Here is a 288,358-nt window from a genome sequence, read left to right as displayed (position 1 = left end):
TCTTCCTGTCTCTCAGCCTGGTCTCTGTGTGTCTCCCAACCTGGTCTCTCATTATATCTCAGCTTGGTCTCTCGGTGGTAAACTGGTTGGTTTCTCAGAGGCTCGTGGTGGTATCTCAGCTCAGTGGGTGAGTGGGCCTTTCCCAGGGATGCACCGTGGAGACCGGGTTGGGGGAGCAGTTCCAGCTGCAGCGACAAGTATCTGCAGTGTCATCCAGAACAGACAGCTGCGCAAGAAAATTGGAGTCCTCATCAAAGATATTTTAACTTTAAACTCATTCCTTTATTTTCCAGGGTTAAACTACAAAGGACTTTATTGTAACCAATTACCTATTTCTTTATTTTTCTACTATTTCACAAAGTAATGCCCTACTTTTTAAACTCTTGTTTACCTTCCCACTTTGCACATAGGTTTTGGGTATACCGATGTACCTTGGTACCTAAGATGGCTCTGTATGTGGCGACATTATACACTTTTCTCTGAACTCCTATACTTGAGTACATGGGGCAATAAAATCTAAAAACTAAAAATCTAAAGTCTAGCCATTTCATTCCATTGCAAGGTGAACGTACATAACAGTAGTTAGGATCAGCTTCACCCAGTGCAATGATCATCCCATAATAGCATGAAAGTGATGCATTTATTGAAGAATCGCACATCAGAGGGTCATTTTGCTTCAGTAGCCAAGATGGTTTGCTGCTTTAGAGACAAATCATGGCCGCGATACCAGGATTAATGACCCTGTTTCCCTCTCAAATAGTGGCACGCGGCACTCTTGCATCCACAATATCTGTTCGGAACTCAATTTATCATCTTCCAAAGACAGCATTCTGGATTGCAGAACACTCCTTTAACATTGCCCTCCAGCATCTGCCTGGGTCTCTGAAGTGAAATTTAAGTCTCATCTTGTGACGTTCATTTTGCTCCCTTTTAAGCCATGACTTAGAAATCTGCCCATGTGGCAGGCAGTGTCACACCTGATGTGCGAGGCGTGAGTTTTGTTTTGGGAAAGGCTGATTGATCGTTTGGTCTCTGTGTGTGTGAAACCATAAGGGAGTGCCTGTGAGGTTTTCTATGTGATTTGTAACATCGTTAAGTTCCAGCCAATGTAGTTCACGGACCCGATCTCTTTACAATGCCTTGAGGACCTTTACACATTTTTGCCATTTAACAGGACACATGAAGATATGGAAACTGGTTGTTGTGCTGCTTCTGGCTATCATTATTGAATTAGGAGACTGTTAGATCATCTAATTCTTGCTGAATCTGTGCTGGATGATAGTTGGCATGCTTAAGCGCCAGTTACTTTTGAAAAGAATTTTGTACAATGTAATGATCTTTGCTTAATCCATCACAAGATTAACCCCCCACCCCACCTCCCCCCCCACCATCCCCCAGAACCAGACATGAAATAAATCGTCTCTGTTACTTAACCAAGAGCACTCTGATCGAAGCTCAGCTACGCCCTTAGCTCTAGCTCACCTGAACCACCATTTAACCTGAAGCTTCCTAATATTTTACATTGTGTTAACTTGCAATTGAATTCAATTTCAACAGTTTCGGGCAGCTTCTCTCTTCATTTATAGTCTCAGGCAATTATTTTATCCTATACTATCATGGTTTAAAAGCCTTTTCAAGCTTGAACCGGTGCTCTCTACTCTATCACAAATATATATAGCTTTAAATAGGCCTTTGTGACTCAATATCAAGAGCAATAATTTTATGGCCTTCTCCTTCCCCACCCCCCACATACCAGACCTTGTCACCACTAGATCTGCTGCCATTACCGTCCCATTTTCAACCATTAATGGGCCCCATTAGCAGCTGATGAAGGACTTATGCCCGAAACGTCGAATTTCCTGTTCCTCGGATGCTGCCTGACCTGCTGCGCTTTTTCAGCAACACATTTTCAGCCCGTTAGCAGCTATTAATTTTCCCAGGCTTCACCCAGTCCTTCGCTCTCTCTCTCCCTGTGCTTCATCTCTGACCTATTGTTTACTCCTCCACCTTCCCTCCCCAACCCATCCTCAGCATTCACAGAGGAACCTCGATTATCCGAATAACGATTATCCGAAGGAGATTTCAAGGCCCCACGCAGAAAGCTGACATCAAAGTGGTAAGTCTATTTCCTGTACTGAAGAAGATGTGAAAACGTTGACAGGAACAAATAAGTGCAAGCAGCTCAAGCGTCAGTGACTGGATTTTTGAGTAGGTATGGGTTGTTACACAGCCCTTTGCAAAAGTGTTTTACAAGGTATTCCCGTCACTTTACCAGGCTATTCATGATAAAATTGACCGAGAATATAAACACAAGTGCGAGATGGTACTTTGTCTTTCTAACGTGGCACTGAGTTCCCGGAAACTGACAAATGCTCTTGTAGAAGCTGTTCGTGACCTTGTTTCATGCTGGAATATGCAGTATTTATGTGATGGTAAGTCCTTCTCATTTTAACCTGTAAGTTGCAGACTGCAAGGATTAGTGTGTCTAAATGGTAGACTCTTTAAAATTCTAGATTTAAACAAACTCTCCAGGAGAGCACAGCTTTGGATCAGTATGGCTTCCCTTGTTCAAGATCAATCATACGAATAACCCATTATCCGAACAAAATAGAGCCTCCCATCTTGTCCAGATAGTCAAGGTTCTTTTGTATGCCAACTTATTCCAACTAAATGTGCCTGATGAAGGAGCAGCGCTCCAAAAGCTTGTGATTTCGAAAAAATCTGTTGGACTGTAACCTGGTGTGGTGTGATTCCTGACTTTGTATAACCACGTTAAGCACAAACACCTCCACATCCTGGCTACATTCCGTTCTGAAGAAGGGTCACCAGAACCGAAATGTTGACACTGCTTTCTCTCCACAGGTGCTGCCCAGACCCACTGAGTTTTCCCAGCAATTTGCCTTTTTGTTTCTGATTTCCAGCATCAGCACTGTTTAGTTTTCTTTGCTTTAGGCAGTTTCAAACTTTATTGGAGCCTGCAATCAGAATCGCTCCTACAGTCTACCACCGAGGGTGCATTGAAGAGTTAGAGGTATCAACCTGGAGGTAAAATGTTCAACTCCTGAATTGTTCAGGGAGGGCATTAAATGCCTTGGATTGCGTGAATTGGAGCCTTTCAGCTCATATGTAAAGATGGATCCAGGACTCAAACATAAAATGTAAGCTGACAGGTCAGTGTCGAGAAAGTGTGGTGCTGGAAAAGCATAGCGAGTCAGACAGCATCTGAGGAGCAGGAGGGTCGACATTTTGTGAATGACTAGGTCACAGTCCTGAAGAAGAATACTGTCCAAAACATTGCCTCTCCTGCTCCTCAGATGCTGCCTGACCGGCTGTGCTTTACTGACATTGGCTCACCAGCATCTGCAGTCCCCACTATCTACTGGCTGACAGATCAGTGTCACGTTGATGAAATGTTGCGGTCCCCATTATCTCCTGGCTGACAGATCAGTCTCACGTTGATGAAATGTTGCAGTCCCCACTATCTCCTGGCTGTCAGATCAGTGTCATGTTTATGAAAAGTTGCAGACCCCACTATCTCCTGGCTGACAGATCAGTGTCATGATAATGAACTGTTTGAGTCCCCACTGTCCCCTGGCTGATAGATCAGTCTCACGTTGATGAAATGTTGCAGTCCCCACTATCTCCTGGCTGATAGATCAGTCTCACGTTATTGAAATGTTGCAGTCCCCACTATCTCCTGGCTGACAGATCACTGTCATGTTGATGAAATGTTGCAGTCCCCACTATCTCCTGGCTGACAGATCTGTCTCACGTTGATAAAATGTTGCAGTCCCCACCATCTACTGGCTGACAGATCAGTCACACGTTGATGAAATGTTGCAGTCCCCACTATCTCTTGTCTGACATATCAGTCTCACGTTGATGAAATGTTGCAGTTCCCACTATCTCCTGGCTGTTAGATGTGTCTCACGTTGATGAAATGTTGCAGTCCCCACTGTCTCCTGGCTGATAGATCACTCTCACGTTGATAAAATGTTGCAGTCCCCACTATCTCTTGGCTGATAGATCAGTGTCACGTTGATGAAATGTTGCAGTTCCCACTATCTCCTGGCTGACAGATCACTGGAACGTTGATGAAATGTTACAGTCCCCATTATCTACTGGCTTGTAGATCAGTCTCACGTTGATGAAATGTTGCAGTCGCCACGATCTCCTGGCTGGCAGATCAGTGTTACCTTGATGAAATGTTGTAGTCCCCATTATCTCCTGGCTAATAGATCAGTGTCACGTTATTGAAATGTTGCAGTCCCCACTATCTCCTGGCTGACAGATCAGTGTCACGTTGATGAAATGTTGCAGTCCCCATTATCTCCTGGCAGATAGATCAGTGTCACGTTAATGAAATGTTGCAGCCCCCACTGTCTCCTGGCTGATAGATAGGTCTCACGTTGATGAAATGTTGCAGTCCCCACTATCTCCTGGCTGACAGATCATTGTCACATTGATGAAATGTTGCAGTCCCCATTATCCCCTGGCTGACAGATCAGTCTCACGTTAATGAAATGTTGCAGTCTCCACTTTCTCCTGGCTGATAGATCAGTCACACGTTGATTAAATGTTGAGGTCCCCACTATCTCCTGGCTGACAGATCAGTCTCACGTTGATGAAATGTTGCAGTCCCCATTATCTCCTGGCTGACAGATCAGTCTCACGTTGATGAAATGTTGCAGTCCCCATTATCTCCTGGCTGCAAGATCAGTCTGACATTGATGAAATGTTGCGGTCCCCACTATCTCCTGGCTGATAGATCAGTCTCACGTTGATGAAATGTTGCAGTCCCCACTATCTCCTGGCTGATAGATCAGTCACACGTTGATGAAATGTTGCAGTCCCCACTATCTCTTGGCTGATAGATCAGTGTCACGTTGATGAAATGTTGCAGTCCCCACTATTTCCTGGCTGGTAGATCAGTGTCACATTAATGAAATGTTGCAGTCCCCACTGTCTCCTGGCTGATAGATCATCGTTACATTGATGTAATGTTGCAGTCCCCACTATCTCTTGTCTGACAGATCAGTGTCACGTTGATGACATGTTGCAGTCCCCACTATCTCCTGGCTGACAGATCAATGTCAAGTTGATGAAATGTTGCAGTCCCCACTATCTCCTGGCTGACAGATCAGTGTCACTTTGACGAAATGGTGCAGTCTCCACTATCTCATAGCTGGTAGATCAGTTGTCAAGTTAATGAAATGTTGCAGTCCCCACTATCTCCTGGCTGATAGATCAGTTTCACATTGATGAAATGTTGCAGTCCCCACTATCTCCTGGCTCACAGATCAGTGTCATGTTGATGAAATGTTGCAGTCCCCACTGTCTCCTGGCTGAGAGATCAGTCTCACATTGATGAAATGTTGCAGTCCCTACTATCTCCTGGGTGTTACATCAGTCACACGTTGATGAAATGTTACAGTCCCCACTATCTCCTGGCTGACAGATCACTGTCATGTTGATGAAATGTTGCAGTCCCCATTATCTACTGGCTGTTAGATCAGTCTCACGTTGATGAAAAGTTGCAGTCCCCACTATCTCCTGGCTGACAGATCAGTGTCACGTTGATGAAATGTTGCAGTCCCCACTATCTCCTGGCTGATAGATCAGTCTCACGTTGATGAAATGTTGCAGATCCCACTGTCTCCAAGCTGATAGGTCAGTCTCGCGTTAATGAAATGTTGCAGTCCCCATTATCTCCTGGCTGACAGATCAATGTCAAGTTGATGAAATGTTGCCGTCCCCACTATCTCCTGGCTGGTAGATCAGTGTCACGTTAATGAAATGTTGCAGTCACCACTATCTCCTGGCTCACAGATCAGTGTCATGTTGATGAAATGTTGCAGTCCCCATTATCTCCTGGCTGACAGATCAGTGTCAAGTTGATGAAATGTTGCAGTCCCCACTATCTCCTGGCTGTTCGATCAGTCTCACGTTGATGAAATGTTGCAGTCCCCACTATCTCCTGGCTGTTCGATCAGTCTCACGTTGATGAAATGTTGCAGTCCCCACTATCTCCTGGCTGACAGATCTGTCTCACGTTGATGAAATGTTGCAATCACCACTATCTCCTGGCTGGTAGATCAGTTTCACAACGATGAAGTGTTGAAGTCCCCACTATCTCCTGGTTGATAGATTAGTCCTACATTTAAAACCCATCTGTATCACTAATGTCTTTCAGGGAAGGGAACTGCAATTTCAGAAAGAGGCTGTCCTGTCCTGTGCATCTTATTCTTTCATCATGTCTAATCTCTGTCTGAAAGTTTTAAAATGATAAGGGTTTATTTCGTTCCCCCCGACCAACCATCGGCCCCTGGCCCCTATCTTGTCTCCTTGTTAAGGCCTGCACTGTGGCTCAGTGATCAGCCTGGCTGCCTCACAGCACCAGGAGCACAGGTTCAATTCCAACCTCGGGCAACTATCTGTGTGGAGTTTGCACATTCTCCTTGTGTCTGTGTGGGTTTCTCTGGGTGCTCTGGTTTCCTACCACAGTCCTCCACAGTTTCCTCCATGGATGTGCAGGTTAGGGTGGATTAGCTGTGGGAAATATAGGAGAGGGGTGTGGTGGGCTACTTTTTTGGAGGTATGGTGTGGACTTGATGTGTTGAATGGTCTGCTTCCACACTGTTGGGATTCTCTGAAATCTCCCCTGGTAATGCACTGTAGAATATGTACGTGTTTAAATACATGCTTGTCCTACCTCGGTGCATTTATTCACATGTCTGAAATAAACTGTGATTATGTGAATGCACAGGGCCAAGACAAATAAATACTTTAATCCTTGTAGTGCCAGAGAAAGTTAGCCCTCTTTGTGCATTTCCAGGTACAATAATTGTCATCCAGCCTTTTGATGCTGGTTTTGCACATTCCTGACATATAGAGCAAGTCTTCAATAAATGTGATCTTTGAGACGATTTGTAGTAGAGGTTGATTATAAGTAGGTTTGTTAGCTCGCTGAGCTGGAAGGTTTGCTTTCAGACGTGTCATCACCATACTGGGTAACATCATCACTGGAGGTCTTCGGTGAAGCACTGGCGATATGTCCCACCTCTCTGTTTATAGGACTTGGTTTCTTAAGGTGAGTGATATCATTTCCATTTTGTTTTTCAAGGGAAGGTAGATGGGGTCTAAATTGATGTTTTTATTGATGGAGTTCTGGTTAGAATGCCATGCCTCCACAAATTCCCGTGCATGTCCTTGTTTCACCTGTGTGTGTTGTCCCAATCAAAGTGATGTCCTTCTTTGTCTGTATGTATGGAAACTAGTGAGAGTGATCGTGTCTTTTGGTGGCCAGTTGGTGTGATCTGTTCATTTGCAATTCTGTATCTGTAACCCGATAGAATGCCTGGGCAGTAATTCTCATTGTGGAATTGTTCCAGTGCTTGGTACGTGTCTGTACTTCGACAAAATGGGAAAACCAACTGGTGTTAGCACCAGCTGGTGGTCACAAAACACGAGGGACAACCAATCGACTCTGCTCCCAGCTCACAGACGCTCAATATATTTCAAAAAATATTTGCACGAGTTTGCACGGTGACACAGTGGTTAGCACTGCTGCCTCACAGCGCCAGAGACCCAGGTTCAATTCCCGCCTCAGGCTACTGTCTGTGTGGAGTTTGCACATTCGCCTTGTGTCTGTATGGGTTTCCTCTGGGTGCTCCGGTTTCCTCCCACAGTCCAAAGATGTGCAGGTTAGGTGAATTGGCCATGCTAAATTGCCTGTCGTGTTAGGTGAAGGGGTAAATGTAGGGGAATGGGTCTGGGTGGGTTGCTCTTCGGAGGGTCGGTGTGGACTTGTTGGGCTGAAGGGCCTGTTTCCACACTTTAAATAATCTAATTTCTTTTCTTCTGTTTGCAAATCCGCACGTTCCCCCCACAGCCCTGAAATGGCAGGAGGTTCTGGTCAGGGAAAGCCATGGCAACCACATGGCAGCTTTGTGTCCCAAAGTGCACCCTGAATTACCCGGAACCCAGACACGGAGCTGCTTGCGGTTTCTTCAAACACACCTGGAGCCAGACTCATGCAGGAGGATGGGAGAAAGTGAGGACCGCAGATGCTGGAGAGTCAGATTCAAAAGGTGTGGCACTGGAAAAGCACAGCCGCTCAGGCAGCATCCGAGGAGCAGGAGAGTCGACATTTCAAGCATAAGCTCTTCATCAGGAATGATGCAGGAGAATCTTTGGACCCTCAGAGGATCACCAGTGCTTTAATTTGATTTATTATTGCCACGTGCACAGAGATACAGTGAAAAGTAGTGTTTGCATTCCAACCAGACAAACCATGGAATCACTACAGTGTGGAAGCACAGTGACCTTCCGAAGAGCATCCTACAGCAGACCCATCCTTCTACCCTATCCCTGTAACCTTGCACTTCCCACGGCTAACCCACACACGACGTGTAATTTAGCACGGACAATTCACCTGACCTGCATATCTTTGGACTGTGGGAGGTAACCCTAATCTAGAACCATTGAAAGGTATTAGACTTACAGTTTGAAAGAAGCTATTCAGCTTAATGTATCTAAGCAGACATAGGGAGATTGCGCAAACTCTTGATTCCAGAGTTTTATTGAATTCAAATTCTACCATCTGGATTGGACCCCAGAGCCCCAGAACATTACCTGGGTCACTGAATTAACAGCGCAGCGATAATGTCACTAGGCAATCGCCTCCCCTAATGGAGCTGATTTCATAATCAGGAAGGAAGTCCATTCCACCAGTGTACAAATAATCTGTGATAATCCTAGAAGCCTGCATCAGGATCCATGGGAGCAGCCATGGTCTCTATATCATTGATGTCGAAACATGTGACACTGGAAAAATGCAACAGGCCAGGCAGCATCCGAGGAGCAGGAGCATCGACGTGCCAGGCATAAGTCCTTCATCGGGAATGTTGTGGGTGGACGAAGGGGGCTGAGAGATAAATGGGAGGATGGGGAGAAGGTAACTTGGAAGGTGATAGGTAGATGCAGATGGGGGCGTGATAGCGATAGGTCAGAGAAGAGGGTGGAGTAGATAGGTGGGAAGGAAGATGGGCAAGTAGGACAGTTCAAGAGGGCAGTGCCAAGTTGGAGGGTTGGATCTGAGATGAGGTGGAGAGAGGAGAGATAAGGAAACTGGTGAAGTTGACGTTGATGCTGTGTGGTTGGAGGGTTCCAAGGCAGAAGATGAAGCCTATATCATTGAGTAAACTCATGTTCCTGCTGTGGGTCAAGGTCAGATGCCTCAGAAGGATGGTTTCTGGGAATCAAAGGATACTTTATACACTCATTGCCAATGACTGTCCCTGACTGATGTTGAACTTACAAACAATGCAGCCCTTTCTGATATTGGAGGACCATGGTGGAACAGATGATAAACCTGCCGAAGGTGATGTGGAGATAATTGAATTTGTCTCAGTAGCTTTTGCAATATACTCCAGACACAGTGTGCCACAGAATCCTCACATCCCGCACAAGTGGAGCAAGTAAATCAGGGACATGATGGAGGCTGATGATCTGAGAGAGGGGCAGGCCAGTCTTCTGGGGACGAAAATGAGAGCATTGAGCAGCAGAAACATCACTTTCTGTAGGACAGAGTGTGGAGGCGCTGGCGATGGTCTGGGTTGGACAAAGTCAAAAATCAGAACTGGTGCACCTGATGAAGGAGCGTCACTCTGAAAACTTGTGATTTCTAATAAACTTGTTGAAGTTATAACCTGGTGTTGTGTGATTTTTGATTGCATGACAGAGGAAAGACAGGATTTATTTGGTGCCCATTTCTAGTGGATGTGAGTTGAGTACAGTGATCGTTCATTGACTGTAAAATTGTTAGTTAACCCTTTTCAAGTTAACGCTATTTATTGTATATTAACAGTAAATACTGCTGTATAAAGCAATCATGGACAGAATAGGCTCTGGTCTTACAATTCCATTGGGTAAGCACCAATCTAAAATAAAACAAAGAAATTGAGATGCTGAATCTGAAACAAAAACAGAAAGAACTGGAGAAATCCAGATTTAATCTATCTTCATTGTGTGCTTATGAACCTGTATTTAATATAGTCTGATCTGCGTAGTGTAACTTCACCCACTCAGCACTATTTCTGCTCAGTGATGTACTGATCCCTGACATCATCACAAAGTTGCTCCAGGATCCTGAAGTCCTCACACAACGGAAACCTTTAGAATAATGTCAACAAACAACTATTGAAATTACAAGCGCCATTTTGTTTTCGGCTCAGAGGTGCTTTGTTTTTCAAAGTTTAAAGGACCAGGGAGTTACATAATTTTGTACCCTGAGCTGTGCAGATAGATTCTGTAGAACTTATATGTACAATTTGAGGTGGAAATTTATGTAAATCCCTGGTCCTTTAAACTTTGAAAGTTCTACAGAACTTTTCCACATTTTATGAGCATTTTCATCCACTGTAAAAAAATTGCAAGTCGCACACTCTGAAAGGTATGGCCATCAATCCAGTGAAGGTGGGATCTGTTTGAAAGCATCATTAAGTTGAATTGCCCCTGTGGGATTCAGGTTTCACTATGAGTCATATCCCAGTCCCGTTCCCCTCCCAATAAAAGTAGGGAAATGTGAGCGGGATGTCTGTAACCAGGGTCATTTACAATAAGGAGAAAGTGAGGGCTGCAGATACTGGAGATCAGAGTCAAGACTGTGGCGCTGGAAAAGTACAGAGGTCAGACGGCATCTGAGGATCTACGTTTCACTTATAAGCCCTTCAACAGAGCTTATGCCCGAAACGTTGAATCTCCTGCTCCTCGGATGCTGCCTGACCGACTGTGCTTTACTAGCGGCACACTCTCGACTCATTTACAATAAGGCGTGGGATCTCCACAGCTCTGTGGAGACCTCAGCCACAGTTCTGAATCCTGCCCAAATAATTCCCACATCCGCAAGGTGAGGCAGGTCCAGCCCACGGTGTTGATATCATCATGGTCATGCTGCCCGGGTCCATTAGCTCATGCTGCTGAGAATATTCAAACCTGGAGGAAAATTGTAACAACAATAAATGAGCAAGATCATTGTCCTCCTTCATACTGGGCTCTAGCTTCAACAAAACACTACACATTGGTCCTCTAATATTCCCTCTACTACAAATTTATTTAGTTCCATCTTCAAATTGCCAGAACAATGTCCCTTCCATACTCACCTTTGAGCCAGTTTCATGTGAACTAAGCTCAGAGTGAACATTGGTTTATAACTAAGAACCAAAAGCACTGCGGATGCTGAAAATCAGAAAAAAACATCGTGATTGCTGGAAAAGCTCAGCAGGTCTGGCAGCATCTGTGGAGAGAAATCAGAGTCAACATTTCAAGTCCGGCGACCCTTCCTCAGAGTTGATTCACAACTGTTTATTGCAAATGGAAGAGCTTTCAATTGTTTATTTTTAACAGGCTCTGCTTTCTCTTTTGCTACACTGAACAAATTTCTCCTGTTCATCACAGAACGAACCCAGATTGGATGTCATCTACAGCCTGTTGCAGGAGTCTGTGCATTCTGTTGCTAAAGTGCATCAACTGTAAACTGGTAATTGTGTGTAGAGAGCGCTCCAAATTCAATTTGATTGAGATTATTATCCCTAAGTGAAAAGCTTTGTTTTGTGAGCAGTACAGGCAGATCATAGCAACCAAGGACATCCAGCTGATGGGGTGCTTAGACATAGTGAGGCATATAGGTTACACTGTACAGGAGGGGTGCAAAGCAAAATCAACATTATTTTGAAGTTGGAGAGGTCCGTTCAGTAGTCTACTAACAGCGGGGAAAAAGCTGTTCCTGAACCTGTTGATACATGTGTTCAAGCTTCTGTATCTTCTGCGTGATGGAAGAGAGCATTACCGGGGCAGGAGAGGCCTTGGATGATGCTGGCAGCCTTTCTGTGGCAAGAAGACATGCAAATGGAGTCCATGGAGAGGAGGTTTGGGTGAACACTTTGGTAACTTCATCACCGAATTCTACCAGTGAGCAACACGGATGAGATTATTTATTGAAGAGAAATGGAGATTGAAGTTGCTTAGACCTAAGGACTTCCTTTTGAATCACTCAAACCTCGAAACCTCGAAGGGATAAAAACCAAAGTCCCCTCTATGTATTTGCCTGATGGAAGATCGGAGTTTAATTTTTCAAACATCACCAGTCCCGTGATCCAATTCCAAAAGGTACAGGATAAGGATGAAAAGCAGATTGTTTTGGAAAATAAAATATTTGATTCAACTGCACAGGATGTATGTAACTCTGTTAGGCTTAGATACTGCAGGAGTCAAGAATGTCAACAATGTGGTGTTTATGAAGAAGTGTATGTTTGGTTGGAGGGACACCAAGTTGGCATGCCTGGCTGTAAGGCCCAAAAAACAAAACAAATAATTGAATAGAAATCAAAAAAGAAGCTATTCTTTGGCAATTCTGAATTCCTATTAGGAAATGGTTTTGGGAGATGAGGCAGTAACTGTGAAATATCATGTGACAATTGCACCAGTAACCATCATTTGCAAGTTCAATATGGCCCTGTATAGTACCAGGGCTTTCATAGGATCCCTACAGTGTGGGAGCAGGCCATTCAGCCCAGTGAGAGCACACTGACCCTCTGAAGAGCATCCCACCCTATCCCTGTCACCTTTACATTTCCCATTGCTGATCCACCCAAACTACACATTCCCGGACACTCTGGGCAATTTTCCATGGCTGATCGACTTAACCTGCACATCTGTGGACTGTGGGTGAAAATCACAATTCCCAGGGGAAGCCCACATGGACACTGAGAGAACATTCAAACTCCACACAGACGGTCACTCAAGGCTGGAATTGAGCCCGGGTCCCTGGCACGGTGAGGCAGCAGTGCTAACCACTGAGCCACCATGCTACAGGGCTACCAGACTATGAAAGGCATCCCAGCCAAACTCGCAGTATTTTAGCTATGAAGGGAGGCTGGATAAGCTCAGGATGTTTTCTTCTTCTTCTTCCTGACCTCTCCGCCCCCACCCCACTCTGGCCTATCACCCTCACCTTGACCTCCTTCCACCTATCGCATCTCCAATGCCCCTCCCCCAAGTCCCTCCTCCCTACCTTTTATCTTAGCCTGCTGGACACACTTTCCTTATTCCTCAAGAAGGGCTCGTGCCCGAAATGTCGATTCTCCTGCTCCTTGGATACTGCCTGACCTGCTGCGCTTTTCCAGCAACACATTTCCAGCTCTGATCTCCAGCATCTGCAGTCCTCACTTTCTCCTCTTTAGCTGGATGGTCAATAATGAAACAGGAATAGCTTTAATGTGAAAGGTGGGAGGTTTAGAGTGGATTTAAGGAAAAATGTTTTTAGCCAGAGGGTGGTTGGAATCTGGAATGTTTCTGCCTGGAAGACTAGTTGAGGAGGGAAACCGTCCTGATGAAGGGCTTATGCCCGAAACGTCGAATTTCCTATTCCTTGGATGCTGCCTGACCTGCTGTGCTTTAACCAGCAACACATTTTCAACAAGGAGGGAAACCACCCCATCTTTCCAAAGTAAGTAGATGAGAACTTGAAATGTCTTAACATACAAGGCTACGAGCTAAGTGCTGGAAAACGGGTTTAGTTTAGATTAACTGGCACAGACCCAATGGACTGAAGGGCCTCTTCTGTGCTGTATGACACTATGGCTCTGAGATGCTTTGCTCAAGCCATTCAATAATTACAGAGTCATAGAGTCATAGCGATCTACAGCATGGAAACAGACTCTTCGGTCCAACTCGTCCATGCCAACCAGATATCCTAAATTAATCCAGTCCCATTTGCCAGCATTTGGTCCATATCTTTCTCAACTCTTCCTAATCATATCCCCATCTCATAAGATGCCTTTTAAATGTTGCAATTGTACCAGCCTCCATCACATCCTCTGGCACCTCATTCCATACATAAACCACCCTCTGCGTGACAAAGTTGCCCTTATGGTTCCTTTTAAATCTTTCCCCTCTCACCTTTAATCTATGTCCTCTAGTTTTGGAACTCCCCTCCCTGAGGAAAATGACTTTGACTATTTAGCCAATCATGCCCCTCATGATTTTACAAACTTCTGTAAGGTCACCCCTCCAGGGAAAACAGCCCCAACCTATTCAGTCTTTTCCTATAGCTCAAACCCTCCAACCCTGGCAACGTCCTTTGTCACTCAGTGCAATACTGCAGGAGATTTGTGAAGTGTTAGCCCACATCTATTCAAGAGAAACATGTGCATGAATTAATAAAGCAGAAAAAGTCACTGTGGAGTTCTTCCGGATTTGGGGATGAGGTAACTAGGTGTGTTGGAATGCCTGAACATAATGCACCCTGTTCTGATTTTCCCAAACCAATGCAGCTGCGGATGAAACAAAAGAGAATGATTTCATCTGTGCCTTGCATCACCAAATTATCAACAGATTGCTCATAAGTAATTCTTTAGATTTCACAGAATTAAGTTACATGGAGGGTAAAAAAAGTAAAATAAAATTTGGAAAAGCCTCGCCAATAAGATTAGTAGGAAGACATTCAGACCTTATCTCAAAATGCATTGAGTAATTGATGTTGCTAAGTGATAAAATGTCTAAGGCATGCTGCATCTGAGGTCTTACGAAGAGCAAAGACGAGAATGCCTAGTTCATGTGTCATTTGAGAGAGGAATATTGCCAAGAATGCTACTCATCTTCACATCGTGTCGCAGAATCTTCGCAATCCATGTGCATCCAGGAGGCTGGTTTCACATCATGGAGAGAGTGGCGTTCGGCCAAGGAGCCCTGCCTGAGCTCGTCACGAGAGTGTTGGCTAAGATTATGTGCTCATGCCCTGGAGTGAGGTCTGATCCCTTCACCTTGTGAAAGTGCTACCAACTGAGCCAGACTGATGAGAGCTGCACCACAGCTGTGATCCAGCGGGAACAAATCGCATTTTCCAAAGTCCCAAACAGGATGTCATAAAAATTCATGCTTAAGCAGTAATAGTTTGTATTTTGGGAAATAAAATTTGAGGCAACATCAAGTGAGCATTTTGCAGTTGCCCTGCTCTGACAAGAATGTGTCAAATGATTCGATTGATGATTGAACGTTTCTGAAAAATGCCTGAAGTTTGACTCAGGGCAATGCATTACTTCTGAGTTTGCAGGCAGATATAAGAGCCAGTAAATCTAAGGGAAGAAAAGGATTGAAAGATTAACAAGGAGAAAACAACAACATACATGAAGGAAACAATTGTCATTGTTACTTCTCTTCAAATGTAAAATGAACTGCCCTGTACATTATTTGGTAGCACAATCCAGTCATAGAGGCAGAGAGATGTACAGTACGGAAACAGACCCTTCAGCCCAACTCATCCCTGCCAACCAAATATACTAACTTACTCTAGTTCCATTTGCCAGCATTTGGCCCTTATCCCTCTAAACCCTTCCTATTTTTGTACCCATCCAGATGCCTTTTAAATGTTGCAATTGTACCAGCCTCCACCATTTCCTCTGGCACCTCAACACACCACCCTCTGTGTGAAAAGTTGAGCTTTAGATCCCTTTTACACCAGGGAAAAGACCTTGTCTATTTATCCTATCATGCCCCTCATGATTGTATAAACTTCTGTAAGGTCACCCCTCAGCCTCCGAAGCTCCAGGGAAAACAGCCCCAGCCCATTCAGCCTCTCCCCGTAGCTCAAATCCTCCAACCCTGGCAACATCCTTGTGGATTTTTTCTGAACCCTTTCAAGTTTCACAACATCCTTCCTATAGGAGGGAGACCAGAATTCAATGTAGTATTCCAAAATTGACCTAACCAGTGTCAGGTACAGCTGCAACATGACCTCCCAATCCCTTACAGGTCAGCACATCCCCTTACTTATTAGAAGCCAATCACTTGTTTGAAAACAAGAACCAATTGTGTATTGTTAAACTAAGGTTCCCTTTATCAAGTTAATTTTTCTGTTAGATTTGGGCTGTCAGCAATGTTTTCCAAATTTTATTTTACTTTTTTTGTTGCCAATGTGATTATTTTGTTTGAATCTGCCCCGTATTTGAGCTGGATTGACCTCCATTTCAGACGACTTATCATATAAGCTACAGTCAGCAGACAACTGATGTGATAGTGTTCTCAAAGAACATTTCTAACCACTGTGGAATGGAGGACTTTCACAGAAATTGCAGGCTGTTAAGACAATTTGATCTCACTTAAATGTGCCCTTCGCAAGAGAAAAAAAATGATTGAATGTTTTAGCCCCACAGAATGCAGTCTGCGAAGGGTACTGAGTATGATTCACTCAGGCAAACTCAGTGAGTGATGAGGTCAACCAGACCTCATGTTAGCCATTGCATGGGGCTCTGAATATCATCAGCAGGTAATTTCGATCCTTACCCTCAATCTCACAAACATGATGGATCAGAGAGCCAGAGTCGAGTTTTGAATCCATAAGACCTTTGTCATCCTTCATGCTGAGGTCTTGTTATTTTTATCATTCCCCATCAGGCAAAAGACATGGATTTTTATCTGGAGGATGTCACAATCGCCTATCGATACCAAGGGCAAGTGGCCATTATTTGTGCAAAAGCAGTCCACTGGTTGTAGAAGTCTCATATTTATTTCTACAGAGTTAACACCAGTCCAACATCGGCATCTGCATATCGTGGCTTTTTCTACAGGCCATGCTAAATTGTCCATCGTGTCCAGGGATGTGCAAGCTGGGTAGATTGACCAGGCTAAATTACCCAAGGTATCTAGGGATGTGCAGGTTAGGGTGGATTAGCCATTGGAAATGGAGGGGTAACATGCTTATAAGGTAAGGGGGTGGATCTGGGTGGGATGTAGACTCAATGGACTGAATAGCCTGCTTCCACACTGTAGTGATTCTATGTTTCTATGGTTTCTGGCAGATCCAATTGTGTTGGCATTGTGAAGAATGCTGAGTATGGTTTACCCAGGCAGGAAATGCGCACTCAGTCCCTCTCAGTGATTTGAGCATTATGCTGAGTTGAAATAGTTGCTGCTTTCATCTTTGCACAGGCCTCATAATGCAATGTGGGAATGATACATTGTTGGAGAGGATGTAAATATTCTTAAAGGACAGACAAGTTCTTAAGAAACCAAGACCCATAAATAGAGAGGCAGGACATACCACCAGCACATCACCAGAGACTCTCACTGATGATGTTATGGTGACAAAATGTCTGAAAACAAATCTTTAAGCTCAGTGAGCTAATTTACATACTTATCATCAACCTGAGCTATCAATCTTCTCAAAAATTGCTAACAGACAAGGTTTACTTAAGTGTCGCCATTTGGTTTGTTAAGTTAATGCTCTTTAAAGATGAAGGAGACAGGCTTATTCTGTCAGTGAGAGTTATAACAAACGTCTGCTTTGTCTGCATAATAGACTGATAATTTGAAGAATGGGTGTTGTTTTCACTATCGGGGTCTGCATGAGAAAGAGCAGTAAAAGACTGGGAGAATTTTAGTTTGCATCTCCACGTGGCTCCTGAGCTCTGTCCATTTGGACAAAAAGTACTTGGGTAATACGTAGAGGGCAAGAGTTGGTATGGAGATGACATGGGTATACGTAGGCACATGGGGGTGTTTGGGGAGGCATGAATCAGCAGGGGAGGCAGATAAAAGGGATGAATGCTGGAAGGATTAACATAGGTCAAAATCCCAGAAATCCAGAGCAGGCTTTTTGACTCAGTCACTTTGGCAGTTGCTTGCTCCCGTGGCCATTTAGGATCTATTTGCATGAACAGTGAGCCTGATTACATCTCGCCCCTGTTTCCCTGATATGCAAAATGGGTCTAATGTGGCCCTTTAAATTGAGGGGTAGGGCTAACTTTTCAAATGACCAATTTCAATAGTAAAATCCCTAAGGTATTTCGCTCCTGACCTGTTCACTTTTGGATAAGCTGACTAAGCCATTTTTCATCTGCATCTGCTTTGACTGCAGCAGCATCTCAGCTTGCATCCATTGTCCAGTCACATCTATGAATGTGGTTCACACTCAGTGGAACAAAACATAGAGTCATACAGCACAGAAACAGAGCCTTAGGTCCAACCAGTCCATGCCGAACATAATCCCAAACTAAACTAGTCCCACCTGCCTGCCCCTGGCCCATATTCCTCCAAACCTTTCCAATTCATGTACTTATCCAAATGCCTGTTAAACATTGCAATTGTACCCAAATCCACCACTTCCTCAGGAAATACATTCCACACATGAACCACCCTCTATGTAAAAACATTGCCCCTCATATCCTTTTTAAATCTCTCTCCTCTCACCTTAAAAGTGTGCCCCCTTGTTTCAAAATCTCCTATCCTAGGGAAAAGACCCCTACCATTAACTCTATCTATACCCCTCATGATTTTATACACTTCCATCAGGTTGCCTGTCAATTCCCTGTGCTCCAGTGATAAAGGTCCCAGCCTATCCAGCCTTTCTTTATAATTCAAGCCTTCCATACCCAGCAACATCCTGATAAATCTCTTCTGACCCTTCTCCAGCTTGATAACACCCTTCTTATAACTGGACGACCTAATATGATGTTCTTGACAGGAGCAAATTACTGCAGATGCTGGAAAATGTACTGAAAACAACAAATACTGGAGATCACAGCATCTATGGAGAGAGAGCAAGCTAACATTTCGAGTCAAGATGACTCTTCATCAGAGTCATGATCAGATATTCTTGATCATGAGAAACGTAGTGAAGATGATGAGAATGAGGATCCTTGAGGATTTTAAGTGGGCTATTTGATGTATTAGGAATCCTTCCCTGTTTGAGCACGTCAGTGGGCAAGAAATATGGTTGATTATGAAATATTATAAGCAAATCACATTCTATTGAATCAAGTTAGAAAATGTTATCTTCAAGATTGAGTCCTTACAGATCTCTCAACTACATTTGTTGGCCATTTATTTTTCATGGTTACTGTACAATCTGCCCTGCATCAATCATGGTGATTTTGCAATTTACATGAAGTTACAATAACACAAGCATATGTTGGTGATTAGTGTAGATTACAGTTCCTGATAGCTCTAATATATGGTTTGAGTGCAACCACAATGGAGCGGGAGTGGGGGGAGCATTGTGTGAGGAGGCAAAGAGAGCAGAGTATTCCAGCCTTGATATTCCCATCTTTGCATTAATCTGGAAATGATTTGTCTGCATAAACAGGTTAATTTGTAGCTGGTCTCTGATTGCCAGTAAGATATCACACTGATCGCAAGGACTGGGTTCTAACACAAAAGCAATTGGCAAGTGTCAGATATGAAAGCTATTCAGGTCAAGATGCAGGATATGGGAGAAGGGCAGGCAGAAAATACTGGAAACAATTACAAAGAGCAACTCTTCTAGTGAATAATATTCCATTTCATGCTTATTTTTTATTTAATGGATCTGATTTTTCTTACGTTAATCCTTTAAGTCAGAGGCCCATCAGATGGACCTCACTGTTTTTCAGTCTGCATGCTAAAGATGGAAATTATTTGGAATTATGGGTTTTGGAGCAATTACAGACTGCAATCAAATGGAAAAATTCAGGCAGTTTATATACAGATCAGATCAGTAGATACATAAGAGTAAGTTATGGAAAGCAAAATAATCAAGAGGTCCAGAGATAAAGGAAAATAAAAGCACTCGATATACTTTAATCATTACAAGACATTGGGTGGATTCTGAGCTGATGATTAAAAAAATCACCCAATTTCAGAGGTCAGTATCAGAATGACATTTCAGTTTCTCACAATAGATGGTCTCACAGCCTCCATAAAATGAGTTCACTAATTCTTGATAAATAGATAGAGTTATAGAGATGTACATCATGGAAACAGACCCTTCGCTCCAACTCGTCCATGCTGACCGCATATCCAAAATTAACCATTTGCCAGCATTTGGCCCATATCCCTCTCAACTCTTCCTAAACATATCCCCATCCAGATGCCTTTTAAATGCTGTAATTGTACCAGCCTCCACCACTTCCTCTGCCAGCTCCTCCCATACACGCAGATGGACTGTTTCATGCATTTGGATCCAAATTAGGATCTTTAAAACTCCCTCCTCAGATGCTATGAGTCAGAGCAATGCCTATCATTTTTGGGCTGGATTGGATTCTGTTAATTGTCTTAATCAGGAAAAGGGAATTGTGTAAACTTGTACCAGCCTCCACCACTTCCTCTGGCAGCTCATGTCATACCCGTACCACCCTCTGTATGAATACGTTGCCTCTTAGGACTCTTTTATATCTTTCCCCTCTCAACCTAAACCTATGCCCTCTAGTTCTGGACTCCCCCACCTCAGGGAAAAGACTTTGCCTATTTACCCTATCCATGCCCCTCATAATTTTATAAACCTCTATAAGGTCACCTCTCAGCCTTCGACACTCCAGGGGAAACAGCCCCAGCCTGTTCAGCCTCTCCCTATAGCACAAATCCTCCAACCCTGACAACATCCTTGTAAATCTTTTAAGTTTCTCAACTTCTTTCCGATAGGAAGGAGACCAGAATTGCATGCAATATTCCAACAGTGGCCTAATCAATGTCCTGTACAGCCGCAACATGACCTCCCAACTCTTGTAAAGGAAAGCATACCAAATGCCTTCTTCACTATCCTATCTACCTGTGACTCCATTTTCAAGGAGCTATGAACCTGCACTCCAAGGTCTCTTTGTTCAGCAACACTCCCTTGGACCTTACCATTAAGTGGTTAAGTCCTGCTAAGATTTGCTTTCCCAAAATGCAGCACCTCACATTTATCTGAATTAATGGATGGGTGTATGAATAGGAAGGGGTTGGAGAGATATGGGCTGGGTGCTGGCAGGTGAGACTAGATTGGGTTGGGATGTCTGGTCGGCATGGACAGATTGGACCGAAGGGTCTGTTTCCATGTTATACACTAAACCCACTGTATTACCCATTCCCATTCTTCGAACAATCCATTCCTAAAGGGAACATTAGAATTCTTTCTGAAGCCTTTGCTTATTTGTTGAGACTTGGTAACTTATGTGACCATGAAGTGAAAGAGATGGAGATAGGATTGGAGGAAGGAATTGGAGAAGGAGAGGATTAGGCAAAATGGAGGGATATTTAATTGGGGAAGAGGAAAATATGATGCAATTAGACATGATTTAGGAAGCATGGATTGGGATCAATTGTTCCATTGTAAAGGCACCATAGACATGTGGAGACTGTTTAAGGAACAGTTGTTGCAAGTGATGAATAAATATGTCCCTCTGAGACAGGCAAGAAGTGGTAAGATAAAGGAACCTTGGATGACGAGAGCAGTGGAGCTTCTCGTCAAAAGGAAAAAGGTAGCTTACATAAGGTGGAGGAAGCTAGGGTTAAGCTCAGCTCTAGAGGATTACAGGCAGGCGAGGAAGGAGCTCAATAAATGTCTGAGGAGAGCCAGGAGGGGGCACGAGAAAGGCTTGGCAGAACGGATTAGGGAGAACACAAAGGCATTTTGCACTTACATGAGAAATAAGAGAATGGTCAAAGAAAGAGTAGGGCCGATCAGGGATAGCATAGGGATTTTGTGTGTGGAGTCTGAGGAGGTAGGGGAAGCCCTAAATGAGTTTTTTGCTTCTATCTTTATGAACGAAACAAACTTTGCAGTGAATGAAACCTTTGAAGAGCAGGTGTGCATGCTAAAATGGATAGAGATAGAGGAAGCTGATGTGCTGAAAATTTTGTCAAACATTAAGATTGACACGTCACCAGGCCCAGACCAGATTTGTCCTCGGCTGCTTTGGGAAACGAGAAATGCAATTGCTTCGCCACTTGTGAAGATCTTTGCATCCTCACTCTCCACTGGAGTCGTACCTGAGGACTGGAGAGAGGCAAATGTAATTCCTCTCTTCAAGAAAGGAAATAGGGAAATCCCCGGCAATTACAGACCAGTAAGTCTCACGTCTGTTGTCTGTAAGGTGTTAGAAAGGATTCTGAGGGATAGAATTTATGACCATCTGGAAGAGCATGGCTTGATTAAATGCAGTCAACATGGCTTTGTGAGGGGCAGGTCATGCCTCACAAACCTTATCGAGTTCTTTGAGGATGTGATTAGAAAAGTTGATGAGGGTCGAGCTGTGGATGTGGTGTATATGGACTTCAGCAAGGCATTTGATAAGGTTCTCCATGGTAGGCTCATTCAGAACGTCAGGAGGAATGGGATACAGGGGAACTTACCTGTCTGGATACAGAATTGGCTGGTCAACAGAAGACAGCGAGTGATAGGAGAAGGAAAATATTCTATCTGGAAGTCTGTGGTGAGTGGTGTTCCACAGGGCTCTGTCCTTGGGCCTCTACTGTTTGTAATTTTTATCAATGACTTGGATGAGGGGATTGAAGGGTAGGTCAGCAAGTTTGCAGACGACACAAAGGTTGGAGGTGTCGTTGACAGTATCGAGGGCTGTTATAGGCTGCAGCGGAACATTGACAGGATGCAGAGATGGGTTGAGAGATGGCAGATGGAGTTCAACCTGGATAAATGCGAGGTGATGCATTTTGGAAGGTCGAATTTGAAAGCTGAGTACAGGATTAAGGATAGGATTCTTGGCAGTGTGGAGGAACAGAGGGATCTTGGTGTGCAGGTACACAGATCCCTTAAAATGGCCACCCAAGTGGACAGGGTTGTTAAGAAAGCATATGGTGTTTTGACTTTCATTAACAGGGGGATTGAGTTTAAGAGTCATGAGATCTTGTTGCAGCTCTACAAAACTTTGGTTAGACCGCACTTGGAATACTGCGTCCAGTTCTGGTCGCCCTATTATTGGAAAGACGTGGATGCTTTGGAGAGGGTTCAGAGAGGGTTTACCAGGATGCTGCCTGGACTGGAGGGCTTATATTATGAAGAGAGGTTGACTGAGCTCGGACTTTTTTCATTGGAAAAAAGGAGGAGGAGAGGGGACCTAATTGAGGTGTACAAGATAATGAGAGGCATAGATAGAGTCGATAGCTAGAGACTATTTCCCAGGGCAGAAATGGCTAACACGAGGGGTCATAGTTTTAAGCTGGTTGGAGGAAAGTATAGAGGGGATGTCAGAGGCGGGTTCTTTACACAGAGAGTTGTGAGAGCATGGAATGCGTTGCCAGCAGCAGCAGCAAGGTCATTGGGAACATTTAAGAGACTCCTGGACATCCATATGGTCACAGAAATTTGAGGGTGCATTCATGAGGATCAGTGGTCGGCACAACATTGTGGGCTGAAGGGCCTGTTCTGTGCTGTACTGTTCTATGTTCTATGTTCTATGAATAGAGAATCATAAGACTTGATGTTTATGATATCTTGTAGCACAACATATTGTAACTATCAGTCAGATATGAAAGGTTGTGCAATATTTATAAAATCTGCCAAAATCTAAATGATTTATTTTATATGGATATAATGTTGGTCTCAAATACAGGCTATTTCATGAATATCCCAAATCTCAAGGAGAGTATGAGAAGAAAATAATATTTTGAAATGTAGAATGAGTTTTTTTAAATATCAGAGACCGGAAGAGACAAGTTGTTTATTTAAATACATTATTGACATTGTCTGCGTGACGTGGGGGGATGAAATTGTACAACATTTATTAGAATTGCAGACACCTTCATCAAATGTTATCCTGGAGGAAAGACAAGAGTCAAAAAAGGGACATGCTGTCTGCAAGGCATTTATCCTGAACTTTATCATGTCATTTCACATGCCTGCAGAATTACTTTCAATGCCTTGCCTTTTTTACTTGGTATTTCTTGCTTATGGACAACTACTTTTACAATCTTAGAATCCCTACAGTCTAGAAGCAGGCCATTCAGCCCATTGAGTTCATACCAACCCTCCGCAGAGCATCCCACCCAGACTCACCCTGCAATACTTGTGGCTAATCCACCTGGACTACACATCCCTGGACACTGCGGGCAATTTAGCACGGCCAATCCACCCTAACCTGCACATCCTTGGACACATTGGGAGAATTTAGCCCGGCCAATCTACCCTAACCTGTTCATCCCTGAACACTAGGGGGCAATTTAGCATGGCCAATCCACCCTAACCTGCACATCCTTGGACACATTGGGACAATTTAGCACGGCCAATCCACCCTAACCTGCACATCCTTGGACACATTGGGACAATTTAGCACGGCCAATCTACCCTAACCTGTTCATCCCTGAACACTAGGGGGCAATTTAGCACGGCCAATCCACCCTAACCTACTCATTCCTGGACACTATGGGACAATTTAGCACGGCCAATCCACCCTAACCTACACATCTCTGGACACGATGGGGCAATTTAGCATGGCCAATCCAACTTAACATGCATATCTTTGGACTGTGGGAGGAAACCCACGCAGACACGCGGAGAATGTACAAATGCCATTGAACCTGGGTCCTGATGCTGTGAGGCAGCAGTGCTGACCACTGACCTACTGTGCTGCAATATCATTTTTTAATCAGACTTCTTGTGTCCTGTTCTACCCTCCTGCAAACAAACTTCTTGTGAGTGATGGGCCTGAACTTCAGGCTGGCACACAGGTGACAAATCAGAATTTCCCATCCCAGACAAACAATACATGTAAAGCGAAAGGGATTAAACAAACCGATTTAATTGAACCCTTTCTGCAAGTTATCTCTCTTTTCCTTTTACAGTAAAGCCTGCCATTTGCCACTTTGCTCGCCGTCCAAAATCAAAGTATGGCAAAAAAAACCCAAAAGAACTGCGGAAGCTGTAAATCAGAAACGAAAACAGAGGTTGCCGGAAAAGCTCAGCAGGTCTGGCAGCATCTCTTAGAATCCTTACAGTGTGAAAACAAGCCATTTGGCCCAACAAGTCCACACCAACCCTCCAAAGAGTAATCCACCCAGACCTATTCCCTTACCCTATGTTTATCCCTGACTAATGCACCTAACTCAGGCCGGTATGGCCGTAATAAATATAAAATCTCTACATTGTGGATGCAGACCCTTCAGCCCACACTGACTCTCCAAAGGGCATCCCACTCACACTGCCCTACCCTATAACCTTGCATTTCCCTTGGTTAATCCATTTAGCCTGCATCATCCCTGGACCTTATAGTCAATTTAGCATGGTCAATCCCCCTCACATGCTCACCTTTGGTCTATTAGAGGATATGTGTAAACACCCACACAGACAGGGGGGAAATGTGCAAACTCCACACAGACAGTCACTAGGGTGGGAATCAAACCTGCGACCCTGGCACTGTGAGGCAGCAGTGCTAACCACTGAGCCACAATCTTTTGAATAAGCGTAGGTCTGAAAGAAAATGCAACCCAAAGGCTGAAGAAACATCTGCTAAATTCAACAGACTACATTTTGGCTGTTTTAAAACTGTTGGATTTTGTGAAAAAATGGATAAGATCTGTTTAAATGTCATGCCTTCATTAAAAAAAAATCCTCCCCAATTTAAACTTGAAAGAAAACAGGATTAATCTATCGGTGTGAATTAAAACGATCATTTCATGGACCACTTTGAATGATAGACCATCAGTTGAAGATTTGAATAAAAGCCATGACTGTGTTTTCCACAGTATCAAGGATTGTTATTATTGCTGAGGTTAGTATGAATGCTTAGTTGAATTTTAACAGCTACAAAAGCGCCATCTTAGCAAAGAGGTTGAATTCACATGTTTTCTTCAGTAGCTAAAGCTGAAAGTGCTTTTGGAGGGGAGGAGGATGAGAGGTGACTTGATAGAGGTGTACAAGATGTTGAGAAGCACTATAGAGTGAATAGTCAGAGACTTTCTCCCAGGGCAGAAATGGCCATCACAAGGGGGCATAATCTTAAGGTGATTGGAGGAAGGTTTCGGGGAGATGTCAGAGGTAGGTTCTTTACATAGAGAGTGGTGGATGTATGGAATGCACTGTCAGCAATGGTAGTAGAGTCAGATACATTAGGGCTGAAAATGTGTTGCTGGAAAAGCGCAGCAGGTCAGGCAGCATCCAAGGATGCTGCCTGACCTGCTGCGCTTTTCCAGCAACACATTTTCAGCTCTGATCTCCAGCATTTGCAGTCCTCACTTTCTCCTCAGATACATTAGGGACAATAAAGCAACTTTTGAATTGGCACATGGATGATAGTAAAATGTAGGGTATGCAGGTTAGTCTGATCTTAGCATAGGATAAAAGGTTGGCGCAACATCAAGAGCTGAAGGGCCTGTACTGTTCTATGTTCTGAAGGTGTTACAAAAGAATTAGCTGTCCTTGATAAAGGAACTAAAAAGAAGTTTGTTTATTTTGAAATGTTGAGATTTAAAGGCTTCTGCTGGGTTTCAGAAATGGGAATCCACTGTTATAAAAACATATCTATGAGTGAGAACTGTATTTGAATGTGAGGACATCTTTCTCATCATCACCTATCTTCTGAGATCCATCCAGAGTGATTGGCAATGGACATGGCTTAGGGGTATGGTCCTCTTGCAATGTCATAAGACAGATTGATTAGTGGGTAAGAGACGTGGGGTGCTCTGGAGGGGCCAACGAGAGTGTTGAGGGGGCATAGGCTGGGATGGAGGGTCCATGGGCAAAATGAAACATGAGTGGCAGGCAGACAGGGTAGTGAAGAAGGCATTTGGTATGCTTACCGTTTTTGGTCAGTGCACTGAGAATAAGAGTTGGGAGGTCGTGTTGTGACTGGTTAGGCCACTTTTGGAATACTGCTTTCAGTTCTGGTCTCCCTGCTATAGGAAAGATGTTGTGAAGCTCAGAAAAGATTTACAAGGATGTTGCCAGGGTTGGAGAGTTTGAGCTATAGGGAGAGGCTGAACAGGCTGGGGCTGTTTTCCCTGGAGGGATGACCTTATAGAGATTTATAAAACATTGAGGGGCATGGTTTAGGGGGAATAGCCATTGTATTTTCTCTGGGATGAGGGTGTCCAATTCTAGAGGGCATAGTTTACAGTGAGAGGGGAAAAATTTAAAAGGGACCTAAGGGGTAAGTTTTTCATGCAGAGGGTGGTGCGTGTATGGAATGAGGTGTCAGAGGATGTGGTGGAGTTACAACATTTTAAAGACATCTGGGTGGTTACATGAATAGGTAGGGTTTATGGGGATATGGACCAAATGCTAACAAATAGGACTAAATTAATTTAGCATATCTGGTTGGCATGGACGTGTTGGACTGAATGGTCTGTTTCTATGATGTACATCTCTAAGACTCTAAGGGACATGGGTAGCAGATGAGGGGGGGCTGAGATGATGTAGGCTGTGGTGAGGGGTGTGAGAGATGATGTTAGAGAACCTAACAATTTCTGAAACAACTGGGACTATGTCTTGGATATCTAGGAGAGGCGCCTAACCAGCCCAGCTTGCCAATATTCCATCCCGGTCATCACCTCTATAAAGCATCCAGGCTCTGACTTGATCCTGCTCTGTGGGATGAATAGTGGGTGTAAACTTCCTTCAAATTGAGTTGGGACATTTTCCTATTTGACTGACCCTCCCATAGTAGCAAATAGCTGACCGTATCTCTACCTCCCCACCCCCTGTATAAAAGTACATGAAAATAACTTGCGAGTTGGCTATTCCTCGACATTGGTGCAAGTTGGGAAATGACCAAGTAAGAACTGACTTTGAAAATGCTCACTTACTATTCTAATTCAGACAGGGTAGCTCAGAGGGAATAAGAGTGAGGAATGGTTACACCACCTATGTTTCCCTCTGTTTTTGCTATGAATCATTATTCATGGAAAAGTCAACCCAAAATTGTACAAACTGAAGCAGACAACAGGAAAGTAAATTACGAGCATGTTTCCAGTAACCAGTCAAACACACAATTACTTTAGCAGCCTGGTGATGGAAGCCCTCCAAGGATATGCTCAATGTCTCCTGGAAAGAAATGTAATATTCTCACCGACAGGCTCAGGATCCCTTGCTCAGGAGCCTCCAGACTGGACACCTGCAAAGGTGCCAACCACTCCGAGTGTCTCCAACATGCCCTGGTGGATGCTAAGCGTAAACAATGGAAAGAACATATAGAATTCCAGGCATATTACGTACCTTCGCTTGAGAGTGTATGGACCTTCGCTTGAGAGTGTATGGGCCCAGTCTATGGGAGTAGGGAAGGGCTGGAGCTTCAGTATGGATCCTGGAACAAGAAGGAAGACAGGGAGGGTTTGACCAACTTTGAGGCACTATGGGCACTGCCTGAAAAAGGTACCTGCTTCTGTCCTGCCCTTGTAAAGACCTAATCTGTCCATCCCAACCCATTGCCCACTCAATCATATTGCGGCATGTGTTGGGTAATACTGGGGTAAACGGAGCTTTGAACAAGCTCACTCAATTCTTAATTATTTACTTACACAAAGTGAACAGACTGCCTCATGCACAAGGCTGTCCAACCTCTATATGGCTGAGTGGAACCTTCCTGACAACATGAAGAAAATCTTAATATTACTTCCAGAGTTTAATGCTGATGCTTCCACCATCTCCCATACTACTTCGGAGCACCACCTTCCCTCTCTTTGCTGCTGGAAACAATTGAGGAGAAAGTGAGGACTGCAGATGCTGGAGATCAGAGCTGAAAATGTGTTGCTGGAAAAGCGCAGCAGGTCAGGCAGCATCCAAGGAGCAGGAGAATCGACGTTTCGGGCATAAGCATTCCTGAAGAAGGGCTTATGCTGGAAACAATTGATAAGAAATAACAAGTGGCTCGATATCAGCTCAGAATGATACTGAGGTTGTAATGATCACATGGGACTGAATAATCCAGCATCACTCTTATATTATACCCTGACATTTTGATGGCCAAAGTCATCCAATTGGTTACCTCATGGGATTATACCGTCTGCCAGTCATTTGGATACTCTGTGAATTTAAAGTGTCATTGAAAATATGTTTACAGCAACAAGTAACTTAAATGCTTTGAAGACCTCCTTCTAACAAACAATTCTTTACCGCATTAAAAATAAATTTGTCAAACTGCGGTTGAATGTTTTCCTTTCTGCTGTCAGTTCCAGTTAGGTGCACTGTTTTGAACTTTGCTAAAAAGCAGTTCCCTTTCCTTTCCTACTGTAGGCACAACTGCACAAGTGTAGGTGAATCTCAGTCGCCATTTTTAATGGTAGCTCCCTGTCTCCTGCATCGGGAATTTGTATTTCCATCGGGAATAGGAAGGTGGAGATGGACGCAATAAAATTACATTCACAAGGAAAGTGGCACTGAGCGAACCACTGGAGCAGCGGGATAACAAGTTCCCATGTTCTGTCACACCTAATCTTGGGATCAAGATTATTGCTTTGAGTATAGGAGTTGGAATGTCATGTTGAGGTTGTACAGGACATTGGTGAGGTCTCTTCTGCAGTACTGTGTGCAGTTCTGGTCTCCATGTTATGGAAAGGATATTATTAAACTGGAGAGGGTTCAGAAGAGATTTACTAGGATGTTGCCAAGAAATGGAGGGTTTGAGATAGAAAGAGAGGCTGGATAGGCTGGGATTTCTTTCATTGGAGCATAGGAGATTGAGAAGTGACCTATCAGGGTTTATAAAAACACGAGGGGCATGGATGAAGTGACTGGCATGTGTCTTTTCTCTAGCGTGGAGGATTTTAAGACTGGGGGCATTTTTTTTAAGTGAGAAGAGAAAGATGTAAAAAGACACGAGGGGTAATTTTTTTACACAGAGCGTGGTTCCTGGGTGGACTGAACTTCCCGAGGAAGTGGTGGATGTGGGTATGGTTAGAATGTTTGAAAGCCATTTGGATAAGTACATGAATAGGTACGGTTTGGAGGGATATGGGCCAGGAGCAGGCAGGTGGGGCTAGTTTATCTCAGGTTAATGAATAGCATGGATTGATTGGGCTGAAGGGTCTGTTTCTGTACTGTGTAGTCCTATGACTCTACAAGCGTTTAGTGAGATAATTGATGTATTAGCTTTAATTTTCCAAAATTCCCTCAATTCAGAAAAATAGTGAGTGTAACATGTCTTTTCAGAAAAAGGTGGAGACAGGAAATTGAAGATGAGTTAGCTTCACAGATTCACAGAAGTATTACAGTGCAGAAGGGGGCCATTCAGTCCACAATGTCTGTAGTGAGCTCTTCAAATGAGCATTGTGATTTCGTGCCATTCTCACGCCTGTTCCCCACACCTTGCATTTTGCTTCTTAGCAAGTTTTGAGAAGATTTGTAGCTCAGGTTTAGATTTTGGATGTAGGTTTGCTCGCTGAGCTGGAAGGTTCATTTCCAGACATTTTGTCACCATACTAGGTAACATCTTCGGTGGGCCTCAGGCGAAGCACTGCTGAAAATTCCTGCTTTCTATTTATATGTTTGGGTTTCTTTGGGTTGGCGATGTCATTTCCTGTGGTGAAGTCATTTCCTGTTCCTTTTTTCAGGGAGGTGGTAGATGGGGTCTAACTCGATAAGTTTGTTGATAGAGTTCCGTTTGGAATACCACGCTTCTAGGAATTCTCGTGCTTGTCTTTGTTTGTCTTGTCCTAAGATGGATGTATTGTCCCAGTCGAAGTGGTGTCCTTCCTCATCTGCATGTAAGGATACTAGTGAGAGAGGGTCATGTCTTTTTGTGGCTAGTTGGTGTTCATGTATCCTGGTGGCTAGTTTTCTGCCTGTTTGTCCAATGTTGCTTCTGCTTAAGTGACCATCTAATATCTTGTTGATTGCCTCAGTTGAACCAAGTTTCCAGGCTGTGCAATCTAAACCTGAACCACTCGTTATGTTAAAAAGACTTTCCTCATGGTGCAAGTGCCTGTTAATTCAAATCACTTCAAAACCAAAGATATGCAGGTTAGTGTGAATTGGCCATGCTAAATTGCCCTTAGTGTTCAGGGATCTGTAGGCTAGGTGCATTAGGAGAATGTAGAGTGACAGGGTAGGGGAATGGGTCTGAGTGGGATAGTCTTCGGGGGGTAAGTGTGGATTTGTTATGCCAATTGGCCTGTTTCCATACTATAGGGATTTTAATTCTTAAAAAAAAAACACGTGAAATCTGTGCTTTCCCATTCTCCATCCTTTTATAATCAGGAACAGCTTCTGCTTATCTACTCTATCCAGCCCACTCATGATTTTGAAAACTTCTATCGGATCTCTTGGCCTATTTCCCCTGAAAGGAAACAGTTCCAACTTCTCCAGTTTGTCCTTATAGCCAAAATTTCTCATCCCTGGTATGATTCTTATAAATCTCCTTTTCACTCTCTCCAACGTGTTCATATCTTTCCTATTATGAAGAGCCTGGGACTGTACACAATACTCCAGCTGTAATCTAACAGGTATCTTGCACAACTTCAGCACTGTGCCTTCCTCTTGTTCTCCAGCATCTCAATAACAATGCCTAGAAGCGGTCTGCTTTATAAACTATTCTCTTCGACTGTCCTTCCAACTTCAATGATCTGTGCACAAATAAACACACGGTGGCACGGTGGGCGGCACGGTGGCACAGTGGTTAGCACTGCTGCCTCACAGCACCAGAGACCCGGTTCAATTCTCGACTCAGGCGACTGACTGTGTGGAGTTTGCACATTCTCCCGTGTCTGCGTGGGTTTCCTCCGGGTGCTCTGGTTTCCTCCCACAGTCCAAAGATGTGCAGGTCAGGCAAATTGGCCATGCTAAATTGCCCGTAGTGTTAGGTAGGGGGTAAATGTAGGGGAATGGGTGGGTTTCGCTTCGGCGGGTCGGTGTGGACTTGTTGGGCCGAAGGGCCTGTTTACACACTGTAAGTAATCTAATCTAATCTAATCTAAACACAAGTCCCTCTGCTCCTGCAAACATTTGAGCACTGTATCCCTTTTTTTATATTGTCTGTCAAAGTTCTTCCTGCCAAATGCACTGTCTCCCTCTTCGCTGCTTTGATCCATCCAGTCCACCAACTTGTCTATGTCATTTTGATGTTCTACACCATCCTCCTCATTGCTAAAAATCACACAACACCAGGTTATTGTCCAACAGGTTTATTTGGAAGTACAAGCTTTCAGAGCGCTGCTCCTTCTTCAGGTAGTTAGTGGGGCAGGATCGTAGGACTCAGAGCTTATAGTAAAAAAATCAAAGTGTTATACAACTGATGCGATGTATTGAACAAACTTAGATTGCTGTTAAGTCTTTCGTCACTTAGAATGGGGCTGCAGGTTTTGATTGATTAATATGTAAATCCCAGAATTTCTTTAAGTCACAGTCCTGAAATAACTGACAATGCTTCCAAGTTTATCATCCACAAAAAATAAAATTATCTCCTGCATATCAAGATCCAGATCATCAATATACCTAACAGGAGCAAGGATCCCAATGCTGACCCCTGGGAAAATCTAAGTCTTCCTGCAATCTGAAAAATATCCATTAGCCATTATTATATTTTGTATCAGCCAGTCAATTTTATATCCATGTTGTTGCTGTCCCTTTTAATTCATGAGTAACAACTATTCTCCTATTCTCGTCAATCTGTTGTGTGGCACTGGTCGGGTCTTTTGGAAGTCCATGTCTACCACAGTCACAGGAGTACCCTCATCAACCTTTTCTGTTACCTCCATAAAGAACTCCAGTGACTCACTTCAACATGATTTGCCTGTTAGAAATTCATGCTGGCTCATGTGACTCCTAATTCTATCTCAAATAATTATTTCCAGAAGCTTCCCCATCGCTGAACTTGAACTGTCTCTTCTATAAATGATTTCATAGAATCCCTACAGTGTGGAAGGAGGCCATTTGGCCCATTGAGCCCTACAAAGAGCAACCAACCCCAACCCCCACCTTATCCCTGTAGCGCTGCATTCCCCATGGCTAACCCACCAAGCCTGCACATTCCCGAATGCTATGGGGCAACTTAGCATGACCAACCCAACCTAACCTGCATATCTTTGGACTGTGCGGGGAAACCCACACAGATACAGGGAGAATGCACAAGGTCCAGGCAGGTAGTCACCCAAGGCTGGAATTGAACCAGGATCCTTGGTACAGTGAGGCAACAGTGCTAACCACTGAGTCACCATGGTAGGCTTGCCATTTTGTGCAAGAGTGTGATGTTTACAATTCTCCAGTCTTCTGGCACCTCACTGAGTGGAGGGATGGCTAAAAGTTTATGCCTACGGGCCCTGTATTTCTACTCTACTTTCCTTCAATATCCCTGGATGCATCTCATCTAGTTCTGGTTTCTCAACTGGTCTAAATACCAACACTGTATCCAACACTTACTTCGAGTCAATTTTGAATCTTTCCAGTGACAGAGCTTCCTCTGATGTAACCATGGCCTGGGTATCATCTACCTCCTTGTTAAAGACAGATGCAAAGTATTCACTTAATACATTCAGTGCATACCCATGCCACCTTCTCCAGAGTCAGTCCCAGTGTGTTAGGAATCAACAGCCCTCCCTCCTGAATCATCTTCCCAGCCACACACTGACCTGTCTTATCCTACTGTTTCTGTATTCACTTGCATGTGACACTGGGAGAAACCCAGAATATGCTTGCTAATTGTCTACCAATCTCCCTAAATTCAGATTGAAGAACTGTATCTCTCTTCCTACCTAAGGCATTAATACCAGCACGGATCAGGACATCTGTCTGTCCATGTTCCTCCAGAAGGAACACCCTGTAGCTACTCTGCTGCATCCTTGACCCTGCATGAGGAAGCCGTATACCGTCCTGCAGTCTTGTTTAAGGCCACAGTAAAGCCTCTCTGATACAACGATAGCCCTTCCTTTATTCCTGCTTCTCCAACTGTATAGCTGAGCCACTCACAGCGCTGCACACACAGAGTTAGAGAAGCATAGAGATGTACAGCGCGGAAACAGACCCTTCGGTCCAACTTGCCCATGCTGACCAGATATCCTAGCCTAATCTAGTCCCATTTGCCAGCACTTGGTCCATATCCCTCTAAACCTTTCCTATTCATATATCCCTCCAGATGCCTTTTAAATGCTGTAATTGTATCAGCCTCCACTACTTCCTCTGGTAGCTCATTTCAGACACGCACCACTGCTCTGACTCTAAACTTATGCCCTCTAGTTCTGGACTCCCCGACCCCAGAGAAATGACTTTGTCTATTTACCCAACCCATGCCTCTCATGATTTTACAAACCTCTACAAAATCCCTCAGCCTCTGACACTCCAGGGAAAACAGCCCTAGCCTATTCAACCCTATAGATCAAACCCTCCAACCACAGCAACACCCATGTAAATCGTTTCTGCTCTGACCTTGAGAAGACAGCATCTTCATCAGTTTCCTAAATGGGAACCGATATTGTGAACAGGATACAGGGGACTGCTTCATTAAGTCTCTGTTTCACTTGGACGGCCCGGCATTCACCCATTCGTTTTCTGTCTCTAGGCCTTCAGGATGCTGTGTCACTATCTCTCTGACCTGTTGAAGGGGCACCGCTCTGACAGGTTGTGATTTTAAATAGACCTGTTTGATTAGAACCCGGTGTCTCTCTGAGTGGGCTACCTGTGCGTCTCTCAGTCTTGTGGATGTGCCACAGTGGGTTCAGCCACTCCTCGAGCTCTGAAAAGTGGTTCTCAAGCCTTTGCTGCTGGGTGGGCATTTCATGCACCTGTACTTGCCTAGGACACTGGCATGGTCCATGACTCACTGCACATTTGTGGTACTATGGTAGCTCAATGATTAGCACTGCTACCTCACAGCGCCAGTGACCTTGGTTCGATTCTAGCCTCGGGCATCTGTCTGTGTTTGAGTTCACGCATTCTTCCCATGTCCGGGAGCCCCGGTTTCCTCCCACAATCCAAGGATGTGCAAGTTAGGGTGGGTTGGCAATACTCAATCGCCCATAGTGTGCAGGCTAGGTGGGTTAGCCATGGGGAATACAGGGCTACGGGAATGGTCTTTGGAGGGTCAGTGTAGACTCAATGAGCCAAATGCGCTATTTCCACACTGTTGGGATTCTATGATTATTGCACGTGTAAGATCAGGCAGATGTTAGAAATTATTGCTGAAGACCTTACAGCTGGGCATTTAGAAAAACCCAAGGTGATCATGGAAAGTAACTACAGCTTTTTGAAAAGGGTATAATTTTGAACTAACTTCTGGAGTTCTTTGAGGAAGCTTCGTGTCCTGTGGACACAGGGGAACAAGCAGATGTACTGTTCTTAGATTTTGAGAAGGGCACAACAAAGGTGACTGTTGAAAGTAAAAGCTTAAGTTTTAACATTGGCATGGGTATAAGATTAACCGGCTCATAGGAAACAGAGAGCAGTTTTCTTTTCATTTTCTGGTTAGCAAGCCGTATTGAATGGTGTGCTAGAGGGATCCCTCATGGGCCTCAATATTTTGTAATTTATAGGTTTCCCTCCCATCGTAAGGAAGTTGTGAAACTTCAAAGTGTTCAGAAAAGATTTACAAGGATATTGCCAAGGTTGGAGGGTTTGAGCTACAGGAAGAGGCTACATAGGCTGGGGATGTTTTCCCTGGAGCATCAGAGGCTCAGGGGTGACCTTACATGGGTTTACAAAATCATGAGGGGCATGGATAGGGTAAATAGACAAGGTCTTTTCTTCAAAGTAGGGGAGTTCTAAACTAGAGAGCATGGGTATAAGGTGAGAGGGGAAAGATTTAAAAGGGATCTGAAGGGTAAATTTTCCTGCAGAGGGTGGTGCATGGATGGAAAGAGGAAGTGGTGGAGGCTGGTACAATTACAATATCTAAAAGGCAACTGGGTGGATGCATAAACAGGAAGGGTTTAGAGGGATATGGATCAAAATGCTGGTAAATGGAACTAGATTTGTTTAGGATATCTTGTCAGCATAGATGAGTTGTACTGAAGGGTCTGTTTCCATGCTGTACATCTCTATGACTTTATAATTCTATCCGCACTACTCTACTTTCATTGGAAAAGTTCAATTTTTGGAAAAAGACTTAAATCACACAAATAGATTCACGTGGAAAAGGAAAATCGAACTTTGGTCTGATTTGGACCCTCCGGATTTGCTCAAATCCAACCCATTTATTTGTAAAGCAAAGCAGCCATATAGATTTGGCCATATGTTACCTTTAGGTTTGACTCAGATGGTGATCCAAGAAACATTCTCCTTCATCTTAGAGTCCTTACAGTGTTGAAGCAGGCCATTCAGCCCATCCCAACCCTCCAAAGAGCATCCAACCTGCACCCACACCATGCCTTATAACCCTGCACTTCCCATGGCTACTCCATTTAGCTTGCAATCCCTGGACACTATGGGGTAATTTAGCTTAGCCAATCCACCCTAACCTGAACGTCTTTGGACTATGGGAGGAAACCAGAGCACCCAGAGGAAGCCCACATAGACACAGGAAGAGTATGTAAAGTCTGCACAGACAGTCACCCAAGGGTGGAATTGAACTCAGGTCTCTGGTGCTGTGAGGCAGCAGTGCTAACCATTGAGCCACCCTTGTCAGGTACATTAAAGAATTGAGGAATAGCGTTAAAGTAAGGGCACAATCTGCAATTTGCTAAATTGCCCATAGTGATAGGTACATTAGTCAGGGGTAAATGTAGGGGAATGGGTCAGGCACGGGTTACTCTTCAGAGGGTTGGTATGGACTTGTTGGGCCAAAGGGCCTGTTTCCATACTTTAGGGAACTTAATCTAATCTATATAAATGTGCCTTTTTGCTTTAGTCCTTTACCATGTTAACGCTTGCGTCTAGGGCTTGTTGAATGCACTGATGGTGCAGCGTGATGGGCCATTTCTTTGCAGCTGTCCTCAAACACTTTGCAAACCCGAGGTAGAGATGAAGAGGTGGTATTCTTCAGGGCTCAGCCTGGATGTGCATCTCGGTGTGAGAAGTTGGAACAAATAGCGAACAAGGTGTGAGGCACATGCATTGGCTATAAAATACCAGAATGCATGTATCAGGGAGGCAATTTGCTCAAAGCGAAATCACTTACCATGGCAGACTGAATAAATGTGCCAAGTATTCTGATATGTCCATGTAGACCACGATCTCCTTGAGCACATTCTTGGTTAGAGCTGTGTCAAATTGAACTAACAACTGACACCCACTGTGCTGTTTAGTGAGGGGGCAGGAATAGACGGAGCAGGAAATCAACTCAAGTATTTTCCAGCAACACCTGCTGGAATAGTGCGTTCACACGGGACATTAAGTCAGAAAAGATTGGCCTTGATCATTGTGTTTGAATAACTTTAAGTCTTAAGGATGGGCACTGGTCTGCAGAGCTAGAAATTATCTGGGCGTCCATAGAACCATATCTGTGAGCACCGTCAGAACGAGAAGGAGAACTGGCAACGGATTATATGCAGAACAATGGGGCCAGGTAATTGGGGATTACATGGCCAAATTATTGAAATTCTTCTGTTGATATTAAAACCATGAGAAATCAGCATCAAGAGTTCTGGGAGATTGAGGTCCAGTATGTTATGACTAGTTTCTGTTGAAACTAACCCAATTTGGCAACTTTGGGTCTGCGTTTGAAACCAGTTGAGACAAGGCTATGAATTGCCAGTAGCTTCTCTGCATGAGAAGCCCAGAGGTGCTTTTAGACTGTTCCAGTTGGCAGAGCGAATGTGACATCATCCAGTAACATATCCAGACGGTTTCACAATGAAGAGACAAGACAGGGAGGGAGAAACTAAGCCAGCAAAATATTCCGTTTTCACGTGCCCGATAAGGACAAAAACACCACCAAATGGGTCCTTTGTTTGTTCGTCAGGACCTAGATTATATCAAAAAACATTAGGGCCAGAGCAAAGACTCGTGTTGTTTGGTTAATTATCTAATGCAAAAGTCTCTGTGTTATCCCATGTTGTTCTCACACTGGGCCAGAGAGCTCTACATTTTGTAACCACAACATTCCTCAATGCACATTGAGAATAATATTCAAGCCTTTGTGTTACTTACTGGAGAAAGTTGAAGCAAAGTAAGCTGGTAATTTTAACAGTCAAACTGGGACTGAATATTTATGCAAATTGAACCCTGGCTGGTTGGGTGTAAAAGAGCAAACTCACCCGACAAATAAAACATATTTAAAAAATTCTACTTTCAGATTTTTCACGCATTATGGTGCACCTCCTGTTTCGCTAACTAACCAGCTCAAGAAACTAAACTGTGCAACTGTTGACCACCAGCATCCCTCAGTAACTGAATATGAAATCATGTATTTTTTGGGATATTCATTGGAGCTTTAAGTATTAAATGCTGATTCTTCATAAGTGTTAAAACTGCAAATGAGTAGCATTTATATGAGAAATACAAGGATATATTCCTGCAAAATATGTACAGTATTTAGTTTTTAGACCTCACCATTTTAAAATCAGATGGTATACAGCGGTATCATTTAGATATACAATCCTATGGCCTGATGTTTATCACTTAGTGCTGTCAGAAGAGCCTTAGAGAATTTTTTTAGAGTCATACAGATCTACAGCATGGAACCAGGCCCTTCGGCCCACCTCGCCCATGCTGTTCAGTTTTCCCAATTAGACTGGTCCTGTTTGCCTGTTTTTGATCCATATCTCTCCTCAACTATCCCATCCATGTGCCTGTCTAAATATTTCTTAACTGATGATTTCTTCCACCACTACGGTGGCGGCACGGTGGCACAGTGGTTAGCACTGCTGCCTCACAGCGCCTGTGACCTGGGTTCAATTCCCGACTCAGGCGACTGACTGTGTGGAGTTTGCACGTTCTCCCAGTGTCTGCGTGGGTTTCCTCCGGGTGCTCCGGTTTCCTCCCACAGTCCAAAGATGTGCGGGTCAGGTGAATTGGCCATGCTAAATTGCCCGTAGTGTTAGGTAAGGGGTAAATGTAGGGGTATGGGTGGGTTGCGCTTCGGCGGGTCGGTGTAGACTTGTTGGGCCGAAGGGCCTGTTTCCACACTGTAAGTAATCTAATCTACCTTTGCAGCCCATTCCAGACACTCGTCATCCCCTGTGTGAAAACAAATTGCCCCTGTGGACCCTTGAATTTCTCCCCTCTCACCTTAGACCGATGCTGTCTAGTGTTACGCTCCCCTACCCTTTGTCCGGAGGCTCATTGAAGATGTTACCTAGTATGGTGACGAAACATCTGAAAGTGAACCTTCCAGCTCAGTAAGCAAACCAACATCCAGTCCCCTACCAATTTTTCTGGGATAATGGAAACTGACTCATTCGGAGAATCATTTCATTTTTACATCTATTTCTGACACAGTGACAAATAGTGAGAGAAGGATCTTCACTTCTTGTATGTGAGAAAGAGAGAGATTCTCAACTTTTGGAAGTATACTCACGCACAAACCCACACACTGACACACACTCACTTATACACACACTGACACAGACACACACACACTCCTACACATACTCACACAGACACAAGCAAATGCACACACACTTGCACACACATGCAGACACAAATGTAGACACACATACACACACACAAGTGCACATATACACACACGCACAGACACAAGCAAGTAAACACAGACACACACACAATCACATTCACAGATACAGACACACGGACACACACACACATACACACAAACACAAGGCCTCCCAATAATGGTGAGAAGGAGATTCTCACTTTTTCCTGTTCCTGCCATAAACAAGGATTTCGACAGCAAACTGAACTGTTCTCAGCGGCAATAAACTTTGCATTCACGCTTACATCAGTTTGTTGAAGTGCAATAAACACTCGAAAGTGAGCCAGAGGAAATTCAAAAGATAATTATTTTTGCAGGTTTAGCAGCAAAAAACAGTGTGGATTTTAAATTACTACCAACTGTATCGCCTGCCCTTCCTTCTGCAGTATTGCAAATTAATAAAACCTGTATTTGCTGAGTGAATTCAGTTTAATATAAATCCACAGGCCTACAGGATATGCAAGCTTCTGTTTTCTAAATGCCAGACTTTCATGAGCTGTTTAGGTGCAAAGGCCATGTAATGCCCTACAGGATATTAGAACTGTTTAAACTGACTGCACTCTCTGATTAAGCTTTACCATTGCCTTTCTGTTCCTAGACACAATCATTTTACCAAAGAAATTTTAATTTTTTTATGAGTGATCCTCATCAAAGAAGCCTGACTGGTTTATTTTCCTCAAGGACATTCCCTCCTGGCTTTCTCTGAGATCGCGAGTGATTCTAAAACAGATTTTGATCATTATTTTCCTCTCATAAAGGTATAAGGTCGGGGTGGGCCCTGGCTGTTCAGTGAATTCTTCTCAGCAGCTGAAGTGAAGTAACCATTCGATGTTCAACAGAGAGCCTTCAGTGTCAACTGCACGTAAACTTCGCAATGTTCATCAACGGCAACTAAAGTTGTTCTTTTGTACAATTCTGCTTAGTCCACATGCTCGGACACAAGGTTGTCATTATCCAATAATGTCTCTTGTTTTATAAGAACCAGATTTTACATCCACAGTTAAGTGGCATCCATACTTTCCTGACAATTTTAAAATAAATAGATCCCCGCATCGAAGTCTTTCTGACATGTAACCTTTATTCAAAAAGCAGAATGTCAAACAACTCACGACTCCAAAGGAAAGAGTACACTTTGATAACTGCCTATTCATTTTGATCATCTCACAGTCTCTGACTTGTGTTTACATTTATGGTGTGTGTGTGTGTGTGTGTGTGTGTGTGTGTGTGTGTGTGTGTGTGTGTGTGTGTGTGTGTGTGTGTGTGTGTGTGTGTGTGAATGTATGTGTGCGTGTGCGCATGTGTATGTGTGTGTGCATGCGTGTGTGTGTGCGCGGGAGTGAGTGTATGTGTTGTGTGTATGTGACTGTGTGTGTGTGCGTGTGTGTGTGCATGCGTGAGTGTGTGTGTGCGTATGTGTGCGTGTGTGCGTGCATGTGTGTGTGTGTGCATTTGTGTGTGTGCGTGCATGTGTGAGTGTGTGTGTGTACGCGCGTGTGTGAGGGTGCGTGCGTGAGTGTGTGTGTGCGTGCATGCATGCGCGTGTGCGCATGCGTGCGTGCATGAGTGTGTGTGTGCATGTGTGTGCGTGTGTGTGCATGCGTGCATGAGTGTATGTGTGTGTGTGCTTGCGTGTGTGCATGTGTGTGTGTGCGCGCGTGTGTGTGTGCATGTGTGTGCATGTGTGTATGTGTGCGTGCGTGAATGTGTGTGTGCGTGCGTGTGCGTGCGTGAGTGTGTGTGTGAGCGAGTGTATGTGTGCGTGTGCACGTGTGTATGTGTGTGTGCATGCGTGTGTGTGTGTGTGCGGGCGTGAGTGTATGTGTTGTGTGTGTGTGAATGTGTGTGTATGTGTGTGTGTGTGAGTCTGTGTGTGCATGCGTGTGTGTGTGTGCGGGCGTGAGTGTATGTGTTGTGTGTGTGTGAATGTGTGTGTGTGTGAGTGTGTGTGTGTGCATGCGTGAGTGTGTGTGTGCGTATGTGTGTGCGTGCGTGCATGTGTGTGTGCATTTGTGTGTGTGCGTGCATGTGTGAGTGTGTGTGCGTGTGTGTGTGTACGCGCGCGCGTGTGTGTGTGCGTGCGTGAGTGTGTGTGTGTTGTGTGTGAGTGTGCGTGTTGTGTGTGAGCATGAGTGTGTGTGTGTGCGTGTATGTGTGTGCATGTGTGTGCGTGCATGCGTGAGTGTGTGTGCATGTGTGCGCGTGTGTGCATGCGTGCATGAGTGTATGTGTGTGTGCTTGTGTGTGTATGTGTGCGTGTGCGTGAGTGTGCACGTATGTGTGCGCGCGTGTGTGTGTGTATGTGTGCATGTGTGTATGTGTGCGTGCGTGAATGTGTGTGTGTGTGCGTGCGTGAGTGTGTGTGCGTGTGTGTGTGCGCGCATAAGAGTGCATGCATGAGTGTGTTTGTGTGTCTAAAGTGTGTGTATGTGTGTGTGCGTGTGTGTGTGTGCATGTGTGTATGTGTGCATGCGTGAATGAGTGTGTGTGCGTGTGTGAGTGTGTGTGCGTGTGTGTGTGTGTTTGCGCGTGAGTGTGTGTGTGTGTGCATAGGAGTGCATGCATGAGTGTGTTTGTATGTCTAAAGTGTGTGTATGTGTGTGTGTGTGTGTATATGATGGAAACCAGCTTTAGTTGTGAGGGGGTGGACATTTTGAGTTAAAGCTTCGTGTGGTGGGAATGCATACTTCGAGAACACAATTGGGATTCAAAATCATTTGTGCTTGAATTTCCAAAGGCATCCGCAGTTATTCAAACCAGTGCTGGGATCACAGATTGAGGACATCCCTTTCATAGTGTTCTGAAGAATGCTTTGAGTTTGAGGTTGTCCTGGGTATCAAAAGCTACAGAGCAAACTCACTGACACCACACTTTCCCTTGGGAAATTTGCTAGCTCAGTTAGATGGTTCGTGGTACACAGTGCGTTCAATTCCTGCACCATAGAATCGCTACAGTGTGGACGCAGGCCATTTGGCCCATTGAGTTCACACTGACCCTCTGATGTGCATCTCACCCTGACCTATATCCCCACTCTATCCTCATAAGCCTGCAGTTCCCATGGCTAATCTATCTAGCCTGCACACCTTAGCATGGCCGATCCATCCAACCTATTCATCTTTAGGAAATGGAGGAAACTCACGCAGACACGGGGAGAATGTGCAAACATCACACAGACAGTTCCCCGGGGCTGGAATCGAGCTCAGGTACCTGGAGTTGATAGGTACCATGCCACCATTTGAGAGGTTATCACAAAGTACTCTCCTTCTCAACCTCACTCCTGGCCCACGGTAATGCTCAGATTAAATCACAACCAGTTGTCTCTGCCTAGTGAGAGTGCCCCTGTGATGACTTTACCTTTAAGCTTTATGGGTTCACTGTTACAATTGGGGCATCTCCGATCCACATTTCCTTTGAGTGTATCTTTCCACTAATACAGCTATTTTGTATGGTAAAATGGTGCTACTGGAGAAGGCTTGTAGATTTGTACAAACAACCTAACATGGCAATTCTTTAACATGGTGCTAGCTGGTGACAACCCTCACCCGATCATGAAAAGTAAATAACATATTGCTGCTGCCTCTAGACATGCAAAAGAAGCCGTCTTTCCTGCTTACAGGAGAAATAAAGCAGCCATTCATCCAACCTCAGAATTTGAACAGATTTTCTACACTGTGTAAGTCCACACTGATTCTTTGAAGAGCATCCCACCCAGACCCATTCCTCTATCCTAATTGTGCATTACCAATGGCTAATCCACCTAACCTGCCATACCCCTCAACAGCATGGGAAATTAAGCATGGCCAATCCATGCTAACCTGTACATCTTTAGACTGTGGGAGGAAACCCATGCAGACACAGGGAGAATGTGCAAACTCCACACAGGCAGTTACCTGAGGCTGGTATTGACCCAGGTCCCCAGTGCTGTGAGGCAGCAGTGCTAACCACTGAGCCACCATACCACCCTGAATTGCACAGAATTGATACAGCACAGGGAAAAGCTCACTGGTCTAGCTGTCTCCTCACAAGTGTCCTCACATTGTCAAAATTCTCTCTATTCCTTTGTCACCCATAACATATCTAGCTCTCTCATGAATGTGTCAATGTGGCACATGTCAATCGACCCTTTTTAGCGTAAAATCCACATTTCACAACTTTTCGAGTAAAGAAGGTTACCCTGAACTCAGTGCTGGATTTTATTGTCACTCACTGATAGGTGGGTAAGTGGAGCTGAGTCCATGAAAAGATCAGCCATGATCTTATTGAATGGGATAGCAGGCTCGATGGGCCAGATGGCCTAGTCCTCTCTTCGTTTTTAAGTTCTTATGTTGAAATCCTCCAGGTTTTTGAGTCACTACCCCTTCCCCCCACTCCAAGTAGAAACATACCCTGTTCATCAATTCCATTGGACCCTTCCAACATCCTAAATCCTTATCAGATGACCTATATTTTCATTGTGTGTTGAATCTAACCTGATAACTGTACCTCCTCAGTTCTAATTGCTTTTAAATTCAGGATATTTGGAACATTTCATAAGCCTCCATTGTAGCTTCCAACTGTTTATTAAATTATTCCAAGGTTTTTGCTTGTTAACCTCCCTGTAGGTCTTTTTCATCTGTTGAACACTTGTGTGTACAGTAACGTCATAACACCTGATCTACATTGGATTATTTTTCCCAGTTTGAGCCAGAGTTTGTTGTTCCTCAGTCTGTAATTCAAGTGCTGTTTTATACTGGGTTGTTCTGCAGCATTATACACCCATATGAAGTGATTGTTAATCACATCCTTTCAAACTTAAGATATTTCACACAAATCAAGTTACTGTTTTGGTGGCTACCTGGATTACAGTTCAAAACTTATGGGCAGTGCAAAACCAAAGCAATCTGGTGACTCCCAAGGCTAGAAATGAGCAGCCCAATGTGACCCTCCCATTTGCTTTCCTTTAGGTAAACATTCACACTTTCCCCATGTCTGTGTGGGTTCCCTCAGGGTGCTCCAGTTTCCTCCCACAGTCCGAATATGTGCAGGTTAAGGTGGATTGACCATGCCAAATTGACCTTGGAGGAAGCTGGAGAGAAAACCATGCAGACACAGGGAACACGTGCAAATCCATACAGACTGACATCCGAGGCTGGGATTGAGCCCCGGTCCCTGGCACTGCGAGGCAGCAGTACTAACCACTGAGTCACCGTGCCAACCGTTATGTGCACTGTGAATACTACTTTCTATTTTGTGAAGCCAAGTCTGGATGTTGTCTAGATCTTGCTGCATTTGGACATGGACTGCTTCAGTATATGAGGAGGTCATGAATTGTACTACACAATGTGCAACTAGCAGTGAACATCCCCATTCCTGACCACCGAATGGAAGGAAGGTGAAGCAGTTGAAGATAATTGGGCCTTGAAGTCTACCCAAAAAGAACTCCTGAAGTGATGTCCTGGAGTTGAGATGACTGACTTCCAACATCTGGAAACATCATCACTTTTGTTCGGTATGAGCTAGCCACTGGAGGAGGCCAATGAACACCATTTATCTATTAAACTTCTACATGTATTGATGAAAATGGAGTAATTCTATTAATGGAAATAGATGTAGACTTTGCTTCATTCAGATACTGGTTGTTAAATGTTAAAAGTTAAATATTGTTCATCCTTTAATTAACATGTCATCATCACTTGGTACCTAGTTCCATTTGGTCTTAGGTACCAGAGCAGACAGGCCTGACTAGTTTCTAGCAGTGCTGGCCAGTTAGAGAGATGTATTCTTTGACTGAGACAGAAAAGGAAGAGAGCAGCGATTGGGGTGTAGTTTGGTGAACACTTTGTTAGAAGGAAACGAAAATTACCTGTAGTCTCCCAGCCATATCTTGCAATTGCACCAATGATAAAACAAGTGGCTCTAAATAACGTATACTTTTTTAAAAAATGTAATAATCTCCTTTAAATTAAACTTATCGGAGAATTTTTACAGTGTGGAAACAGGCCCTTCAGCCCAATAAGTCCATACCGACCCTCCGAACAGCAAACCACCCAGACCCATTCCCCTACCCTATTACTCCACATTTACCCCTGACTAATGCATCTAACCTACACATCCCTGAACACTGTGGGCAATTCAACATGGCTAATTCACCCTAACCTGCACATCTTTGGACTGTGGGAGGAAACTGGAGCACCCAGAGCAAACCCACGCAGATACGGGGAGAATGTGAAAACTCCACACAGTCAGTCGCCTGAGGGTGGAATTGAACCCAGGTCCCTGGGGCTGTGAAGTAGCAGTACTAACCACCCCCACTGAGCCACCTGGCCTGTGCATTGGAATTTTAAAAAATAGGGAGAGAGCACGTGCAATATTGGATGTTAGAGTCAGCAGGTAACATCGAAACTATTAATGTTTGTCACCATGGTAATCGTGAAACTGACAGCAAAGTCTGACATCTGTAAGCCAAATGAGTTCAAACGCTGCCTGCGATTCCTGGCTCTTCTGCAGGATTTACAGTTGAAGTCCCGTGAGCTAAAAGTCTAAAAAGAATCATCTGAGTTGAAGTGAACTGGGGGTCTGTTCAGTTATCAGATCCTCCTAGAGCCTCAAATGCTTGTAAATATAGTCTTGTTCAAGTGAGAGCTGTCTTTGGTTTGTTGGGATAGAGTCAAACTCCAATGTTTGCTTGTTTCGTGATATGCTACTGTACAGAGCTGAACTGCATTTGTGATTATGTGTACAGGTATACAAAGATATTTGTCATGAATAAAGCATATTTTTGAAATGAAAACATCTTTTGAATGTTATGCTGCTAATCTCATTGTAGCCCCTACCCTTAACTAAAAGGTGCAATTTGTTGAGTAAGTTGCAATGGTGCTTTAGTTCTGAAGAGTTCTTGTAAATCAATAGATAGCACTCCTGCGTCTGAGCCAGAGGCTCTGGGCTCAAGTGCTATTCCAGATAGTGTGCATTTAATACGCGGTCAAATATTTGATAACCAACCTACTAATCCTTCAAATAGAGATATTGTGGGTGCTTAGAGCAGAAGAGATTCCTGTCACTCACTCTTGATGTGGAGTGCCCAACAAACTACACTTGAGACTGTATTTTTAAAAGTCCATTCACAAGACGTTGGCATTGATGGCCAGGCAACATTTATTGTCTATCATAAAGTACCCAGAAGGCCATTAAGGGTTAATTACCCAGAAGGCCATTAAGGATTTGGAGTCAGGTGTCGACCAGCGCAGGTAAAGATGGCAGATTTCCTCCCTTAAAGTCCATTAGTGAACCAGATGGGTTTTTTTCTGACAAATCACAAACCATTCATGGTCACTATGCAACTCTTAATTCCAGATTTATTTTCTTCTGTGTTCAAATTCCACCATCTGCCATGGCTGGGTTTGAACCTGTATCCCCAGGATATGACTTGGGACAAATCTTCCAAACCACTCATAGCTTTTCGAAAGGCAGGTGGGCACTGGAAGGGGACAGAATATTATTTGGCTATTTTGGCTGAGAGGCAGGAGGGCTATGTTTTAAGTTACAAGAATTCTTGAGAACTAATACACCATTGCATCTTACTAATAGCACAGAAGACAAAGGTCCATTTTTCTGGTAGAAAAACTTAAAGTTCGGCTATTAAGTTCTCAGAACTGTTTAGGCGGATTAGTTTTCCGAATTCTAATGCATGGAAACCTGTTTTGTATTTATTAGCATTTCAATAACAAGGAATATTTAAAATGATGAGTACAAATTGCTCTTAAAGAGAAGCTAGATAAGATGAGATAGGAAGAAATAGCAGGTTGTGTTGATTGGGTTAGAAGGATAAAGTCAGAGGAATTTCTTGGGTTAGAAGGACAAAATCAGAGGAGTTTCATTTGGAATTTAAACATTGACTTGTTGAGCTGAATATCCTGTTTCTATTCTATGTGATAGACCAAACAGCTCATAGTTCTAAATACACATTTAGCATATTTGCTCTGTGCTATAGTACAAATTATGAACCTGTACTTGATAAATGAACTTTTATTTTCACATCGATCCCAGAGGAAATCTTGCCCTTTTCTGTCCTTTGAGGTGATTTCCAAATTTTAATGGTTCATTTTCACTAAGGTGCACCAAATAATCTACTGCTATTAGAACATGCTTTGTTGGCAGTTCTCAATACTTTCAGGAAAATGGCCAAATAATATTTTCAGTTCTCCCAATTTTCCTTCTTTATTCCATCTGCTCTGTTTCCAAAGATTGAACTCCTTTGTAAACACAAAACGGAGTTGGAGTACTTGGAGAAATATCTGAAGTGGATTGCTTAGCAGAGGGAAAATAATGTATTCTTTCGAAAAGCTATTCGGTGGCAGCTTTCAGTGCCCCTCTTAAAACATCTAAGTTGCACCTGGGGACTGATCACAGTTTGCAGCACTATCAGAAACAGACCAGTAGGAAAAAGGAAACTTAAATGAGCATTATCCACAAGACTCACCTAGGCAATGGGACCAACACCAGTGTCAAGCAGACATCCTGGATAACAAAAACAGATCCTAATCAATATGGTGCATGGCACTAAGCTAACGTGGAATAAACGCCTGTGCCCTAATCATCTTTGCACACAGAATGTGTCCTGTTCAACTCAATTTCCCGACTGACGTGTTAAACTCTCTTTTATTAAGAGTCTGTGAAATGCCGAGCGTGGAAAAGTTGGAAATCATTCCTTTTCTAGTTCGTTGCCGGTGAGCATAATTGTGTTTGACAATTCATTTGCAGCTCTGTGCTGTGATATAATCCAGCTATCCCGTACACCGCCACTTCTGCATTCATCAGGTTGCAGATATTTATTTTCTGTGTTCATCAGCCCTGTCTCTGCCAGGAAAGCCAGAAGACTTCACAGACACGTAAATATTCATGAGCTGGGATATAAAATGGCATTAACCCTACACATGTGCTCATTCCATTATATCACTATTTTAAACTTTAATCCCCATATTGATGTAGTTTTCTCATGTGTACAAGACCAGTCTCACATCAGCACCTCCTACTCGTGTTGTACGTATTTGAGTTTGGCATTTAATAATTTAATTGACAATGACTTCTGATAGACGTAGACTATGTTACTGAGAGATGTGTTACATTGGAAAGCAATGGAGCATGCAGTTGTATCAAATCGTGTAATAGGCAGAAGCTTATCCAGTTCTGGGCCACGTTGGAGAATATTATAGTTAATGATGTGGGCATGGGTCGTGCATTATGTTGAGAGTTAAGTAAACAAGTATTTGCAAGGTGCACTGCAGGATTTGCAAATGTCTGGATTTTAAAATTATTTTCCTGAAATACTGACTTGGAAAATATTGTGATTGTAAAGGGATCAGTCAGGTGGACCTCATAGAATACGGGTTCCATGATTGAGGCTGTTAATCTGGTCCAATCAGGGAGCCCTGGCTGACAGATAAGAACAGGAGTGTCAGAGCGAACAAGGGGCAGAGGGAGCATGCTGGTCCCATAACCCAGAGGTCGATGGATTGGAAACATCCTCTGAAATTCTCAGATTTCACCGATTAGAGTAACCTCAGAGAGATAGAAGTGACAAAGTGTCGGCATGAACTGAGCTTCTGCCTGCATGGGAATGATGCCATGTATTTATGCCGTTCCTCTCCCTGTCTCAGGGACAGAGCAGCTGAGGAAGAACAGGAGTGTCGGGCCCTCTTGTGGTGCAGAGGTACAGTTCATACCCCCGGACCAGGAGACCTGGGTTCAAGTCCCACCCTGCTGCATAACATCTCTGAGTAGGTTAATTAAAAAATAGGCTAATAGAAAAAAGAACAGGAATGTCAAACATTCTGACAGTCTGGGAGTTGGCTCTGAGGAGGCTGTACCATAGTCAGGCACTTTCCAACGTGTAAATAAAAGGTGAGTCGGTTACCAGATACCACCCTCTGTGGAGTGATTTCAGAAAGAAGTATAACAAGGAACTAATGTCTCAGAGGGTCAATTGAGACAACTATTTCAGAGAATTATACCTGGTCTAATGAACAGAAAGAGTTGCAGCCAGTTAGGTTTGTGACCTGTGGCTGTAAAGGCAGTGGATGGAGGGAGGGTTATGACCTGTGACTACAACAAAGACACTTAATGTTCCAAATGTGTGAACTGTGGCTTTACAGGCAGAAGGAGTGCACCTCTGCATGTCCTTTTTGACATCATAGTAAAACCCGCACAGAATGTGAAATGAAAGTGAAAGCATGCTGCTAGGGAGGCAATGACTTTGCGTTATTATCACTGGATTGTTAAGCGAGACTCCAAGCTAATGTTCTGGAAACACAGGTTCAAATCCTGCCACACCAGGTAGTAGAATTAGAACTCAATAAAACGTCTGAAATTAAGAATCTAATGATGACCAGGAAACCATTGTCAATTGTTGGGGAAAACCCCATCTGGTTCACTAATGTCTTTTAGGGAAGGAAATCCACACCCACAGCAATATGGTTGCATTTGGCCAGTTAATGGTGCCCATTGATGCCCTCATCCCATGAATGAATAAAAAAAAATTGCTTTCATTTATTTCCAATGCAAAAAATTTATACTGTTGAGTAAAACCGATAGAAATGGGTAAATATAGTTTGCTAAAAATTATGCAACTTGTGAGTTCCCATTCACACTTTCCCATATAATAAGCATAAGCCCAGGGATTCCAAGAGCTCATTGGCATTGGAAGCAATCCTACAAGTGTGATACAAGCTACAGCCAAGGGACATCATCCAAAATCTGACCTTCATTAGCTGTCGAAGAGAATAGGCTTGGTGCAGTAGTGAGGCTGTATTGTAGTTCAATTTTGAAAAGGTGAAAGAGTTTTCCTGCTAATGCAATCCCGGTGTGTTTAAATTTTTGAAACCAAACAAATGTTTTCAAGGATGGCACACCTTTGCAGCCTGTTAAGATAATGCCTTCATAATCCCAAGAGTCCTGTCCCTTAAGCCATGAGCCTGCCTGTTACTCAGATACTGTCATTACCCATCTCATTCAAGTTGTCAGCCTTAATTGGACCAACGGATGAAAATACCTGCCAGTAATGAAGCTTCTGGGACTGGGAAAGAATATATTCTTGGAGTCAATCATCTTAAAGAGAGAAAAATAGATTGAAAAGAAGACTGAAACCAATGCCAAGAACCAGAGGCATAAGTTGATAAGATTGGGCTAGATCTCCTTGCTATCGTTCTGTAGTCACATGCTATGGTGGCTCAGTGGTCAGCACTGCTGCGTCACAGTGCCAGAGACCCAGGTTGAATTCCACCCTCTGGGTGACAGTCTGAATGGCGTTTGTACATTCTCTCTGTGTCTGTGTGGATTTCCTCTCACAGTCCAAAGATGTGTGGGTTATTTGGATTGGCCTTGCTAAATTGTCCATTGTGTCCAGGGGTGTGTAGGCTAAGTGGATTAACTTTGGGACATATAGGGAAGGGAGTCTGGGTGGGATGTTCCTCAGAGAGTTGGTGTGGACTTGTTGGGCCAAATGGCCTGTTTCCACATTGCAGGGATTCTACAGATATTGACAAGACTCATACCATATAGTTTTCTTTCAGTTGTTATACTCCTGGATTTTTCCATTCAGTAATGCTACATCTGTTAGTCCCTGTTTGTTTTAAAGTTCCACTTTGTGGCTATATGTAACAGGCAATTTTATCGGTACGTTTGATTAATTGCGCACTCATACACAGATGAGTATTTCTGATGAATGTATTATTTTCATAGCTGTCATTGTTAAGCAACCCATGATTAATGGCCTAGTTAGGGGAGTGCATGACCATTTTTCATAAGCCTGCTCTAAGATCACTAACACATGATTACAATACCCCGGGCTTCCTTCTGTGCTGAATGCACACCCTTGATAAAGTCAATGCTTCCTTCTTTCATTGGCTACACGTGCTTTTCATAATGTGAACTTCCTCCCTCTTTTGATGTTAGGAGGATAAATTGTCAACTCGAGACCTGGGGATTATGCTCTGCATGCGGAAAAAAAACCTTGTACCTGTTTTTGCCAGCACTAACCCACGTGTTGGATCCAGCAAAGAGAATTTTTGAGAATGGGACATGGATTCCTGAGTTTGGAATTGTTTTATCCCTTTTCTCCTGGTGTCAGTCATGCTTTCCATCTGTCTGGCCTTTTCTACTGAGGAGGTGTCAAAAAGTCATAGGCCGTATTTTTCAGTCAAGTATTTGACACCCGATCCATCTTACTGTGGTGACCAAGGAGGGTGTGAGGAATGTAAACGGGACAATATAATACAAACAGCAATTCACAAAGTCATAACACAGGAATCAAAGGGGTGAGGGAAAAACAGAAAGTAATAGTTGAATTAAAATGAACAGGCAGGATGCTGAACTTGGATGTGAATTATTCAGTGAACTAAAACATTGAGCACCATCTCTATCTGCCTTTCATAAAACAAAAGCCAATATAATTTACATACCACAACAAACACAAACATTTCTTGTGCATGCTAGAAATAATTCCACAGAGGCCAGTATCCCAACACCAAGTCTCCTTTTATTTACATGTGGAGAGTCCTCGACACTGATCCAGCTCCCTCAGAGCCAGCCCTCAGAGTGAACAGGATGCCTGACCCTCCTGTTCTTACCTGACAGCCAAGGCTCCCTGGTTGGACCTGGTTAAGAAAAACCCCAATCAGGGCACTGGCCAGAGTGAGCAAACCTCTGCATTGGGCTTTGTTTTGGGGTTGTGCTATGGGCTCTAAGATATGACCTGAGTGAGGCTTTGCAATTGGTGGTGTTCCCCAAGCTCAGTCAGCCTGGTCAGAGTGCCCATTTCCATTAGAACGCCCAGTAACTCATTTGCTCCACTTGCCTCATTTTCCAATGATAAAGCCAGTTGTAGTGCCTGCTTGAAGTCCAGTTGGGCTTCATCTAGTAGGTGTTGCTGCATGGTCGTATCATTAATCCTGGATATAGTCTCTCAGCATCTCATTAATGTTTACCCAAAGACACATGCCTCTGCCAGTCATCTTAACTACAACAGAAGGCTGCAGAGGCCAGATCATTGAGTATATTCAAGACAGAGATCTATAGATTCTTGATTGTCAGGGGGCTCAAGGGTTACAGGGAGAAAGTGGGAGAATGGAGTTGTGAAACTTATTAGCCATGATTGAATGGCAGAGTAGACTCAATGGGTTGAATGGCCTAATTTCTGCTCCTATGTCTTCTGGCCTTGTGGACTTAATCTTGGCAAAACTCTTGACACACTAGTCCTGCTGAGTAAAACCAATAGTGTCCCAGAATTAGAGGAGGCTTAATATTCCTTAACTAAATTCGTCAACTCTTGAAAGATTTTAATGTCTGGTCCCTCGGGAAATGTTAAGCTCCTAATGACTGCAAAAGCAGTGGGTCCACAAGCTGTCAAGAGTATTACTCATTGCTTTCCATTTGGCCAGATGTCATTTGCCTGGAAAAAAATAGCACATTCTTTCCATATTCTGCACCCAGTCTTTGACGGCAGGATCGAATGAGACAAGCTTCCCAAACAATGGCATGATGCCACAAATGCCCACCCCAATTCTGTGTGGAGTTTGCATGTTCTCCCTGTGTCTGCGTGAGTTTCCTCTAGGTGCTCCGGTTTCCTCCCACATTCCAAAGATGTGCAGGGTCGGTTGGGTTGGCCATGCTGAATTGCTCCAGTTATTAGAGGGTTAGATAGGGTAGACAGGAAGAGCCTTTTTCCAAGAATGGTGACAGCGAGCATGAGGGGGCATAGTTTTAAATTGAGGGGCGATAGATATAGGACAGATGTCAGAGGTAGTTTCTTTACTCAGAGAGTAGTAAGGGTATGGAATGCTTTGCCTGCAACGATAGTAGATTTGGCAACTTTAAGCACATTTAAGTCATCATTGGACAAGCATAAGAACGTACATGGAATAGTGTAGGTTAGATGGGCTTCAGATTAGTATGACAGGTCGGTGCAACATTGAGGGCCGAAGGGCCTGAACTGCGCTGTAATGTTCTATGTTCTAGAGTGTCTGGGGATGTGTAGGTTAGGTGCATTAGTCAGGTGTAAATGTAGAGTAATAGGGTAGGGGAATGGATCTGGGAAGGTCAGTATGGACTTGCTGGGCCAAATGGCCTGTTTCCACCTTGTAGGGATTTTGTGATTTCTATGATTCCAACTCAAAGATGACTGTTGTGACCAAATTACTTCAGAAGTATTGTTCTCTCTTGTTGCCATTGAAATAACTCCACAGAGGCTGGTATCCCATCAGCAAGTCACACTTCATTTCCGTATGGAGACCCCTTGACACTGACCCGACTTCCTCAGAGCCAGCTCTCAGCGTGAAGAGAATCTCTGACATTCCTTTTTATAGCTGTTAGCCAGGGCTCCCTAACTGAACCAGATTAACAGCCCAAGAGTGTGGTGCTGGAAAAAACACAACAGGCCAGGCAGCATCCGAAGAGCAGAAGAATCGACGTTTGAGGCCTAAGCCCTTCATCAGGAAGGGCTTAATATGCCAGAAACTTTGATTCTCCTGCTCCTCGGATGCTGCCTGACCTGCTGTGCTTTTCCAACACCACACTCACGACTCTGATCTCCAGCATCTGCAGTCCTCACTTTCTCCCAGATTAACAGCCCCAATCAGGGAACACATATTCTAGGATGTCCACTTGGCTGACCTTGTTACAATCACTACACGACTCACATACATTAGCCCTTCCTCTTACTGTGAGTTTACAAGCTATGCCAAACGTGTATGTTCAACCCAGACATTGATAACTGAATGGAAATCAAAATGAATGGAAACATTGGAATCCGCACAGAGTATCCTCTGACAAAAATATCCTGATCTGGTTGGTTTGTAAGAATAAGGGAAAGACAAAGTCTAAAACAACAATTAAATATATTTTCGGTCAGGTAGTCTGCTTTTCATATCCACACAAACAAACGTAGAAGATCAGAAATGGACCAGACATCAGGCGTACACTCAGGGTGCCTTCATAACCAGCCACTTAACATGCAGATTAATTTGCTGATAAAGACAAAAAAATGGTAAAATAAAACAAAATTAAGTATCTGGAAAATTTCTCTCCAATGCCAACATGTGATCAGGTTGAGTCCGTGAAACTATGTTTGCCACTGGTGCATTATTGATTCAGCTCCTCATTCACCGTCTGTCTGATTGTGTTCTATCTTTCAGCCAAGAAACAGTCCAGCTTCCATTCAAAGGAGTACAGGGGGAGTCAGCATGCACCGGAATATATTAAGGCGATATTTTTTCATTTTTTAGAATTTCAACTACAGTGCACAGAAGGAAGAAATGCAGTAACCTTTTAAGATGTGTTTTTATAGTGGTCGTTGCCCTGGGGTTTTGTGATCACAGTTTACAGGCCACATGTGGCACTAAGACTGTTTTACAAGGTACGTACCTGACCCCCATCTCCTGTATGTGCGTTGACAGCTCCTCGTCTTTTACAGGCTGCAGGTTCTACATTTCATAAGCTGAGTTCTCTTTCGGGTACATATGACTTTCTTCACCTGGATCTCTCCATTTTTGTTAGCACTCTAATTATCATTGATTGACCTTCATTTTGGTTTACTTTAACAGAGATGTTCAAGTTGTCATCACAGATTATATCATTTCCTAATGTATCCCAACTTCAACAGTATCAACTTGATCACTCAAACTGGAATGCTGTAAATGTATAGCTCATCAAAGACTAAAGCTATAAATGAAGGATTGTGATATATTGTCTTTTGTCCTGACACATAAGGAAATCACTAGTGAGGTGCCTCAATGATACTGCTTTCAATATGTAGTGGAGTTGGGAATGGAGGAAGTGAGGGAGGAAACGAAAAACGGGCACAGAGTTATCGAGATCCTCAGCACTCAAAAATGTCCTTTGATCATTAAATCTACACTGGTTAAAAACAACAATCTATAATCATCTAACTGTTTGAATCCCATCTTCCAGCACCTAGCCCAGAACCTTGTATGCTTTGCCATTGCAACTGCACATCCAAATGCTTCGTAAAAGCTACGAGAGTTCCTGCTTCATCCATCCTTACAGAAAGTGAGTTTCAGATTCTGAACTCCATAAGATGCAGGAGCAGAACGAGCCCATCGAGTCTGCTCCGCTATTCAATCGTGAATGATGCTCCTCATCCCCATTTCCCATTTTCAGCATCTGTAGTCCTCACTTTCTCCGAGAAAATATTGTCCCTATCTGCCCTCTCTATGCACCTCATAATTTTACACATCTGAATCATTCCTTCATCAGTTTTGCCTGTTCCAAAGAAAACAACCCCATTCTGTCTAATCTCCCTTCATCATTGAAACTCTTCAGACCAGGCAATATCCTGGTAAATCTCCTCTCCAATACAATCACAACCCTCCTATAAGGTGGATTCCAGAACTGCTCACAATATTGTATTAATATAGTGTCCTTCACAAACTCAGGAGTTTTGTATAAGGAGTTGCAATTCACATTATAATGACTCTACCCATTCTACTTTTGTCATACATAGTTTCTGGGTGGAGGCAAGTAGGTTTAGATATATCTGAACTAGCTCCTGGTAACTACTTCTTAAATAAAAATATACAACCACCTGATGAAGGAGCAGCGCTTCAAGAGCTAGAGCCTCCAAATAAACCTGTTGGACTATAACCTGGTGTTGTGTGATTTTTAACTTGGTCCACTCCAGTCCAACACTGGCACCTCCAAATCATACTAATTGCTATCATGCAATATACCTTTTTGTTATCTAAGAACAATGGCTCTTCTTTAGTAAATCTACGAGTGCACTTAATCACTAAATACACTCAAGGCAAAAACGTGAACATTGAAAAACATTGAACTGCCTTTATCATATACTGGTATTGATGGCAAATATTGCAAGGTACCGGGGGAGTGACCATTTGGGATAATATCAAAAGAGAAAATGCTGGAAAATCTCAGCAGGTCTGGCAGCATCTGTAAGGAGAGAAAAGAGCTGACGTTTTGAGTCTAACTGACCCTTTGTCAAAGCTAAAAATAGGGAGAAGTGGAGAGGTATTTATGTTAGGCTGAGAGAAGGTGAGTCATGGCTCCAGAAGCAAAGGTAGCAATAAAGAGGGACTTTGACAAAGGGTCAGTTAGACTCAAAACGTCAGCTCTTTTCTCTCCTTACAGATGCTGACAGACCTGCTGAGATTTTCCAGCATTTTCTCTTTTGGTTTGGGAATAAAGAAGTGATAATGACAGTGCATAGAGAGATTATAGGGAGAGGAGCTGTGAATGACAAAGGCTGAAGCCAGTGCTATGTGACAAAATATGTGGGGGATGGGGGGGGGGTGTAGGGGTGAAGCAGAGGCAAAATGGAAAACAGGGGAGAAGGATAGCAAAGGGGGAAGAGGAGAGGAAAAAGGTGATGAGAGAGTGGGGAACGAGAGAAAGAGAAGAAATAAGAGGTACAGAACAGTGAAAAAAATATATAAAAAGATAAATAAAATAAATGAAATAAGATTGCAGAGCAGAATGAAAACATCACATAGTTGCAGTCACATAGGCTGTTCTTCATCATAAGAAGAAGAAATTCGGAAGATTCGGAGGAAGAGGAAAAGTTTAAAGGAAGAGAGATTTCCACTTTAAAAGCATTGCTGCTTTAAAAATACGCAGGATTTCGAGATGGCGGTGTTGGACTGGGGTGTACAAAGTTAAAACTCACACAACACCAGGATATAGTCCAACAGATTTAATTGGAAGCACACTAGCTTTCGGAGCATGGTACCTGATGAAGGAGTGACGCTTCCAGTTAATCCTGTTGGACTATAACCTGGTGTTGTGTGATTTTTAACATTAAAAATACACAGGCAGTCAATCAGTAGCTGAAACATGATGACCGAAAGTGTGAGATGGCGACACGTTTCGGGTTAGGGATCTGTGATAGAAGTAATAAAGCACGATCAGCGCTCTAACGGGAAAAGAAAATCACTCCGAGGCTGCTAGGAATTGCTGAAGAATATGAGCTGAGAAAAGAGAGATAAACAAACCACGTTCAGAAAATATGAAGGTCTGAATGTAGGAGGGTCTTTGGAGAGCAACTAAAGCTCCATCTGTTAAAATATCGAAGTCTCAAAGAGAGAAAAGGGAGAAATGGTGCTGAAACTAGAAAAGAAAGGCAAGGGAGCGTAAACAAGAGTGTTTAGGAACTGAGGGCACAGCCTTAGAGTAAAGGGAAGATCCTTTCGAACAGAGGTAAGCAGAAATTTCTTCAAACTTCCTTGAATGGAGGTAAGGAGAAACTTTGTCAGCCAGAGAGTGGGGAATCTATGGAATTCATTGCCACAGAAGGCTGTGGGGGCCAGATCATTGAGTATATTTAAGACAGAGGTTTAAAATATATGTTCTTGATTGTCAAGGGGATCAAAGATTATGGAGGAGAAAGCAGGAGAATGGGATTGAGAAAGTTATCAGCCATGATTGAATGGTGTAGCAGAGTTGATGGGCCGAATAGCCTAATTTCAGCTCCTATGTCTAATGGCCTTATCTCTCACAGCTAGCATGAGGGTCCATAAAGCACAGCTGCTAGGAACAGGGAACAAACTAGAAACTAAATTTAATCTGGGGTGATAGCATCAGGAAGGCCTCAGAATTTATTTGAGTTGAAAATGAATTAAGTTTAAACAAATCTGCTAAAAGAATCCAGCAGTAGAACAAAAGTCAACAAGCTAAACATTTAATAGGACAGGGACTTTCCAATTAAACTTTAGATTTGTCTAAGTGCGTTGGTAGGTTTGTGGGCTACCACGATGCCAAGGGGTCTGAGTAGTCTGGAAGTCATTTCTGAAATGTTTTTGATATAAGGCAAGGTGGCTGTAGTCATTGGTTGCATGTGTCTGCTTGTTTGGGTTTGTTTCTGAGGAATTGGTGGCTTATGTTTATTGGGTACCTGATTTCCTTCTGCTGTTTGTAGTTCTTGGGTATTGCCGTGTGATGTAGCTTGTTGAAATAATGTCTTAATGCAGCTCCATTTGTGGGTGTTGGGATGATTGCTTCTGAAGTTAAGTATTTGCATGTTAAGTAAATGTCCGTGTGGTGTTTGCACATTCTCCCTGTGACTGCGTGGGTTTCCTTTGTGTGTTCCGGTTTCCTCCCACAGTCCAAAGATCTGCAGGTTAGGGTGGATTGGCCATTGGGAATTCCCCATAGTGTCTAGGGATGCATTGTTTTGGTGGATTTACCAAGGTAAATGCAAGAATAGGGTGGGATGCTCTTCAGAGAGTGAGTGAATACTCAAGTCTCATTCATTGGAATGTAGGAAAATGAGGGGGGATCTTATAGAAACACATACATTTATGAGGGGAATAGATAAGATTGAAGCATGGAGGTCCCACTGGGGGTGCAACTAGAACTAGGGGACAGGGCCTCAAAATAAAGGGGGCAGATTTAGGACTGAGCTGACGAGGAACTTCCTCACCCAAAAGGTTGTGAATCTGTGGAATTCCCTGCTCAGTGAGGTAATTCAAGCTACCTTATTCAATGCTTTTAAGTTAAAGATATATAGAGTTTTGAACAGTAAATGAATTAAGAGTTACGGCGAGTAAGTGGAACTGAGTCCATGAAAAGATCAGCCATGATCTTATTAAATGGGAGAGCAGGCTAGATGGGCCAGATGGCCTTCTCCTGCTCCTAGTTTTTCCCTTCTTATTTTCACACTGCAGGGATTCTATGATTCTCAGGTTCAAATGCTGGACAAAGGTAAGTTGCACCTTGCCAGTGGTGCTTGAATATTGGCATCTCAATGATGCAGACGTTATGACTCAAAAATAAGGGACTTCTGAAAAAAACGCCCCATAACTTGTGAAATCTCAAAGGATGGGGTGGAAGGTGGCTTCATTATCTACCTGAAAAGGTGTGGATTCCCAGTGGGCACTGGGGACAGAGCAGCAGTGACTTTGAGATAGTGTTTAAGCAGGATGTGGCCAAAGTCAGGTACGTTCTGGAACCCAGTGATTAAACAGCGACTCGGCTGAGAGAATGGGGCTGTATGTGTGTCAGTCATTCTTTCAATGTATTTGAGTTTAGCTTTGAGACTGCTGTACTCTTAAGTTGGCCAATGACGTCATAGCAGCCTTTTAAAAACAGTGCAGATGGCAGGAATATTGGTCTTTTGACATATACCCAATAATTGGTGAGTTCCTCTAGGAATGACATGTGATAAGATGGAGCTAGGACTGGCTGAGAGGGTACAGATTAGGGATGGGGTAGGTAGTTAATGAGGTGAGTTTGGCAAGAGACAGTGAGAGTTCTCAAGAAGAGAACCCCCCCACTTCCCAAAACTGACAAACTGAACACTTCGTCAAAAGCGTTGTAAGATTTGGTTGCACTGCTACAGGTGGGGTATTATGAAACATGAAAGGGTTCAGAAAATGCTGCCAGAGTTGCAGTATTCAAGCCATTGAGAGGCTGAATAGGCTGGGGCTGTTCGTCTGGAGTGTCGGAGGCTGAGGGGTGGCCTTATAGAGGTTTATAAAATCACATGGGTAGAGTGAACAGCCAAGATCTTTTCCCTGAGGTGGGGGAGTCCAAAACTAGAGGGTTTAGGGTGAGAGGGGAAAGATTTAAAAGGGACTTGAAGAGTAACTTCTTCACACAGAGGGTGGTGCGTGTAGAGAATGAGCTGTCAGAGGAAGTGGTGGACGCTGGTACAATTGCAGCATTTAAAAGATATCTGGATGGGTATATGAATAGGAAGGGATTGGAGGGACATGGGGCAAATGCTGGCAAATGGGCCTAGGTCAGATTGGTGATCGGTGGAGCCGAATTGGACTGAAGAATCTGTTTCTGTTCTAAAAGACTCTATGACTCTGTGGAAAAAATGAGGACTGCAGATGCTGGAGATCAGAGCGGAAAATGTGTTGCTGGAAAAGCGCAGCAGGTCAGGCAGCATCCAAGGAGCAGGAGAATCGACATTTCAGGCATGAGCCCTTCTTCAGGAGCCCTCATTCCTGAAGAAGGGCTCATGCCCGAAACGTCAATTCTCCTGCTCCTTCAATGACTCTGTTTCAGGCCTCTATTCCAATGGCCGACAATGAAAAAAATAGTCAGAATCTGAACTAATTGAATCAAATCCAATTTAACTAGCTCGTCCTGACAAAATCCATTTCATTGCAAAAATCACTGAAGACCTGCCAGTTAAATAAGGCAAATGCTAACTATTTAAATACAATAATCGCGGCCATAACTTTTCTTCCTCATAAAACATGGTTGAAAATACAGATGCCAATATAATAAAAGTGTACAGAGTTAAAAAAAACTCCCAAGGACATTACTGAATTGATCATTAAAACTTTATGCCTTTTGCTAGTTTCATTAGTAATAACACTCAAAGATATGACTCCTTCTTCAACAAACCAGAATGTCACAAACAGAGGAGATGCAGAGTGAAGATTGTCCCAGTAAGCATCATTAAGATTCTTCTCTCTATCGTTCGGAAGCAAACATTCATTCCCCAGACTATAACAGTATTTGCGTTTGAGGTCAATGATTCTAAGTAAGATGGACTGCAGCGCTTTGAATAATTTTTCAGGTCAGGTGGCTGGGAAGCTGTTTACCTGAGTGGATATTTCTTTCAGAGAGAAAGGCTGCTCACTAATAGGTAAAGACACAGACTGTGATGATTGAGACTACTTGAGCTCAACTGTGTTTACACTGACAATTCAAAAGCAATCACTGGCCATATGCAGCAATTTTTGTTTCAGGGCTAAACACAAACTGCAACCATTTCTTCAGGCACTCTTTTTGCAGTCTATTGTATGGATCTTCAAAAGACGTGACAGATAAAAGAAATGAGTATATCGCTACATAAATATATTTATACTACAACCTCTGATTTATGGGGCTACTGGTTAAATAAGGAATTAATGTTCTGATCCTTGTTATCAATCTCAAACTGCATGCTATAAAATGCAATAATCTATTTGCTCACCTGATGAGCTAACTGCATTTGCAGAGTGACTATCCTAAAATTTAAGGTGGAACTTTTAGCCCCTATCAGGGGCAGGAGCGTGAAACTTCACACTGCTGGCCTTAGAATGTGTCCAGGCATTTTCTTGGAGACAGGATGTGGGTTTTTAATTTTACTTATTCATTCATGGGATGAGGACCAGCATTTGTTGACCATCACTAGTTGTAAAGAGAGGCAGTTAAGAGTCAACATTGCGGTGGGTCTGGAGTCACATGCAGACCCAGTCCAGGTAAAGATGGCAGTTTATATTAGTGAACCAGACTGGTTTTCCCAACAATTGATTCATGGTCATCATTCAACTCTTAATTCCAGATTTTTATTGGTTTCAAATTCTACCATCTGCCACAGCAGGATTTGAACCCAAGTCCCTGGAACATTATTGGGGTCTTCTGGATTAACACTCGCGCGATAACACCACTAGCCCATCACCTCCCCACGCATTTCGCCAAATATTCTGTAAAACATATAAAGTTATCCTCAAGCATTCTCAATGGCAAAGCGTACAATGATTTTATCATCCTCAGTGTAAAGAGACTTCTCATAAACACTCATTTAAAAGCACTTTCAAATTGACAACCCCATATCATTGCTCATCAACCAGATAAACTGATCTTTCACTGCTAGCCATTATCATAAACACTTCAGAAACCTCCATTAATCTTCCTTTATCCTTCTCTGTTCTTGAAGAAATAGCCAGCCGATCTCAAACCTCTACTAGTATGGTTTCTCATCTCACTTTAAGTAAGAATGTGAGTCCCCTGGTATTGGAAATAAATTTTGAGTTTTGCAAATGGTTTTGGTAAAAATGTCTATTTGTGTTGCTGTTGATTTGAAATAAAAACTGCTGCAGAATGATCGATTCAGGTATAAACTGCACATTTGTTGTCTCTGAGTCAGGTTAGGGTGGACTAGCCATGCTAAATTGCCCAGAGTGTCCAGGGATGTGCAGGCGAGTGGATTAGCCATGGAAAATGCAGAGTAACATGGTTGGGTGTTGTGGGGGGCGGGGGGTGTCTGGGTGGGATGCTCTTCAAAGGAATGATGTGGAATCGATGGGCTGAACGGCCTGCTTTCACACCGTCGGGATTCTTTACAGCTTCACAAAGTGCAAAAATAGTACAAGCCACTGATTTAAGGTGTCATTGATCAATCAGCAAACGTACAGACTTAAAAACACTGAACCAATTCACCAACCACCGCAATGGACAACTGGAACTGCCAACCGGAAGCAGTAGGAATGAAACCAAATAGATTCCAGGAGATACAGTACAGCAGCGTTTCACAGGAGGCTCCAAGGCACTGAGGATGTCACCTAGACATCCAACATCCCAGCATGGCGAACATACAACTACAACAGACACCCGAGCTATAAATCTTTACACAAACCTAGAGAATTAACCAATATACAATGTTAAAAATCACACAACACCAGGTTATAGTCCAACAGGTTTATTTAGAAGTACTATCTTTCACTTCCAAGTGAACCTGTTGGATTATAACCTGGTGTTGTGTGATTTTTAACTTTGTACACCCCAGTCCAACACTGGCACCTCCAAACGTATGTGCAACATCATGCTTTACAGATTCAGTCAGTAACAGTGCATTGCAAGGTATATCGTAGTTTGTTAGAATAAGCACTTCCAGAAAATTTCACTCTGTAAGTATTTGGGGCAACGTGGTATTATACTGTGCCTGAAAAAAGTGCTGGATGCATACCCGCTAGTGTCAAGTGACTGGACACACTGCTGCCCTCAGTTTTTAAGCTATTTATTCTTCCAGCATTTTCTTCCCTCCTGCCTCATTAGCTATTGTCATATCACCAAGAGCTCAATCCTAAAGCTCAGTTCCCACGTGGAAGAAAGGTTTCAGCCATTACATCCCTCAAACAACAGTACCTCCAATCTCCAAAGACACTGTGCCTTGCTGGAGGTAGTGGAAATTCTGATCATTTGGAAGCTGGTGGGCTGGAAGGTGAGGACCAGGGGTCCTTATTAGTGTTGTGAGGTGGGGGAGCGAAGGGTTGAGAGTAGAAGTGCTGTGGTGGCTCAGTGATTAGCACTACTGCATCATGGTACCAGGGACCCAGGTTCGATTCCAGCTTTCGGTGACTGTCTGTGTGGAGTTTGTGCATTCTCCCGGTGTCTGTGTGGGTTTCCTCCGAAGATATGCAGGTGAGATGAATTGTCCATAGTATTCAGGGATGCGTAGGTTATGTGCATCAGTCCAGGGCAAGTATAGGGTCTGGGTGGGTTACTCTTTGGAGGGTCGGTGTGGACTTGTTGGGCCGAAGGGCCTGTTTCCACACTGTAGTGATTCTGTGAACAGGCAGGTGGGCCTAGTTTAGTTTGGGATTATGGTTGGCATGGTCTTATTGCACTGATAGGTCTGTTTCTGTGCTGCATGTCTCTGTGACTTTAAGTGACCTCTTTTGTTACAATGAATACATTTTTGGTGGGAGCCTGGGAGCTTTGTCATCACTGATGAGGGCCCCTGAGATGTTATCATAATAGCCCTGCAGACTGTCAACTACCCTGCCCAATTCAATTTCATTTCAGTAAATTTAAAAACTTGTATTTGGTCAACTTGACATCTGATCATTTCCAAAGAAAACAATCTATGTTTGTCCCTTACTCAGGTGAGTCAGACAGAATCTGAAGAGCAGGAGAATTGACGTTTCGAGCATAAGCCCTTCATCAGGAACGAGGCACCACACTCTTGACACTGATCTCCAGCATCTGCATCCTCATTTTCTTCCTACTCGGATGAGGCAGTTTCACAAAGGCAACATGAGGGTTATTGTACAAGGGCTTTTGGATCTTAAATTGATTTAATGGAATTATTTGGGTTGAAGGGATCATAGTGATGAACAAACACAAGCGAAAATCAGGTAGTAACTGAGAGAAGCTGGGCAGAACCATTCACCAAGAGGATAGCGAGAAAAGGCAGGGAAGCTGAGAAATTATATAGTGAAACAAATGAGTGAAAAAGCCAAAACTACAGGACATTAATAAAAAGTGGTTGATCTATAAGAAGGAGCATTTGCTGTTTCCAAAGAAAATGTTGTCTTAGAATAAAACGTGGAAGCCTGGCATTAGCCAATGAGGAGCCTTGAAAGAGGTTTATTGGAAAAGGCCAACCCTTATTTGCAAATACTGAAAGTTACTTTTTTCCTACTTTGTATTAAAAGTGGAAGTCAGCTTATGCAAAGCTTATTCTGAAATATAAGATTGTGTTCTGAATGCATTGTTATGGCATCAGTGATGATCAGAGAAGATTGCCCATGTATTTCACTGAAAATTGCAAGGCTTCCAACAGAACTAGAAACATTTATCAACTTACTTATAATCTCCACTGTTTTTATTTTATGAAGTATCCCCTCACATTCAAAGACACTTTGGAAGTTACTTTACTCTTCACCGTTTGCAAAATATTATCCCTTTTGTGAAATACCTCTTCATATTTGACACAGTGGCTCAGTGATTAGCACTGCTGCCTCACAACGCCAAGGACCCAGGTTTGATTGCAGCATTGGCTGACTGTGAATGTAGAGTTTGCACGTTCTCCCTATGTCTGTGTGGGTTTCCTCCCAATGCCCAAAGATGTGTAAATTAGGTGGATTGGCCATGGGAAATTACTCAAGAGTGTCACAATGATGTGCAGGTTAGCCATGGGAAATTCAGGGTTACAGAGAAAGGGTAGGGAATAGGTCTGAGTGGGATGCTATTCGGAGGGTTGGTGTTGATTTGTTGGGCCAAATGACCCGTTTCCACACTGTGGGGATTTTATATTCAAAAGCATTGCTGAATACCCACAGTAAATACATAATCATCAGCCAAATTCTGAGCTCAACCAACCATATCAATACTGCAGCTCCAAGAGCAATTTAGAGGTTCCACCTTAAATCTTGACTTTTTTTTAAACTTCATCTGCGGGAATGAGATTGTCACTGGCTCGGCCAGCATTCACTACTTATCCCTGAGGGCAATTAAGAGTCAACACTTTGCTGTGGGTCTGGAGTCACATGTAGGCCAGACCAGTTAAGGATGGCCGTTCCCTTACCTACAGGACATTAGTGACCCAGATAAGTTTTTCCAATGATTGACAATGGATTCCTGGTCATCATGGATTCTTAATTCCAGATTTTTAGCGGATCAAATTTCAACATCTGCTGTGGTGGGATTCAAAACCCAGTCCCCAGAATGGTTCCATGGGTTTCTGGATTCAGAGTTCATTGATAATAGGCCAACTCATCCCCAAAACCTCCCCAACTCTGTCTATTATTTACAAGGTGAGTCAGTAATGAGTCAGGAGATGCCGTGCAATAATGTTCTCCTGCCTGGGTGATTGCAGCTCCAAAAACACTCAAGAAGCTTGGACACCATCCAGGACAAGACAGTCCATTTCATTGCAACCCCATCCTCCACCTTCGCCACATGAGTGATGCATTGATGGCAGTGCATGCAGTCAACAAGATATGTTCCAGTGAATCAACAAAGCTCCTTTGACTCTACCTTTCATATCCATGACCTCTACCACCTAGAGAGGGGAGATACATGGGAACGCCACCTGTTGAAAGCTCCCCTGCAAGTCACATACCATTCTGACTTGGAACTATGCTGCTGTTCCTTCACTGCTGCTGAGTCAAAATCCTGGAAACCTTACCGTGATGGCACTGTGGGAATACTAAGGACTGCGAGAAGTCAGCTCACCAGCTTGGCCAGGGCACTTAGAGATGTGCCAATAAATACTGGCACACCCAGAATCTCCCATATATAGATAAACAAAAGAAAGACTTCTTACCTTTTTGATTAGATTACCTACAGGCTCAACAAGTCCACACTGACCCTCCGAAGAGCAACCCACCCAGACCCATTTCTATCTGACTAATGCACCTAACACTATGGGCAATTTAGCATGGCCAATTCACCTGACCTGCACATCTTCAGATTGTGGGGGGAAATCCAGAGAACCTGGAGGAAACTCTCTCAGACGCGGGGAGAATGTGCAAACGGCACACAGACATTCGCCCAAGGCTGGTATTGAACCTGGGATGCTGGCGCTGTGAGGCAGCAGTGCTAACCACTTTCAGGTTGATCTTTCCAAGTGAGGCCATTCTCCAGTCCTAGTCCACAAGCGTCACCCATCCTGACAATGAAAACTTTCCCTGGTTTTGTGTATATTTACCTTTGATTGGCACGTTGAAATAAGGAGCATGCTTTATCCATTGAAACCCTCAGTTACCGTTACACCATTAAACAGTACACCAAGAATTTTATTGTTCTGGAAAATACTTAGTTTTATAGTAAAAAGATTACAACTACACAGTAAAATACAATTTGGCACTAAGTTACAATAAGTAACAACAACTGGTACTTATGATAATGGTTGCACTGTAATAAGGTGAACATTTCACATTTGTAATTGTCTCTACTCAATTCAATTGGATTTCTGGAATGTTTGTTTGGAAAAGTCAATGAATTATTCATTGATGAAACATTCTTCATTGAATTTAAACAGGGTTTATAAAGAAGAGCTTCATAACTAAACTCCAATGTGCTGCATATAAACACTTATATGGCTACATAAACACTGCGCTGCGAGAGTCGGTCATAGGCATGGTATTCTGTAATAACTGGTTCACCTCCTGGATCTTAGAACTCTTTTCACCATCTGAGAAGCATAAGTTAGGAGTGTGACTGGTCTCCATTTGCCTGGATGGGTGCAAGTCCAATAAAGTTGGAGAAGCTCCAAATCTTTGAGAATAAAGTCACGCATTGAATTGACGTTCTATACATGACCAACGTTGCTTTATGCGCCATGTGTCATAAGCAGTTTGGCAACTTGCTAAGGCTCCTTCAACAGCAAACTCATGAACTCTCCTGCCTGGATCAGCAACAGCAGGCAAGGCCATCACCAGCTCCAAATTTCTCTCCACATTGAACACCATCTGGAGTTGGACATGTTACTTTATCCCGTCCGAACGGCACTTTGAGAGTATCTGTACTATACAGCTAGCAATGGTTAAGGATGCTCAGCATTCCCTTCTCAAGGGCAATTGTGGAGGACAAAAAATGCTCACCTTACAGTGACCCCCACATCCCATGAACAGATAGCCAAGTATTTCAGTCCACAATGCTGCTTTAATAAAATGAGGCAGGACTCAGTGAGGAACTCATGATCATGTCCAGTCCCACATAATGTGGAGCAGCTAGACTGGAAGCTACTGGGTGAGGTCTTCCAGCTTTCTGCCAGTTACTAAATCCCTGTGGCTCAGGCAAGCAAGAAAGGAGATGTTTTTTAATTATCTAAAACAAGTTCTACTGAGGAGTGTGAGCCATGCTATACAGTTACCAAGCTTTGATACGGAGGTGTCGGTGTTGGGCTGGGGTGGACCAGGTCAGAAGTCACATGACACCAGGTTATTGTCCAACAGGTAATTTAAAATCACAATCTTTTGGAGCCCTGCCCCTCGGACTATCAGCTGGATGTTGTGTAGCTTCTCATCAAGTGCTGAGGGGAAGTTATCCAAAATTTCAGTTTCTGTTTGCTTTAACACTTTGCTAAACAAGGTACACGGTTTTGAACATCGGGTTCAGGGCAGATCTAGTGATTTTTGCACCCCTGCCCCTCTCAGGGCTCTCCACTGCCACACACCCCATCCCCCAAACTCTTGCACTTCCTCGTGAACCCCCTTATCACACTTCCTGTCCCAAAAAGCATCTCACACAGACAAGAAAGACCATTTGGAGGGCAATGGAACTGCACCTCAGCAAGACTTGTCTGCACCAAGGAAGGAAAAATAAAATAATGGATTGAAAGAAAATACCAATGGGAGTATTGGTCATATTCACTCAAGGCTGAGGAGTCAGAAGCTCTCTCTCTCTCTCTCTTTCTGTCTCTTTAAACTGACTGAATTTTGAGCTCTGTCAAACCACATGCTGGTCAGCAAGTGCTTAACGAAACACTGCTGCTCAGAAAGCCCATTCCTGACTGTCTTAGTGGCCTCCAGCCCCAGGAACCAGCAGAGCAGCAGAGGAAAGATGGGCTGGCAGGGTCACTGCCACAACACAAGGTCAGAGCTAATGTTTTCTCTTTTCAATTTCTGTCTTTTAGGCTTCAAAGAATCTGAGATTGCTTCGGTTGTTTCCTCAAACTTGAGCACGGCTTTAAAGGAAAACAGAATATTTTAAGACAGTTGTTTCCAAAAGCTTAACAGAACACAGATGAGTGTATCGACCATGCTGAGAGGTTGACACCACAGAGTTGTCAAACACAGGTAAGTAACTCCACATCTCAGATTCTGCAAGCAATTTTCTCCACTCCAAATAATAAAACCCAGGCTTTTTTCTCCCTGAATTATTTTAATTTATTTATACAGATACCATATTTTGGAATGTTCTGTAGGAATTAAACATCCCCTGCAGATCCATTGAAAACCTTAAGGGAATCTTTGTACTTTCTCTGTAATCTATTTATTCTAACATGCTAAAATAATTCAGTGTCTTACAATCTTATACTCCACAACTACCTGATGAAGGAGCAGCGCTCTGAAAGCTGGTGCTTCCAATTAAACCTGTTGGACTATAACCTGGTGTTGTGTGATTTTTAACTTTGTACACCTCAGTCCAACACTGGCATCTCCAAATCATGGCTAAAATCAGGAGTTTCTCTGAAGTTTAGTTGGTCAAATGGGTACATGAGAGACATTCCAGATTTATTTATATTCTTATCTCTGCAGTGTAGTGGCTCATTTTACTCACTTTCCCCGATCCCAGGTTTACATAGATTAATTTTCACAAGTATCGTGATTTAGAGATCCAACGTTGAAGCTCCACTTCTCTGTCTCCTGTCAGGACAAGTACTGACCTCTTCTTTACAAGGTTTCAAACATCATGCTCCTCACTTCCTTTTGTTCTACTGATGCCATTATAGTTCATTAGCAGGACTGTGTCCCTTATTTTATACTACCTGCTCCTGTTCTTCCAACCAGAATACATCAACTCACAACTCTCGGCGTTAACATTATGTGCCACCTTTTCACCCACTCTGTCAACCTGACTATTGCCATAGAGACATACGGAACGGAAACAGACCCTTCGGTCCAACCAGTCCATGCCGACCATAATTCCAAACTAAACTAGTCCCAGCTGCCTGCTCCTGGCCCATATCCCTCCAAACCTTCCCTATTCATGTACTTATCCAAATGCCTTTTAAACATTGTAATTATACCCAGCTCCACAGAAAGTTCACTCCACACGCAAGCCACCCTCTGCGTAAAAGGTTTGTCCCTCATGCCTTTTAAAAAACTTTTTCTTCTCACCTTAAAAATGTACCCCCTAGCCGTAAAGTCCCGCATCCTAGGGAAAAGACAACTGCCATTAACCCTACCTATACCCCTCATTATAATGTAAACCTCTATCAGGTTGTCTCTCAATCTCCTACGCTCCAGTGACAAAGTCCCAGCCTATCCAATCTGAACCCTGCACCACTCGGTTCCACCTCCTTCCAAAGCGTGACCACCCTGGCCAACCAATTGTCTCACTGAACTCATCTCTACCTACCTTGACACTGTCCTATCCCCCCAGTCCAGGAACTCCCCATATGCGTTCGAGACACCACCCAAGCCCTCCAAGACTTCCGTTTCCCCGGCCCCCAATGTCTCATCTTCACCATTGGTATCCAATCCCTCTACACCTCCATCCGCCATGACCAGGGCCTCCAAGCCCTCCGTTTCTTCCTCTGCCGATGTCCCCAACTGTACCCTTCCACCGACACTCTCATTCGTTTGGCTGAACTGGTCCTCACCCTTAACAATTTCTCTTTCGAATCCTCCCACTTCCTCCAGACCAAAGGGGTAGCCATGGGCACCTGTACGGGCCCCAGCTGTGCATGTCCCTTCATTGGCTACGTAGAACAGTCCATTTTCCGTAATTACGCAGGCACCACTCCCCACCTCTTCCTCCGCTACATTGATGTCTGCATTGGCGCCACCTCGTGCTCCCACGAGGAGGTTAAGCAATTCATCAACTTCACTAACACATTCCACCCTGACCTTAAAGTTACCTGGACCATCTCTGACACCTCCCTCCCCTTCCTGGATGTCTCCATCTCCATTAATGACGATCGACTTGACACTGACATTTTTTACAAACCCACCGACTTCCACAGCTACCTGGATTACACCTCTTCCCACCTTACCACCTGCACAAATGTCATCCCGTATTCCCAATTCCTCCGCCTCCACCGTATCTGCTCCCAGGAGGACCAGTTCCACCACAGAACACACCAGATAGCCTCATTCTTTAGAGACCGCAGTTTCCCTTCCCAAGTGGTTAAAGATGCCCTCCAACGCATCTCGTCCACATCCCACCCCTCTGCCCTCAGACCCCACCCCTCCAACTGTAACAAGGACAGAACCCCCCCGGTGCTCATCTTCCACCCTACCAACCTTCTATTAACCACGTCATCTGTTGACATTTCTGCCACCTCCAAACGGACCCCACCATCAAGAATATATTTGACTCCCCACCCATTTCCGCTTTCCACAAAGACCGTTCCCTCTGTGACTACCTGGTCAGGTCCACGCCCCCCTGCAACCCACCCTCCCGTCCTGGCACCTTCCCCTGCCACCGCAGGAACTGCAAAACCTGTGCCCACACCTCCTCCCTCACCACTATCCCAAAGGAGCCTTCCACATCCACCAATATCATTTATTGTATCCGTTGCTCCCGATGCGGTCTACTCTACATTGGGGAGACTGGACGCCTCCTAGAAGAGCGCTTTAGGGAACATCTCCAGGACACCCGCACCAATCCACCCCATTGCCCTGTGGCCCAACATTTCAACTCCCCCTTCTACTCTGTCGAGGACATGCAGGTCCTGGGCTTCCTCCACCGCCGCTCCCTCACCACCCGACGCCTGGAGGAAGAGCGCCTCATCTTCCACCTCAGAACACTTCAATGTGGATTTCACCAGTCTCCTCATTTCCCCTTCCCCACCTCACCCCAGCTCCAACCTTCCAGCTTAGCACCACCCTCATGACCTGTCCTACCTGCCTATCCTCCTTTCCACCTATCCACTCCACCATCCTCTCTGACCTATCACCTTTATCCCACCCCCATTCACCCATTGTACTCTTTGCTACCTTCCCCCACCCTCCTCTCTGACCTATTACCTCCATCCCCACCCCCATTCACCTATTGTACTCTATGCTACTTTCTCTCCACCCCCACCCCTCTCTCATTTATCTCTCCACTCTGCAGGGTCCCTGCCTCTATTCCTGATGAAGGACTTTTGCCCGAAACGTCGATTTTCCTGCTTCTCGGATGCTGCCTGAACTGCTGCGCTTTTCCAGCACCACTCTAATCCAGAATCTGGTTTCCAGCATCTGCAGTCCTTGTTTTTATCAAGCCTTCCATACCTGGCAGCATCCCTTCTAAACCTCCTCCAGCTTAATAATACCCTTCCAATAACTGGGTGACCAGAACTGAGACCCAGTATTCCAGAAGAGGCCTCACCCGTGTGTTCACTCTGTGCAAAATCATGATTTGGAATACCGTGATCAAATCTCTTAATAATTTCTTCCCTAAGGAAATTAGTTCCAACTTCTCCAACGTAAGTTCGTCTTCCCTGGGACGTTCTCATGAATCCTTTCTGCAATCTCTTCACTGCTGTCACATCATTCCTCAAGTCCAATTCCCTTAGTCAAACCTCTGCATATTTAGCAATTCTGTTGTTTTCATACCCAATGCCCCTAAAGTCAAACCCATGATGTGTTTCCATGTCTTCAAAATTTCCTGCTTTTAAATCTCTTAGATGTAAAGGTTTAGACAACTGGAAAATCCCACTTTATAAGCATCCGTCGTTGTTCTATGTCTTTTTGAAGTTCCATTCTCAGTTGACAATGTCCTATGCACAAAATTCAGATCATTGATATATCAAGGAAAGTAAGGATACCAACTCCTGGGGAACTCCAACCAAAGTTTCATTAGGCTTGAAAAGTATCAATTGACCCATTATTCCTCATTTCCAACCACTCAGCCATGTGTTTTTTTGCTACTGCCCCTTTTACTCCATGAATTGTAAGTTGTCTCTTGCTGTGGGGCACCATATCAAAAAGTTCCTGATGAAGGGCTCCGGCCCGAAACGTCGAATTTCCTGTGCCTTGGATGCCGTCTGACCTGCTGGGCTTTAACCAGCAACACATTTTCAGCACCGTATCAAAAGCCTTGTGCAGATCCCTGTACACCACACCAACAGCAGTATGCTCATTAAACTTGTGATACCTCTTCCAAAAATCTCCAGCAAGTTAGTTTAACATGATTTTCTCTTCAGCAATCCATGCTAGTTCTTCCTAAATCAGCTTGCTATTTTCCATTCTTTTCCAAATCGTTGTTCCTGGAAGATTCCCCACCACTGATAGTAAACTGCGTGTTCTGATATTGTACATTTTTAGCTCTGCAGGACTTTTGGTGATGGTAGCATTCTGGCTCAGTGGTCAGCACTGCTGCCTCATAGCACCAGGGACCTGGGTTTGATTCCAGCCTCGGGTGACAGTCTGAGTGGAGTTTGCACATTCTCCCCGTGTCTGCGTGGGTTTCCTCCAGGTGCTCTGGATTCTTCCCACAGTTCAAAGGTGTGTAGGTTAGGGTGGATTGGCTGTGCTAAATTGCCCGTAGTATTCAGGGATGTGCGGGTGAGGTGTATTAGCCATGGGAGATGTTGGGGTAGGGGGGTTGGATGTGGGTGGGATGCTCATTGGAGGGTTGGTATGGACTCAATGGGCCGAATTGATGATTATTGCATTAGTTTTAAGTTAAGAAGAAACTGTCTGAAGACGGCCTCAGCTTGTTATACACTGGTGGTGTGTGTGTGTGTATGTGTGTGTGTGTGTGAGAGCTTGTGTGTATGTGTTTGTGTGTGTGTATATGTGTGTGAGCGTGTGTGTGTGTGTGAGCACGTGTGTGTGTGTGTCTGTGTGTGTGTCTGTGTCTGTGTGTGTGTGAGCGTGTGTGTGTGTGTGTATGTGTTCTAGCTGCTGGAAACCTGCCTCTCCCACCACGTGTCAGAGTGTGAGTATCACTCTGCCCCTCCTGGCTGGAAATGGTGGATCTAGCTGTGGTGCATTTCCCAAGGCTGAGGCCCCAGGAGGAACAGTGTCCAGGTTTGGGCCTGGTTCAGTAACTGGGTCTGGATCAGATCACTCATTTGGACCAATGACTGGAGCAGGATTTGGATTAGGCTTTAGGTTTAGAGTCCAGTTCCACTGAGGCAATTGGTGTTGGTGGTTGTAGCTTTGGGCATCGTTACCTTTAACTGATCAACGTGGTATCGCCCAGTTTTTCCCGTGTTGAGCAAAATTCTGTACATGGACAGCTGGCCTTGTCCATCGTGCAGTGGGGGCCTGAATATCTGCAATGGCTTCTCTCCTGAAAATTTGTAACATTGCCCACTTCCCTACCTCGTACTGCACCGTGCTCACCTGACTATTAAAGCGCACCTTTCTCTGCCTTTCTCTTTTCTTCATTCTCATAGCTGCTGCTTTGTGTGCAGCTTGACATTTTCTAGAATTTTCCACAGTCTACCCGTGGCAAAGGGCTTTGACCTTGGGCCCTGTCATGTCCATTCCCACAGAGGGCCCTTTACCCCATACTGGTCTTGAGAACATGGGGGTGAATCCAATTGAGCCGGTGGGTGATTTCCTTACGAGCATGAGGACAAAGGCTAAAACTACCTTCCAGGTCAAGCTGATTCACTGGATGACCTATCACAGCCTTCCTTTGAGAGGGTGTGATGGATCCTCTCGACAATCCCACTGGACTGTGGAGGTTAAGTGATGTTGAACGTTTGGCTGACATCGCATAAATTTATCACCAGCGGTGTTACCTGGGCTGGGTTTCCTGGTCTGAATCTATACTGCGGGGAAGACCTGTCTACTCACAATGTGCTGTGAGTACACAGCATTGAGTACAAGAGTTGGGAGGTCATGTTGTAGCTGTACAGGACATTGGTTAGGCCACTGTTGGAAAATTGCATGCAATTCTGGTCTCCTTCCTATTGGAAGGATGTTGTGAAACTGGAAAGGGTTCAGAAAAGATTTACAAGGATGTTGCCAGGGTTGGAGGATTTGAGCTATAGGGAGAGGCTGAACAGACTGGGGCTGTTTTCTCTGGGGCATCGGAGGTTGAAGGGTGACCTTATAGAGGTTTATAAAATCATAAGGGGCATGGATAGGGTAAATAGACAAAGTCTTTTCCCTGCAATTGGGGAATCCACAACTAGAGGGCATAGGTTTAGGGTGAGAGGGGAACAAATGAAAATGGACCTAAGGGGCAACATTTTCACGCAGAGGGTGGTGTGTGTATGGAATGAGCTGCCAGAAGAAGTGGTGGAGGCTGGTACAGTTACATCATTTAAAAGGATCTGGATGGGTATATGAATAGGAAGGGTTTGGAGGGATATGGGCCAAGTGCTGGCAAATGGGACTAGATTAATTTAGGGTGTCTGGTTGGCATGGACGTGTTGGACCAAAGGGTCTGTTTCCGTGCTGTACAGCTTTATGACTCTATGACTCTGTGTCAACTGCAAAGTCGACAGTGTTTGTATGAGTAGGGAATGCTTCTATCTGTTTGCTAAAATAATGTCCAAGGTGACCAGGATATACTCATGTGTCCCTTTATGCAGTGCAAGGGGCTGACACAGTGTTTTTGAAGATCAGTCCACTGTCTTGTTACTTTCCTTTATTGACATCCTTGTCAGTTTGCAGCAACTGATTCAGTCTTAACACAACGTTTTATGTCTTTTCCCGTTTCTGGCTATTGACACAACCCCTTCACTTCTGTTCCTTGGTAAGCTCGCTCATCATGGCTTTGATGCACCACTTGATTTTGGTCCCACGGTGCTCCATGTATCTGAGTTGCGCCATTGAAATCTCCTTCCTCCCTGGGCTGACTCTTGAACAAAGGTGGTCTTCCCAGGTCAGGGCTGAACTAGCCCTGGCTAGTTCTGTGGAAGGGTTAATTCGCGAAACATTGACTTCTTCACCGTCTGACGCTGCCTGGCTTGCTGTGTTCTTCTAGCCTCCTGCTTGTCTACTTTGGATTTCAATATCTGCAGTCTGTTTTTTGTCTCTAATGGAGATGAACAGCTTATGGCTTCATGGGAAACAGATCCTTCTGCCTAACTCATCCATGCCTACCAGATATCCTCAACTAAGCTAGTCCCATTTGCAACCACTTGGCCCATATTCCTCTAACCCCTCCCTTTTCATATATCCATCCAGATGCCTCTTAAATGCTGTAGTTGTACCAGCCTCCACCACTTCCTCTGGCAGCTCATTCCATACATGTACCACCCTCTACATGAAACGTTGCCCATTCGGTCCCTTTTATATCTTTCTCTTCTCACCCTAAGCCTATGCTGTCTAGTTCTGGACTCCCCCACCCCAGGAAAAAAGACCTTGTCTATTTACCCTATCCATGTCCCTCATGATTTTATAAATGTCCGTAAGGTCACCCCTCAACTGCTGCTCCAATGAAAACAGCCCCAGTCTGTTCAGCCTCTCCCTGTAGCTCAAACCCTCCAACCCTGGCAACATCCTTGTAAATCTTTCCTAAACCATTTCAAGTTTCAATAGGAGGGAGACCAGAATTACACACAATATTCCAAAAGTGGCCTAATCAACAGCCTATACAGCTACAACATGACCTCCCAATTTCTGTACTCAGTACACTGACCAATAAAGGAAAGCATTTCAAACACCTTCTTCACTATCCTATCTACCTGCGACTCTACTTTGAAGGAATGATGAACTTGCACTCCAAGCTCTCTTTATTCAGCAACATTCCACAATACCTTATCATTCAGTGTGCAAGTCTTGCCCTGATTTGACTTTCCAAAATACAGTACCTCAAATTTTGCTAAATTAAATCTGCCACTCCTCGGCCCATTGGCCCATCTGATCAAGATCCCATTGTACTCTAAGGTAACCTTTTTTTGCTGTCCACTATGCCTCCAATTTTGGTGTCATCTGCAAACTTACTAACTACACCTCCTGTGTTCACATCCAAATCATTTCTATAAATGATGAAAAGTAGTGGATCCAGCACCAATCCTTGTGGCACTCCACTGGTCACATGCCTCCAGTCTGAAAAACAACCCTCCACCACTTTCCTCTGTCTGCTATCTTTAAGCCAGTTCTGTATCCAAATGGCAAGTTCTCCCTATATTCCATGAGAAATAACCTTGTGAACCAGTCTACTATGGTGAACCATGTCAAACACCTTACTGATTACATCCACAGCTCTGCCCTCATCAATCCTCTTGTTATATCTTCAAAAAGCTCAATCAAGTTCATGTGACATGATTTCCCTCGCAGCAAGCCATGTTGACTATCCCTAATCATATCTTGCCTTTCCAAATACATGTAAGTCCTGTCCATCAGGATTCCCTCCAACAACTTGCCCACCACCAACGTCAGGCTCACTGGTCTATAGTCCCCTGGCTTGACCTTACCACTTATAGTGGCACCATGTTAGTCACTCCAGTCTTCTAGCATCTCACCTGTGACTATCAATGATACAAATATCCCAGCAAGGGGCCCAGCAATCATTTCTATAGTTTCCCACAGAGTGCTAGGGTACACCTAATCGGGTTCTGGGGATTTGTCCACCTTTATGTGTTTTAAGACATCCAGCACAGTCTCCTCTATAACATGGACATTTTTCAAGATGTCACCATCTTTCCCCCCACGTTCCACATCTTCCATATCCACCTGCGTAAACACTGATGCAAAATACTCATTTAGCATCTTAACCATCTCCTGCAGTTCCACATATAGGCTGCCAATAACATAAATTTCCTGAACATCCAGAATATTGCAAAAATGAGAATAACTGTTTAAATCAGATTTCAGGGTAAAGGAACCCAGGATCCTGCAGGAAAGGAAACATTTGTTTTAACATCATAGTCATCTTCCATGATGAACATCCTTGTCCCCCAAACAATCTTTGAAGTAACTGCCTGAATTAACTAGGAAGAATTCACTCAAAATGAAATCCAGGGGGATTAAAAGTTCTCAGGATTAAGGATAAGATAATGGATCAGAAAAAGCACCCTCCAGTGGAAAAAGGTTTCTGAGACCAGTCAAGGTCAATATTACAATGAAAGCCAATATCATAATGAAAGTCAATATCACAATGAAGGTCAATATCATAATGAACATCAATATCACAACAAACGTCAATATCACAATGAATGTCAATATTATAATGAAGGTCCATATTATAATGAAGGCCAATTTCACAATGAAGGCCAATATCACAACGAACATCAATATCACAATGAAGGTCAATATTATAATGAAGGTCAATATTATAATGAAGGCCAATATCACAACGAACGTCAATATCATAATGAAGGCCAATATCACAACGAACGTCAATATCATAATGAAGGGCAACACTCTTCAAAACCAGGCCTTACTAGTCATCCAAGTCAGAAGGGAATGGTCTCTGAAAGAATTGTATAAACTGTAGACTGTCTGCATTTGTGAAGTGGAAGACTTGGGAAGAGATGGATTGTGGTGAAAGCATACAAATGTGCCTAAATGTTAATTCGTGGGTTGAAAGCTTCAGGGAAGTTATTGTATAAGATAATGGTTCTGAAGAGTTGATGTTGAAGTTGCTTTAACTCCACCCAGTCCCTCACTGTAATACTGCCTTGCAGTGCAGCATTGGGCAGCCCTGCCATAAGGTCCCAATGGAGACAGAGCTTTTCTCCTTGGAACCATTCTAATTGTACCAAAATAGTTCGCATGAGGCCATGTGTAGTTTCTATGGTTTGGAAGGTATGGATTTACCTGTTTATTTGGATTGCTTTTGTTTCAAGCTCCTGTTTGGTTATTTCAGGGGATTGCTTTTCAATCTTGATTCCAGTCCAGCCCATGTTCCTGACCTATGGGCCAGAGAGAATCACAGAATCCCTACAATGCAGAAAGAGGCTATTCAGACCATTGAGTTCACAACTCCCCTTCAATAAGCCTCCCACTCATCCCTGTAACCGTGCGTGGGTTAACCTGCTCACTCCCGGACACTACAGGGCCAATCCAACCTAACCCACACATCTTTGGACTGTGGGAGGAAACACCCCCAGAGCACCCGGAGGAAACCCACCCAGAAATGGGGAAAATGTGCAAACTCTACATGGACAGTCACCCAAAGCTGGAACTCAACTCAGATGATGTCAGACGGCAATGCTAAAGGTTGGTCATTTCCTTGTGAGCCTGATCGGGGTCACCATTAACAGGTCTAGGTAGCAGGTCATGGAGGAGGATCTCCGCACCCGTCTGTCTGCCTCTTTTCCATGGTTATGGCTGTGAGAAAACATGGGGACTGCAGATGCAGGAGGTCAGAGTCAAAAAGTATGACACTGGAAAAGCACAGCCGGTCAGGCAACATCCAAGGAGCAGGAGAGTCGACGTGTTGAGCATAAGCTCTTCACCAGGTTGTACCTCTGCTTGGGTGTCTCTGATGAAGCAGGCTGCTGGGTTCGTGGTAGGCGAGGACAACATCTTGTGCTAAAACCATATCCAAATAAACCATTTCACACGCTGCACTTTATAATCGCTCCTATGCATTAATTAAGGGTTATTACATAATTAGCAACCAGGCCAGAACAGATGACGAACCAAATAATGTACCTCAATTAAAATGTAAATGAAGAATTAATAATTCATTCAGTAGTCATGATTAAATCTGGATTTAACAGTTTAGAATTTTAAGAGTGTTCATTTGCTGCTGTAAGATCCTACTTTTAGACAAGCATCAAATTAATTATTGGCCTGGATATTGCAAGGAGTAGAATCACATTCAGATCATTGCAAACTCTGCATTCCCTCCTGGGAATTGACGCATTGGATATGGAGAGTGTATCTGAAAGCAACTGTTCCTTTGTGCAGCAGAATTATTGGAGCAATTTGTATCAACCCCCTTTAACATCAATCTGTCTTTCATTTGGCAAACATCCTAAAGCCACTTCGACGCGATTGTGAAAAGGGAAATGGTTGAGGTAAGTGTGGGCTGGGTAAGAGAGCCAGGTTTGGACTGGGTAGGGTGCCAAGGAGGGAGAGTGCTAGGTGGATCGCTTAAGGCAGCTCTGAGTCAAGATGGAGGGTGGATAGGTTGGACCCTGAGTATGGGTAGCACAGTGGGTCAGTGGTTAGCACTGCTGCCTCACAGCACCAGGGACCCAGGTTCGATTCCAGCCTTGGGTGGCTGTCTGTGAGGAGTTTGAACATTCTCCCTGTGTCTGTGTGGGTTTCCTCTGGGTGCTCTGGTTTCCTCCCACGAATCCAAAGGTGTGCCACTTAGGTGATTTTGCCAGGCTAAATTGCCCATAGTGTCCAGGGATGTGTGGGCTAGGTGCATTAGTCAGAGCTGAAAATGTGTTGCTGGTTAAAGCGCAGCAGGTCAGGCAGCACCCAAGGAACAGGAAATTCGACGTTTCGGGCACAAGCCCATTAGTCAGAGGTAAATGTAGAGTAATAGGTCTGGGTGGGTCACTCTTCGGAGGGTCGGTGTTGACTTGTTGGGCCAAATGACCTGTTTCCACACGGTTGGAATTCTGTGATTCATTGGGGCTGTGGGTGAGATGTGTTGCTGCTGGTATGGGGGTGTTGACGTCAGTGGAAATGGAGGGTCAGTGTGACACAGCCAGCATAGAGAGAGAGAGAGATAGGGGATGCTATCAAGTCATTTGGCAATAGTCTCTCAGAGCCGGTGTTGGGTTGGAGCAAGGGGGAGAGAGGGGATGTCAGTTACTGTGCGGGTGGTGTCCACTCTGGTGGCAAGGGAGGGTTGTTGTTGGGGTTGGGGTTGGGGTTGGGGTTGGGGTTGGGGTTGGGTTTTGGGTTTGGGTTTGGGTTGGGGTGGGGAAATTGGGAGCTGCAACCCACAAGATGGGTGTCAGGGCTGGTGGGCCTTCAGTTTGGTGTCAGAGGCATTGAGTGTTGCGGGTTGGTGTGTAGTATGTCAGGGAATCAGCCTATGGAGATTCAGAAATTAGACCAGGATTCTAATTGTCTAAATTTTCCTGGGTCATGATTAACTTAATGGAAACCTGAATACTCAAAATTCTCCGTCATTAATGGATTCTTTTGGATGCTTCCAGACAAGAGGAATTACCTATTGGAATGGTCAATTTCCCAAACTTTTAGAGTCACAGAGGTTGACAACATAGACACAAGCCCTTTGGCTCAACGTTTCCATGCTGCATTTCCTATAGAGTTTTGCTGACATAGGGAGAATTCAGGGTCCTGATGTATAACTCCAATCTGTGCTGCAGGAACAACCATCTGCCCATTGGAACATCTAGATTATTACATGTGAAGCTATCCATTTCTGTACTTTGACCATCTGAAAGGTCAGAATAGACAATTATACCTCGCCAAGTAAGAAAAGTCACTGTCAAAGAAGTATTGTTCCTTCACATGGACAACGTCCTCAAGTGTCGATTAAGTTACCTCTTAACCTTCTTCTCTCCAATGAAAGCAGGCCTCAGTTCTCTCAATCTTTCCTCCTAAGACCTTCCTTCCATACCAGACTCTGCCTGTATTCCTGATAAAGGGCTTCTGCCTGAAACGGCAATTTTCCTGCTGCTCGGATGCTGCCTGAACTGCTGTGCTTTTCTAGCACCACTCTAATCCATAATCTGGTTTCCAGCATCTGCAGTCATTGTTTTTACCTACCTTCCTTCCATACCAGGCAACATCCTGGTAAATCTCCTCTGAACCCTTTCCAATAAAGCGGTGACCAGAACTGCATGCATTTCTCCGGGTGCTGCTTACTAGTGTCTTGTCCAGCTGAAACATGACCTCATGGCTCCGAAACTCAATCCTCCTACTAATGAACGCCAACACACCATATGCCTTCTTAACAACCCTATCAAACTGGATGACAACTTCCAGGGGATTTTTGCAGCTGGACACCGAGATCTCTCTGTTCATCTACACTGCCAAGATTTTACCATTAGCCCAGTAGTCTGCATTCCTCTTACTTATTCCGAAGTGAACTACCTCACACTTTTCCTCATTAAACTCCATTTGCCACTTCTCAGACCAGCTTTGCAGCTTATCTATGTCATTCTGTAACTCACAACATCCTTTGGCACTATCCACAACTCTGCCCACCTTAGTGTCATCTGCAAACTAACTAACCCATCCTTCTATGCCCACCTCCTGATCATTTATAAAAACGACAAACAGCAGTGGCCCCAAAACAGATCCTTGCTGCACACCATTGGTAACCAAGCTCCAGGATGAATATTTCCCATCAACCAACACCTTCTGTCTTCTTTCAGCTCGCCAATGTCTGATCCAATCCATTAAATCATCTTCAATCCCACAACTCTGTATTTTGTACATTAGCCCATCATGGGGAACCTTATCAAACACCTTACTGAAGTCTAGATACACCACATCAATCACTTTACCTTCATCCACCTGTTTTGTCACCATCTCAAAGAACTCAATAAGGTTAGTTAGGCATGACCTACCCTTCAAAAAGTCATGTTGACTATCCCTAATTAAATTACTCCTTTCCAGATGATTATTAATCCTATCCCTTATAACCTTTTCCAACACCTTACCCACAACCGAAGTAAGGCTCACTGGTCTATAATTTCCAGGGTTGTCTCGAATCCCCTTCTTAAACAAGGGAACTACATTTGCTATCATCCAGTCTTCTGGCACCACTCCTGTCGACAATGATGACATCAAGATCAAAGCCAAAGGCTCGGCAATCTCGTCCCTGGTTTCCCAGAGAATCCGAGGATAAATCCCATCCGGCCCAGGGGTCTTATCTATTTTCAGATCTTCCAAAATTGCTAAAACCGTCTCTTTGTCCACCTCAATCCCATCTAATCCTGTAGCCTGTATCTCCGTATTCCCACTAACATTGCCCTTTTCCAATGTGAATCCTGACAAAAAGTATTCATTAAGCACTTCCCCTATGTCCTCAGACTCCACACATAACTTCCAACTCCTGTCTTTGATTGGCCCTAATCTTACCTAGGCATTCTTTTATTCCTGATATACCTATAGAAGACCTTAGGGCTGTCCTTGATTCTATCTGCCAACAACTTCTCATGTCTCCTCCTGGCTCTTCTTAGCCCTCTCTTTAGATCTTTTCTGGCTAACTTATAACTCTCAAGCCCCCTAACTGAGCCTTCATGCCTCATCCTCACGTAAGCCTTCTTCTTCCTCTTGCCCTCTTGTTTTTTGTGCTTAATGTTGAGTAGTTTAACCAGTCGCATCTCATCGGGAACATGACACTTCACATCTACCTTTAAAATAAGAAAAGGTTATGGTCCAGGCTACCTTCTTAAAATATTTTGAGGGGATCGGATCCATGATAGTGTTATGGAGGAACATTGGTGGCATGTAAAGATGAATTTGCTGGCATGAATATTGTGAGAGTTTTTGGTGTGAGGGCACAGCATGGGAATACTGGAGAACATGAGGGAGGAGAGTATGGAGCACAGATTGGCATGCAGGGTGTGTGGGGCTATAGGATTGGTGCAGAATGGTAGGTGACATGTGTTGGCATTGACAGGTCTACAAGGATATATGGGAGGAGGGGCATATGAAGGGTCTGGTCTGCAACTTATTTTTAGTTATTTTAAAATTAATCTTTCATGTAACATCCATGCACGGAGTCAGGCCTTGCATCCAGTTTGAATGTTATCCAGCAGTTTCTGGTCTTATTCCTTGGACATCCAGCCTGGAAACCTCACCAGCTCAGAATGAAACTCTGTCTTTGCAGGCCAGTTTTCCTGGGTCAGGTTTGTGAAACTGGGAAACTTCCCATCTCTGCACATTTGACCCTTGTTATATAAAGCTTTTAGGACCTTGATGATGTCAAAGAGCAGTTCATCACTGGGCATAAATAGCACCACGTAGGTGGAATTCAAATGCAGAGAAAAGCAGGTGGAGTAGAATCAATAACATTCGGTGGTAGAGTTAATGGAATATTTTTTCAATAATGTAACACTAAAATTAGAGCTTGCTTTTTATTGAAGTTTGAAGAAGACACCAAAATTGGAGGTGTAGTGGTCAGCGAAGAGGGTTACCTCAGATGACAACAGGATCTTGACCAGATGGGCCAATGGGCTGGGAAGTGGCAGTTGGAGTTTAATTTAGATAAATGCGAGGTGCTGCATTTTGGAAAAGCAAATTTTAGCAGGACTTATACACTTAATGGTAAGGTCCTAGGGAGTGTTGCTGAACAAAGAGATCTTGGAGTGCAGGTTCATAGCTCCCTGAAAGTGGAGTCACAGGTAGGTAGGATAGTGAAGAATGTGCTTGCTATGCTTTCCTTTTCTGGTCAGAGTATTGAGTACAGGAGTTGGGAGGTCATGTTGCGGCTGTATAAGACCATTGGTTCGGCCACTTTTGGAATTTTGTGTGCAAATCTGGTCTCCTTCCTATTGGATGGATATTGTGAAACTTGAAAGGCTTCAGGAAAGATTTACATGGATGTTGCAGGTTTGGAGGATTTGAGCTACAGGGAGAGGCTGAATAGGCTCGGGCTGGATAATCGGAGGCTGAGGGGTGACCTTATCGAGGTTTATAAAATTATGAGGGGCATGGATAGGATAAATAGACAAAGTCTTTTCCCTGGGGTCGGGGAGTCCAGAACTAAAGGGCATAGTTTTAGGGTGAGAGGAGAAAGAGATAAAAGAGACCTAAGGGGCAACTTTTTCACACAGAGGGTGGAACGTGTATGGAATGAGCTGCCAGAGGAAGTGGTGGAGGTTAGTACAATTGCAACATTTAAAAGGCATCTGGATGGATGGGTATATGAATGGGAAGGGTTTGGAGGGATATGGGCCGGGTGCTGGCAAATGGGACTAGATTGAGTTGGAATATCTGGTCAGCATGGACGAGTTGTACTGTAGGTTCACACATCTCTATATCTCTATGACTCTATGACTACTATGTATTGTAGTAGCTAAAAAAGCCTCACAAGGAGATTGTAGCCTCATGACAGTTTTAGATTTTTTTTAGATTAGACTTACAGTGTGGAAACAGGCCCTGCGGCCCAACAAGTCCACACCGACCCGCCGAAGCGAAACCCACCCATACCCCTACATTACCCCTTACCTAACACTATGGGCAAATTTAGCATGGCCAATTCACCTGACCCGCACATCTTTGGACTGTGGGAGGAAACCGGAGCACCCGGAGGAAACCCACGCAGACAAGGGGAGAACAGTTCTTGTTCTTACCTTTTCATTGACCAGTCTGCCTTGAACCCAAACCTATGAATGTGAACATACAAACACACAACAAAAAGACACAGAAATGATCATTGGCACATCTTTGTTTAATAAGTACACTTATTCTTTTCAAAGAATAAACCATTTCTGTAAATTTGCCATTCAATACACATCTTTGCCTTTTGGCTTTATCTTGTCCAAACTAACCATTTTATTGCATGATTGCTGGGTTACTTTGGAGTCATGTAATTAAATGCTATGATAGGGTAATTAAGAATTAAATAAAATTAAAACACTAATTAACAAATTACAGTACTAGAAGGGGAAAAGGTTTTGCTTTGAGTAACAGCTAAATTAAAAGGCAGAACCACAAAAGTAATAAATTCCAAATTATAATCTGTACCATGAATGAATTAACAGAGGGTAAATGAAATCAGAGAGTTGAATGTATGGCTCTTGGACTGATGTCATGGAAGTGGGTTTTAATTTGAGGGGCTCTGGCACCAATACTGGGAAAACTGTACCATTGCAATATTTTTGACCGGAACTGAGTTTGGACCAGAATCTTAGCGAATTACCAAGCAAGGGATTTCTTTAGATTACGTACAGTGTGTAAACAGGCCCTTCAGCTCAACATGTCCACACCAACACTCCAAACAGCAAACCACCCAGACACATTCCCCTACATTTACCCTTTCACCTAACACTACGGGCAGTTTAGCACCTAACCTGCATGGAAACTGGAACAAACCCACACAGACACAGGGAGAATGTGCAAACTCCACACAGACAGTTGCCCGAGGCGGGAATTGAATCTGGGTCTCTGGCGCTGTGAGGCAGTAATGCTAACCACTGTGCCACCGTGCTGCCTGTAGAAAGGGATTTTTACTGAAATAGTGAGGGTGATAATTCACACAAGGGGAAGATTTGGAAAATTCAGGAGAAAACAAGCAGTTGCAGTAATGTAGGTAATGACAACAAAAATGAGAGTGAGAGACAGAGCACACAGACTTAAAAGTGCACCAACAAACAAGGTCACAATGTGGAAAAGTATTCATGTACTCATCTAAGTGCTTTTTAACCATTGTAATTGTACCCACATCCACCACTCCTTCAGCAAGTCTATTCCACAAGCGAAGCACCCTCTGTACGAAAAATGTTGCACCTCATTCTTTTTTAAATCTGTCTCTTCTCACCTTAGACATGTGCCCCCTATTCTTGACACCCCACTGCCACTGTAGGGAAAAGACATTCACTATATCTATACCCCTTAATATTTTATAAACCTCTATAAGGTCACCTCTTAACGTCCCCTAGCAGCCTTTCTTTGTAACTCAAATATGGACCAGGAGCAGGCCGTTGGGACTAGTCTAATTTGGGAGTATGTTCAACATGGACTGATTGGACCAAAGGGTCTGTTTGACTCTATGTTTCTATCACCCAGAATTAAATCTCTTCATCTGAATGCTTAGACTCCTCTCCTCATTCCTCTGTCCTTACCTGGTGTGAGCCTCGCAAACGATCCCTGAACTGCCATCAATGCAAATATATCTTTACTTTGATAAGGGACTTATAACTGCTCACAGTATTGTAGTTATGATTTAACTGGTACCTTGAATGGGAGTGGCAACAAAGACCAAAGATGTCTTGGTAGCAACCTTTAAAGATTCCCTACATTCTGTAAAGACACCAAGGGACTACAACACTGGACATTTTACCTGGTTATTTCTGAATGAAGGGAGACAGAAAGTAGGAAGCTGGCCAATTAGTCTAGCACCTGCCATGACAGGATGTTGGAATTGATTATTGAGACAATAGCAGGATGTTTAGAAAATGATAATACAATCAGGAAGTGTTGTCATGGCTTTATGAAATGGAAATCATGCTAGACAAATTTAGGGGAGTTCTCTGAGGATGTAACAAGCAGGATGGCTAAAGGGGAAACTTTAGTCAATGCCTTGTATTGAGATTTATAAAAGGGAATTGCTGATGTGCCACATTAGAGGTTACGTCAAAACATTAAAAATCAATGCATTGATATATTATCAGGAAGAGAGGACAGGCAAACTAATTGGAAACAGTCAAGATAACAGATATGATTCAACTTGGCAAAATCTAACTAATACAGCCATCAGTACTAGGGACTCAATTATTTATGAACTATATTAATGACTTTAATGAAACTTTGCTGGTGGTTCTGTACAATTTTGGATTCATGCATCTGTGCAATTAATGGCATTTATATCTGTAGAAGCTAGCCTGCAATGAAAATTCAAAGGACTCTTCATTTGTGCTGTTGCCATGGAGGATATTTAAAAGTTAAGTTGAAAGTAGGAACCAATTGGACAATCTGAGAGGTTATTGAGAGAGAGCGAGAGAGATAGGTTGTTCTGAAAGTTCCGAGATATAGCATAGATTAGCACATTCTCCCACAGTGAGTGAAAATTAATGCAATATTAAATTTATTCACAGAGTTAACGGTGATCCCTTTATTGTGTTTTCACATGAAGAGTTAAGTGGAAGGGTTTATACTGCACAGAATTTCATTACAATTTGATGCATCTGATTACATATCTTTTGCCAGGTCAATCTAATCAAGACTTAAACACAGATTTGACATGCGATTCCCTGTATATTCATAAAGGTGACAGAGATGCTAGTAAAAGACCATGATAAGTTATCGGGTCATAGACCTGTACAGCATGGAAACACTCTCTGGTCCAACTCGTCCACGCCGACCAGATATCCTAAATTAATCTGGTCCCATTTTGCCAGCATTTGGCCCATGTCCCTCCAAACCCTTCCTATTCATTTCCCCATCCAGATGCCTTTTTAATGCTGTAGTTGTACCAGCCTCCACCACTTCCTCTGGCAGCTCATTCCATACACGCACCACCCTCTGTGTGAAAAAGTTGCCCCTTAGGTCCCTTTTAAATCTTTCCCCTCTCACTTTAAGCCGATGCTCTCTAGTTCTGAACTGCACGACCCTGGAGAAAAGCCCATGGCTCCAAGTCACCGAGAAGTCATAATTTTCTTTTTCATTTTCTGAGCATGTAAATAAACCCAGAATCTCAGTCTGACAGAAGGTGCTGTGGAATGTATGGTTAGGTTGAGACTTGTCCATCTGGCAATGAAGGAATGAAATTAATCAAGAAAAGACAGTTAGAAAAGACCATTGTCACACCCTTCATTTTTTTCACCTGAGTTCTTGTCCTAAGTATTAAGGACTATCGAATCAGCATTTTTATCCATTAGTCACAAAGGCGACAAAATTATCCAAAGAAAGGTCCAAAACATGCTCTCTTCATTGTTACCTAAGAGGTACAGTTAGTAAGTTTGCAGATGACACCAAAATTGGAGGTGTGGTGGACAGCGAAGAGGGTTACCTCAGATTACAACAGGATCTTGACCAGATGGGCCAATGGGCTGAGAAGTGGCAGATGGAGTTTAATTCAGATAAATGCGAGTTGCTGCATTTTGGGAAAGCAAATCTTAGCAGGACTTATACACTTAATGGTAAGGTCCTAGGGAGTGTTTCTGAACAAAGAGACCTTGGAGTGCAGGTTCAAGTGGAGTCATAGGTAGATAGGATAGTGAAGAAGGCATTTGGTATGCTTTCCTTTATTGTCAGAGTATTGAGTACAGGAGTTGGGAGGTCATGTTGTGGCTGTACAGGACATTGGTTAGGCCACTGTTGGAATATTGCAAGCGATTCTGGTCTCCTTTCTATCGGAAAGATGTTTTGAAACTTGAAAGGGTTCCAAAAGATTTACAAGAATGTTGCCAGGGTTGGAGCATTTGAGCTACAGGGAGAGGCTGACCAGGCTGGGGCTGTTTTCCCTGGAGCGTCGGAGGCTGAGGGGTGACCTTATAGAGGTTTACAAAATTATGAGGGGCATGGATAGGATAAATAGATAAAGTCTTTCCCTCAGTTGGGGGAGTCCAGAACTAGAAGGCATAGTTATAGGGTGAGAGGAGAAAGATATAAAAGTGACCTAAGGGGCAACTTTTTCATGCAGAGGGTGGTACGTGTATGGAATGAACTGCCAGAGGAAGTGGTGGAGGCTGGTACAATTGTAACATTTAAGAGGTGTTTGGATGGGTATATGAACAGGAAGGATTTGGAGGGATATGGGACGGGTGCTGGCAGGTGGGTGTAGATTGGGTTGGGATATCTGGTTCAGCATGGATGGGTTAGACTGAAAGGTCTCTTTCCACGCTGTACATCTCTATGACTCTATGACTCTATGTTACAACTTGGAATGTCTGACTTATAACATGACAGAGCCTATTGGTTGACAACTGTACTAGTGAAAAAGGAATATTTTACAGTGGAGTTCATTTTAAAATGACTAGATTCCGATACTTTGTTGAAAGTGTGCACTTTGAATTGTGCAGAAATGCCCTCATTGTAGACCGTGAAAAATCAGCACTTTGCAGTTCTCCTGTGAATCTTCGGGATTTAATGTCACTCATTTCATGGACACTATTTATCAGCTTTCCATTAAAATGTTTGCATTAATGACCTTCATCCCACTGACGATGAAAAGGAAGACAAACTATAGAAGGGCTGAGAGCTGAGAATATGTAAAGCTCAGGATGAGTCATTTCATGGAAATCTTAGTTAAATTTCACCTTAGCACTTTTCACAGCATCAACTGTGCATTCATCTGCAAAACCCGTTTGGTTTCAATTTCCTGGATATATTACCTCATTTGATTTGTGAGCACAATTGGTTGTTATTGCAAATCCATTTTCTCTGCAAACTGAAATCGAAGTCCTGCGGTGCACCCTTCCCTACATTAGGACTTTACGATAATTGGCTTGTGTAATTAATTTGAAATGAAAGATTATGGCATGCAACACAGACACTGGAACGGGACTCAAGGAGGTCTGTCATTAGATTACTTACAGTGTGGAAACAGGCCCTTCGGCCCAACAAGTCCACACCGACCCGCCGAAGCGCAACCCACCCATACCCATACCCTTATATTTACCCCTTAACTAACACTACGGGCAATTTAGCATGGCCAATTCACCTGACCCGCACATCTTTGGACTGTGGGAGGAAACCGGAGCACCCAGAGGAAACCCACGCAGACACGGGGAGAATGTGCAAACTCCACACAGTCAGTCGCCTGAGTCGGGAATTGAACCCGGGTCTTCAGGCGCTGTGAGGCAGCAGTGCTAACCACTGTGCCACCGTGCCGCCCATGTGCCACCGTGCCGCCCATAATGCCACCGTGCCGCCCGTCATTAGGAACTACTGACCCGCTGAAGCAGTCACTTGGCTCTCCTATGAATCACATGACATGTGGATGCTTTAAGATAGTATTTGAGAGTTGGAGGTGCCCCAGGCAGTCTTGAATAAGGCAATCCTCCTTCGCAATGGCTAACTCCCAATTGACATTGGTGAGGATATTTTGGTCAACTTCTGGTTCTGTCATATTTTTATTAATGTGCTTTTGTGGGATTGGCTGGGCCCAGCATTTACTGCCCATCCCTAGTTACCCCTTGAGAAAGTGGGGGTGAACTGCCTTCTTGAACCGCTGCAGTCCACCTGCTGTGGGTTGACCCACAATGCCCTGAGGGATGGAAAGATGTGCCTCGTTAATGATACGCTTTTGTTATACCAGGGATTGTTTATAAAGTTACATGATTTCCAAAGTAACGACAACAAAACCACTTCAGTGGGAGTCTGAGACATTCCTTTTCCTTTTCTTTCCACTTGTTTGATAGGATGCAGCAAAGGTATCGAGTGATTTGGACCCAGAAGAAAGCCACGCAGCCTATTGAATCCATGTTGAAGAAATCTTGTCAAGCACCAAGGAAAGAGACAGCATGTTTGGTGATGTGGTGCAAAGATAGTAACCTCTCTGTCAACATCAGCAAAACTAAAGAAGCTTCAAGTAATAAGGAGGAGGATACGCCTCTACAACGATGGAGGTGAGGTGGAGGTAGTCAGCAGCATCAGGTTCCCAGGACTGATGATCATCAACAATCTCCTCTGGGCCCACCCACAATGATGCGACGGCACAACAACGCACCTTCTTCCTCATGAGGCGAAGGAAATTCGGTATATCCATAATGGCCTTCACCAACTTTTACAGGTGCACAGCAGAAAACATTCTATCTGGATCCATCGCAGCTTGATACAGCAAACTGCTCTGCCCAGGACTGTAAGAAACTACAGAGAGTTGTGAACACAGTCCAGTCCTTCACACAAACCCAACCTGCCATCCACTGACTCCATTTACACTTTTCCCTGCCTCGGCAAGGCAGCCAACATCATCAAAGACCCCTCCCACCGCAGTTATAATCTCCTTCAACCTCATCCGTCAGGCAGAAAATACAAAAGCTTAAACACACACACCAACAGAATCAAGAACAGCTTCTCTATTTTTGTTAGACTTCTGAATGGACCTCAAAAATTTCAAATCTAATGTTAATCTCACTCTCTCTGCAGCCATAACATAGTATTCCTCGCTCTGTTCTATCACCCTAATACACTTTGTATCGTATAATCAGCCTGTACTGCATACAAAACCAAACTTTTCACTTTATTGCGGTACAAGTGACAATAATAAATCAGATCAAATCCTTCCCCTGCTCTATCCTGCAAACCTACAAATTTATTTCCTTCAATTATGCATTCAATGTTCTTTGAAAGTTAGTGATGACTGCTTCTTCAGCCACTGTCATAGACACTGAGTTCAAAAGCTGGCAGTGCATTCCATGCACCCACCACTCTCTGTGTATGCACTTATCTAAAAGTCCTTTTGATACCCCTTTTTTATCTGCCTCCACAGCACCCCCGGCTGTGTGTTCCAGACACCTACCACTCTCTGTGTAAAAAAAATTGCAGTCACATAACTTTCCCTCTCTTATTGTCAATGTATACCCCCTAGTATTACACATTTCAACTCTGGGGAAAATATGTCTCTTCCGACCTTTATAAAACATCATGGAATATTATCATCATTACATCCAACTCCAACACTCATTGTTTGACTTGGAATGATTTACATCTCTGCATCATTTTTGTCCCTCTCAGTAAGGGTGATGCATGATTAGACACTGTCTGAGCCACCCTTGTGGGCTCCCCTTGTAAGCCAGTCTTGTTAATCCAATGACACCTTTTCATCTTTTCTCTCAGGTCAAGTGACTTAAATTTGTTTTAAAATGTGCTTAGTCTTTAAAAATGTGGTTCATTTAAGGTTGTGTTGCAAAGCTTGTGAAATCCTTTGTTTTTGATTTGACATGCTTTTAATGATTTACTCTGGCGTGATGTAGCGTCATTGCATTCCCAAAAAAAATGCAAGATGCATAGATAGTAAATATTTGGCTAGGTGCTCTAGAATTTTAGGTGTGGGATTGAATAGAAAACAACAATTGCACCCTCAGAAATGAAAATTGTCTCTTTGTTGGATTTTGCGGAGATGTTTGAGAAACAAAACATCTTGTTACCATTGTAAATTAGTGATTTAAATTGGTTGGTTGCAAACTAAATGGTTGTTTGGCTAGATTGCTAGATTCCTGCTAATCTAAAATGGCATAGCTAGTTTTTAATGACTGTGGAGGTATTAGAGAAGCTGGGATTGTTTTCCTTTCTAAAGAGAACGATAAGGGGGCACTTAATAAAAATGTTGAACACTATTGTGAAGGGGATTAATAAAGTAAATAAGATGAAACTGTTTCAGCTGACAAACGGGTCAGTAACCAAATACAAATACGAGATGATTAAAAGAACTGGAGGATATATTGTTTAACAACGGAAATTCCTAGAATCTGGAATGCTTGAATGCATATTGGAAGCAAATGCAATTTCTAAATTATTTCCAGAAGATTTGAGTAGAGGAATATGGATATCTTGCTGAAAATGTATACAGCGTTGGTGAGACTGTACTTGAAGTATTGTGTACAATTTTGGTTGCCTCACAGAAAGAAAGATATCTTGCCATGGAGACAGTGATGATTCATGGGGTTACGGGATTGTCCTATGATGAATGGTCAAGGAGATTGAGCCTGTTGTATGACTACACAGTTCACTGAAAGGTATTGTTCCTTCAAGATGATATTAAAACATGAAACACTCTAGTATCTGAGGTACACATCTTACCTTTTTACAATCAGTCAGTTCTAAGCAGATGGTCTGTTATGGTGCTGGTCAAACCTACGAAAGTATATCATGGAGATAGCCTTGAACCTAACTTTTATGTCTTTTGAAAAGATACAGTGCTCCAGGTATGATTTGACAGATTCAATCAAAACACACTTTATGCTTATACCACAACTAAAATCCAAATGAAAAGCAAGAATTGGCATAACATTTAACTCTATTGAAACACTTAACAGAATAATATATTATTTAGCTGCTACTCATCAGCACTTCCAGTACTGGCAGATCCCATAAGCATACCCTTGTCAAAAGAAATACAGCAACACAGTTGCTCTTCTCACATGCTGCCTCTCTCCAGACCAGGAGAAAGAAATACCAAAATAAATAATCTGCCCCTTTTTAATTTTTAAGAGGAAACCTCTCTGTCTCAGGCTTCTCTCTTGCAGCACAGAATTCAAGTTGTCAGCTCCAGCGGACAGCAAAAACCAATTAACTCCAAGCTAAACCAAAATCCTCTGGATCTCTGTCTGAGTCTGATGCTGCCCGCTCATGATTCTTTTGTCTTCCTTGCGAAAAAAATATCACCCAGTGAGAACACAAAGCTGTTTACCAACTGCCTTTCCGATGGAGGCATTTCGGCACCACTGCGACATCACCCCTCTGCAAGAGAAACAGAAGGGAACACATCTCTTAAAGGCACAGCATCATCACTGTCTGCTCGTCAGACAGCCGTCAAATCTGCACATGAACTATGAGCAATTGAAGTAAGTGTAATGTGTAAGTTTAGGACATCAAAATAGTTTACATAGTTCATTGTTAATAAATTTCCACACACCAAACACACTAAGGGTGGGTGGTGCTCTATTGTATATGTTACATGAGCAAGTTTCCAGAAAGCCAGAGTCAGGATTTGACTCAGCGCCGGAATTACTTAACGTTTAGAGGATTGGAAACTAATCTCATTGAAAGAGGTAACAATAGGGTTGATGCAGGAAAGGTAGTTCTTTGGTGAGTGGGTCATGAACTAATGGATAGAGTTCCAGAATAAGAGGCAGGCCATTTAAGATTGAGATGAGAAGGAATTTCAGACTGAGAGTATATTCAAGACAGATAGATAGATTCCAAAGACTCTGAGCTTCCAGCCAGCTGCCACTTGAACACCCCACCCTGTTCCTTGGCCAATATCTCTGTCTCAGGCTTGCTGCAATGCTCCAGTGAAGCTCAGCTCAAAAAGAGAGAAGGACAGTTGGACAGACAAAGGAGTGGATAGGGATCAAGCGAGGATGATAAATAACTATTAATGGGGACTGTTAGTGGCTAACACTAGATTGTGTGTAATAGCAGACCATGTGATAACAAGGCCTGGTGTGTGGGGGCTGGGGAAAGGACATGGAAGAGCTCAAGCCTGCTTGGAGACCTGGAAGCCCTTTGGATTCAATATGGAGTTCAATAACTTTAGGGCTGGAGCTCTCCCATGTCCTTTCCCCAACTCCCACACACCAGGCCTTCTTATCACATGTTCTGCTATTACACACAACCCATTGCTAGCCACTAACAGTCCTCATTAATAGCTATTCATCATCCTCGCTTGATTCCTATCCACTCCTTTGTCTGTCCAACTGTTCTTCTCTCTTTTTGAGATCCATCTCCATCTTTACTGCTTGCATCTTTCCCCACCCTATCTTTATCATATATACAACAGACAGCACCTTCCAAACCCAAGACCACCTTTATCTAGAAGGACAAAGGCAACAGACACATCATCACCATCAAGTTCCTCTCCAAGCCACTCCCTATCCTGATTTGGAAAAATATTGCCATTCCTTCACTGGCACAGGGCCAATATCCTGGAATTCCCTTCCCACCAGCATTGTAGGGAGCACAGGGACTACAGTGACTCAGGAAGGCAGCTCTCCCTCACCTTCTCAAGGGGCAACCAGGGACGGGCAACAAATACTGGTCCCAGTCAGTGGCACCCACATCCCACAAAATGAATTTTAAAAAAATTCCTAGCTACCGTCAGTTCTGAGGAAGGGTCACTAGATCCAAAACATTAACTCTGATTTTTCTCCACAGATGCTGCCAGACCCGCTGGGCTTTTCCAGAAATTTCCATTTTTGTTTCTGACGTACAGCATCTGTAGTTCTTCCAGTTTTATTTTGACAGAGTCCCTCATATTGGATGTGGGCATAACTTGCGACATCAGCATTAATTGCCTGTCCTTTACTGCCCTTCAACTCCACTTGTCAGACCATTGGTGGCGATGATGAAAATTCAAGCTCATTGCTGTTGAACTGGAGTCACAAGTAGGTGAAACTGGGTAAGGGTAGGTGATCATCTTCTGTACAGGACTTCAGTGAAGCAGATGTATCTTTTACAACAGTCAATGATAGTTTCCTGGACACCATTAACTTTCATTTCCAGTTTTATTCAATGAACTTAAGCTCCTCTGGTGGCAGAAAGAACAGGGTACTGGGACTGAATCGATGAGTCTTTCGAATAACTGGGAGAAATGATGTAAGCCAAGAGGCTCCTGATGCATTTTGAGCCCTTCCTGGCTGACACACCTTTCAAAATGGTGGATGCAGTCAATGATGTTTTAGAAGGTGAACTTTCCCTCCCCTGTCACTCCAGTGACATCAGCTGCCCCACAGCCACTTAGGAACAGGTGTGACATCAATTGGCTAAAGAAGAGAGACTTCTGCCCCCATTTGGAAGGACATCACACCTTGGATAGCTACCGGCCAATTGGATGGCCCCAGCTGCTCCAAGACCTGGAGAATAAAGCCCGACTCTGAAGAACCTGGCTGGGGTTGGAAACAAAATAAGTCTGGATATTGGTGTGGAATGAAGGGATTGAGGTGTGGAGGGGGGGGGCGTGTGTGAATGGATCTTGAGAAGTCTGTGGGGGAGGGTAGGGAGGGAAAGTTAGAGAGGGATAGCCCCTTGAAGCTGGTCACATGACATTCCCAAAGAGATCCCTTCCTCCCCTTACCTGTGCAGCTAAAGCTGTTAAATTATTTGCTTGGGCTGGGTCCTGCTACACATAAAGTTTCAGACGAGGAGACAGCTGACATGGGAAAACAATGTATTACGTTTTTAGCAGTCTTACCTGCCTTTAAATCCTGCTGGGGGAAGAGATGTAAACTTCAATCCTGTGGTTTTCCATATTCTACTGGAGACTCACCATTGGCCCACAACATGGGCATGTGATCTGGTTGCTTGCTACCCCCCCCCCCCCCCCCCCCAAAAAGCTGGTATCTTGTGCCCTTATTGCCATCCAATCAGAATTCAGAAACTACCTGAGTTAGATTGATTAGAATTACTTACAGTGTGGAAACAGGCCCTTCGGCCCAACAAGTCCACACCGACCCTCCGAAGAGTAACCCACCCAGACCCATTCCCCTACATTTACCTATGACTAATGTATCTAACACTATGGGCAATTTAGTATGGCCAATTCAACTGACCTGCACATCCTTGGACTGTGACCCTGGTTTGGATTTGCAGGACCAAGCAGCTGACTCAGGGCGTGATATCAAAATGCGATGCCTTGGAAGAGTTTGGGTGATCAGATGAGTCCTTGGGTATCCGGAGGAAACCCACGCAGACACAGGGAGAATGTGCAAACTCCACACCGATGGTTGCCTGAGGCTGGAATCAAACAGATTCCTGATGCTGTGAGGCAGCAGTGCTACCCACTGTGCCACCCCTGATTGATGTGTGCTTGGAGTTAATGTTTATAGAGAAGATGCCCTTCTCACACCTTGGACCCAAATTGTTGCCTCAAAAGCAAATTGATTAGTGAAATCCATTTTTTTCTTGTCCCCCAATTCACCTCACACAAAAGACAAGGACCCTTTCAATGTTCCTGCTCTGCATCTCACACGCTGTGACTTGTTGGCATACCTTGACTCGCCCACCACTTCTCTGTTCTTTTCCCTCTCCTTTTATCTCAGTCTCCTTTGAAACTGGCATTTCTTTCTTGTGTTTGATAAATTTCACGCTGAACTGCCATTTGCTGTAAAATTGATCCTCAGACTGTGTTAGCTCAGTTTAAAAATCGTAAGGTTGACTGGCAGACTATCTGTCTTTGTGCTAAGTTGGCCGCTACTGAATTGGCAATAGTGCTCTTTCAAGGTTGCTGTTGAGCTGTGTAAAAACAGGATCGCAATCTTTCCATAAGCAAATGAGAACAGCCCTCTTTATCTCAGGAGAAGGGACATGAGGACTGACATGTACGTTCCTGAAAACCACTGCCAGTGACCAAATATCACCAATCCCTCTGTACCTGTCTCGGCAAGTTTGAGTAGAAACACTGGCACAATTCTTATTTCTAATTCTTTAGCACAAGCCAGAGATAAACACCAACATTCACGTCATCATTTCAAAGTCGAGAGTGCGGTGCTGGTAAAGCACAGCAGGTCAGGCAGCTTCTGAGGAGCTGGAGAATCCACGTTTCAGGCACGGGCCCTTCATCAGGAATCTGCGCTGATGAAGGCCGCGATGAGGGGCTTAATCCCGAAACATCGATTCTCCTGCTCTTCGGATGCTGCCTGACCGGCTGTGCTTTCCCAGCACAACGCTCTCGGACTCTGACCTCCAGCACCTGCAGTCCTCACTTTGTCCATGTCGACATTTCAGCCTGGTTTGGGTTTGCAGGACCAAGCAGCTGACTCAGGTCGTGATATCAAAATGCAACGCTTTGGAAGAGTTTGGGTGATCAGATGAACTGATGGGTCCTTGGGTACAGCTTCGCAAACCCAACAGCTGTGTTTGTAACCAATTACCTCCTCTCTGCTCTCTTTTGAGTAGGCGGAGCCTGGGTTAGTGTTTTGGGTTAGGGTTAGAATTCGAGTTATGGTTTGCACAAAGAGTCAGTGGTTAGCCCAGCTGCATCAAGCGCCAGGGATACAAGTTCGATTCCACCCTTGGTCGACTTACTGGATGGAGTTTGTATGTTCTACCTGTGCCTTCCTGGGTTTCCTCTGGGTGCTCCAGGTTCCTCCCACAGTCCAAAGATGTGTGGGTTAGGAGGATTGGCCATGCTAGATTGTCCCTTAGTGTGGAGGGATGTGCAGGTCAGGTGGATTAACCATGGGAAATGCACAGATATGGGGATAAGGTTGGTCCAGACCAGAAACTGAACTGAACTGACCATGTACATATGATGGCTGCACAAGTAGGTCAGAGTTAGATATCTTGTATCTCAGGAGGGTATTTCACCTTCTCATTCCTGTTCACCATCGACATGGCGCAGGTCAGGAGTGTGATGGATGAGCTTCCTGAATGAATGTGGCTCCATCAACATTCAGGCCACCATCTGGATGAAACAACCCTCTTGATTGGCACCACGTCCACCAACATTCATTTGCTTCACCAGCGCTGCTCAATAGCACCAGTCTGTACCAGCATGGAGTCATAGACATGTAGGGCACGGAAACAGACCTTTCAGTCCAACTTGTCCATGCCAACCAGATATCCACAATTAATCCATTCCCATTTGCCAGCATTTGGCCCATATTCCTGTAAACCCTTCTAGTTCATATACCTATCCAGATACCTTTTAAATGTTGTAATTGTACCAGTCTCCACCACTCAGAATAACAAAACTCTATTAGAAAACAAAACGGAATGATAGATACAGTAACTATTACCAACTAACTTGTTCCAATATGGTAATATCGTACAAACATACCCCTTGGCAAAAAGGCAAATTCAGAAAAAGACAGATTTTGACTCATATATAATCCAACAGCCCAGGAAGAGAAACCCCAGCTTTTGGCTGTAATTGAGAGAGGGGAAAACAGCTTCCACTTTTTCAAGCCCACAACAGCTGAAGGGCAAACTTGAAAACTAAAAAAAAACTAGAAATCCTGGTCTGTGAGAGCTGGCCACACCCAGCCAAGCTGCTTCTATTGTTCCAACTTTAAAAAAAAAACTCAAGTCCTCACAAGCTGTTTACTCCAGTGGTTTTGGCGACTGCTTGGCATCTCTGTTCTGCAAGCTCTTTTCAGAAAAAAACCAGGACAAAAATAGCTTCTTAAAGCCACAGCACCATCATAGAACCAACACCCATCCATAAGTTATTCAGCTTCACTCTTACTAATCAAACTGTCAGAGATACAGTTAGCATCAGTAAATGTGATTCAAAATGTGACACATCACAGACGATTTTGGAAATCCACTTTGTAATTCCATGAGGACAGTTGACCAACAGCAGAGTTGTATAACATTGCTATCTCATGGAAAGGCACATGCTTGGTTGTCACTATGTCAGGAGGTCAACATACTGCTATGCTGAGATTAGGAGGACATACCAGGAGCAGCACGACTCAAACCTAATGAAGCTAGTGTGCAGAGCAACCAACCTCCTCTGGATAGAGTGTACACGCTATCCCAATTCGGATAAGAGTCAATAGCCTGAAAATTCTAACCTAACATTGATGGTTGGGGAGGGGGCATCATCATTACTATGGCCTGTAGCAGGTCAAGGAGAAAACCAACACTCCCACCTTCTCAGCGCAATAAGAAATGGGTAACAAATGCTGTCCACATCCTGAGAGCAAATTCAAAACACAAACGGCTGGATGGCTCTGAGTGAGTTATCGGCTGGAAAATAATCAAGGGGTTGAGATGACTTCTGAAATCACGAGGGTAAGCATGTAGTAAGCACCAATTACAGTCTCCAAACCACTGGTTACCATCTGGAATTAATTTTAATGCAAACTGTTTCAATTTCATATGGAGGTTTTAACTCTCCTTCGTTCAATTTTTAACCACTGAGGTATTTGTTTGCTAGCACACTAACTGTCCGGTGTGCTCTTTGTCTTCTGATGTGCCCCGAAATGCAGATTGGATGGATAGAAGCCATGACGCCATTACTTCAATAAGCTGCAATCGATTACTGGAAAATCCTAGCTGGAAATTACTTTAGAAATATTTATCTGAGACACATTGCTGTGCCGTTCAGCTGGGATCATTTTGTTCAGTTCTCAGCCTGAGCAACTGAGCTGGAAGCGATGTGCTCATCTGAGAGTCATTTTCACGCCATATGGGATTAACTCTGTGAAGCCTCTTCTTTCTCCTTGTTGTAAATTTTGTCACATTTGACTGGAGTCTTTTTGAAAAGCCAGGCAATGACGTGTCAGAGATCTGGCCTGGAAGGATGTCAGAAGAAAGAAACTCGAAAGTCAGGAAACATCAATCTTATTTCTCAATTTCCCAGTGGAGTCTCGAAGGCAATCTGAAACACTCACTGTTAGAACTCAACTCAAACAGAAGCAAGCTTCAGATTAGACACAGGAAGTGTTATAGTTTGATGTAACTGTATTGCACAGGGAAAAAGTGGGATCAGAAGTGTCATGTAACTGCAGAAACTAACCAAAGTGGATTGGTTTATGATGTGCACTCAAAATACAACCCTTCCGCTGTTTTGCCACCTTTAACAAATAGCATTAGCACACAGGTGGAAGGTAACAGGAATTTAGCAGTTTTGGTAAATGTAGAATGGTTCCACTTGTTACTTCTTTATCCCTCCCAGAGCCTCCTTGTTCTCTCAGTGCGGTTCACAGTCAAAGTATTCCGTGCCATGTGTTCCAGTTGGGTCAAATAGGAGAGCCACAAATTGCCCATCACTGTGGGTGAGGAGAGGCATATTCCTTTTTGTGCAAACTCATTGCACCAGAGGCGCTGCACTGATGTATTTTGTGCCATTTTTAGTGCTTGGGGAGTGAGAGACGCTCCTGCTCTTTTCAAAGTGTCAGAGGCTAATATTTTGGGATAGATCCTTGACTTTAGGCAGCAGTGCAAACCTCCCCTCGCCCTTACGTTCCACAGATTTTTTTTCTTCAAAATACAGCACTTCCTGTACAAAAATACTACAAAAACATTCTCAGAACCATCACAAAAGTGCAGCTTGAGCGCTTCGAAGTGCAATGGCAGCTATTCTGTAAACAGCAAGTTCCCAGAAAATGTGACGAATGACCAGCCAATCCGTCTCGGCTTGAGAGGTGGCTTTGTAATGAGGCAACAAGGGAATCCCCCGGTTCCCCTGGACTGGTGTGAGAGGATTCTGATGCATTGGCCATGTCTTTGGTGTGGCATCTCATTCAAAGGATATCACCTCCATGAGGACTGTAGCAGACTGATACTCCTGAGATACCCTCAGCAGGTACTCTCACAGTCTTTAAGAAGTGTCTGGATAAGCACTTGAAATGTCAGGGCGGAGTAGGCTATGTTGGTCAGCAGACACATAGTGGGCTGAAGGGCCTATTTCTAGTCTGTAAAAAAAATTATCTGCTGGCAGTCATTGTGAGACTTGAACCCACCTGCTTCTAATTCTGAAGAAAGTCTACAGCGAAGCAAGCTTAGCTAATCCTGATTGATCTCAATCTAACTCAAACTTGGTGTAAAATGTTCCCAGTGATTCACATTCCTGGATTGGATTCTTGAACGAAACATCTTGCAGCATAGGACTATAGGACAGCCGTCTGGGTCAACATGTCCTTGAGACACAATTTTGGAGGTTTGTTGTAATCTGATGGAGATTTGAAACAGTGAGCTCCCTATAAGCCTGGGCTTCAGCTTTGATCCTGCTCTTCATGAGTTCATATTCTTAAAGGCATGAGGTTTAGTAGCAGCACACCTTCCTGCGTCCGGTCTGGAATTCGTTAGTAGCAGTGCGAAAGGGGAATCCCTGACATAATCAAAATTTCTTATTCGTCTGAGTAAATTGGCCTTGCTTTTAACAAAAGATGAGTGCACTTGTTTAAAATTCACACATGGGATAAGGGTGTCACAGGCTGGCCAATATTTATTATCCATCTCTAGTTGCCTCTGAACTGAATGACTTGCTCGGCCATTTCAAAGGGCAGCTGATAGTCAACCACATTGCTGTGGGTCTGGAGTCACATGTAGGCCCAGACCAGGTAAGGATGACAGCTTCCTTTCCTCAAGGACATTAGTGACCCAGGTGGGTTTTTCCTGGCAATGGTTACATGGTTATTAGTCTACTCTCAATTCCAGATAATAATCAAATTCAAACTCCACCATCTGCCATGGCAGGATTTGAACCCAGGTCTCGAATATATTAGATTAGATTAGATTCCCTGCAGTGTGGAGTACTAATACCAACGTGGAGGGTCCACACCGACCCTCCGAAGAGTAACCCACACAGATCCATTTCCCTCTGACTAATGCACCTAACACTATGGGCAATTTAGTATGGCCAATTCACCTGGCCTGGACATCTCTGGGCTTTGGACATATTAGTTGAGTTTCCTGCATTAATAGTGTAGTGATAATACTGTCAGCCCTTCACCTCCCCATCAGTCTCATAGTAATTTTTTTCTTTATTCTCTAACAGGTCAAGGGTATCTCTGGGTAGGCATTTATTGCCCGTCCCTAACTGCCCAGAGTGCAGTTGAGAGTCAACCAAATTGCTGTGGGTATGGAGTCACATGTAGGCCAGTCCAGGTAAGGATGGCAGTTTCCTTCCCTAAAGGACATTAGTGAACCAGATTTTTTTTTCTGATGATTGGCAATGGATTTATAGCAGTCATCAGATTCTTAATTCCAGATATTTATTTAATTCGAATTCCACCGTCTGCCACGGTGGGATTAGAACCCAGGCCCTCAGTACATTAGCTGGGTTTCTGAATTAACAGTCCACTGATAATACTAATAGACCATCGTCTCCCCATCTTTGACCTTATTTCAGTGGGTGTCATAGTTGGAATGCTTGTGAGTTTCAGAAAACTCTAACTTTGTTCTATGTGCACCTATTGCTTCCGTCCATTGGTCTGCTTGGCTTCTGCCTACATGCTTGTGCATTCAAATAAACCGACCCTTCACCATCGGTGGCATAGTGGTTAGCACTGCTGCCTCACCCGGGTTCAATTCCCAACTCAGGTGACTGACTGTGTGGAGTTTGCACATTCTCCCCGTGTCTGCGTGGGTTTCCTCTGGGTGCTCCGGTTTCCTCCCACAGTCCAAAGATGTGCGGGTCAGGTGAATTGGCCATGCTAAATTGCCCGTAGTGTTAGGTAAGGGGTAAATGTAGGGGTATGGGTGCGTTGCGCTTCGGCGGGTTGGTGTGGACTTGTTGGGCCGAAGGGCCTGTTTCCACGCTGTAAGTCTAATCTAATCTAATCTAATCGTCTTCAACATTTTCAACAGCTTGACCACAAGAGAGGAGGCTGAGGGAGGAATGAGCTTTGTTTTCCGGAGAAAACTGTAAAGTAACATACAGACATTGTGATAATAGGGAAGGCTAGAAATTTGGAGGTGACCAATGCTGTTTTCACATCAGCAAGTTTTCCTAATAACCCGTAGGAACGGCTCATTGCAGATGCTGGAATATATACTGAAAACAACAAATGCTGGAAATCACAGCGGGTCAGGCAAGATCCATGAAGACAGAGAGCAAGCTAACATTTTGCGTCTACGTGACTTTTCATCAGAGTCCTAATCGTTACCTAATGCCTCTGCATCTTCAGTGGTGAACTTGGCAACAACCTGAGAATCAGTCCCACCCTTTAGACTAGATACTTTAGATTTGGTTAGAGGTGTGACTGCAAGAGAGGCAGATGTAAGGACACAGAAGGTACTGGTCCATCATTTTAGATTAGATTACTTACAGTGTGGAAACAGGCCCTTTGGCCCAACAAGTCCACGCCGACCCGCAACCCACTTCTCTACATTTACCCTTCACCTAACACTACGGGCAATTTAGCATGGCTAATTCACCTAACCTGCACATTTTTGGACTGTCGGAGGAAACCAGAGCACCTGGAGGAAACCCACGCAGACACGGGGAGAATGTGCAAACTCCGCACAGTCTGCCTGAGGCGGGAATTGAATCTGGGTCTCTGGCACTGTGAGGCAGCAGTGCTAACCACTGTGCCACCATGCCATCCCATGTATGATTTTCTTGCAGATTGTGTAGACCAGGGACAGTGGAAAGGGTGAACACCAATCAGATGCAGTTGGCCATTTAAGAAGATGACTAAGTGGGTTTGAGCTACAGGGAGAGGCTGAATAGGCTGGGACAACTTTCCCTGGAGCGGCAGAGGATGAGGGGTGACCTTATAGAGATTATAAAATCATGAGGGGATATGAATGGGGCAAATAGCCAAAGTCATCTTATTATGGAGGGAGTCCAATGAAGGTTCACCAGACTGATTCTCGGGATGGCAGGACTGACACATGAGAAAAGATTGGACTGACTGGGCATGTAGATTAGATTAGATTAGACTTACAGTGTGGAAACAGGCCCTTCGGCCCAACAAGTCCACACCGACCCGCCGAAGCGAAACCCACCCATACCCTTACATTTACCCCTTACCTAACACTACGGGCAATTTAGCATGGCCAATTCACCTGACCCGCACATCTTTGGACTGTGGAAGGAAACCGGAGCACCCGGAGGAAACCCACGCTGACACGGGGATTTCGTGCAAACTCCACACAGTCAGTCGCCTGAGGTGGGAATTGAACCCGGGTCTCAGGCGCTGTGAGGCAGCAGTGCTAACCACTGTGCCACCGTGCCGCCCACATGTACTCGCTGGAATTGAGAAGAGTGAAAGAGGATCTCACAGAAACCTGTAAAATCCTGATGGCACTGGACAGGCTGGATGTGGGAAGAACATTCCCGATGTTGGGGAAGTCCAGAACTAGGGGTCACAGTTTAAGAATAAGGGTTAAGCCATTCAGGACTGAGATGAGGAAGAATTTTTCCCTCAGCGAGTTGTGATCCTGTGGGATTCTCTCCCACAGGAAGCTGTTGGGGCCAGTCCATTAAATAGATTCAAGAGGAAGCTGGACATGGCCCTTGCAGCGAAAAGGATCAAGGGGGATGGGGAGAAATTGGGAGTGGGATACTGAGATTACATGATCAGCCATGATGATGCAGGCTCGAGGACCCACTGCCTGTGTGGAGTTTGCACGTTCTCCCCGTGTCTGCGTGGGTTTCCTCCGGGTGCTCCGGTTTCCTCCCACAGTCCAAAGATGTGCGGGTCAGGTGAATTGGCCATGCTAAATTGCCCGTAGTGTTAGGTAAGGGGTAAATGTAGGCGTATGGGTGCGTTGCGCTTCGGCGGGTCGGTGTGGACTTGTTGGGCCGAAGGGCCTGTTTCCACACTGTAAGTAATCTAATCTAATCTAATCTAATCTAATCTAATCTAATCTAATCTAATCTAATCAGAATGGCCTCCTCCTGCAGTTATTTTCTATGTTTCTATGTCCTTTTCTGAGGATAGGAGTGTCCAAATCTAGAGGGCATTGTTTTAAAGTGAGAGGGGAAAGATATAAAAGAGACCTAAGGGGCAACTCTTTCACGTAGCGGCGGTGCATATATGGAATGAGCTGCCAGAGAAGTGGTGGAGTCTGGTACACTGACAACATTTAAAAACATCTGGATGAGCATATGAATTGGAAGGGTTTAGAGGGATATGGGCCAAATGCTGGCAAATGGGATTCAATTAATTTAGAATATCCAGTCGATATGGATGAGCTGAAGAGTGTTCCTGCCTTCCCTGTGCCAGTGGTAATGACCTTTCCACAGATCTGGAAAGAAACCTGGATTCTGAGATCGAGGAACAATTTCCCATGATCCACTTGAGAACCCCCAACACGGACATGACTAAGAAAGATGTCCTACTGAGGGAGTCAGAACAGCAAGGGGTAAACTCAAAAAGTACGACTTCAAATGATCTCTGGATTACAGCATGAGTCACAAGCAAGTTGACACTGGGCAGATAAGATCAAAGAGTTGACTACGTGGATCAAAGGTAGGTGTGGGAGAAATGGGTTTTGAGATGAGGGCTACTGACACTATCACTGGGAAAAGTGGGACTTGCAATGACAGGGTATCCATGGAGTTGCACTCGAATATGACCTACAATACAGATCCTGAGTTAAACACTTCAGGGAGTTCAGAGGGAGAAATGGAGAAAGGAGATTGTTGCATTCGCTTTTGGCTAACCTTTCCCAGCCTCCTTGAGTCTTGCTGTGTTACAGACAAATCAGCTGGTGAGTTGGTGCAATTATTAATATTTATCCCATTCCTAAGGCTCAACATAGCCAATGGCAAGGTTAATCAACTATATAAAGGACATAACAAAATTTAAAGTTGAATACAGTGATGGAGTAACTCCTCAGATCACGTTGAGAATAGCAGGATATTTGATGGGTCACATTGGCTGCATTGTGAGTAGTGAACACAGCAAGTGTTGAGTAAAGTGGGGAAGGCTAAAATTGAGTAAATGTGTTGAGTAAATTGAGTAAAGTGTTCTGTCTCTCAGGGCTTCATCTCCACCTGTCACTTCCTCCTCCCCACAACTCCGTCTTCAGCAGTTGTAGTAAACTTTTCCAACAAGAGTCATTGGACCCAAAATGTTAACTCTGTATTTTCTCCCCACAGATGCTCTCCAGACCTGATAGAGTAAATTGGAAGTTTCCAGGTTAGTGGAAAATTGGGACTGCAGGTGTTTACAGAGTCTTGGGGTCATAAAGCATGGAAACAGACCCTAACTCGTCCATGCTGATCAAATTTCCGAAACTGAACGAATCCCTGCATTTGGCCCATATCCCTCTAAACCTTTCCTACCTGCACAAATGTCTTTCAAATGCTTTTTGATTTGGGAAGGAATTGATCTGCAAAACACTGACAAGGACTCTCTTCAGTCTTTGGGGCACTGTTTAAAAAAATGGGATTGTCTAGTAAAAGTAGAAATTAGGTGTGCTTATTTTTCGAGGGTGGGTCTTGAAACTCTCTTCTGGAACTAGAGGTCAAAGCGGTATCCTTGACTATTTGTAAGATTAGATTCTATACAGTGTAGAAACAGGCCCTTCAGCCCAACAAGTCCACACTGGCCCTCTGAAGAGAACCCCCCCAAAGCCCATTCCCTTACCCTATATTTATCCCTGACTAACACTGTGGGCAATTTAGCATGGCCAATTCACCTGACCTGCATATCTTTGGATTGTGGGAGGAAATCGGAGCGCCAAGAGGAAACCCACACAGACACACCTGGGAATCGAACCCAGGACCCCGATGCTGCGAGGCAGCAGTGCTAACCACTGAGCCACCCAAGCTCCAATTAGTTTAGATTACTTACAGTGTGAAAACAGGCCCGTTGGCCCAACAAGTCCACACCGACCCTGCAACCCACCCATACCCCTACATTTACCCCTTCACCTAAAACTACAGGCAATTTAGCATGGCCAATTCACCTGACCTGCACATTTTTGGACTGTGGGAGGAAACCGGAGCACCTGTAGGAAACCCACACAGACACAGGGAGAATGTGCAAACTCCACACAGACAGTCAGCTGAGGCAGGAATTGAACCTGGGTCCCTGGCGCTGTGAGGCAGCAGTGCTAACCACTGTGCCACCATGCCACCCAAAAAACAAAGCATTGTGCTAAGTAACTGTCCAGAATATACTCTAATTAGAGTTTAAGGCAAAGGTAGGTAGATATTTGTTAAACAAGAAGTTGAAAGGTTACAATTAGTTCTTATTGAACAGCAGACCAGGTTCAAAGTACTGAATAATCTATGCCAGCCTCTGGTTTCTGACATGCATTGCGTTGGGACCAATGTCATGATGAATTTTGCAATCAGTACTGTAGATGGTGGGGGGACGGGGAAAATTAACATGAGAGGAGATTTGGAAAGATAGTGAGAAAGGACAAGGTGATAATGTGGGATAATGACATGAGTAGTGATAACTGGAATGTGATAGGAAGGTCAGATAGTACACGGGAGAGTGTACACTAGAGTAGGGAAAAATGGTGAGAAGACAGAATTACAGTCTTTATCTGAATGCACACATTACTTATAACAACATGAATGTTTTTCAGTTCGAAATATAAATAAGTGGCTGTGATGCCTTGACATAGCTGAAAAGTGGCCACAGTTGGAAGCTGAATATTTGATATTTCAGAAGGACAGAAAGGAAGGCAAAGGAGGTGTAGTAGTTGTGTTAATAAAAGATGGTCAATACAACATTGAGGAATTATATTGATTCAGAATTAGTTTGGATGGAAATACGAAATAACAAAAGAAATAAATCACTAGTGGGGGTCATTCATCGACCCACTGACAATAACAATGAGGACAGAATAAATCAAAAAATGGTGAATGTAAAAGGCAAACTGCAATAATTGTGGGCGATTATAATTTTCATACATATTGGATCAAACAAATCACTAAGGTAGCCTGGTGAATAGGCTTACAGAGTATATTCAGGACTGTTACTTAGCACAATGCATTCTTAAATGAATTAGAGTTTGAAGGTCAGAATCTTTTTTCCCAGAATTGAAATTTCCAAGATGAGGGGGCACGCATTCAAGGTGAGAGGGAAAAAAATCAAAGGGGATATGAGAGGCACGAAAATGGTAAGAGTTCGGAAATCACTGTCAGGGGTGGTGGTGGAGGCAGGTATGAAAGGGGCGTTTAAGGGGTTTTTAGATCAGCACATGAATATGCAAGGAGTAGACGGATATGGACCAAGGGCAGGCAGAAGGGATTTGTTCAATTTTGCATCACGGTCTGCACAATACCATGTTACAAAGGGCCTGTTCCTGTGCTGTACTGTTGGATATTCTAATTAGGGAACAGGAAATTTTATGCTTGATAATGTATAATGGGTTCACTTATTAATCAAAGATAAAGGATCCTCAAGGTAAGAGGGATCACAATATTGTTGAATTGAGGGTGAGATGTTTGCAACTGAATCTCAAATCTCAAGCTTAAACAAGGTGATCACAATGTTATGATGGCAAAGTAGCTCAAATAAAGGAAAGGAAAATAGATCAAAAGATAAAATGATAGAGAATCAACGTTAGACATTTAACTCTCACCAAAATTTAAATTCCATTGAAAAAGACTCAATGAGAAAGATGCATCAACCAGGCCCATTTAAAGAACTGAAGGATGGTACAAAGCTGTAAAGATTGGTGACCGGATCGAAGTTTGGGAAATGTCTGGAAACTATCAAAGGATGACAAAATAAAACTGGGAGAATTTGAAGTATGAAAGAAAGTGAGCAGGAAATTTGAAACCAAACAGTAAAATCTTCTAGAGCTGCATGCAAAAGAAAAGGGTGGTGATTCGTTTGAGGACGAGATGGGAAATGAAGGAAATTTCAGATGCTTTGAACAAGTATTTTGCAATTGCCTTCATAATGGAAACAAAATGCATTCAAAGAATAGTAACAGTCAATAATAATAGTATTATATATAATAATAATAATAATAGTAACAGTCAAGAGGTAAAGGGACAGAGTAATTAACTTGTAACTGTTACAGTCACAGAGGAAAAGTCATGGGAATTCTCCTAAGCTTAAAGGTTCAAATAGCCTTGGATCTTTTGACCTGCACCCTAAGATCATAACAGAAGTGGCTACAGTGATACTGGACACATTGGTTATAATCTTCCAAAATGTCCTAGGTTCTGGAAAGGCCCTATCTCACTGGAAAATTGCAAATTTGAATGAGATTCCAAGGGAGGAGAGACTCGGAAAGCAGGAAATTTTAACACAGGGCAGTTAACCCAGCACCTGTTATTGGTAAAATGCTCATCACAAGAAATTTATAACATCAAAATGCAATCAAGCAGAATTAATGTGTTTTCTTTTTGCAACGTTTCATAAACTTAACAGAGTTCTTTGATGAACAGGGTCAGTAAAATGGGTGGCACAGTAGCTCAGTGGCCAGCACTGCTGCCTTAGAGCACTAGGGACTCAGGTTCGTTTCCCGCCTTGGGCGACTGTCTATGTGGAGTTTGCACGTTCTCCCTGTGTTGCGTGGATTTCCTCCAGGTGCACTGGTTTCTTCCAAAGATGTGCAGGTTAGGGTGGATTGGCCATGCTAAATTGCCCATAGTGTTCAGGGATGTGTAGGTTAGATGCATTATTCAGGGGTGGATATAGGATAGGGGGAATGCATCTGGGTGGGTTACTCTTTGGAGGGTCAGTTTAGACTTGTTGGGCTGAAGGGCCTGTTTCCACACTGTAGGGGTTCTATTCTATTCTATAAAATGAAAACCAATATAGCGGGGTATTTAACCAATAAGCTGCCAATATATAAAGTTACTACCAAACAATGTAAGAGCTCCTGGTGTTGTGTATAATATATTATTATGAATAGAAAATTAGCTTATTTAGGTGAAATGGGAAAGATGAGATAAATGAGTCATTTTCAGATTGGTTAACTAACTAATGGAAGGCCACATTGTACAAGGCTAGGGTCTGAACTGTTTGCATCAATGATTTGAATTAAGGGACAGACTGTAACATAAACTTGATGATACAGGGCATTGGTTAGACTACTTTTGGAAGACTACAATTCTGGTCTCCCTGCTATAGGAAGGATGTTGTGAAACTTGAAAGAGCTTAGACATGATGTTTTTCACTGGAGCATGGGAGGTTCAGGAGTGATCTTAAAGCAGGGTATAAAATCATGATGGGTATAGATAAGATGAAAAACAAAGGACTTTTCCCTAGGGTGAGTGAGTTCAAAACCATGGGGAGGGAAGAAAGTTTTAAAAAGGACAGGAAGGGTAACTTTTTTTACACACAGAGAGTGGTTTGTTTGTGGAATGAATTACCAAAGGAAATGGTAATGCAGATACAGTCACAACATTTAAAAAACATTTGGATAAGTACATGATCAGGAAAGGTTTGGAGTGATATGGACCAAATACAGGCAAGTGGGACTAGTATATTTTGGGAATATAGTCAGCATGGACTAGTTGGACCGAATGGTCTGTTTCCATGCTGTATGACTATGACTCTAGGCTGAAGGGGTGGCCTTTTAAAGGTTTATAAAATCATGAGGAGCATTGATAGGGTGAATAGCCAAGGTCTTATTCAAAGAATGTTCCTCTACATTATCCGACAAGTTAATATGCGCATGGAAATTGATGTGCTTGTGAATTTTAAAATTAAGTAACTGCTGGCCCAGAGATGAATGTATTTCTCCCATCACAGGGATGTGAAGCAGAGATTTGGATGAGCTGAAGTTTATGAAGAGTGCAACGTAGACATGTCAGTTAAACAGCCATGGACTCATCATACCTGAAGATAACAAAAGCATAAATGAGGATGTCAGCAAGGGATAGACTGAAGCAGGAGTGTAATCGTCAATTCTACAGGGCTGGCGACAAGCAATCAGGATGATGGAGGAGATAAAATTTCAGATGTTCATCTTTAATAGGAAGTTGATCTGTTTAGTTCAGAGAGTAAGGAATTGGGGTGGTTTCTGTGGCTAGGAAGAGAGTTGATGATGAGACCTGCAGTTAATGATTTTGCTGGTAATTACTTGGTGGAAGCTTCTGTTTAGCTAGTGCTACATGTTAGACAAGCAACATGACAATCAAATGCAGGGAAATGGTGGTGAGGTATTGGTGTGTGTCATCATTGTACATAGTGGTGTTGACAATGCAACTCCTGTTGTATACACTAAGGGCCAGCATGTAGATGAACGTGACTAAGTGATCTCCTTCAGTCATATGCGGTGAAGTAATATCTAATTTAAAATAAGTTTGCTTCTATGTTATTTAGATGCAAGTACTATGGTGAGCATTGAAGTCAATGGAATGTAGCAGATAATGAGCATGAGGAAGGAGAGGAGCAAGAGAGGGCACGAAATAATGAAAAGCAGAGATTTGCTGCACAGTGTGTTATGTACAACGTGTATGTGGGAATTTTAATCATGAATAATAACTACCATGTCTGACTGTTGATATGTAATAACATCGCTACCAGTTAGCGACCATCAAACCCATTCATCACGTAACAAAAGAGCATTACTGTGAAATTAATCAATTGTTTCTCAGATCAAGAACTCTGCTCACAAACTATCCACAGGTGGAGTTAGAAGGGTGGATCCTGCACATGGACAGATGATAAGCATGATAAATTATAGCCGTCATTCTGTTTCTCTGTATATGGTTATGATCGCTGTACTAGTATTTCTTTTTCATGGACGCTATTGCTTATTGTATTCCATTATTAGACAGGGCTTTATAGATTAAAGGACCACAAATATACCCTCTTCCAGCAACTTCATAAAGTTAAGAAACATCCATTATATCTATGTTTCCACAAGCCAAACTAATATCTATTTACTGACTGTAGGAAGTGGTTACAGTTCATCACTGGTTCTGGCTGCAAATGCACTTAGACAGAAGGGAATATAAGATTAGATTACTTACAGTGTGGAAACAGGCCTTTCAGCCCAACAAGCCCACACCGACCCTCCAAACAGCAACCCACCCAGACCCATTCCCCTACACCTAACATATCTGGCAATTTAGCATGGCCAATTCACCTAACCTGCACACCTTTGGACTGTGGGAGGAAACCCACGCAGACACAGGGAGAATGTGCAAACTCCACACAGACAGTCACCTGAGGTGGGAATTGAACCCTGGTCTCTAGCACTGTGAGGCAGTAGAGCTAACCACTGTGCCACCGTGGGCAAGTGGAAAATTCCAAGACCAGAAATTAGAGAGGAACGAGAGATAGCGAGGAAAAGGAGAGAACAACGAGGGAAGAAAGATTGGGGGAGGGGGAGTGGGGTGACAGGAGAAAGAAGCGAGGTGGAAAATAAGAGACGATTCAAAAGTAGTGAGATTATAGACAAGATGAGAGCTCATAGGGAGAAGAATTGAAAAGTTCTTTGATGAAGAAATCGATGAACGAAGAAAGCTAATGAAAGGCAATGAGGGTCTAATAGCAAGGGAATGAATGCAGGAAGTAAAGGATTAGAAGGAGATTAAATCAATGAGAGAAAAAAAGGATACCCTAACAGGATAGAGGTTGAGAAGTAGAGAGTTAACCAAAGAAGGAATGCTGGTCTTTTCTCTCCTTTAATTGTATCACTTCAAGGTAAAATCATGCAGGCAGATTTTTATTCATTAAAGGGGACTGGACATCATTGGCTAGGTCAGCATTTATTTGCCATCCTGGAGAAGGTGATGTTGAGCTGCCCTCTTTGAGCTGTTGCGGTCCTTGGAGTGTAAGTGCACTCACGATGTTGTTTAGAAAGGAGCCCTGGTTGTTGTCACAGTGAAAAAAGACGACGATTTTGTTTCAGTTCAGGATGCTGTGTCACTTGGAGGAGACGTTGCAGCTGGTCTCACCAATCACAATATGTCAGTATACCTTTAGAAATGTGGTCATTTTATCATCGGTGGCTCAGTGGTTAGCACTGCTGCCTCATAGCACCAGGGTCCCAGGTTCGATTCCAGCCTCAGGCGACTGTCTGTGTCGGAGTCTCCACACTGTCTGTGTGGAGTTTGCATGTTCTCCCTGTGTCTGTGTGGGTTTGCTCTGGTTTCCTCCCACAGTCCAAAGATGTGCAAGTCAGGGTGGATTAGCCATGCTAAATTGCCCATAGTGTTAGGTGCATCAGTCAGAAGCAAATGGGTCTGGGTGGGTTACTCTTTGGAGGGTCGGTGTGGACTAGTTGGGCTGAAGGGCCTGTTTCCACATTGTAGGGAATCTAATCTAATCACCATAGAGTATAAAGATCTCAGACTCCATTTTAACTGGGACCACTTGAAACAAGACATGCTGAAGAGAGGCATGCTACCGTTTGTAATAAAATAGCTCATTTTTAATCAGACAGTGTGCCTGTGACTGTAATACACATATAAGCACGAGCCGCCTCACAGCACCAGGGATCTGGGTTTGATCCCAGCCTCGGGCGACTGTCTGTGTGGAGTTTGCACCTTTTCCCCGTGTTTGCGTGGGTTTCCTCCGAATGCTCCGGTTTCCTCCTACAGTCCAAAGATGTGCAGGGTAGGATGGATTGGCCAAACTAAACTGCTCATAGTGACCCAGGGATGTGCAGGCTTGGTGGAATAGCCATGGGAAATGCAGAGTTCCAAGGATAGGGTAGAGGGGCGGGCCTGGGTGGGATGCTCTTCAGAGGGTTGGTGCCGACTCGATGGACCAAATGGCCTGATTCCATGTTATAGGGATTCTATGATTCTATGATCTGTTAATAAATATCTGTGGAATTTGTTAGTGCTAAGGTACCCACACCCTGTCCTTACAGTATGGAACCTAACAATCATTGACCATCTGACACAAATACCCCGTGGAGGTAAAATCGTACAACATCTTGGCAGATCGGTGATATTCCTATCTGCTCTCATCACAGAAATTGCAGGTGCAGAAGGGACTATTGAAGGAGCCTTGCTGAGTTGCTACAATTCTTCATGTACTTCCTGCTGCCATTGTACGTTGATGGTGGAGTGAATGAATGCAGAAGTTAATGAATGGGATACTGCTCAAGTGGATTGCTTAGCTTCAAACACTGTCCGATGCTTTGAATGTAATTGGAATTGCATTTATCCTGCCAAGTGGGGAGTGACTTGTCTGAGTCGAAAGGTGTGGCGTTGGAAAAGCTCACTAGGTCAGGCAACATCCAAGGAGCAGGATAATCGACATTTCAGGCATACGGTCTTTGACCTGTGCCTTGTGGAAGGTAGACAGGCTTTGAAGTTGTGAGGAGGTAAGTTATTTATCACAGAATGCCCAGCCTCACAGTATTTTTGTGGCTTGTTTAGTTGCTTCTCATTAATACTAGCTCCCAGTTTGTTAATAATGAGAGAATCAAGGATGAAAATACTGTTGAAAGTAGCTTGGAAATGGGCAGGTTTGTTCTTGTTGGAGATGTGCATTGCCCTGATACTGGTGTGGTAAAATATTTCCTTGTCATTTGTCTGTCCAAGTCTGAGTGGAGTCTACGTCTTGTTGCATGTGAGTGGGCTGCTTCAAAACCCGATAAATCAGGAGTGGAACGATGCACTGTGCAATTGTCAGTGAACAATTTGTGTTCACTGCATGTGATGTTATGATTTGGAGATGCGCATTGATGAACCAGCCAAAGCTAGTTGGCTTCATGTACAAACAGGAAAAAAAGAACAAAGAGATGTACTGCACAGGAACAGGCCCTTCGGCCCTCCAAGCCTGGGCCAATCATCGTGCCCGAACTAAACTAAACAACAAACATTCTGCCCTTATTTGGTCCATATCCCTCTATTCTCTCCCTATTCACGTAACCATCCAGATGCATCTGAAATGTCTCCAACATGCCTGCTTTCACCACCTCTTCTGGCAGTGCGTTCACTCTCTGTGTGAAAGACATCCCTCACACATCTCCCTTAAACTTTCCCCCTCTCACTTTGAACCTGTGTCCCCTTGCAATTGAAACTTCAACCCTGGGGAAAAAGCCTCTGACTATGCACCCTATCTATGTCTCTCATCATGGTGAAGATCTCTATCAGGTCTCCACTCTTTCCAGTGAAAAAAAATCCTAGTTGTTTTAACCTTTCCTCAGAGCCAATGTCCTCAAGATCAACTAACCCTAACCCTAACCCAGCTCTAACCCTAATCAAGGAAGCACTCTCTCCAAAGTTTCCACGTCCTTCCGGTAGTGTAGCGACCAAAACTACCCTGGGGGTTACCTGCAGTGAACTCTCGTGGCTGAGATAATTAGCTCCAGTAACTACAGCTACCTCCATTTGTGCCGGGTGTGATTCCAGACAGTGGAAATTGTTCGACCGATTCCCAACAACTTCATTATGTTCTGGCTGTTCTCAACCAACTGCTTTTTAATATCAAGGGCAGAGTCTTCTCTGGAATCAATCGCTTTAGACCTGCTTGGATCAAGGCTAGGTCTTCAGGTGAGCAACAGAACTCAAACTGAGGATCAGTGAGCATCACTTGGTAGCACTCGTGAATGACACCATACTTTACTGATGGATGAGACAAGACTGAATGAGACAGCTTCCTGTGGACAGAACATACCCTGGGTAATTTTGCACAATGCCTGGTAAATACTAGCATTGTACCCAAACAGTCTCACTGAGGGCACAAGCACAAGTGAGGGCTGCAGATGCAGGAAGTTAGAGTCAATAGATGTGAGGCTGGAAAAGCACAGTAGGTCAAACAGCATCCAAGGAGCAGGAAAGTCAATGTTTCCGGCCAAAACCCTTCACCAGGGCTGGGGAAGAGGATGGAGACCAGAAGTATATGGGAGGGGGTGGTGTGAGGCTGGGGGAAAGGCAGGTGGGTTGCTGATAGGTGGATGCAGGCAGTAGGTTATTGTGATTGCTCAGTGGGAACGGTGGGGCAGATAGGTGAGTGGGAACATGGCAGCATCAGGATGAATGGGCTTTTGCCCGAAACATTGATTTTACTGCTCCTCAGATGCTGCCTGAACTGCTGTGCTTTTCCAGCACCACTAATCCAGAATCTGGTTTCCAGCATCTGCAGTCATTGTTTTTACCGAGTGGGAACATGGACAGGTTAAGGTCAGGTCTTGGAGGTGAGGAGGGGGGTGTGGGAGGAGAGACTTTGAAGCTGTAGCTACCTCTGGAACCCTGGTCTTCAACAGAATGGATTTTATTGCTCTCATGGGAGGTGTGTTTGCAGAGACAGGTATCATTAAATACTGTAGAGGTCATCACCACTCGCGCATTCCTGCTCCGTTTGCAGTCTTAACATCGGCAGTTTGAGGGAGCAGGTGGAGGAATTGGTAGTTTTCTTGTTGGGATCACATTACAATCCCTTTCATCTCTCCCACTAATGCCACAGACCCTCTAAGTGGCTGCATTGCCACACAGTCCTGAGCGAATATTGCAGATATAGCCCTTAAGTGGCACATTCCTGATGAAGGGCTTCTACCCGAAACATCGATTCTCCTGCTCCTCGGATGCCACCTGACCGACTGCGCTTTTCCAGCGCCACGCTCTTCGACTCTGCCTCTTCAGCATCTGCAGTCATCACTTTCTCCTGGCCAATGAATGTCCACTGAAGTTTCTTTTTGTGGAACATGCTAGGATTTAATGGGTGGGCAAGGGAAACCCTGGCCATTGTACAGCCCAGCTGTCTCGTCTGTGCAGGCCGGTGGTAGGCAAGGAGTTAGGGAGACTCCTCCTTAACAGGACCCCTGTGAACCTTTGACAGGGCCCTGCCAAGTCTCCGTCCCCCCCACCCATCTCACAGAAGGAGAAAGGAGTCAAGGAGCCAAGTAAAGCTGGAGTCAGTGGGAATGTGTGGGAAAACTGCCTGATGGTTGGGGTCACACTCAGTACAAAGGAAGATGGAAAAATGGTTGCAGCTGCTAGAAACCAATCATCTCAGCCCCAGAGATTCTGTGGAAGACTCTGCACATTGTACAGTATTTCTCACCAGGTTGATGCCATGTATTTCAGTGTGCCCGCTGATGCTCCTGGCATATCCTTTTGCATTGGACAAGGGTTGCTCCCTCAGCCTGTTGGTCATCGTTAATGGGGGATGCACTGGGCTACGACATTTCAGATTGTGGTTGGGTATGATTCTGATGCTGCTAATGGCTCACAGCGTCTCATAAATGGCCAGTTTTGAGTGACTGAATCAGTTCTGAAATTACTGTGTTTCACATGGGGGTTGAGTCCTCAGTTTGATGAAGGAACTTTGTCTCCACCAGAATCATGCAGAAATCACTCCGACAGCATTGTCACGGACAGATGCATCTGTTGGAGGCAGTGAGAGCTGGAAGTCAAAGTCAATAGGTGTGAAGCTGGAAAAGCACAGTAGGTCAGACAGCATCCGAGGAGCAGGAGAGTCGACATTTCAGACTGAAAGCTGGCAGTCCTGATGAAGGATTGTTGCCCAAGACGTTGCCTTTTCTGACCTGCTGTGCTTTTCCAGCTCCACATCAGATGCATCTGTTGATTGATGAGGATGAAGTCAAGGTGGTTTCTCGTCTTGTTGCTTCCTTTCTGCAGGCCTAGTTGTGTGTCCCTGAGGGCCCAACCAGCTTCGTCAGGAATGTTGCTGTCAAACCATTCTTGTTGATGGATATTGCAGTTCCCTGCCCAATGTACAGTACATTCTGTTTCTTTGCTACTTCTTCCAAATGGAAATTTATCATGGACACAGTTGAAGACAGTCAGCATTATGTTGTCTTGTCCATGGAGTGATTCCGTGAAGCTTGATAGGACCTGGAGACAGTGTTGATGATTCCCCAGACCATTCTCTCCTGACTTTCTAAGACTGTCCCAATTACTGGACAAACCCAAGGATAGTGTTGGAGGAGCTCAAATAGAAGGTTAACTAAGTAGTGAATTCTACAAGATATTAACAGCAAAAGACATGGTAGGTAAAGACAAACTATTTCCATTGGTGTTGGATTCTAGAAGTAACTTGACTTAGTATCAGGAAATAATGGGGAGTGGTCAGTGGCTGGCTGTGTGAGTGGAAGCTGGTCTTCCCCAGGGCTTGGTGTCGGATTCCTGCTGTTTGTTTTATACATTAACAATTTGGATTTGAACGCGAGAGGCACAATTGAGAAATGTGCAGATGACACAAATTAGCCGTGTAGTGGACAGTACAGAGGCTAGCTGTAAGTTCCAAGATGATGTAGATGTGTTGGTGGAGTAGGCCGGAAAATGATTGTTGAATGCTAATTGTGAGGTCATGTATTTAAAGAGGGCAAACAGTAACAGGGAATAGGAGAAAGTGAGGGCTGCAGATGCTGGAGATCAGAGCTGAAAGTGTGTTGCTGGAAAAGCGCAGCAGGTCAGGCAGCATCCAAGGAGCAGGAGAGTTGATGTTTCGGGCCTGAGCCCTTCTTCTTTCCTGAAGGAGGGCTCATGCCTGAAACGTTGACTCTCCTGCTCCTTGGATGCTGCCTGACCTGCTGCGCTTTTCCAGCAACACACTTTCAGCAGTAACAGGGAATACTCAATAAACGGGAATATTCTGAGAGCGGCCGACAGAGTGAGAGAGCGGTTACCAAATCCCCAATGGTAGCCGTGCAGATTAATAAAGTTGTAAAGGAGGCATACGGGATGCTCTCCATTGGCAGAGGTATGGAATACAAACATAGGGATGTAACGATGAGACTGTCCAAGACCAGCGAGGACACAGCTGGAGTATTGCGTGCAGTTCTGGTCACCACACTGCAGGAATGGCATGATCGCTTTGGAGAGAGTGCAGAGAAGATTCACTAGAATGTTGGCAGGGCTGGAACAGAGAAGGCTGAGGGGTAGCATGTCCGAGGTGTACAAAATTGTGAGGGGTAGAGGTAGAGAGGAGTAGAAACCCTCTGTTTCCTTTAGCAGAGAGTTCACGAACCAGGGGTCAGAGATTCAAGCTAAAGCAGAAGGATTTGGAGGGACGTGAGGAAAATCTTTTTTTTATTTTGCAGGGCATAGCGGGTGTCTGGAATTTGCTGCCAGAGTTGGTGATGGAGGCAAAGACCCTTACCTGAGTCTGCACTTTCAGTGCTGCAAGGTACAGGGCTATGGGCAACAGGATTAAAAAGGGCATCTGGGTGTCTTTGGGTTTCCATGGACAAGTTGGGTCAAGTGACTCCCTTCTGCACTGTCTCATTTCTAAGGTTTGATGGTTCTAAGTAGGGGACATAGTCTAAAAAGTAGGGCCAGAATGTGCAGGAGAGATGTTACGGAGCACTGTGACACTCAAAGGATGGCAGGTTTCTGGAACTCTCTGCCACAAATAGCAGTTGATGCTGGATCAGTTGTTACTTTTAAAGCTGAGACCGAAACCTTCTTGTTGAACAAAGTATGTGGGCCAAAGGCAGGTGTGTGGAGTTAGGCAACAGATCAGCCATGATCACATTAAATGGCACAACAGATTCAAGGGACTGAATGGCCTCCCCCTGTTCCTCAGTGTTGTCCCTGGTTCCACAGTTGGGATGGATGGAACTCACTCAGCAGCGCAGCCTATTGGTCCTGGAGGTTTGGTCAGATGACCCTGAACTTGAAAATGATGGGAGTTCACTTAAAGTTGGTACAGGGAAAGAAATTTAAGTTGTTAAAATATTTAAATGAATGATATATCCCCTCAGAGGGAGGTGGCCAACATACACCTTCCCCTGATCTCAGTCCCTCCGTTAGTGTGGAGGAGATGGTGAGGGAGCCTTTGAAGTGGTTTGGCTCAGTGTTTAAAATAATTTATAGAGTTACGCAGCATGGAAATAGACCCTTCTGTCCAACTCCTCCATGCCGAACAGATATCCCAATCTGACTAAGTCTCATTTGTCAGCATTTGGCTCATATCCCTCCAAACCCTTCCGATTCACATACCCATCCAGATGCCTTTTAAATGTTGCAATTGTACCAGCCTCCACCACTTCCTCTGGCAGCTCATTCCATACATGTACCACCCTCTGCGTGAAAAAATTGCCCCTCAGGTCATTTGTAGATCTTTTCCCTCTCACCTTAAACCTGTGTCTTCTAGTTCTGGACTCCCCCACCTTTGGCACTTCACCTTACTCATATCCCTCATGATTTTATAACCCTCTCTGTGGTCATCCCTCAGCCTCCGCTGCTCCAGGGAAAACAGCCCCAGCCTGTTCAGCCTGTCCCGATAGCTCAAACCCTCCAACGCTGTCAACATCCTTGTAAATCTTTTCTGCGCCCTCTCAAGTTAGTTTTCCATATATCCTGAACTCAGCCGACTTTCTGGCGAAGTGGTGTCAAAACTGAGATTCAAACTTTAGTTTTTCGCCTGGGGCTTCAATACTTTGGGTGGTGAAGGAGATTGGAAGTGATTACAAAGGAGTAGTGGTTAAGATCTTTTCTTTTGAACATTGTTTCCTGTTTACAAAGAAATAAAGAAGAAGGAGTGGTATTAGAAACCATATCTAAGAAAGTTAACCTTAATAACAACAATCCTGTTGATAGGGGTTCTCACATCAAACATTTATCCATTCGATCACTATAAGGTCAAGAGTGATAAATCTTTTTTTACCCTAAGAGATGAAATCTGAGTGGTATGGTTATCTGAGAATATCACAGGATGTTTTCATTCCTCGCTCTTAGCAGCGCAAGTCAAATGACAAATGTTTACTGTAAAGTGAGGACACGGTTATAAAGGGTGAAGTGTACATGATCGGAGAGATAATTATTGTTTCAAAGGTGTCCGTGTGCTTTACCTTTTGTGGAATTCACAGAAAAATCTTTGATCCACAATACTACGCACAGGATCAATGGTATTATTCAGCGCTGCTACTGAATAGTGTAAATTATCTGGGTGGGGTCCTCAAGACTGAAACACTTAGAGTCATAGAGTCATAGAGATGTACAGCAGGGAATCAGACCCTTCGGTCCAACCCGTCCATGCCGACCAGATATCCCAACCCAATCTAGTCCCATCTGCCAGCACCCAGCCCATATCCCTCCAAACCCTTCCTATTCATATACCCATCCAAATGCCTCTTAAATGTTGTACTTGTACCAGCCTCCACCACATCCTCTGGCAGCTCATCCCATACACGTACCACCCTCTGTGTGAAAAGGTTACCCCTTAGATCTCTTTTATATCTTTCTCCTCTCACCCTAAACCTATGCCCTCTAGTTCTGAACTCCCCGACCCCAGGGAAAAGACTTTGCCTATTTATCCTATCCATGTCCCTGATAATTGTAAAAACCTCAATAAGGTCACCCCTCAGCCTCCGACACTCCAGGGAAAACAGCCCCAGCCTGTTGAGCCTCACCCTATAGCTCAATTCCTCCAACCCTGGCAATATCCTTGTAAATCTTTTCTGAACCCTTTCAAGTTTCACAACATCTTTCCGATAGGAAGGTGACCAGAATTGCATGCAATATTCCAACAGTGGCCTAACCAATGACTTGTACAGCCGCAACATGGCCTCCCAACTCCTGTACTCAATACTCTTACTGATAAAAGAAAGCATAAGCCTTCTTCACTATCCTATCTACCTGTGACTCCACTTTCAAGGAGCTATGAACCTGCACTCCAAGGTCTCTTTGTTTAGAAACACTCCCTAGGACCTTACCATTAAGTGTACAAGTCCTGCTAAGATTTGCTTTCCCAAAATGCAGCACCTCACATTTATCTGAATTAAACTCCATCTGCCACTTCTCAGCCCATTGGCCCAACTGGTCAAGATCCTGTTGTAATCTGAGGTAACCCTCTTCGTTGTCCACTATACCTCCAATTTTGGTGTCATCTGCAAACTTACTAACTGTACCTCTTATGCTCACATCCAAATCATTTATGTAAATGACAAAAAGTAGAGGACTCTGCACCAATTCTTGTGGCACTCCACATTCCTGATGAAGGGCTCTGGCCCGAAACGTCGAATTTCCTGTTCCTTGGATGCTGCCTGACCTGCTGTGCTTTAACCAGCAACACATTTTCAGCACTCCACTGGTCACAGGCTTCCAGTCTGAAAAACAACCCTCCACCACCACCCTCTGTCTTCTACCTTTGAGCCAGTTCTGTATCCAAATGGCTAGTTCTCTATTTATTCCGTGAGATCTAACCTTGTTAATCAGTCTCCCATGGGGAACCTTGTCGAATGCCTTACTGAAGTCCATGTAGATCACACCTACTGCTCTGCCCTCAATCAATCTTCTTTGTTACTTCTTCAAAAAACTCAATCAAGTTTGTGAGACATGATTTCCCACGCACAAAACCATGTTGACTATCCCTAATCAGTCCTGGCCTTTCCAAATACATGTACATCCTGTCTCTCAGGATTCCCTCCAACAACTTGCCCACCACCGTGGTCAGGCTCACTGGTCTATAGTTCCCTGGCTTGTCTTTACCACCCTTCTTAAACAGTGGCACCACATTTGTCAACCTCCAGTCTTCCGGCACCTCACCTGTGACTATCGATGATACAAATATCTCAGCAAGAAGCCCAGCAATCACTTCTCTAGCTTCCCACAAAGTTCCAGGGTACACCCGATCAGGTCCTGGGGATTTATCCACAGTCCTACAGCACGGAGACAGACACTTTGGCCCAAACTGGTCCATGCCGACCAAAATGTCGATCCACGCTAACCTCGTCCAAAATGTCCATCCAGGCTCACCCCATTTCCCTGCACTGGGCCCATCTCCTTATAAACCTTTCCTATCCATGTATTTGTCCAAATGCCTTTTAAATGTTGTTAATGTACCCGCCTCAACCACTTCCTCTGGCAGCTCATTCCATGTGAGTACCACCCTCTGTGTAAAATAATTGCCCCTCAGGTTCCCTTGAACTCTTACCCTCTAACCTTCAACTGATGCCCTCCAGTCCTCAATTCCCCAACCCTGGGATAAACGACTGTGTGCATTCACTCTATCCATGCCTCTCATAGTCTTATACACCTCTAGGAGATTCCCCCCTCAGTCTCCTACACTCAAAAGAAGCAAATCCTAGTTTGCCCAACTTCTCTCTGTAACTCAGCCCCTTGAGTCATGATCTTGTATCACTGTCTTATAATTCCAGGGCACCCCAGAACTCATTGCAACAAATTAATTAATTTCAAAAGGCAGTCAATGAGTCAAGCTGCACAGAATCACATCTGCCAAATGAGATGAATGGTCAATTAATCTATTTTTGGTGGGTGTGGTTGAGGGAGGGATTTGGCCAGAGGACCTGCCTGCTCTTTGAGTAATGGTACTCGTATCAACCTGATGAGGTGTTCAGGGCCACAATAGGACAGTAACTTCAGCAATCCCGCACTCCCTTAGCACTTCACTGTATTCACGTCCTAGATCAGGTGTTTAATTTCTAGAATTATGCTTGAAACCACACTGAGCCAGAAACACCAGCGTTAGAAAATGGAGTCAAGCTGACATTACGGTCAGGTCAGGAGGATGTGATACAGCTCCTCTTGTCAGTTTCCCAAAAGAAAGATTTTCAATTCTTGTCAACTTGCAGCGATGTCAACTTCAATTAAAATACAATCTGCTGGTTCCAGCATGAGGGAGAAAATTGCAATGTTTTCTTCAGTGAAAGGTAAAGTAATTTTATTGCATACCAACCCTGAGAAAAATAATAAAATACCACACCTAACACACAAGCATGCACGCACGTACACACACACGTGCACATAAACATGCACACACACTCACATATACAAACACACACACACCCGCACACACACCTTCTCTCACACACACGCCCCGCACAAATACATACACATACACACACACACGCACACACACCCACACATACCCTGCACAAATACATATACATGCACACAACACACAATACCACACACACACACCTTCTCTCTCTCTCACACACACACACACGTACATCTTCTCTCACACACACATCCCACACACACATGCACGAACATACATCTTCTTTCACACACACACCCCGCACAAATACACACACACAACACATACACACACACACTCACATACTTACACACTCACACAAACAAACTCACATACACCATCTCACACATACACACACACTTACATTCATGCACACACATTCTCTCTCACATGCGTACATATGCGCACACACATACACAGACACACACACACACACAGGTAGAAAATTTAAAAAGGGTGAGTGTCAGTATCATAAGAAAGATCATGAATATGCAGCTGTCTTTAAAGTCTTTGAGTTTTTAAGTTTAGCCTGAAATTGCAGTTGCTTAATTGGCTTCCATCCTTAACATTAGCAAACTCGTCAATCTCTTTGATTTTGCAGTGAATGGATGTTTCTTTAATTTGCTTTATCAGCAGACATTGTTTATCAAGAGACACTGAGATTCACAGGGACAGAGATTCCAGTGTTGCTGTTAAACATCCATCATTTTACCCTCTTCCGGTCCAAAAGTGTTCCCTGAAATACAGTTCATTTATGGATTCCCATGTGTGCCTTGTTTCTTAACCCCACTGTGAGGCAGCAGTGCTAACCACTGAGCCTGTGGTCAGGTGATCACTGCAACCAGCTGAAGTAAGTTTTCTTTTTATTTTGTCAAAACCACTTTAATCCATGAAAGATCCCAGCTGTTAATAATCTAATGATGGAAGGTAAAACATGATACTCATTTCTCCCACAATCATAACACGTAAGTAATGGAATCATTTCAGCCTTGGAATTTTAGCTACAAAAACAGAAATTTCTGGAAAATATCAGCCGGTTTGGCAGCATCTGTGGAGAGAAATTAGAGTTAGCATTTCGTGTTGAGTGATATTTCCTCAGAACCGGAATTTTAGCTGCTGAACTACATTCCTAAGGACTTAGGAAAGTGATAATCTCCATCAATCATGTATTTCAATGTATTCCGAACTTTCTTCTCCTCATTTGTCTATCTGTTTGCACACCCATCTTTTCTTTTCAATTAACCCATTGCATTTTCTTCCTGTTCAATTGTCATTTTACTGTAGCATGAATGTGAAGTCTCTATTTTAACAGTATTGGTAATTAAAATTGGAAGACTGGGACTTATATTATCAACTCTCAGATTCTTGCATGGTTCCTCTAGTCCAACACACATTCCATCCACCTTTTAGAAGTCAGTCTGCAGTATCTTTGTTACAGGTTAGGCTAGATCCCCTCAAAACATTTCAAAAAGGCAGCCTGGACCCTAACTTTGCTAGTTGTTTTAAACAGGTGTAATGCAGATATTCCAGGAATGGTACAGTCGGTCTAACCACTTAAGACCATAAGACCATAAGACATAGGAGTGGAAGTAAGGCCATTTGGCCCATCGAGTCCACTCCGCCATTCAATCGTGGCTGATGGGCATTTCAACTCCACTTACCCGCATTCTCCCCGTAGCCCTTAATTCCTCGAGACATCAAGAATCTATCAATCTCTGCCTTGAAGACATCTAGTGTCCCGGCCTCCAATGCACTCTGCGGCAATGAATTCCACAGGCCCACCACTCTCTGGCTGAAGAAATGTCTCTGCATTTCTGTTCTGAATTGACCCCCTCTAATTTTAAGGCTGTGTCCACGGGTCCTAGTCTCCTCGCCTAATGGAAACAATTTCCTAGCGTCCACCCTTTCCAAGCCATGTTGACAGATTAGTTTCAAACAAAACAGAATTTATTTACAAAATTACTGAGTGAAACGCAAATGAAAGAGAATAGAATACAGGATAACTTAACCCTATCTGAAAAGCATAACAGATTATCCTACCTTAATGATGCTCTTCCTTATATTTGCAGCAATCCTCATAAACACCCCTTGGCACAAAAGGTAAAATCAAACCCAGGGTCTTACAGAGAAGATGTCAGAGAGAGGGAGGATCAGCATGGACCTGCTTCTTTGGGTCCAGCAGCTTTTTTAACTCTGATGCGCTAAAGCCGAATCAAGCCAGAGAAAAGGAGAAAGTGAGGGCAGCAGATGCTGGAGATCAGAGTTGAAGAGTGTGAAAGCACACTGGGAAAGCACAGCAGGTCAGGCAGCATCTGAGGGACAGGAGAATCGACAATTCAGGCATAAGCCTTTCATCAGGAATAAATCCATTTCTGATAAAGACTTAGATTACTTACAGTGTGGAAACAGGCCCTTTGGCCCAACAAGTCCACACCGACCATCCGAAGCGCAACCCACCCAATACCATTGGTCCTACATTTACCCCTTCATGTAACACTATAGACAATTTAGCATGGCCAATTCACCTGACCCACACATCTTTGGACTGTGGGAGGAAACCGGAGCAAACCCAAGCAGACACGGGGAGAATGTACAAACACCACACAGTTGCCTGAGGCGGGAATTGAACCCGGGTCTCTGGCGCTGTGAGGTAGCAGTGCTAACCACTGTGCTACCATGCCGCCCATAATTTATGCCAGAAACGTCGACTCTCTTGCTCCTCGGATGCTGCCTGCCCTCTGTCCTTTTCTAGCACCACACTCTCAATTCAAACCATAGAAAAGCTGAGCTGGGAGCACTGGCCACTCCCCTTTCATTCTACAAGTTTATTTTAACTTAAAAGCCTTTTGCTTGAGGCCGTATCTTTTAGCTATAATCAAACTGGCCCTAAATCCCTTCAACTTAGACTTTTTGGAGTCTGTGTCGTTTACAACCTCTCTGCAAGAAAACAAGGACAACATAGCCTTGTGAAAAGAGCAGCATTATCACAGTTCCCTCAGGAGAGATTTGACTCATGCCATGCTTTCTCGGGGAGGTGTGGGGGGGGACATCTTTTCATTACTGTTCTCCGAGAAGGGAAAGTTAACACTGCTGTGGGTGAAGAACATCTGTCAACATCCCACTCCTCAAGAACATGGAGTGCTTATATTACAGCCACAGTCAGCAGAAAATGTTGAGAGGATATTTGATAAAGGTGTTCGAAATCATGAGGAATCTGTGCTAAATAGAAAGGGAGGAATTGTTCCCACTGACGGAAAGCTCAAACACCAGAGTACGCACAGATTTAACGTGAATGGCTAAAGCACCAACGGGGACCTGAGGAAAAGCTTTTTTTAAATAGTGTGAATGGTTAGGATCTGGAATTGGATAGTGTTATGGAGACTGAGTCAACTGGAAATTTTAAAAGGGATTTGAAGGTAAAAATGTTGCAGGGCTGTGAGGAAAAGGAAGAGCAGCAGTTCCCCCTTTTCGCAGCAGTTGTGGTCTTCTGCCATTTAAAGGTCTACCATCACAGACCGCCACTTTGAAAGGGTATGCACCTCAGGCAAATGTGAGGTTAGGGTGCCTGGTGGGTAAAGTGCCTGGTCAGTCAGATGCCAGGTGGGTCAGGTGCCAGACGCAAAGGGATGTAGTTGTTAAATGATAACGGATTTAGGCAAAGTGACAGTGGGAAGGTGATATCGCACCAATGGGGTTTCGGGACCCACGGGTCTAGTGTTGGTTTTGTTGGTGTAGAGAAAGTGTTGGCTGCCAGGGATGAAGGGAATGGCATACCAGGAGGATGGTAGATCTGCCAAGGATGGGGCTGGGGCATCAGGTTATTATTGGTTCCAGGAGTGTGGGGGAAAGTGAGGTCCAGTGATAGTGGAGGGACAGGTCTGTCTGCTGTAAGGGGTGGTCCTGAGTGTAGAGAGGATTGCCAGGTCCTTGGCTGGAGAGGGGTATTGTTGGTTCTGCTGGCACAGTTTGTGTTCTGGGGATAGAGGGAGAACATTGGGTCAGTGTCTGAGAGACATAAATGATCAGGGAAGTGCGAGTTGGTAAGTTGGGAAAGTTGTTTTAATAATTACTCAACCTTTAGCATTTTAATTGTTTAGATTTTTCTGAGTCACTATGAACCCTTTGATTTCTCTGATGTAGCTGGGGACTGTTGCAGCTTTCCAGGTGTGAGGGAGCTGTCTACTGGAGTCTTCAATTCGCTTGGAATTTGCTACGTCAGCCATTCTGCAGCACCCTGATGTGCAACTCCCACAGACGTTGCCGAGGCACCTGAATGGCCATTGGGAATTCCAGGCTATTATGACTAAGACCATGAGGAGATTTATGGCTATAGGTCTGCCCCCCACAAGATTCTAAGGTGCTTAGCATTGTCCCAGTTTAATGTCATCAGATCGCGTGGAGCATAATGCACCGCATAATGCACCCTCCAGAATCAACCCTTTCATAACTATCATTTTACACAACATTTGACTTGATTTATAATTGTCAAATGTAGCTGAAAATGTGTTGCTGGAAAAGCGCAGCAGGTCAGGCAGCATCCAAAGAGCAGGAGAATCAACGTTTTGGGAATGAGCACTTCTTCAGGAATGAGGAGAGTGTGCCAAGCAGGCTAAGATAAAAGGTAGGGAGGAGGGACTCTGGGGGAGGGGCGTTGGAAATGCCATAGGTGGAAGGAGGTCAAGGTGAGGGTGATAGGCTGGAGTGGGGTGGGGGCGGAGAGGTCAGGAAGAAGATTGCAGGTTAGGAAGGCAGTGCTGAGTTCGAGGGATTTGACTAGTACTCGTGTCCCAGAGGTGTTCTCTGAAATGTTCCGCAAGTAGACGGCCTGTCTCTCCAATATAGAGGAGGCCATATCGGGTGCAGCAGATGCAGTAAATGATGTGTGTGGAGGTGCAGGTGAATTTTTGGCGGATATGGAAGGATCCCTTGGGGCCTTGGAGGGAAGTGAGGGGGGAGGTGTGGGCGCAAGTTTTGCATTTCTTGCGGTTGCAGGGGAAGGTGCCGGGAGTGGAGGTTGGGTTGGTGGGGGGTGTGGACCTGACGAGGGAGTGACGGAGGGAGTGGTCTTTTCGGATTGTCAAATGTACCCAGGTACAGTGAAAGGTAGTGTTTTGTACACAGTACAGGCAGATCATACCACACAAAGTGCATTAGAGTCACAGAACAGAGCAAGGAATACAATGTTACGGCTGCAGAGATGGTGCACAGAGAGCAAGATTAACATTAGATTTCAAATTTGAGAGGTCTATTCAGCAGTCTAATAACAACAGGGAAGAAGCTGTTCTTGAATCTGTTGGTGCGTGTTTTTAAGCTTCTGTACCTTCTGCCTGATGGAAGAGGTTGGGAGAGATTATAAATGGGGTGGGAGGGGTCTTTGATGATGTTGGTTGCCTTCCTGAGGCAGTGGAAGGTGTAGATGAAGTCAATGGATGGAAGGTTGGGTTTGTGTGATGGACTAGGCTGTATTCACAACCCTCTGTAGTTTCTTACTGTCCTGGGCACAACAGTTACGGTACCAAGCTGTGGTGCATCTGGATAGAATACTTTCTATGGCACATCTCTGAAAATTGGTAAGAGTCCTTGTGGACATGCCGAATTTCCTTAGCCTCCTGAGGACGTAGGGGCACTGTTGTGCTTTCTTGACTGTTGCATCAACGTGGGTGGACCAGGACAGAGTGTTGATGATCGTCACTCCCTGCAACTTGAAGCTGTTGACCATCTTCACCCCAGCTTCATTGACGTAGATAGGAGCATACCCTCCACCTTACTTCCTGAACATGGAGTTCCGCCGCATCTGCTCCCAGGAGGACCAGTTCCAATACTGTAAAGCCCAGATGGCCTCCTTCTTCAAGGACCGCAGTTTCCCCCCAGATGTGATTGACGATGCCCTCCACCGCATCTCCTCCACTGCCTGCTCCTCCGCCCTTGAACCCCGCCCCTCCAACCGCCACCAGAACAGAACCCCACTGGTTCTCACCTACCACCCCACCAACCTCCCGATACATCATATCATCCTTCGTCATTTCCGCCACCTCCAAACGGACCTCAGCACCAGGGGTATATTTCCCTCCCCTCCCCTATCAGCGTTCCGAAAAGACCACTCCCTCCGTGACTCCCTCGTCAGGTCCACACCCCCCACCAACCCAACCTCCACTCCCGGCACCTTCCCCTGCAACCGCAAGAAATGCAAAACTTGCGCCCACACCTCCTCCCTTACTTCTCTCCAAAGCCCCAAGGGATCCTTCCATATCCGCCACAAATTCACCTGCATCTCCACATACATTATCTATTGCATCCGCTGCACCCGATGTGGCCTCCTCTATATTGGGGAGACAGGCTGCCTACTTGCGGAACATTTCAGAGAACACCTCTGGGACACCCGGTCCAATCAACCCAACCACCCCGTGGCTCAACACTTTAACTCCCCCTCCCACTCCACCAAGGACATGCAGGTCCTTGGACTCCTCCATCGCCAGACCATAACAACACGACGGTTGGAGGAAGAGCACCTCATCTTCCGCCCAGGAACCCTCCAACCACAAGGGATGAACTCAGATTTCTCTAGTTTCCTCATTTCCCTCCCCTCACCTTGTCTCAGTCAAATCCCTCGAACTCAGCACCGCCTTCCTAACCTACAATCTTCTTCCTGGCCTCTTCGCCCCCACCCCACTCCGGCCTATCACCCTCACCTTGACCTCCTTCCACCTATTGCATCTCCAACGCCCCTCCCCCAAGTCCCTCCTCCCTACCTTTTATCTTAGCCTGCTGGACACACTTTCCTCATTCCTGAAGAAGGGCTTATGCCCAATACATCGAATCTCCTGCTCTTTGGATGCTGCCTGGCCTACTGCGTTTTTCCAACAACACATTTTCAGCTCTGATCTCCAGCATCTACAGATCTCACTTTCTCCTCGAAGATTTTGTCCTGGGTAGTGTCATGCTTCTTATCATATCTTACAAGTGTATTATTGGAAGATGGGATTAGACTCCCTAAAGCGTAGCATTGTTCCTGAGGAAGTCTTTTTGATGTCAGCAAACATTACCTTTTTGATTACACATAGTAAATGTGAACTATACATGACAAATATATCATCTCTACCATCAGGCTGCTAGTGAAGGCCATTGCTGTAGTCACCATTCCTGATGAAGGGCTTATGCCTGAAACATCAATTCTCCTGCTCCTCCGATGCTGCCTGACCTGCTGTGCTTTCCCAGCGCCACACTCTCGACGCTGATCTCCAGCATCTGCAGTCCTCACTTTCTCCCAGTCTTCAGACCTTACCTCACTTCCAAATGATATGAACGATCACATGTACAACTTTGCATTTATCCTGTAGTTTCTGGAATTGCTCTCCTGTGCATTTTCCACTTATATTTCAGGATGAAGTTGGCTCTGTCTTTTCCAGGCTAATCTCAAACTGTCGTGGACTGTTTCCCTTATCCCACAGAATATTGAACACAATGGTTAGAAATTACATGAAAGGCAGTTGTTAAAGTTCATGCAGGGGGTGTAGATGTTGCTAGTGGGGCTGGCTCTTATTGCCTGTCCCTCCTTGAGCCATGGCAATCTGTGTGCTGTGTGTAGACCGCACAAAGATATAAAACCCTGCAAATGCTGCACATCCGAAATAAAACTGCAGGATGTGCTCAGCTGATTTGGCAGCATCTGTAGATAGTGACTGGATGAATGCTTCCAGCCTTGTTTTCTTTGTTCATTCATCATGGAATGAGGGCAACACTGGCCAGGCAATATTTATTGCCCATCCCTAACTGCCCGGAAGGCAGTTAGAAGTCAATCACATTGCTGTGGGTCTGGAGTCACATATAGGCCAGACTAGGTAAACATAGCAGTTTCCTTCCCTAACAGACATTAGTAAACCAGATAGGTTTTTCCAACAATTGATTCATGGTCATTAATAGACTCTTGATTCCAGATTTTTTAAAAAAATTGAATTCAAATTCAAACACGGCAAGATTTGAACCCGGGTCCCCAGAAAACTATCGGGATCCCTGGATGAACAGTCCCGCAATAACACCACTAGGCCATCCTTGTACCCCTTTATCAGTTCCAACAGAAAGTGAAATTATGCCAATGGGTCAAACGTACGATTGAGAAAAGTTTTGCTGAAGCTTGAGATTTTTGTGAGGCACAAGTCCCCAGTTCTATTTGATTTACTGTTTACTCTTAGAATCGATCCCTCAGGCAATGTGTGCTTGTGCACACGAGACATGAACTCATGTCCCAGATCTACGTTGGCTTTATTCCTGTGACACCAGCATTGGTCAACAGATCAACAACATTCTGAAGGTCCGCAATGATATTTGACAAGAATCAGCAATAAGCCATTGACCCTCAGCGTGGTGAATGGAGGGACTGGGGTGGACATCAAGTAAATATACAACCGAATCACCACAACCTTCACCACGTAGCAAAATTGGCCAACAGGTCTTTTTTCACAAATTTATATTCCTGACAATTTTTGCACAGACCAGTGTGACATGGGAAAACTGGCTGGACTCAACTTCAAAGCTATTAGCTCCCTCTGGTGGCAGACTCTACACAAGCAGAATCTCAAAGCAAGAAATCAGCTCATTTCAATAAAACATAAGATTATACCACAACAAGTTATACCATAGCTTCTTAAGGTGTCTGTGTGTAAAACACAGTACAGATGGGAACATTCTTCTACATTACAACAGGGACATTGCAATATCCATTGGACATGAAAGATGTGCAGATTAGGTATATTAGTCATGCTGGATTGCTCACAGTGTCCAGGGATGTACAGGTTAGGATGGATTGGCCATGCTAAATTGCCCACAGTGTCCAGGGATGTACAGGTTAGGGTGGATTGGCTGTGCTAAATTGTCCCATAGTGTCCAGGGATGTGCAGGTTAGGGGGGATTGGCCATGCTAAATTGCCCACAGTGTCCAGGGATGTACAGGTTAGGGTGGATTGGCTGTGCTAAATTGCCCCATAGTGTCCAGGGATATGCAGGTTAGGGTGGGTTAGCCATGTTAAATTGCCCATAGTGTCCAGGATGTGCAGGTTAGGGTGGATTGGCCATGCTAAATTGCCCACAGTGTCCAGGGATGTACAGGTTAGGGTGGATTGGCTGTGTTAAATTGCCCCATAGTGTCCAGAGATGTGCATGTTTGGCTGGATTGACCATGTTAAATTGCCCATAGTGTCCAGGGATGTGCAGGTTAGGGCGGATTAGCTATGTTAATTTGCTCACAGTGTCCAGGGATGTGCATCTTAGAGTAGATTGGCCGTGCTAAATTGCCCACAGTGTCTAGGGAGGTGCAGGTTAGGGTGGATTGACCATGTTAAGTTGCCCATGGTGTCCAGGGTGTGCAGGTTAGGGTGGATTGGCCGTGCTAAATTGCCCTGTAGTGTTCAGGGATGTGCAAGTTAGGGTGGATTGGCCATGCTAAATTGCCCCATAGTGTCCAGGGATGTGCAGGTTAGGGTGGGTTAGCCATGGGAAATGCAGGGATAGGATAGGAGAGTGGGTCTGGGTGTAATGCCCATTGGTGGGCTGATGTGGACTCAATGGGCGAAATGGCATCTTTCCTCAATGTAGGGATTCGATGACAGTCACTAAATAAATGTCGGTCTTCCTGTTTTGAATGCGATGAGCACACTAATATATTATTAAGGGCACGAGTAAACCCTTCATCTCTGAGCCTATTTTGCCATTCAATAGCCATTCATTGTGGCTACCACAATGCTCTTTCACTCCGTCGTCAGTCAGGAATAGATCAAATTCTGCCTCAAAATTGTTCAATGACTCTGCTTCCACCGCACTCTGGGAAAAACAGCTCAAGACGTTCATGATTCTCTGATAGAGCACAATTCCTCTCCTCTCTGTCTTCAAGGGGAGGTCTCTTTTGTTAAATTGTATCCCATAAGTCTAATCTGTTGAACAAGGAGACCCATCTTTTAGCGCCTACCCTGGTAAGTCCTTGGTACACCACTGAAATATAACTAGGTACATCATAGCTTGTCACTATATCTTAGTGAAGTTCCCCCATGACCCAATGTAATGGTAGCCGAGTATAACAGCTCTCCAGATGTACTCAGAGAAGATATTGACACTGCACAAAAGGCCATAGGATGTAGAAGCAGAAATAGGCCATTAGGCCCATTAACCCTGCCTCACCATTCAATGAGATCATTCCTGCTCTGAGAATCCTCAATGCCACATCCCTGCCTTTTCTCTGTATCCCTTGATTTCCCTTACTGATTAAAAATCTGCCTCAGCCCTGAATATACTTAATGACACATCTTCAACAACCCTCTATTGTAAAGAACTCCACAGTTTCAGAACCTTCTGACAGAAGAAGTTCCTCCTCATCTCTGTCTTAAATGGGTGACCACCACTCTGCCCTCTGATTCTAGACTCTTCCACAAGGGGCAACTACCTCTCCATTTCAATCCTATCAAAGGCCCGGTGGGTCTTATATGTTTCAATAAGGTCACCTTTCATTCTTCTGAACTCCAACAGAGGTCCAACCAACTCAACCTCTCCTTAAGAAACTCCTTCCAAACCCAGCATCAACCCTGGTGAATCTTCACTGGACTGCCTCCAATGCCAACACAGCTTTCCTCAGATAAGGAGACCAAAACTGCTCGCAGCATTCTATCTGCCATCTGACTAGTGCCTTGTATACTTTTTGCAAGACTTCCCCATTTTCACGCGTTATTCCTTTTGCAATAGTGGCCAATATTTGCATAGAACATAGAACATTACAGCGCAGTACAGGCCCTTCGGCCCTCGATGTTGCACTACCCTATCATACTAATCTGAAGCCCATCCCACCTACATTATTCCATGTATGTCCATATGACGACTTAAATGCACTTAAACTTGGCAAATCTACTCACTGTTGCAGGCAAAGCATTCCATACCCTTACTACACTCTGAGTAAAGAAGCTACCTCCGATATCTGTCTTATACCTATCTCCCCTCATTTTAATGTTGTGCCCCCTCGCGCTCACCGTCCCCATACTTGGAAAAAGACTCTCCCTGTCCACCCTATCTAACCCTCTGATTATTCTATTAAGTCACCTCTCAACCTTCTTCTCTCTAACGAAAACAGCCTCAAGTCCCTCTGCCTTACTTCGTAAGACATTCCTTCCACACCAGGCAACATCCTAGTAAATCTCCTCTTTACCCTTTCCAAAGCTTCCAAATCCTTCTTATAATGTGGTGACCAGAACTATACACAATACTCATTTGCCTTCCCTATTACCCACTGAACCTGCATCCAGCTTTTTAGTGAATTATTAAAAATCCCTGCAGTTTTCTGCAGTCTTTCTCCTTTTAAATAATATTCAGCTCCTCTATTCTTCCTGCCAAAGATGTTCCCACATGATTTTCCATCTGCCGAGTTCTTTTACCCATTTATTTAACCAGGTGGCACGGTGGCCCAGTGGTTAGCACAGCAGCCTCACAGTGCTAGGGACACAGGTTTGATTCCAGCTTTGGGTGACTGTCTGTGTGGAGTTTGCATGTTCTCCCATGTCTGTGGGTTTTCTCTGGGTGCTCCGGTTTCCTCCCACAGTCAAAGATGTGCGGGTTTGAGTGGGATATTTTTTGGAGGATTGGTGTGGACTTGATGGGCTGAATGATCTGCTTCCACACTGTAGAATTTCGATATTATGGTCATGGTTTCCTAGGGGATCTTTTACTTTTACATTTGTTAGAGCTGAATCATTACTTATTACCAAAATAGCCTGATCCCTGGCTGGATCCATAATTTTTGTTCTAGGTAACTCCCCTAGATACATTCCATGAAATCCCCTTTGTGTCCACCTCTTCCATTTTGGTTTTTCCAATCTGTATGGAGAATAAAGTCACTCATGATTAACATCCTTCCTTTTTTACATGACCTCATGTCTCTTGAATTAATCTCTGTCCTACATTATAGGTATCATTAGGAGGTCTACAGACTGCTACAACCAATGACTTCTTCACCTTGAATATTCCTTACCTCCATCATATGGAATCTACATCTTTCAATCCAAGCACTTTGCCCTTCACATGCTAACAAAGCTAGCCTACCAGCCTTTTCTTTCCTGCCTGGTCCTTTCGAAAAGCCCTGAATGTTTAGTTCCCAGCTTTGATCACCTCGTAACTCTATCTCAGTAATCGCTTTAAGATCTTATCCATGGAGAAAACCAGGTGGCCAGATATCTGAGTGTGTGATGAAGCTGAGTTTTTCACGTTAAACAGGTTATAAAACTTTTCTGTTCTTCACTTTCATTCAAGACTCCAGCACAATGTAACTCATATGTTGAGTGAAAATTCAAGACTGAAAAATTTACCTTAAATAATTGAACAATAAGAAAGTCACAACACACCTGGTTAATAACCTCAGGATATGATCTTATTGTCTTATGTTTGTTATCCAAGTAAACCTGGTCAGTTTGTAATACTATACCGGGTACAGCTTGCCTCTCTAAGCCAACACAACTCTGTTCACAATGATTCTCGTTTCTGGTTCCCAGATGTCACGTTTAGCTGTTGTCTTAAATCACAGTCAAACTTTGACAAACAGAACAACGAATGAATGGTTCCCAAGATGCAGCCAGTTCACAGAGATTGGTGACACCACCAACAAATAAACATGTTAAGGAAGCCCCTCTACCAGTTGCAATATGGAGACTTTCCATTCTCAGATGTAAATACCCACGACCTATTAGATCTGGTGTGTGATATAACTGTCATTCGCCAATCTCTCTGATCCTGTGTGTAATAATTCTGCGTGTACCCCAAGCTCTCAGACCCTGTGTGTGATAATGTTTGATATACCCCAATCTCTCAACCCTGTGTGTAATAATACTGTATACACCCCAATGTCTCAGACTCTTTGTGCGACTCAACAGTATGTGCTCAAATCTCTCAGACCCTGTGTATGATTTAATTATATATACCCACATCTCACATACCCAATGTGTGATTAAACTGTATATACCCCAATCGCTCAGACCCCGTGTGTAATAATGCTGCATATACCCCAATCTCTCAGACCCTGTGTGTAATAATGCTGCATATACCGCAATCTCGGAGACCCTGTGTGTAATAATGCTGCATTTACCCCATTCTCTCAGACCTCATGTGTAATAATGCTGCATATACCCCAAACTTTCAGTCCCCGAGTGAGTTTTAACTGAATATACACCAATCTCTCAGGCCCTGTGTGTGAATTAATTGTACATACTCCAATGTCTCAGACCCTATTTGTGATTAAACTATATATACCCAACCTCTCAAACCCTGTGTGTGATATATCTGCATACAACCCAATTTCTCAGGCCGTGTGTGATTTAACTACATATACCCCAATCTCTCAGACCCTGTGTATTATAATGCTGCATATACCCCAATCTCTCTGACGCTGTGGATAAAAATGCTGTATATGCCCAACCTCTCAGGCCATGTGAGTAATATAACTGCATATACACCAATATCTTAAGGCTTGTGCGTGATCTAACTGTATGTATCCCAATCGCTCAGACCCTGTGTGTAATAATGCTGCATATACCCCAATCACTCAGACCCTGTGTGTAATAGTGCTGCATATACACCAATCGCTCAGATCCTGTGTGTAATAATGCTACATATACCCCAAGCTCTCAGACCCTGTGTGTAATAATGCTGCTTATACCCCAATCGCTCAGATCCTGTGTGTAATAATGCTGTGCATACCACAACGTCACAGACACTGTGTGATTTAACTGTATATATCCCAATCTCTCAGACCCTGAGTGTGATTTATCTGTACATACCCCAATCTGTCAGCCCTTGCATGTAATAATGCTGTATGTAACCAATCTATCAGACCATGTGTGTGATATAACTACATATGCCCCGATCTCTCAGACTCTATAATAACACTGCATGTACCTCAAGCTCTCAGACTCTGTGTGTGATTTAACTGCATAAATCCCAAACTCTCAGATCCTGAGTGAGATTTAACTGTATATACCCCAATCTCTCAGAACCTGTGTGTAATAATGCTGCATATACCCCAATCTCTCAGACCCTGTGTGTTGGAATGCTGCATATACCCCAATCTCTCAGACCCTGTGTGTTGGAATGCTGTATATAGCTCAATCTCTCTGACCCTGTGCAATAATGCTGCATATACCCCAATCTCTCAGACCCTGTGTGTACTAATGATGCATATACCCCAATCTCTAGGACCCTGTGTTGTAATGCTGTATATAATGCAATCCCTCAGGCCCTGTGTGTAATAATGCAGCATATACCCCAATCTCTCAGACCCTGTGTGTGATTTAACTGTATATACCCTAATCTCTCAGACCCTGTGTGATTTTACTGCATATACCCCAATCTCGCAGACCCTGTTTTAATGTTGTATATAACGCAATCTCTCACACCCTGTGTGTAATAATGCTGCATATACCCCAATCTCCCAGACCCTGTGTGTGATTTTACTGTGTATACCCCAATCTCTCAGCCCCTGTGTGTACTAATGCTGCATATACCCCAATCTCTCAGACACTGTCCCATTTGACTGTACATGCCCCAATCTCTCGGACCCTGTGTTGTAATGCAATATATAACACAATCTCTCAGACCCTGTGCGTAATAATGCCCCATATACCCCAATCTCTCAGACCCTGTGTGTGATTTAACTCTTTTTACCACAATCTCTCTGATGCTGTGTGTAATAATGCTGCAAATACCACAGTCTCTCAGATCCTGTGTGTGATTTAACTGCATATACCCCAATCTCTCAGACCCTGTGTGGAATAATGCTGCACGTATCCCAATCTCTCGGACCCTGTGTTGTAATGCTGTATATATCACAATCTCTCACACCTTGTGTGTAATAATGCTGCATTTACTCCAATCTCTCAGACCCAGTGTGTGATTTAACAGTATATACCCCAATCTCTCAGACCCTCTGGGTAATAATGCTGCACATACCCCAATCTCTCAGACCTTGTGTGTAATAATGCTGTATATACCCCAATCTCTCAGACCCTGTGGGTAATAATGCTGCATATACCCCAATCGCTCAGACCCTGTGGGTAATAATGCTGCAAATAACCAAATCTCCCAGACCCTGTGTGTGATTTAACTCTTTTTGCCACAATCTCTCTGAAGCTGTGTGTAATAATGCTGCGTATACCCTCATCTCCCAGACCCTGAGTGTAATAATGCTGCGTATACCCAAATCTCTCAGACCCTGAGTGTAATAATGCTGCGTATACCCTAATCTCTCAGACCCTATGTGTAATAATGCTGCACATACCCCAATCTCTCGGACCCTGTGTTGTATTGCTGTATATACCACAATCTCTCAGACACTGTGTGTAATAATGCCCCATATACCCCAATCTCTCAGACTCTGTGTGATTTAATAACATATACCTCAATCTCTCAGACCCTGTGTACAATAATGCTGCACATACTCCAATCACTCAGACCCTGTGTGATTTAACTACATATACCCCAATCTCTCAGACCCTGTGTTGTAATGCTGTGTATAACGCAATCTCTCACACTCTGTGTGTAATAATGCTGCATATACCCCAATCTCTCAGACCATGTGTGTGATTTAACTGCATATTCCCCAATCGCTCAGACTCTGTGTGTGATTTAGTAATATGTACGCCAATCTCTCAGACTCTGTGTGTAATAATGCTGCATATACCCCAATCTCTCAGACCCTGTGTAATAATGCTGCATATACCCCAATCTCTCAGTCTCTGTGTGTAATAATGCTGCATATACCCCAATCTCTCAGACCCTGTGTAATAATGCTGCATATACCCCAATCTCTCAGACTCTGTGTGTAATAATGCTGCATGTACCCCCATCTCTCAGACTCTGTGTGTAATAATGCTGCATATACCCCAATCTCTCAGACCCTGTGTAATAATGCTGCATATACCCCAATCTCCCAGACCCTGTGGGTAATAATGCTGCAAATACCCCAATCTCCCAGACCCTGTGTGTGATTTAACTCTTTTTACAACAATCTCTCTGATGCTGTGTGTAATAATGCTGCATATACCTCAGTCACTCAGACCCTGAGTGTGATTTAACTGCATATACCCCAATCTCTCAGCCCCTGTATGTAATAATGCTGTATATACCCCAATCTCTCAGACCCTGTGTGTAATATTGCTGCATATACCCCAATCTCTCAGACTCTGTGTGTAATAATGCTGCATATACCCCAATCTCTCAGACCCTGTGTGTGATGTAACAATATATACCGCAATGTCTCAGACTCTGTGTGTAATAATGTCCCATATACCCCAATCTCTCAGACCCTGTGTGTAATATTGCTGCATATACCCTAATCTCTCAGACTCTGTGTGTGATTTAACAACATGTAGCGCAATCTCTCAGACCCTGTCTGTAATAATGCCCCATATACCCCAATTTCTCAGACCCTGTGAGTAACAATGCTGTATGTACCCCAATCTCTTGGATCCTGAGTGTTGTAATGTTTTATATAACCCAATCTCTCAGACCCTGTGTGACTTAACTATATATACCCCAATCGCTCAGAGCCTGTGCCTAATAACACTACATATACCCCAACCTCTCAGACCCGTGTGTGATTTAACAGTATATATCCCAATCTCTCAGTCCCTGTGTGTGATTTAACTGTATATATCCCAATCTCTCAGACCCTCTGTATAGTAATGCAACATATATCCCAATTTCTCAGACCCTGCGTGTAATTATGTTGCATATACCCAAATCTCTCAGACTCTGTCTGTGATTTAACTGTATATATCTCAAACTCTCAGGCACTGTGTGTGATTTAACAGTATATACCCCAATCTCTCAGATCCTGAGTGTAATAACGCTGCATATACCCCAATCTCTCTGACCCAGTGTGTAATAATGCTGCATGTACCCCAATCTGTCATCCCCAAGTGTGATTTAACTGTATATAACACAATCTCTCAGACCTTGTGTATAATAATGCTGCATATATCCCAATCTCTCAGACCCTGTGAGTAGAAATGCTGCATATACCCCAATCACTCAGACCCTGTGTGTAATAATGTTGTATATGTCCCAAACTCTCAGGCCTTGTGTATGATATAATGGCATATACCCCATTCTCTCAGACCCTTTATGTAATTCAACTGTATGTACCCCAACCTCTCAGGCCCTGTGTGTGATATAGCTGCATATACCCCAATCACTCAAACCCCGTGTGTGATTTAACTATATATCCCCCAATTTCTAAGACCCTGAGTGTGATTTAACTGCACAAACCCGAATCACTCAAACCCCGTGTGTGATTTAACTGTATATACCCTAATCTCTCAGACCCTGTGTGAAATAATGCTGCATATACCCTAATCTCTCAGACCCTGTGTGTAATAATGCTGTATATTCCCCAATCCCTCAGACCCTGTGTGTAACAATGCTGCATATACCCCAACCTCTCAGACTCTGTGTGTAATAATGCCCCATATACCCCAATCTCTCAGACCCTGTGAGTAATAATGCTGTATATTCCCCAATCCCTCAGACCCTGTGTGTAATAATGCCCCATATACCCCAATCTCTCAGACCCTGTGAGTAACAATGCTGTATATACCCCAATCTCTCGGATCCTGAGTGTTGTAATGCTTTATATAACCCAATCTCTCAGACCCTGTGTGACTTAACTACATATACCCCAATCGCTCAGAACCTGTGCCTAATAACACTACATATACCCCAATCTCTCAGACCAGTGTGTGATTTAACTGTAAATAATAAAATCTTCCAGAAACCTGTTCATGATTTATCTGTATATACCCCAATCTCTCAGAACTGTGTAATAACACTAAATATATCCCAATTTCTGAGACCTTGAGTGTAATAATGTTGCATATATCCCAATCTTTCAGATGCTGTCTGTGATTTAACTGTATATATCTCAATCTCTCAGCCTGTGTGTGATTTAACTGTGTGTTCCCCAATCTCCCAGACCCCGTGTGTAATAATGCTGCATATACCACAGTCTCTCTGACCCGGTGTGTAATAATGCTGTATATATCCCAATCTCTCAGACCCAGCTATACTTTTTCCACGGTCGACACAACACCCAGCATCCTTTTTCAGTCCTGTCCTCCCCATCCACACACACACTCGCACACACACACACACACACACACACACACAGAGGCATATATATACACACACATATACACACACAGGCATACACACACACAGGCATACACATACACATACACAGGCACACACATACGCGCACACACACACACACACGCACAGGCATACATACACACACACAGGCGTATACATACACACTCACACACAGGCATACACACACATGCACCATACATAGACACATGTTAACACGCACACAGACATGCACACAAACATGTGTACACACACACAGATATGCACACAGACACACACATGAACACAGACATGCACACTTACACACAGACAGACCCATACATGCACACATACTCAGACACACAAACACAGACACTCACATAGACACAGACTCACATGCATACATACACATATTGACACAGACACACATGCAAGCACACACACAGAGACATGTGCAAACTTACACACACAGACACGTGCACACAGCCATGTGCACACACACAGATACGCACATGCATGCATGCACACAGACACACCAACACATACATAAACACAAACACACACACACACACACACACACACACACACACAGATGAGCACACACACTCTCTCTCACACACACACACACTCTCTCTCTCCCTCTCTCTTTCTCTCTCATACACACACAGACACACACACACACACATATGTGGACTATTACATCAAACGCATGTGGTGCCAAGGTGTCTGCCCTAGGTATACCAGAACAAAGACACAGCCGCAATGTTTTATTACCCCCTGCTGCACTAGACCACGAAGGTTAACACAGAGCAGAGCAAAGTGCTTCCTCAGCCCTTTGTGTTAACTACAAACACATTGAGCTCGACAGCAGCCTCCTTTTTTCCTGACAGGACAGCTGCCTTACCCCTCTTGTACAAGCTGCTGCTGAATCAATCTGAAGCTGAACTCCTGCTAAATTACATCGAGAACAACAAAGACGGTGTTTTCATTATCCTCTGAATATAACAGACGGCTCTTTAGAAAATACAGCTCACTGTCCTTTTCAAACGTGCCAAACACTTTTCGATATTAATCTGGATCATTCAAGTTTTGTCAAGAGCCCAAATTTGTTGCTGTTCTGACTCAGTGTCAAGAATGTGCCTCATTTTTTTTCCCCTTTGTTGTTTCCTTAAGACTCTATTTTCATGAAAATAGCAGTCTGAAGTTTTGTTGGAAAGCTGTCAGCACAGATGACAACTTGTAGAGTCAAATGAATTATTATTACTCCACAAAAGAAAACAAAGACTCACTAATAGGGGGAGAGCGGTCTGGAGAGGACGCAGAGGGAGTTGCGGGGGGAGGGGATGGTGAGAGAGCACTAGTTAACTCCACTCTCAATCAAAGGAATTGTTAAGACAGGAAAAGGAATTTTTTCATCCCCACCCCACGCCCCCAAACCACCTTCAACCCAATCTTTTCGGAAAGCCCAACCTAATGTCTCATTCATGTTCAACAGGTTTTGAGGTATTTTTCTAAAGTTTGGTATTCTCTCGCCTTGCATGTGGAAGGGTCATCAAGAGTGTTATGGAACAGCACTTGCTTGGTGCTCAGTGACCCCCAGTTGGTATTGCCCCATAGCCACCCGGCTCCTGACCTGGTTACGTTCCCTCATGGAGGCCCAGAAACCTTCATTCAGTGTAAATTGGGGCAAAAGTCTCCATTGGCTGGATTCAGGCCTCACAAATGGGTTGGAATTGTTGGGGGGTGGGGTCAGTCATCTCAGTTCCAGGACATCTCTGCAGGGGTTCCTCAGGGTAATGTCCTCAGCCCAACCATCTTCAGCTGCTTCATCAATGACTTTCCCTCCATAAGGTCAGAACTGGGGATGATAGTAGAATGGCATTCAGATCCAAGATGGCAGTATTCATAGACTCCAACAGGTCCTTCAGCCCAACAAGCCCACACCGACCTTCCGAAGAGTATCCTGCCCAAACCGATTCCACTACCCAATTACTCTACATTTACCTCTGACTAATGCACTTAACCTACACATGCCTGAACACAATGGGGCAATTTTGCAAGGCCAATCCACCCTAACTTGTACAACTTTGGACTATGGAAGGAAACCGGAGCACCCGGAGGAAACCCACACAGACACGGGGAGAATGTTTGAACTTCACACAGACAGTCACCCAAGGCTGGAATCAAACCCGGGTCCCTGGCGCTGTGAGGCAGCAGTGCTAACCATTGAGCCACCATGCTGCCCTGAAGTGGAGTAGGTCTCTTCAGCCAGAGTTTGTCCACTCCATCTGTTCCTTTTGTTTTCTCTGATCTTTCCTGTTTTGTTTTTTGTTCCCATCTTCTTTCTCAGTAATCCGCTGAACGCCCGGCCTCAGCCCGGACCTGGTGTGGCAGTCTCTCTGAGGTTTGACGTGGCAGTTGCCCAGCCTGGCATGGCTTGACCATGGACCTCCAGCCACGAGGTGATTCTAGAGCGATCTCCGGGTCTCTGCAGCCTCGAGGTGAAACCCAGGATGGTCTGGAGTCAAGGACAGACGCAGACTAGAGGCTCAGTGCTGGCATGGACTAGATTGCAAGGAGCTGAAAATGTGTTGCTGGTTAAAGCACAGCAGGTTAGGCAGCATCCAAGGAATAGGACCACAGTTTTGAATTTTTTATTTCTGCGTTTTTCTAATTTATTCCTGTGATCTTTAACACTGGACTTATTTCTTCATTTTTCTATTTTTTTTGCCCGAAGAGTTTATACTGAAGATTCTGTACCCGGTTACCTTTGAACCTAAGATGGCGCCATAAGTGGTGACTTGCAAACTGTGAGTACAGATGACGATGCAGCTAACTCTAAGATTCTAAGGTTCCCTTCAGCACCATTCGCACCTCCTCAGATGGAAGCAAACTATGTTCATATGCAACAAGATCTGAACAATATCCAGGCCTGGGATGACAAGTGGCAAGCAATATTCATGTCACACCAATACCAGACAATAACCATCTTCCACAAGAGAGAATCTCAGTGACACTATTATCACTATTAATCCACCAATCAATGACCTGCGATTACCATTGGCTAGAAATTGAATTGGACTAGCCACATAAATACAGTGTCTACAAGGGCAGGTCAGAGGCTAAGAATATATGGCGAGTAATTCACCTCCTGAGTCATCAAAAACTGTCCACCACCTACAAGGCACAAGTCAGGAGTGTGGTGGAATACTCCCCATTTACCTGCATGGGTGCAGCTCCAACAACACTCAAGAAAATTGGCACCATCCAGGACAAAGCAGCCTGCTTCATTGGTATCACAAATATCCTTTCCCACCACTTCAGAAAGTCAGTATTGACTGTGTGTCCCATTAACAAGATGCACTGCAGAAATTCACCAAGACTCTTTACTTAGGCAGCAATTTGCAAATCTACATCCACTACCATCTAGAAGGCCAAAGGCAACACATACATGGGAACACCACCCCCTGCAAGTTCCCTTCTAAGCCATTCGCCATCCTGCCTTGGAAATATATCACCGTTTCTTCACTGCCATTCGGTCAAACTCCTGGCATTACCTCCCGAAGGGCATTGTGGGTCAGCACTTCAAGGAAGCATTTCACCCCATCACCTTCTCAAGGGCAACTTGGGATGGGCAATAAATGCTGGCCCAGCCAATGACACCCATGTCGCATTAAATATTTTCTTTTAAAAATAGATTAAAACTCTGAATCCAAGATACAGTAGTCCTGCATATAAGATGGTGGATCATGTAAAAGCAGACACAATGGCACAGAACCAAAGGTAAACAATTGATTCTCATCTATTCATAAAAATAAAAGCAAGTGGTTCATAGAATAGAGTTGATCATTTAGTCTTTCAAAACTGTCCCACCATTAATCACCTTGTGCAGCACAGTGGCTCAGTGGTTAGCACTGCTGCCTCACGGCGTCAGGGACCCAGATTCAATTCCGGCCTCAGGTCACTGTCTATGTGGAGTTTGCACGTTCTCCCCGTGTCTGCGTGTGTTTCCTCTAGGTGCTCCAGTTTCATCCCACAGTCCAAAGATGTCTCAGTTAGGTGTATTGGCCATGGGAAATTGCCCACAGTGTTCTGGTTAGGTGATGATTTGGAGATGCCGGTGTTGAACTGGGGTGTACGAAGTTAAAAATCACACAACACCATAGTAGTTTCACTTCTTTCATGTGTAAATCACAAAACTGTTTTTTAAAAGTTGCATTCTCAGGTTAACTGTAACAATTGGTGTTAGCATGTAAAACTGTTATCTCGCACTTTAGATTAGAATCAGTCTAAACATTATGGCACAGAGAGAGAACACAGGGGGCTAACACCTTCAACACATTGTCCAGCTAACACCAATTGTTACAGCAAACCTGAGAATGCAACTTTTTAAAAAATGTTTTGTGATTTACACATGAAAGAAGTGAAATTATCATGGTATTCGAACAGATGAAAAACTCAACAGACAATCAAGGTATTTTTCAATGTATAATTTCAGTTACATCATACTGTAAACTTTTGCTATCAATTCTGTATCTGACAATTGTGCTCTCTACAATCACCTGATGAAGGAGCAGCGCTCTGAAAGCTAATGTGCTTCCAATTTAACCTGTTAGACTAGAACCTGGTGTTGTGTGACTTTGGCTAGGTGGGTTAGCCTTAGGAAATGCAGTGATACATCCTGCACAACCTCCCACCTCATCCACTGCGCCCATTGCTCTTGATGTGGTCTCTTCTACATTGGGGAGACTGGACACCAACTCGCGGAGCAGTTCAGGGAACATCTCTGGGACATATGCACCAACCAACCCCACCAACCTGTGGCCGGCCACTTCAACTCCCCCTCCGACTCTCCCAAGGACATGCAAGTCTTGACCCTCCTACACAGTCAAATCAAACCCACCCACCTTATCTTTCATCTTTGGTCCTTCCAACCACACGGCATCAATGTTGACTTCACCAGTTTCCAAATCTCATCCTCCCCACCTCATCCCAGATCCAACCCTCCAACTCGCACCGCCCTCTTGATCCATTCTACCTGTCTATCTCCCTTCCCAAATATCTGCTCCACCCTCCCTACCGACCTGTCACCATTACCATCTACCCATCGCCGTCCCAACTACCCAAGAAACATCATCACAGTCCTACAACTGCTTCATGGTAGGATGACAGTAATTGTTCTTGAGAGGGTGATCTGAAACAGATGTCTTTATAATCCAGACCAGTGTCAGGCAAGGCTATGTGAGAGTTCCCATGTTACTTGCAACCTACCTGACAATGGTTATTCGCCTCATCAAAGATCAACTACCCTCTGGTGTGAGGATTAGATTCTGTCTTGAGACATAATTCTTTAAACTCAGTCATTTTTTCACCCAAATTATCTGGCCACCAGAAAGATATATGACCTGGAGTCTGTGGGCGACTGCAGTTTCCAATTGCCTAGGCTCTGTTAATCTCCTCAATCTGCATACAAGAGGTTTGGCTTGTCCTTGATTGTTGCAAAAGTAAACCAGCCATAGCCAATCAGCCAAATATTCCACCTCCCTGGATAATCCCCAGAATATGTTGAGCACTTCCTGTGTCTTGGCAGCAAACTCTCTCTGAAAATGTGTTGCTGGGAAAGCGCAGCAGGTCAGGCAGCATCCAAGGAGCAGGAGAATCGTCGTTTCGGGTATGAGCCCTTCTTCAGGAATCCTCACACCAGAGGGCAGTTGATCTTTGATGAGGCGAATAACCATTGTCAGGTAGGTTGCAAGTAACATGGGAACTGTCACGTAGCCTTGCCTGACACCGGTCTGGATTATAAAGACATCTGTTTCAGATAACCATCTCAAGAACAATTACAGTCATCCTACCATGAAGCAGTTGTAGGACTGTAATGATGTTTCTTCATTCCTGAAGAAGGGCTCATGCCCAAAACATCGGCTCTCCTGCTCCTTGGATGCTGCCTGACCTGCTGCGCTTTTCCAGCAACACATTTTCAGCTCTGATCTCCAGCATCTGCAGTCCTCACTTTCTCCTAGCAAACTCTCTCACAAGGCCAACATTGACAAGAAGATCCAACACAGGATCAGCGGTGGCAACAACAAGTCACCTCATGGAGGGGTTTATAAAACCATGAATGGTTTGGATAAGGTGAGTGGCCGGTGTCTTTTCCCTGGGGTGGGGGATTTCAAGGCTGGGGCATATTTTTAAGGTGAGAGGAGAGAGATTTGAAAGAGACACGAGGGGCAATTTTTTTACACAGAGGGTGGTTCATGTATGGAATGAACTTCCTGAGGAAATGGTGGATGCAACATTTAAAAGTCATTTGGATAAGTTCATGAATAGGGAAGGTTTGGACGGATATGGGCCAAGTGCAGGCAGGTGGGGCTAGTTTAGTTTGGGATTAGAGTCGACAAGGATATGTTGGGCCATCGGGTCTGTTTTTGTGCTGTATGAGGCTCTGTGACATTTTAGCTCAGCCTTGCCCCAACTGTGACAGAGAGTGCAAACCTCCACAAGACTACAAAATGTGCACATGTACACAGCAGCTGTTGTCACTGGACTCCTGCACTGCAGAAGACCTGGACTGTGTTTCAGGAACACATGAAAGTAATGCCACCACCACATCCTCCAGACTTAATGGGAGGATTATTGAATGGATGCTAGCATCCTTCCTGAAGCCAGCTACATCAGCATTCATGTAACACACCTATACAACCAACTTGGACAGACTGGACTCTACTAAATTACCCATAGTGTTCAGGGATCTGTAGGTTAGGTGAATTGGCCATGCTAAATTGCCCATAGTGTTCAGGGATCTGGAGGTCAGGTGAATTGGCCATGCTAAATTGCCCATAGTGTTCAGGGATCTGGAGGTTAGGTGAATTGGTCGTGCTAAATTGCCCATAGTGTTCAGGGATGTGTAAGATAGATACATTAATCAGGGGTAAATGTAGTTCCCTGTGTTGGATCTCCACCTGCACTTTTAAAGAATCCAAAGAGTTTTTACAAATAGATTAAAGACAAAAGGGTAACTAGGGAGAGAATAGGGCCCCTCAAAGATCAGCAAGGCGGCCTTTGTGTGGAGCCACAGGAGTTGGGGGAGATACTAAATGAGTATTTTGCATCAGTTTTTACTGTGGAAAAGAACATGAAAGATATAGTATGTAGGGAAATAGATGGTGACACCTTGCAAAAGGTCCATATTACAGGGGAGGAAGTACTGGATGTCTTGAAATGCATAAAAGTGGATAGATCTCACGGGATCTGATCAGGTGTACCATGGAACTCTGTAGGAAGCTAGGGAAGTGATTGCTGGGCCTCTTGCTGAGATATTTGTATCATCGATAGTCACAGGTGAGGTACCGGAAGACTGGAGGTTGGCTAATGTGGTGCCACTGTTTAAGAAGGGTGGTAAGGATAAGCCAGGGAACTATAGACCGGTGAGCCTGACATCGATGGTGGACAAGTTGTTGGAGGGAATCCTGAGAGACAGGATGTACATGTATTTGGAAAGGCAATGACTGATTAGGTATAGTCAGCAATGCTTTGTGTGTGGGAAATCATGTCTCACAAACTTGATTGAGTTTTTTTGAAGAAGTAGCAAAGAGGATTGATGAGGGCAGGGCATTAGATGTGATCTATATAGACTTCAGTAAGGCATTCGACAAGGTTCCCCATGGGAGACTGATTAGCAAGGTTAGATCTCACAGAATGCAGGGAGAACTAGCCATTTGGATACAGAACTGGCTCAAAGGCAGAAGACAGAGGGTGGTGGGGGAGGATTGTTTTTCAGACTGGAGGCCTATGACCAGTGGATCGGTGCTGGGTCCACTACTTTTCATCATTTATATAAATGATTTGGATGCGAGCATAAGAGGTACAGTTAGTGAATTTGCAGGTGATACCAAAATTGGAGGTGTAGTGGACAGTGAAAAAGGTTACCTTGAATTACAATGGGATCTTGATCAAATGGGCCAATGGGCTGGGGAGTGACAGATGGAGTCTAATTTAGATAAATGCAAGTTGCTGTATTTTAGGAAAGCAAATCTTAGCATCACTTATACACTTAATGGTAAGGTCCTAGGGAGTGTTGCTGAACAAATAGACCTTGGAGTGCAGGTTCATAGCTCCTTGAAAGTGGAGTTGCAGGTAGATAGGATAGTGAAGGCGGCGTTTGGTATGCTTTCCTTTATTGGTCAGAGTATTGAGTACAGGATTTGGGAGGTCATGTTGCGGCTGTACAGGACATTGGTTCAGCCACTGTTGGAATATTGCATTCAGTTCTGGTCTCCTTCCTATCGGAAAGATGTTTTGAAACTTGAAAGGGTTCAGGAAAGATTTACAAGGGTATTGCCAGGATTGGAGCATTTTAGCTATAGGGAGAGGCTGAACAGGCTGGGGCTGTTTTCTCTGGAGCGTCGGAGGCTGAGGGGTGACCTTATGGAGTTTTATAAAATCATGAGGGATATGGATAGGGTAAACAGACAAGGTCTTTTCCCTGAGGTGGGGGAGTCCAGAACTAGAGGTCATAGGTTTAGGGTGAGAGGGGAAAGATATAAAAGAGACCTATGGGGCAACATTTTCACTCAGAGGGTGGTATGTGTATGGAATGAGTTGCCAGATGAAGTGGTGGAGGCTGGTACAATTGCAATGTTTAAAAGGCATCTGGATGGGTATATGAATAAGAAGGGTTTGGAGGGATATGGGCCGGGTGCTGGCAGGTGGGACTAGATTGAGTTGAGATATCTGGCCGGCATGGATGGGTTGAACCGAAGGGTCTGTTTCCCTGTTGTGCAACTCTATGACTCTCTGACTCTATAACAATAACTCTAACGAGCTGAGGGTTTGCTGTTCTGAACTTTGCTCCACTTTCCCCTCAATGTAACTACATAATATCAAACCAAGTTGATACGAATGGCCCAAATATCTGGTTGTGGGGCTAGTACCAGTTGTCTGAAACCCCAGGGTAGGTCAAACACAGAAATGCAAGCTGTGTTAAGGATTGTATGTTCCCCTGACCCTGTTATGACCACTGCACTGAGGACTCTTTCAGCTGTGCTAGCCAGGAACAGCCAGCTCAGCCAAGATTGTACCTATAAATCTTTCAAACTGTACACATACTCCTATTTCTATCGCCTGATCTCAGACAGAGGAATCGCAACCAGCAGGAGGACAACTCAGGTCCGTGTTGGGTAGCAAGTGGTGGGGTGGAAACAGACCCCTACGTTTTATTTGATAACTTAACATTTCATCAGATTCTAATCTTTTCTGAAGGCATTGTGTGTATTTTGTTTTTACTCAAATCTCCTGCCTGGATTTTCTGCAGATACAAATCTTCCTTGCCTGAGATGAAAGCTTTCAGCGATGTTTCCGTGGGGTTGCCTGTCACGATCTGTAAAGGGAGAAGAGGACTCTGAGTTCCACTCAAATCCTCCTCGTTATGTAAGTATCATTTCTCAGCTTCCATCTGAGATGTTAATTTAATTGTTAAAGCATGAATCCATGTAAAACATTGGCACTCTTCAGATTAGTTTGTAAAATCCTCACGACCCAAAGAGGCTTCTCATCAGTCTCCTTCAGAAATCTATCAGCAAGGGCTCACAGAGCTAATGATCGAAGCCTCTTCTCAGGTTCCACTTGATGATCGGAATTTCAATCCAGAACTCAAGCCAGGGGTAACACACCAACATTTCACCACCTACCATTCAGTGATAAATCTGAATAGAATGATACCTCGTTCACTTCAAACAAAACCATAATTGGAGACAATCCTGAAAGTGAAGCAATCCTGTGCTCGGAAGTGATTTTCTCTGACTATTTTGAGTGGTCAAGTTGCTAACAGCGAGCATGACTGTCTAACAGTAGTAAGAGTTCTGCTGAATTTGCCACCCTTTGGTCCTGGATGGGGTCAAACTTCTTGAGTGTTGTTGGAGCTGCCCACATCCAGGGCAAGTGGGGAGTATTCCATCATATTCCTGACATGTGTCTTGTAAATGGTGGACAGGCTTTTTGATTTGATTTGATTTATTGTAGTCGCATGCACCTAAGTACAGTGAAAAGTTTTGTCTTGTGAGCAGTACAGCAGACCATAGCAACCAAGGACATACAGATCATAGGGTGCTTAGACAGAGCAAGGCACAGGGGGTGCACAAAGCAAGGGTTATATTATTTGAAATTGGAGAGCCCCATTCAGCTGATAATGGCAGAGGAAAAGCGAGGAATAGGTTAGGGAAAGACCATTACCAGGTTGTCAAAGCCACAGTGACTTCAGTGCCTCTTGTCAGCAGCAGTTTCCATATTCCAGGGTTAATCTGTTGCTACCATTTAGCATATTCTATAAAAACAGAGACAACAAACTTATCATGAGGAGTGCGGCTGAATAAAGAGACCTTGGAGTGCAGCTTAATAGCTCCTTATAAGTGGAGTTGCAGGTAGATAGGATAGTGAAGGCGGCGTTTGGTATACTTTCCTTTATTGGTCAGAGTATTGAGGAGGTCATGTTGTGGCTGTACAGGACATTGCTGAAGCCACTTTTGGAACATTGTATGCAATTCTGGTCTCCCTGCTACAGGAAGGATGTTGTGAAACTTGAAAGGGTTCAGAAAAGATTTACAGGGATGTTGCTGGGGTTGGAGCATTTGAGCTACAGGGAGAGGCTGAACAGGCTGGGGCTGTTTTCCCTGGAGTGTCAGAGGCTGAGGGGTGACCTTATAGACGTTTATAAAATTATGAGGGGCATGGATAGGGTAAACAGACAAGGTCATTTCCCTGGGGTGAGGGAGTCCAGACCTAGAGGGCAGAGGTTTCGGGTGAGAGGGGAAAGATTTACAAAGGACCTATGGGGCAACTTTTTCTCACAGAGGGTGGTGCACGTATGGAACGAGCTGCCAGAGGAAGTGGTGGAGAATGGTACAATTACAACATTTAAAAGGCATCTAGATGGGTTGATGAATAGGAAGGGCTTATTTGAATATGGGCTAAGTGTTGGCAAATGGGATTAGATTAATTTTGGATATCTGATTGGCGTGGATGAGTTAGACCGAAGGATCTGTTTCCGTGCTGTACATCTCTATAACTATAACATTGCTCTAATATGAACATAAGGCACCTATGAGCTTACCCAACTCTAACCAGGGTTATATTTATGCAATATTTGTGCACAAATAGACCTACATGCTTGAACACACTCTAAACCTGATGTTATGAATAGAAAATTGCTCTAAAGAGGCATGTTTCACAATAAAATTTGAACACAGACTCACCATTCCCGCTGATTCAGCAAAGACTGGATGTTATACAATTATGACTGCATCCTTAAACCTGTAGGTCTAATTTGTTTCTGTACATTAACAGTGATTATGTGATGCTAACAATAGGGAGATACAAGTATCTCAATGAATTCAAGATGTACAATATAGTGGTCTCTTTCTAAAACACAACCTTTTCTTTTGTTCCTTATTCTCCTCCCATCATGTAATTTGCCAGTTGTCAGCCTGAGCCTGGATATTGTCCAGATCTTGTTGAATTTAAATGAAGACTGTTTCAGATTCATTAAAAGTTAATTTTTCATGTCAATGATCCTTGTTGGTAATGGAAAGAGAGCAGCTTTTAAGCAAGTGTGGATTGAAAGAGAACAAAGAACAAAAGAGAGGTTCTATTTTGGAGTGAAAAGCAGGAGAGATCGAATGGCAAAAGGCTGATGCTGCAAGAGAAAAGGAAAAAGGAATTGATGAACGTAAAGATGACACTGGGGGAAGTATAACAAGAAAGCAAAATCATCAGTAATATCTACACCCAATAGCAAATTGCATAAAACTAGTCTGCACCTCTTAAAAACAAAGTTAATTGCGACTCAAGCAAGTTTTTGAAATGATACGTGGTTTGAGTCCCACAATATGGCATTTTGATCCAATGTTTTCAGAAGCTTTCCTAGAGGATAAGGTGGAAATGGGAGTGATATCTTTTAGATTAGATTAGATTACTTGGATTAGATTAGGTTACTTACAGTGTGGAAACAGGCCCTTCGGCCCAACAAGTCCACACCGACCCGCCGAAGCGCAACCCACCCATACCCCTACATTTACCCCTTACCTAACACTACGGGCAATTTAGCATGGCCAATTCACCTGACCCGCACATCTTTGGACTGTGGGAGGAAACCGGAGCACCCGGAGGAAACCCACGCAGACACGGGGAGAACGTGCAAACTCCACACAGACAGTCGCCTGAGTCGGGAATCTTGTATTTGCAGAGGATAGGAGTCCCCTGAACAAGACCAAGACAAACTAACGAAAGACAGTGGAAGAGTACAGCCAAATAGGTCAATACATGGTGCCCAGGCCCAGAGACTGAGATGCAAGCTGCACGAACTTCATTGATCCCAAGGGAATGGTCAAGATTACTGAATGCATCTTCACATTCCATTTCAAACTAACTACTCCAATAGCTTCAGGCACTGATCAATTCAATAAAGACCCACCACTGGCCTCTCAAATAATTTTTCCCAGGATGCCATAGAGTCCCTACAATGTGGAAGCAGGACATTCAGCCCATCGAGTCACACCAATGCTCTGAAGATTGTCCCACCCAGACCCACCCTATCACTGGAACCATGCATTGCCCATGGCTAACCCACCCTAACCTGCACATCCCTGGACACTACGAGAGCAATTTAGCGCGGCCAATCCACCCTAACCTGTACATCCCTGGACACTATGGGGCAATTTAGCACAGCCAATCCACCCTAACCTGCACATCCCAGGACACTAAGAGGGCAATTTAGCACGGCCAATCCACCCTAACCTGCACATCTCTGGACATTACGAGGGCAATTTAGCACAGCCAATCCACCCTAACCTGTACATCCCTGGACACTATGGGGCAATTTAGCGCGGCCAATCCACCCTAACCTGCACATCCCTGGACACTACGAGGGCAATTTAGCACAGTCAATCCACCCTAACCTGTACATCCCTGGACACTATGGGACAATTTACCATGGCCAATCCACCCTAACCTGCACATCCCTGGACACTATGGGGCAATTTAGCACAGCTATCCACCCTAACGTGTACATCCCTGGACACTATGGGGCAATTTAGCACAGCCAATCCACCCTAACCTGCACATCCCTGGAGACTATGGATAATTTAGCATGGCCAATCCACCCTAACCTGCACATCCCTTCACACTATGAGGCAATTTAGCACGGCCAATCCACCCTAACCTGCACATCTTTGGACTGTGAGAGGAATGTTCCAGCATTTTCTCTGTTCCTCAGTTATCCCAGAGTTGACGAAGGCTGACAGATACTGTATTGCAGAATAGGCCTGAATAGCATGAAAGCTTTCACAAACAACTGCATGGAGAAGCCACTGAAAATAACTGGGGCCAGGGCACCCCCTCTGAGGAACATGTGCATTTATATTCAGGGAATGGTGGTGATGAGTTTCCAATAATCACAACCAGCTTCCCTTGGGTCTTGGACCTTGCTTGCCCTATGAAGCTTGCCCTCTGACCTCAAGTTTAACTTGGTGTTCTTGCTAGGTCACTCAGGTGAATAGCAGTATGGAAATCGCCACACATATCTCCTTCAGCATTCAGCTTTTAGACTTCAAGACTGTGATATGATCTTGTACTCTGTGGTTCTGGGGGATCTGAACAGAGCATCTGATGTACACTCCATGAGTGTGCAGGTCTTGTTTGGTGGTATACTTGCTGATCCTTTGATTACCTTAATAATGATTAGAGGATGCTGGCAGGGCAGTGAAAAATTGATGTTTTGCATATCCATGTTTTGCATATTGGACGTAGCTTGGGAAACTTTCAATATTGTCATTAGATAGCAAGTATTGAAAACTAAATCAGAAATTGTTGGAAAACCGCAGCAGGTCTGGAAGCACCTGTGGAGAGACAAAGCAGAGTTAGTGTTTCAGGTTCAGTGAATTAGGAATCATAGATCCCCTACAGTGTAGAAGCAGGTCATTTGGCCCATCGAATCCACACCGACCCTCTGAAGAGCATCCCACCCAAGCCCACACACCCAACCCCCTCCTCCTCAATCCTACAATCCTGCATATCCCTGAACACTATGGGCAACTTAGCATGGCTAATCTAACCTAACCTGCACATCCCTGGACACTACGGGGTAATTTAGCACAGTCAATCCACCCTAACTTGCACATCCCTCGACATTATGGGGTAATTTAGCACAGCCAATCCACCCTAGCCTGCATATCCCTGGACACTGTGGGGCAACTTAGCATGGCCAATCCACCTTAATTTGCACATCTTTGGACTTTGGGAGGAAATCAGTGCACCCAGAGCAAACCCACAGAGACACGGGGAGAATGTGCAAACTCCACACAGACACTCACCCGAGGATGGAATCAAACCCTGGTCCCTGGAGCTGTGAGATAGCAGTGCTAACCACTGAGCCACCATGTCACCCTTCTTCAGGATCTTTATTTTAACTAGCACTGGAGCTGTGTGGTGAATTTGTCCCTAGCATTACAGCTGGAATATAGCCAGGGCCTATCAGCCTCAATGTTTATTCATCCACTTCTCGTTATCATGTGGAGTGAACCAAATTGTTTGGACACTGGCACTTATCGTGGTGGAAGAGGTCAAATAGAAATGGCCATTCTGCCCTATGGGCTGAGGAATCATGTACTCTTCGACCTTGCCTGTTGTGCTGAGCTCCATTGTTGTTCAGGAATCTGCACTGAGTTTCCTTCTTCCCTAGTTAGAACATAGAAAAGTACAGCACAGAACAGGCCCTTCGGCCCACAATGGTGTGCCGAGGATTAATCCTGATGTAAAATAAAGTAACCCAACCTATGCACCCCTCAATTCACTGCTGCCCATGTGCATGTCCAGCAGTCGCTTAAATGTCCCTAATGACTCTGCTTCCACCACCACAGCAGGCAATGCATTCCATGTTGATTAGCCATTTGTCTAGCACCATGTTCAAATGTACGTGGTGGAATTTTTTAAAAAACTCATTCACAAGATGTGCGCTTTGCTGGCCGGACCAGCATTTATTGCCCATCCCTAATTGTACGGAGGGCAGTTAAGAGTCAACCGCATTTCTGTGGGTCTGGAATCACATGTAGGCCAGACCAGGTAAGGATGGCAGTTTCCTTCCCTAAAGGGCATTAATGAACTAGATTGGTTTTTCCAATTCAACAAGCAAGCAATTTATTCCAATTCTATCAAGGAGCTAACCATAATGCCTTCTTTCCAAATGGATTTTCCAAGCAAACTCATTGGCCAGGCATGTGTCTTGAGCAGAAAGGCTTCTTTAGAAAACTCCCCGTTTGATCTGCAATTGTTTTTGATATCCTCATTGTAATTAAAAAAGGAAGGGAAATCCAAGGATGGAAGGGGCTTTGAAGATATTTGTAATAACATCAGAAACAAAAATAAAGATCACTGGAAAAGCTCAGCAAAACTGGCAGCATTTGTGGAGAGAAATCGGGGACCCGAAAGGTTAACTCTGATTTCTCTCCATTAATGCTGCCAGACCTGCTGAACTTTTCCAGCAATTTCTGTCTTTGTTTCTGAATTACAGCATCCACAGTTCTTTTGGGTTTGATGTAGTAACATTGGGTTTGTCCATTGCTGTTATTATAGAGACACATGAATGAAAGGAACAAAGAATGCTCACAGCACAAAGGGTGGCAATTTCTCAATTTGTCTGGATCTGTTCATGTTGTGAATGTCCTTATTATGTCCTTACCTCTCTGATTCTTTCAAGCAGTGAGAAAAATTCATTTTTAAAAATTGACCAAACTCATAGTGAATGAGCTATTCAGAATTTTGCTGTCAGGGACATAGGCAATATCTGATTAAAATGACAGAAATTATGAACCAACATTTGATTGTGTGAATCCATGCCCTTGATAGGATTGAAGTGTGAATGTACAGCTGATGGGTACTTGAAGCTGAGTTAATAATCTTGTTAAAATCATATTTAAAGGCAATTCTTAGATGACTGCACCTTCAGGAGGCTCTTTCAACAGAAGCACTTCATCACCTCTTTTATAAACAGTTAGAAAGGGTTATGATCAGCATTAATAAGGTGTTTAATTTGGTCCTGTGCTATTCAGACAAATCTTATGTCTCCGCAGTTTAACCCCCTCTCAGGTGGTCACAAGAAATATTTTTTGACTTTCTTTTCAGCACACAGTGATCATCCTTTAATTAATCCCTGGGTGGGACGGTGGCTCAGTGGTTAACACTGCTTCTGGATTAGTGGTGCTGGAAGAGCACAGCAGTTCAGGCAGCATCCGAGGAGGAGTAAAATCGACGTTTTGGGCAAAAGCCCTTCATCAGGAATGTAAGCACACACATTCTCTCACACACACATATGCAAGCACACACACACACACACACATATGCAAACACACACATATATGCAAACACACACACACGCACAAACGCACACAATTTGAGACAACTTACCCTCTGCTACATTCAAGCCTTCCAGTCTCGCTAACAACCTTAAAAATCATTTCTAAGTCCTCTCCAATTTTACAATATTCCACACTGCTCTTTAACAGGCTGAGAGGCTGCCAGAAATCGATCTTGGAAAAGGTTTCCTGTCTCTGCCGCGGTCGGGAGTAAGATTATAAAAAAAACCAGGAGTGCTTCTACGGGCTACAATGCAGGAGGCACATAAAGAAAGAATGTGATGAGAAATGAAAGATTGTCAGACCTACCGAGGTGTGAGAAATTGGCAGTGGATTCCTTCCAGAAGAGGAGAGATTTGGAAATATAAATGCCAAACGAGCAAACTCAGCAGAATCCATGCAGAAACACAATGTCCTAGATTGATAGCAGTGTAGAAAGATTTTCAACAGAATGTTGAACCTTGAACTTTCGCTATCCTAGGATATGGTTAACTTTGAAGACCATGAAAGAACCGTATCTTTGAGTATAACGTTGGAATTAGTTTGGAGCAGTCTGATGGGCAACAATTGTAGTTTTACTTGTATTCCTGTCTGACCTCACTGGGTGATTTGGAAAAGTGACTTTTAAACTCATAATTAAAAATCACACAACACCAGGTTACAGTCCAACAGGTTTATTTGGAAGCACTAGCTTTCAGAGCACGGCTCCTTCATCAGGTAACTAGTGAAGCAGGATCATAAGGTACAGAATTCATAGCAAAAGATCACAATGTCATGCAACTGAAATGATATATTGAACAAACCTAGATTGCCGTTAAGCCTTTTACATTTTAGAATAGGTTCATTAATATGTAAATCCCAGAACTTCTTTTCAGTCACATTCTCAAGATAACTTAAGGTTTTATAAAAAAAAGGTGACATCTCAGCTCAGACAACGTATTAAAGGTGTGAGGTTAGAGTCGGTCTGTATCCCAACCTTGCAACAGACTGGTCTTATTTCCAAAGTAGGAATTAATAAAATGTGACTTGGATTGACTGCCTGCAGATTGTGTGTTTTTTGAGCAAAGATAGAATGTATCTGCAAATACAATTCCGCAAACGCTAACTGTGTGTGTGTGTGTGTGTGTGTGTGTGTGTAAGTGCGTATGAGAGAGTGTGTTTGCGTGTGTGCATGCTAGTAGAGTGTATGTGTGAATATGACAGTGTATAAGCCTGTGAGACTGTGTGTGTGTCTGAGAGAGAGCTTGTGTATCAGAGAAGGTCTGTGTGAGTGTATGAGTATATGTGTGTGTGTGTGTGTGTGTGTGTGTGTGTGTGCGCGCGCGCGCGTGTATGTAGTGCAGTGTGGTCACCTACAGTGTGACATGAACCCAAGGTCTCAGTTGAGGCCATCCCCATGGGGACTGAACTTGGCTATCAGTGTTTGCGTGGCCACTCTGCGTTGTTGCATATCCCGAAGTCCACCTTGGAGGATGGTTACCTGAAGATCCGAGGCCTGACTGCTGAAGTGTTTAAACTCATGACATTATCTTTTATGACAGGAAACTGGTACAACTTTCAGATTCAATATCAGTCTGCACAAGTTTTCTCTATTCTATTGTTGGACTACTTTGCAATTGGGAAAAACAAAAATGGGAGAGATTCGCAATTGTTAAGATTTCTTGTGAACTGGATTCTTTAGAAAAAACAAATTTGGACCAAATTAGCTGAAAATATTATGCATTAGATTTCTTCAGTGAGAAAAAAAAAATTCAACTTGGCAACCAAAAAAATTAAGCACTTGCACTTCAAACCAAAATCCTCAACTCAACGTTTCCTCCTGTGTGTGGCTGCAATTTCAACTGAGAGATTGGAAGTGAGAACATAGAACATAGAGCATTACAGCGCAGTACAGGCCCTTCGGCCCTCCATGTTGCGCCATCCCGTGTAACCAATCTGAAGTCCATCTATCCTATTTTTATCCATATGTTTATCCAATGACCATTTAAATGCCCCTAAAGTTGACAGATCTGCTACTGTTGCAGGCGGTGCGTTCCATGCCCTTACTACTCTCTGAGTAAAGAAACTGCATCTGACATCTGCCCAAGATCGATCACCCCTCAATTTAAAGCTAGGCCCTCTCACGCTAGTCATCACCATCTGAGGAAAAAGGCTCTCACTGTCTACTCTATCTAAACCTCTGATTATCTTATATGTCTCAATTAAGTCACCTCAACCTTTTTCTCTAACGAAAACAGCCTCAAGTCCCTCAGTCTTTCCTCATAGGACCTTCCCTCCATTATCCTAGTTAATCTCCTCTGAACACTTTCCAAAGCTTCCCCTTCCTTCCTATAATGCAGTGACCAGAATTGCACGCTATACTCCAAGTGTGGTCGCACCAGAGTTTTACACGGCTGCAGCAAGACCTCATGGCTCCAAAACTCAATTCCTCTACCAATAAAAGCTATCACACCGTATGCCTTCTTAACAATCAGGGATCGATGTACATGGACACTGAGATCTCTCTGCTCATGTACACTACCAAGAATCTTACCATTAACCCAATACTTTTTTAAATTCCTGTTGCTTCTTCCAAAGTGAATCACCTCACACTTTTCCACATTAAACTCCATTTGCCACCTCTCAGCCCAGCCCTGCAGCTTATCGTGTCCCTCTGTAACCTGCAACATCCTTCATCACTGTACACAACTCCACTGACCTTAGTGTCATCTGCAAATTTACTAAACCATCCTTCTAAGCCCTCATCCATGTCATTTATAAAGATGACAAGCAACAGTGGACCCAAAACAGATCCTTGTGGTACCCCACTAGTAACTGAACTCCAGGATGAATATTTCCCCTCAACCACCACCCTCTGTCTTCTTTCAGCTAGCCAATTTCTGATACAAACCGCTAAATCACCCTCAATCCCATGCCTACATATTTTGTGCAATAGCCTACCGTGGAGAACCTTATCAAACACCTTACTGAAATTCATATACACCACATCAACCACTTTACCCTCATCCCCGTGCTTGATCACCTACTCAAATAACTCAATCTCCTCTGACTCCATGCGCAACTTTGTACTACTATCCTTGATTGACCCTAATCTTTCTCTAGTCATACTTTTACTCCTGACATACCTATTTAGGCTTTAGGATTTTCTTTGATCCTATCCACCAATGACTTCTCATGTCCCCTCCTTGCTCTTCTTAACTCCTTCTTTAGATTTTTCTTGGCTAACTTGTAACTCTCAAGCACCCCAACTGAGCCTTCATGTCTCATCCGAACATAAGCCTTCTTCTTCCTCTTGGTTCAAATTTCCTGATTCGAAGCCACTCTGTGTTTCTGGTCCCAAGGACTATGCTGCGTTTGTTGGTTCAGATTTCCCAATCTCTCCTTTTCTGCAAGGAATCTACTGTCAATTTCCTGCACGTTGGTAGATCTGACAATCCTTAATTTTTCATTATATCTTTCTTTTTGCGGGTCTCCAATTGTGTCCCATTGAAACACTCCTGATTTTTTTGATACTCTTTCTCCCATGACCTGCACATCTTCAGACTGTGGGAGGAAACCGGTGCAAACCAACGCAGACACGTGGAGAATGTGCAAACTCCACACAGACAGTCACCCGAGGCTGGAATTGAACCAACTCCCTGGTGCTAACCACTGAGCCTCCCCACAGATTAACGTTACAGGCAGTGGGATTGGTAAGAAAGGTTCACAAGGGATAGCTGTGGAAATTGTTCCATAATACAGCCTGCCTGCCTGTTTTCCTCCTCCAACTCCCCTTATTCAGCTTGTTAACCATTTTACACTGAGGTGATGTGATAGTCTCTCTCTCACAGATTCGCTTATTGCACCTCTATCAGATGTTATTTTAATTTGTATTTGGATTGACATTTCTCTGACTCAAATTAAATGTTTACATTTACAGAAAAATAAAAATGTCTGTCATTTAGGAGGCTGTGTGTAGAAATAGTTTGGAAATTTAGAAATGTACAACTGTGACAGCACAGATAGGGGCAGTTACATCTCTGTTAGCTCCCCAAAGGAGCAAATCAACTCAAGTTACTCCCTGTAATCTCCCTGGGGCCCTGCACATTCACTCTTTGGGCCTGGCACATTCACTCCCTGGGCCCCAGCACATTCTCTCCCTGGGGCCCGGCACATTCACTCCCTGGGGCCCGGCACATTCACTCCCTGAGGCCTGGCACCATCAATCCTTGGGCCCCCGGCACATTCACTCCCTGGGCCCCCGGCACACTCACTCCCTGGGGCCCGGCACATTCACTCCCTGGGGCCTGGCACCATCAATCCTTGGGCCCCCGGCACATTCTCTCCCTGGGCCCCCGGTACATTCACTCCCTGGGCCCCCGGCACACTCACTCCCTGGGGCCCGGCACATTCTCTCCCTGGGCCCCCGGCACATTCACTCCCTGGGCCCCCGGCACACTCACTCCCTGGGACATAGCATGTTCACTCCCTGGGGCCCGGCACCATCAATCCATGGGGCCCGGCACATTCACTCCCTGGGGCCCGGCACGTTCACTCCCTGGGCCCAGCACATTCTCTCCCTGGGGCCCGGGCACATTCACTCCCTGGGCCCCGGTACATTCATTCCCTGGACTCCGGTACATTCATTCCCTGGACCCCGGCACATTCACTCCCTGGGGCCCCGGTACGTTCACTCCCTGGACCCTGGCACATTCACTCCCTGGGCCCCCGGCACATTCACTCCCTGGGCCCCCGCCACACTCACTCCCTGGGCACCCGCCACATTCACTCCCTGGGCACCCGCCACACTCACTCCCTGGGCACCCGGTACATTCACTCCCTGGGCACCCGGTACATTCACTCCCTGGGCACCCGCCACACTCACTCCCTGGGCACCCGCCACATTCACTCCCTGGGCACCCACCATACTCACTCCCTGGGCACCCGCCACATTCACTCCCTGGGCCCTCGGCACATTCACTCCCTGGGCCCTTGGCATGATCTTCATTTTCAGAAAACAATTGAATTCCAATTGGGAAGATGACATTATCAATGTCGATAGGATCAAAGTTTCGGTATTGTCATTTTAGAAATGGATCTTGTCACATCTGTTGACTGATGTCCCATTGTGGTTCAGCGCTTAAGAAAGCCTGTAATATTTGAACTTTCAGCTTTATTTCTTCATTTTCTACTTAAAACTTTGAATGTCTACACATTGTAACTTTTAACCTTATGCCCTATGTTTTACGCTACACTACAGCGTTTAATTCTTGTTCTTTCTTTCTCCCTTGTTTTTATGATTCTATACCTCGTCATTTGGATCTAAGCCAGCACCTTGTGTGATGACACTGTACAGTTTTCACTGTACTCCTGTATGTGAGCACAGCTGACAATCAAATCAAATGTTGCTTTATGATATCAAGGTTGGTGAACACTGACAACTTAAAGAGAACAGATTTAAAGAGTTTTACAAAAGAAGCAAATGCAGGATGAGAAAAAAATTCTCACAGCGAGTAGTTAGGGTCATAGAACCTCAATAGTGTGGAAGCAGGCCATTCGGCCCATCAAGTCCACACCAACCCTCTGAAGAACATCCAACCCAGCCTCCCCCCACAATTCCACATGGTTAATCTGTCTAGCTGTCCCATCCTGGGACACTATGGGCAATTTAGCATAGCCAATCTACCCTAACCCATACATCTTTGAACTGTGGAACAAAACTAGAGCATCTTAAGGAATAGAGCTGAAAATGTGTTGCTGGAAAAGCGCAGCAGGTCAGGTCACTCCAAAGAGCAGGAGAATCGACGTTTCGGGCATAAGCCCTTCTTTAGGAATGAGGAAAGTGTGTCCAGCAGGCTGAGATAAAAGGTAGGGAGGAGGGACTTGGGGGAGGGGAGTTGGAAATGCGATAGGTTAGCCTGCTGGACACACTTTCCTCATTCCTGAAGAAGGGCTTATGCCCAAAATGTCGATTCTCCTGCTCTTTGGATGCTGCCTGACCTGCTGTGCTTTTCCAGCAACACATTTTCAGCTCTGATCTCCGGCATCTGCAGTCCTCACTTTCTCCTCCGTCTTAAGGAATAATCACAGAATAGAATCCCTATAGTGTGGAAGCAGGCCTTTCAGCCCAGCGAGTCCACACCAACCCTCTGAAGAGCACCCCACCCAGACCCACCCAACCCCACCCTGTCCTCACAAAACCTGCATTTCCCACAACAATCCATCTAACCTGCACATCTTTGGACTGTGGGAGGAAACCCATGCAGACGTGGGGAGAATGTGCAAACTTCACACAGAGAATCATCCGAGGCTGGGATTGAACCTGGGTCCCTGGCACTGTGAGGCAGCAGTGCCAACCTCTGAACTGCCATCGAGAATGCACTGCCTGGAAGTGGTGTAGAACTAGGTTCAACTGAGGCATTGAAGAGGGAAATAGAAAAACGTGGAAGGGTGCAGGCAAAAGATTGTCCCGAGGTGAATGTTTTCAACGAGCTAGTACAGACATGATGGGCCTAATTTCCTTGTCGACTGCAGGAATGGTATCCCTGACTTGAAGAATCTCATCAAATTGGCTCAGTTCCTGGAACACAGCAGGTCACACAGCCCTTTACACCCCACCGCAAGGCAGGAAATGGTGTCAACATTTCCCAAGGCAGATGTTACGATGTCTCATGAGCAAGACAACTTTTCTCCACTAATCTTACTTATCTATCAAACCACTCATGAATCCGCAGGGCTAGAAATGCTAGATGATGTGGTGATTAATGAAATCTTTAAAGGGCATCTAGACAAATGAAAGAAGGAGGTGGAGGAGGCTTCGTGACTGTCAGAGTAGGGGCTATGTTCGCTTATTATTTTATGAGACTGATGATTAGGAGACCTGGTTAATGGTACAGAGACATGAGTTCAAAGTCCACTACATCAGCCAAGGGATTTACATTCATTTAACCAAATAAACCTGGAATAAAAGGCTCGCATCAATAATGGGTGATCGCAAGATTATCAGGTTTCATACATGCTCAGCTGGTTTATGAATATCATTTAGCGAAGGAAATTTACCATACAGAGGAACCTCGATTATCTGATGGACACAGGTGGGAGGTATTTCATTCGGTTAACCGAGTTCTGGATAATTGAATGCCGGATAACGTAGTTTCGCCGATCTTCGGGACATTGCAATCTTGCTGGATAGTCGAGATTTGGATAATTGAATGCTGGATAATCGGGATTCCTCTGTAAGTGGTTTCAGACAAGTAGTTGACTCTTAAATGCCCAAAATGGCTAAGGAAACAATTCAGTTACATCAAAATTATCAACCCAGCCATTGGATTCAGACAGTTCTACAGGAATTCCTAATGCAGTCAAATCTGCAAGTGCTCCTTCTTAATGTCTCGAGACTTGAGCCAAAAGTGTAAAGCAACAACTTGATATCATGTTAACAGAACCAATGTTTGGATTAGAGTGGTGCTGGAAAAGCACAGCAGGTCAGGCAGCAACCGAGGAGCAGGAAAATCAATGTTTCAGGCATATGCTGTTTATCAGGAATGAGGGTCCTGTGCTTTTCCAGCACTACTCTAATCTTGACTCTAATCTCCAGCATCTGCCGCACCCACTTCTGCCTAGAATCAATGTTCAGCCAATGGCCCACCTTCACTGATAGCTGGGTATGTTCTGGAAGGTAGATGTTCAGGGAAGATCAATGAGTCCTGAATGGTGATGCTGGAGCCCATGAAGTCTCATCATCTCATCGTCTCATCTTGTGGACAGGCAGTTGAAGGTCCTACTAAATGAGGTGGTGCAGAGGAGACACCTTCTTTTTTCCCAGGACCAGCAGAGGAAGCCAGGACACCTGACCTTGCCAGCCTGGTCTGGGTTTGCGACTCAGGGTCATTGCAGCCTGAGCTACCCAGGGGGATGCCCCACCGTGAAGTAAGAAAGTCAAAGGCCTTCTCCATTCAGTGAGGGTACTGCCATCTTCTCTCTGCTACCTCACACTCACTCTGTCTCTATCACTGCACCCACCTCCCATCAAGGCTCATGCCCTACCATTCTCACTATTGCCTGCAACATCTGCCCTCACTCACTCTCACCCACCAAAACCTCCCTCTCTGCCCACGCACCTCACCAACTTTTCAATCCCTTCACGGAGAGCAGGCCACGCAGAGGAGATTGGAGGCTCAGTCACCATTCATCAAAGGCTGCTGAACTTTTAACTTAATTCCTTTATTTTTATTATATTATTAATTACATTATTGCAATATTATTATATTCATTATTATTATTTATATTAAGAAGGACTTTGATGTTAAATATCACCTTACTTCTTTAGTTTTCTAATTATTCCATGACTGTCTGTAATGCTTAACTTTTTAACTTTATTGCTTTTACTACTTTGTATCTGAACCTTTAGATTTAAGATGGCACTGTGTGTGGCAACGTGAGCCATCTTTCACTGTACTCCTGCACTTGAGAACACGTGACAGTAAAATCTCCCTCTCAAAATCTAACAGTATCCCATCCATTTTCATCTCACTCAGTCTCTTGATTTCTCATATTTCCAGGAGAGCACAGCTCACAGCAGATCAGAGAGAGCCAAGGCAGGTGGTTGAGTGATGATTGATGGCTCCTCAGCGTTGTACTCCCCCAGCCACTGCACTGGTATCAAAGGCTGCTCTTGACTGACTTTCTCAAGACCTCACCCTCATGCCAGACTGAAGGCTGCTGGGATTTGGCAGAGAATTGCTGACAATCATGACAAACTATCTGGCCTGGTACCTGCTCCAAATGGGAAGGTTAGGCAGAGGTACTGCAGGCAGGTGAGCTCTGACTGAGGAAGCAGGTGCATAAAGGACAAGGCGAGGTGGGCTGGTGGGAATACGCAGGGGTGAAAGGAGCAAGTGAACAGCACTGAGATGCAGTCTGGTCCAATGGTGAGCTGGGGGTCTGTCCCTTACAGCAGCTTTGTATGTTGGTCACCCATGCTGTTGGAAGCTCAACTTGAATGTGCAGAACTGTCCTGTGAGTGGGTCAGAAAGACCAGTGGATGCTGAATGCCATCATCTATGGATGTTGGTGTATGTGTGCCTGCTACCCCAGCGTGGGCCCTGAGACATTGTTGATGATGACCAAAAATGACAGCCTGGAGGAGCAAGTGGGGAGCTGGAGTGGCCTTGCGAGTTGTCTCCACCCAGGTTCCTTGTGGTGGATTGCACAATTACGAGATGAGCTTTGCAGTTCATGAGACAAAGCAGCAGTCTCCATTAATAGGCATTTCACCTCTGCCTGGCGAGAATGTGACCTCAACACACAGATCTCTGTCTGAAAATGCAACCTGTCGGTCCTGAAGTTGAGAAAGGCCTCACCCAAATTCTCACCTGATTCTCGCAGTATTCTTACCAGAGCCCACACCAGTCAGGACCCTATAAGATTCCACCTTGGGTAACTGCCTAAAGCCCATCAACCCACCAGGAGCACCAGGGACGAGTGCAGTGGAGCCCTTTACATTAGCCAAGAGAGTGCAGCTCCCTACGATCCTCAAGAAACTGAACAGCATTTAGAACAAAGCAGCTCATTTGATCAGCAGCATCTTCGCTAACACCTTCCTTCCAACACCGTCACTGGTACACTGATGCACTGCAGCAACTTGCCATGCCTCTGCTGACAGCACCTTCCAAACCCGTGATGTTTCCTACCTCGAAGGACCGGGGCAGCAGATATGTGGAAAAACCACCACTCGTCATCCTGACTTGGAAATATATCACTGTTCTTTCAAGGTCACTGAGTCAAAATCCTGTGACTCCCCTCCCACCAGCTCAGACCATCCAGTGCACTGCAGCAACTCAAGAAGATGATACAGCTCCCACTTCACAATGGCAGTTGGATTTGGGAAATCAACTATGGCCATTCCTGAGGTGTCCACACACCATGAACAAATAGCTAAAAGCATCCTTACCTCGTTGGGTTTGTGCCTGAAAGCATTGTGGAATAATTTATTTGATGATAAAAGTAAACGGTCAATCTAACCAAAAGGTAGAAATTCAATAATGTCTAAAGGGACAAGTCATGATCAATTTATGCATTTGTGTGTGGGCGAGGTCAATAACGTCTGCATTCTTAGCACGGCTAATCAAAAAGCGCACAATTACCTTTATGAAGGAGACTACTTTACCAGATAATATATTATATATATTTATGAGGCCTGAGGCTGACTGAAATATTCTCTGGAAAAGTAATAAGTTAATGGTACAAAGGTGAATTGCTCTTCCCACTGAGCATCAATTGCCTCAGTTCAGAATCTTAAAAGAGTGCAGAACTGGTCAAAATGTCAACTACTGTAAATAAAACTACACACTGCATCTGCTCAGCACATGGCATTATTATGCTGTAAGATGGTCTCCTGCATTTTTGAAAAAGAGAATTCAGACTGTGGTCGATTCTGAATATATTTGAAACAGATACTGCTCTTTCCCCCTGAGGTTACAGCCGAGCTCGTCGGACTTAGATACTTAGATGTCAAGACAGGGAACCGGAATCACTTCATCAATGCCAATGAAGGTAAGCATATTTTCCCATTACGTGTTTGACTTTCAGAAAGAAATCTGAGCACTTAATTTGAAAATATAGACAGAATATTTATTGCGGATGGCCAGCGATGAATTACAACTGTGAAACTTCAGCCACATCGTCTGATTGTAATCAGTCGTTAAATCATGTCACAGTTCTTGAGCGTACCATCTTCCTGATGCCAAAGAACGAGAGCGTGTCAGAAGCAACAAAGCTTTTGTATGCAGAGAAATAATCTTAAATACGGGCTTTCGTTCGATGGAGTAAAGTGTACTGAAGGCTGGCTTTAGGCAATATTGCTAAGTTTTTGTTTAGATTCGAGATGTAGAAAATGAAATTAAATTTGTTATATTTAATTTGCCAGTTGCCTGGTGTTTAGACGCTGTAACAAATCTGAAAGATCTGAGCAAAGTGTAACTTCTAATTATCAAATGCCATAAAATAATAAAATTAAAAATCACACAACACCAGGTTATAGTCCAACAGGTCTAATTGGAAGCACACTAGCTTTCGGAGCGACGCTCCTTCATCAGGTGTTGTGTAATTTTTAACTTTGTACACCCCAGTCCAACACTGGTATCTCCAAATCATAAAATAATACTAAGAGAAGCATCCTTCCAACTCTGTCCTCTGAGATGCTGTGTTTCACAAATTAGTCTTCAAATAGACTTTTTGTTAGGATTCCATAAAATCGTACATGAGAGGTGAGTATTTTTCCAGTAGTTCAGCTCTGTCTATTTCACAGGAGATAGATATAAAAGGCACCTTTGGATATATCAGTTTTGTATTGACGCTTTAGACAGCCTGGCACAGAGTAGTGACTTTAACACGAATAATATCTCAAGGGTCATAAGCAGAGAACTGAATGATGAGCAGTGATGGAAGGAGTAAAGAGGAAGAAACAAGGGGCAGAGTATTATATGAGTCTGAGTGACATAGGATATGATAAGATCCATAGTGGAATCGAGTGAGTTTTGGCAAAGCTAATTCCAACGTGGGAGCAGCTTTCTCCATCTTCCACGCTTTGGACAAGATGCGACGTGTTTCTTGCTCGAAGGGAATGATTGCTGGTTAAATGCAGCTCATTCCTATTCTGCTTTCTATCGTACTAAACAAGCGAGATATCGAGAAAAGCCTGACGTGGAAATCTGAATGGATACCCAGCGAGTTTGACTCACCGCTGGCTTCGTAGCAACTCTGTGTTGCATAGGACTAAGCTAACCTCAGGCGCAGTACACTGGCACTCACAGCACCCATTCCTCATGTTCAGACGTTGGTATCAAACATTTGCCTATGCTTCATGACCAGCATGCACCTCTCCAATTCACAAAGCAATTAACATTGACAGGCTCTTGCAGGGACACGTACCACACAGGGACAGGGGCACAGCTCACCGATTGGACTAAGCTGTGTCTCAGGGCTGCTTGGTGCTTGTTTATTATTTGCCCACCTGCATGCTGGCACCATACATGCCCTGCCCTACCTGGTTAGGCCGATTTGCACAGTCACCCGAGCAGAGTCGCTAGCCTTATTGGCCAACAGTCAATAGGGTGAACGTTTGGCTGTATTGCAGTGTGCTATATCAATCTCCTACCCACTCCACATACCCGGCAGTATATGTTATTTTATTCATTCATGTGATGAGGGTGTCACTGGCTGGACCAGCATTTATTGCCCAGAGGGCAGTTAAGAATCAACCCCATTGCTGTGGGTCTGGAGTCACATGTAGGCCAGACCAGGTAAGGATGGCATTTTCCTTCCCTAAAGGACATTATGAACCAGATGGGATTGCAACACTGAAAAGGCATCTGGATGGGTATATGAATAGAAAGGGTTTGGAGGGATATGGGTCAGGTGCAGGCAGGTGGGACTAGATTGGTTTCGGATATCTGGTAGGCATGGATAAGTTGGACCGAAGGGTCTGTTTCCATACTGGACATCTCCGTGACTCTATAAATTGGCAACAATTTTGTGGTCATTGTTAGACTCTTAATTCCAGAGTTTTTTTCTTGAATTCAAATTCTGCTATCTACCATGGCAGACTGCGAACCCAGCTCCCCAGAATGTTACCGGGGTCTCTGGGTTAATAGTCCAGTGATAATGCTACTAGGCCATGGCCTTGCAGCAGCAAGTGCAGCCATCAGATAGAGGCCCCTAGGGCAGTAAGTCAAAGCCTCCTTCCCGTACCACTCCAGGGGAGTGGCTGCAGTCAGGTGCCCAGGTCAGAGTGACCCCAGTCAGGGACTCCTCACCTCTGCGGAGCGGGTAATGGTCAGTCCTGTGGCTCTGTAACACACAAACAGGGGGCTGGTGGTCATGTGGTCAGAGAGATGGAGAGGCATCGGTCAGGGGTCCGGACGAATCTTATTTGGAGTCATCCAGTTCGGCCACCACAGTCAGTCCTCTGCGTCCGTCCACAAAACCCAAGGAGTTGGGTGGGGGTGGAGGATGAGGGGGTGATGAAAGAGACTCAGCAGGTTGGGGTTTGGGTTCTGCAGGCTGTGAATAAAGAGGGGGTGCTGGTTGTGAAAAGGGAACAACTATATTGGGGCATGGATACAGTAAAGTAAGTGGGTCACGTTGAATGGGTGGTTTAGCCATGGTCAGGGATATCCTGGCTCCATTGGGTGGCGTGGGGGTATGAATAATCACCAGGAATGGCCACTCCAAGTGCTAGAGGATGCTGGGTGAGTGGGGAAGGTGGGTTAGAGCAGGTTCATGTAGACGGGGTTGGGTTAGGACCTGGAACCCCATGGGGATTCATGGGGAGGACAGCGTTTCGGATATTGGTGAGCTCTCCAACATGGAAGCCACTGAACAAGGGGCTGTTATCTCTGACTCCCCCCCCCCCCCCCCCCCCACCCTTCCCCCACCATGGTGTTGGAAATTGAAACTGCACAGTGAGGAAAAGGGGTGGCTTTGCAAGGGATGGAAGAGATGGAAATGTCAGAGAAGCATGTTGTCGTCAACTCAACTCCTCTGCTTCCTGTTCACAGCCAAGTTTCTTGAGCTTGTGGTTGAAAAGAGAAAAGTTGTCAAGATGGAGTAAGCGGCTTCTGCTAAAGGCTCCAAACGAGCAACCAGCCCCTGAGAATTGACATGGAAGTTGGAGGGTGGTGGGGGGGCGATGTTCAGTTCCTGTTTCAGATTTCTAACAATATAACCTTCCAGGTGTGACAGCTGAAAGCCAGCTCTACCTCACTTCCACGAGGCATGGATAAGGTAGATTGCCAACAGCTTTTTCCACAGGGTAAGGGAGTCTAAAACTCAGGGGTACAGGATTAAGGTGAGAGGGGAGAGGGTCCAGAAGGTCAATTTTTTTCACACAGTGAGTGGTGAGTGTCTGGAATGGACTGCCAGAGATGGTGGTGGAGGTGAGATCAATTTTGTCATTTAAGAAACATTTGGATGGGTACATGGATGGGATAGGTATGGAGGGATTTTGGCTAAAGGTAGGCAAATGGCTCTACATTAAATTGGCCATGCTAAATTGCCTATTGTGTTCAGGGATGTGTAGGGTAAGTGCATTATTCAGGGATAAATGTAGAGGAATGGGTCTGGGTGGGTTACCCTTCGGAGGGTCGGTGTGGACTTGTTGGGCTGAAGGGCCTGTTTCCACACTGTAGGAAATCTAATCTAATCCTGAGGCTATTCCCTCTTGTCCTAGTTTCACCTGCCAATGGAAACATCTTCTCTACTTCTATCTTATTGATTCCCTTCATAATTTTATATGCTTCTATAAGATTCCCCCCTCGCTCTTCTGAATTCCAAAGAATATAATCCCAGTCTACTCAGCCTCTCCTCATAAACCAACCTCCTCAACTCTGGAATCACCCCAGTGAACCCCCTCTGCACCCCCATTACAGGAAGCAATCTGCCAGGAAGCCCACTTGGTAAACTGATAGGCATTCGTTCAGGCCAGCTTCCTCATAGCTGGGGGTGTGGGAGTTTGTATCCACGTGCATCCTCAAAATAAAAAATGGGAAATCCCAACATTTGCTTTAAAACTACAGCCAGGCTCACTCTAATGGGTTAAATTTGAAGAAGTTGGTTTCTATTGGACAAACATAACGGAGCACGTTCAGAACAGACAACAACAAGGAGAAAGAAGCAAAAAGTCTCGTAAACCTACAATTAGATTCCAGCCAGCAGCTCCCTTCCAGACTTCCATTATGTTTCTTAAACACTGTAAATAAATATAAGTCTTTGCAACCCCCCACTTAGATTCCAGAGTGTAGGTCACTTCTGGGTGTTTGTTATTATAAGTATAAATTACCTGACAAGCTGAAAGGCATGCCAACATTATGCCAATATATGTCTTAGAGAATCTGTTCTACTGTCATCATTGTCAAAATATACTATCAAATAATGCATTGTAGGGAGTATTATATTATACCTGTCATGCAGATGTGGTCGTGCAATAAATCATTAAAATACAACTTTGTTTTGGTCTGAATGAACTAATGTCTTAGAACATTATTCTTTCACTTCTTTGACCTCGAATTGAATTTTGAGCAGTTGGATATCTCTCTCTCTTGATGTTAGTCGATCTCCATGTACTCCTCAACCATTGTGCCTTCCAGGAAAGAAACTCACAACAATTCAATGTAGGTCAGGAAAGTGGGTGATGTGTCATTCAGGTCCTGAATGTCATACAGGGGTGGCTCTCTAGTGCTGTGGCCATGTTTGTTCGGACATAGAGCAACTAACTTACCAGTGCTACTGCTGTCTTGAGGATACTTGGCTTTGGCGAGATGGGAGGATGTCAGTTTAGTTCTGTTGGCTGGAATGGTTGGTTTGTGAAGCCAAGTGTGATGCCAATGACATGGGTTCAATTCCCATCACCAGTTTGAGGTTACCATGAAGGACTCTCCTTCTCAACTTCTCCCCTTATCTGAGGTGTGGTGACCCTCAGGTTAAACCACGACCAGTTGTCTCTCTCTAATGAGAGACAAACCCTACGTCTGGTGAGACTATGATAACTTGGTTTTGACACTGAATTCCATTTCCCTGTACCTGACATTATTCACGTTGATCAAAACTAGTGTCAGCCCTGGCTCAGTCACAAAATGCAATACATTTTTATTGTGCTTAGAGAAATTTGTTTTGGGTACAATTGCTCAGAATAACCAAAATAAAATGAATTAGTTACATCAGCAATACCACTCCTTTCAAAACAGAACAGTTCCAAAAAAGTCACACACAAACAAAATAAAGGGAGATGGAACATTAAAGTCTAGGATCTTCATCCCTGGCATGAAGTTCTTCACGCAGAGGGTGATGGGTGCCTGGACCGTTTTGCCAGCGGAGGTGGTAGAGGCTGGCACGATAGCACCATTTACGATGTATCCAGACAGATATATGAATGGGCAGGGAGCAGAGGGATACAGATCCTTGGAAAATAGGTGACAGGTTTAGATAGAGGATTTGGATCGGCGCAGGCTTGGAGGGCCGAAGGGCCTGTTCCTGTGCTGGAATTGACTTTGTTCTATGAACAGTACCAAAGGACGTGTCATGTGCTTCTGTCCTCCAACAGCGTCCTTTGAGTGGAATATGGAAGTTAAGACAAAATGTGGACTTTTGCAAGCTCTCTGCTTGGTCGCCATTGCAATCCCGCTGTAACTCCGCTTTCAGAAGTCCCTGTCCAAGGAGCATTCCTGCCTTCCCTGGCCCAGTGCACCCCTGTACAATGGTATTCATGGCCAATGCTGTAACACTTGGGCTTACATTAGAAAAATATAAATTCAAAGTGCACAGCATTACCTGGAGCACATAATCTAGGCTGGCACCCATGTGCCGTACCAATGGAATACTACATTGTCAGAGGTGTTAGTTCTCAAAAGATACATAAAAACAGTCTGCTGTCTCAGGGAGATGTAAAATATTCCACGGTACTATTTCTAAACAGGGCACGAAAGTTGCAGCATGTGATCTCCCAATGGACAGGTTGGGACATCACACCTGGGGACTCCATGTTCCATGGGAGGTGTTTATTTGTTTTACAGACACAGCCCCATCATCATTTGGAGTTGGGGAGAAAGACAATGTAACCCCTTCTAATCAGCGGGAGCACACCCGAGAGAAACCTTTCAACTCTGCTCCGAGAGCACTCAAAATGGAGGCTCCCTCTCACGCACCATATCGCCATAGCAGCAGCAGCAGCCCAGTGGCCTCCTCCAAAGCTACAGAAGTTGCTGCCTTCTAGAGCGAATGCCACTGCAGCCCCAGTGCTTAGCTCACTCTGTGCCAATGACATCACAACCCATGATTCAGTGCCAAAGCTCTCTCTTTGGGATGAGTTGCATTTGTTGATATGCTTCACCAATTCCAAATTTGACCCCATTTCGGGTAATATTCCATTGATTTCTTTGTGGACTTTTTATAGGTGATAGCTCCAGGCCATTGTTAATAGCTTGTTTCCTGTCCCCCTCACTTCCGAACACTGTGATTACTCCAGTTCTTAGGCAGAAATACACTGAAGGTTGCAGTTATGATTCTAGAATCATAGAATTTCTACAGATGGAAACAGGCCCTTTGATCCAACAAGTCTACACTAATCCTCTGCAGAGTAACCCACGCAGATCCATTCCCCTACCTAGTTACTCCGCTTTTACCCCTGACTAATGCACCTAACTTACACATCCCTGAAACACTATGGGTAATTTAGCATGGCCAATTCACCCTAACCTGTGGGAGGAAACCGGAGCACCCGGAAGAAACCCGCGCGCACACGGGAAGAAAGTGTAAACTCCACATAGACAGTCACCCGAGGCTGGAATTGAACCCGGATCCCTGGCGCTGTGAGATAGCAGTGCTAGCCACTGAGCCACCGTGCCACCCCACACTGAGCTGTTGTGCTGCCCTACGTAATGTTACGTATATCTGGCAAGAGTATATGGCTGATCATTGCAGCAGTTATCCTTAGACATTAATAATTAACCACAGATCTAAAGGAAATACATTAAACTGTGGGGGCAAATGTTGCATGCAAGCTATTTCCTCATAATTGCTGAAACTCTAAGTCATATTATGGATACATGCGATCAATGTATACATTAAAGGCATCAAAGGAAACCTGAAGGTTTGAGCCTATAACTCACTCCTGGATATCTATTGCTCTGAAACATAAATCAACTGAACCTTCAAATGGATTCCAGTCTGTAACTTATCTCCGAAAACCAGCATCCACTAGCAACCAGCTACCCCAGCGCATTATTCCAAATTGTTATTCTCCTTGACAAATCACTCCAAGTCCCCACCTTATTCTCCATAGTCTTTAGCTGATACAACTGCAGAGTACGCAGGCAGTACTAAATCAGAGAGAATACCAGCTTTCAGATGAGATGCTAAACTTGGGTATCTGTCTCCTCAGGTAACCGCGAAAAGATCTAACCGGATCTGTTTGAATTAGAACGGGATGTTTCCTTGGTGTCCTAGCCTGCACATCTTCCTCAGTAGACACCACTAAAACAGATTAGCAGATCATTCACTCCATTGTTGGTCATGCCTTGGTATGTACACATCAGTGGTGATTACTGTGGTAGTTTTCCAGAGGACCCTACCAGCATCTTGTAGTTGCCACCTCTGCCAATATGCAGTACTGGGTAAGTGCTTTTGGAGATAATTGGCTGTCACCAGTCCCCCATTATCTTGGATGTATTTAGTGATGAATGGCAGAGGATACGCTGCTACAGAAGAGATACTGTTTAGATAACAGGAAGATTTATTGATGATCACAACTACATTTAATCAGATGTTACTAGGACTTTATGGAACCGGTCTCTCGAGAGCAGAACACTTTGTCTCCATCCTCTCACTGTGTGTGACATCAGTACAATGAATGGAGCCAATGTAACAAGAACAGTAACATTTTCAGGACAATTGCCTTATATAACATCACCCCAGGGTTTCGTGCCCAGTATATATATGTGTGTGACCATATTATATTTACCACCCCCTCATCCTCCCCAAGTCTTTAACCTCACAAATGTAGATATTGCACACTTTTCACAGAATATGCTCTCCTCAGACTTGGAAAAATGGTAGGTCTTCTGCTTAAGAATTGTTGACCTTTGTGGTGATCTGTCAATCAATTCTCTCTTGGAGAATTTTAGATGTTCGTTGTCAATATTCTTGTTAGTCTATGATCTTACATGGTGGGCCCTTAATCTCCCGCATTTCCTTTGCAAAAGAACTCGTTGACAAAGTTAGCTTGGGTTTATGGTCAACATGGTCTGGTCTGTTTCTATATCACTCTATGACACGATGAATACCACCCGAATTTCATGAATGTCCATCATGCAAGACATCTGATTTATCGAAACAAATGCTCGTTATCTTGTAGTATCATGGATCTCTGGATTAGGAAGATGTCATTTCATTTGGAACATATGATCCCTTTCTGCAAGATCCTGGCTGTTTGGTCTTGATCATGCCCTGAATCTGTGGGAATTTTCTTGTTGCCATGGAGTGATACCGAGTTGTTGATTCAGCTGTTGTCGTTGTTGCTTGTCTGGTGAAGTAAACTTTTCAAATTCTCAATCACCTCACTGCAATATTGGTGCTCACTCAGCACTATCTCCATCACCAACACTGAATGTTCCAGTTTCTGTGGGTGGTCAGTGACAGATTCCTGAAGGAGCCCAGGTATGTTCTGCTGCTCATGCTGGTTCTCAGTATTCACTTCTTCTTTCGGGTTTTGTTGAGTTTTAGCTTCTGACCTTCCTTTTGCTAGCGATGGGAATGTTTTCCCAACCTGCCAAAAACAATATTTTCCAAATTCGGTACTATCTCAGATTTTGTGATGAATTAAGATATCTTTAATCACTTGTAATATATCTTCCTGAAGGCAAACTGGGCCAACTAGTTTTCTGTCACGCATTAGCAAGCTGTTTATGATTTTGAAATGCTGTCAGTGCTCAAAATATATGTTCTCAGCCAACTCAACGGACCTGTATTTTTCCCTTCTAATCCTGTGCTAATTTTACCAACATTATTCCCTTACTCTTGAGCAATCTTGGCATATAAACTGTGATTCTTGAAGAAGGGCTAATGCCCGAAATGTCAAATCTCCTGTTCCTTGCCTGACCTGCTGCGCTTTTTCAGCAACACATTTTCAGCTCTGATCTCCAGCATCTGCAGACCTCACTTTCTCCCCATATAAACTGTGTGGCTTATATATATTTTTAATAGTATTCATTTTCACTTTGGTTTCGCGATATATGAGTTTTCTGTGTGTCTGAAATTAATGATTAACTATTAAATATTTCTGTAGACAAGGTGATTTATTTTTAAGCAGCTTGTGAGAGCTACTTTGGCCACACTAACAGATTTTTGTTTACCTTAGGATGTTTATGACTTAGCAATGTGAGCCGATATGTATTAAAGTCTATTAGAGGTTTTCAGAGAAAGTGTTGTTTTAAGCTTAGAGGAAACAACCAGATCTTAGAGGGAGAGACTTATTTTTTTAAAATTTGACATAGTTTTGGTCAACTCTGTGAAGTCCTTTGATGTGGAGGTGCCAGTGTTGGGCTGGGGTGGGCAAAGTCAGAAATCACCTGACGACTTCACCTGATGAAGGGGCAGTACTCCGAAAACATGCAATTTCAAATAAACCTGTTGGACTATAACCTGGTGTTGAGATTAGAGTGGTGCTGGAAAAGCACAGCAGATTAGGCAGCATTCGAGGAGCAGGAAAATCAATGTTTCAGACAGGAGCCCTTCATCAGGAAAGGTGAATGGCTCCTGCCCGAATCATTAATTTTCCTGCTCCTTGGATGCTGCCTGACCTGCTGTGCTTTTCCAGCACCACTCTAATCTTGACTCTAATCTCCAGTATCTGCAGTCCTTATTTCCCCCATAATCTGGTGTTGTGTGACTTCTGACTTTGCAAAGTCCTTTGACAGAGATGGTTGTAAAAAGCAGTGCTCCTGAGAAGGGAGAATGTTGCATAACCACATAACTTTAGATTAATAAATTAGTGATAACCTCAAGCCACAAAGTGTTGGAATAAAACCCTGAAGAGGTTATTTTAAGCTGAGTACATTTAAGCTTATGTGTATGATAGCTCCAGGAAGAAGCTCCACCAAGATGTTTCATCAAGATGGCAGCTGTGTTGGGCTGATGTGTTGTGGCTTGTATGCTCCAATCATTTTTCTATTTGTCTTTTTCATGTTTATTTTGATTTCCTCACTTATTTGACTTACTTACTTAGTTTCCTTTACTTTCCTCTTGTCCTGAGCTCCAACAGCATTGGTGCCAGCGAGGAATCCCAGTGAGGCTGTGAGTGAGCCCAGCACAGACCCAAGTGCATCCTGGTTTTGTCTTCCAGGATGAACACGGGACCCAGCATCAGAATCTGCTAACATCGGCAGATGCAGCATCAGTGAGGTAGACCCAGTGGTGAAAGATGGTGCCTGAGGCTCAGCGACTTGGTCATTGGGTGGGTCGGGTGGCGGTGCCAACGAAACGGTGTGGAATTGCATCATAGCGACATCAACGTGGTGGTTCCAGTGGCAAGAGGCATGACTCTGACTTTGGTGAGTCCAGCGCAGGTGGTAGTGAGGCTGTGGGGGGCTGGAATTGGTCTAGTGATGAAAGATGGCACCTGGAGAGTGGTAATTTTGGTGTTAGTTGGTTCCAGTGTAGACAGTGGATGGGCGATGGAGGAGGGCTGGTGACACAGATATCGTTGATGATGAGCTGGCTCAAGGCTGATGGAGTCTCTTTAAGCTTTATCTTTCATTCATTTCCTTATTCTTAAACAATTCAAAATAGCGTCAGATCATAGCTACAGTTGAAAGCTTTTCACTGTATTTTACTGCTGTTCTCACTGTGAAATGCACATGACAGTAAAGTCATTTACTGTCATTTACCACTTGAATTCATTCATTCAAACTATCAGCGTTTCCAATCTCGGAGTTAAAGTTGCAGTTACCTTTAGCCTATTAAGGTGTTAGGAAAGATTATTATTCTCTGATCTGGGTTATTTCCGGACTCTTTCAGGGACGTTGCATTTTCTAAACTTGTAAAGTAATGTTTTTGGATTAATGGGGCCATGCTCTCATTGTGTAATTAAAACTGTTTGCATTTGTATTACAAGAAATAGTTTGGTGTTTATTCCATTTTACCTTCATTTCTTTTGGTTAACTAATTTCTCCTGAAACAAAACCTGAAACATTGTCTGCTTATGTTTCACTGAAAGATAACTCCATTGAAATCAAAACAAAGCGAAACTTGTTAGTGCTGCTAAAATAGCTCGCACAAGCAGTTTTAAAATAAATCACCACGACTACAGAAAGCAAACCAAGTCACATTTCAGTCTGGGATACAGAACAAAGAACAATACAGCACAGGACCAGGACCTTCAGCCCTCCAAGCTTGCGCTGATACATTTTACCTTTCCATATTAAAACCGTCTTCACTTACAAGATCTATATCTCCCTATTCATGTGTTCATCCAGGTGCTTCGTGAATGCTGCTGTTGTGTCTACTTCCACCACCCCCTCTGTCAGCACGTTCCAGTCACCCACCACCCTCTGTGTGAAAAACCTGCCTCACACATCTCTTTTAAACACCCCTCACACCTTGAACTAGCATCCCCTAGAAATTGATCCTTCCATCCAAAAAAAAGTTTCATTCTTTCCACTCAATCCGTGCCAATCCCAGTTTTATAAACTTCTATCTGGGATCTAACCTGTCCTGTAATAACATCATCTGGGATCATACAACAAGCCTTCAGTTGCTCATTACAGTCTCAGTCACTCTACACAGAGGAACATTGATTATTCAAAGGACAAGGACAGGGAGTATTTCATTCAGTGAATCGAATTCCGGATACTCGATGCCGGATAACATAACTTAGCTGTGTATCGGGACCTTGCGATCTTGCCGGATAATCCAATTTTCAGATAATTGAATGCCAAATAATTGAGGTTTCTCCATACTTTCAAAGTGTGTCTGACATTTCTCTCTTTCCTAGCCCACAATCCATGTTCCAATGGTTCTTACCAGCTTCTGAATAACCTTCTTTGTCTTTAGAATGCTAAGCTTACTCTTTGCACCTTCCATGGATCTTTACCTGTCTCTTTCTCTTGGTATTCGCATCTCACCTGCTGACTAAGTATCCACATCTTCTGAAAACAGTAATGCTCTTAACCATTCATAGAATGGGTGGAGCTAATGTAACATGAATGTGACCCCCTTCTACGTTATCTTACACCATGGTTATGTTGCAAGTGAACACTTTGGGACTTCATTAGGACATGAAAGTTGCTATTGCAAATGCAATCATTCCCTTGATCTGTGTGGCCTCCCACCAGCATCTACCATCTCAATCTCTAACTTGGCAATGTTGCTCATGGAGTGGCAGAGCATTCGATCGTTTTGCTCCCCTCCAAAACCATCACCTTGCAACATCAAAACCCAGCTGACCGTTCCTCTTGGCTTGTTTTATTTCTATTACTTGGCTCGCATTGGGGCTTGAAATATGTATGATGTTATGAATGTATAAATACAAGTTGATATGAACCACTTAAACATCTTGAACGGATTGCAGCTTTTATCCTGCTTCTTTTGTCCATCATTCTAAAAATAAACCTTCCACATCTGGACTTGGTTTTAGCCTTTAATTTGTTTCCAAGCAACCATTTTGTTTCATTTCAACCTAGCTACTAGTCCTGCATCCCCAAAAGGTCTACCATTTTTGACTTTAGCTTCCTATGGCCAGTATTTTATTGCATTTTTTTCACTGGACGTAGGCATCATTGTGTCGGCCAGCATTCATTGCCCCAATCGTCCTCAGCATGATGGACTTAGTCACGCATCTGTGTATCCAACTGATAAAGGACTGGTATAAATATGCCTCTGCTGAAGTAATTAATCTCCCCATAAGTTTAAAATGAAAATAATTTCATATGCACATTGAGGCAAAAGATTGTTTCCTGACTTATGGAATGTTGTGTACAGTTCTGTCACCCAGTAAAAGGAAGGATATTATTAAGAAGGTTCAGAAGAGATTCTCTGGGATAAGGAAGGTTTGAGTTATAAGGAGAGGCTAGATAGGCTGGGACTTTTCTCACTGGAGCGTAGCAGATTGAGGGGTAACCTTACAGAGGTTTATAAAATAATGAGGGGGACAGATGGTGTTAATGGTAGTTGTTTTTTTTCCCCTAGGATGGGGAATTTCAAAATTCGGGGGCACATTTTTAAGGTGAGAGGAGAGAGATTTTAAAAAGGCATGGGGGGCAAATTTTTCACTCAGAGGGTGGCTCGTGTGTGGAATGGACTCCCTGAAGAAGTGGTGGGTACAGTTACAATGTTTAATAGACTTTAATTAGTACACTCTAAAAGAAAGGTTTGGAAGGATATGGGCCAGGAGCAGGCAGGAGGGACCAGTTTAGTTTGGGATTGTGTTTGGCAAGGACTGGTTGGACCAAAGGGTCTGTTTCCGTGCTGTATGACTTTGGGCTTGTGTCCAAGATGTACAGCTTGTACTGCATGTTGAGGTGCTGCATCTTGAGTCTTTGCTTCCTTCGGGCTGAACTGTCTGTTTCGCACCAGTATCCAGGCAATTATAATGAAGCCTGCAGTTGAAGGAAACTGTCTGTCACACCTGTTGACCCTGGCATTTGGAAAGCAGCAGAATAAGCTTTCAGTTTGGGCCACGGTTTAGGCTAAATAGATCGATAAGGAGCACGCACAGATGCACAGATATTCTACTCCAGAAGCAGGAAATACAAGCACAAAACTCATCGACTTGAAAGAACGTTCCACAGTATCACTTTAAATAGACGTGTGCTGCTAATGCTTTCCCTGACAGTTTCTCTTGTGCTGTGATGGCTTCGGTTGGACTCTGTAGTTGGCGTAAGTTAGCCTGGGAAGTACTTCCAACCCCCTCACTGTGAAATTCAACAAAGGTAATGAGATACGCGTCTCTCTTGATTGCAACAGGCTGCCAAACATTGATGTTAGGGAATCATATTTCTAGATTTTACCAAGCTGGCCTGCAAAGAATTATTGGTCGAAATTATAGTATGGTTTTGATATGCAGTGAGGGTCATGATTCCAAGGATTAATTCCCAAAGCCTCAGCAACATTTTCAGACTTAGCAGTGGGATAATAAAGCCTGGAGCTGCAGAAACAGTGGTCAGGGAAAGGTTTTTGTAAGTTCATGCCTTGAGAGAGATGTAATGGCCATTATTAAATAAAAACATTGACCATGAATTCACAGCAGCTTCTAGCGATATAATGAAGTTCAAATGGGGAAAGTTGCAGCAAGATTCATTTAACCGTTATTTTGTTCCATTCAGTCAACACCAGGGATTCTGCCTCATTTTGTAAATCCTTATTTAAAACAAGCGAGGAGTGGAAACAATTGGAAACCACATGAAGCTGGAGGAAAGCAAGTTATATTAACTGAGGTGGAGGGCATCAGCTGATTCTGGCAAAAGTGTTTCCTGTTTTCAGCTTCGAGCCTGGCAGAGCTGCTAATATTGATTCCTGAACCGAGAAAGACAGTTTGATGACGGGAGAATCTCTTCATATCTGATGTAGAGAACCTATCGCCTCAAATAATAGGTTGTTCCAAAGAGGAAGAAAGGCTAACTACAGAAACAGAGAGAAAGTGCACTCTTGGTCCACCTAATACATCATTAGACATGGGAAATTTTGCACGGTAGATCTAATAAATTAATATTCCATCCCACCCTGGCAATGTTTTTCTACAAACTCTGCCATCGGGGAGAAGGTACAGAAACCTGAACACACACACCAGTCAGTTCCGTAACAGTTTCTACCCCACTGTTGTTAGAATACTGAATGGACTCACAAACTCTTAACATTCGCCTGTACCTGTGATTTGGTTTTTGCCGCTGTTTACTTATTATTTACTATCGATGCTACTTAACTCTGTGATCTGCCTGTGTTGCTCACAAGTCAAAGCTTTTCACTGTGCCTCGGTACACGTGACAATAAACTCAATTCCATTCGATTCATAATATTGGGAAACTTATTTTTCAGCCGTCCTGAGATGCAGTAATAAACCCATATATCTAAGACATCGAGTTCCCGCAGGATTATTACGCTGGAGAAGATTCAGAAGAGATTTACCAGGACTTTGCCAGGTATGGAAGGTTTCAGTGATAAAGAAAGACTGGACAGGTGGGGACCTTTCTCATTGGAACGTAGGAGGGTGAGAGGTGACCCTATAGAAATCTATCAGATAAGGAGCAGCATAGATTGAGTTAATGGCAGTGGTCTTTTCCCTAGAATGGGGGATTTCAAGACTACGGGCACATTTTTTTAAGTGGAGAGAAGAGAGATTTAAAAAGACAAGAAGGGTAATTTTTTTTACATAGAGGTCATTCACATACGGAATGAATCTCGTGAGGTGGATGGAAGTGGTGGGTATGGATACAGTTACAGTGTTTAAAAGATATTTAAATAAGTACTTAAATAGGAAGGGGTTGGAGGGATATGGGCCAGGAGCAGGTAGATGGGGCTAGTTTCGTTTGGGATTAAGGTCTGCATGGGCTGGTTGGACCGAAGGGTCTGTTTCAATGTTGTATGACTCTATGACTCCTTACCCAGGGAAAGGAACTCTACATCATCCACAATATTTGCCTGAGGATCGGAAGACCGGTTTGACATTTATTTGTCACAACTGGGTAAATTAGACATTATTTCCAAAGATTCTGCTGGCTACACAGACCTGGTCAAAATTGTATCGTGGAACTTTGTGTGGGAAGAGTTTGTTTGTTGAAAGGAAGACAATGAAAGAATTCATCCAGCTTCTGGTGCTAGACAACCAACCCCACCCCCAACACACACACTGAACCCCCACCCTGACATGCACCATGCGCCCCCACCCCAAAACAACACTGCACCCCCACCCCCAACACACACACTGCACCCCACCCCCGACACACACACAGCACCCCCACCCCCGACACACACACTGCACACCCACCCTGACATGCACCATGCGCCCCCAGCCCAAAACAACACTGCACCCCCACCCCCAACACACACTGCACCCCCACCCCCAACACACACACTGCACCCCCACCCCCTACACACACACTGCACCCCCACCCCTGACACACACACAGCACCCCCACCCCCTACACACACTGCAACCCCACCCCCAACACACACACTGCACACCCACCCTGACATGCACCATGCACCCCCACCCCAAAACAACACTGCACCCCCACCCCCAACACACACACTGCACCCCCACCATCTCCCCCTCACTCCCCCACCCCAACACACACACTGCCACCTTACCACCTCCCCCTTACCCCACCCCCAAAACACACACATTGCGCCCCCACCAACCCCCTCACCCCCACCCCCAACACACACATTGCACCCCCACCACCGCACCCTTCCCCCAACATCCACCTGCTCCCATGGTGCCTGTAACCCTTTGGGTTGCTGCTTGTCATTGAATACATACAGAGAGCATCATGGGAAGTGCATGTGTATGTGGTCCCTAACAGTCTCACATGCTCAATGGAGAACAGGCGAATATTATAGCATTTCCTGAAATGTGCAATTTAAAATGTTTCAGAATGTACTTTTAGACAATTGACGAATAAACTTTGTATTTTGCAAAAGGGACCGGCTCACTTCTGATGATTTGAGCCGCATTATTAACACAGCTTGATAATCCATAGGGCCGGCAAAACACTGGGACATTCATCTCCAAATCCCTAATGGAACCAATAAAGGACATCAATCTCTGTGACGTCTCCAGCAACCCTGAAGACAGAGCACTGCAACAATACGGCTAGTTGAGGACAGAGAGGGCTATCCATTCCAAGCTAGACTTCCTCTCTGTGTGCACTTTATGCGTGGTCAGATCTATTGAGTAAGCATCACAAACTGCTACCTCCTACTGTTTAAATCAAAACCGAAAGAACTGTGGATGCTGGAAATCAGGAACAAAAACAGAAATTGCTGGAAAAGCTCTGCAGCATCTGTGGAGAGAAATGAGAGTTAACATTTCAGGTTGAGTGACCATTCCTCAGAACTCAGATTAACTCTTATTTCTAATGTTAACTCTAACTCTAATGTTAACATCGAGACAAACCTGACAAATCATTGACACGCTGCCAGAGAGACGCAGGCTTGAAGCAATTGTAAGTATTCAGCACAACTCACCCAACAACTCACCCAACAGCTCACTAAACAACTCACCCGACAACGCACCCAACAGCACAACCGACAGCTCACCCAACAGCTCACCCAACAGCACACTCAACAACTCACCCAACAACTCACCCGACAACTCACCCAACAACTCACCCAACAGCACACTCAACAACTCACCCGACAGCTCACCCGACAGCTCACCCAACAACTCACCCGACAACTCACCCAACAGCACACCCAACAGCTCACCCAACAACATCTCACTCAACAGCTCACCCAACAACTCACCCAACAGCTCACCCAACAACTCACCCGACAACACACCCAACAGCTCACCCAACAACTCACTCAACAGCACACTCAACAACTCACCCGACAACTCACCCGACAGATCACCTAACAAGTCACCCAACAGAAAACCCAACAACTCACGCAGCAACTCACTAACAGCTCACCCAACAAGTCACCCGACAACTCAACCAACAGCTCACCCAATAACTCACCCAACAACATATCCAACAACTCATCCAACAACTCACCCGACAACTCACCCAACAAGTCACCCGACATCTTACCCGATAGCTCACCCAACAATCACCCAACAGCTCACTCAACAACTCACCCAACAACTGACCCAACAGCTCACTCAACTCACTCAACAACTGACCCAACAGCTCACCCAACAACTCACCCAATACCTCACCCAACAGCTCACCCAACAGCTCACCCAACTCAACTAACAGCTCACCCAACAATTCATCCAACAACTCACACAACAGATCACCCAACAGCTCACCCGACAGATCACCCAACATCTCACCCAACAACTCATCCAACAGCTCACCCAACAGCACGCCCAACAATTCACCCAACAACTTACCCAACAACATATCCAACAACTCACCCAACAACTCATCCAACAGCTCACCCAACAACTTACCCAACAGCTCACCCAACAGCTCACCCAACAGCTCACCCAACAACTCACCCAACATCACACCCAACAACACACCCAACAGCTCACCCAACAACTCACCTGACAACTCACCTGACAACTCAACCGACAGTTCACCCAACATCTCACCCAAATCACCCAACAACTCACCCAACAGCTCACCCAACAGCTCACCCAACAGCTCACCCAACAGCACGCCCAACAATTCACCCAACAACTTACCCAACAACATATCCAACAACTCACCTGACAACTCATCCAACAGCTCACCCAACAACTTACCCAACAACTCACCCAACAGCTCACCCAACAGCTCACCCAACAACTCACCCAACAACACACCCAACAGCTCACCCAACAACTCACCTGACAACTCACCTGACAACTCAACCGACAGTTCACCCAACATCTCACCCAACTCACGCAACAACACACCCAACAGCTCACCCAACAACTCACCCAACAACACACCCAACAGCTCACCCAACAACTTACCCAACAACTCACCCAACAGCTCACCCAACAGCTCACCCAACAACTCACCCAACAACTCACCCAACAGCTCACCCGACAACTCACCCGACAACTCACCCAACAACTCACCCAACAACACAGTCAACAGCTCACCCAACAACACACCCAACAACTCACCCAACAGCTCACCCAACAATTCACCCAACAACTCACCCAACAGCTCACCCAACAATTCACCCAACAACTCACCCAACAGCTTACCGAACATTCACCCAACAACTCACTCAACAGCTCACCCAACAAGTCACCCAACATCTCACCCGACAGCCCACCCGACAACACACCCGACAGCACACCCCACAACTCACCAAACAGCTCACCCAACAACATATCCAACAACTCACCCAGCAACTCATCCAACTCACCCAACAAGTCACCCAACAGAAAACCCAACAGCTCACCCAGCAAATCACTAACAGCGCACCCAGCAACTCACCCAACAGCTCACCCAACAGCTCATCCAACAGCTCACTTGACAACTCACCCAACAGCTCACCCGACAGCTCACCCAACAACTCACCCATCAACTCACCCAACAACTCACCCAACAACTCACTCAACAGCTCACCCAACAACTCACCCGACAACTCACCCAATAGCTCAGCCGACAGCACACCCAACAACTCACCCAACAGCGCACCCAACAGCCCACCCGAAAGCGCACCCAACAGCTCACCCAACAACTCACCCAACAGCACACCCAACAGCTCACCCAACAGCTCACTCGACAGCTCACCCGACAACTCACCCAACAACTCACCCAACAGCTCACCCAACAGCTCACCCAACAATTCACCCAACAGCTCACCCAACAACTCCCCCAACAGCTCACCCAACAACTCACACTACAGCTCTCCCAACAACTCACCCAACAAATCACCCAACAACTCACCCAACAACTCACTCAACAGCTCACCCAACAACTCACCCGACAACTCACTCGACAGCTCACCCCACAACTCACCCAACAGCTCACCCAACAGCTCACCCAACAACTCACCCAACAGCTCATCCAACAACTCACCCAACAACTCACCCAACAACTCACCCAACAGCTCACCCAACAGCTCACCCAAAAGCTCACCCAACAGCTCACCCAACAACTCACCCAACAGCTCATCCAACAACCCACCCAACAGCTCTCCCAACAACTCACCCAACAACATATCCAACAACTCACCCGACAACTCACCCAGCAAGTCACCCGACATCTCACCCGACAGCTCACCCGAAAATCACCCAACAGCTCACTCAACAACTCACCCAACAACTCACACTACAGCTCACCCAACAACTCACCCAACAGATCACCCAACAGCTCACCCGACAGATCACCCAACAACTCACCCGACAACTCATCCAACAGCTCACCCAACAACTCACCCAACAACTCACCCAACAGCTCACCCAACAGCTCACCCAACAACTCACCCAACAACACACTCAACAGCTCACTCAACAACATACCCAACAACTCACCCAATAACTCACCCAACAACTCATCCAACAGCTCACCCAACAACTCACCCAATAACTCACCCAACAACTCACCCAACAGCTCACCCAACAATTCGCGCAACAACTCACCCAACAGCACACCCAACAGCTTACCGAACATTCACCCAACAACTCACCCAATAACTCACCCAACAACTCACCCAAAAACTCACCCAACAGCTCACCCAACAATTCACCCAACAACTCACCCAACAGCACACCCAACAGCTTACCGAACATTCACCCAGCAACTCACCCAACAGCTCACCTAACAACTCACCCAATAACTCACCCAACAACTCACCCAACAGCTCACCCAACAATTCACCCAACATCTCACCCAACAGCTTACCGAACTTTCACCCAACAACTCACCCAACAACATATCCAACAACTCACCTAGCAACTCCCCCGACAACTCACCCAACAACTCATCCAACAGCTCACTCGACAACTCACCCAACAGCTCACCCGACAGCTCACCCAACAACTCACCCAACAACTCACTCAACAGCTCACCCAACAACTCACCCAACAACTCACCCAACAGCTCAGCCGACAGCTCACCCAACAACTCACCCAACAGCGCACCCAACAGCCCACCCGAAGCGCACCCAACAGCTCACCCAACAACTCACCCAACAGCTCACCCAACAGCTCACCCAACAACTCACCCAACAGCTCACCCAACAACTCATCAAACAGCTCACCCAACAACTCACCCAACAGCTCACCCAACAACTCAACCAACAGCTCACCCAACAACTCATCAAACAGCTCACCCAACAACTCACCTAACAGCTCACCCAACAGCTCACCCAACAATTCACACAACTCACCCAACAGCACACCCAACAACTCACCCAATAACTCACCCAACAACTCACCCAACAACTCACCCAACAGCTCACCCAACAATTCACCCAACAACTCACCCAACAGCACACCCAACAGCTTACCGAACATTCACCCAGCAAACCAGCCAACAGCTCACCCAGTAACTCACCCAATAACTCACCCAACAACTCACCCAACAGCTCACCCAACAACATATCCAACAACTCACCCAGCAACTCACCCAACAGCTCACCCAACAATTCACCCAACAACTCACCCAACAGCACACCCAACAGCTTACCGAACATTTACCCAGCAACCCACCCAACAGCTCACCCAACAGCTCACCCAACAACTCACCCAACAACACACCCAACAGCTCACCCAACAACTCACCTGACAACTCACCTGACAACTCAACCGACAGTTCACCCAACATCTCACCCAACTCACCCAACAACACACCCAACAGCTCACCCAACAACTCACCCAACAACACACCCAACAGCTCACCCAACAACTTACCCAACAACTCACCCAACAGCTCACCCAACAGCTCACCCAACAACTCACCCAACAACTCACCCAACAGCTCACCCGACAACTCACCCGACAACTCACCCAACAACTCACCCAACAACACAGTCAACAGCTCACCCAACAACACACCCAACAACTCACCCAACAGCTCACCCAACAATTCACCCAACAACTCACCCAACAGCTCACCCAACAATTCACCCAACAACTCACCCAACAGCTCACCCAACAATTCACCCAACAACTCACCCAACAGCTTACCGAACATTCACCCAACAACTCACCCAACAGCTCACCCAACAAGTCACCCAACATCTCACCCGACAGCCCACCCGACAACACACCCGACAGCACACCCCACAACTCACCAAACAGCTCACCCAACAACATATCCAACAACTCACCCAGCAACTCATCCAACTCACCCAACAAGTCACCCAACAGAAAACCCAACAGCTCACCCAGCAAATCACTAACAGCGCACCCAGCAACTCACCCAACAGCTCACCCAACAGCTCACCCAACAGCTCACTTGACAACTCACCTAACAGCTCACCCGACAGCTCACCCAACAACTCACCCATCAACTCACCCAACAACTCACCCAACAACTCACTCAACAGCTCACCCAACAACTCACCCGACAACTCACCCAATAGCTCAGCCGACAGCTCACCCAACAACTCACCCAACAGCGCACCCAACAGCCCACCCGAAAGCGCACCCAACAGCTCACCCAACAACTCACCCAACAGCACACCCAACAGCTCACTCGACAGCTCACCCAACAACTCACCCAACAACTCACCCAACAGCTCACCCAACAGCTCACCCAACAATTCACCCAACAGCTCACCCAACAACTCACCCAACAGCTCACCCAACAACTCACACTACAGCTCTCCCAACAACTCACCCAACAACTCACCCAACAACTCACCCAATAACTCACCCGACAACTCACCCAACAGCTCAGCCGACAGCTCACCCAACAACTCACCCAACAGCGCACCCAACAGCCCAGCCGAAAGCGCACCCAACAGCTCACCCAACAACTCACCCAACAGCACACCAACAGCTCACCCAACAGCTCACTCGACAGCTCACCCAACAACTCACCCAACAACTCACCCAACAGCTCACCCAACAGCTCACCCAACAGCTCACCCAACAACTCACCCAACAGCTCATCCAACAACTCACCCAACAACTCACCCAACAACTCACCCAACAGCTCACCCAACAGCTCACCCAAAAGCTCACCCAACAACTCACCCAACAACTCACCCAACAGCTCACCCAACAGCTCACCCAACAATTCACCCAACAGCTCACCCAACAACTCACCCAACAGCTCACCCAACAACTCACACTACAGCTCTCCCAACAACTCACTCAACAACTCACCCAACAACTCACCCAACAACTCACCCGACAACTCACCCAACAGCTCAGCCGACAGCTCACCCAACAACTCACCCAACAGCGCACCCAACAGCTCACCCGAAAGCGCACCCAACAGCTCACCCAACAACTCACCCAACAGCACACCAACAGCTCACCCAACAGCTCACTCGACAGCTCACCCAACAACTCACCCAACAGCTCACCCAACAGCTCACCCAACAGCTCACCCAACAACTCACCCAACAGCTCATCCAACAACTCACCCAACAACTCACCCAACAACTCACCCAACAGCTCACCCAACAGCTCACCCAACAGCTCACCCAACAGCTCACCCAACAACTCACCCAACAGCTCATCCAACAACTCACCCGACAGCTTACCCAACAACTCACCCAACAACCCACCCAACAGCTCTCCCAACAACTCACCCAACAACATATCCAACAACTCACCCGACAACTCACCCAGCAAGTCACCCGACATCTCACCCGACAGCTCACCCGAAAATCACCCAACAGCTCACTCAACAACTCACCCAACAACTCACACTACAGCTCACCCAACAACATACCCAACAACTCACCCAACAACACACTCAACAGCTCACTCAACAACATACCCAACAACTCACCCAATAACTCACCCAACAACTCATCCAACAGCTCACCCAACAACTCACCCAATAACTCACCCAACAACTCACCCAACAGCTCACCCAACAATTCGCGCAACAACTCACCCAACAGCACACCCAACAGCTTACCGAACATTCACCCAACAACTCACCCAATAACTCACCCAACAACTCACCCAAAAACTCACCCAACAGCTCACCCAACAATTCACCCAACAACTCACCCAACAGCACACCCAACAGCTTACCGAACATTCACCCGACAACTCACCCAACAGCTCAGCCGACAGCTCACCCAACAACTCACCCAACAGCGCACCCAACAGCCCACCCGAAAGCGCACCCAACAGCTCACCCAACAACTCACCCAACAGCACACCAACAGCTCACCCAACAGCTCACCCAACAGCTCACCCAACAACTCACCCAACAGCTCATCCAACAACTCACCCAACAACTCACCCAACAGCACACCAACAGCTCACCCAACAGCTCAATCGACAGCTCACCCAACAACTCACCCAACAACTCACTCAACAGCTCACCCAACAGCTCACCCAACAGCTCACCCAACAACTCACCCAACAGCTCATCCAACAACTCACCCAACAACTCACCCAACAACTCACCCAACAGCTCACCCAACAGCTCACCCAAAAGCTCACCCAACAACTCACCCAACAACTCACCCAACAGCTCACCCAACAGCTCACCCAACAATTCACCCAACAGCTCACCCAACAACTCACCCAACAGCTCACCCAACAACTCACACTACAGCTCTCCCAACAACTCACCCAATAACTCACCCAACAACTCACCCAACAGCTCACCCAACAATTCACCCAACATCTCACCCAACAGCTTACCGAACTTTCACCCAACAACTCACCCAACAACATATCCAACAACTCACCTAGCAACTCCCCCGACAACTCACCCAACAACTCATCCAACAGCTCACTCGACAACTCACCCAACAACTCACCCAACAGCTCAGCCGACTGCTCACCCAACAACTCACCCAACAGCGCACCCAACAGCCCACCCGAAAGCGCACCCAACAGCTCACCCAACAACTCACCCAACAGCTCACCCAACAGCTCACCCAACAGCTCACCCAACAACTCACCCAACAGCTCACCCAACAACTCATCAAACAGCTCACCCAACAACTCACCCAACAGCTCACCCAACAACTCAACCAACAGCTCACCCAACAACTCATCAAACAGCTCACCCAACAACTCACCCAACAGCTCACCCAACAGCTCACCCAACAATTCACACAACTCACCCAACAGCATACCCAACAACTCACCCAATAACTCACCCAACAACTCACCCAACAACTCACCTAACAACTCAGCCAACAGCTCACCCAACAATTCACCCAACAACTCACCCAACAGCACACCCAACAGCTTACCGAACATTCACCCAGCAACCCAGCCAACAGCTCACCCAACAACTCACCCAATAACTCACCCAACAACTCACCCAACAGCTCACCCAACAATTCACCCAACAACTCACCCAGCAACTCACCCAACAGCTCACTCGACAACTCACCCAACAGCTCACCCGACAGCTCACCCAACACCTCACCCATCAACTAACCGAACAACTCACCCAACAACTCACTCAACAGCTCACCCAACAACTCACCCGACAACTCACCCAACAGCTCACCCAACAGCTCACCCAACAACTCACCCAACAGCTCACCCAACAGCCCACCTGAAAGCGCACCCAACAGCTCACCCAACAGCTCACCCAACAATTCACACAACAACTCACCCAACAGCACACCCAACAATTCACCCAACAACTCACCCAACAGCTCACCCAACAACTCACCCAATAACTCACCCAACAACTCACCCAACAACTCACCCAACAGCTCACCCAACAATTCACCCAACAACTCACCCAACAGCACACCCAACAGCTTACCGAACATTCACCCAGCAACCCAGCCATCAGCTCACCCAACAACTCACCCAATAACTCACCCAACAACTCACCCAACAGCTCACCCAACAATTCACCCAACAACTCACCCAACAACATATCCAACAACTCACCCAGCAACTCACCCGACAACTCACCCAACAACTCACCCAACAGCTCACTCGACAACTCACCCAACAACTCACCCAACAACTCACTCAACAGCTCACCCAACAACTCACCCGACAACTCACCCAACAGCTCACCCAACAGCTCACCCAACAACTCACCCAACAGCACACCCAACAGCCCACCCGAAAGCGCACCCAACAGCTCACCCAACAACTCACCCAACAGCACACCAACAGCTCACCCAACAGCTCACTCGACAGCTCACCCAACAACTCACCCAACAACTCACCCAACAGCTCACCCAACAGCTCACCCAACAGCTCACCCAACAGCTCACCCAACAACTCACCCAACAGCTCATCCAACAACTCACCCAACAACTCACCCAACAACTCACCCAACAGCTCACCCAACAGCTCACCCAAAAGCTCACCCAACAGCTCACCCAACAACTCACCCAACAGCTCATCCAACAACTCACCCGACAGCTTACTGAACAATTCACCCGACAACCCACCCAACAGCTCTCCCAACAACTCACCCAACAACATATCCAACAACTCACCCGACAACTCACCCAGCAAGTCACCCGACATCTCACCCGACAGCTCACCCGAAAATCACCCAACAGCTCACTCAACAACTCACCCAACAACTCACACTACAGCTCACCCAACAACTCACCCAACAGATCACCCAACAGCTCACCCGACAGATCACCCAACAACTCACCCAACATCTCACCCAACAGCTTACCGAACTTTCACCCAACAACTCACCCAACAACTCACCTAGCAACTGGTGGTTAGCACTGCTGCCTCACAGCGCCTGTAGACCCGGGTTCAATTCCCGACTCAGGCGACTGACTGTGTGGAGTTTGCACGTTCACCCCGTGTCTGCGTGGGTTTCCTCCGGGTGCTCCGGTTTCCTCCCACAGTCCAAAGATGTGCGGGTCAGGTGAATTGGCCAAGCTAAATTGCCCGTAGTGTTAGGTAAGGGGTAAATGTAGGGGTATGGGTGGGTTGCGCTTCGGCGGGTCGGTGTGGACTTGTTGGGCCGAAGGGCCTGTTTCCACACTGTAAGTCTAATCTAATCTAAAAAAAAAACTCCCCCGACAACTCACCCAACAACTCATCCAACAGCTCACTCGACAACTCACCCAACAGCTCACCCGACAGCTCACCCAACAACTCACCCAACAGCTCACTCGACAACTCACCCAACAGCTCACCCGACAGCTCACCCAACACCTTACCCATCAACTAACCGAACAACTCTTCCAACAACTCACTCAACAGCTCACCCAACAACTCACCCGACAACTCACCCAACAGCTCACCCAACAGCTCACCCAACAACTCACCCAACAGCTCACCCAACAGCCCACCTGAAAGCGCACCCAACAGCTCACCCAACAGCTCACCCAACAATTCACACAACAACTCACCCAACAGCACACCCAACAATTCACCCAACAACTCACCCAACAGCTCACCCAACAACTCACCCAATAACTCACCCAACAACTCACCCAACAACTCACCCAACAGCTCACCCAACAATTCACCCAACAACTCACCCAACAGCACACCCAACAGCTTACCGAACATTCACCCAGCAACCCAGCCATCAGCTCACCCAACAACTCACCCAATAACTCACCCAACAACTCACCCAACAGCTCACCCAACAATTCACCCAACAACTCACCCAACAACATATCCAACAACTCACCCAGCAACTCACCCGACAACTCACCCAACAACTCACCCAGCAGCTCACTCGACAACTCACCCAACAACTCACCCAACAACTCACTCAACAGCTCACCCAACAACTCACCCGACAACTCACCAAACAGCTCAGCCGACAGCTCACCCAACAACTCACCCAACAGCGCACCCAACAGCCCACCCGAAAGCGCACCCAACAGCTCACCCAACAACTCACCCAACAGCACACCAACAGCTCACCCAACAGCTCACTCGACTGCTCACCCAACAACTCACCCAACAACTCACCCAACAGCTCACCCAACAGCTCACCCAACAGCTCACCCAACAGCTCACCCAACAACTCACCCAACAGCTCATCCAACAACTCACCCAACAACTCACCCAACAACTCACCCAACAGCTCACCCAACAGCTCACCCAAAAGCTCACCCAACAGCTCACCCAACAACTCACCCAACAGCTCATCCAACAACTCACCCGACAGCTTACTGAACAATTCACCCGACAACCCACCCAACAGCTCTCCCAACAACTCACCCAACAACATATCCAACAACTCACCCGACAACTCACCCAGCAAGTCACCCGACATCTCACCCAACAGCTCACCCGAAAATCACCCAACAGCTCACTCAACAACTCACCCAACAACTCACACTACAGCTCACCCAACAACTCACCCAACAGATCACCCAACAGCTCACCCGACAGATCACCCAACAACTCACCCAACATCTCACCCAACAGCTTACCGAACTTTCACCCAACAACTCACCCAACAACTCACCTAGCAACTGGTGGTTAGCACTGCTGCCTCACAGCGCCTGTAGACCCGGGTTCAATTCCCGACTCAGGCGACTGACTGTGTGGAGTTTGCACGTTCACCCCGTGTCTGCGTGGGTTTCCTCCGGGTGCTCCGGTTTCCTCCCACAGTCCAAAGATGTGCGGGTCAGGTGAATTGGCCAAGCTAAATTGCCCGTAGTGTTAGGTAAGGGGTAAATGTAGGGGTATGGGTGGGTTGCGCTTCGGCGGGTCGGTGTGGACTTGTTGGGCCGAAGGGCCTGTTTCCACACTGTAAGTCTAATCTAATCTAAAAAAAAAACTCCCCCGACAACTCACCCAACAACTCATCCAACAGCTCACTCGACAACTCACCCAACAGCTCACCCGACAGCTCACCCAACAACTCACCCAACAACTCACTCAACAGCTCACCCAACAACTCACCCAACAACTCACCCAACAGCTCAGCCGACAGCTCACCCAACAACTCACCCAACAGCGCACCCAACAGCCCACCCGAAAGCGCACCCAACAGCTCACCCAACAACTCACCCAACAGCTCACTCAACAACTCACCCAACAGCTCACCCAACAACTCATCAAACAGCTCACCCAACAACTCACCCAACAGCTCACCCAACAACTCAACCAACAGCTCACCCAACAACTCATCAAACAGCTCACCCAACAACTCACCTAACAGCTCACCCAACAACTCACCCAACAACTCATCCAACAACTCACCCAACAGCTCACCTAACAACTTACCCAACAGCTCAACCAACAACTCACCCAACAGCTCAGCCAACAACTCACCCAACAGCTCACCCAACAGATCACCCAACAACTCACCCAACAGCTCATCCAACAACTCACCCGACAGCTTACTGAACAATTCACCCAACAACTCACCCAACAGCTCACCCGACAACTCACCTAACAACTCACCCAACAACACACTCAATAGCTCACCCAACAAAACACCCAACAACTCACCCAATAACTCACCCAACAGCTCACCCAACAATTCACCCAACAACACACCCAACAGCTTACCGAACATTCACCCAACAACTCACCCAACAGCTCTCCCAACAACTCACCCAGCAACTCACCCAACAACTCACCCAACAGCTCACCCAACAAGTCACCCAACATCTCACCCGACAGCTCACCCGACAACACACCCGACAGCTCACCCCACAACTCACCAAACAGCTCACCCAACAACATATCCAACAACTCACCCAGCAACTCACCCGACAACTCACCCAACAAGTCACCCAACAGAAAACCCAACAACTCACCCAGCAACTCACTAACAGCGCACCCAGCAACTCACCCAACAGCTCACCCAACAGCTCACCCAACAGCTCACTCGACAACTCACCCGACAGCTCACCCGACAGCTCACCCAACAACTCACCCAACAACTCACCCAACAACATATCCAACAACTCACCCGACAACTCACCCAGCAAGTCACCCGACATCTCACCCGACAGCTCACCCGAAAATCACCCAACAGCTCACTCAACAACTCACCCAACAACTCACACTACAGCTCACCCAACAACTCACCCAACAGATCACCCAACAGCTCACCCGACAGATCACCCAACAACTCACCCGACAACTCATCCAACAGCTCACCCAACAACTCACCCAACAACTCACCCAACAGCTCACCCAACAGCTCACCCAACCACTCACCCAACAACACACTCAACAGCTCACTCAACAACATACCCAACAACTCACCCAATAACTCACCCAACAACTCATCCAACAGCTCACCCAACAACTCACCCAATAACTCACCCAACAACTCACCCAACAGCTCACCCAACAATTCGCGCAACAACTCACCCAACAGCACACCCAACAGCTTACCGAACATTCACCCAACAACTCACCCAATAACTCACCCAACAACTCACCCAAAAACTCACCCAACAGCTCACCCAACAATTCACCCAACAACTCACCCAACAGCACACCCAACAGCTTACCGAACATTCACCCAGCAACTCACCCAACAGCTCACCCAACAACTCACCCAATAACTCACCCAACAACTCACCCAACAGCTCACCCAACAATTCACCCAACATCTCACCCAACAGCTTACCGAACTTTCACCCAACAACTCACCCAACAACATATCCAACAACTCACCTAGCAGATCCCCCGACAACTCACCCAACAACTCATCCAACAGCTCACTCGACAACTCACCCAACAGCTCACCCGACAGCTCACCCAACAACTCACCCAACAACTCACTCAACAGCTCACCCAACAACTCACCCAACAACTCACCCAACAGCTCAGCCGACAGCTCACCCAACAACTCACCCAACAGCGCACCCAACAGCCCACCCGAAGCGCACCCAACAGCTCACCCAACAACTCACCCAACAGCTCACCCAACAGCTCACCCAACAGCTCACCCAACAACTCACCCAACAGCTCACCCAACAACTCATCAAACAGCTCACCCAACAACTCACCCAACAGCTCACCCAACAACTCAACCAACAGCTCACCCAACAACTCATCAAACAGCTCACCCAACAACTCACCTAACAGCTCACCCAACAACTCACCCAACAACTCATCCAACAACTCACCCAACAGCTCACCTAACAACTTACCCAACAGCTCAACCAACAACTCACCCAACAGCTCAGCCAACAACTCACCCAACAGCTCACCCAACAGATCACCCAACAACTCACCCAACAGCTCATCCAACAACTCACCCGACAGCTTACTGAACAATTCACCCAACAACTCACCCAACAGCTCACCCGACAACTCACCTAACAACTCACCCAACAACACACTCAATAGCTCACCCAACAACACACCCAACAACTCACCCAATAACTCACCCAACAGCTCACCCAACAATTCACCCAACAACACACCCAACAGCTTACCGAACATTCACCCAACAACTCACCCAACAGCTCTCCCAACAACTCACCCAGCAACTCACCCAACAACTCACCCAACAGCTCACCCAACAAGTCACCCAACATCTCACCCGACAGCTCACCCGACAACACACCCGACAGCTCACCCCACAACTCACCAAACAGCTCACCCAACAACATATCCAACAACTCACCCAGCAACTCACCCGACAACTCACCCAACAAGTCACCCAACAGAAAACCCAACAACTCACCCAGCAACTCACTAACAGCGCACCCAGCAACTCACCCAACAGCTCACCCAACAGCTCACCCAACAGCTCACTCGACAACTCACCCGACAGCTCACCCGACAGCTCACCCAACAACTCACCCATCAACTCACCCACCAACTCACCCAACCACTCACTCAACAGCTTGTCCAGCAACTCACCCAACAGCTCACCCAACAACTCACCCAACAGCACACCCAACAGCTCACCCAACAGCTCACTCGACAGCTCACCCAACAACTCATCCAACAACTCACCCAACAGCTCATGCAACAGCTCACCCAACAACTCACCCAACAGTTCACCCAACAACTCACCCAACAGCTCACCCAACAACTCATCAAACAGCTCACCCAACAGCTCACCCAACAGCACGCCCAACAATTCACCCAACAACGTACCCAACAACTCACCCAACAATTCACCCAACAACTCTCCCAACAACACGCCCAACAGCTCACCCAACAATTCACCCAACAACTCACCCAACAGCACACCCAACAGCTTACCGAACATTCACCCAGCAGCACACTCAACAGCTCACCCAACAACTCACCCAATAACTCACCCAACAACTCACCCAACAGCTCACCCAACAATTCACCCAACAACTCACCCAACAGCTCACCCAACAACTCACCCAACAACTCACCCAACAGCACACCCAACAGCTCACCAAACAGCTCACTCGACAGCTCACCCAACAACTCATCCAACAACTCACCCAACAGCTCACCCAACAGCTCACGCAACAGCTCACCCAACAACTCACCCAACAGCTCACCCAACAACTCACCCAACAGCTCACCCAACAACTCATCAAACAGCTCACCCAACAGCTCACCCAACAACTCATCAAACAGCTCACCCAACAGCTCACCCAACAGCTCACCCAACAGCACGCCCAACAATTCACCCAACAACTCACCCAACAACACACCCAACAGCTCACCCAACATTTCACCCAACATCTCACCCAACAGCTCACCCAACAACTCATCAAACAGCTCACCCAACAGCTCACCCAACAACTCATCAAACAGCTCACCCAACAGCTCACCCAACAGCTCACCCAACAACTCACCCAACAATTCACCCAACAACTCACCCAACAACACACCCAACAGCTCACCCAACATTTCACCCAACATCTCACCCAACAGCTCACCCAACAGTTCATACATGTTGGCTACAGCTGAGCAGAGCCAATTCAACAGGTTACATCAGATAATGAATGGCTGCAACTGCTCAAATAATTCTTATCACCGACTGGCATCATCACATCCAACAGGTCCCCAAGCAAAGTGCTTCTTTCTGATCATTAAACTAGGATTCTTTAGCTGCATCATCATCAAAAGCAACAGGTGGTAAATCCACAAGTTCCACATCAGAAATATCAGATTATAAACATGTGTATATAGGTCTCAGGAACACATAAAGAAAACTGAAAGATTGATTTGTGAATCCATATATTGGTCCAGCATTATTCGAGGCACTGATCTACTAATGAGCTTGTGTTAAGCATGTCAACGCCATCAACCTCAACAATCCAAAGAACCTCTCACCCCACACACAACATTCCTTCCAATTTGTGGTGTCGCTGATGTTTACTGTGTCTGAGAACATGATTACATTCTGATGCCAACCACTTCACCAAGTTGTCTTTTGGAAGACAAACCAACACTACCACTAGTACAACATATGTTAACACATTGAGTACAATATTCACTATGTTGAGTGCACCTTAATGACTATAGTGCACAGTACACCAGAGCACCCTCCCAAGATACGTACAGGAAAATGGGGTGGTCAATATATTACCTCTTCTCCTCACCAATATTTTCACAAAACACACTGTTCATCCAGAAAATACCATGGCTGTCAAATGTAAAACATTGGCTATGATTTACAAATAGCTAAGTTTAATCCATGGCTACCCCTCAAAGCAATGGGTTGCCCTTACCAGCAACTCTCATATCGAGAAGACAGATTCACACAGTTCACCCCATCCACACTGAAACTACAGGCAAGTGCACACTGCATGTTCGAAAAGAGGTGAGAAAATGGGGCAAAAATGTGATCAACAAACATCCAGTATTGAACCCAGTCAAATTATCCAAGTTGTAATTTTCATTGGAACACAATGATTGGAGGAAAGTTATGTTATGAATCCAGCCTAGATCATGTGATATTGCAATGAGCAATGGTCAAGTCCTGCAAAGACATAGCTTGCTATGGATCAGACCAGACCAGACCCCTTCAAAAAAATTTTAAGGTAAACTGGACCCGAATCTTTTCTTATTTTAAAGGTACAAGTAAAATGTTTCATCCCTCTAGCAATGTGTCAATGCGACTGGTCAAACTACTCCACTTTAAGCAAAGCACAATTTATTTAAACACCGTAGTCAAAATACAAACAAAGAAAGAGGAATTTAGAATAACAATTCTATTGTAAAACTTGTATTGTTCGCAAGACGAAGCTCTTCACTGTACCTTGGTACATGTGACAATAAATTCAATTCAATTCAATTCAATTCACTTAACCGAATAATAGGTACACGACCAATTACTAATTAACTGTTCCAACACAGTAACATCCCATAAACACAACCCCTTGGAAAAAAGACAAATTCAAGCAGAGACACTCACATGCAGTTCTCCAATCCAGGAGGAAAAACTATCAAGAGAAAATTCAGAGAGTGTAGCAGCCAGGAGACATTCACTGAAGCTTCTAACTCTTTTGAGACCCCAATAGCTTCTGATGTTCCTGAAAAAAAACAAAACCCAGAAATCCTGATCTGAGAGAGCTGGCCACACCCATTCAAGCTTTTAAATAAAACCCAATGCTTCCCAAACTGTTTACCCAGTCCATCGTCAGTAGCTAGTGCTCTGCTTTAGAATCTTTCTTCTAAATAAAACCCAAGACAAAATGACCTCTGAAAGTGACAGCATCATCACAAGTTGATATACTCCTACTTGCATGTAATAATCCCCCATCATACAGGATAACTATTCGAACAACGCAGATCTCGGACTAGAGCACAATCACACCTGTATAACTAATGATACACATCCATTCATGCACATGGCAAGGTGAATTTACATTGCAAGCTGTGATAACTTTTTCAGGACTCAATGCATTTCTCTAGTTATACCCACTGAAGCATTATCAAAGTATACAGAGACAATTAATCTCTCTGGGTCCTTGTGTATATCATTAGAAAAGGATTCCCATTTATTTTAAGGCGAGAAAAGCAGATGTTGTCGTATTGCATAGATTCCAGACCAGAGAGGCTGTGTAACTTTAAGACAGTTACATGATATTTTGGCATATGCCTTTCTGGTTTACCAACCTAACCAGCAACCACCCTCGCAATACGATGGTGTTAGTGTGGTGTGTTCAGTCAGTAAGCTATAATTTGCATTAAGATCAGGAAGAGCAAAACCCAGGCTATGTATTAGTCTGTGACATTGTTGTTAATAAACTTCAAGATATTTGTCACAGCAACAACACAGTCTTCATGGCACAAGAAACAGAAATTGCTGGAAGAACTCAGCAGGTCTAGCAGCATTTGTGGAGGGAAAGCAGAGTTAACATTTTGAGTGCAGTGACCCTTCAGCAGAGAAGCCTTTATTATATTTGTTGTGTGAGCTAACATGTAAGCGATAACATGCAACATACTGAGTCTGGTGTTTGACCCACGAGGCTACATAAAGGACTACGTACTGAGGGGTGGGCTAAAGCTTTGTGTAACTATGTCAAGGCATTAAGAGGAAAGACCACAATTTAAGCCATGCCCATCATCATATATCCTAAGTGTCAAACATTGTGTAAAACCTGTCAGGTGTCGTGCCTGCACGTGTGCCACAATTGTAAGTTGCAAATGTCACATGTAGTTGTCCTGTGGAATCTCAGAGTACAACATGATGAATGGTAAAGGCTTGGAGCTGAATTGCACTTTCTGTAACACGCCATTTCAAAAGCTGTGGAACGCACTTGCTCAGATTTTAGGGGTAGTACATATGGACGAGAAAAGAAACAGCTCACTGCCTCCTTTCAAAGTAGACATTTATAATACCACCAGGCTGCACTCGCTTGATATATCCTTCAGAACAGCAAAGTAATTCATCTCATGTTTGAATGGCAGCAACATGATAGAGTCACACCATTTCCTGATGTTGCTGGCTTTTCCAGATAGATGATACTCATGCTCCACTGAAAGACTTCCCAGTCATTGCTATCAGAAGTTTTGGCAGAAAGTTGTTCAAACAATAGTGGCTCAGTGGTTAGCACTGCTGCCTCACAGCAGCAGGGTCCCAGGTTTGATTCCAGCCTTGGGTGACTGCCTGTGACGCATTCTCTCTGCGTCTGTGTGGAATTCCTCCGGGAGCTCCGGTTTCCCCCCACAATCCAAAGATGTGCAGGTCAGGTGAATTGGCCATGTTAAATTGCCCATAGTGTTAGGTGCATTAGTCAGAGGGAAATGGGTCTGGGTGGGTTACTCTTCGGAGGGTCAGTGTGGAGTTGTTGGGCCGAAGGGCCTGTTTCCACACTGTAGAGAATCTAATCTAAACTCTTCTTCATCGTGTGTTCTTTCCCTGAAGGCCCTCCTGACACAAAGTACTGCAATCTGCCCCATGTGTTGGACATGGGAGTGAGTCCAGACTCCACTCGAGGTCAATGTGGACGTTGAGCCCTGGGCTGTCCAGCTGATTGCCACCAACTGGTCAACCCAGAGAGTCCAGGTTGCTATCTCAGCGTACAACCTTACATCCGTGTTGTGGTCTGGGGTGACGGATAGTGAGAGTGAAGGCTCCGATTTATTCCTATCACACAGAAGACCAGGAATCCCTCTCGGTGATGCTGCCTCCCAGTGGAATAGGTTGGAAGGATTTGCAAGTTGTGAATGCACTTTCTTTGGTGCTTTACGTTGAACTGTCCACTGAAAAGAGGAAGAAATTTGTGAGGGGCAAATAGAAAATCATCAATTCTGAGAAAGATTCACAGGGCCTGATTTCCTGATTTCTCTCCTCTAATGCTGCCAGACCTGCTGAGCTTTTGCAGCAATTTCTGTTTTCGTTTGTGAAAAACACATCGTTTGATATGCACCATGAAAGCCTCACCATTGAAATTCTTGGATAATGATCTTGTATGATGAGATATTCAGACATTCAAAGTTTGTGAGAAGATTTGTAGCTCGGGTGCTCGTTGTTATGGTTCTGTTTGCCAAGCTGGGAGGTTTGTTGTAAATGTTTCGTCCCCTTTCTAGGTGGCATCCTCAGTGCTTGGGAGCCTCCTGTGAAGCGCTTCTGTGCAGATTCCTCCGGCATTTATAGTGGTTTGAATCTGCCACTTCCAGTTGCTAGTTGCTGTCCGCTGCAGTGGCCAGTATATAGGGTCTAGGTCGATGTGTCTGTTGATAGAATTTGTGGATGAGTGCCATGCCTCTAGGAATTCCCTGGCTGTTCTCTGTTTGGCTTGCCCTATAATAGTAATGTTGTCCCAATCGAATTCATGTTGTTTGTCATCTGCGTGTGTGGCTACTAAGGATAGCTGGTCGTGTCATTTCGTGGCTAGTTGGTGTTCTTGGATGCGGGTTGTTAGCTGTCTTCTTGTTTGTCCTATGTAGTATTTTGTGCAGTCCTTGCATGGGATTTTGTATACTACGTTGGTTTTGCTCATGCTGGGTATCAGGTTCTTTGTCCTGGTAAGCTGTTGTCTGAGAGTGGCTGTTGGTTTGTGTGCTGTTATGAGTCCTAGTGGTCGCAGCAGTCTGGCTGTCAGTTCGGAAATGCTCCTGATGTATGGGAGTGTGGCCAGTCCTTTGGGTTGTGGCATATCCTCATTTCATTGTCTTTCCCTTAGGCATCTGTTGATGAAATTGTGCGGGTATCCGTTTTTGGTGAATACATTGTATAGGTGTTCTTCTTCCTCTTTTTGTAGTTCTGGTGTGCTGCAGTGTGTTGTGGCCCTTTTGAATAATGACATGATGCAACTTCGTTTGTGTATGTTGGGGTGGTTGCTTTCATAGTTCAGGACTTGCTCTGTGTGTGTGGCTTTTCTGTATACCTTCATGGTGAATTCTCCGTTCGGTGTTCTCTGTACCATCACGTCTAGGAATGGGAGCTGGTTGTCCTTTTCTTCCTCTCTCGTGAATCGGCGTTGATGATCCTGTGTGTGTTCTCTATTTCTGTGTTTTTAATGATTACGAAGATGTCGTCCACGTATCTGATCCAGAGTTTGGGTTGTATTTGCGTTAAGACTGTTTTTTCTAACCTTTGCATTGCTGCTTCTGCTATGAGTCCGGAGATCGGTGAGCCCATGGGTGTTCCGTTGATTTGTTCATATATCTGGTTGTTGAATGTGAAGTGTGTTGTGAGGCACAGGTCCAGTAGTTTAAGTATGCCGTCTTTGTTAATAGGTTCAACGTCCTGTTGTCTGTTATGTATGTCCAGCAGGTTTCTCTGGCTAGAGTTTTGTCAGTAGTGGTGAACAGTGCCGTTACATCAAATGAGACCATGGTTTCTTCCTTGTCTATGTGTATATTTCTGATGATGTCCAAGAATTCTTGTGTTGACTGTATAGAGTGTCTGGATCCGCTGATCAGGTGTTTCAGTTTCTGTTGTAGCTCTTTAGCCAGTTTGTGTTCCTGGTAGTGATACTATGGGTCTGAGTGGGATGTCTGGTTTGTGTACTTTAGGTAGTCCATAGAATGTGGAGGCGTTGTTGCTTTCCGGTTTCATTCTTTGTTGGTCAGACCTGGTTATCTGTCCATTTTTTTGTAGGTTCCTCAGTGTGTTGTTTATCCTATTGGTGAGCTGTGGGGTGGGGTCACACTCCCTCTTTTGGTAGGTGTTGGTATCTGCAAGTAGTTGTTCTGCCTTTTGAGTGTAATCTGATTTGTCCAGGATCACAGTCATTCTGCCTTTGTCTGCTTATGATTATGTTCTTATCATTTCTTCATGATTTTAGTGCTTCTTTCTCCTCGGTGTTAAGGTTGTGTGTTTGTCTTTTCCTTGTTATCATGGGTATGATACTTTGTCTCACTGTTTGTTGTGTCTCTTCTGTCAATCCATTGTTCCTGAGTGTGCATTCTAGTGCTGCTAGGAAGTCTGCTGTCTTGGCGTCCCTGTGGTTATAGTTGAGTCCCTTGGCCAGTATTGTTCTTTCCATGTCTGTGAGCTGTCTGTGGGAGAGGTTTCTAAACCAGGTGTGTGTTGTGGTGTCCTTTTCGTTGTGTGTTAGTTTGGCCAGTTTTTCTTTTAGTGCCGTTTTGATTGTAGGAGCACATGCAGCAGTGGCTAATGACACAGATAATCATAAGAAATGCCTAGCCCAGGCAGCTTTGTCATACGTGGAGAGTGAATGGAGCCTGACAGCTCACTATTAATGGATGTGTTTTCAGGTGGGAAGCTGGCTAATGGGAGTTTAATTAGGCTCACCGGCTAAGAAAGAGGTTGCTTACTCAACTAAGACATAGACTTTTTAACAGATGGCGAGAGGAGAGAAACACATGAACAAATTTGGGAGGCTTTCAAAACTGGACAGTTCTCAAACAGAGTCCGGGGACGCATCCAGGCACAGTGTGGAGGTGCCGGTGTTGGACTGGGGTGGACACAGTCTGAAGTCACATGACACCAGGTTATAGTCTGGCAAGTTTGTTTGAAATCGCAAGCTTCAGGTGAAGTCACACTCAGGCAAGTGAGCTGTCACTTGTTTTATGTCTTTGCCAGACATCAACTTCACTTTTAAAATCCCTGGCTTCAGCTCTGACTGCTACTATTGCAGGGGACACTAAGTAGAGGGCAGATAGGGCGAGTGAGCTTGCATCAAAGTTAGATGCTGAGGCTAACTTAGAATCCATTGATGGAATAGACCATCAGACTGAGAAGATATTAGCAATATCTCAATCCATAACAGTTTCCTGAGAAAAAAGAGACAAATATTTTAATGCAAGGTACTCTCTTATTCCCTTGCACTCTTATTGAATAGTATATCAGTGAGAAAGAATGTTCTCCTGTATTGACAGCTGCAGGGAACACGATGGATAGTACCATGGCTTCTTATAGATTAGATTAGATTACTCACAGTGTGGGAACAGGCCCTTCGGCAACTAATCCTGGAGGAACTGTTGGGTGATGTTCACAGCACAGAATCAGATAAGAATCAGGTATTTTAAGTCTGTCCAAGAGAAAGGGTGCAGTAGTGAGTATAGTGGATTCTTTCTTGATTATATATTTTTGGAGATAAGTGTCTTGATTAAACTTAAAATATAAGCCATAGCTATGAATCTAACCTGGGGCAGTGTTTGTAGAGGAATAAGACGGTGTTATTTTCTGGGTCTGTAGATTGTGAAGGAGCAAAAATGGCCTTTGCAGTGAGATGTACTTCTTGTCAGATGTGGGAGTTTAAAGAGAGTTTAAGGGTTACTACGGATTATATCTGCCATAAATGCTGTTGGATGCGAATCTTATCAGATCGAGTGGATCAGTTGGAGAGACAGTTAGAAGCGATGAGGAATTTGCAACAGCAACGGTATGTGATCGATGGCAGTTATGGGAAGGGGGGAAAGTCTCAGATACAGTCACATACATGGGTTAACTCCAGGAAGGGTGAGAGAGGTCGGCACCTTGGGCAGGAGTCTTTTGTGGATACACCCATTTCAAACAGGAATGCTGTTTTGGAAAATGTAGGGGGTGATGGATTCTCAGGGGAACGTAGCACAAACAGCCAAGTTTTTGGTATTGAGACTGGCTCTAATGCAACACGGGGTACGTCAGCTTCCAAGAGATCAATTGTGTTAGGGGATTCTGTAGTCCGAGGTACAGACAGACGTTTCTGTGGCCAGCAGAGAAAAAGCAGAATGGTGTGTTGTTTCCCTGGTGCCAGGATCAAGGATGTCTCAGAGAGGGTGCAGAATGTTCTCACTTGGGAGAGGGGCCAGCAGGAGGTCATTGTCCATATTGGAACGAATGACATAGGAAGGGAAACGGTTGAGACACTGAAGGGAGATTACAGAGAGTTAGGCACAAATTTAAAAAGGAGGTCCTCAAGGGTAGTAATAACTGGATTACTCCCAGTGCTACGAGCTAGTGAGGGCAGGAATAGGAGGATAGAGCAGATGAATGCCTGGCTGAGGAGCTGGTGTATGGGAGAAGGATTCACTTTTTTGGATCATTGGAATCTCTTTTGTGGTAGAAGTGACCTGTACAAGAAGGACGGATTGCACCTAAATTGGAAGGGGACTAATATACTGACAGGGAGATTTGCTGGAACTACTTTAAACTTGCAAGGTGGTGGGGGGATCCCAGGGAGATAGTGAGGAAAGAGATCGATCTGAGATGGGTACAGCTGAGAACAGAAGTGAGTCAAACATCAGGGCAGGCAGGGACAAGGTAGGACTAATAAATTAAACTGCATTCATTTCAATGCAGGGGGCCTAACAGGGAAGGCAGATGAACTCAGGGCATGGTTAGGAACATGGGACTGGGATATCATAGCAATTACGAAAACATGGCTCAGGAATGTTCCAGGATACAAATGCTACAGGAAGGATAGAAAGGGAGGCAAGGGAGGAAGGGGGGTGGCATTTTTGATAAGGGATAGCATTACAGCTGTGCTGAGGGAGGATATTCCTGGATATACATCCAGGGAAGTTATTTGGGTGGAACTGAGAAATAAGAAAGGGATGATAGCCTTATTGGGATTGTATTGTAGACCCCCCAATAGTCAGGGGGAAATTGAGAAACAAACTTGTAAGGAGATCTCAGGTATCTGTAAGAATAATAGGGTAGTTATGGTAGGGGATTTTAACTTTCCAAACATTGACTGGGACTGCCACAGTGTTAAAGGTTTAGATGGAGAGGAATTTCTTAAGTGTGGACAAGAGAATTTTCTGATTCAGTGTGTGGATGTACCTACTAGAGAAGGTGCAAAACTTGACCTACTCTTGAGAAATAAGGCAGGACAGGTGACTGAGGTGTCAGTGGGGGAGCATTTTGGGGCCAGCGACCATAATTCTATTTGTTTTAAAATAGTGATGGAAAAGGATAGACCAGATCTAAAAGTTGAAGTTCTAAATTGGAGAAAGGCCAATTTTGACGGTATCAGACAAGAACTTTCAAAAGCTGATTGGAGGCAGATGTTCGCAGGTAAAGGGACGGCTGGAAAATGGGAAGCCTTCAGAAATGAGATAACAAGAATCCAGAGAAAGTATATTCCTGTTAGGGTGAAAGGGAAGGCTGGTAGGTACAGGGAATGCTGGATGACTAAAGAAATTGAGTGTTTGGTTAAGAAAAAGAAGGAAGCATATGTCAGGATAGATCAGTGAGTCCTTAGAAGAGTATAAAGAAAGTAGGAGTATAATTAAGAGGGAAATCAGGAGGGCAAAAAGATAGCTTTGGCAAATAGAATTAAGGAGAATCCAAAGGGTTTTTATAAATATATTAAGGACAAAAAGGTAACCAGGGAGAGAATAAGGCCCCTCAAAGATCAGCAAGGTGGCCTTTGTGTGGAGCTGCAGAATATGGGGGAGATACTAAATGAGTATTTTGCATCAGTATTTACTGCAGAAAAGGATATGGAAGATATAAACTGTAGGGAAATAGATGGTGATATCTTGCGAAATGTCCAGCTTACAGAGGAGGAAGTGCTGGATGTCTTGAAATGTTTAAAAGTGGATAAATCCACAGGGCCTGATCAGGTGTACCCGAGAACTCTGTGGGAAGCTAGAGAAGTGATTGCTGGGCCTCTTGCTGAGATATTAATCTCATCGATAGTCACAGGTGAGGTGCTGGAAGACTGGAGGTTGGCAAATGTGGTGCCACTGTTTAAGAAGGGCGGTAAAGACAAGCCAGGGAACTATAGACCGGTGAGCCTGACCTCGGTGGTGGGCAAGTTGGAGGAGGGAGTCCTGAGGGACAGGATCTACATGTATTTGGAAAGGCAAGGACTAATTCGGGATAATCAAAATGGTTTTGTGTGTGGGAAATCATGCCTCACAAACTTGATTGAGTTTTTTGAAGAAGTAACAAAGAGGATTGGTGAGGGCAGAGTAGTAGATGTGATTGATATGGACTTCAGTAAGGCGTTCAACAAGGTTTCCCATGGGAGACTGGTTAGCAAGCTTAGATCTCATGGAATACTGGGAAAACTAGCCATTTGGATACAGAACCGGCTCAAAGGTAAAAGATAGAGGGTGGTGGTGGAGGGTTGTTTTTCAGAATGGAGGCCTGTGACCAGTGGAGTGCCACAATGATCGGTGCTGGGCCCTCTACTTTTTGTCATTTACATAAATGATTTGGATGTGAGCATAAGAGGTACAGTTAGTAAGTTTGCAGATGACACCAAAATTGGAGGTGTACTGGACAGTGAAGAGGGTTACCTCAGATTACAACAGGATCTTGACCAGATGGGCCAATGAGCTGAGAAGTGGCAGATAGAGTTTAATTCAGATAAATGCGAGGTGCTGCATTTTGGGAAAGCAAATCTTAGCAGGACTTATACACTTAATGGTAAGGTCCTAGGGAGTGTTGCTGAACAAAGATACCTTGGAGTGCAGGTTCATAGCTCCTTGAAAGTGGAGTCGCAGTTAGATAGGATAGTGAAGAAGGCGTTTAGTATGCTTTCCTTTATTGGTCAGAGTATTGAGTACAGGAGTTGGGAGGTCATGTTGCGGCTGTACAGGAAATTGTTTAGGCCACTGTTGGAATATTGCCTGCAATTCTGGTCTCCTTCCTATCGGAAAGATGTTGTGAAACTTGAAAGGGGTCAGAAAAGATTTACAAGGATGTTGCCAGGGTTGGAGGATCTGAGCTACAGGGAGAGGCTGAACAGGCTGGGGCTGTTTTCGCTGGAGCGTCGGAGACTGAGGGGTGACCTTATAGAGGTTTACAAAATTATGAGGGGCATGGATAGGATAAATAGACAAAGTCTCTGGGGTCAGGGAGTCCAGAACTAGAGGGCATAGGTTTAGGGTGAGAGAGGAAAGATATAAAAGAGATCTAAGGGACAACCTGTTCAAGCAGAGGGTGGTACCTGTATGGAATGAGCTGGTGTAGGCTGGTACAATTGCAACATTTAAAAGGCAGGGTTTGGAGGGATATGGGCCGGGCGCTGGCAAGTGGGGCCAGATTGGGTTGGGATATCTGGTCGGCATGGACGGGTTGGACCGAAGGGTCTGTTTCCGTGCTGTACATCTCTATGACCCTCCGAAGAGCAACCCACCCAGACCCATTCCCCTACATTTACCCCTTCACCTAACACTACGGGCAATTTAGCATGGCCAATTCACCTGACCTGCACATCTTTGGACTGTGGGAGGAAACTGGAGCACTGGTGGAAACCCACGCAGACACGGGGAGAATGTGCAAACTCCACACAGACAGTTGCCTGAGGCGGGAATTGAACCGGGTCTTTGGCACTGTGAGGCAGCAGTACTAGCCACTGAGCCACCTTGCCAATATTGAAGGGGATGTTTGCAAATAATCTATTCGATCAAGGTTTCTGATGTGGGGTCGTATGCTGCAATGGCAGCTTCCTTGATACTTGATGCAAACTGCAGTTTAAGTAAAGGAACTGAAGTGAGAGCTTGAAATAGCCACCCAAAGGTTTGTTAAAGATCTGATTGCTGCTTAGATATATATAATTGCTCATTATCGAGGCTGTTCACCTGGAGCTTGAACTAATGTTCTTTATTAATAACTATCAGTGGTTTTGGAAGTAAGCATGGCAGTCATTCTGGTTTCAAATACAACTTAAAAGGATGTTCATTCCTGATCGAGCCGGTATCACCTTTAATTGGGTGCCACGTAGGAACTGCTGGTGAGACCGGGGATATTGGAGGGAATGCTGTGATAGCACCTTTTCACGGTCATTGTGTGTATGTGTATGCTTGCAAACAAACTAGGCTTAACACATTCACATGTTGTACCAGACTCCACGTTGTACGCAGGAGTGCCATCAATTTGCAAATAAATCACAGTAGTGTTGCAGATTTGCCAGCCGAAACATTCGGGGTGGTGTGGTGACTCAGTAGTTAGCACTGCTGCCTCACAGCGACATGGACCCGGGTTCGATTCCAGCCTCAGGTGACTGTCTATGTGGAGTTTGCACATTCTCCCCGTGCCTGTGTGGGGTTCCTTACGCAGTCCAAGGATGTGAAGGTAGGTGGATTGGCCATGGGAAATGCAAGGATGGGGTGGGTCTGGGTGGGATCATCTGTGGATGGGTGTTGTGGACCTGATGGGCCTAAAAGCCTGCTTCCCCACTATAGGGATTCTATGATTCAGTTTGACAAAGTTTTCACGTAACCTACTGAGGAACATGTGAGGGTTCTTTCTGTAGAGAAGAGATTAAAATTCCTGTGTTTGATAAAATCGTGTTGTTTTCACGAGTGGGCAATTTATCAAAGGTACTGCGTCATTGAACATCTGGAACAATATAATGGTGATTGGGAGTCGCTTAGTGTATGTGTAGTGTGGCTACACATGTCCTGATAATGCCATTGTTAATCAAGCCCTGAGAGAAAAGAAACAATATATATTTTGAGGGTATATGAGATGCTCAAGAAATTGCCCACTCCAGCAAATCCAAAAACAAAATGCTGCTGCCAGACGATTCAATTAAGCTTGAGAAACATTACAATCCCAGACTGGTGGAGGATGCAGGAAGCAATTCTTCTGCAACAAGGAATCTGGTACCCGGTTGGAAATACCGGAGAATCCATCATGGCCATGGAGAAGCTGCCCATGCTTTATAATTTTGGAGAATTGCTCTGATGATGCTGTGTCTTTAAGAGATGCGTTTTGTTCTCGGTTATTTTAGAGAGGGATTTGGGGATCAGGTGCCGAGCAGTCTATGAGAAGATAAAAAATATGTGAGGCCTTGGGTCTTTTTGTAAAAGTTGGAACAATAGAAGCAGCCTGAGTGGGTGTAGTTAAACTCTAACAGATCCAGGATTTTTAGTCAGCTTTCAGCTGTTGCTGAACAGGATTGGAAGATGTTGTAAATGTCTCCTGGATCCAACTCTCTCTAACTTTTCTCTTGATGTACAGAGGGACCTCGATTATTCTGACTCAATGACTTTATGACACTCAAATACTTGGCAATGGCCATCTTCAACAAGAGAAAATTTGGCCATAGACCATCACGGAATTTTCCACTGTCAATCTCTTAGAGGGGGTTCCCATCAACCAGAAAATGAACTGGGCTGGCTGTGGCAAGATCAAAGAAATTCTGCCATGCGTAAATCACCTTCCATCTCCTCAAACTCTGTTCTTCGTCCATGCCAATGCTTCTCAAAGAGTGAGACCAGGTTGAATTAGGTGTGTGTGTGTGCGTTGGGGGGTGGGTGGAATGCAGGGTTTTAATATAAAAAGACTTCACAAAAAAATTCCATAATTTTTTAAAATGCACAGGTGTGAAGGGGTCTTGCAGCTAATAATTCCTGATCAGAACTTCATTAATACATCAAAGTATGTGGCAACAAAGTTTTATCTGGATTCCACAATGGTGAACACGATGTACAGTTTAAGAATTTTTGATCTACAAGGCACGAGTCATGAATGTGATGGAAATCTCTTCACTTACCTGGATACATGCAACTCCAATCAAACCTGAAATTCTTGACACCATTCAGGACAGAGCAGTACATTTGAAAGGCAGTCCACCCACCACCTATAGCATTCATTATCTTTCCCACTTGTGTATCATCCAAAGAACCACATCAGTGACTCACCAAGGCTCCTTTAGCAGCACCTTCCAAACACACATCCCCTATCGTTTAGAAGTCTCAAGGGCAGCAGATGAATGGGAACGCCACCAGCTGCAAGACCCTCTTTAAAGCCACACAACATCCTAACTTGGAATTACATCGCTAAAAATCACACAACACCAGGTTATGGTCCAACAGGTTTAATTGGAAGCACACTAGCTTTCGGAGCGAAGCTCCTTCATCAGGTGATAGTGGAGGGCTCGATCGTAACACAGAATTTATAGCAAAAAATTTGCAGTGTGATGTAACTGAAATTATACATTGAAAAATTGATTGTCTGCTAAGCCTTTCATCTGTTAGAATACAGTGATAGTTTGACTTTCATGATTTACACATGGAAGAAGTGAAACTATCACTGTATTCTAACAGATGAAAGGCTTAACAGACAATCAATTTTTCAATGTATAATTGCAGTTACATCGCACTGCAAATTTTTGCTATAAATTCTGTGTTACGATCGAGCCCTCCACAATCACCTGATGAAGGAGCTTCGCTCCGAAAGCACACAATTAAACTTGTTGGACTATAACCTATTGTTGTGTGATTTTCAACTTTGTACACCCCAGTCCAACACCGGCATCTCCAAATCATGCAATTACATCAGCATTCCTTCTATCACTGGATCAAAATCCTAGAACTCATTACAATCTCACACCTCCAATAACACTTGGGTGTTACTGGACTGCAATGATTCGAGAAGTGCATTTGCCCCCAGCTTCTCAAGGCCAAATAGATTTTGATTGTGCCAAAATGCATAAGATGTCTTTGTTCATTAAGGCATTGAATAGAATTGAAATTACAACATGCTGGTACGTAGACAAAATCCCTATCAGGGGATCACTTTAACTCAAGAAAGGCAAATGATTAGCTTATGTTTGGTAACTAACAAGAGAAGATCAATGATACACTGTCAGAATATTCACAAATATCCACTGTTTATAATGTAGCAAAATAAACTATTAAGATTTGATTTGCAATTGGGAATAAAGATTCATGCAGACTTAACATGTCAGGATTAATAGCTGATTAGCAAAAAGAATCCCACTAAGACAGGGATCACATCAGAAGATCAATCCTGAATCAAATTAAACTCCCTTATTCATTGACTCATTTAGACATAAGCCTACCAAAATCATAGGCCACTTTGTGATCAGATTTCACAGTTCATGTTGAAGACGTCTGTCATTGCTGTAAGTTACATAAGAAATACATGAAGTGTACGACAACGTGAGATACAAATCCTGGTCATAATCAATATTGACCATGTCGTTGATCATTGCACGTTGATCCCTGTCATCTCTGTGAAGTAAAAGTAATCACTGCCAACTTTAAAAGTCTCATCCGCGGATCACAATTTGCAAAAATAATCCAAAATTGTGCAGTTTGCATATGGCCATGGAGGCTGATTTCCTCTCATTTAGAAAGGCAAGTGTTCACCAACAGGCTGTGAGAGCAATGCTGCCTTTCTCTCATGTTGTGGTGAGTGTTGAGGGTGTAGGTATTGCTAATCATATGGCACTGACAATGATCCACTGTATGTGTTTGACCTGAGTGTGCTACATTTATTGGAATAAGGTCCTTATGTTAAACATCCCTGTAGAGGTATTCCCAGGCTCTTCTTGTTAAAATCCTGCATGTCCCACTGCATGGAAGACTATGTTCAGCCATGATTCGTGTGTGATGTGAATCCTGAATGCCCACATGACTAAGAAGCTGTTCTGTTTCTGATGTTCCCCCACCCAGGTACCTTGGCACACTGACCAATGGATCCAGCCACAGTAGGGGATCATTGTCACACAGGGGCTGTGATATAACAAAACAGCTGAGAAATTGAGGGAGAGCAGATGAACCTCCCAGAGCAGCAGTAACCTCCCCCTGCCCATCTACTGAAGACACTCCAACTGAAGAAGTCACAGCAGAAGGATGCGGAAGAGGGAAAAAGGGCTGTCTTTTTGTTGAATCCCATTCCCTCCCAATGAATAATGAACAGTCCTGGGTCACTGACACAGCTGCTGGAGTGGGACTTGTAACCTGAAGGGATGAATGGAGATCAAACGTGGAAATTGGCTGCTTCCATGTTTCCACTGGGTACAAGTGTGGGATTGCTCAATCCTCAATTGTGGCTGGTACTAATGCAATTGGTGCAAAATCACATCCCTTCATCTCAATTCCTTGTGACCAGGTCAGAGCTGCAGCTGAGGCAATTGGTGTTGCCAACATCACTGGCTTTCCCCTTGTGCAGAGAACCATAGACTGTACACATATCGTATTGTGAGTGTACATAAATGTGACTGACGTCATCAACAGAAAGGGTTCTGTTCCATCAATGTAAAAGCCATCATGCACATCAGCACCACATCTTTGAAGTATGTAACAGATAACCTGGGAACTACGAAGATGCCCATTTCCTTGAAAACTCCATGTTTCTGCTTCATTCCAAGGGCTGGATGCCTGGCAAGAATGATTGCCAGAAGACACGGGACACCTTCTGTGGTCATTGCTAATGTCTCTTGTTACACAATCCTTCCATTGGGAACACAAAACAGAAGTTGCTGGAAAAGCTCAGCAGGCTCTGATAGCACCTGTGGACAGACATCAGAGTTAACGTTTCGGGTTCAGTGATCTTTCCTCAGGCCCTTCCACTGGGGTCATGGCAAAGCAGCCCATAGGTCCCTGGAGGTTAGGTTCCGATGCTTGGCTTGCCTTTGGTGAGGGTAGACTTTATAGTCCACCTTGTCAAGCGTGCCTCTGCACAACTGGATCGGGCAAAGAAAGGAGGTGATCTGGGGGAGTGGAAACAATCTTCCGTAGATGACCATGAGGACATGGAGCAGGAGGAGCCTTCTCCATGATAGAACACTGTAGGCCAGAAAGCAGCTAAGGGAGCCAATCAGTGTTCTTCTGTTCAGTAGAACATTTCAATTGAAAAACTCACTGAATTTACTTTTCATGGAACAGATTGACAACTTCAAGGGAAGGAATTTTATCTTTTAATGGAAAATAGGAAAACACTGTTGTTGGCTGCAGCTGATTCCACCAATGGAATTACACATGCAGGGCTTCAAATTGCAAGCTCATTAACAGGTCCTTACAGAAATAAAACTGTCTTCTACTTTTCATTCGTGGCGGAATTTCATGCTTCAGTCTCTCACAGTTTCTTTAAAAGGAAATCATATGCTGAGATCCTGTCTGCTTTGAACAATGATTCCTGTGGATGCAGGAGATCCCCAGACACTGGGAGAAGGGAGCTCTCTCAATTTCCTAACCTCTTTCCTCAAATAGCGTTATCAAGACTACATTAACTGGTTATTCGCCATATTACTGTTCGTATGGTGTTATAGTTTAATATTGCTACTGGGTATACACATAAACATGACAACTGCACTATGCTCATGGGTGAAGCACTTTGACTCATAGAATCAGGTGATTCAGCCCCTACTGACAGTCTGAAAGGCATCCCACCCACCCTACTCCATCGAGCCTGCACTCATTGGGTAATTGAGTATGAATCAAACAGTAAGGCACTGGAAAAGCACAGCCAGTATCCAAGGAACAGGGCAATAGACATTTTAAGCATAAGCCCTTCACCATTAGCGTGGCCAATCCACCTCACCTGCACATGTTTGGGATGTGGGAGGAAACCAGAGCTTCTGGGCAAACCCACGCAGGTACAGGGAGAATGTGCAAAATCCACACGGAGAGTGGAATCAAACCTGGGTCCCTGCTGCGGTGAGGCAGCAGTGCTAACCACTGAGCCACTGTGCCTCCCCATTCCCCAACTCATTTCTATGAGAAGTGCTAAAATGACTCACAAATCCAAGTTAACTTCCTTATTCTTCTATAGAATTTCTATCAATAATCTAGAAAAGGGTTCCAAACCTTAAAGAATGCTTGTTTTCATTGATCAATCATTTTTATAACTCAACTAAAACTAATACAATTTGATTATAGAAATCACATTTCACCAATATTGATTCATATTTCGTGGTGTTCCATTCTTTCCTACATCCCTCTATTCTTTCTCCCTTTCTCTGCCTTCTCGTAGTAGCTTGAGTTTCTGTGCACATGTTAATGATGGTTCCCCAGACCAGGACAAAAGAAAATTCCAACAAAAGGTTTGAAAGTTATTTCTTCAGAGAGGCTCAGTCTTCCTACACACTGTGTTCAATCTTCTCCAACATGGAAAGCATCCCACTTATTCCTCTGAGGAATCTAAGCAAAATTTATCACTGACCTTCCAGCTTATTGAAGAGAAACCCCCAAATCCCTCTCCCTACACCTCCACTTTTCAATTCTGACTATTTCCAGTTGGTTTTACCACATTCCCAGCGGATGAGCATCCTGAAGAATTATTGGGTCATCTGTCTGTACTTAAGCCGTTACACTTCAGATCCACCCATAATCTAATACTTCTTTTTGCAGATGTGTTAATTGACTTGCTCTTAACTATTTTTCGTGTGAGTATTTTTCATATTTACACAACTCGTTGGGGCAATTGTACTCTTATTAATCACCATTCCCAGTGTGGGCTTATGAATCGTGCACTTTCACCTTTTCGCTTTCTGCTCACAGTTTCAAATAAAATAATGAGTATATGTCTACATTATTAATGCCATTACTGACTACCAAGTAACAAAAAAGCCGTGAACTATGCAACAGCAACCCACTTGGAGCCCAACACATTCCATACCCTGACCAGCGAGAGGTGAAAGTCAACACCGTAACTGAATGTTTGAAATTCATGATGTTTGACTAATTAGTCTTCCTCTTCTCTAATCTACAGGGTTGGTGCATGTCTAAAACAGAACCACTTGCAGATGTGATTTTTTTCCATCAAAATTAAAGCATCTAGATTTCGTTATAATAGGTCACTCAGGGCTGAGACCATGCTAAGCATGTATGTCCTCATCATTTGCTGATACCATTTCCACGTTTTATTACAGAGCTTTGCTTGATTATGTTTAAGAACTCAGAAGGATTAAGTATCGATATAGGAAATACTTGCTGTAGGTTTGATTTCCCAGGTGCCGGACGCACATGTTCTCGGTCTGTTCACCATCTGGACCCAATTGTATAAGCCGTTACACAGAGTACGGAGTTATTTATTAACCAGCGTAGAATACATGGTGCATCAGGGAGCTCTGTGAAACCATAAGCCTGCCATCTTGCTCCATTGAAGTAAGGGCAACCAAAAAGTTATTTCATGATTACATAAGTTGCCCTTTTATGTATATGAAGAGTTGCGTGCCCAATTTTCCATGTGGTCTGTTTGACTTAACAGCAAGTCTGAAGTCCAGATCACACTAATGTATGGCGACGATTATAGAGATATACAGCATAGGAACAGACCCTTTGATTCAACCAGTCCATGCCAAATATAATCCCAAACTCAACTAGTCCCACTTATCTGCTCCTGGCCTAAATCCTTCCAAACCTTTCCGATTTAAGTACTTAACCAAATGTCTTTGAAGTGCTGTAATTGTACCCACATCCACCAGTAACCTCTGAAAGTCCATTCCATATTCGAACCACTCTTTTGCACTTGTCTCAGTCAAGCAATACATTTGAACTAAATGTGCAGCATTCCCTTTGAAATAACGCCACAGAGGCTGGTATCCCATCACCAAGTCACCCTTTATTTACACATGAACAGTACATGGCCTCTGACCAGTTAAGAGACAGTCCCTGGAGTGAGGAGAATCACTGAAACTCTTATCTATATCTGTCAGCCAGGGTTCCCTGATTGGTCCAGGTTACCAACCAATAAGGGATCTCATTGTCAATGAGTTCCACCTGGTCAACCTCATTCCGATCACCACACCATAGTATTGAGTTTGTTAAGTGAAACAAAAAATAATGAATAAAGCTCACCTTAGGTTTACGTGTAGGATGAATAATTGTCTTTTGAACACCTTTGAGCAGAATGGAGAGATAGGTTAGCACTGCAGCCTCACAGTGCCAGGGACCCAGGTTCAATTCCAGCCTCGGGCAACTGTCTGTGTAGAGTTTGAACACTCTCTCCGGGTGCTCTTGTTTGCTCCCACAATCCAAAAACATGCAAATCCAGTGGATTGGCCCATAGCGTTTGGTGCATTAGTCAGAGGGAGTTGGGTCTGGGTGGGTTGCTCTTTGGAGGGTTGGTGTGGACTTGTTGGGCTGAAGGGCCTGTTTCCATACTGTAGGGAATCTAATCTAATCAGATAAAGAGGCAGATCCAGATCAATTGGATGGAGAATTGTACTTCAGTGGTAATAAACAAGCTGGTCAAAGGTGCCACAAGACTTTGATGCTGTAGACTCCTCATTTCCAATGTCTGCAACATTTTGCCTCTTATTGCGCTCTTCCATTCCAGTCAATTGTCTTACTGCCTCTGTTTAATTTTTGCTCATTACCTTTTCTCAGCTGAAATCCATTTTATCCCTTTCCAAAGGGCCTGGTATTCCTAGCACACATGCCGCACGCAAATAAATATGATGATCTTAATTTGTATTGAGGATGAGATTTGAAGGGGGATCTGGATCCCCTTAGTGTTTCCATTAACTTTATAAATCATAGGGAGTTGAATGATTCAAATGTGGAATTTCAATCAAATTTTCAAGTTTCGAAATTGTTTGTAACCTGATATGGATGCACCTGTCTCTTAGGTATAGTCAAACTCAAGGTCGAAACTAAACAATTAACTCATTCTGCCAAAACATTTGAAAGTTAAATCTCTCAAATAATGCTAATTTTACTATTCTGGAGAAATGCTTAGATTACTAATATGCCCTTTCTTCTCAAAAATTTGAGATAAATTATGGCCATAGGATCAAATTATTGTTTGTTGTAATTTAATATGCTTTGGTGGAGTCCAGACATCTACACTCTCTATTATCCAGCAGTGATTGGCATTAAGTCCATCATCATTTTCAATAGCCCACCATGATGGCCATTATAAGCATTGGACACAGGATTCAGCTGCATTGGAGAATGCTGTATCAAGATCAGACTGAAGGCAATGTTTTTATTCGAACAGAAAGAATTTACTCTGAAACTGACCAGCCAATGCTTCATGCAAAGTATGTTATCCGATGACTGCTTTTTTTCCCCTTTAAGCTTACACTTAGTCTGTTTGGACTCTTCACCAATCCCTGTTTCCAGTATGTAACACATAGAAGTGCCTGTCAAGCACTGCACATTATCTGATCTTAAAGTGAATGCTGCGTCTGCATTTGGAGATGCCGGTGTTGAACTGGGGTGTACAAAATTAAAATTCACACAACACCAGGTTACAGTCCAACAGGTTTATTTGGAAGCATTAGCTTTCAGAGCACTGCTCCTTCATCAGGTGGTTATCACTAATGAAGGAGCAGCACTCCGAACGCTAGTGTGCTGTTTCAACAGATAGATACGTCAGACTGTACTTCTATGAACAATCTGTATTAGTTGTGTGTCACTGAGTGAAGTGAAACAAACACGGTCATCTTAGAAAAGAATCTTTCCAGAAAATAATCTCTCATAAGCATATGAAATTTTTTTTTCATTTATTCATTTTGTGGAATGTTGGGCCAAGCATTTATTGCCCGTCCCTAGCTGTCCCTTGAGAAGGCGGTGGTGAGCTGTGTTCTTGAACCGCTGCAGACCACTTGCTATATCCACAATGCTCTGAGGGAGGGAATTCCAGGATTTTGACCCAGCAACAGCGAGATATTTTCAAGTCAGGATGGGAAGGGAACTTGAAGATGGTAGTGTTCCCATGTATCTGTTGACCTTGTCCTTTTAGATGGAAGTGGTTGAGGGCTTGGAAGGTGCTGTCTGAGCATCTCTGGTGAATTTCTGCAGTGCATCTTGCAGATAGTACACACTGCTGCTGCTGAACATCGGTGATGGAGGGAGTGGATGTTTGTGGATGTGGTGTCAATCAAGTGGCTGCTTTGTCCTGGATGGTGTCAAGCTTCTTGAGTGTTGTTAGAGCTACTCTCATCCGGGCAAGTGGGGAATATACCATTAAACTCCTGAGGAGTCAGGAGGTGAGTTACTCGCTGCAGTACTCCCAGCTTCTGACCTGATCTTGTCGCCATTGCGTTCATGTGGTAAGACCAGTTGAGTTTCTGATCAACGTTAACCCTCAGGATATTGATCATGGGGGCTTCAGTGATTGTACTACCATTGAATTCCAAGGTGCGATGGTTAGATTGCCTCTTATTGATGGTGGGCATGGCCTGGCATTTGTGTGGCATGAATGTTACTTGCCACTTGTCAGCTCAAGTCTGGATATTGCCCAAGGGCTAACTTGCTTCCCTTTAAAGATGACAATTTTCTAGTCAACAAGTCTGTGCCGAGTCATCATTGAGCTGAACACAGGTGCACAACATCTTTAAATGGAAACGCCTTTTGCACTACTTATTATCACGAATCAAGTACTGTAGCATCGGTTTGGCAATGCCAAATATTTAAAAGCTGAGGTGGTATTTCGTTAGAAACTTATCGAGTCTTATCGGCAGAATAAAGCAAACCAAACTTTGTGTAGGCAGCATGAGCCACGCATGAATCCCAACTTTAGAATGCAGCGGTGGTGCATCTCGGTTACCATGGGTTTCATGAGCAGTAATAAGCTCATTGGCAGCTCATCGAGAGAAACACCATTCCAACTTTGCGAAGCGGTGGTCCTTTTTCCACGAGCGAAGCTGTCACTATTTCTCCAGCTGGCGAGATACATTTTTCTTGGCAACATGTTACTGGATCGGAATATTAAGAGCGGGTTCAGCAGAGTGGCGGAATATTGTATCCTGCTGCAGATTGTGTGGTATTGTTTCACACATGGAATCAGCGCTTTGGAACTTAATTTGTTTAAATATGAACACTCCTTTGGGCAATAAATTATCGTTGACACTCAGAAGAGATACAGAGTAATGCTTTACACATATTGGAGAACAAAGCTGCAAACGAACCATGAGATTTAAATTATGTCATTAGCTGTCCAATTCGTGACTTTCAAACTTCAGTTCTGAGATTGGGTTACGGTTTTGAAATCATTCCCCCATTGGGTCTAGCATTTCAACATAAACTGAACACATTTTTATCCTTAAATCCTTTCATTGTGTAGCTGCCACTTCTCTCTCTTTCACTTAAATCATAGACAGAGTCAGAGAGATGCACACCACGAAAAGAGACCCTTCAGTCCAACTCGTCCATGCCGACCAGATTTCCTAACCTAATGTAGTCCCATTTGCCAACACTTGGCCCATATCCCGCTAAACCCTTCCTATTCATATACCCATCCAGATACCTTTTGAAAGTTGTCATTGTGCCAGCCTCCACTACTTCCTCTGGCAGCTCATTTCATCTCTGTGTGAACAAGTTGTCCTGTAGGTCCCTTTTAAAGCTTTCCCCTCTTACCTTAAACTTGCTTAGTAATTGTTTTTAGTTGCTTTGTTCCATTACGAATAACCTAAGACCTTGAAAATTAAAGTCGTAAGATGAATATGACCCATTTCTTCAGAGAGGTGAATAGGAATATAATCAGGGCATTGTATTTCAGCTCTATTCAACATTTGGATTTTTTAAATAAAAAGGTTTAACAATGATCCAAGTATAATGGGTCACTAGTTGTCAATGTTGTTGTGTAAGATTTATATAAAATTAATGGCATTAATTAACAAAGTGAGCCATTCAGCCCAACAATAGTGGGCAGCACGGTGGCACAGTGGTTAGCACTGCTGCTTCACAGCGCCAGAGACTCGGGTTCAGTTCCCACCTCAGGCGACTGACTGTGTGGAGTTTGCACATTCTGCCCGTGTCTGCATGGGTTTCTTCCCACAGTCCAAAGATGTGCGGGCCAGGTGAATTGGCTGTGCTAAATTGCCCGTAGTCTTAGGTAAGAGGTAAATGTAGGGGTATGGGTGGGTTGCGCTTCGGCGGGTCAGTGTGGACTAATCTAATCTAATTCAGCATCAATGCTGTCCTATCTCACTTCCTCCCTGATTGTATCAATCATTGATCTATTTTGATCACTCACTTATCCTTATCTAATAAATCCTCAAATTGATCTATCCTGTATCTGCAATTTTAACCTCTCTGTCTGCGCAAAGGGTTACCACCCAAAGGCCTTACCAGTTTTTTAGTGACTAACCTATATTTTGGCATCGAGGTTTAAGTAAAAACATCTTCACTATGTCTACCTTATCATAGCTATTGGTTCTCGTCCCACCAGTCAACATCAGTTTGTCCCAAGCTCTCAATATCACCACGTGCTGGAGGTGACATTTATGATATTCAGGCATGACATTGATTCTAAACTCAATCAACAGGTTTAATTGGAAGCACTAGCTTTTGGAGCGATGCTCGTTTATCAGGTGGTTACCATCAGGTAGTGCTTCCAATTAAACCTGTTGGTCTATAAGCTGGTGTTGTGTGATTTTTAACTTTGTACACCCCAGTCCAACACCGACGTCTCCAAATCATGGATAAAATTTAATGCAGGGAAGAGTGAAGTGATTCATTTTGGTAGGAATAAAGCAGACAGCCAATTCTCAGAGTGAAGATTGACCCCTTAGAACTGAGAGGAGGAGGAATTTCTTCAGGCAGAGAGTGATTTTCCACATTCACGGTACTCTGTTTTCATTTAAGCCAATATTCCTCTTGCCTTTCCAAGTGTTAACAATATCTTTAGGCTAATTTTCCTTGCATGAACAAAATGCAAACTTTCTGAATGTCAGCACTGACGTGCCTTTTAAAATATATTCTGCTTTCCTTGTCCGACATTCCTTATGCTTCCCGACGTTAGACTTCATCTATCACAATACTGCCCACTGTTTATATCTCTTCATTGCCACTCTTGCCATAGTCTACACTTCCACTCACCTTTCTATTGTCAGCAAGCTGTGACGCATAACTCTGTCTCTTTATCTCAGTCATTCATATAAATCATAAATAATTCGCAGTGACTGTAACAAGGTCAGGCAGCTTTACCCCTAGAATATGAGTTCCCTGATGGGGCTGTTAATCTGTTCCAATTAGGGAGTCCAGGCTGACAGATAGAACAGGGAAGTGTCGGAGATTCTGATAGGCTGGGTCCTGACTCTGACGAGGCTGTACCAGAGTCAAGGACTTTCCATGTATAAATAAAGGGTGACTTGATGGCACACTATCATTCTCTGTGGAGTTATTTCAATGGCAATGAGACTAAAATACAACCCTGAAGAAACCCACTTGCAACATGGTGGCTCAGTGGTTAGCACTGCTGCCTCACAGCACCAGGGACCTGTTGGCAACTGTCTGTGTGCAGTTTGCACACGTTCCCCATGTCTGTGTGGGTTTCCTTCGGATGCTCTGGTTTCCTCCCACAGTCCAAAAGATGGGCAAGATAGGTGAATTGGCCAAGCTAAATTACCCCAAAGTGTTCAGGTATGTGTAGGTTAGGTGCATTAGTCAGGGGGTTAAAGTAGGATGGGGGAATGGGTCTAGGTGGGTGACTGTTCGGAGGGTTGGTGTGGACTTGTTGGGCTGAAGGGCCTGCAGGGACTCTATAAAAAGAACAGCTGTCTTTGAGTTGGGGTAAGCATTTCTTACGTTATGCGCTTGTTTGGGAAGCTTGACTCGTTCAATCTTGCCCACGAAGACCAGGCCCAGTACTTGGAAATAATGCGTTACTTCTTCTGACTGCCTGTGGAGCTGCGGCTTTTTTGATCATTAGGAGCCTGACTTTATCTCAGGCACCAGACACTCAAACCTTTCAAGAATGGATGAGCATAGTTAAGGAATATTATGACCCCAAGCCTCCTCAAATTCTGAGATACTATCACTTTCACTTGACAGTTCAAGAACCAGGGGAATCCATATCAAGACGTCTGACTAGTGTAAAATACTGGCAGAGGCATGTGACTTTGGTTTAACCCTTAGTGAGATGCCGGGAGACGGTTTGGGATTAATGATGTGACCATGCAAAAGCGCCAACCAGCTGAACTCCAAATGAACTTTAAACAGCTGCTATAACTGGCTTTAATCGCTAGAAAATGCAGCAAGTGGAGCATACGAGTTGCATGGTACGCCAATAGAAGTGGACACTTTCACCAGGCCAGCTGAGCTTGGAGAACACTACTTGAGTAAAGGTAATTGTAAGCCTTCCTCAGGACACATCCCGAACAGAAGGACCCTCGGTCAGCCCCCAGCAAAACCCCAAAACAAAGCCAAGACTCAACCAAACGGTTACAATTTTCTTCAGGATCCAGGCCAGCAAGCCATTGCAGATGCTGCTGGTATGTGGACTGGAGACAACTGAACAGTCTTACTAGACCTAAGTGGAGTTAGATAACTCAGGTTGATTTCCAGGAGAGTTCATACCCTGGAAAGTCCACCTGCATCTGATGTGGAACATCTGCTCAGCAACATCCAAATCAGAATGAAGCAAAATAAATGTCTGGTTAAATGGTTACCCAGTTCCACTGGAGATAGATACTGGTGTGGCTATATCAGTGAGAGCAGAACCAGTCTTTAACAAAATTCATAATGGACTCCTCTCCTTAAGTTACCACTAGACCGAGAAACTATGTTGTGGAACCTTGACAGATTGAGGATACAGCTTTGGTTCCACTCCTGTATGAGGAGCAGCTTGGTTCAGTTCCCACTGAGTGTAATAAAATTCTCAGGCCCAAGCCTGAAGGGGAGAGACTCACCTTGATTGGCTTGTTATTTTTCAATTAGAAAATGGCTGCCTGAGTGAATTCCTAATTAAATACCCGGAAGTTTCTCAGGAAGGTGTAGGGAACTATTAGAGGTACCAAGGCCGGCCTCTTCCTGTTGACCAGGAAGCAGTTCCAGGATTCTGTAAGGTTCATCCAGTGCCATTTGCTTTATAGGGAAAAGTAGAGGCAGAGATCCGGAGGCTGGAAAACAAAGGGGTCATCAAACCCAGGGCAGTTTGCGGGATGGGCAGCACTGATTGTGAAGCCCGATGAGTTGGTTCACCTCTGTGGAGATCTTAAACAAATGGTAGACCACTTCTGACAGCCGGATAAATACCCAGTCCCTCACATCGAGGATTTATAAGCTAAACTGGCAGCGGTGGGTGGGGGAGGGTTGGGGGGGAGCTATCTTTCACAAAGCTGGACATGAGCCTTGCATGTTTACAATTGGGTTTAGAAAAGTATTCCTAGAAGTCTGCTAAACATAATACCAATAGGGGCTGATACCAATATCCAAGATGGCTATTCAGGGATTGTCAGCCCATTCAATCTTTCAGCTGACAATGGAGAACATTTTGCCAAGTCTATCTCAGGTTGTCATTTACCTAGAGACTTGAGAGGAATGCTTAGAAAACTAAGGGCTCATGCCCAAAACGTCGATTCTCCTGCTCCTTGCATGCTACCTGACCTGCTGCGCTTTTCCAGCAACACATTTTCAGCTCTGATCTCCAGCATCTGCAGTCCTCACTTTCTCCTATAAGTTTCCTCTCCAAGGTGTTTTTTTCCAAGTCAGGTGTAAGCCTAAGAAGGGAAAAGATGAGTGCTGCATGCCCCACAAGTGATCTACTTGGGCTACAGAATTGGGTTACACCCATTGGAAGACAAAATGAGGGTGATCAAAGATGCCTCAGCTCCCATGTCCGGCCAAGAGCTTTGGTCATTCCTTAGGCTGGTAAATTATTATGGAACGTTCAAACATAACGAGACCTCCATCCTGGACCACCCTGCATGTAACTACAGGGATAACTCCTGCAGAGTTGCTCATGAGTAGCAGACTCCACACCAGGTTAAGTCTGATCTTCCTAGACTTGGGATGGGGCAAGGGTGAAATGGTATCAGGAAAGCCAATTCCAGATAGAAGTCTCCACCAAGCAAGAGAGACAGTTTAATATAGGTGACAAAATGGTATAGGAATTGTGGAAATGGCCCCACATGGGTAAGAGAAAAGGCCGACGCGAGGTCAGAACCAGTGCCGTATAAAGTTCAGGTGGGTTTGATAGTCCTGAATGCATGGACTGAATGAAAGCCGAGAAGTTTTGTGGGAGCGAATGTTCCCTGCCCCTCGGAGCGGTGGGAAGGGCTGCCTTGACCCATGAGTTCACCCACTCTATCAAGCATCAATGAGTCCACAGAATCGGAGATGGACATGAGAGATTGGCTGCCTCAAAGCTGTTGACACCAGGGGAAGAGAGAGAGATTCAACCGACGCCCTCCGCATGCAAAAGGCAAGCTCCCATGCGTAACGCACACCCCCTTTGGACATCAAGTTGGAGAAACCTGGCCCAGTGTTAAAACGGCCTGGGAGGCTCTGCAAAAAAGAGGACCAGCCTATGTCCTTGGATGATTGTAATGAAGACAGCCAGGTGAACCTCATAGAGTCTGAGTTCCCCAATTTGGGCTGCTAACCTGTCCCCATCAGGGAGCCCTGGCTGACAGATAAAAAGGGGTATGTCCAAGGTACTGATGCTCTGATAGCTGACTTGGACAGAAGGAAGTGCTAAAGTCAAGGACGTGTGTAAGTAAGAGGTGACGTCCTGATGGGTTCTGGCCTCTGTGCAGTTATTTCATCATCGAGGCCCCAGAACTGATTCTGGCAGAACTTTACCAATCACAGTTTGCCAATTTGGGAATGTTCTCTATTAATGCCTTTATTTTGCTTCCTGTCCATTGACCAACCCTCTTCCAGTGATAGTGTATTACCCCAGAACACATGAGCATTTTCCTTCTCTACTAATCCTTTGTGTGAAATCTCATTGAAAAGCTTGTAGAAATCCAGTTAATATATATCACAGGGTTCCTTTTTATCTATTAGTAACATCCTCAACTTATAGCTCAATTGTACTAAGATCATAGATTACTAATTAAACCTATTTCATTATACAATGCTAAGTATTAAATACCTTCATCCCTTATCAGCTCTACAATGTATTGCTCCTGTAAACCATCATGAAAACATTCTAACCACCTTCATCAATTTGATTGGTCTACTTCTCCATGAAGAATAAAATGCTCCAGAATCTTGCTGCAGTATAACTTCTGTTAAGAGGCCTTTGAACTGCTCCCACAAGCACTTTATGGCTCTTGTTGTTCCTGATTCGACCTCATGCCCTTTTGATTCAAGATCCTCCCTCAGTCTCATACCTAATGGCACCCTTTGCTATCAGTCCATTTGTTCTTTTCAATGTATCGTGTACCCAAGAATATTTGTGACTGTATTTCAGTCATGGTGACTATATCAAAACTATTTATCACCACCAGTCCAGCTATCCAGCAGATGGTTTATGTAATCAGAAAAACAGACTTTAATTTCTTTCTGTTCATTGCTGTTCACTGCATGAATGTTATGTGCTGATGCAGTTATTGTTAGACACGCTGTCCCTTCCTATCTCATTTTGCTTGCTTTTACTGAACATGGTTAGATTGTTCTATTGCATTTCACTTTGGATTTCTACCTATCTATTCACTTAACTTCTCTCTCCCCTTCCTGCTCTGCTGGTTCAAAGCCACACCCACTAATTACAATGATTGAGTAATCTCTAATGCAAACATCTGAACTCTCAGCAATTACTAGACAGGATATGAAATTTCTAAAATTCAAAAAATTATTCCTAAATTAGTCCCAAAGCTTCCAGCAGCATTCAATCTTTTCCAGAGATCTTTTGTTTTGTTGTGTACAGGTCCCCTGGATTACAAGCAGGTTAGATTAAAATTTAGAATTAAGTTTTATTGTTGTGTGCACTCAAGTACAGAGGTGCAGTGAAATGTCGACAATGTTGTCATTCACAGCACCATCTTAGGTACAAGGTACCGAGATACAGCCTTTGGTAAAAATAAAGAAATTGGTTAAAAGTTCAACATTGCAGTTCTTGTTTTAACATAGTGTGTGATACAAATGGAAGGCAACTATCGGATCAGTCAGTTTTCCTAATGATGCACATTCTTTGGATATTATAATATCAATGTCTATCCACTAAGTACATGATTTGAGTGATGTTATTTTGTGGATTGAATCTGAAACAGTTGATTTCTGAATTGTAAAACATGAAGTTATGATGAGGATGTTTGGTAAGAGATGGTATCTCATTTTGCAGTGCAGAAGCAGATCCATTAACCCCGTACAAACTCTCCAAAGAGCATCCCACTCAGACTTACCATCCCTGCATGACCCATGGCTAACCCATTCAGTCTGCACATCCCTGGACACTATGGGCAATTTAGCATGGCCAATCCACCTACCGGGCACATGTGGGAGGAACCCAGAACACCCAGAGGAAACCCACACAGACACGGGGGCGAACGTACAAACTCGACACAGATAGTCACGATAGAGTGGATATGAACCCAGGTCCCTGGAGCTATAAGGAAGCAGTATAACCACTGAGCCACTGTGCAGTCCACCATCTCTGTGACATCAATCCAGTATTGACCATTATTCTTGGTCAATACTGCACATAGTTTAGTGATGAAGGCTAGATGTAGGTTTCCATTTTTAAAAGTATAGTGTCCGCTTGACTGATAACTTCCTACATTCCATGTAATGTTTTCCCTGTTATCAGTATTGGGGAAAGAATGATACAAACTATATTGCATTTCACACTTCATTGAACAGCAGAAAATCCAGGCTTTGTACCATTGACCAATGTTTATTAAGAACGCATGTGCTGAACAGCTGTATTCAAAGGAGTGACTAGATTGGATTCCCTACAGTATGGAACCAGACCCCTTGACCCAACAAGTCCACAATGACCCTCTGAAGAGTAACCCACCCAGACCCATTCCCCCTGACTAATACACCTAACACTATGGGCAATTTATCATGCCCAATTCAGCTGGACCTGCACATCTTTGGACTGTGAGAGGAAACCAGAGCACCGGAGGAAACCCTCACAAACACAGGGAGAATGTGCAGTTCCCACGCAGACAGTTGCTAGAGGCGGGAATCGAACTGGGTCCCTGGCATTGTGAGACAGCAGTGTTAACAACTGAGCCACCGTGCCACCTACAATTGTAGAATATTAATCAGTATGTGATGATTGACACATCTAGCTGCAAAGAATATAATTCAAGACAACTGAAGTCATGCATGTTGTATTGAGAACCTGAAAAGATGCAACAATAGCCATTAGACGTGAAGGTGATACAATGGCTTGTTGGATTCTTGGTTTACCTCGCAATGTTCTTGCCTAAACTGTCATCAGAGTATGAATCTCAACCAATCCCACTGCTGAGGATGTGCAGTGCTTTTATCAGACACAGAACAAGAAGCTGATTTCTCTCAAAGAAAATAACTAGCAGCAACAACTCAGCGCACCAGGAAGTTATCGACCTTGCAGAGACTTTGAAACTGAAAGACAAATGGCTTTCTCTGATCAAGCACTTGTTGTGGAACAGCGTTCACCAGAGTAGCAGCATCATTCCAGAAACGAGCAGGTATTAGACAAACTGCTAACACACAGATGTTACTAAAAGATTTGAATAACTTGCAGTTTGTGGATGAAATGCTTGTGAAGGGACTGATGAAAGTAGGACTGACTAAAATGAACAAATAATTTATGTGCATGAACATTTTTCTTTGTTGAAAATAGAAATTGGGTAACCTGCAGCAGTTAATGACAGTGAAAAAAGATTTTCATTGTTATCTTTATGAAAAAGGAGTTGTTTGGAGATTGATATTTGTTCATTGCAAACTCTGGTTTGACATAGTCACAGGCTTTAAGTTGCTTTTACGTGAAACAGTGAGTCACATACTGTATGAAGCAGAATTCACTAAGTCACTCGCCCTTGATTAACATGGTAGTTACATTCTAGAAAAACACTGTGTTAAGTGACACATCAAAACAGATATTCCCGCAGAAACCCTCGTCAATGTTCAAGTTACTTTCCTGGAATGTCAAACAAGAACAGAATGCAAACACAAAGTTAACATCAAACAGCAAAAGAGACATGAAAATATACAAAACTAATACCTTTTTATATTTCTTGCCTTAAATTCAAGTTTGCTCAGGTGATGGTGGGAGGTTGTGGACTGTTTTCAAAATCTTGCCTGGCCTTAACTGAGGCAGGCACTAGCCAAACGGAGCTGACTGAAGAGGAACTTGTCCAGGAGTGTTGAGTGTTTGTGTACATTTATTGCTCAGCTCTGCAGAGAGTTAGGTAAGGGCCATGTCATTGTCAATCAGACATGTATCATTGAAGTGATAGGTAGTGCAGTAAAAACTATGTTATAGCAAAACACGTTAATTTAGGACTGCAAGTATCAGTCCTTCCTTAATCTCTCCACCACAAGAAACCTCCAATGCACGTTCGCGGACATCATCTTATTGTTATCCCACTCCCTTGCCCTCTCATCTCCCATTTTCTCAATCACATACAAGACTAACCCCCATTATCTACAATCCCTTTGGAGGGCAGCAATGGCCCAGTAGTGTTATCGCTAGGCTGTTAATCTGGAGAGCCAGGTAATGTTCTGGGGAGCTGGGTTTGAATTTTGCCAGGACAGGTGGTAGAATTTTAAATCAATAGTTAAAAAAAAGTCTGGAACTTGAATGTTGACCATAAAACCATTGTCAATCATCAGGATAAAGCTTAAATGATTCACTAACTGTTCTTGCCTCATCTGGCCTCCAGACCCACAGTGACGTGGTTGGCTCTTAACTGCCCTCTGGGTAATTAGGGATGGGAAATAAATGCTGGTCTAGCCAGTGACATCCTCGTCCTGTGAATGAGTTTTTAAAAAATCCAACACCACTCCCTGCACTGAACTAAGCACAATCTATTATCCCAGTTTGAGACAAAAAAAAAACTACAGATGCTGGAATCCAAAATAGACAAACAGGATTCTGGAAGAACACAGCAAGCCAGGCAGCATCAGGAGGTGGACAAGTCAACGTTATACCCAAAACATCAACTTCTCCACCTCCTGAAGCTGCCTGGCTTGCTGTGTTCTATCTGCCTCCCATTTGTCTACAATCTATTATCAAGCTGCCATATTCCTATTTATTAGATCTCTATTCATCTGTAAACCCCTGCAGATGTCAATGTGCCCTAACATTCATGCTTCGCCACAATCTCACTGCATCTTATAAACATCTAGAAGCTCATTTTGCTCAATTCCTTTCCTAATCTTCAGTCTTTCTTGATCAAGGGACGACAACTCAAGCATCTCTGGCAGATTATTGGTTCAAGCATACATCATCAGATTGAATTGGACTACACCAAAAAACCATCAGGTCTTATTCTCTTCAACAAAACCACCAACAATAAATCAACAGGGACGTTACAGAGGAACTAACATGTTCCATTCTTCTTTCTTACTGAGGTCAACAAGTGTTTTCTGAAGTTTGCTATAGGTTCTGTTATGTCTCCAGTTTCAGATTCTATGGACTGTATTCTGGTAACTATACAATTGCTGGTCCAGCAGTGTCTATGATGTGAAACTACTAGGATGTCCAGGCAGATTGACTGTACTTGGAGTCTAGGTGAAAGTGAGGACTGCAGAGGCTGGAGATTAGAGTCAAGAGTGTGGTGCTGGAAAAGCGCAGCAGGTCAGGCAGCATCTGAGGAGCAGGAAAATTGATGTTTCGGGCAAAAGCCATTCGCTTGGAATCTGATAATAATCATCTTATACATGGAACAGGTGAACCTTGGCTTTAAGTTTTTACAGTCATATGTTTTATCATTGTTCTCCATAACTGTTCTTCAAATTTGCAAAGGTAGTATATAATGGCACTTGTCACTGTTTCAATATTGACCAATAATTGATGCGACGAGAGTGTGGTGCTGGATAAAGCCCAGCAGGTCAGGCAGCATCTGAGGAACAGGAGAGTCGACATTTCAGACATTAGCCTTTCATCAGGAATCCTGATGAAGGGGTTATGCCTGAAACTTCGATTCTTCTGCGCCTCGGATGCTGCCTGACCTGCTGTGCTTTTCAAGCACTATACTCTCAACTCTGATCTCCAGCATCTGCAGTCCTCACTTTTGCCAATAATAAATGAGTACTGGTTTTCTGAGGCCAGATTATTTGAGGTTTTGCAAACACGTTGGATGGTGAACAACGATAACGATGTACAGATTGATAGTGTGAAATGTTTGTTCATTGTGTGTCATCAGATTCCAATGTATCAATCGCATCATGCACACACTTCTGGCAGGACATCTTATGGTCTTCATTGTAGCTTCAAGATTCTCCTTGGACACGATCTGTTTGGATTGATGCGTTCCTCTTTGTAGCTGCTTCACCCTTTGCCCTTGGATGATTCCTCTATCGATAGCCTTTTCTACCACATGCCTTGCAAAATTGACTCCTAGATGCTTACAAAATAGAAGGAGGTCATTTGGCCCATTATGTATGAGCTGGTCAACAAAGATCTAACTTGACACATCCTATTCCCTGTCAATTAGACATAGTTCTGGAGGCTCTGGTAACTCAAATGAATACCTAAATGTTGCTGAAATGTTATGAATTAAACACCCGCTCAGGCACAGACTCCTACCAGCCTTTGGTGAAAAAAATACTCCTCAAATCTCCTCTCAGCCTTCTACTTTTTACATTAAATCTATGTCCCCCGGGTACTAATGGAAAAAGTACCTTCCTACCTACCCTATCTAAATCCCTCATAATCTGATGCAACTCTGCTCCAAGGAGAACAAATTCTGGATTAGTGGTGCTGGAAGAGCACAGCAGTTCAGGCAGCATCCGAGGAGCAGTAAAATCGACGTTTCGGGCAAAAGCCCTTCATCAGGAATAAAGACAAGCCTAGTGTAGCTTTCCTCATAGCTCTAACTCTCCCGCCCAGGCAGCATCCTGGTAAATGTCCTCTGCACACCCTCTAGTACAATCATGTCCTTCCAGTAATGTGGTGTCCAGAACCCACACCATCCAGGACAAAGCAGTCCAATTGTTTGGCACCACATCCACAAACATCCACTCCCTCCATCACCGACGCTCAGTAGCAGCAGTGTATACTATCTACACAATGCCCTACGGAGATTCACAAAAGGTGCTTAGACAGTATTAGACAACATCTTCCAAACCTATAGCCACTGCCATCCAGAAGGACTGGGGCAGCAGACACATGAGGATATCCCTTTCCAACACCCCCTCCAAGCCCCTCAACACCCTGACTTAGGCATAACACTGTTTCTTCGCTGGTGCTGGGCAAAATCTTGGCACACCCTCCGATGGAGCAGTGTAGATGCACCCACATCACATGGATTGCAACAGTTCGGGAGTACAGCTTACCACCACCTCCTCAAGAGTAATGAGGGATCGCCAGCAACAGATGTCTGAGCTAGGAGTGCTCATATTTTCTGAGTGGATAAAAGATTAACTCCCATAGCAAGCTTACCCAGAGAAACATACCAGGCCGCTCGGTGGGTGTGGGCATGTCCTACTGCAAGTAAATCCTGGAAATGAATTGACCACTTAAGGGCCACAGTTGGTTAATTGGTGGATCATTTACCCCTCACCATCCCAACAGCTAGTATATTTGAGATAGGGACAGTAACAAACAGGGGCAAGTTATCTGCCCAATATTACGTGTCCATACCACCCCTGCCTTCAAACCCAGTAAAGAACCAATTCAGGCTCTCAATTCTAAATGGAAGGATCAAAGCATCCCAATCTCAATCCCACAATATCAACTCGATTATAAATATACAATGCATCCAAATTATGACATTGTAAAAAAGCCTCCTTACATAATTGAAGCAATGACTATTTTTCTATTGGTTTCCATACCAAAGTAAAAATGTTCACTTTCATATCAACCAGTCCTGTCTTTGATTAATTCTAGGCAGCAATTTGAGACCTACAGCCTTCACTTCTGCGACAAATGAATGAGCCCTATCTCTAAATCAGATCCTGGTTGCAAAATGGCCAGACTGAGACTGAACGAATCTCCTCGCCCCAATTTATCTGAAAAACTAATTAGAAAGTTTTTGATCAGATCAAGACAATGCCCTTTGGTTTAGTGATTTGGTATGAATATTGTTATTTTTGTTGAAACTGCTTATTTAATGAAAGGTTAGCTTGTATCGTGTAATCAACATTCCCTTCCCTAGTTACTCAGTGGGTAATTGCTTAATTTATTATGGAAATCAGAACTTTTTAACATGATTGTGGGAGAAAATGTTGAGGTTGCCAGTTCAGAGGCTATTATGATGGAATGGGGACTCTGGTGGGAGAATCCTGAGATTGTCTCTGAGCTCCCAGCACACATACATCCACCTCTTTTCCCCTAAATTAGCCGGGAGGGAAAAGAGTGAACGGACTTTGCACAGACAGCTCCAGAGTCCGCATGAACATGCCGGATTATATTTTGACTCACTGCCGAAGCTAAATACCACATAGTCCTCTGACCTCTCACATTTCATGCTGAGTCTCAGTCAGACTGAGAAAGTTAAAAATCACACGCTTCGAAAGCTAGTGTGCTTCCAATTAAACTTGTTGGACTATACCTTGGTGTTGTGTGATTTTTAACACAACCCCAGGTTATAGTCCAACAGGTTTATTTGGAAGCACGAGCTTTTGGAGGGCTGCTCCTTCCTCAGGCGGTTGTGTTCATCAGCCAGTGCTTCCAATTAAACCTGTTGGACAATAACCTGGTGTCGAGTGATTTTTAACCTTGTACACCCCAGCCCAACACCGGCATCTCCACATCAAGACTGAGAAAGAAAATAGGGGCTGAAAATGTGTTGCTGGAAAAGCGCAGCGGGTCAGGCAGCACCCAAGGAGCAGGTGAGTCGACGTTTCGGGCATGAGCCCTTTCTTCTGAGAAAGAAAATAGCAGAGAACTCAGTTCAGGGTCAGGTCTCCATCCTAGTGTTATGACCCAAACCAAACCCCCTCAAACTATTCAGAAGGTAGTCTAGACCTTTATTGTTCTTCATTTTAAAATTAGATGGAAGGTGTTGTGTTTCTGATGTAATTTGATTGTTCAAACTAATCAACATTAAGCAAAACACTGTTTATTCATGAACTATAGTTAAATACAACAAAAGAAAGAATAAAGAAAATAATTGGCTTAGCTGTAACTCTATTAAAATCCTGAACAAAATAATGCATACAGTAACTTTTACTAATTAACTGCAAAAAGGCAAATTCAAAAGAACAGATTGTCTCGCATACAGTTCTCTAATCTAGGTAGAAAGAACATCAAAAGACAATTTTGAGTAAGAATCCTAGTTTTCAGCTGGAGAGATGAAACAGATATTTACAACCCCACCACTTCTGCTACTGAAATAAACTAAAAAAAAGACCCTGGTTCTACGGGTGAGAGCTTGACCACACCCATTCAGGCTGCTTCTATTGTTCCAACCTTTAAAATAACCCAAGGCCTCTCAAGTTGTTTATTTTCTCATAGACTGCCCAATATCTGTCGCCTGGTTTCTGTCGAAAAAAAAAACAGGACAAAACACACTTTTTAAGGCCACAGTATCATCACAACAACTTTGGCACTAACCAAAAAAAAGGCAGTTCAACATTTTAGTACAAAATCACCTAGAATATTGTTTGGTTAGATGAACACAGCATTTTCTTTTTAAGAAATCACAGATTGGAATTGATTTCCCTTTATTATAGGAAGGTACATAGAGATCTTAGTTAATGTCATAGACCAGACAAATTATGTTTACTGTCGAAGAGTCTGGTGCTGGAAAAGCACAGCTGGTCATCAGAGGAGCAGGACAGTCGAACATTAGCTCTTCATCAGGAATTCCACACTCTTTGACTCTGGTCTCCAGCATCTGCAGTTCTCTCTATCTCCAAGTTATGTTTACTGCCAATCCGTTGCAGCATCAGTTCCATCTGAATCACATTATTTTGCTGTTGATAATTTGCGTTCAATCGCTGAGCTTAGCGTCTCAAATTGCTCCATATGGCTTCATGCTTTTGAGGTTGGGCTATGTTTCAGCTGGCATTTGTGGAGATGTGGTGAGGGTGTTGCAATGAGATAGATTGTTCTTCCTGCTTCTGCAAAGGCTCAAAAGAGCAGATTGACTCAGTTACCAGGACCCAGGTTCGTTTTAGTCTCTGCTTTTCCACCAGCCTCAAGAAGGCAATGTTGGGACATTCCAAGGATTGGACCCTGAATTATAACGGGGGTGAGTTTTCTATCCATTTGAAGTCAGTGTAGGCAGCGATAAAGGGGAGTTTCAAAAACCCAAGGCATTGAAATTCCTAGTTGTCCTGAGGGATTACATTTGCGCTAACGAGTGCCTAGGCACTACAGGGATGGCACATGCTAGGCAGGAAAACTGACACCAATGATGGAAAGAGGGAAGGCCTTATTCCTAGAGGGTGGAAGGAGGTGGCACTTTCAAATTGCAGCAGGATAACCTCTTTCTTCAGTATCACCTCTCTCTGCATTCAGTTTCTCACCCTCTCTTGCCTTTTCCCTTTCCTCCTCCCACAATGAGCTGTCCCCTTTTTAGGTCCAAGATTCCTCAAGGTCCTCATTGCTCAGAGAGGGCTGCCAGATGCATAATATGGAGTGAAGGTGGCCACTGCGGTGACTTACATTCTTATAGGAGGGTACTTTAGGGCTCCACTTGACCAGAGCAGACACTAAACCCAGTGAATTCGGAGTCCACAATGGCTCCTCAGGGCTGGTTTGTCATTCAATAGGAGTAACAAGGGGTGAGGTATCTGACAGCTGGGAGATGGCACTCCGGCTCTGCCCAAGTCATACCAGGAAACAGACAACCCTCTGAATAGACAACATTCTTGATACTAGCCCATCCTCTACAATGCAACTTTGAACTTAAATAGTTTGGACATTGAAAGGCATTTTTATTTGTTTTCTTTAAAGTCTTCTCACCTCCAAGACTTGCCCGAGGTAGGGGCTGGGAGTTTCTATCATGCAGTTAAGTTTGGGAGGTAGGCCTCATAATGCCTGGGTACTTCCCACTATCAATGAGGATGGCCACCGGATCTATGGAAATCAGGAATTCAGAGTCAACCCAATGGGCTTGCCAGTGGATCCCTCCCTGGGCCAGAGGGAGTTCAGATTCTTATACTGAGGCTGAAGCTGCTAGGGTCTCAGAGGCAGATAGCGTCTGATTAATTGTTCAGAGATAGCAGTGGATACACTGAAAGGTGCAGTAATTCGGGATGAAAGATTGAGAAAGTGTTGAAAAGTGTGGTGCTGGAAAAGTGCAGCAGGCCAGGCAGCATCCGAGGAGCAGGAGAACTGGCGTTTCAGGCATAAGCACTTCTTCAGGAATGGCCGAAACACCGATTCTCCTGCTCCTTGGATGCTGCCTGACCTGCTGCGCTTTTCCAGCAGTACATTTTTCAACTCTGGTCTCCAGCACCTGCAGACCTCACTTTCTCCAAGCATTGGAAAGTGAGCAATTTTGGAAATTTTGACAAGTGAGCATTTTTGGTGCAACACGTGAAAATCACCCAATGCTGGTAATAAAAGCATGGTGGTTCAGTGGTCAGCACTGCTGCTTTACAGGGCTCAGGACCTGGATTCAATTCTACCCTTGGGAAATTGCGTGTGAGGAGTTTACACATTCTCCCTGTGTCTGAGTGGGTTTCCTCCAGGTGTCCCAGTTTTTGTTCAGAATCAAAAACTTATGCAGGGTAAGTGGATTGGCCATGATAAATAGCCCCACAGTTTGCAAGAGTATGTAAGAGAGGTGGACTAGCCATGGGGAATGCAAGGTTACAGGGAGGAGGAAGGTCTGCTGTAATGCTCTTTTGGAGGGACGGTGTGGAGTCGATGGCCTTCCACACTATCGAAATTCTGTGATAAAGGCACAAAGCGTGGGAAAACACTCCAGAACAACAGCAAATTGCAGGAAATTCACAGTTACAAAATAAAAATCTTTCAAAATTAGAAGCCTAATCACATTAGGACATCATTGGATCAGAAATAGTAATGCCAGAAAAATTTAATTTCAGAGAAGGGACAAAAATTAGACACTCTGGGAGAAAACAATTCTTACTGTTTGGAATAGTTTCTAAACTAGATGCTAAGTCACAAGCTGGGAAAGTGAATATATTTCGTACACAACGCGGAATGTAGAGTTGATGAGTTTATTACTGATTAAAAGTAGCAACAGATACATTGCAAAAGATACCAAGAGCTTCTGGCAGTTAGTTCAACCTCAGAACTAAAAACATTCTCGAACAAATAATACTTAAAAGAACAATACAGCAATCAGGGGAATACATAGATGACTTAATTAAGGATCATTGCAATCTAAAGGTGAGATGTGACCATGGTGACTTAAAGTCAGAATTCACAAGAGACCTAGTTATTGTAGGCATTACTGATGAGTCTTTGTCTGATGTGTTACACTCAAAAAAAAATGGACTCAAAGAAAGCCAATCTTTTGGTAAAAGAAGCAAAGATCTTTGAGCAAAACAGATCAATCTTAAAGGGAGGATAAAGGAAATCTTTAGAATCCATTAAATTTCTAAGGTAAAGAACCACAAAACAGTCACACTGTAAGCCAATGCCACAAGTAAGGCAAAGTTAAAATCACACAGCACCAGGTTATAATCCAACAGGTTTATTTGTAAGTACAAGCGTTCTGAACACTGCTCCTTCGTCAGGTAGCTGTTGCCATGAAAGTGTGATGTCCTGAGCTTTGAGTAAGTTAAAAGCTACTTGAAGTACCTGACAGCACCAAGTGTTCTGAAAAAAATATAGTGTAACATTTGGTCATATAATCCTAGAGATGTACATCACGGAAACAGACCCTTCAGTCCAACCCGTCCATGCCGGCCAGATATCCCAACCCAATCTAGTCCCACCTGCCAGCACCCGGTCCATATCCCTCCAAACCCTTCCTATTCATATACCCATCCAAATGCCTTTTAAATGTTGTAATTGTACCAGCCTCCACCACTTCCTCTGGCAGCTCATTCCATACACGTACCGCCCTCTGAGTGAAAAAGTTGCTCCTTAGGTCATCTTTCCCCTCTCACCCTAAACCTATGCCCTCTAGTTCTGGACTCCCCCACCCCAGGGAAAAGACTTTGCCTATTTACCCTATCCATGCCCCTCATAATTTTGTAAACCTCTATAAGGTCACCCCTCAGCCTCCGATGCTCCAGGGAAAACAACCCCAGCCTGTTCAGCCTCTCCCTATAGCTCAATTCCTCCAACCCTGGCAACATCCTTGTAAATCTTTTCTGAACCCTTTCAAGTTTCACAACCTCTTTCCGATAGGAAGGAGACTAGAATTGCACACAATATTCCAATCCCGGAGGCTCCCTGCTTTCATTCCTGATGAAGAGCTTTTGCCCAAAGCGTCAATTTTCCTGCTCCTCAGATGTTACCTGACCTGCTGTGCTTTTCCAGCACCACTCTAATCTAACCACTGTCTTGTACAGCCACAACATGACCTCCCAACTCCTGTACTCAATACTCTGACCAGTGAAGGAAAGCATACCAAATGCCTTCTTCACTATCGTATCTACCTGCGACTCCACTTTCAAGGAGCTATGAACCTGCACTCCAAGGTCTCTTTGTTCAGCAACACTCCCTAGGACTTTACCATTAAGTGTATAAGTCCTGCTAAGATTTGCTTTCCTCACATGCAGCACCTCACATTTACCTAATTAAACTCTATCTGCCACTTCTCAGCCCATTGGCCCATCTGATCAAGATCCTGTTGTAATCTGAGGTAACCTTCTTCACTGTCCACTACACCTCCAATTTTCGTGCCATCTGCAAACTTACTAACTATACCTCTTATGCTCCCATCCAAATCATTTATATAAATGAAGAAAAGTAGTGGACCCATCACCGATCCTTGTGGCACTCCACTGATCACAGGCCTCCAGTCTGAAAAACAACCCTCCACCACCACTCTCTGTCTTCTACCTTTGAGCCTGTTCTGTATCCAAGTGGCTAGTTCTCCCTTTATTCCATGAGATCTAAGCTTGCTCACCAGCCTCCCATGGAGAACCTTGTCAAATGCCTTACTGAAGCCCATATAGATCACATCTACTGCTCTGCCCTCATCAATCTGGAGACAAAAACAAATTTGAATTCAGCCAATCAATTTAAATTACACCCCAAAATATCAAACTTCAATTGAGTTTAAATTGAGTATATTGACAATCTTAAAAGCCAATGGCACAATCCGATGCTTTGGGGAATATAAGATGGGGAAAAATGAATCGTTGGGAGGAGAACTGCCAAGCAGTAAAGACTGCTGACAAATAGCTCTCTTAAAGGTACCTTTATTGATCTGTGAAGCAGATTCCACAAGAACAAGGAAAGAAGACAGCAATGGAGCATTCTGAGGAAGGGTCACTGCACCTGAAATGCTAACTCTGATTTCTCTCCACAGATGCTTCCAGACCTGCTGAGCTTTTCCAGCAATTTCTGCTTTTCTTTCTGATGTACAGAATCCACAGTTCTTTTGGTTTCTATTGAACAAAAAAACAAGCTGGTTTTGCCAATTATATAAATGCTGAGAATGAATGGTAAATTCCAAACTATTCCAGAAATAAGAGTAAACAGATTACTTTCTTCAGCACAGGGGCACTCAGAGCAAAGACCCAATGGGTGAAAATTAAAGATGTGGAACATGAAACTCCAGGGAAGATAAATTAATAAAGGGCAAGCACCATGTAAAGATGGCACGGTGGCTCAGTGGTTAACACGTCTGCCTCACAGCGCCAGAGACCTGGGTTCAATTCTAGCCTTCGGCAGACTGTCTGTGTGGAGTTTGCACATTCTCCATGTGTCTGCATGGGTTTCCTCCCAGTACTCCAGTTTCCTCCCACAGTCCAAAGCTGCACAGGTTAGGGTGAATTGGCCACGCTAAATTGCCCATAGTGTTCAAAGATGTGTCGTTTAGATGTATTAGTCAGGGCTAAATGTAGAGCAAGGGGGGACGGGTTTGGGTGGGTTACTCTTCGGTGGGTCAGTGTGGACTTGGGCCGAAGGGCCTGTTTCCACACTGTAGGAATTCTATGATTCAAATTGCTGCAAAGTATAAAGTGGCTGCTCTTGTAACATTCTCCTTGAATAAAATGTAAGAGATTGAGGTCTTCGAGGTTCGAAGAGCTCCCCTCTGACTGTCAAGACAATTACATCCTACCCAATAAAATCCCAACCTTCCAAGTCCAATGAGTATATATTCCAGGTGATTAGTGAACCATTGTCAGATTCTGGATGTAGGTTTGCTAGTTGAGCTGGAAGGTTTGTTTTCAGGCATTTCCTCACCATAGAGTGAGCCTCTGGTGAAGCATTGGTGGTATGGCCCGCTCTTTATTTATGTGTTTAGTTTTCCTTGGGTTGGTGATGTAATTTCATAGAACATAGAACATAGAACGATACAGCACAGAACAGGCCCTTCGGCCCACGATGTTGTGCCGAACATTTGTCCTAACTTAAGCATCTATCCATGTACCTATCCAATTGCCGCTTAAAGGTCACCAATGATTCTGACTCTGCCACTCCCACAGGCAGCACATTCCACGCCCCCACCACTTCATGTGGTGATATCATTTGTCAGATTTGTAAAGTGAAAGACTTGGAGAAGAGGGTAAAGGAAAATGGCAAAATCTGTGAGAGATGAGCTTCTGATAAGCCCACAATGCATTTAATTGAACTGATATTAGGCCTATTCAAGAGACCTTTTCACACAACCACATTTGAGATTGAAGTGGATTGCTTTGTCCTGGATGGTGTCAAACCACAGGAGTCCCAGCCTGTGACCTGCTCTTGTAGCCATTGTATTTATAGAACCAGTTCAGTTCTGCTTCTGGTAAGCCCCAGGATGTTGATAGTGAGGGATTCAATGATGGCAATAACATTGAATGTCAAGGGGCAATGGTTAGAATCTCTCTAGTTGGAGGTAGTCAGTCCCTGCCACCTGTGTGGCAGGAATGTTAATTTCTATTTGTTAGTCCAAGCCTGGAAATTGTTGAGGTCTTGAAAGGAAGGTCATTGATGAAGCAGCTGAAGATCATTGGGCCTAGGACACCACCCTGAGGAACTCCTGCAGGAGCTGAGATGACTGACCTCCAACAACCACAACCATCTTCCTATGCACCAGGAAGATTGCCTCATGATGCCCATTGATTCAGTTTTGCCAGGACTCCTTGATGCCACACTCGGGCGAATGCAGCTTTGATGTCAAGGGCTGTCCTTCTCACCCGCCCACCCCGAAATTCATCTCTTCTGCCCATGTTTGAACCAAGGAACCAAGGCTGTAATGAGGTCAGGAGCTGAGTGTCCCTGGTGGAGCCCAACTGGGCGTCGCTGGGCAGGTTATTGCTGAGCAGGTGCTGCTTGATAGCACTGTTGATGACACCGTCCATCACTTTACTGATGATCAAGGGTACACTTATGGGAAGCTAATTGACTGTGTTGGATTTGTCCTGCTTTTTATGTACTGGACATACTTAGGCTATTGTCTATATTGTTGGTTAGATGCCAGCTTGGCTAGGGGAAGTGGCAAGTTCTGGAGTCTTCAGTACTATTGACGGAATGTTGTCAGCGCCTCTCACCTTTACAGTATCCAGTGTCTCCAACTGTTTCTTGATATCATGAAGACGTTAGTATTTGTAATCCTGGGGATCACTAGAGGAGGCCGAGATGGATCATCCACTCAGCACTTCTGGCTGAAGATTGCTGTGAAAGCTTCAGCCTTATTTTTTGCACTGATGTGCTGGGCCCTTCCATCATTGAGGATGGGGATATTTGTGGAGTATCCTTCAGTGAGTTGATTATTGTCCACCACCATTCCCCACTGGATGTGGCAGGACTGCAGAGCTTCGATCTGATCCATGAGTTCTGGGAGCACTCAGCTCTTTTGGTCCTTTTGCTGTTTGGCGTGCACGTAGTCTTGTCTGGTAGCTTCACCAGGTTGACACCTCATTTCCTGGTAAACCTGGTGCTACTCCTGGCATTCCCTCCTGCACTCTACCACTGAACCAGGGTTGGTCCCCTGGCTTGATGGTTGAGTGGGGGATATGCTGGGCCATGAGGTTACAGATTGCGCTGGAGTACAATTCTGCTGCTGTTGATGGCCCACAGCGCCTCATGGATGCCCAGTCTTGAGTTGCCAGATCTCCCAAATTTGACACCAGCCCACAGATTGTACTAAAGAGGCCAACAGGCCTGTGTTTGCTAGCTTTACTTCTGACGTCTTTGTTGATGCTAGTTGATCTTTTCAGTTTAGTTCCTATCTTTAGGCTTTATCACTGTTGATACAACTGATACCCTCGGCCATTTCAGAGGGTAGCTGTGAGTCAACCGCTGTGGACCATTTCTATATTCTTTCACGGGATGTGGGCACCACTGACTAAGCCAGTATTTATTGCTCAGCGTGCAATTAAGAGTCAACCACATTGCTGTGGGTCTGGAGACACATGTAAACCAGACGAGGTAAGGATGGCAGTTTTCTTCCCTGAATGACATCAGTGACCCAGATGGGCTTTTATGACAATTGTTGTTGGTTTCATGACTATCATTTGACTCTTAATTTCAGATTTTTTATTGACTTTAAATCCCACTGTTTACTGTCATGAGATTTCAACTCAAATGCCTAAAACACTCTGAGTTTCTTGTCTAAAGTTAATATTTCTAAGCCATCACCTCTGCTGAGTTAATATACTGCACAGAATTCCCCAACGTTAATCAGAATGTACCAGGCTTGAGAAGTTAGCTCAGTAATCTTGAAGGAATGATGCAGAAAAATAAAATCCCCACAAAAAATCTCAATGGAACAATGGTTAATGAGAGAATTGTTGACATCTTCAATTGAGAAAGTTGATGTCCGTGATGCAAATCATCAATTAGGTTGCAAAGAATGGGAGAGATCAAATAAACGAAGAAATTGTTGGAGGACCAACTTTGAGTGACAAAACCTCAAGATTCAAGGATTAGGAAGATTAAGACTGAAAGAGGTACATTGTCATTGGCAATAAAAATTGCTGCTTGACATCTCAATGTAAGATAATTGGGGAGTTTGAAGTGTGAAGAGATTTTCTCAGTCTTGGTTTTGATTAGACAGTAGTTCTGGTGGTGTGTTGTGTGAATCCTTGTCTTTGGTGGGTCCAGTTGCTTTGTCTCTAATTGCTGCATCTTCACAGTCCTTTGTGGACTGTAATAATCTGCTATTTGTTCAGAGCAGGGTCTTGGAATCTACCTTGTTCTAATCAATCGCAGTATGTTCATTCTGTCCTCACACTGATCTCAGAAGTGCTTTGCTTTATCCTCAAGAGTGCCCGCTGGGCTTTGAGGAACTTTCACTGTGTTTATCCAAAAGAGTCATGAGGCGATTATCACTTGTTTAGTGCTACACTACCTTCAGAAGCCCCTGAACATTTGATTTTCTAAGGATTAATGTTTAGTCCCTCACTGATAAGTCGCTTTGGTTTTTACAGATCTCAGCATTCCTTTAGTCAAACATCCATTTGTATAACAGGCAGAGGCAGACACGAGCTATGAGTTACAGTGTTTGAAAAGCATCTGAGCAAACTGGTTTGAAAATGTACAGATCTTTAACATTCTGAGAGACAGGAACACGGTAAATAGGCAGGTCGAGTAACTTAGAAACTCTTAGAACAGAAGTTGGCATCTTGGCATATGTTTTGCCTCTAACAGGGTATTTATACTCACCTGGGCAATACCTGTGTTAGCTCCCGCAATGTACAAGGAGAAAGTGAGGTCTGCAGATGCTGGAGATCAGAGCTGAAAATGTGTTGCTGGAAAAGTGCAGTAGATCAGGCAGCATCCAAGGAGCAGGAGAATCTTCAGGGCTTCCTGAAGAAGGGCTTATGCCCGAAACGTCGAATCTCCTGTTCCTTGGATGCTGCCTGACCTGCTGCGCTTTTCTAGCAACACATTTTCAACCCACAATGTACAACCTAGATGTGGATAATATGATATTGAAAGTTTCAGTTGATGCTTGCTACAGCTCCTGGCATATACAAATATTGCGGTCACAGACACTTCACTGCCTGGGCTAAGTTTAGACGATTTGGTTACTAAGAGAAGACTTCATGGATTCTGAATTGGCTTGCCCATAGTGATGGAAGGTTGTTTTACAGGCTGAAAGTTTGTGACTAATGGTGTTCCGCAGGGATCCGTACTGGGATCTCTGCTGCTTGTGACATATATAAATGACTTGGATGAAAATGGAAATGGGTGGCTTAATAAGTTTGCAGAAAATACAAAGATTGGTGGAGTTGCAGACAGTGTTAGAAGGCTGTCAAAGGATCGAGCGGGATATAGATCAGTTGATCTGGGTAAATGTGAGGTGTTGTTTGGGAAATTAAATGTTCAAGGAAAGTACACAATTAATGACAGGACCCTGAACAGCATTGATGTACAGAGGGTTATTGGGGTTCAAGTCCATAGCTCCCTGAAAGCGACCATTCAATTAGATAGGGTGGTAAAGATAGCAGATGGCATTCTTACCTTTATTGGTCAGGCAGTTGAGTACAAGAGTCAGGATGTCATGTTGCAGCTTTAGAAGAATTTGGTTAGGCCACACTTAGAGTGCTTCATTCAATTCCAGTTGCCACATTTCAGAAAGGATTTGGAGGCTTTGGAAAGGGTGCAAAAGAGGTTTACCAGGATGCTGCCTGGATTAGAGGATATAGAACATTGAACATAGAACAATACAACACAGAACGGCCCTGAAGCCTTCAATGTTCTGCCAACCTGTGAACTAATCTAAACCAATCACCCTACATTGTTCCACCATCATCCATGTGCTTATCCAAGGATTGTTTAAATCTCCCTAATGTGGCTGAATTGACTACATTAGCAGGCAGGGCATTCCATGCCCTTACTACTCTCTGGGTAAAGAACCTGCCTCTGACATCTGTCTTAAATCTATCACCCCTCAATTTGCAGCTACGCCCCCTTGTACAAGTAGGTGTCATCATCCTAGGAAAAAGACTCTCATTGTCCACCCTATCTAATTCTCTGATTATCTTGTATGTTTCTATTAAATCCCCTCTTAGCCACCTTCTCTCCAATGAGAACAAACTCAAGTCCCTCAGCCTTTCCTCATAAGACCTTCGCTCCAGACCAGACAACATCCTGGTAAATCTCCTCTACACCTTTTCCAATGCTTCCACATCCTTCCTGTAATTGGACGAGCAGAACTGTACACAATATTCCAAGTGTGGCCGCACCAGCGTTTTGTACAGTTGCAGCATGACATCACAGCTTCGGAACTCTATCCCCCTACCAATACAACCAAACACACTGTATACCTTTTTTGTTAAGGTATCAACTTGGGTGGCAACATTCAGAAATCTATGTACATGGACACCAAGATCCCTCTGCACATCCACACTACCAAGAATCTTTCCGTTGGCGAACTATTCTGACTTCCTGTTATTCTTCCCAAAGTGAATCACCTCACATTTATCTGCACTGAACTCCATTTGCCACCTTTCAGCCCAATTCTGCAGTGTATCCAAATCCCCCTGCAACCTGCAGCATTCTTCCACACTGTCCACTATTCCACCGACTTTACTGTCACCTGCAAACTTACTAACCTATCTACCAATGACAAACAGCAGTGGTCCCAAAGTAGACCCTTGTAGCACATAACTAGTTACCAGGCTCCAGGTTGAATATTTTCCATCAACCACCACTCATTGCCTTTTTACAGAAAGCCAGTTTCTAATCCAAGCTGCTAAATCACCTTTAATCATATGCCTCTACATTTTCTCCAATAGCGTGCCATGTGGAACCTTATCAAAGGCTTTACTGAAGTCTATGTATACCATGTCAACTACCCTACCCTCATCTACATGCTTGGTCACCTTCTCAAAAAACCCAATGAGGTTTGTGAGACATGATCTGCCCTTGACGAATCCATGTTGACTATTTCCAATCAAATTGTTGCTTGCTAGATGATTATAAATCCCATCTCTTATAATCTTTTCCAAACCTGTTCCTACAACAGATGTAAGGCTCACCGGTCTATAATTACCTGGACCATCTCTACCTCCCTTCTTGAACAAGGACACAACATTTGCAATCCTCCAGTCCTCTGGTACTAAATCTGTAGATAATGCCAACTCAAAGATCAAGGCCAAAGGCCTTCTCCCTAGCTACCCAGAGAATTCTCAGAAAAATCTCATCAGGCCCAGGGGAATTATCTACTTTCACACCTAGAATTAATAACGCCTCCTCCTTACTACCTCAATCCTGTCAAGACCAAGAGCCCGTATTTCAGTCTTTTCTTCTACAATATTTTTCTTTCCCTGAGCGAAAACAGATGAGAAATATTTGTTTAGCACCTCTCCAATCTCCACAGGGTCCACACAACTTCCCACTTGTGTCTTTGACAGGCCCTATTTCTACCTTGGTCATTCTTTTATTCCTCACATACCTATAGAAAGTGTTAGGGTTCTCCTGTATTCTACCTGTGAAAGACTGCTCATGTCCCCTCCTTGCTCTTCATAACTCTCTCTTTAAATCTTACCTAGCTAATCTGTAACTCTCCATCACCTCATGTGAACCATTTCACCTCAATGTCACATAAGCCTCCCTCTTCTGCTTAGCAAGAGATACAATTTCTTAAGTAAACCACAGTTCCCTTATCTTATCACTTCCTCCCTGCCTGACAGGGACATACCTATCAAGGACATGCAATATCTGTTCGTTAAACCAGCTTCACATTTTGATTGTTCCCATCCCCTGCATTTTGCTGTCCCATTCTATGCCTCCTAAGTCTTACCTAATTGCATTATAATTGTCCTTGCCCCATCTATAACTCTTGCCCTGTGGCATGTACCTATACTTTTCCGTTGCTAAAATAAACATAACCAAATGATGGTCACTGTCTCCCAAGTGCTCATCTATCACTAAATCTAACACTTGGCCTGGTTCATTACCAACTACCAGTATGAGCCATAAGGAGGATCTAGAAAAATTTGGAGTGTTTTCTCTGGAGCGACGGAGGCTGAGGGGAAACTTGACAGAAGTCTATAAAATTATGAGATACATCCATAGGGGTTTCATTCATAATCTTTTTCCCAAAGTTGAAACTTTAATACTAGGGGGCAAGCATTTAAGGTGAGGGGTGAGGGGTGGGGGCAAAGTTCAAAGGAGATGTGAGGGGTATTTTTTTTACACAGTGTGGAACGCGCTGACAGGGATGGTGGTGGAGGCAGCTACGATTGGGGTGTTTCAGGGGCTTTTACATGAGCACATGGATATGTAAGGAATGGAGGGATAAGGACTAAGGGCAGGCAGAAGGGATTAGTTTAATTTGGCGTCGAGTTCAGCACAACATTGCGGGCTGTTCCTGTGCTGCACGGTTCCATGTTCTATGTTCTAGTACCACAACTTCAATGGAATGTCATGTTTCAAGTGGTCCCAGATAAGATGGTGTCAGAGACCTTTCTGTCCTCTGGCCATTGCTATAGTGATGATAACATGGGCGTGTCTCAAAGTTACACTGCATATTTGTTGCAAAACGTAGCACAATAAAATTAATGTGATAAATGTAGATGGTATTAAGATAGGAGAAAGTGAGGACTGCAGATGCTGGAGGTCAGAGTCGAAGAGTGTGGCGCTGGAAAAGCACAGCAGGTCAGGCAGCATCCGAGGAGCAGGAGAATCATGTTTCAGGCATAAGTCCTTCTTCAGGAATGGTGTTAAGAAGCTGTCTTGTGTAAAACCACCCAGACTGTACTGGTTTACCGTAATGGGGAGGAAAAATTGTTCAATGATAGTCTGTTATTCTAAATCAAAATCACCCCTGGCACAGTCAGTGAGAGTTCAGGACAATAGGTGAACGATCACCTGCTTGACCAGGAAGAAGAAGGAGCAGTCAAGGTGTCAAGGGGTCAACCCACAGCAGGTGGGCTGCAGCTCACCCCCACCTTCTCAAGGGGGCAACTATGGATGGGCAATAAATGATGGGCCCAGCCAGAGATATCCACATTCCACAAATGAATAAATATAGACAAAATTTCCTGGGCCGTAAATAATGCTTCAAAAATAAGAGATGGCACCTCAACAGTTGGGTCAGTTTGCTCATAGCGAGGTGTACCAGTCCGTTTGTAAAGATTTAACCTGCTTTGGCAGAGATATAGCACCAGAATATGAAGTAAACAAGCAAAATAAAGAATATAAAAGAATGACAGTGGTGGATAGTATTAGAGAAGGAAATATTAGATGGGAGTAGACAATAAAGAAATTGGGGGGAATTTCATTAATAATAGACAAGGGAATAGAAAGACAAGGGAATTAAGTTTGTGAGCTACATGTATAAACAGCCAATTGTTCTTGTTCAAGAACAGAAACTACTATAACAATGGTAAAGACGAGGTGTATCAAATTCAAAAATACAAAGGGTTTAGGAAAGTTAGGGAAGGGTACAAGGGAGGTAGGGTGACAGTATTGATCAGGAAAGATTTTGCTTTGTAAGACAAGGGTGGAAGGTTGGGAAGAAAACCAATGCTGGGCCTCTCAGTGAGAGACAGTTGACTTCAGGTTGAAGAAGTTTGGTGCCGGAATTACAGACATGGCTCTGTCTGGGTACGAGGTGACGTTGACGAGGTGTCAGGTCCCATGACATGCAAAATTCGGGTGGGCGACGCGGGAGAGAACAAACTTGTGGATCACCTGGAAACTGCTACCTCACAAACGCGGCAGAAGCAAGTATTGCCTGGTCTCTCAGAGCAGCCAGGAGACCTGACGCAAACTGCACGCTCTCCCCCTCAGCCTCTTGTCGGGTAAACCTCAGAGATTGACGCAGCCTCGATGCCGTCACTGCCAGAAGAAGGAGTGGAAACTCTCCCAAGATGATCTGGGCACGAGAGACAGGCTGCTGTCCAGTATACGCCCCCCAAATCCATGTCAGAGTCGAAGGAACTGGACTTGGCACGGAGAACATCCCAGGAGAAGCTGTAAGAGATAGAAAGGCCTACATCCCAGACTTAATGATTGGAATAAGGCTTGCCAGATGGATCTCATGAGTATGAGTTGCCTGACTGGGCCTGTTAACCTGGGCCCAATCGGGGAGCCCAGGCTGACACATATAAACAGGAGATTCAAAGGATCTTCTCATTCCAGGGACTGGGTCTGAGCTGGTCAGAGCCCATGTAGTGTACACACGGTAACTGGGTGACAGGATACCGGCCTCTGTGCAGGAGCAAAGAAAAATATCCATCTCTTGGGTATTGAGAAGCAAAACTGGGCAATGGTCAGACTACTGGAGGTATTCCCCAGGCCTCCATATACAAAGGAGGAGGTAATGCAGCAACTCTTTTGAGAAAACACAGAGGCATGCAAGAACAGTGGAGTGGTGATGCTAGAACAGTATCCGTCATCTAAGATACACTGGAACAACATTAGATTAAAAGATAAGGAGGAGGTATTTCTGAAGGATGCTCAGGAGAACGTCTTTGTTCAGAATGTTCTCAGTGAACCAGGAAAGAGGCACCATTGGATCTAGCGTCAGTCAATGAAGCCGGCCAAGTGCTCAGGGGGACAATGCAGTTTAAAGTATCCTATGGTCTCGATTATTAATGGAAGAGAGCAAGGAATAATATAAAGTAGAACCTCTGAAATAGAAAAGGGTTTACTTCAATGGAATGGAAATGGGATCCAACCAAAGTTTAATGGAACCTAATGCTGACTTGAAAACAGTAACGCAACAGAGTGGTCTTTCAGGAGGAAACTTTTCAAGGAGAGGAAGGATATTATCAACCTGGAAGGGGTTTCAGAAAAGATTTACCAGGATGGTGCCAGGAAAGGAGGTCTTGAGTTATAAGGAGAGGCTGGATAGGTTGGGATTTTTCTCACTGGAGTGCAGGAGTTTGAGCGCTGACCTTACAGAGGTTTATACAATCATGCAGGGTGCAAATAAGGTGAATGACAGATGTCTTTTACCTAGGGTGGGGGATTTCAAAACTAGGGAGCATGTTTTTAAGGTCAGAGGAGAGAGATTTAAAAAGAATACAACGGGCTTTTTTTTAATCACAGTGAGTGGTTTGTGTGTGGAATGAACTTCCTGAGAAAGTGGTGGATGCAAGAACAGTTACATTTAGATTAGATTACTTACAGTGTGGAAACAGGCCCTTCGGCCCAACAAGTCCACACCGACCCGTCGAAGCGCAACCCACCCATACCCCTACATATACCCCTTACCTAACACTACGGGCAATTTAGCATGGCCAATTCACCTGACCCGCACATCTTTGGACTGTGGGAGGAAACCGGAGCACACCCACGCAGACACGGGGAGAACGTGCAAACTCCACACAGTCAGTCGCCTGAGTCGGGAATTGAACCCAGGTCCCTGGCGCTGTGAGGCAGCAGTGCTAACCACTGTGCCACCGTGCCACTCAATTTAAAAGACATTAGGATAAGCACATGAATAGGAAAGGTTTGGAGGGATATGGGTCAGGAGCAGGCAGCTGGGACTAGTTTAGTATTATGGTCGCCATGGACCAGTTGGACCGAAGGGTCTCTTTCCATGATGTATGCTCCACAACTCTCCAAGCCAAGAAGTGGGAAAGGTGTTGGAACCAGGGCTCCTAGGATGATGAGTGGAATGCATTAATGCAGCATTGGATGCCTTATGAAATGGTCATTGTAGACAATTAGGCAAATTAAAACAGGATTTGGTGAGGAAGGAGTTGCAAATTAAATAGATGGAATTAGAGACGGCAGCGGTAATGGCTGAGGTGAAATTTGATCAGAGAGCTGTGCCAGAAAGACAGGCTATGATAAGTTGCCTCGCCAAATGGCTTCCCTCCCAGGCTGTGAAAGTATTATGAGCGGAGATAAAGCCATAACTTTCCAATATTTCCTATAGATACAAAAGAGGTGCCAGAAAGGAATTGAGAGTGGCAAATGTAACATCACTATTCAAGAATAGGTGCAATGGCATTGCAAGCAAACACAAGCTGGTCAGCTTGAGTCTAATAGCAGGCTCACTTGGCATGGAGAAATTTTAATTAATTAAGGAAAGTGGGAACTGGCTTTTCAAAGACAAACTATGCTTGGATAATCTTATTGTATCATGTCATGAACTGACAATAGGCTCATAAAGGGGATGTAACTGCTGTTCTCTATTTCATGTGGATTTTAAGGAAGTGTTTGACAAAGTGCCTCATAAAAGGCTGACTAGTAAAATTCAGGCACATGGAATAAAAAAGTCACTGTCAGCTTGGAGAAAAATTGGCTTCAGTTCAGAAAGCAGGGAGTCTCGGTCAAGTGTTATTCTTCTGACTGGAGGATATTCCCCAAGGATTAGTGTCGGCACCAATACTTTCACATCTACATTTGGATGTTAGAACGCAGTGTAAAATTTGCTGGTGATACCAAACTTGTAAATGTGGCAAACAGTGACAATTATACGAGTTGACTGTAAGACGGTTATGGAAGCACATTGAGCAATCAAGGTTTTGATGGAATTTAATGCTGATATGTGTGAGGAGATGCATTTTGGCAGAAAGGGGATAGGGAGAGGAAATGTATAAGGAATGAGAGATTTCTAAAGAATGTGAAGGGATAGAGGGTCCTGGGAGTGTACAGGCCATAAATCTTTGAGAGAGGCGTTAGCAATGTGACTGGGGTTGCTGGTTTGGTCTTCCCATTCCTGCTGCTTACAAAGCCTCAGAAATCGATCTTCAATGGAACAATTCTGACCCCTACTGGGATCATGTTAACTAGTAATCTTTCCAGCAACAGATTCAGTGCTTCAGACTCGACATCTTCCCCAGATAGTTGGGAAACTTGGAAATGTCACAAGCAAATGTCATGGATGAATTAAAGATCCATGGTAAATCCAATTCAATTACGAATGGATTCTTGGCCTTCTGCAGACCGCCCCACACCCCACTGCTGCCTCCACCAATCGTCAGAAGGAACATCTCTGTTGTCATCACTGCTGCACATGCTCAGGACACTGGGCCCACTCTTGCCCTGCCGAACAAAAAAGAAAAGGAGCAATTGTAAAAAGAAAACAAAAGAAACAAAGAGAACAGATAAGACGAGCCCTGGAGCAGGAGCTTGGCTGCTATTCTGCCACCATTTTGAAAATGCTGCTTGGATGATCTTCCTGATGCTGAGCAGGAAGAAGGTTCTGATTCAGTCAGGAAAGGTTGGGCTAATGGCAGAGCAGCATTGAATAGTGAACCCAGATAATGGCTGTGTGTGATTAGTTGATGACAACTGACACCAAAATTGGAGATGTAGTGGACAGGGAAGAAGGTTACCTTAATGCACAATGGGACCTTGATCAAGTGGGCCAATGGGCCAAGGAGTGGCAGATGGGACTTTAATTCAGATAAATGTGAGGTGTTGCATTTTGGTAAGGTAAATCAGGGCAGGAATTATACACTTCATGGTCAGATCCTGGGGAGTGTTACTGAACAAAGAGACCTTGGAGTGCAGGTTCATAGCTCCTTGAAAGTGGAGTTCCAGGTAGAGAGGTTAGTGAAGAAGGTGTTTGGTATGCTTTCCTTTATTGGTCAGAGTATTGAGTACAGGAGTTGGGAGGTCATGTTGTGGCTGTACATTGGTTGGGCCACTTTTGGAATAATGTATTCAATTCTGGTCTCCCACCTATCGAAAAGATGTTGTGAAACTTGAAAGGGTTCAGAAAAGATTTACAAGGACTTTGCCAGGTTTTGAGGGTTTGCGATATAGTGACAGGCTGAATAGGCTGGGGCTGTTTTCCCTGGACCGTCAGAGGTTGCGGGGTGACCTTATAGAAGTTAATGAAATCATGAGAGGCATGGATAGGATAAATAGGCAAATGGGTGGGTTAGTCCAAAACTAGAGGGCATAGATTTAAGGTGAAAGGGGAAAGATTTAAAAGGGACTTAAAGGGCAACATTTTCACTTAGAGGGTGACGCAATTAAGGAATGAACTGCCAGAGGAAGTGGTGGAGGCTGGTGCAATTACAACATTTAAAAGGCATCTGGATTAATTTATGAATAGGAAGGGTTTAGAAGGATGTGGGCCAAGGGCTGGCAAATAGGACTAGATTAATTTAGAATACCTAGTTGACATGGATGGGTTGGCGAAAGGAATTGTTTCTGTCCTGTACATCTCTATAACTGGATGTAAGTTTGCTCACTGAGCTGGAAGGTTTCATCACCCATACTAGGTGACATCATCAGTGAGCCTCTGGTAAAGCATTGGTGTTAGTGACTTGCTTTCTATTTATGTGTTTAGGTTTCCTTTGGTTGCTGATGTCATTTCCTGTGGTGATGTCATTTTCTGTGGTGATGTCATTTCCTGTTCTTTTTCTCAGGGAGTGTTAAATGGGATCCAAGTCAATGTGTTTGTTAATAGAGCTCTGGTTGGAATGCAATACTTCTAGAATTTCTTGTGCATGTCTCTGTTTGGCTTGTCCAAAGATGGATTTGTTGTCCCAGTCAAAGTGATGTCCTTCCTCACCTGTATTTAAGGATACTAGTGAGAGCGGGTCATGTCATTTTGTGGCTAATTGATGTTCATGTATCATGGTGGCTAGTTTTCTGCCTGTTTGTCCAATATAGTATTTGTCACACTTCTTGTCAGGTATTTTGTAAATGACATTACTTTTGCTTGTTGTTTGTATGTGAAAACTTGCTAACCTCTATGACTCTATAAGCCTAATTGTCATATAAATGGGAGCAGATTTGTATCTGTTTCAATATCTATATTTTTAATACCTATTTCCAGGATCATCATATTATTTAGGAAACAAGAACTGACTCCCAATTAATCGGAGGGACACTGTTAAAAATTATCAGAGAGCGCAAACTATTATTTCCTGTGTTTGGCACAATGAGTCGATTGCACCTGGCAACCCCTGTGTTGAATTCTGAGGGTTATTGTACACTCTGCCGTATTATGGGAGACAGCTTTTGATGTCTTTATTCTCTTGGGGAGTTCGCTGCCAAGTAGAAAAATCAGAATAATATATTGAGCAGCTCCTGATCCATCACTGCATAATGGAAATCTCCAGAGGCTAACATCAGCCAGACATGTCAAGTTTCTTCTTCTGAGTTCTGGTCTAAGGGAAGGTTTGTGACATGAGTTTGTAATGTGCTCTGCCTATACTTATTTTGGGAATGTAGTCAAAATTGTTTGCGAGTATCTAATTGTTATTTTCAATGGACTTGATGCATTGATTGTAGCTTAAAAGAGTAAAAAATGAGGTCTGCAGATGCTGGAGATCACAGCTGCAAAAGTGTTGCTGGTCAAAGCACAGCAGGTTAGGCAGCATCTCAGGAATAGAGAATTCGACGTTTCGAGCATAAGCCCTTCATCAGGAATAAGAGAGAGAGAGCCAAGCCGGCTGAGATAAAAGGTAGGGAGGAGGGACTAGGGGGAGGGGCGATGGAGGTGGGATAGGTGGAAGGAGGTCAAGGTGAGGGTGATAGGCCGGAGTGGGGTGGGGGCGGAGAGGTCAGGAAGAGGATTGCAGGTTAGGCGGGCGGTGCTGAGTTGAGGGAACCGACTGAGACAAGGTGGGGGGAGGGGAAATGAGGAAGCTGGAGAAATCTGAATTCATACCTTGTGGTTGGAGGGTTCCCAGGCGGAAGATGAGGCGCTCCTCCTCCAGCCGTCGTGTAGTTGTGTTCTGCCGGTGGAGGAGTCCAAGGACCTGCATGTCCTCGGTGGAGTGGGAGGGGGAGTTAAAGTGTTGAGCCACGGGGTGATTGGGTTGGTTGGTTCGGGCGGCCCAGAGGTGTTCTCTGAAGCGTTCCGCAAGTAAGCGGCCTGTCTCACCAATATAGAGGAGGCCACATCGGGTGCAGCGGATGCAATAGATGATGTGTGTGGAGGTACAGGTGAACTTGTGGCGGATATGGAAGGATCCCTTGGGGCCTTGGAGGGAAGTGAGTGTGGAGGTCAGTGTGAGGATGTGGGCATCTGGGAGGGAGGACAAAATGGCTGAAGGAGCTGCACAAAATGGCTTCTGCATTGCTAAATTAGATTGCACTGAACCAGGCAGAATCACAAAAACCACAGCCTGGCGCAAATCCAGTAAAAGATTGTAAATGCAGAAGTAACAATATGATCGTAACCATTAATTGCAAAAGTAACGGTTTAATCCTAACCACAAGGCAGGACAAATACGATTCTAAGAACAGGTTGTTTACAAGAAATCGTGATAGGCTCAGGCAAAAGTGCAAGAGGACCCCGGGGAATCTGATTGGTTGTTACTATGTGAACATGCTTCATGTCTGACTGTGAACGACGTACATAAACCCTGTGCCAACTCTGTACGTCATCAGATCCTTTCGGTGGTCTAGGAATAATCATCCTTTTGGGATGACCAGAGTCTACCAACCCGGCCACATCAAAGAATAAACGATTGATTGTGTGATTGACAAAGAGTCGTTTGCAGGTGTGCTTACTGACTGTTTGCAGGACTGAGAGACCCCCACCCCGCACCGCCCCCCCCCATAAAACCTCCCCTCCCCCCAAGGGGGTCCAGATCCTCAAGTGTAACTGCATTTCCATTGCTAGAGCTCAAAAATTAGATGGAAATGCAGTCTGCTCCACAATGCAGTCTGCTCCACAATGCAGTCTGCTCCACAATACAGTCTGCTCCACAATACAGTGCTCCACAATGCAGTCTGCTCCACAATACAGTCTGCTCCACAATACAGTCTGCTTCACAATACAGTCTGCTCCACAATGCAGTCTGCTCAGCAATGCAGTGCTCCACAATGCTCTGTGCTCAGCAATGCTCTTTATATCCACAATGCAGTCTGCTCCACAATGCAGTCTGCTCAGCAATGCTCTCTGCTCCACAATGCAGTCTGCTCCACAACGCAGTGGTCCAATGGAGACTGGGTGACCACTGTGAGGGTCAGCCCCATTCACTGTGAAAGTATAACTTGGACTTCCTTGTGACTTGTCATTCCAATGGTCCATCTTACTCTTGCTCTTGGATTTCGATGTTTCAGTAAGAACAGAGAAAATGGTACAAGAGGGGGAGATGTGGCATTGTTAATCAATGACAGTAATACTGCTGTAGAAAGGACGTTTGAAGACCCATCTACTGAAGTAGTATGGGCTGAGGTTAGAAACACAAAAGGAGAGCTCACCCTGTTGGGAGTTTTCTACAGGCCTCCACATAGTTCCAGAGATGTAGAGGCAAGGTTAGCAAAGATGGTTCCGGATAGGAGCAAGAGTGACAGGGTAGTTCTTATGGGGAAATTTTACTTTACAAATATTGACTGGAAATACTATAGTTCAAGTACTTTAGATGGCTCTGTTTTTGTCCAACGTGTGCAGGAGGATTTCTTAACACAGTAGGTAGACAGGCCAACAAGGGGTGAGGCCACATTAGATTTTGTACTGGGCAATGAACCCAGCCAGGTGTTAGATTTGGAGGTAGGTGAGCACATTGGTGATAGTGACCAGTTTGGTTATGCTTACTTTAGCAGTGGAAAGGGATAGGGATATACCGCAGGGCAAGAGTTATAGCTGGGGGAAAGTTAATTACGATGTGATTAGGCAAGATTTAGGATGCATGGGATGGGGAAGGAAAGTGCAGGCGATGGGCACAATTGAAATATGGAGCTTATTCAAGGACCAGTTACTGTGGGTCCTTGTTAAGTAAGTACCTGTCAGACAGGGAGGAAGTTGTCGAGCGAGGTAGCTGTGGTTTACTAAGGAAGTTGAATCTCTTGTCAAGAGGAAGAAGAAGGCTTATGTTAGGTTGAGACGTGAAGGCTCAGTTAGGGGGCTTAAGAGTTACACCTTAGCCAGGAAAGACCTAAAGAGAGAGCTAAGAAAAGCCAGGAGGGTACATGAGAACTCATTGGTCGATAGTATCAAGGAAAACCCTAGGGGTTTCCGTAGGTATATCAGGAATGAAAGAATGACTGGAGTAAGATTAGGGCCAATCAAGTGTAGCAGTGGGAAGTTGTGTGTGGAGTCAGAGGAGATAAATGAATACTTTTCATCGGCATTCACACAGGAAAAAGACAACATGGTCAGGGAAAATACTGAGATACAGGCTACTGGATGAGATTGAAGTACATAAGGAGGAGCTGTCAGCAATTCTGGAAAATGTAAAATAGATAAGTCCCCTGTGCCAGATGGGACTTACCCTAGGATTCTCTGGGAAGCCAGGGAGGAGATCACCAAGCCTTTGGCTTTGATCTTTCTCATCATTGTCTATAAGAATATTGCCAGAAGACTGGAAGATAGCAAATGTTCCCTTGTTCAAGAAGGGGAGTAGAGACTGCCCTGGAAATTATAGACCTGTGAGCCTTACTTCAGTTGTGGGTAAAGTGTTGGAAAGGGTTATAAGAGATAGGATTTATAATCATCTAGAAAGGATTAAGTTGATTAGGATAGCCAACATGGCTTTGTGAAGGGTAGGTCATGCCTCACAAACCATATTGTGTTCTTTGAGAAGGTGACCAAACAGGTGGATGAGGGTAAAGTGGGTGATGTGGTGTATACGGATTTCAGTAAGGTGTTTGATAAGGTTCCCTACGGTAGGCTATTGCACAAAATATGGAGGCATGGGATTGAGGGTGATTTAGCAGTTTGGATCAGAAAGTGGCTAGCTGAAAGAAGACAGAGGGTGATGGTTGATGGGAAATATTCATCTTGGAGTTCAGTTACTAGTGGGGTACCACAAGGATCTGTTTTGGGTCCACTGTGGTTTGTCATTTTTATAAATGACCTGGATGAGGGCGGAGAAGGATGGGTTAGTAAATTTGTGGATGACACTAAGGTCAGTGGAGTTGTGTACAGTGATGAAGGATGTTGTAGGTTACAGAGAGACATAGATAAACCGCAGTGCTGGGCTGAGGGGTTGAAAATGGAGTTTAATGCAGAAAAGTGTGGTGATTCACTTTGGTCGGAGTAACAGGAATGTAGGGTACTGGGCTAATCGTAAGGTTCTTGGTAGTGTAGGTGAGTAGAGAGATACTTATGTCCAAATACATAGATTCTTGAAGGTTGCCACCCAGGTTGATAGGGTTATTAAGAAGGCATACGGTGTGTTAGCTTTTATTGGTAGAGTCATTGAGGTTTGGAACCATGAGGTTATGCTGCAGCTGAACAAAATTCTGGTGTGGCTGCACTTGGAGTATTGCATACAATTTTGGATCGCTGCATTATCAGAAGGATGTGGAAGCTTTGGAAAGGGTTCAGTGGTGATTACCAGAATGTTGCCTGTTTTTGTTAGAGAGAATAAGGATGAGAGGTGACTTAATTGAGACTATAAGATAATCAGAGGGTTAGATAGGTTGGACAGTTAGAGCCTTTTTCCTCAGATGGTGATGGCTAGCACGAGGGGACATAGCTTTAAATTGAGGGGTGATAGATATAGGACAGTCATCAGAGGTAGTTTCTTTACTCAGAGTAGTAGGGGTGTGGAATGTACTGCCTGCAACAGTAGTAGACTTGCAAATTTAAGGGCATTTAAATGGTCATTGGATAAACATATGGATGATAATGGAATAGTGTAGATTAGATGGGCTTCAGATTGGTTTCATCGGTTGGCGCAACATCGCGGGCCGAAGGGCCTGTACTGTGCTGTAATGTTCCATGTTCTACGTTCTAAACCTTTCCCTCTGCCTGCTGCAGTTTTTCTGTGTCATTCAATGGAAGCTTGAGGATTTGGATAGCATGGTGGCTCAGTGAATAGCGCTGCTGCCACACTGTGCAAGTGACCTGGGTTGAATTCCACCTTCGAATGACTGTCTGTGTAGCATTTGCATGTCCTCCCCGAGACTGCGTGGATTTCCTCCCACAGTCCAAAGCTGTGAAGGTTAGGTGGATTGGCCATGCTGAATCGCCCCATCGTGTCCGGGGATTTACAGGCTAGGTGGGTTAACCATGGGAAATGTAGGGTTGTGGGGATGGGCTGGGTCTGGGTGGGATGCTCTTCAGAGAGTCAGTGTGGACTCAATGGGCTGAATGGCCTCCTTCCGCACTGCAAGGATTTTATGAACTGCCCCTCATCTTTCAACTGGGCCGTTCACTTGCTTCCAAACTCAACACTGAGTTCAACAATTTTCAATCATGAACCCATGCACCATTTTGAGTTTTACTTTTCTTGAAAGGCTTGATGTCATTCTCCTCTTCGCCTTGTTTGGTTTAGGCTGACAGCGGTGTATCATTCCACCACTTACACCTCCTCTCGAGTGATAGTCATAGACTCACAGAGATCTACAGCACAGAAATAAGCCCTTCGGCCCATCGGTGGTGAACAGCCACCTAACTATTCTAAGCCCATTTTCCGGCACTTGGCCCATAGCCTTAGTATCACAAGTGTATATCTAAATACTTCTTAAACATCAGAAGGGTTTCTACCTCAGCCACCCTTACAAGCAGTGGATTCCAGATTCCTACCACATACCTTTCATTTCCTTGTCACTCTCTTTGTCCTTCCAGCACCAACTCATTTTTTGTCATCTAATTTCTCCTGCTTTTCATCCTATCTCTGTCCTATTTCCATTCTCCATCACCTCCCACTCAAACGTTGATCTGCTTGAAATCTAAGGTATCTCTCGCGCTCTCTCTCCTGGTGAAAGGTCTCTGACCTGAAACATTAACTCTGATTTCCTGCTGTTAAGCTGGCCTTCCCATTCCCCGGTTTTGTTTTGGGTTTCCAGCGCCCGTGGTATTTCACTCCTAAACGTTAATAAGGCTCCTTCTGTTGAATCTTTAGTTGGTTATATTTTCCCCGTGGAAGGGAGGGATATCGCCATCAGTACACCAATGTTCTGCTCCACCATGTCCATGCCTCTTCTGGAGTACTGTGTCCAGTTCTGGTCACCCTGTTAGAGGGCAGATATAAGACCATAAGACATAGGAGTCGCAATTAGGCCATTCAGCCCATCAAGTCTGCTTCACCATTTGATTATGGCTGATAGATTTCTCAACCTCATTCTTCTGTTTTCTCCCCACAACCCTGATCCCCTTGATACTCAAGAATCTATTCAATACCCTTTAAATATACTCAATGGCCTGGCCTCTACATCCTTCTTTGGCAGCGAATTCCAATTCTGGCTGAAGAAGTTTCTCCTTTTATCTGTTATAAAAGGTCTTCCCTTTACTCTATGTATGTGCCTCGGGTCCTAGTCTCTCCTACGATTGGAAACATCTTCCCAACATCCACTCTGTCCAGGCCATTCAGTATTCTGTAAGTTTCACTTAGATCCCCCCCATCCTTCTAAATTCCATCGGGTATAGACCCAGAATCCTCAAATGTTCCTCATATGTTAAGCTTTTCATTCCTGGGACCATTCTCATGAACCTCCTCTGATAATACTCCAGGGCCAGTTCATCCTTCCTGAGATATGGGGCTCAAAACTGTGCACAATATTCCAAACGTGGCCTGACCAGAAGTATATCCTTGTTTTTATATTCAAGTCCTCTCAAAATATATGTGAACATTGCATTTGCCTTCCTAATTACTGACTCAATTTGCAAGTTTACAACTTAGATTACTTACAGTGTGGAAACAGGCCCTTCAGCCCAACAAGTCCACACCGACCCTCTGAAGAGCAACCCACCCAGACCCATTCCCCTACATTTATCCCTTCACCTAACACTACCAGCAATCTAGCATAGCCAATTCACCTAACCCGCACATCTTTGGACTGTGGGAGGAAACCGGAGCACCCGGAGGAAACCCACGCAGACATGGGGAGAATGTGCAAACTCTATATAGACAGTTGCCTGAGGCGGGAATTGAACCCAGGTCTCAGGCACTATGAGGCAGCAGTGCTAACCATTGTGTCACCATGCGACCCCAGGGAATTCTGGATTAGAACTCCCAAGTCTCTTTGCATTTCAGACTTCTGAATTTTCTCCCCATTTAGAAAATATCCATTCCTCTATTCTTCTACCAAAGTGCGTGACTTCACACTTTCCCACATTGTATTCCACCTCCATTTGCCCATTCTCCCGACCTGTCCAAATCCTTCAGCAGCCTCTCCACCTCCTCAATGCTACCTGTCCCTCTACCTATCTTTATATTATCTGCAAACTTAGCCAGAATGCCCTCAGTTCCTCCATTTAGAGTGTTAATGTATGAAGTGAAAAGTTGTGGTCCCAACACTGACCCTTGTGGAACATCACTTGTCACCAGCTGCCATCCTGAGAAGGACCCTGTTATCCTCACTCTCTGCTTCCTGCCAGACAACCAGGCTTCCATCCATGCTAGCACCTTGCCTCTGACACCATGGACTCTTATCTTACTCAGGAGCCTCCTGTACAACACCTTATCAAAGACCTTTTGAAAGTTCATGTCGATAACATCCATTGGTTCTCCTTGGTCTAACCTACTTGTTACTTTCTCAAAGAATTCTAGAAGATTTGCCAGTCATGACCTTCCCTTGATGAAACCGTGCTGACTTTGCCCTATTTTACCATGCACTTCCAAGTATCCAGACATCTCATCCCTCACAATGGACTCCAAAATCTTACCCACGACCTAGGTTAGGCTAATTGGTCTGTAATTTTCCATCTTTTGCCTTACTCCATTTTTAAACAGAGATTTTCCAGTGCTCTGGGACCGTCTCTGACCGCAGCAATCCCTGAAAGATCATCACTAACATGCCCACTATCTCTTCAGCTATCTCCCTGAGAACTCTCGGGTGTAGTCCATCTGGTCCAGGTGATTTATCCACCTTTGGGCCAATCAGTTTTTCTCGTACTTTCTCTTTGCATATTATTCAGCTGGAGATGGTTGACCTTATGGAGGTTTATAAAATCATGGTGGGTGTCTTTTCCCTAGTGTTATGGACTAGGCCAGACCAGTCAAAACATTCTTAAACAGGCAGCCCTAGAATTAACTTTGCAATTTGTTTTAGTAAGAGTACAGTGAAAATTACTGTTTCAGAGTAAAATAGCTAGGTTGACTTACCAGGTTTAAAACAGACAAAAAAATAATTCACAAAATTACACAAAACACAAAGAAGAGAATAAAGAACCCCCTACATAAATCAACCTAACCAGCTAGACTTAATTATGCTGTTCCGAACACACACACACACACACACACACACACAGACACAGACACACCCACACTCAGAGACACATATATACGCACACACAGACACAGACACATATACACAAACACGCACACACAGACAGACACATATACACAACCACACACACACACCCACACACACACACAAAACAGCCCCAGTAAGCAAACTCCCTTTAAAAACCCAGTATAAATGGAATACATGCTTACAGGTTGAAGTTGAAGGCAGAGAGAGGGAGAGTTTCCACACAGCTCCCTGTTGAACTTCCCAGTTCAAGACTGAACTAAAACTGCTCAGCTCAGCTCAGCTAAAGAGCTGACCACATCCCTCTCTTTATACAGGTCACTTCTAAATCATGACCACTTCGGCCTGAAGTCTCATCTGTTTACATATAAACAAAAGGCCTTTCAAAATCCTTTTCCTCTCTGTACAACACCAGACTGATCGGAGCCTGGCCTGATTTATTGCCCCTCTGAAAGAAATCAAGGGCAAAGTCTCCTTGAGCCAAGGAGCAGTTTTTAGAAAAAAAGGGATTAGCTTTGTGACACTAGGGTGGGGGATTTCAAGACTAGGGGGTACATTATTAAGGTGAGAGGTGAAAGATCTAAAAAAAGACACGAGGGGCAATGTTTTTACACTGATGGTGGTTCACGTGTGGAATGAACCTCCTGAGGAAGTGGTGGATGCATGTGTGATTACAACATTTAAAAGACATTCAGATAAATACATGAATAGAAAAAGTTTGGAGGTTTATGGTTGAGAAGAAAGCAGGTGGGACTAGCTTGGTTTGGAATGTCTGGTCAGCATGTGCTGGTTGGACCCAAGTGTCTGTTTCCATGCTGTATGACTCTACGACTCCACGTTGGGACACAACACTCTAAGTGCAGATCAAAGCTCCCTGTGCTTTGGTGCATTGTTGGGGAAGGACATCCTCTGATCATTATGTGTGGTTAAGCATAACTACAAAGAACTTGTATACAGCAAAATATTCTCCCCCACTCCTTAAACCTTCAGAAGAGATTCGCAACATGTCTCAAGTGCAAGCCAAGAACCACTGCCCAGGCAATTCAGTTCACTCCACGGGAACAGATCAGATCTTTTAAGAGAACATAGAAGAACATAGAACAGTACAGCGCGGTACAGGCCCTTCGGCCCTCGATGTTGCACCAACCTGTAAAACCAATCTGAAGCTCATCTAACCTAAACTATTCCATTATCATCCATATGTCTATCCAATGAACATTTAAATGCCATAAAGTTGGCAAGTCCACTACTGTTGAACGCAGGGTGTTCCACAGACATACTACTCCCTAATTAACAAAACTACCTCTGACATCTGTCCTATATCTATCACTTTTTAATTTAAAGCTATGTCTCCTTGTGCTAGCAATCAACATCTGAGGAAAAAGGCTCTCACTGTCCACCCTATCTAACCCTCTGGTTATCTTATACATCTCTATTAAGTTACCTTTCAACTTCTTCTCTATAACGAAAACAGCCTCACGTCCCTCAGCTTTTCCTCATAAGACCTTCCCTCCAGACCAGGCAACATCCTAGTAAATATCCTCAGAACTCTTTCCAATGCTTCTGCATCCTTCCCCTAATGTGGTGACCAGAACTACACACAATATTCCAACTGTAGCCACACCAGAGTTTTGTACAGCTGTAGCATGACCTCATGGCTCTGAAACTTAATCCCTCTACCAATAAAAGCTAACACACCATATGTCTTTGTAACAACCCCATCAACTTGGGTGGCAACTTACAGAGATCTACGTACATGGACACCAAACTCTTTCTGCTTATCTACACTACCAAGAATCTTCACATTAGACCAATACTTTTTATTCCACTTGCTCCTTCCAAAGTGAACCACCTCACACTTTTCTGCAAATAACTCTATTTGCCACCTTTCAGCCCAGCTCTGCAGCTTATCTATGTTCCTCTGTAACATGCAACGTCCCTCTGCACTGTCCACAACTCACTGACCTTAGTGTCATCCGCAAATTTACTAACCCATCCTTCTGCGCCCTCATCCAGGTCATTTATAAAAATGACAAACAGCAGTGGCCCCAAAACAGATCCTTGCAGTGCACCACTCGTCACTGAGCTCCAGGATGAACATTTCCCATCAACCACCACCCTCTGTCTTCTTACAACAAGCCGATTCCTGATCCAGACCACTAAATCACTCTCAGGTGAGTATAATTCTCATTCATTGCTTGAATGCTGATGGTCTCAGACGCTTGGAAAAGAAAGCCTTTTGCCTGATTTGCAAATCTCAAGTCAACACTTCAGCTGCAGTTCATACCTGCAGGATCTAGCATGCAAGAAAGACCTTTCTTTTTAAAATTCACTAACGATGTGGGTGTTGCTGGCTTGGACAGCACCTTTTGCCCAGCTATAGTAACCATTCCGAACGTGGTAGTGGTGAGCCACTGTCTGAAACCACTGCAATCCATTTGATGTAGTCGCATCCACAATGAGCAGAGAGGAATCATAGAATCCCTCCAAAGTCATTCATCCCATCGAGTCCAGTGACCCTCTGAAGAGCATCTCATCCAGAGCCAGTCTTGTCATCCCACATTTCCCATGGGCAATCCAACTAACCCACACATCCTGGACACGATGGGATAATTTAGCACAGTCAACTCACCTAATCTGCACATCTTTGGACCGTGCGGTGAAACCTGAGCACCTGGAGGAAACCCCCGAGGCGAATGTGCAATCTCCACACAGCCAGTCGCCCGTGGCTGGAATCAAACTTCAGACCCTGGCACTGTGAGGCAACAGTGCTAACCATTTAGCCATTGTGCCACCCCAGGGAGTGCCAAAATTTTGACCCGTGGTAAGCAAGAAGCCATTGGGTATTTATACGGTGCCTTTTATATCTCCGGAGGTTCCAAAGGACTCTACAACCAGTGAAATACTCTTGCATTCACTGTGGAAGACAGCAGAAAACAGTGATTGGTGCACAGCAGAATCCCAAAGGTCCATTCATATCATCTGTTTCCAGTATTTGTGAGGGATAATTATTGGTCAGCACACCAGGCAGAGTTTGCTGGCATGTTTGAAAAAGTGCCTTGGAGTCAGACAGTCAGAGTCATCCAGCGCGGAAACAGATCTTTCGATACATCCAGTCCATTGGGAGAAAGTGAGGAACTGCAGATGTTGGAGATCAGAGTCGAGAGTGTGGTGCTGGAAAAGCGCAGCAGGTCAGGCAGCATCTGAGGAGCAGGAGAATTGATGTTTCGGGCATAAGCCCTTCATCAGGAATCCTGCTCCTGCTCCTCGGATGCTGCCTGAACTGCTGTGCTTTTCCAGCACTGCACATCCTGAATATAATCCCAAACCAAACAGGTCCCACCTGCCTGCTCCTGGCCCATATCCCTCCAAACCTTTCCTATTCATGTATCTATCCAAATGTCTTTTAAACGTTGTGACTGTACCCACATCCATCACGTCCTCAGGAAGTTCACTCCACTCGCAAGTCACTCTTTGTGTAAACAATTTTGCCCCTCGAGAGTTTTTAAAAACTCTCTCCTCTTGCCTTACAAATGTGTCCCCTAGTCTTGAAGTTTCTCATCCTGGGGAAAAGGCAATGACCGTCAACACTGTCTATACCCCTCATGATTTTATAAACTTCTATAAAGTCACCTCTTAACCTCCTACACTCCAGTGAAAGAAGACCCAGTTTTGTTTCCTACAATCTGGTCCTCAATTTAACAGCTGACTTGTGCGTTGGCACCTCCAACCCCCTCAGCACTGCCAAGGAGTGTGTTTGTGTTGACTATGTGTCCCAATGTCAAAGGCCATGATTGTCTGACTACACAGTCTCCCGGTTTCGAAAGAGCCACCCTGCACCCTTGGGCCACCAAAGGAAACCAACCGAGTAAACCACTGCATTTCCAAAAATGTTTTTGTTTTGTTTTACTTTTCCATGTTGCATGCCAGCTGTGCGCTGGGTGGTTGTGTTGCCAATGTGCGGTGAATCGAAGACAGACTCACGTTTTCCAGATCTTCCAAGCGCATCTCAAATTAGGAGCATTTACAGATTGCAAAAAAACTGGGGGAATGGTACTGTACATGCAAGGTAGAGATGGATTAGGCTGGCTTTGAAATGGATTAAATAGGACAGAGTTGTACAGTTCTCTTCAGGATTGTTTTGCTGCAAGAAATTAGAAAGAGTAAACAGAGGTAAGAGAAAACGTTGTTACTTTGATTCCTAATTAGAAAGAGACTTCAGCTTTTCCAATCAGGAACAGGAGTCTGGCACTCTCTCATCTCCCTCCTGAGCCCCATCAAGCTTTACTTTCAGAAAGCGTAATTGATTAAGGTAATATTTTAGGCGTAATAAGCAGTGACACTGATTTGCCTTTAGAATTTTAACATTATTCACATTTCCAATGTATTAAATCACTTGAATGAGTGAAGCTGCAGGCTTTTAAGATTAATTTACGAAAAAGTTCAGAGCAGTCAGCAAAATGCTGACAGCATGGAGCTTTTATTGAGTGTGACAGCGCAAATCATTCTTGCCTTTTCTTTTCCTCCACTTGTATTTTGCAACCCCCCTCAAGGTCAGGATCTGTGGATTAGCGAAATGTTGCAGTGATTTTAATTTTTCATTCAAATTTCAATGAGAACACAATGTGCTTCGTTCGTCTCCCACGCTCACCTGTCTCCAATTTGCACTTGAGTAGGTTGCATAACTGGGACAGACAGCACGGGATCACTAATTTAATCAAAGCAGACAGTGGATTTCTCTTTATTTATTATATTTTTCTTTCCAAGGAGCTTAGATTCTTCCAATCCCTCTGGAAAGAAGGCGCCATCTATCAACAGAAATTTGAAAAGGGTTGTAGTTTTGAACTGGAGGTAAAGTAGACCTCAGCACACTTAATTGATGAAGCCGAAATTACCATAAGGTACAGGAGCAGAAATTTGGCCATTCAGCCCATTGAGTCTGCTCCACCATTCAATCATGGCTGATAGGTTTCTATAGGAGAAAGTGAGGACTGCAGATGCTGGAGATCCGAGCTGAAAAACGTGTTGCCGGAAAAGCGCAGCAGGTCAGGCAGCATCCAAGAAGCAGGACAGTCGACGTTTTGGTCATAAGCCCTTCTTCAGGATAGGTTTCTATACCCTATTTTTATGCTTTCTGCCTGTAACTCTTGATCCCTTTGGCAATCAAGAACTTATCTGTCCCCGTCTTAAATATATTCAATAACCTGGCCTCCACAGCCTTCTGAGGCAATGAATTCCATAGATACCCCACTCTCTGGCTGACAAAGTTTCTCCTTACCTCCATTCCAAAGGGTCTTCCCTTTACTCTAAGGCTGTGCCCTCAGGTCCTCTATTGTCCTACCAATGGAAACATCTTTCCAACGTCCACTCTATCCAGGCCATTCAGTATTCTGAAAGTTTCAATCAGATCCCTCTCATCCTTCTAAACTCCATTGAGTATAGTCCCAGAGTCCTCAAATGTTCCTTATACATTAAACCTTTCATTCCTGGGATCATTTTTGTGAGCTTCCTGTGGGACACGCTCCAGGGCTGGTAAGTGTGAGGGGAAAGGGGTTGAGGTGCTGGGAGAGAGTGAGGAGGTCGCACCAAGGATTAGTGGGTGGTAGTGAGGGAGACCAAGTGCCAGAGCATGAGCGTTGGTGAGGGGGGTGGTGGCACAGAAAGAGTCAGTGAGGCTGCAAGAAGCTGAGTACAACAACAAGAAAAGGTCATGACCTTCTCCTGGCACTGGAGCCTAGTCTTAGAAACTCTACATTGTGCAAAGAGGCCATTCAGTCCTTTGACTTGGCACTGACCCTGTAAACAGCATCCCTCCCCCATCCTTGTAACCTCCCTTTCCTATGGCCAATCCGCCCTAACCTGCACACCTTTGGACTGTGGAAGGAAACCCACACAGACACAGGGAGAATGTGCAAACTCTACACAGACAGTCACCCAAGGCTGGAATCAACCCCGGGTCCGTGGTGCTGTGAGGCAGCAGGGCTAACCACTGAGCCACTGATACATGATTATAGAATTCCTACAGCATAGAACCAGGCTGTTTAACCCAACAAGACCACCTTACCCTCCAAAGAACATCCCACCTAGATCCACCCCTCTATCCATAACCCTGCATCTCCCAGGGTTAATCCACCTAACCTATACATCCTTGGATACTACGGGCAATTTCCCACGGCAAGTCCATCTAGACTGCACATCAACCTGGTTACAATGGGCAATTCAGCATGGCCAATCTACCTAAGCTGCACACCTTTGGGCTGTGGGAGGAAACTGGAGTATCCGGAGGAAACCCACGCAGACATGGGAAGAATGTGCAAACTCCACACAGTCAGTCACCCGAGGCTGGAATTAAACCTGGGTCCCTGGTGCTGTGAGGCAGCAATGTTAACCATTGAGCCACCAGCGATTTGGCACTGACCTCGGTGCTGATGTCTGAGCATGGTGTGATGGCCCAGTATCCTCTGATGGACCTGCAGGTAGATTTCTCTGTATCTCCCGGCTCCCCCAGGACCCTGTCAGAAAACTGACAGTCCAACTTCCACTTCTCAACCATTCCTCCTCAGGCCCCAGCAATAGGTTGGACAGCTGCCGGGCACAAAGGGACAGCAGCAGCAGGCCATTCTGCCCATTGAATCTGCTCCACTATTCAGTGAAGTCATGACCAACCTGATAAGGTTCAACTCAACTTTCCTGCAGTTTCCCTTTCATCCCCTCACTGGTGAAAAATGTCGATCTCAGCCTTGCAAATTCTTAATGGCCTCTGTCCTTCTCCCCATTCCACTATCTCACTCTCTCTTTCTCTCAGTCCAATCCACTATCTCACTCTCTCTTTCCCTCTCCCCACTCCACTATCTCACTCTCTCTTTCCCTCCCCATTCCACTATCTCACTCTCTCTTTCCCTCCCCATTCCACTATCTCACTCTCTCTTTCCCTCCCAACTCCACTATCTCACTCTCTCTTTCCCTCAGTCCATTCCACTATCTCACTCTCTCTTTCCCTCTCCCCATTCCACCACCTCACTCCCTCTTTCCCTCCCTCCATACCAGCCCTCCTCTAGGTGTGTTAACGTGATTTCAGAAATGGCATGGGTGGGTGCTATGGTGTTCCTTGGTGGATATCCGATGAGTGGAGAGTTGTTCAGTGGACAGTGCACCATAGGGTAGGGTGGAAATCAAACACAATACATGCTGGGGGTGACAAAGGCAATTCATGTAGCAAGCCTGGTAAGATACGGTGAGATAATTCACTCAGCTCCAGGCCAGAATCACTCCATCCACTCAATGTCACTTAGCCAAATAAAAAGCATGTTCATGCATTGTGTTTTTATTCATTTACTCTAGTATCGAGTCATACAGCATGGAAACCACCTTCTTCATGTCAAATTGAGACATCATACTGAGCTGAGGCATTATTATAAACGCAAGCTGTTGCTGCTCAGGTTGAGCTGACCAGTTACATCAAAGTTTGCGCCCTTGTGTTTGATTTGTTTTATTGTTTTATTTCCCTCATGTTTTTCTGTTCTCTCTGCCTCCTGCCCCATCAGGAGGTGAAGGGGAAGATTGCTTCAGACAGCCATTAGTTTCATTGTCCTCACCTTATCACACCATAAGGTCACAAGGGGACACAGCAGCGGCAAGCCATTCAGCCCACAGACCCTGTTCCACCATTCAGTGAGATCATGACCGCCCTGATCCCCCCAAGTCAACTTGCTGCTGCTTCCCCTTGATCCCCTCACTGATGGAAAATGTGCATCTCAGTCTTGCAAATTCTTAATGGCCTATTTCCCTCTCCCCATTTCACTATATCACTACTTCTTTCTCTCTCCCACCCCACTATTTCACACTGTCTTCCATTTTACTATCTCACTCCCTCATTCCCTCACCCCATTTCATGTGGCACACCCTCTCACCCTCTCCCCGTTTTACTATTTCACTCTATCTTTCCCTACCCCCCATACCAGGGTCTTGTATTGTTCTATGTTCTATTTGTGCGACTTCTTTAATATCTGTGTCTTTTGTTCTTAGTCCTTTTTATAAATAGACAAAGTCTTTTCCCTACGGTGGGGGAGTCCAAAACTAGAGTGCGTGGGTGTGGGGTGAGAGGGGAAAGATTAAAAAGAGACCCAAGGGACAACTTCACACAGAGGGTGGTACATGTTTGGAATGAGCTGCCAGAGGAAGTGGTGGAGGCTGGTACAATTGCAACATTTAACAGACATTTGGATGGATGGGTATATGAATAGGAAGGGTTTGGAGGGATATGGGCCAAGTGCTGGCAAATGGGACTAGATTAGGTTAGGATAGCTGGTCGGCATGGATAAGTTGGACTGAAGGGTCTGTTTCTGTGTTGTACATCTCATCGGTGCTAGGCTCTCTACTTTTTGTCAGGATTCCTGAAGAAGGGTTTATGCCCGAAACGTCTCCTGTTCCTTGGATGCTGCCTGACCTGCTGCGCTTTTCCAGCAACATATTTTCAGCTCTGATCTCCAGCATCTGCAGTCCTCACTTTCTTCTCTACTTTTTGTCATTTACATAAATGATTTGGATGTGAGCATAAGAGGTACAGTTAGTAAGTTTGCAGATGACACCAAAATTGGAGGTGTAGTGGACAGTGAAGAGGGTTACCTCAGATTACAACAGGATCTGGAGCAGATGGGCCAATGGCTTGAGAATTAGCAGATGGAGTTTAATTCAGGTAAATGCGAGGTGCTGCATTTTTGGAAAGTAAATTTTAGCAGGACTTATACACTTAATGGTAAGGTCCTAGGGAGTGTTGCTGAACAAAGAGATCTTGGAGTGCAGGTTCATTGCTCCTTGAAAGTGGAGTCGCAGGTAGATAGGATAGTGAAGAAGGCGTTTGATATGCTTTCCTTTATTGGTCAGAGTATTGAGTACAGGAGTTGGGAGGTCATGTTGCAGCTGTACAGGACATTGGTTAGGCCACTGTTGGAATATTGTGTGCAATTCTGGTCTCCTTCCTATTGGAAAGATGTTGTGAAACTTGAAAGGGTTCAGAAAAGATTTACAAAGATGTTGCCAGGATTGGAGGATCTGAGCTGCAGGAAAAGGCTGAACAGACTGGGGCTGTATTCTCTAGAGTGCGGAGGCTGAGGGGTGACCTTATAGAGGTTTACAAAACTATGAGGGGCATGGATAGGGTAAATAGGCAAAGTATTTTCGCTGGGGTCACGGAGTCCAGAACTAGAGGGCATAGGTTTAGGGTGAGAGGGGAAAGATATAAAAGAGGCCAAAGGGGCAACTTTTTCACACAGAGGGTGGTATGTGTATGGAATGAGCTGCCAGAGGATGTAGTGGAGGCTGGTACAATTGCAACATTTAAGAGACATTTGGATGGATGGGTATATGAATAGGAAGGGTTTGGAGGGATATGGGCCGGGTGCTGGCAGGTGGAACTAGATTGGGTTGGGATATCTGGTCGGCATGGACAGGTTGGACCGAAGGGTCCGTTTCCATGCTGTACATCTCTATGACTCTATGACTCTATGAATTTAGGTGGGAACACTTCCCTCCTTTTGTCTCTGACCAAACCCCTCATGATTTAAAAGCATTTGGCCTGCTTCTCTCCAAGGAAAATAGACCAAATTCCTCCAATCTATCCTGACTGCTCAGCTTTCTCATCCTGGAAACTGTTCTTGTAAATCTCTTCTGTATTCTCTCCAAAGCATCGCATCCTTCCTAAATTGTGGCACGTGGAACTGTACACAGTACTCCAGCTGAGCTCTAACTGGTGTCTTCTTCAGGTTCAGAAGAATTTCCTTGCTTCTAAAGTTTGCCCCTACTAATAAAGTTTGGCTGTTGAACTGTTTTCCTTTCTCCCTGTGTGTTAATACTGCTGCGGCAATGTCCCTCATCTTTGCTCCACCCACTCTCCCACACATTCTCACTGTTTTCCTGTATTTGAGTACTTGTGACAATAAAATCCAATCAAAAATCGAGAGAGCTAGTCCCTCTCCCCCTCAAGCCTGCTCCACCATTCAATACGAGCATGGCTGGTCTGATTATTCCTGCTTTTCCATAAAACCATTTCTACCCTCTTGTTGATCCAGCACCTATCTCCCTCTGCCTTAAAAGACTCAGTGCCTACTGGCTTTTGTGGAAGTGCGTTCCAAAGGTTCACAATTTGCTGTGAAGAAAATTTCTCCTCACTTCTGTCTTCGTATGTCTGACCTCTTATATTGAAACGGTGACCCCTGGGCTATCACCTTCCGTGAGGGAAAATGTCCTTTCCAACATCCAACCTGTGTGGATGCAGCAGTATCTTGCCATTATGTTTTGGATTCATTCATAGGATGTGGGCATCATTAGTTGAGCCAATGTTTATTCGCCATCCTTACTGTCCTTCAGAAAGTGATGCTGAACCACCTCTTGAACCACCAGTAGTTCCACGTGCTGTAAGTAGACCCATAATGATACTCAGAGGAGAGTTCCAGAATGGTGAGCCCACAACACTGAAGGAACAGTGACATATTTCTAAATCAGGATGGTGAGTGGCTGTGAGGGAACTTGCGGAGGGTGGTGTTCCCCTGTATCTGCTGCCCTCGTCTTTCTACGTAGCAGTGGTTGTGAGTTCAGAGGCCACTGTCCTGGGAGTCTCAGTGAATTTCCACAGTGTATCTTGTAGATGGTACACACTGCTGCCTGAGCATCAGCGGTAGTGGGAGTAAATGTCTTGTGAATGTGGTGCCAAATGAGCGGGCTATTCCGTCCTGGATGGAGCTGAACTTCTTGAGTGTTGTTGGAGCTGCCCCTATCCAGGGCAAATGGGGAGTATTCCACCACATTCCTGGTATGGAGATGGTGGTCAGGCTTTGAGGAGACAGGAGGTGAGCCATTGATATCAAGACTTCGACAGCTTGGATGGTTGGTTCATAAAGCAGTGTAATACCAGCAGTGTGGGTTCAACTCCCAACACCGGTTTGAGGTTACCATGAAGGACTCTCCTTCACAATCTCCTCCCCCACCTTTTGTCTGGTGGTCCTCAGGTTAAACCATCACCAGTTGATTCTCTGTAATGAGAGCGAGAGCAGCCCCTGTAGCCTAGTAAGATTATAAAGGTGGCAAAAACAATGACTGCAGATGCTGGAAACCAGATTCTGGATCAGTGGTGCTGGAAGAGCACAGCAGTTCAGGCAGCATCCAACGAGCAGCAAAATCGACATTTCGGGCAAAAGCCCTTCATCAGGAATAAAGCCTTTATTCCTGATGAAGGGCTTTTGCCCGAAACGTCGATTTCGCTGCTCGTTGGATGCTGCCTGAACTGCTGTGCTCTTCCAGCACCACTGATCCAGAATCTAGTAAGATCATGGCAATTCAACAAAACCTCTGAACTGACCTGGCAGCTAGTTCAGTTTCTGATCAATGGCATATATCTCAATGATTGGGGCATTAAACATTATAGTGTTCTTTAAATTGGTTTGTTCTTACTTATGGAAGTCTCAGGGGTAGGGAAAGAATGACTGACTCGACAGATGATAATCATCTATTGGACAGCAATGACCTATTGTTGGAAGGTGTGACAACAGACATGTTGGGTATCCAATGGTAGAGGATGAGTGTGGGGGGTAATTGGAGGTAGAAGGTTTTGTCATGAAATAAACAGTGTTAGTAAACTTGGTTTACAATGGATAGCCAAACCAAGTTCAAGATTACAGTCAAATATCAGGAAACCAACTATACACGACGATTGTGCTTGTGTCTGAATATTTGGTCATTTACATAACATGTTATGGTTAACATTATGTGTGCACACACATACTCAGGGATAAATGCACAGAATATTGGGAAAGTAGTGTGAAAGGAGAGGAGAGAGATTTAGAAAAAACATGAGGGGCAAATGTTTTCCACAGAGGTTGGCTCACGTGTGAATGAACTTCCTGAGGAAGTGGTGGGTGTGGGTACAATTACAATGTTTAAAATATATTTGATTAAGAACATGAAGAGGAAAGGTTTTGAGGGATATGGGCCAGGAGCAGGCAGCTGGGACGAGGTTAGTTTGGGATTATGGTCGGCATGGACTGGTTGGGCCGAAGGGTCTGCAGTATGGCTCCATGACTCTATAATTTGCATAAAACACCTTATATAACCTCAGGACATCCCAAAACGCAGTAAAGCGACAGATTCTTGTTGTCTCGAGGAATTAAGGGCTACGGGGAGAATGCGGGTAAGTGGAGTTGAAATGCCCATCAGCCATGACTGAATGGCGGAGTGGACTCATTGGGCCGAATGGCCTTACTTCCACTCCTATGTCTTATGGTCTTATGGTCTAAAGCCAATTAGGTGCTTTTGGAGTGTAGTCACTGTTATAATAGGGCTACCAACCCTCCAGGATTATCTGCAGAAATTAGAGGCTTACTTCTTGAATGCTGTTGTCAGTATCCAGGAAGACATTATTTTACGAACATGTGATTTAGGGACATGTGTACGCTGGCTCAGTGGTTAGCACTGCTGCTTCACAGCACCAGAGACCTGGGTTTGACTCCAGCCCTTGAGGGGTAACTATTAGCCCCATCATGAGTAAGACCTCTCCTCCTCTTCTTCAATAACCATGATATGGAGGTGCCAGTATTGGACTGGGATAGGCAAAGTCAGAAGTCACACGACACCAGGTTAGCGTCGAACAGAATTATTAGAAATCACAAGCTTTCAGAGTTTTACCCCTTCATCAGATGAAGTCAAAGGTGAATGGGGCAGCTTGTGATTTCAAATAAATCCATTGGACTATAACCTGGTGTGGTGCTACTTTTGAACTTCTTCGAAACAGTGCTGCGGAATATTTCACGTTTACAGACAGAGCCGTGGTTTAATATTTCACCTCAAGGACACCCCAATGCAACTTTTATGAGTGTGTCTCGGATGTAACTACTGACTAAGAGGTGACGATATAATCCGCTGAGCCACAACTGAGCAGGTTATTATGGGTTTGGCATCGGCAGAAAGTCAAACAATAAACCATTGTCGATTTTGTGATAAAGGGTGTGGAATGCCCTGCCTGCTAATGTAGTCAACTCAGCCACATTAGGGAGATTTAAACAATCCTTGAATAAGCACTTGGATGATGGTGGGATAGTGTAGGGGGACGAGCTGAGAATAGTTCACAGGTCGGCACAACATCTAGGGCTGAAGGGCCTGATCTGTGCTGTATTGTTCTATGTTCTATAAAGGTATGGATTTGTACAGAGAGGGTGAGAACCGCAGGGCAGATAGTAGCATAATATGTTACATATCAAAATATAGCTGTGTGTCAAACTAATTGATTCATTTCTAAAATTAACTTAAAAACTTAACACCCAAGTGAAACGCCCAGAGTTCTTTTAGATGGGTGTATCTTGACTTAACACGGTGCAAAGCTTCTCAAACTAAGCGTGTGCTGTGAAGGAAATCCTTAACCAACTTTAAAAGGGATTTTCCTGTAAAGTTTGAATCATCTTTCGAGTGCATGTCATTATTTAAATTGAATTCAATCAGCTTGTACTTGTGAGATGATCTAAACTTAACGGCTTTACTTAAACACTTTCAATCGCTTTGAAAGATGTTGCTTTGTAAAATTTTACAGCTGAGTCTGATTCCTGGGACCTGATGAGACCACCACCTGCACTGTGTTAATATTTCATGTTGTAACTATCTTCTTTGAAACAAATTTCCTCTTACCCATTCACAGATGGTTGAAATATTGCTTCATACAGAATGAACCAATGTATACAAAATGCCTTTCCAATTCATGAGGTATTTCAAATCACTTGCAGTCAAGAATTGTTTCTGAAGTGTAGCCATTGTTGTTTTGAAAGCGAAGACAACAGAGTGTACAGTAAAATAAAATTGTCTAAATAACTAGCTAATCTGTTTTGGTAGGATTTTCCATCACCTAAGCTTAGGACAGCAAATAGCACCGCTGCCTCACAGTACTGGGGACCCGGGTTCAATTCCACCCCCAGGCAGCTGTGCGGAGTTGGCAGGTTCACCCTGTGATTGCCTCGGTTTGCTCTGGGTGTTATGGCTTCCTCCCACAGTCCAAAGACGCACTGGCCATGGGGAGTACAGGGTAGGGTCTGGGTGGGATGCTCCTTGGAGGGTATGTGTGGGCTGAATGGCCTGATTCCACACTGTCGAGATTCTGTGAAAGTGCTTAACGTTGAGCTCAGCTGTCCATGTCTTGATATACCTGTAATGAACAGGAGCATAGTTTACCTTCCTTCCCCCACCTCCAACCCCAGAACTCTCGGTGCTGTGCATTCCTGAAGGAATCCTGTCAGGAATATGGAGCTCTTCACTTCCATAAGAAGGGTAGGGTGAGGGTGAAAATCCATCGTTCACGTGATTAGCACATCTCCTAAAATATGCTGTGCACGCTTGGTCAAGGGAATTCTTTTCATTCCTGAAGGCTTCAGAAAAGCCCAGGGCCCTCCCCTAAGGGGAGGCAATGGCCTCATGATATTATCCCAAGATTATTAATCCAGAAACTTGGCTAATGTTCTGGGGACCTCGGTTCAAATCCTGCCATGGCAGATGGCGGAATATGATTTCAGTAAAAATATCTCAAATTAAGAGTCTAATGATGGCCATGAATCCATTGTCAGGAAAACCCATCTGGGTCACTAATGTCCTTGAGGGAAGGAACCTGCCATCCTTACCTGGACTGGGCCTACATGTAACTCCAGACCCACAGCAAATGTGGTTGAATCTTAACTGCCCTCTGGGAAATTAGGGATGGGCAATGAATGCTGGCCTGGCAAGCAACACCTTCATCCCTTCAGGAAAATGAATAAAATTCAAAAGTACAAGCTTGAACTGCAAAGTCATCGCAGAATTATTTCAAAGAGGCGGGCTTTCAGCAGGTTACAAAGTTAGTTATTTGTTAAATTGTCGCCAAAAGGTTAGTTTACTGTATCGTCAAGTTGTAAAAGAGTAGACTGAGGGACCTTACACTGAGGCAGTCTCCAGATACTGAAAGATAGAGGGTGCTCCTCCCTTGGTACTACAGTGGTCTCTGCCCCTGTGAAGATTTGGCGCCTTTCTGCATACAGCAGAATTAACGGGGAAGTCAACATGGCTGCCAGTGACCATGTGATTTCTCCTTGCTCTCTTCGAGATCTGGCAGTGGGCTGACGTTGATCATCTGTGACCCGGAGTATTATTTACGGCCTTTTACCCTGAGGATTTGAGGTAAGCACTATCTTGGTTCAGAACAGGCCACTCTGACCAGAGGACCGCATTCCTTTCAGACAGATACAGGAGATGACGCTGAAACTTTATAGTTTAGAGATGGTCCTTTTGGAGATGGTGTGGAAGGTCTGAAACCATAGACCAACGCTAAGGAACATCTTGTGCAGCATGTTAATGTCCACCTTTCAAAGTCAGTTCCAGAAGGTTCCGTACTGATAACAGCTTATATCTTAAAAGTTACTTGTAGAATCAGCCTTTACTGGGGTTGCTTTAAAACGACTGCAACAATATAATATTACAATATATTCAACAGAAACACGCCAGAGAGCAGAAATGCAGATCATTATACTTGGAAATGATGGTACTGGCCATACTAGGAGCATTGTACTGGGGCATAGAAAACAACTCAGGCCATAGAGTCATAGAGATGTACAGCACAGAAACAGACCCTTCGGTCCAACTCATTCATGCTGACCAGATATCCTAACCTAATCTAGCCCCATTTGCCAGCACTTGGCCCATATCCCTCCAAACCCTTCCTATTCATATACCCATCCAGATGCCTTTTAAATGTTGTAATTGTACCAGCCTCCACCACTTCCTCTGGCAGCTCATCCCATACACACACCACCCTCTGCATGAAAAAGATGCACCTCAGGTCCTTTTTAAATTTTTTCTGTCTCACCTTAAACCTATGCCCTTCAGTTTTGGACTCCCTTACCTTGGGGAAAAAAACTTGTATCCACGCCCCCTATGGTTTTATAAACCTCTAAAAGGTCACCCTTCAGCCTCCGACGCTCAAGAGAAAACACCCCCAGCCTGTTCAGCCTCTCCCTATAGCTCAAACCCTCCAACTCTGGCAACGTCATTGTAAATCTTTTCTGAACCCTTTCAAGTTTCACAACATCCTTCCTGTAGCAGGGAGAATTGAACACAGTATTCCAAAAGTGGCTTCACCATTGTCCTGTCCAGCCACAACGTGACCTCCCAACTCCTAAGGAGACAGTGAGGTATGCAGATGCTGGAGATCAGAGTTGAGAGAGTGGTGCTGGAAAAGCACAGCAGGTCAGGCAGCATCTGAGGAGCAGGTAAATCAATGCTTCCAGCTGGTGCTCTTCATCAGGAATGAGGTAGGACTCTGGCCCAAAATGTCGATTTTCCTGCTCCTCGGATGCTGCCTGACCTGCTGTGCTATCCCAACTGTTATACTCAATGCTCTGACTAATAAAGGCAAGTGAACCCAATGCCTTCTTCACTATCCTATCTACCTGCGACTCCACTTTCAAGGAGCTATGAACCTGCACTCCAAGGTCTCTTTAAGCTGCAATACTCTCCAGGAGACAGTGAGAACTGCAGATGCTGGGCAAGTCAGTGTTGATTAAGGGCGGAGCTGGAAAAAACACAGCAGGTCAGGCAGCATCTGAGGAACAGGAGGGTTGACGTTTCAGGCAGGACCTGATGAAGGGTCAAGTCTGAAACATCGACTCTCCTGCTTCTTTGATGCTGTCTGACCTGTAGTGCTTTCTCCAGCTCCACACTTTATTGACACTAACATCTTACCGTGAAGTGCATAATTTCTGCCCTGATTTGCCTTTCCAGAATGCAGCACCTCAAATTAATCTAAATTAAACTCCAGTTGCCCAATTCCTCAGCCCAATGAGTATGCCCCCTTCACAATTCTTACTGGTTTTACCTTCTGTGAGAACTTAATTTTTGAGGACATAAAAGAGACAGGGTTGAAAATTCGAACATGAAGCATAGCTGCTGCTGTAAAGGCAATGAACCACCAGGGGGAGAACTTCCACCTGTTTTAGAAATGATCTTGAAAACTGGAATTAAGCGTCCAGTAAATGTTTCCTTACATTGTGACAAATACTTGGAGTTACTGCTCATTGTCGCCTACCTTAATAATCAAACGAGCTCCCATTGATTTTGTCATTATAGAGGTAGCACTCCTGACAGTGCAGCACTCCTGTTTATCTGCCCAGCGTACATACTCAGGTGTCTGGGACTGGATGGAAACACTCACCTCTTGCTTAGAGAGCTCTAGCTGAGCCCCAGCTCACACCCAGTCACTGACATTGGCCGTAGAAGATATTAAAGAGACCTAAGAGGCAACCTTTTCATGCAGAGGGTGGTACGTGTATGGAATGAGCTGCCAGAGGATGTGGTGGAGGCTGGTACAATTGCAACATTTAAAAGGCATTTGGATGGGTATATGAATAGGAAAGGTTTGGAGGGATATGGGACGGGTGCTGGCAGGTGGGACTAGATTAGATTGGGATATCTGGTCAGCATGGACCAAAGGGTCTGTTTCCATGCTGTACACCTGAATGACTCTATATCTCTCCTTACATTTCTGTGAACGCCTATTAATTTTGTCTGCATTTTTAAGATCGACTTTGATTGCTCCTTTTTTTCGCTGCGGATGCCCCGTGACATTTCCTAATCACCCTGTTCAGAGATGGGATTACACACCACAGGAGCAGGTGGGACTCGAACCCAGCATTTCTGGCTCAGAGGTAGGGACACTCCCTCACAGTGCAGCAACAGCCCTCTGCTGAACACCTGCTCAATTTGCAACCAAATGGAATCAGGGGCTTGTAGGGTCCTGACCTGAAATGTTGCCTTTCCTTCCCCTCGGATGTTGTCTGACCTGGTGTGCTCTTCCAGCTTTACAAATTATCGGCTCTGACTTCCAACATCCGCACTCCTTACTGTCTCACTGCATTTAATTGGGGAACCATACATTAACTTGCTTCTGTGATGTTTGACTTTGGGAAATCTCCAGGTGTCTGCTCTACACGTTGTAATAACTCTAGCAAGGCAGATATCCCCTCCCCAAGTCCCCCTTTATTTATACGTGGAGAGTACATGACACTGACCCAGCTCCCTCAGAGCCAGTTCTCAGGGTGAGCAGAATCCCTGACACTCCTGTTTCTATCTGTCAGCAAGAGCTCCCTGATTGGACCAGGTTAACAGCCCCCAGTCAGGGGAACTCATATTCTATGAGCTCCATCTGCCTGACACCATTCCAACCACTACAACATGTGACGCTGTGCTATATCCAGGGCGAACTCTCCCAGACCAATGGGACAATGATCAGAGTGCCCAGGTTTACCAGTTCCCTGGCACATTAAACTGAAGGTTTCCCGGACTCACACCTGATCTGACAAGTACACACCTTTTCCAACACCTGGAGTGCAAATGGTTTCGCACACCACACCATGACTATGCAGGTACATTCCTATAGCCACCACTTGCTGCAACAGTTAAGCATCACACCCTGAAAGGGATTGGTGGATAAATGAATACAGGACTGAAGGGGATAAATTAATGTAGGATTAAAGGGAATAAATGAATGCAGGACTAAAGGGGATGAATGAAGGCAGGAGTAAAGGGAATAAATGAATGCAGGATTAAAGGGGACAAATGAATGCAGGAGTAAAGGGGATAAATGAGTGCAAGAGTAAAGGGATAGATGAATGCAGGACTAAAGGGGATAAATGAATGCAGGACTAAAGGGGATAAATGAAGGCAGGTCAAAAGGGGATGAATCAATGCAGGATTAAAAGGGATAAATTAATGCAGGATTAAAGGGAATAAATGAATGTAGGACTAAAGGGGATGAATGAAGGCAGGAGTAAAGGGGATAAATGAATGCAGGATTAAAGGGGACAAATGAATGCAGGACTAAAGGGGATAGATGAATGCAGGACTAAAGGGGATAGATGAATGCAGGGCTGAGCGAGTGCTGCACTGTCAGGGGTGCCACCTTTGTAATGACAAAATCAACAGTAGTTCGTATTTACTTCCCATTATATAGGATTCTAAAGCAAAACATGGCATGGGGTCATATCAAGCAATATTCCATCAGCTTACCAACAACTTGGTCAAAAAGTGGTGTGAGGGAATGTCTTATAGGAGGAAAACAGTGAGTCAGTGATCTGGAAGGAGGGAGTTACAGAGTCTGCATTGAGCTAATTGAAGGCCCTGGCACCAATGTTGGAGAGATTAATTATTGGGGGAATCTGAAGAGAGGGGAGTTAGGGGAGCACAGATATCTCAGAGGGTTATGTATCTGGACAAGATTGTAGATTCGGGAGGAACGAGGCCATGAGGATGGATTTGACATATTTGATTTATTTATTGTCACATGTATCGTGTCACAAAATGCAGTGAAAAGTGTTGTTTAGTATCGCCACTCTCTGACTGCCACTGAGAAGTAAAATATAATGTCAGAAAAATGAGGAAAGAAAGAGAGCAGAGGTGAAGATTTTCAATTTATTAGAGGTGGAGTTTAGGTCAGCAAGCCCTGGGCTATCAAAGATGCAGAGTCAACAGGGTGGTGCTGGAAAAGCACAGCAGGTCAGGCAGCATCCGAGGAGCAGGAGAGTCGACGTTTCGGGCAAAAACCCTTCATCAGGAATGAGGCTTATGAGTCAGGGGAGCTGTTAGATAAAATTGCTACCTTTCTCCCAACCCCACCCCCTTCCCATTTATCCCTCAATCCCCTGGGGCCATAATGGGTCAGGTCATTGTCGGGAAACAAGAAAGTCTCCCGAATTAGTACAATCACTAATGAAAGACAGTGAAGTTTCTATAACCATTAAAGTGACTGCAGAATCTGAAATATTAAGAACTAATGAATTAGAAAGAGATCTTCATTCAACTAAGGAAGATATCTCAGAGATCAAAACAAGGTTTGCAGGCTAAGTTCAAGACTAGCCACAATGGGAGGCTGATATTTTATTCCATCGTTGTGCTTGATCTCCAAGTGCACACGTACATTTTACAATCCCACAAAAGAACCAAAAATGTTATTGGAGATTAATCCCTTAAACGGGAAACTTGCGGGATTGCTAAGGACGAAGGCAGGTGTGAAGGGGAACAAACATATAATAAATGCTTATGGTTAAATGTTAATGGCAAAATGTAAGGGCTATGAAACAACTTGGGATTTGTGAAATGCTAATGCTGTCTTGTGGATGATATGGTTGAGGCATGGAGTGTAGATGTGAAATTAAAGGGATGGTGTTAAGAGTGTAAGGGTCAAATAAACAGGAGATGGAATTGACTGTGTGGAACCCTGAGACTTAGATGATCTTAAATAAACTGAGATCCAGTCTTCCCTCCTAGATAGACGTTAAAAATTCCATGACATGATTTCCAAGAATCCAGGAAGTTCTCTTTGATGTCAATGAGGGATACCTCATTAGTCATTAATGAAATGGAAATCTGGTCATTATCATTTTGTGGTTTTTGGGAGTTTGTTGTGGACACAATAGGTCACTCTGTTTCTTATATTGCATTTGTAAGTACGGTTTAGAAGTATGTACTTTGGGATATGCTGACGCCATGGAAGATGTGATATGAATATAATTCTTTGTCCTCTTGAACAAACTATATTCCTGCAGCCAAAAAAGTCATTTCCAACTGATAACAATTTCCCTCCAATTTGTACCAGGTTCTTTGACAGCAAGTAATACAATGTTCTCTGACGTCCAATGGCTTCTGATCAGCCATTTCCTCTGGCAGCTCATTCCATACAAGCACCACCCTCTGTGTGAGTAAGTTGTGCCACAGGACCCTTTACAATCTTTCCTCTCTCACCTTAAACCTACACCCTCCAGTTCTGGACTCCCCTACCCTGGGCAAATTAGCACTAAATATTGTTATGAAGGTGAAGGGGTACTGTACCTTTAAAAGAATTGAAAAGCTAGCAAGGACTCAGAGAAGCACAGAGAATCCAGAACGAGGTAACAATGTAACACCTGGATGAAACGGCTATAGTAGCTGGGTTGCCATGAGACAAAAAACAAATTGAAATTTGGCCAATCAGTTTAAGTTATGCCCCAAGATACCAAAATTCAATCAAGTGTGAATTTAGTATTTCAATAATATTAAAACCAATGAAACAATCCGATGTTTTGGGGTGTAAAAACTGGACATTTTGAACAGTTGAGGGAGAACTATCAAAAGACTAACAGATGAAGGCTGCTAGTTTAAGAGCTCTCTGAGTGGTATCTGCCTGTGGGAGAAGTTTACACAGCAGAACATAGAAACTGACCTGGAGAGAACCTACAGAGGAAAATCTACAGAGGAAACTCGGCAAAGCTAACTGGTTTTAAAATGTGATTTTCTTTTGTAAATCGTAATTGGCGGACCAGTATTGTAGGGGTGGGGTAAATGATAGGTTTAAGAGAAAGGAGTTGTAAATAGTTGTTAGTTAAGAATAACTTTAAGAATACTGTTCTTAAATTTTTAATTTAAATAGTGACTTTGGGGATAATTCTTTGCCTCTCGAATTGTAACCGATTACAGCATGGACTCAATCTTTTCTGTGTTGCTGGTTTAAGTTAGCAGAGGGGTTTACCACATGTTGTAACAATATGCAAACCTTATTATCTAAAGTTACAATCACCCATATGTTAAAAAAATGTTTGGAAGTTCCGAAAATGAAGATCTAAGCTTGAGAACACAATCTGAAAAATTCTGAAGTTAACCATTTAATCTAAAACTCTTCCTTTAAACTAAATATGAAACAGGATAACAGGGATAGAAAGAAACTAAATTACAGGACTTGCCTTGATGCTTCTTTTTCAGTTTTTATGCAACTGTAATTAAAAACTAAGCAGCAGATTCTCACAAGAAAACCCTTAACATTTAGACTCTAAACAAAAGTCTTGTAGTTGTGTTCATGGCAATTTTTAGATTAGTTTAGATTAGATTCCCTACGGTGTGAAAGCACGCCCTTTGGTCCAAAAAGTTTACACCAACCCTCCGAAGAGTAACCCACCCAGACCCATTCCCCTACCCTATATTTACCTCTGACTAATGGATCTAACTCTATGGGCGATTTAACATGGACAATTCACCTGACCTGCACATCTTTGAATTGTGGGAGGAAAATTTGTTCAAAAGTCAAAACTGGACATCTTCCTGATCCTTTAATCAAATTGCAGTTTACCACAACCCCCTTCTTTCATAGGGAGAGTTGTATTATAGAATCCCTACAGCCATTCGGCCCACTGAGTCCACACCAACCCTCTGTTTAGCATCCCGACAAGACCCTCCCTATCCATGTAACCCTGCATTGCCCAGGGTCAACTCACCCGAACCTACACATCTCTGGACTGTGGGAGGAAACCCCTACAGACACAGGGAGAATGTGTAAACGTTACACAGACAGTCGCCCAAAGGTGGAATCGAACCCGGGTTCCTGGTGACGTGAGGTAGCCATGCTACCCACTGAGCCACTACGCTGTCACAACCTAATACAATCCCCTGCACTAACTACTCACCCAGATCCACAACTTTACTGCATACATTTGCAAACTGACAGAGGCATATTCCGCAATTAGGGGCATCACCATGGCTCAGTGGTTAGCACTGGTGCCTCACGGCGCCAGGGATGCGGGTTCAATTCCAGCCTCGGGAGACTGTCTGCGTGAAGTTTGCACATTCTCCCCGTGTCTGCGTGAGTTTCCTTCGCGTTCCTCCCACAGTCCA

The sequence above is a fragment of the Hemiscyllium ocellatum genome, chromosome 16 (assembly GCF_020745735.1).
Source record: "Hemiscyllium ocellatum isolate sHemOce1 chromosome 16, sHemOce1.pat.X.cur, whole genome shotgun sequence".
In the NCBI taxonomy this organism is placed as follows: Eukaryota; Metazoa; Chordata; class Chondrichthyes; order Orectolobiformes; family Hemiscylliidae; genus Hemiscyllium; species Hemiscyllium ocellatum.
Note: the sequence above shows the minus strand (reverse complement) of the source record.